The 212,755-nt window shown below is 44.6% G+C and overlaps 1 protein-coding gene, 3 long non-coding RNA genes and 1 other non-coding gene across 9 annotated transcripts; 4 read left to right on the top strand and 1 right to left on the bottom strand.

Moving 5' to 3' along the window:
* Positions 1–5,250: 5,250 nt before the first annotated feature.
* Positions 5,251–31,966, top strand: LOC140638367 (uncharacterized). 4 transcript variants are annotated; one of them, XR_012035443.1, is made up of 5 exons: positions 5,251–5,609; positions 6,465–6,625; positions 26,499–26,604; positions 26,713–26,858; positions 31,653–31,966. It is a non-coding gene; the product is annotated as an uncharacterized lncRNA (long non-coding RNA). The 4 variants fall into 4 exon arrangements; XR_012035442.1 differs by lacking the exon at positions 31,653–31,966 and adding an exon at positions 30,570–31,038; XR_012035441.1 differs by lacking the exon at positions 31,653–31,966 and having other exon boundaries at positions 6,465–6,581; positions 26,713–30,557.
* Positions 31,967–49,905: 17,939 nt separating this feature from the next.
* On the top strand, positions 49,906–171,430 carry ADCY9 (adenylate cyclase 9). 2 transcript variants are annotated; one of them, XM_072835545.1, is made up of 11 exons: positions 49,906–50,039; positions 50,254–51,989; positions 134,341–134,531; positions 146,393–146,497; positions 147,538–147,755; positions 152,094–152,196; positions 153,140–153,348; positions 157,681–157,840; positions 158,691–158,920; positions 161,749–161,790; positions 166,985–171,430. In XM_072835545.1, exons 2-11 carry the CDS (start codon positions 50,297–50,299, stop codon positions 168,171–168,173), a joined length of 4,140 nt encoding a protein of 1,379 aa, XP_072691646.1. In that variant the 5' UTR covers positions 49,906–50,039; positions 50,254–50,296; the 3' UTR covers positions 168,174–171,430. The 2 variants fall into 2 exon arrangements, with proteins under 2 accessions (XP_072691646.1, XP_072691647.1); XM_072835546.1 differs by having other exon boundaries at positions 49,907–50,039; positions 158,772–158,920.
* Positions 54,200–54,365, top strand: LOC140639235 (U1 spliceosomal RNA). The gene has a single exon (XR_012036026.1). It is a non-coding gene; the product is annotated as a U1 spliceosomal RNA (small nuclear RNA).
* Positions 171,431–186,164: 14,734 nt separating the features above from the next.
* On the top strand, positions 186,165–188,844 carry LOC140637618 (uncharacterized). Its single transcript, XR_012034687.1, has 3 exons — positions 186,165–186,544; positions 186,743–186,888; positions 188,741–188,844. It is a non-coding gene; the product is annotated as an uncharacterized lncRNA (long non-coding RNA).
* A 15,950-nt stretch (positions 188,845–204,794) lies between these two features.
* Positions 204,795–209,701, bottom strand: LOC140637617 (uncharacterized). Its single transcript, XR_012034686.1, has 4 exons — positions 209,595–209,701; positions 208,239–208,445; positions 206,018–206,721; positions 204,795–205,226 (listed from the first exon to the last, which is right to left on the bottom strand). It is a non-coding gene; the product is annotated as an uncharacterized lncRNA (long non-coding RNA).
* Positions 209,702–212,755: the final 3,054 nt, after the last annotated feature.

Here is a 212,755-nt window from a genome sequence, read left to right as displayed (position 1 = left end):
CCATAGTCACCCCGAATCCGTAGTTTAGATTAGGGTTTACTCCCAGTGCTGTATATTCCGCATGTTGGGACAAATGTATCGTGATGTGTCCATCTTTTTGGAAGATACGGAGTATTACCACTGCCCTACGAATCCTCTGCACTCCACCTGTTCATTCCTCCTGTCTCTTCTCAACCCCGAGTTCTAATTTTTAAGTTTCTTAGGGATACGTTGACAGTCCATGAATTGCCCACTGTGGCTTTAGACACCCCCAGTGCCTTCTCTAGATCCCTCCTGCTTCCAGCATCCCCATTGTCAAAGATGACTCTGAAAGCCAAGCTTCCTGTTATAGGATTGGAAACGAAGACACTCTCTCCTCAGCCCCTGACTCCTTCTCCCTGGCATCTATGGCAGTAGCCCGTTCATAGGAACTGTGGAAGCTTCTGTCCCCAGATCTTTCAGCAAGGTAGACGTGCCACTGTGTCCGTGCCTTCAACCATCCTGCTGCCCACTTGGTACCTGAAGGCTCTGGGGGAGGGAACTGGAGGGTCTGCCCTGAATGTAAGGCTTCTGCTCAAAGTGGTGCTCCCCACAGCCTGACTCTAGGCTTCTTCCTTGTACGTGCTTCTAAAGAAACTTTAGCCTGTTATTGACTCCCCAAGCCTGTGCCCTTCAGAACAGAGCTCCTTTACTTTGAAATTTTACCTGTGGTGTCCTCTTGAGGACTTCACACCCCCATTTTACAGCGTGTTTGAAAAGGAAGAAGCTGGGTGCTGGGGGAGGGGTCAGTGGGAGGTTGGAGATAGAAGGGTGTGTATGGGAGGGAACAACATCATGGGGTCAGCACAGAGAGGAGGCCTAATTTGGTGGCAGGGCCACCTGCTCTGGGCTTTCCTAAGTCAGGAGAGGCTGATCTCAGGGCGGGATGAGTAGGGTGGTGTGGCTCATTGCCTCCCTCTCCCTTGCTGTCCTCCTGATTAGGGAGTCTGCAGTTCACAGTTAGCAATGGAGTAGCCTGACCTAACTAAGGCCACTGCTGCCCTGCCCCAGCTCAGCTACTTCCCCCTCCCCCCAATGACTGGGAGAAATACGGAGCTTATCCCTGGAAAATGGAAGGTAGATGAGGTCTGTTTTGAAGATAAACATCACACACCAGAACCTGCCAGTATGTTCAAAACTGTGCTCATTTCACAAGCCTTGTACCCTACCTACCACCTTTACATTGTCTGCCATCAGGACAGCAAAATGCCACCGAGAAAACAAAATCAAAGACCATTCTAAACATAGCCAGATGATAGAGGGGGCATGAATGGCGAGAGTGTCCTTAGAGGTATGTGTATGTATCTGAATATGTGGGAGTTATCTGTGGTTATATGTATAAAGGACATGCAAATAGCTGCATGAAAAATTTGTGTGTGTGTGGAAACCAATGTGTATGTGAGTATTTGTGACTAAATGATCTCTTGAGTATGTAGCACAGTGCCCAGCACAGAGGACTCATTATCTGTGTGCCATTGGAATGGATGGAAGAGTAAGTGCATTTGGTGTCTGTGCACCGTGTGTTGTTTGTACGGGGTCCTAGGGTGGAAAGGTACGTCTGGGGTGGGCAGGTACGTGTGGGTGTGAAGAAGTGATTGTGTGAATAACGTGTGGATGACAGATTATGGGAGCATGTTTGTAGGTAGGCAGGTGTGTGCATGGGGAGAACCAGATGCCCAACCCAGGGTAGAGACCCAGGAAGACCCAGCCATCAGAGGACACTTCCAGGGCCCGGGGTTTGGGATTTTAGGCCACCCCAGAGAACTGAGGGGAAGTCTAAGCCTTCAAAAACTCACAGGCACTGGCAATGTTTCATGCCAATTCTCCTGTCTGTGACATGAGGCTCAAGCTTTTCCCTGTCCAGGGAAACCTTAATTTTTCTTTAGAAGACCATAAAGACAATAAAAAAGAAGCATAATAAAAAACAAGAAAATGAGAATAGAGACATGAATTTGCCTGTAGCAAAGGTGTATTCCAGAGGTTCTTTTTTTTTTTTTAAGATTTTATTTATTTATTCATGAGAGACAGAGAGAGAGGCAGAGACACAGGTAGAGGGAGAAGCTCCCCTGTGGGGAGCGGATGTGGGACTCAATCCCAGGACCCTGAGATCATGACCAGAGCCAAAGGCAGACTCAACCACTGAGCCATCCAGGTGCCCCTGTATTCCACAGTTGCTGAGGTATTCCCTGTAGTGACCTCTTTCCAAAGGATAAAAAAAAAAAATAACATGCATAAATGAACATTTTCTGTATCTGCTTGCACCGTGGAGCAGGTTCTCTGTTTTCTCATAATTTTAATGGGGAAGAGAACCAACTTCTAGAGTACTCCTTTTGCCAGGAGCTGGGCTATAGACCTATACACATTCCCACAGTTACGCCTTTTAAAAATAATATTTAATTTATTTATTCATGAGAGACACACACAGAGAGGCAGAGACATGCAGAGGGAGAAGCAGGTTGCTTCTCCCATTGGGAGACCCACATTGGGGGTGTGGGGAGCCCAATGTAGGACTCGATCCCAGGACCCAGGGATCACGAACTCAGCTGAAGGCAGACGCTCAACCCTGAGCCCCCCAGGTGTCCCCCACAGTTACACCTTGACATGATGTGATAATTCTAACAAGCAACATGTCAGGCCACACGTCAGGTGCTTTACGTGTATTATTTCGTGTTATGCTCACATAGCCCCACAGGTAGGGAGCGGTCTTGCATGGAAAAGAGTAGAGACTCGAGTCAGATTGCTTGGGCTTCGTCCTGGGCTCCAGCACTTACTGACTGGGCAGCACTAAGCAAATGACATATCTTGTGCTTCAGAATCCTCAGCCATAAAATGCAGATCAGAATAGCCCCTGAGCATTTAAAACCTGCAATATGCTTGAAATGGCACACAGCTCGCAGGGAGCATTCCATCAATGTTGTTATTATTCATATTTTACCGATGAGACTGATGGTCAGAGCGATGGAGATGCAGCATGTGAAACTGGGAGGGCCTGAATTCCAGCTTATGTCTGACTCACACTAGGGCATGCTAGGTTACTTGCCCACGGTCACATTTGGTGACACTTGTCTTTCTGATCCCAAGGCCTTTCCCTCGTCTTCAGAAACTGGCAAAAATACAGAATTGCCTGGGTTTCTTAAATTTTTTATTTTCTTTTATTATTTTTTAAAGATTTTATTTATTTATTCATAAGAGACACACAGAGAGAGAAGCAGAAGCAGAGGGAGAATTAGGCTCCATGCAGGGAGCCTGATGCGGGACTCGATCCCAGGACTCCAGGATCACACTCCGAGCCAAAGGCAGATGCTTAACTGTTGAGCCACCCAGGCGTCCCAACTTGTTTTTTTTTTTTTTTTAATAGTCGGTTATCACCTTGGCACTTAATAGTCACAAAATTTTAAAACACTTAAAAATAATTTGCATTGGAAAATTTAGTAAGGTGGGGCGCCTGGCTGATTCAGTCCGTAGAGCATTCAAGTCTTGATCTCATGGTTGTAAGTTCAAATCCCATGTTGGGTGTAGAGATTACTTAAAAAAATAAAATCTTAAAAAAACGTGTTAAGGATTATTTCTTGAACAACAACAGAATACTTAAAAGAAAATCAAACAGACCTTTAACTCCATTTCACATTGATCTTCACCCTGATGATGTTCTATAGTAGACTGGGCAAGCATATTTATTATCCTTAAATCCAAATCCAACAGGAGGAAACTGCATCTCCAGAGAAGTTAAGTCAGAGTTCATCTGGCTAAAACAGGACAAACCAAACTAAAAGGCCAATTTTCTACCCATCCCACTATCCCTTCTACTACACTGAATCACACTGATTTGCGTCAATCAGGAGCCTGGAGCAATTGTGACAGCACATTTTTCTGACACGCTAAAAAGTGATTCTGTGTTTGTGAAGAGTACAAAATTACTTGTCGGTTATATTTCCATTTTCTCCACACTTCTGAAATTTTTTCCCTCACCAAAACTTGAAAAGATTTGGAATTTACACGTTTGTTCAGGCATAATCTCTGCCCTAGAGGAGCTAACCATCCAGTTAGGGACACGAGGCATGACGTCACCAGGTAGATCCTTGGGGGAATGAAGCAGCCACACGTCCCAATCACAACACAGGACACTTTTTCTTTCAGGCAATGGGTTTTCTTTCTCATTTGTAAACGCAATTATTTGAAAAGTTCTACCCATGCTTGCAGGCTATCTAAGCATTTAACAGATTACCTTTGTTCAGGAGAATCCCTTTACGTAACATCGGGACTCTCCGGGGGATACTGAGACACCCAGGGGGTTCAGAGCTTAGAAAGGGAGAGGAATTCTAGCTCCATTCTAAAAGACAGGTGGGTTTGGAAGGGCAAGGACCAGGTCGACGGATCCTGGGGGAAAATCAAGGACCCAGACTCAGAAAGGAAGACACATCTGTGAACGGCCAGTGAGGAGTCGAGGTGAGAGGAGGTGAGTTAGGGAAACTCAAGGACTCCGGGCTTGGGGCCTCTCCAAGTTTCTAAGTTTCTGGACAGAGGGGGGCCATGAAGAAGCGGGGGAGGGCCCCAGCAGTCCTGGGCTCACGGAGAAACAAGAGCCAGGCACCAAGGAGCCTATTTTGCTCCCCACCCCCCACCCGCCACGTTTGGTCCACCGGCTGCTGCTGGGGGCATCGCGTCTCCGGCCTCGCCAGATGCTGCCCACCGCTAGGAGCTGGGGAGCAGTGCCGGAGCCCCTAAAGAGGCGGTGCAGGAAGCCCGCGCCTGCAGTCGGCCCGGGGTCCCGCTGCTCCTGGCTGCCCGGCCCGCGTGCACATCATCCGGCGGGACGGGCTCCGGAACGGGCGCATCTCCCGGGCCCGGGGCCTCACCGCAGCCGGGTCCGCCTTCCCCGCTGCACCCCGTCTCCTTCGAGGGGAAACGGAGCCCCCGTTGCAGGGCGGTCTGGACCGGGGACGAGGGGGTGGGGGAACCGGGCCGCTGGCCGAGCTCGGCGTCGCCCCGCGAGCCGGCTCCTCCGCACCACCCGCTCCCCCAGAGCCGGGCTGCTCCCGGCGCCCGCACGGCCCCCGCCTCGGAGGACAGTCCCCGCCGAGCCCCGCCCGCGAGGGCCCGCCCCGCGCATGCGCCCCCCTCCCGGCTGCGGGCCCGGCCCCGTCCCCTCCGCGGCCGCGCGCTCCCGAGTCACGCGCCGAGGCTCGCGCAGGCGCACGGCGGCGCTTCCTGGGGACGCGGGCGGGTGGGCGGTGCCTCAGCGCGGGGGTCGGGGTCGCGCCCGCGCCCGCCCCGGGCCCCCGCCCCGCTCGGAGCGTCCGGGAAGTTTGGATTTGGGGCCGGGAAGGACTTTGAACTGGCTGGGAGTTGTGGGGAGAGGCCACTGGTTTCCGGAGGCGCCTGGGGGACGCGAGGGCCTCAGGGACCTCGGTGCCGGCCGTAATTAGGCTGCGGCTTGCACCTGCGGCCAGTCCAGGGACTGAGATTTTTAGAGATCGCCTCACCTCCCTCACCCCGCCAGGAGCTCCGAGAACTTGGTACCAAGCTGCCCCGGCCTCCTGTCCTGGAGGATTGGAAACCCAGCCCTCCCGGGGCGCCCCGGCTGCCTCTGGGTGAGGGGAGGCGCTCGGGGCCTCGGACTTGGCGGTGCTTGGGGCGGGGGCCGGGTGGGGTGGGGTAGGGCCGCCTTCTCAGTGGGGTGGCTCTCGGCCCCTGGGCTTCCCGGAGCCACATGGAGGAGCTCAAGCGGACTCCAGAGTTTCTGTAATATCCCATCAGATGGTCCTTAGCCTCTGTTTGAAACGTGTCCAGAGACACGGATGTCAAGTTCTTTTCTTTTTTTTTTTTAAAGATTTTATTTATCCATTCACGAGAGACACACAGAGAGAGGCAGAGACACAGGCAGAGGGATAAGCAGGCCCCCTGCAGGGAGCCCGGTGCAGGGCTCGATCCCAGGACCCCGGGGTCACCACAGAGCCACCCAGGCGCCCCTCAATTCAGGATTTCCTGACAGGATGCTGGTTTGGGTGGCTCCCTCGGCCCTAGATACCCGTTGTGAAAGGCCATCATTTCCCTTTGCAGCCCTGTGGAGAATGCAGTGGCCATGTGTACCTGCTTCTCTGCTTGGTCCCCCTTGGGCATACCCTGGGAAGGGGCCTCTGTGGCTAAAGCAGGGCTGGTCAGTTGGTTGCTTTGTAATTTCCTAGGTTTTCTTGGCTGTTTCTTTGGGGTGGAGATCATTTGGGCATCTGGTCCCCAGGGAATCTGGGAGGAAAAGGGAAGTCCTTAGAAAGGAGTTAGGTGCCTCCTGGGGTGGGGCTTACCTGGCTAACCTGCCCTCTGCACTGGGAAGTCTTTCTTTTTCCTTATATGCATCCCTTTTCTGGGTTTAACTTCACAGAACACCAAGTAGTGGCAGGGAATTGTAGTACCAGAGAGCCATGCGGTCCCATCTGTTCTTTTTGCAGATGAAGAAGCTGATACTTCATAAAGGAAAGAGCATTCAGGGTCACAGAATCAGCTGGTGGCAGAGATAGGACGCAGGTCTCCTGATTCCCAGGCCGGTTCTCATTCCCCTACTCCATGTATGTTAGGGGTCAGCACAAAACAGATGGCACGTTTCAAATGGGTAATTTGAGGCAGGGTGTGGGGAAACAACTCTTGATAGTGAAATGTTCTGGAACTAGTAACAGTGGGGTCTTAACACCTGGAGGCAGAGAGCCTCTATAGAGGGTCATCTTGCTAGAGCTGGGACTTCAGGTCAAGGGGCTCAGGAGGGAGGTTGGAGGAATAAAACTCTCATTTGTCAAGGTTTCTCATGGACCAAACCCAATAGGAAGTCAGAGGGCAAGGGAGTCTTGAGCCCATACAGGTAAATTCTAGGGCCACAGAACAGGTAGAAAAGGATGCAGAAAGTACCTGGAGGAGCAAATGAAAGATAATCCAGCATAACCTGCAACCTTACTTCTACTGGCTTATGCAGAGTTTACAGGTCTTGAGCACTTACTCTGTTGGTAAGGTTGGATAGTGGGTGGTTAGTAAGGTTACTCTGTGTTATGTCCAAACCCCATTTTCTCCATCTGATAGATAAGGAGACTGACTAGCAAAACAACCCGAGGAATGGAGATGTGAATAGCTAAGCTGCCACGTGTCTCTCCGAGATCTTGTCTTGTGTGTAGTAGTTCCTCTGTGGATGTTTGTGTGGTGGATGGATGGATGGATGGATGGATGGATGAATGAATGAGGAGCAAACACATATAGGATTAGATGGTGCATCTCCCTGAAGATCCTTCGTGTGCCTGTTACTCCCCTGGGACCCAAGTCGGCTCAGAGCACCCATTTCCCATATGACCCAAGACAGACAGACCCTAGGGCCTTTCAGGGGAGGACGGGTGTGGCCCGGCATGACTCACCTGCTCTGTCGCCGCCTACAGCTCGGTTCAGAGCCCTTGGGAATCAGATCTCTTCCCTGTCTTCCCTAGGAGAGGCACCCAAGGCTCTCTTGGCAGTTACCAGCCTGGGTTCCTGCTGGTGCAAATGCCTGTCATGGTCCCAGCATCTCTAAGTCCAGATGAGTGCGGAGCCATCCAGTTGCAGGGTCACAGAAGACAGGTAGAAGCAGCAGCCTGGAAAGCGGTGCTGCGATCTGGGCATCACACAACCTCCGTAGTACCTGGGCCCCGCCCAGAGCTCAAAAACATGCAGTTCTTTTTTTTTTTTTTTAATTTTTATTTATTTATGATAGTCACAGAGAGAGCGAGAGAGAGAGGCAGAGACACAGGCAGAGGGAGAAGCAGGCTCCATGCACCGGGAGCCCGACGTGGGATTCGATCCCGGGTCTCCAGGATCATGCCCTGGGCCAAAGGCAGGCGCCAAACCGCTGCGCCACCCAGGGATCCCAAAAAACATGCAGTTCTAAAGGAAAGAGGTTTGTTCTTTAAGTCAACCTGTTTTTGACCACCTACTGCTGCTGAGTGAATAGGGACAAGCGGGACCATGAGAAGGCAAAACCTACCCCTACCCCTGGTGGTCTCGGTCTCTAAATCAGTGCAAGGCAGGGTGACAAAGGCTGTACGGAGCTGTCTGGGGAGAATGGAAGAGAAACTAACTCATCTTTCCCCGGGGGATGGGCGAGCACAGGAGATATTTGCGCTGGGCCTTGAAATGGGGATCCTCCCAGAGTAGATCCTGCATCTTTGTAGAGTGTTGTGCAGTATATCGTTCGGGGGCAGGGGCAGAGTGGGGATGACATCAGGGTGACGTCGACAGGAGATTAGAATCAAAGGCCTGTCTGGGTCCAGCAGCAAAGAGCCTTCATGGGTCACTTGGATATGGGACCTTCTGAAGGTGGAGGGGAGACGTTGAACTGATCCATGTTGTGGAGAGATCACAGTGGCAGCAACATGGAGGACGAATTACAAGGTCAAAGGTGTGGAGAGATGCTGGGTAGAGCAGGGTTAGACTGTCACAGGAAAGGACATTTGAGGACCTCACCTGTGGGGTTAGAAAAGTGGGTTGGTGCCTCTGAACCCACCTGGGTCTTTGGTTCTTATCAACCATCCCCCCCCTCCATTCTCCTGGTTGATTACCTTGATTGCTCGTGCTCTGTTCTAGGGGTGCTGTGACCTGTTTGGGTGTTGACCCCATCTAATTTCCCTGTTTGACAGTTCTGTCCACCCAGCACTTTAGGCGAGACCTCAGCCCCTTGGAGACCAGCTGGTAGGAAGCTGTACCCTGGGGTCCTCCCCACTCCCACCCTGGCCCTGACTTGGCTCTCTCCTCTGTCATCGTCCTCCAGCCCCCAGATTGGAAATGTCAACTGTGCCATCCTTTCCATAACTCTTTCCAACAGGAGGCATGAGACACTATGTCTCATGGGGAGATGTGGACAAGCAGAAACTAGAAAAATGGGTTAAAGGGACCTTGGGATGTTGGTCTCAGAACGGAAGGTGAACTACAGGGCAGTCCCACAGAGTGACCCAGCAAGTCTGAGCCCCTTGATTTAAGTTTAGATCAGTTCTATAAAATATAATCCAAAAACCAGAAGTATGTGTCTTGTCCTAATCCCTTCCCTGTAATCCCAGGCTAGGGTTACAAGCACTGCCTCTGCTTGCTCTACTTGTTTGTACAACTGTCATCTCATGATTCTTGGGCCAGTAGACTTCAGCAACCAGTCAACAAACAGGTTGTTGGGCCCACAGTGTCCCCACCTTGTACTGGCTGGGATGGGATATATAGACACCCCCCACTGTGTCCTCAGAAAACGAGCATTTTAGTCTAGTTGGGAAAGCTAGATGCATGTGAGAACCAACTAGAAAGCAGAAAAGAGGAGTAGTCAAGAGGGCAAGGAGGAGGCAGGTGGTCCAGGGGCAGGATTTAGCCTAGATCTAGCTGGCGGTCTATGCTGCATCCCCGCCAGCCACAGTATGAATTTGGGGCACAAGGTGGACTCCATGCTGCCCTCACAAGGAGCTGTGCCCCTATTTCCCAAATGTTCACGCTATTTCGGCAGTCTGCATCTTTCTGCTCATCAGGATTCTCCATTCATCCTTCAAGGTGCAACTTAAACACCTTTATTTTTCATGAAGACTCTTCCCTTCCACCAGCCAGCATGGTGCTGATCTTCCACAGTCCTTTATTATAACTCTGTTGTGACATTGATTCCATCTTGTCATGTATCTGTGAACGTTGTGAACCTTGTCATGTATGCGTTTGTATTTTCGCCAGTTCCACTAGATATTGAGCTTCTTATAAACAAAGAATATGCCTGATGTATTTCTCAAACTCCTAGTGAGCAGCCTACAGTGGTACCCTGCTCCGAAAATGTCCGTTAAGTGGGTGAGCAATAGTTTAGTGGATTCCATTCTCCCTGGTATATGGGTTATATAAAATCAGTCTGTAAAAACAATCCTAAAACTAGAAGGAGGAGGTACCTGTTTTCTGGGGATAGTTTCTTTCTTTTTTTTTTTTCTTTTTGTAAATTTATTTTTTATTGGTGTTCAATTCGCCAACATATAGAATAACACCCAGTGCTCATCCCATCAAGTGCCCCCCTCAGTGCCCGTCACCCAGTCACCCCCACCCTCTGCCCACCCCCCCTTCTCCCACCCCTATTTCGTTCCCCAGAGTTAGGAGTCTCTCATGTTCTGTCTCCCTTTCTGGTATTCTGGGGACAGTTTCTGATAGGGGACACACGGTGAAATGAAAGATCACTGTAAGCTGGACTTGAGTGGTCACACAAGAGTAGTATCCAGTGGTCTCTTGGTCTTGACCTTTTAGGACCAAAGGGACGAAAAGAGGGTGTGAGTGGCAAGAATGCCCTCCCTCAGACTTGGAATCAGGATGGGGGACTAGTTCTGATTCCATTTTTGGTGACAATACACTTGCTTTATTGACCTTCTGGGATTGTTCTGTGAACCAAATGAGATAAGAAATATGTGAGTTCTTTGAAAAGGGTAACATGTTACTAGAATATGAGGCATCATTGTGTTTTCGTCTTATTCCTGATTCCCTACCACTCCTTCATTCTTTCTGTAAAGAAACTTTCAAGTTACCCGCTGCTGAGGCCAGCTGGGAGGAGCCTAGCCTGTCTTCACCAAGTTCCCCTTTAGGCCCAAAGACTATATCCAACGTGGAAGCATGTGTTTTTTTGCCGTCCAAACCAGGTACTCTGAGTAAGTCACTTCAATTCTCTATGCCTCGGTATCCTCATGTGTAAAAAGAACATAATAATATACTCCTCCCACCTCCTAGGGCTTGGGGGAGAATCAGCTGAGATTGTGAATATGACAGTGCCTTGTAAACTGTAAAGGTCTGTCCAAATGCTGTGGATTTACTTTTTAATCTGTGCTTGAGGGCTCTGGATGAAATTTGCCAAGACCGTTCCACATCTAGAGAGTGACATCATATGCATGTTATTGGAGTCCAGGGTGGGGCACAGAAGGTGGCCCCAGAGTCATGGGGGCAGGGTTGAATGCAGAAGGAACCCCACCCACTGCCCACCTATAGAGGACCTGATTGTGGTCCTACCTGAAGAAATGCAATCTGGTTTCTAAAGTGTCAGAGACTCTGCCGTGACCTCTGTGCTCAGGGGCCACTTGGACCATAGCTCAAGAGTTGGGGTTACTGTGATTTAGTTCTCTGTCTCTGGGGTCTCAGCTTGGTTCCCAGACATGGCAGGCATTCAGGGGAAGGCTGTTGTGAACATATAGGGTGTTTTGTGGGAGCTCGAGTCATCGTATTCTCACTTCTTTTGTTTGCAAATTCCAGTTGTAGAGAAACATTAAAGGAAAAAAGAAAGCTTTGGTAAGATGGTAGCATGATGCGTGCTTGGAAATATGACTGGCTAGTGTTAATGAAAGGTCAGGCTTCAGAAATGGGGTATCGCCATCCCGGTGCTTTATTGATCGCAGGGGGTGGTAAAGCGACATTGGTTTGGATCCCTTCATTGGCCCTGCTGGTCTGGATCTGAAAGGAGATGGTTTAGTCAACAAATATTTGTGAGTATTTATTGTGTGCTTGGCCCTGTACTGAGTACTTTGGGGAATATGGAAAAGGTAAAGTTGTGGCTTCTGTGCTGGACGCACTTATACCAGATTTGAGAAGAAAAGATGACTGTAGAGGAGCAGTAGAGGCTGGCAGGCCCGTGTGCGCAGGGCCAAGGGCGTGGTAGGTAACTATTGGCAGAGGAAAGCAGAGGTGAGGATTCTCAAAGGCTCTCAGGGGCGGGTAAGCTTTCTGGAGGAGGTGGAAATATGTGAGGAAGACAGAGTCAATCACTGAGACTCAGATCTGCTCCCCAAGACATCTTCTTTTCCTTTCTGGCTCCAATTAGGAGATCAAATCAGTCTTCCATGGCTGCCTAGCAAATGAGCCAGCTTAGCAGCTCAACACAGTACCCCTTCATTACCTCCTGCGTCTGCTGGTCATGTGTCTGGGCAGGACGCGCTGGCCACCAGCTGGAGGTTGCTCTCGGCTCATGGAGGCCACTCAGTCTTTTCATCTTCAGTTTAGTGATGGGGCCTCATGTTCTCCCATGCTTGGAGTCTCTGACTTTCTCTACTGTTATCAGTGGGAGTAGCCCCCCCTTTAAAAAAAAAGACTATTTGAGAGCGAGAGAGAGAGACAGTGAGTGAGCAGGGGGAGGGAGAGGGAGAGAGAATCTCATGCAGACTCCCCACTGAGTGCAGAGCCTAACATGTGACTCAATCTCACCACCCTGAGATCATGACCTGAGCCAAAATCAAGAGTTGGACACTTAACTGACTGAGCCACCCAGGCTCCCTAGGAAACGCTGCTTTTAAAGGACTTATGTAAAAAAAATAAAATAAAATAAATTAAAAAAAGGACTTATGTGATTAGGTCAGGCCCACCTGGATAATCTCATTTGATTAGCACAAAGTCAAATGATTAGTAACCTTAATTACCATCTTCACCATTTTCGAGTGTACAGTTCAATGGCATTAAGTGCATCTACATTGCTGTGCAGCCATCCATCTCCAGAACTCTGCCAATGTCTTCAGGTTTTCTTTGTGATGTGGCATGAGCTAGGATTTTCCTTTTTAAGGCAGAATAGCATCCGTTTTGTGTAGAGACCACACTTTGCTTTTCAGCTCATCAGTCCTTTGGGTCCTTGAACTGCTTCCCTCTTGTGGCTGTGGAGCATAATTCTGCATCTGCAATAACAATATGAACTTGGGTGTGTAAATCTCTCTCCAAAACTAGAAGTGAAGTTTCTGAATTATATGATAATTCTATTTTTAATTTTTCGGGGTGTGGAGACCCACCATTCTGTATTTCAGGGTGGCTGCACCAGGTTACATCCCCACCACTAGTGTGTGAGGGTTCCGGTTTCTCCACATCCTTGCCAACACCTACTAGTTTCTGTTTTTTGGATAACAGTCATCCTGAATGGGTGCGAGGTGATATCTCATTGGTGTTTTTATTTGCATTTCTCTAATGATCAGTGTGTTGAGCATCTTGTGCTTGTTGGTCATTTGTTTATGGGTTGTGACATCTTGATTAAGACACCCCTGCCAGCAGATGCATTGCATACCCTCATTGTAGGAAAAGTATGTAAAGGGCCAGAGTGCCATGTAGATTAATGTTGCCCAGGGTGGGAGGTGGGGAGGAGCAGCGTGGGCCGAGTGTAATGGGAATGGGCTTTCTTTTCAGGGATAATGAGATGTTCTAAACTTAGTTGTGATGGTTTCACAACTCTGTACGCATACTAAAAACCATTGAATTATGGTTTAAATGGGTAAATTTTATGCTATGTGAAGTATCTCTCAACAAAGCTGCTTTAAAATGCTGCCTTTTGAAAGTCGAAGTAGAATAGTAACGGTGGCAACAGCGAATATTACTGTTTCATTAGCTCTGCCGAGCAGGAGTGCCACCCCCTTGCACTGATCCACATACCTACCCAGAATTTCAGTCACCCTGCCTCCCTCTGGTTTCCCAAATCAAATTTTATTCCTTCAAGTCTGATTCTGTCTTAGGTTCTTCTAACCCAGGAGACATCTTTTGTCATCTGCAGGGACAAGCAAACCTCTGTATTTGGCAGAAATGGAAAGTTAGCGCAGAATCAGCCAGCCTGGGGGTCTCCGGGTCTCATGCCCTCATCCCAGATTTGCAGAGGCTCACGGGAGGGACAATGTCATGGTTGGTGGAGCCCATCAGGAATAGGGTGAGAAGTTGCCTGAGCTGTGCCCTAAAAGTGCTCCTGCCCACTCCCCACACCTGTCACACACACACCCCATGTCTGTGGTGCCTAGAGGCACACCCTTTATCAGGCTTGTTTCTCATATCAGTCTGAGTGAAGCAGGGTTTGGGGGGCATAAGAGTCAAGGGTGTCATGAGTTGGGGGAGAGGGAAACTGCAGTGGTAGACAGCCCCGGACATGTCACTGTGGCATGAGGCCAGCCCCGAGCCAGCCAGGAAGCCTCCCCAAGATCTTGTGCTTTCTCAGGGTTGGGGCCTTTGGGCTTCAGTCACAGAATGGCATGTGTGTACGGAGAGCTTTCCCGAGGCTTCACTCTGAGTGACTCCAGCTTAGCACGTCTCTCCTGGGTAAATCTGGAGGTCTGCTTGCATGCTTACTGGCCTGGTAAGAAAGATAAGGGGCTAAGCTAAAACAGCTGGAGGAAACATGGCAAATATCTGAAGGCTTGAAGTGCCAGAAGCATATTTGGGTAGAATTGGGGGTAGAGGGTTGTCAAGTCCCTCTGGTCCAACGATGATGCTTCTGGAGGTCCTGGACATTACCAAAAAGAGTGTCACCCCTCCACCCACCATCCTTTTCAAAATGAGATACCAGATCCAAGAGAGGAAGTGGCCAGCCCGGGCTGCATGGCCAATTAGTAATAGAGCTCTGGCCCCTAGCTCTCCTGCCCGCTCCACCCCAGCTCCCCATGGCTCCTCTGGCCCGGCCAACAGCCTCTGGTTCTGGAGCCTTCACTGCAAAGGAGGAGCCAGCAGAGTGGACCTCAGGGCGCCTCTGTATACCTGAGCTACAAATGTTCATCCTTCCCCATGCTGCTCCCATGGCTTTCTGCGGAGCGGGCTCCCTCCTGGTTTGCTTTCTCCTTCCTCTGCTGCAGCCCCCTCAGCCTGCACGCCTGTGCCATCTGGAATGGAAGCTGTGCTAAGGAGCTCCGTAGCTTTGCCCACCCCCTCTGCCATGTTCTGCCCAGGGTGGGCCCACACCAACACAGATTTACTAAGTACAGGAGTGCTCCTTTTTATTTATCTCTGATTGCTTAGAGAGAATAAAATGTCGCTTCTCAGACTTCAGAGTCTTCCCACATAAGTAGTGACAATGAAAAAAAATTATTTGCACAATCTTCCCCTTGGTATTTAATATAGTTCCTCACGCTCTCCTGCTCAGATTTGCATGATGCGTGAGGTCTGTGGCCTTGGTGGGTTAGATGCCTGGCTGTCTCCTTGTGGCCTGGAGTGCTGCTGTGGCCCAGATTTGTTCCCTGAGGTCGAGGTGCTAGAAGGTCCTCTCTGTCTTGGAAAGTCTGAACTGCATCCCTTGTATGAGGGGAGATGCCAGTTCCTGCTTCTCTCCACCTCTGCCCCCCCCATCCCTCTCTTCCTCCCTTCTGTTCTTCTTTGCCTTCCTTCCATCTCCAGATCTCCTCACCCTTGTGACCACACATCCTCTGGTCACTCCCCATGTGCAGCGCCTGTTCCTTTGTGTGCAGCTATGACATCCCAGTTGGCCCCTTCTTCATCGTTATTGGTGATGCCAACCATCTGGGAGTGGCTCAGGTCAAACCTGGTCAGGAAGCCGGCCTATTCCCCAGGCGAGAATCTCCTCCACCTTATTTTGCTCATGAGGGTAAGCAGTGGGAATATTGTGTTGCCTCTTGGCCAAGGGGCAGCAGGGAGGCAGTGCACCCAGGGTCTGCGTGCAGTGGCCATGGCATTGCAGTGTGGTGATTCCCAGGACGGGGTGTTGTGCGGGAGGAACAGTGTCGGGGTGCTTAGCCCTGTCGTCTTCCCCACCTGGAATGTTGCTTTTGGGTGCTGTCTCTTGGAGCTTGGAGGTCCAGGTTGTGTTTGCACCAGGGAGGCTGTCCCTAGAACCCTCGCCCATCTCTGCCATGATTCTTCCTGCAGCTCCTGGCCCTTTTTTTCTGGCCGACAAAGGACCGAGAAAGTGGCCATGAAGCAGTTGTTTCCACCCTGTAAGCAGGAGCCTCCTATCCTGGCCTCTGGCCTGTGTTCTGGCCACCCTCACTTCGCCTGTTTCCTCCAGAGGAGCCGTATCTCCTGCTGCCTCCGTTCTGCTAAATGCAGTCCCATCTGCCTGCCTTCTGCCCCCGTCCTACCTCTGCTGAGACCAGCTGTGCTAGGCCATTCCGTCATCGGGAAGCCAGCCCAGTTGGCTCCCCTCTGTGCTGTCGTGTTCCCCTCTGCCTGCATCCATCGAAGCATTACCATCTTGTATGGTGCCCAGCTGTTGACACGTCTGTACCCCCCGCTGGATTCTGAGCTTGCTGAGGGCAGGGGTGTCGGTATGGACCCCAGACCTTGCTGTGTTCCTGTCACTTGCTAAGTGAGTGCATGAAGGAAGCAGCAGCAGCCAATAGAACCACATTTGTTAACCGTGCTTATGCATCCCGACTCTGATGGCATGAAGTCTCCGGAGGGAAATGTATCCACCGGGGGCTGGGGGAGCCAATATACGGGGGGCTGTGTGTAGTTACATTTCCACTGATTCTGCAGCCTGTGAGTTTCCTGTTGCTGCTTAAACAAATTCCCACACTCAGTGGCTGTAAACAACACAAATATATCAACCTGCAGTTCTGGGGTAAGAAGTCTGAAATGAGTCCCAGTGGACGAAAACCAAGGTGTCTGTAGGTCTGTGTTCCTTCTGGAGGCTTCCATTTCCCTGCCTTTCAGAGTCTGGAGTGGGCCTGGGTTCCTTGGCTTGCAGCCCCTTTGTCATATCACCTCAACCTCTGACTCACACGGTCTCATTTATTATGCACTCCAACCTCCTGTGTCCCTATTATGCGGACCCTTGTGGTTTTATTGGCCCACTGAGTCATGCAGGATAATCTCTCCTTCTCAAGATCCTTAACCTAATCACACCAGCAGAGTCCCTTTGCCCCGTGTCAGGTGACATATCCACAGGTTCTGGGGATTAGGATGTAGACAGCTTTTGGGGGGGCATTGTTCAGCTTATCCTGTGCAGGACGCCCAGAGGCCCAGCTTCTGTGTGTGTTCCTATTTGCATGTCTCTCTTCCCATCATTCAGGAGCTTGTGCTGGCTCTTACAGGAAGTCTTCCCTAAGCCCTGTCTCCCTCCAGCTGGATGCACCTCAGCCTTGATTTCTGCTGCTGAGCTTGACCACGAGCACTTCTCTGGTCTGTGCATCTTTCCACTTCCAGGCCGATACTCTAAGAACCTTTCTTTCTTCTCCCTGGAATGTTCCCAGTTTGACCTTGCCTATCTCCCCTCTTTCACTCTGCTCCCCCCACTCTCAGGCAGAAGCCCTGGGTCGGCAGAACTCAGACACCCCTCCACTTAATGACTACCACAATGCTTTCAATTCTTTGTAAGTTAGTCTGCACCCCTGGAGCATGGGGGAGCATCTTGGGCATGGGGCCACACCTGATTAATCCTGGCACTCGGAGCCCTGGCACATGGCACGTGTTGTCAGAATGGTGTGAAGCAGCTTCTCTGCCATTTAGCTTTTACGCTGTGCATGGTCTGTGGCTTGCACTGGTACAGTACTTGGCATCTACTGTCCCATATTCTGAGTTATTTTTTTCTACCCTGCTTCTCCCCCATCCCCAAACACAATTAGAACAGAGGTCTCCAGGGATCCCTGCGTGGCGCAGTGGTTTGGTGCCTGCCTTTGGCCCAGGGCTCGATCCTGGAGACCCAGGATCGAATCCCACATCAGGCTCCCGGTGCATGGAGCCTGCTTCTCCCTCTGCCTATGTCTCTGCCTCTCTCTCTCTCTCTCTCTCTCTCTCTCTGTGACTATCATAAATAAAAAAAAAAAAAAAAAAAAAAGAACAGAGGTCTCCAGCCCTGCACAGTCTTGGAACCACCAGAAAATCAGAAGGTTGAGCCAAATGAAAATGTCACTGTGTGACCATTTTTAACCTGCAGGATACTAAATGTCTTTTGACAAGAAGACAGTGTTCATTGTCCAGGGTGTCCTGATGCAAGTGATGGCCAAGTCTTCAGGCCTCCTTCCCTGTCTCTTCCTTCCTCCCTCTTGACACGGGCTCCCTTTCATATATATATTTATTTAAATGGCAAACCTGACATCAATTTGTTGATTGACATCAAGAGCTAGAACTGCCCGGCTAAGCAGCTCCATCTCCCTCTTGCAGCATAAACATCTCCCTATAAAGACAAATTGGTATTACAGAGTTGCTTCGTAAGCAGCAGACTCAGATGGCTTCAAAAAAGAGTGGGTTCAGACTCAGGGGCCTGTGTGGGGATGGGCCAGCCCAAAGCAGATGCACTGCAGCTTGGCTGAGTGCCTCCTCCAGCACGCTGGCTACACAAGGCAGGTTTTCTCTGCAGGACAGAATGTGCCCTGCAAGGTGTACAAGGTGTACGCTCTGATTACCACAGGGTCATGGGTGATCCTGGCATAGCCCCATCCCTGCTGAGAGCAATTGTTACAGGGAACAATTCCCTGTATTTCCCCAGGGAAACCGGTGCTGTGGGCTTTGGGTGATTTCCCATCCCTCCCTCCCTCCCTCCCTCCCTCCCTTCCTCCCTCCCTCCCTCCCTCCCTCTTGCATTTCCTCCCTCCCTCCATCCTTCTTCCTTCCTTTCTTCCTGTATTGTCTCTTTATTCTTTTCTTTCTGGGGGCTCTTTTTAAAAATTAAATTAAAAAAAATTATTTATTTATTTACGAGAGAGAGCGAGTGGGCTCAGGGGGCAGGGACAGAGGCAGAAGGAGAGATAGTCCCAAGCCATCTGCTGAGCATGGAACCCCACACGAGGCTGGATCTCACAACCCTGAGATCATGAGCTGAGCCAAAACCAAGAGTCAGATGCTTAACTGACTGTACCATCCAGGTGCCCCTTAATTATAGTTTATTCACTAAAATAAAGTGCACAATTAAGTACACAGTTCAATAAGTTTTGACCGGTCCATACACTCATGTAACTGCTATGTTAATTACCCCGGAGAGCTCATTCCCTTGTACCTTTTCCAGTTAAGCACCTTCCCAAATGTCCATCAACTAAAAAGATAAATGAGTGGATAAACAGAGTGTGGTCTATCCATACAACAGCATATTAGTCAGCAGTAGGAAAGGAGCATGGACCCCTGCTACAACACAGATGAACTATTTTTTTAAAGATTTATGTAGAGAGAGCGAGCCCGAGTGCACATGGGGGGGGCCAGAGGGAGAGAAGCAGACTCCCCACTGAGTCTGGAACCTGAGAGGGGCTTGATGTGGGGCTCCATCTCACGACCCTGAGGTCATGACCTGAGCCAAAATCAAGAGTTGGACACTTAACCAACTGAGCCACCCAGGGGCCCCTGGATAAACTTTGAAAACATGATGCCGAGTGAAAGAAGCCAGACACAAAAGGCTTCGGAGTATACAAATCCATTTATGTGCAACATCCAGAATCGGCCAATTTATAGAGGCAGAAAGCAGATGGGTGGTTGGCAGAATGCTGTGAAGTGGCCTCTCTAGGGCTGGGCTGGGGTTTGGGGCAGAGCTGGTGGGTATCTGGTTTCTTCTGGAACTAGACAGTGGCAATAGTTGTATAATTCTATGAATATACTAAAACCCACTGTACTGTACTGATTACAAAGGTGAACTTTATGGCATATGAAATATATTTCAATATATTTCAATAAAGCTGTCATTAAAAAAAAAAAGATATGGAACATTCCCATCACCCCAGAAAAACCTTTATGCCTCTTGCCAGCCAGTCCCACTCTCCCCCAGAGGCAGCCACAGTGGCATCTTTTTCCAGCATAGATGAATTGTGTCTGTTCAGGAACTTCCTATAATTTGAATCATATATTAGGTACTCATTTGCTTAAGCCTTCTTTTGCCAGGCATAATGTTTTTGAGATTTGCTCATGCTGTTATGACAGTAGTTTGTGTCCTTTTTTTTTCCCCCTGAGTAGAATGACTTTACCACAGTTTCTTACAGATGGACACCTGGGCTGTTTCCAAATTATGGCTATGATGGATAAAACCAGTATGGGTATTCTCGTAAAAGTCTTCCCATGGACATATGTTTACCTTTCTCTTAAATACCTAGAAATGGAATTGCTCTGTCTATGGTTTTATTTTTAGTTTTGTAAGAAACTGATAGACATCTTTTCCAGAGTGGTTTTACCATTTTACACTCCCATCAACAATATATGAGATTTTTGGCTGTTCTATATCCTCACTAACATTTGGTGTTGTCAGTCTGTTTAATTTAGCCATTCGGGTTGGTGTGTTGAGAATCTTAAATTTTTATGAATTTCAGCTGTAATTTTTCTTTTTAAAAGATTATTTGAGGGATCCCTGGGTGGCGCAGCGGTTTGGCGCCTGCCTTTGGCCCAGGGCACGATCCTGGAGACCCGGGATCGAATCCCACGTCGGGCTCCCGGTGCATGGAACCTGCTTCTCCCTCTGCCTGTGTCTCTGCCTCTCTCTCTCTCTCTGTGTGACTATCATAAATAAAAAATAAAAATAAAAAAATAAAAGATTATTTGAGAGAGAGAACATGAGTGGGCTGGGAGGGGCAGAGGGAAAGGGAGAAGCAGATTTCCCACTGAGCAGGGAGTTCGACTTCGGGCTGGATCCCAAGATCATGAGACTATGACCCAAGCTGAAGGCAGATACTTAAATGATGGAGCCATCCAGATGCCCCTAGTTGTAAATTTTTTTTTTATGGTTAGTTCTTTTTGTGTTTTGCCTACTTCAAGGTCATGGAGATATTTTTCCTTTTTTTTTTAAGATGCCATATTTCATTTAGGTCTAGGATCCATTTCAGCTTATGTTTTTGGCATGATGTATGGAGTTATGGTTCACTTTTTTTTCCTTTTCAATAGGCAGTTATTTCTACATCTATCCAAAAACGTTGAAAATATTTGTCTTTCCACATTGCATTATCTTGGTTCCTTTGTTGAAAATCAATTGATCATATATGTAGGTCTATTTTTGGTTTGCTGTTCCATTGATCTATTTGTGTACCCTAGTGCAAATGCCAAACTGTCTTGATTATTATTGTTTATAGTAAATCCTGAATCAGCTACTGTAAGCCCTTCAACTTTGTTCTTTATTAAGATTATTTTGACTGTTCTAGGCCTTTTCATTTCTACTTAAATTGACTACTTAAATTTCTATTTAATTGACTGCTTGCAATTTCTAAAAAGAAAGCCTTCTGGAATTTTGATTGGGATTACTTTGAATCTATAGATCAATCCAGAGGGAACTGACATCTTAACAATACTGAGTCCTATAATCCATGAACATGGTACATCTTTTCATTTAATTAGGTCTTCTTTTATTTCTCTTGATAATGTTTGGTAGACTTTAGCATAGAAGTCTTGTGTGTCTTTGGTTAAATTTATTCCTAAGTGGCATTTTTATATTAATAGAGGAAACTGGAAGCCAAAGAGGGATGAAAGGGTGGTAGGTAGACAGACAATGGGGCTGATTTGGGGTTGAGGCCCTATTCAGAGCCCCAGATGATCACTAACCAGAAGCAGCTGGTCATACAGTGGTTCTTACTGAGTCCCCTCCATCTAGATTTCAGAATCAAACTGATTCTCTGGGGACATGACAGCCAACAAGTCTGTGTTCTCTTATTCCCTCAATGAACTGAGATGAACACCTTTTTAGGCCTCTCTTTAGAACACTGGCTGTACTATGAAGGTCAGGCATAGGCTGGTCCTGCTCACTGTCTCCTCGCGAGACAAATTGCAGTTCCCTCAGCTCCTGGTGAGCCTCCTTAGGCCGTTCCCTGAGTGGCAGTGGCCAGTGGCCTCCACAAGGGCCCAGCTTGGAGAACCATGCCTTAGTGAACTGGGAAATGTGGCAAAATCAACCACACACTGGGAAAAGGAGGAGAAAAGAAGAGATGGTTGGGAAGAGGCAGCATGTGAGAGGGGAACTGAATGAATGACTTTAATGGCAGAGCATTGGAGCAGGGGCTATGAATGCCTGCTGCCTGGGGGTCTACCAGATGGCCTGCTTTCCATAGCTGCCTTGAATATCCAGTAGCCTTCCAGTTTTACTGCCTGGGAGGCCTAACTTTGTGGGATTCCTGATCTTCTCACAAAGTTCAGGTATTTTTTTTAATGGTTTTTTTTTTAAATGTTTATTTATTTATGATAGTCACACAGAGAGAGAGAGAGAGAGAGAGAGGCAGAGACACAGGCAGAGGGAGAAGCAGGTTCCATGCACCGGGAGCCCGACGTGGGATTCGATCCCGGGTCTCCAGGATCGCACCCTGAGCCAAAGGCAGGCACTAAACCTCTGCGCCACCCAGGGATCCCCAGGTATTTATTTTTTCCAGGGGTCCCTTGGGGGCTGGCTCTATGGCTAAGGCTCCTCTGTTGCTGTTGATATTTATTTATTTTTACAAATATCTTAACATATTGCCTGCCCACTTGCATAAACTAACTTGTAGGAACTACTACTTCTTGCATCCAGGAACACCCAACTGACACATATGAGACTCCCTTTGGGTCTGTTGTGTTACCTCAGTTTGGAGCCTTTTGCCTTTCCCTCTGTTACTAGGTTGTGTATGTGTGTGTGCGTGCACGCATACACACAAATAGCATACACAGGCAGAAGTCTTACTGATAATTTGGAATGGGTCCATCAGAGGCAACCTGGAGGGGGGATGTGCATTGAATGTCCTGTCACAAGCATGACTGAGAGAACTGGAGTCCTCAGGAGATGACTTGCTAGACAGCCTTGAGGGAGGACATTTATCCCCAGTGTCATATGTGGAGGGAGAAGCTATGGAAAAATATTTTAGCTTAATATAAAGAACTTTACAGGAGCTGTACAGCTGTGGGACAGCCTTCCTTGCCTGATTATGATTTTCATATCCCTGGGATATACAAGCAGACACTGTCAGAGATTCCTGCACTGGGCAGGATCATGTAACACTCAAAATCCATTTGATTCTGTGCCTAACACTTTACCAGGAATTGATTAATGGTCTCCTTCCAAGAAGACTTCTCCCGAGGAAAGGAACTCAAAGAAAGACTTTTTTGTTTAACTCCAACAGCATTTATTGAACAGTGCACATTTCTCCCATTATGTATAGCTACTTCTGATATTTATCAAGTTTCTATGTTTGAGTGGGTTTTTGAGTTCTCTGTTCTGTTCATTGGTCTGTGGTCTGTCTGCCTTTCTGCTATTAGAACCATGCTGTTTTAATCATTATTGTGTTGAATTAATTTCCAAAATCAGGAGTGTAAAATCTCCCCACTTGGTTCTTCTTCAAATTTTCTTAGATATTCTTTAGCCAGTGCTCTTCCATATGAATATGGAATGAATTATATCAAGTCCCATGGAAAAACAATGTAGGGATTTTATTTGGAATAACAGTGAATTTGTGATTTTTATGAGGCCGATAGCTTTCTGAGACAGACATTTTTAAAGGTGAACTCTTAGGAGCAGTGACATCGATGTGGAGAGGTGTTTTTGGCTGGAACTTGCCACTGCCTCTCAAATTATCCTGAGACTGGTGTACAAGACCAGCCACGATCCATTTCACCATGTGGAAATATCTCCCCCACCCTAACATCCCCACCAGTCATTTCGTTGGCCAGAGCGAGCTCTCCCAAACCCGTTGGGTAAGGCTTCCTTCTTTTTGCAGCTTCTACCCACAAGAAAGTGCCAGAAGGTGTGGCATCAGTGTTGGAAGAGAGAGTGGGGGATATGGCTGCAGGAGACGCCTACTCAGGCACTTCACAGAGGGCACTCTTCTCTCAGAATCAGCTTGGAGCCAACTTTTCTTTCTTTGTATGACTCAACCATCATTAATTAGAAAAGCTGCCTGAGCGTTCTTCGTTTCAGTGAGAAGCCCCACCCGTGCTTAAGCTGTTTGTGCTGTAGGAATTTGCTCCTTTCTCATTTAAGGGCTCATAGAAGTCTTGTCCTTTCTAGATAGACCTCTTTGGAGGGACCTCCAACCCCCTTTATGGTTCCAATGGGGTGGAGGATAACACCTGTCCTTGTGCTCTTGGCTGGTCCCACCGCTGAGGTATTTCCCGAGATGTCTGTGGGGGTCTTCAGTGGAGGAGCAGTGTGGGGGCTGGAGATGAGGAATGCATCACTCTCTGTCATAGGATGAGAGGCGTCACCGGTGAAAGAAAAGCCTGAGTTTGCCAGTTCTAACACCAATTAGCTTTGTTTTAAAAAAGCTTTTATTTATTTATTCATGAGAGACACACACAGAGAGGCAGAGACAGGCAGAGGGAGAAGCAGGCTACCTGCGGGGCACCTGATGTGGGACTGGATCCCAGGACCCCAGGATCATGACCTGAGCCGAAGGCAGATGCTCAACCACTGAGCCACCTGGGTGCCCCACATTGGACCCTTTAAAAATGAAATTAACTGTCTGACACACTGGAGCAGAGACTCTGTCATTTAACTTTTTTTTTTTTTTTTTTAAGTTAGAACACTGAGTTCTGGCCCTGCTTACGACAGGAGGTCATCGACATTTTTTTTTGATGGCCCAGTGAATGTGTACTAAAAATTATGTGATTCGGAATCATGAGTTTGAGCCCCATGCTGGGTGTAGAGATTACTAAAAAAACAAACGAACTTTAAGAAAATTTAAAAATTGTGTGATTCTGATACGTGCTACCATGTGGACGAACCTTGAAGACATTCTGCTAAGTGAAATAAGTCAGACACAGAAAGACAGATATTGAGTGATTTCACTTACACGAGGTCCCTAGAACAGTCAGATTCTTGGGGGCAGAATGTAGGATGGTGGCTGCCAGGGGCTCGGGGACGGGACATGGGGAGTTGGTGTTTAATGGGGGCAGAGTCCTGCAGGTGGATGGTGGTGACGGTTGCACAATATGCTTGTGAATATGATTCATGCCATAGAATTCATACTTAAGGACGGTTAAGATGGTTAATTTTATGCTATGTGTACCTTACCACGATAAAAAGTATGTGCATGTGATCCAGACAGCGTCCTACTTTTTAAAACTGTGGCATAATCAGTGATAATTCCAACGTGACACTGTGGATCAGACTCGCAAGATGTAGAAAGACATCACCCTATTTGCTCAGTTATGCAGCCCTCACCCTCGGCGCTGGCTCCGGCCGAGCTCCTGAGCCAGGCCCGAGGATTCACAGATTAGATCCCACACTCACTCCTTCCCGAGCTGCATTCTGAGGGCGAAGGTGAAAAGCCCCCCCACCCCGACTCCGTGAGCGGCAAGGCTTTGCTCCTGCAGGGAGGACTCCGGGGAATCGGGCAACCCCTGGGCCTTCAGGGGCCCGGGGAGGCAGAGCGGGAGCCGGGCCGCGGGGTAAGAGGGTCTCCCGGAGGGGGGGGGGCGCAGGTGCGCAGGGGGGCAGGGGGGGCCAGGAAGGCGGGGGCTCTCGGTGCCTGGCGCCTGGCGAAAATGAGCTGCAAGAACGCATCAGGGTGGGTCGGGGTGCTCAGGCCCGGCGCCAGCCTCACCCGGTCCCCCTCCGCCACCCTCCGCATAGCTAAGTTTAAAAGAATCTCTGGGGGATCCCCCGGGGGCTCGGCGGTTTGGCACCTGCCTTCGGTTCAGGGCGTGATCCTGGAGACCCAGGATCGAGTCCCACCGCGGGCACCCCGCAGGGAGCCTGCTTCTCCCTCTGCCTGTGTCTCTCATGAATAAATAAACAAAAATCTTTTTAAAAAATCTCCATTAAGTCTCGGTTTGCGCATCAATAAAATACCTCTTCCCAGCTTGACAAAGTAAAAGCAGGAAATGTGCGCAGAGGGTTTCAGAGACCGTATCCGTAGGTGTCTTTTCTATCTGTATCTGCCTCCATCGATCGGTGTCTTCCGTGTCCATACACACACCCACACTCACACACACACGCACACACTCATACGCGCGCACACACGCGTGTGCACTCACACGTACACGCATGCGCGCACGCACACTCAGCACACGCGCGCGCACACTCAGCACACGCACGCACACTCACATGCGCACGCGTGCAGACACACACACACACACACACACAATCGGTGGGGTGCGGTGGGAGAACTCTGAAGTCCTGGAAACAAGTTCTGATTATTTACAGGTTTCACTCCTCTGTTTTTCAGGGTGTTTGGGGTCTGGGGAGCGGAGAGGACATCCTGGGTGTGTCCGGTGCCCTGGGTCCCCCACGCCCAGCCTCTGTGTCGGAGGATAGCTGGGTGGGGGTGGAGGGTGAGGGTGTCTCCAGGGCGGGTGCTGAGGCTGCGGGAGCCCAAGGCTGGCTCGTCCTTGGCAGGGGTGTTGGGGTGCAGGTCAGACCAGTCCCGGGGGTGGGCCGCTTTAGCGCCACGGAGACCACACTGTCTCCGTGGGCGCCCATCCCTCTTCCCGGAGAAACAGTTCGGGAGGCAACAGGATCGTTTGCATGGATGGAAGGTGACGCATTGGCACACCCACGTGGCGCCGGGATGGGCGGCATAGGTGTGATGGAGCCCCAAGAAATGATGTGTCTGAGAACAGAGAGCAGAGGGAAGGGCAGGAGGGGACACGCTGAGGCCGACGAGCCACTGATCACTCGTCTTGAGCCAGTTCACAGAACCCTGCCTCACCGTGTCCCAACCGTGGAGGCTGGATGGGGGCTCAGCTGGGACCGGGACCTTGGGAGAAGCTAGAGAGGTCAACCAGGAACAGTAGCGGGAGGCTTCTGAACCCTCAACATGCCTACTGGCATCTGCCAATAGCCATAGTAGCTGACGTTTATTGAGCACTTACTGTATGCCAGGAACTGCCCAAAGGGTCTGTATCCATCCATCTTTTTTTTCTTTTTTTTTTTTAAATAGGTTCCATACCCAGCACAGTGCCCAACACAGGGTTCAACTCAGGACACTGAGATCAAGACCTAAACTGAGATCCAGAATTGGACACTTAACTGACTGAGCCACCCAGGTGCCCTCTATGTATTCATCTTTAGGGGGGTTTTTGGATGGGAAAAATGACATCTCTTTTTAAATCAGTTCCTAATGGATATTTTGTACTTCTTTCAATTATAAGTAGAAGTAACAGACCACGATACTCTGGTGAGACCACAATGTTAGTATTTGCCATCCTGGAAATCATGGATACTGAGTCGGAGAGGACCAACACTGCAAATCAGTGAAAGGACCTGGACTGTTTTCTCCGTGTTGGTTACTGCAAGCTAGGTGGGCGCAAATGGCGGGGTTTTTCTTCTTCTTTTTGTTTTCATTGCTTTATGAGCTATGTAACCATAACCACTGGGGGGAAGATGGAAGATGCTTGGAACGTTGCCAGAGAGGAGGCAATATGAGCAAAAATTTCAGTTTATCCCTGATGGAAACTTCCATGGATGTGTCTTTGGGCTAAAGGTCAATTGATTGAACTCAGATGAAAGTCTGAAGGGGCTCTGAGTAGTCAGTCTCCTTTACTCTTGTTTATTTTATGTTTTTCCTCTTTTTTTTTTTTTTTTTAGGATTTTATTTATTTATTCAGGAGAGACACAGAGAGAGAGTCAGAGACATAGGCAGAGGGAGAAGCAGGCCTCCTGTGGGGAGCCCAATGCGGGACTCAATCCCAGGACCCCTGGGATCACGATCTGAGCCAAAGGCAGACATTCAACCCCTGAGCCACCCAGGGGCCCCTGTGTTTTTCCTCTTCTTTTACTCTTTGTTACAAGATATCATTCACATTCCACAAAACTCACTTTTTTTTTAAAGTACAGTTCAGTGATGGTTGTTATATTCACAAGGTTGTATGGCCATCACCACCATCTTCCCAGAACATTTTCATCGCCCCCAGAAGTGCCCACCCCTTAGCATTAACTCCCCACCCGCCTCAAGCCCCAGCCTGGGAGCCACTAGTCTACTTCCTTGTGTATAATGTTTTACAATTTTTATGGGGCTAGTCTTGCACTTCTTATGTTATATTTATTTACTATTAAGAAAAGTATTTACCAGGGACACCAAATAATGCTCAGCGGTTTAGTGCCTGCCTTCGGCCCAGAGCATGATCCTGGAGTCCCGGGATCAAGTCCTGCATTGGACACCCTGCATGGAGCCTGCTTCTCCCTTTGCCTGTGTCTCTGCTTCTCTCTCTGTGTGTCTCTTATGAATAAATAAATAAAATCTTTGAAAAAAAAAAGTATTTGCCAGAGGAACTTTTTAACTGTTCTTTAACAAGAACACTGCAATTTGTATCACTTGTGAATGTATGAGGATTCTCAACTTTCTCAGAGTTTTTGTGATTAACATTTTTCATCCAATCCTCAAACTTTAATTGCAAACTTTATTTGCTTCAGCTGTCTCGTTCAACACAGTAAAAGCCATATGCCAAGGCCCTCTCCCATAGTTGTGCTCTGTAGGGACCAAACTTAATGTAAATTAAGACAGTTTAGGAGCACCTGGGTGGCTCCATCGGTTAAGTGTCAGACTCTTGATTTTGGCTCAGGTCATGAATTCAGGGTCGTAGGACCCAGCCCCGCATCAGGCTCCATACTCAGTGAGGAGTCTGCTCCCCAATCTCTTCCCCTTCACCTCTCCCTGCCCCTAGGCCCTGCTTGAGTGCTCTCTCTCTCTCTCTCTGAAATAAATAAAAAACATTAAAAAAATTAAGACAGTATATCTATTTGGAATGCACATGGATATAAACCTACTTTATAGGTTGAGGCCGATAAAAAAAAACTATTTTTTTTTCCTATGTAGCAAAAAGTCCAGGGGAGATGTTCTGAGGCTAGTATCAATGATCATCAGGAACTTAGTTTCTTTCTACTTTTCTGTTCTTCTGTCCTTAGCAGAGACCTTCATTCTCAAGCCTCTTGTCTCATGGTTGCAAGACAGCTGCTGTACCTCCAGGCCTCACACTTATGTTCTAGGCAGGAAGAAGGAGGGGAGGGGAGGGTGAAAGGGTGCAGAGCTTTCCCCTAGCAAGTCCTTATCTTATTTAGGAGGAGAAGCCTTCTACTGGGCTTGGGAAAGCCAAGAGTCTGCTTTATGTTAACTATCTTATTTAATCCCTATTGTAATCATCTGAGGTAGGTCTTATTTTCCCTGCTTTACAGATATGGAAGCTTAGAGACCTTAGTAACTTTCCCACTGTCAGTGGCAGGATTAAGACTAACAGTGATAACACACTACGTTTTTCCAGCCTGCATTTCGTCATTGCACACAAAGCAGTTCCCCATTTTTTTTTTTTAAGATTTTGTTTATTTATTCATGAGAGACAGAGAGAGAGAGAGGCAGAGACACAGGCAGAGGGAGAAGCAGGCTCCATGCAGGGAGCCCGACGTGGGACTCTACCCTGGGTCTCCAGGATCAGGCCCTGGGCTGAAGGTGGCGCTAAACTGCTGGGCCACCCGGGCTGCCCCCCTCCCTTTGTTTTTTTATTTGGGTCTCATGAACCTTGTGGAGATGGACAAGGCAAGTATTAGAATAGAATAGAATAGAATAGAATAGAATAGAATAGAATAGAATAGAATAGGGACAGAAGGGGAATATGAGAACCAGAGAAGTAATGATGACCTGCCCAAGGCACCCAGCTGGCAACTTTTATGCAACTGGGTTTAATCTCCGGTGTGGTGTTCTGTCTCCCCGACCCCACTGGCTGTGTGCTGCTGAGGAGCGCTAGATTCACTGAGGGAGACAGACACACAGAAAAGGTGCAAACGGATTTCATCTGCTTCAGGTTTGGGGGTTTTTCTGCTGATTCCCCCCCTCCTTTATTTTCCTATAGTTTTCATCCCTGTGATGTATTCATTTTCTACCTGGAAGTTTGTGCCTCTCATGTCCTTTGCTATCTCACCCTGCCCCCCGCCCCCGTCCCCTCTGGCAGCCACTAGCTCCATGTACTTGGGAGTCCACTTCCGTTTTGTTGGTTCATCTGCTTTGTTGTTGTTGTTTTGGATTTTATACATAAGCAAAATCAAATGATATTTGTTGTTTTCTGACTTGTTTCACTTAATAGAATACCTCTAGGTCCATCCAGATTGTTGTGAATGGCAAGATCTCATTTTGTTGCTGGCTGAGTGTTTGTGTGTATATGTGTATGTGTGTATGTGCATCGGATCTTCTCATCTGTTCATCTATCGATGGACACTTAGGTTATTTCCATATCTTGAGTACCATAAATAATGCTGCAATAAACATGGGGGTACCTAAATCTTTTCAAATTAGTGCTTCGTCTTCTTTGGGGAAATATCCAGAAGGGAATTACTGGGTTGTATGGTAGTTCTATTTTTTTAATTTTTTGAGGAAACTTCATACTATTTTCCATAGTGGCTATGTCAATTTACAATCCCACCAACAGTGCGCAAGGGTTCTCTTTTCCCCACATCCTCGCCAACACTTGTTCTCTCTTATCTTTTTGATGAGAGCCATTCTGACTGGTGTGATGTGACATCTCCCTGTCATTTTGATTTCTGTTTCCCTGACGATGAGTGATGTTGAGCATCTCTTCATGTGTTTCCTGGCTCTGCTGTTCCCTTTGCAGGGACGGGATGGTTTGTCTGGGACTATAAGGTGATGTGCCAACACTTTTAGAAAAGACCATGCAGGGGCTCCTGGGTGGCTCAATTGATTAAGTATCTGCCTTCAGCTCAGGTCATGATCCTAGGGTCCTGGGGTCCTGGGATCAAATGCCACATCTCCTTGCTCAGCGTGGAGTCTGCTTCTCCCTCTGCCCCTGCTCCTTCTCTCTCTCTCTTAAATAAATAAAATAAAAAAAAAATAGACCATGCATATAGAGGGGTCTGCTTTGCCTTTCTCTACCAATTAGTTCTACTCTTTTTGTGCATGTGTTTTCTAATTTCACTTGCAAATGGGTACCTGCCACCAGAAGGGGAGTTTCCTAGACTAAAAAGTCAGATTCTATATTAAGCATTATCTTCCCCTTCCTGAACACAGGTAATACAGCGGATGGATGTTTCTTGACAACCCAGTCTGATTACATGGTAAAAGAAAAGAAGAAAACCAAGTCTGAGTGAATTTTCTATTGGCCTTGATAGAATTAAATTAATTAATTAAATAAAAACCCCAGCATGACAAGTGTGGCTCTGAGTTTTGACCTCAGTGCCTGGGTCATGAATCTTTGAGAAAAATCTGTAAATGATTTATAGATGAGCAGACATGAAGGCTCCAACCACAGTGAGCAAATGAACACAATGAGTTGCAGCATTTGGATAAAAGATGCCCATTTTAAAATAAAAGTATGATATTTTGATGTTGTGTTAAGTAAGAAAATGTTGGTGGGATGCCTGGGTGGCTCAGTGGTTGAGCATCTGCCTTTGGCTCAGGGCAGATCCTGGCTGGGGTCCTGGGATTGAGTCCCACATCAGGCTCCCCACAGGAAACTTGCTTCTCCCTCTGTCTATGTTTCTGCCCCTCTCTGTGTGTCTCTCATGAATAAATAAATAAATATTTTTTTAAAAAGTAAGAAAATGTTGATAATCACACAGTGAGCAGACTGGTGTTATGATGAGGCCTTAAACTTGGTTCTCAGTTTGGAGGCACATCATAGGTACTCAATAAAATATTGATTGAATAACTCTGGGAGTCAGGCCAACTTAATGAATTGATCACTGGACTTTTAACATCACAATCAGTTAAACAATTTTAAAGTATCCAGTGGTTCTTCCATGACTCCACGTGATCTCTAAAATAAGCCATTTTCCCAACAAGCACATGAGAAAATGTTCCACATCACTTGGCATCAGGGAAATACCAATCAAAACCACATTAAGATACCACCTCACACCAGTGAGAATGGTGAAAATTAACAAGACGGGAAACAACAAGTGTTGGAGAGGATGGGGAGAAAGGGAACCCAACAGTGTAACTGTTGGTGGGAATGTGAACTGGTACAGCCACTCTGGAAAACTGTGGCGCTTCCTCAAGAAGTTAAAAAATAGAACTACCCTACGACCCAGCAATTGCATTATTGGGTATTTACCCCAAAGCAATTGCATTACTGGGTATTTTCACTTACAGATGTAGTGAAACACCAGGTCACCTGCACCCCAATGTTCATAGCAGCAATGTCCACAATAGCCAAACAGTGGAAGGAGCCACAATGTCCTTCAACAGATGATGGATAAAGAAGATGTGGTCTATATATAAATACCCATCATTTGCTTCGATGTGGATGGAACTGGAGGGTATTATGCTGAGTGAAGTAAGTCAATCGGAGGACAGTCATCATATAGTTTCACTCATATGTGGAATATAAGAAATAGTGAAAGAGATTATAAGGGAAAGGAGGGGAACTGAGTGGGAAAAATTAGAGAGGGAGACAATCCATGAGAGACTCCTAACTGATAAACAAAGGGTTGCGGAAGGGGAGGTGGGGGGGGATGGAGTAACTGGGTGACAGGCACTGAGGAGGGCACTTGATGAGATGAACACTGGGTTTATCCTTTATCTTGGCAAATTGAACTTCAATAAAAACAAATGAAAAAAATGAGCCATTGTCAAATTAGTGTTGCAAATCAGAGGACAAAAGCCCAAACTTAAACCCACTGTCATGGAGGAAGCCTCACGTGGTAATCATTTCTTCCCCACTCTTGCTAGTGGTCTGAAATGTGAACAGCAGTAGCAGCTGACACAAGCAAGCAGGCTGCCTGCTGGGTCCCAGTCAGCTTTATTTATTTATTTATTTATTTATTTACTTACTTACTTACTTATGATAGTCACACAGAGAGAGAGAGAGGCAGAGACACAGGCAGAGGAAGAAGCAGGCTCCATGCCCGACGTGGGATTCGATCCTGGGTCTCTAGGATCACGCCCTGGGCCTAAGGCAGGCGCCAAACTGCTGCGCCACCCAGGGATCCCCCCATTCAGCTTTGGATCATTGCAAATCAAGGGGCTGCCCTGGAGCTAGTTACACGGACACAACAGGCTGTGGCTGGTGGACCACTGCTGGATGAGAATGGAGGCGTTTTTGCTTTTTTTTTTTAAAGATTTTTATGGGGGATCCCTAGGTGGCTCGGAGGTTTACCGCCTGCCTTCAGCCCAGGGCATAGTCCTGGAGGCCTGGGATTGAGTCCCACATGGGGCTCCCTATGTGGAGCCTGCTTCTCCCTCTGCCTGTGTCTCTGCCTCTCTCTCTCTGCGTCTCTCATGAATAAATAAATAAAATCTTAAAAAAAAAATTTATGTTTTTTTTTCTTCATTTGAGAGAGAACATGAGAGCACAAGCAGGGAGAGTGGCAGGCAGAGGGAGACGCAGGCTCCCTGCTGAGCAGGGAGCCGGATGTGGGGCTCGAACTCAGGACCCCAGGATCCCAGGATCATGACCAGAGCCAAAGGCAGATGCTTTACTGACTGAGGCACCCAGCTGCCCCATGAATGGACGGCTTTTTTTTTTTTTTTTTTAGAAAGTATTTTTTTAAACTTTTTTTTTTTTTAATTTTTATTTATTTATGATAGTCACAGAGAGAGAGAGAGAGGCAGAGACACAGGCAGAGGGAGAAGCAGGCTCCATGCACCGGGAGCCCGACGTGGGATTCAATCCCGGGTCCCCAGGATCACGCCCTGGGCCAAAGGCAGGCGCCAAACCGCTGCGCCACCCAGGGATCCCGGATGGACGGCTTTTAAGTGTTCCTAGCAACTCTCTCTTATGAACACAGCAGAAGCAGCCAGGATGGAATCCCCATTTTGTGCCTCCTCTTTATCCTCCTGTCCTTCCAGCTGTCAGGCTGATGACCTTGGAGTCACCTTGACTCCTATTGCTTTCACATTTTTCATCAGATCTGTGAGCAAACCCACTGGCCCTGGTTTGAGAACAAATGTGTCATCTCACCACTGTTGACCGTCTCCACCGATACTGTGCTAGACCCAGCTGCCATTACATCGGGGCTCCCGAAGCGGCCTCCTCGCTGGCTTTGCTGCCTCTGCCCTGCCTTCTTCTGCTTGCTGTTCAACACGGTAGGCAGAGGGAGCCTTTAGACAGATTTAGGACGAATCACATAACTCCTCAATTCTTCTCTGAGTTCTCCAGATCTTCATCCTGTTCAGAGTAAAGTCTTTCCCCTAGTTTGTCACCCCCATGGCTTCTCTAAATTGATCTGCCACTCTCCCTGGCTTTCTGTGCTTAGGCCACACGGGCCTCCTTCCTGTTCCTGGAGCACACCTTCTGCCTGTAATGTTGTTCCCCAGATAGCCACGTGGGATCTCCTTTCACACCCTTCAAATTTCTGCCCAAATGTGTCCTTCTCAGTGAGACCTGATGACCCTATTTAAAACTGCAGCTATGTATTTAAAACTATGTATTAGGTTTGCTATAGGTTTTTTGGGGGAGGGGGGTAGGTTCTTTTTTATTAGGCTAAGGAAGTTTCTATTCCTAGTTTGCTGAAAGTTTAAAAAATGGACACATTGGGAATCCCGGGTGGCTTAGTGGTTTAGCACTGCCTTCAGCCCAGGGCCTGATCCTAGAGACCCGGGATCCAGTCCCACATCGGGGTCCCTGCATGGAGCCTGCTTCTCCCTCTGCCTCTGCCTTTCTCTCTCTCTCTGTGTCTCTCATGAATAAATAAATACAATCTTAAAAAAAATGGACACATTGAATTTCATTGTGTTTTTTTTCCCTTCTGTCTGCTGAGGTCATCATGCCTCCTTCAATATGTTAATGTGGTTAACTGCATTAATATATTTTCTAATATTAAACCAGCCTTGCATTTCTGGAATACCCAAGTGGCCTAAAAGGGGGAATACAAGCAGAGCATGGCAATCTTGCTGAGTTGAGGAGACAGATACAGGCATTTAGAGAGGCTGAAGCAGTTGGAATTTGCAGAACAGAGTACCAGAGAGGAGGATCCTATCTAGAGAAAGGGTTCTAAAAATCTGGACACTGTTACTGAATATTAAGTCACAAATGCACAGGGCAAAACTCCATGAAGCTGGTCAAAGGACAACTGAAGAACTGTAAACTGAACAATGCCTGGGTGATACTTGAGTTCCAAACAGCTAGAGTGGAGAATTGCCACTGGACACATGGGCATTCACTGAGACCCCAGAAGGATCAGCCTCATTAGCTGAGCTGAACTATTTCTACAGGAAAGGCTATGAAAGATCTGCCAAAACAAAGCTTAAAAACATACTTTGGGAGAATTAATCTAATCTGCAAATAACCTAACTTCCTCTTAGAATAAAGTCTGATACTCTTGAAAAAAGAGCAAAACACTCCAGCACTCAACAATGTACAATTCACAACATCCAGCATCCAATAAAAAATTACTTGACAGAGGATAGGCAGTCAAATGTGATCCATAATCTGGAGCAAAATCAGTCAATAGAAACAGAGTCAGAAATGACAGAGATGATATTAACAGACAAGGACTTTATTTTTTTATTTTTTATTTTTTAAAATTTTTTTAAATTTATTTATGATAGAGAGAGAGAGAGAGAGAGAGAGAGGCAGAGACATAGGCAGAGGGAGAAGCAGGCTCCATGCACCGGGAGCCTGATGTGGGATTCGATTCCGGGTCTCCAGGATCGCGCCCTGGGCCAAAGGCAGGCACTAAACCGCTGCGCCACCCAGGGATCCCGACAAGGACTTTATTTATATTTATTTATTTTAATGTTTTATTTACTTACTTAAATTTATTTTATCTTTTTAAAAGATTTTATTTATTCATGAAAGACACACAGAAAGGCAGAGACGCAGGCAGAGGGAGAATCAGGCTCCATGCAGGGAGCCCGATGCAGGACTCGATCCTGGGACTCTAGGATCACGCCCTGAGCCAAAGACAGGCGCCAAACCGCTGAGCCACCCAGGGATCCCCTACTTACTTAAATTTAAATTCAATTAATTAACATATAGAGTATTATTAGTTTCAGAGGTAGAGTTCAGTGATTCATCAGTCTTATATAACACCCAGTGTTCATTACATCCTGTGCCTTCCTTTATGCCTATCACCCAGTTACCCCATCCCTCTATGCCCCTCCCCTCCAGCAACCCTCAGTTTGTTTCCTATGATTAACAGTCTCTTATGGTTCAGACAAGGATTTTAAAATACTTATTGTAAATATGCTCAAAGGCTTAAAAGAAAGTGTAAAATATTTTTAAAAACCCAAATGGTCCTTGTGTCATTGAAAATTTCAATATGTGAAATGAAAATTTCACCAGGTGGAATTAATAGTAGATTGGACTCTGCAGAAGAAAGATCAGTGAACTTGAAAACTTAGTAATAGATACTACCCACACTAAATCACAGATTAAAAAAAAAGAAGAAAACGACACCAGATCCTCTCTGACCTGTGGGACAATGTTGAGCAGCAAGTATATGTGTGACTGTGTATAATGGAAGTTCCAGAAAGAAGGTCAGGAAAGAAATAGATCTGAAGAAATAATGGCCAAAGTTTTTTCCACATTTGATGAAAGCTGTATAGATAGTTATTTTTTTTTAAGATTTTATTTATTTATTCGTAGAGATGCAGAGAGAGAGAGAGAGAGAGAGAGAGAGAGAGAGAGGCAGAGACACAGGCAGAGGGAGAAGCAGGCTCCACGCAGAGAGCCTGACGCGAGACTCGATCCAGGGTCTCCAGATCACGCCCCGGGCTGCAGGCGGCGCTAAACCGCTGCGCCACCGGGACTGCCCTGTATAGATAGTTATAAACAGATCTAAGACACCCAAAGAATCCCAAGCAGAATAACATAAAACCAAACCAAGACACATTATAACCAAATTGCCGAAAACCAGTGATAATGAAAAAAATCCTTAAATTTCAAAAAAAGATACATTAAATAAAGAACAAAGGTTAGAATTACCAGATTTTTTATCATAAACAATGTAAGCCAGAAGACATCAGAACATCTTTAAAGCACTGAAAGAAAAAATGATCAATCTGCAATTCCGTATCTAGTGAAATTATTATTATTTTTGAAAGATTTTATTTATTTATTCCTGAGAGACAGAGAGAGAGGCAGAGACACAGACAGAGGGAGAAGCAGGCTCCCTGTGGGGACACTGATGTGGGACTTGATACCAGCACCCTGGGATCACGACATGACCTGAACTACGGGCAGATGCTCAACCATTGAGCCACCCAGGTGCCCAGTGAAATTATTTTTTAAAAAACATTTTCAAATACTTAGAAGCTGGGAGAATTTGTTCCCTATAGATATAGATATTTATTTGTTCCCTATAGATATGCACTATCAGAAATATATGGAATGTTCTTTGGGCAAAAGGAAATGATACCAGGTGGAAACTTAGATGTATGTAGAGAAAGGAAGACCACTGGAATAGGAAATGGAGATTTTTCTCATTAAAAATTTTTCTTTAAAAGATAATTGACTATAGCAAAAAAAATATTGTATTGTGGAGTTTATAACATATGTAGACATACAATGTGTGGCAGCAATATGGACAGCCCGGGTGGCTCAGCGGTTTAGCACCTCCTTCAGCCCAGGGCATGATCCTGGAGACCCAGGGTTGAGTCCCACGCGGGCTCCCTGCATGGATCCTGCTTCTCCCTCTGCCTCTGTCTCTGTCTCTCTCTGTCTGTCTTTCATGAATAAATAAATAAAATCTTTTTAAAAAAAATGTGTGGCAGCAATAGCATGAAGGTTTAGAGAGGAGAATCAACAAAACAACTTTTCCTCAGCTCTTTTGCAAGTGGGTTGGCCATATGACTATCCTGGCCAGGGAAATGGGAGCAGAAGTGCTGTGTGCATGCCCTTCTATTCCCTCTTCCTCCTTCCTGTCGGGAGCTCCAGAAACTACCCTACACAGAAGGGTGACCTTCAGATATTGGACAGTGACTTTTCCTTTGTTGGACAACAAAAAGAGCAACAGGATCTAAGGAGCCTGGTTCTCCGACTCCATGGATTGCTAGACCAGCCCTTCACTGAGCCTTCTGGACATATCTCAGTGAGAATATATTAAGCCACTGTTATCTGGAGATTTTCTCTAATCTTGAATCCAATTCTAATATGATTTGTTTGTTTGTTTTATTCATGAGAGACACACAGAGAGAGGTAGAGCCATAGGCAGAGGGAAAAGCAGGCTCCTTGCTGGGAGCCCAATGCAGGACTCGATCCCAGGACCCTGGAATCATGCCCTGAACCAACGGCAGACTCTCAACCACTGAGCCACTCAGGTGCTCATGATTAGCTATTTGAAAGAGTATCAGTTGGTAAGTCTCGGACAAGACAATCTAGAAAAAGAAGACACAAATAAATACTATGAAGATTTTAGAAGGGGACATAACCATAAATGCACCGGAGAGTATAAAGATAAACGATTATGAAAAACCTACTGATAATTTTCACTTTCAGAAAAAAAAGAACAAATCTCTAGAAAAAAAAATCCCTAAGTCAAGAAAAAGCAGACTTGAGACAGATACTTGTACTCTGATGTTTGTAACAGCATCATTCACAAAAGCAAAAAGGTGGAAATGATGCAAATGTCCATTGATGGATGAATGAGTGTGGTACAGACATATGATGGAACATTCGTCAGCCTTAAGAAGGAATGAAATTCTGACATTTGGTACAACATCAATGGACCTTGAGAACATTATGCTGAGTGAAATAAGCCAGACACAAAAGGACAAATATTGCATGATTCCTCTTTTTTTTTATAGATTTTATTTTATTTTTTTTAAGATTTTATTTATTTATTCATAGGGACACAGCTAGAGAGAGAGAGGCAGAGACACAGGCAGAGGGAGAAGCAGGCACCATGCAGGGAGCCCGATGTGGGACTCGATCCCAGGTCTCCAGGATCACACCCCGGGCTGCAGGCAGCGCCAAACCGCTGTGCCACTGGGGCTGTCCTGCATGATTCCTCTTATATGAAATGGCGGAATGGTCAGATTTGTAGAGATAGGAGTAGAATAGAGGTTATGGGGGGACAGGAGACAGAGAGGAAACGAGAGTGCTTAAGACAGAGGTTCAAGTTGGAAAAATGTAGAGTTCTGGAAACGGATGGTGGTGATGCCTGCACAACAGTACAGATGTACTTAATGCCACTGAACTATATGCCTAAAAATGGTTAAAATGGTAAAGTTCATGTCATATGTATTTTGTCAGAATATATATATTTTTTGGTGTTTTTAGGTATCATGGAACAGGAGGATTTTTCAGTACATTCAGGCCTCCACATTGCTAGAAATGGAACACTGGCTCTGACACTCTAAAGCTTCTAGCTTAATGACTTGTGCTCTATACTTGTCCTTTTTGGCATTTGCATAACTGAAATAATGGGTACAAATATGTAATATTATAGTAACCAGCTATTAGATATTTCTTTCTTTCTTCTTTCTTTCTTTCTTTTTCTTTCTTTCTTTCTTTCTTTCTTTCTTTCTTTCTTTCTTTCTTTCTTTCTTTCTTTCTTTCTTTTTTTTAGATTTCTTATTTTTTAAAGTAATCTCTACACCCAATGTGGGGCTTGAACTCACAACCCCAAGATCAGGAATTGCATGTGCTACTGACTGAGCCACCGGGCACCCCAGCCACCAGTTGTTAGGAGGATGGGACATAACTTCTGTTCCAAGCGGGAAGCCGGTTGATAAAGCAGAGGAGCCCCTGGAACTCAGCGGCTGACCCTTGTCCCCAGGGCTTCTCCTGGAAGGTGAGGCCCTCTCAGCTGCCCTGCGTGCTCCCGGGGAACCAGGTCCAGTGTCAGAGCTGTGCTGGAGATGACGCCTGTTTGGCGCTGGGCTGTGAGCTGGGCTCCTGGGTGGAACCTGCTCCCACCGCCTGCCTTCCGGGCGATGTCTGCAGGATGCCGTTTCTCCACCACGGCCTCCACCTGCAGAACAACCTGAGCCTCAGCAGGGCACCAGGAATCCGCTTGGCGGCACCCCAGATTCCGCGGGGAGCCTCTGCAGACCCCCCACCCCCTGCATACACACCTTCCCCACCTCCTGGGGCACGTCCACCTTGGGGCTGAGCAGTGCCGCTAGCAGCCAAGGACGTGTCTGCGTTTGTGAGTGACGTTGGGCCCGGATGAGAGGTAGGTTTCTTCTTCACCCCAAGCGCATTTTTGCCACTACCCTGGCTCCCCCTGCGGAAGCAGTCACCCCCGGGAGGGCGGCCGATGGGCTCTGCGCGGTGCTCCCTGCAAGGGCTGCTCCGGCGCCCGCGTCGGCCTCGCAGCTCTTCCCAAGGCTTCGGAGCTCGTGTCCACAGGGCCCCGCCGTGTCTTCCTTGGCTGCTGTCCCCGTGCACGGCTGCCCAGCTGGCCCGCAGCCCCCGGGCACCACCCCTCCTTGCTCCCCTTCCCCCCCACCCATCGTACCCCGTTTCCTTGCTTGCCGGGAGCAGATGGTGGGGCTGTCAAAGGCAACCACAGTTCGCAACTGCATGTGGCCCGAGGCAGCCCCCCGCACAGCCGCCTTGGCAGCCGGCCCGCTCCTGCGCCACCACCTCCCTGCCTGGGCCCGGGTGAGGCCACATCTCCCACACATGCACGGTGCTGTGACCGCAGCCTCAGCCGATAAGGGATCAGCAGGGAGCGCAGCTCTGGGCTGAGCTGTCAGATGAGGCTGGCCCCGCACACCCCGCCCTCGCAGGGCCTGTGGCCTGGTGCAGCAGAGACCCCGACCACAGCCTCCCCTCCTGGGCTCTTTAGGCTGCCCCGGCTGGCTCTCGAGGATTTTCTCTCCTCCAGGCTCCCTGAGTCTCAGAGGCGCTGATTGTGCCCTGCCTGGCCCTGGGCTTGCCGCTCGCTGCTCTGGGAACCAGCACACTGGCCCTGTCCCCAGTTCTCCGATGACAGGCCCCACTGCCTGCTTGTCTGAGGTCTGCCGTCCTAGGCCTGTGGCAGGGGCAGCTACCCCGGCCCCTGGCCCCACTGAACAACAGGTGGTGCTGCAGCCCAAACCTGCCTCGTGTGTGCCAGGAACCCAGTACAAAAGGGGGGTGGACGGGAGGAGACTGAATGCAGCCAAGTTAGAAGGTGGTCTTTGGGGACACTCCTGAGTTCAAATCCCCCCCCCCCCCCCGTAATTGGCTAAACCTTGGTTTCATCAAGGGGTGGTTGAGGATGAAATGAGGCAGTAAGTGGACATCGCAAACCCAGAGCAAGTGCGACCACAGTGGTAATTACTGCTCTCAGGGTGGGCAGAGACAATAGCGAGCTAGACTCACTGCTTTTTTTTTTCTTTAAGATTCTATTTATGGGGATGCCTGGGTGGCTCAGCGGTTGAGCGCCTGCCTTCGGCTCAGGGTGTGATCTCGAGTCCCTGGATCGAGTCCCGCGTCAGGCTCCCTGCATGGGGAGCATTTGTTCATGAGAGACACAAACACACACACACAGAGAGAGAGAGAGATAGAGAGGCACAGACACAGGCAGAGGGAGAAGCAGGTCCCTTCCCCCCTTCCACCGGAAAGCCGGATGTGGGACTCCATCCCTGGACTCTGGGATCATGCCCTGGGCAGAAGGCAGACGCTCAACCGCTGAGCCACCCAGGTGTTGTGAGACCCACTTCTGTTAAGGAATGGCTCTGTGACCTCCAGGACCAGACCCAGCCTTGGTGCCTGCCTGTCCCGGGGGCTGTTTGTCTTGTCCCCCTGGACATCCCCGTACTATTCTGAGGATCAAAGGAAGGAGAACCGGGACAAGCCTCTTGCAAACTGTAAAGTATTTCCATAAACCCAAGATGTTTGTATTACGATGTGCATGGTCCCCACGTGCTTATACCCTTATGTCTTTGAATGTGCCTTTCAGTCACTCAAGATGGGGGGAAAGGTGGTTTCCTACCTTTTCATGTTGCCAGGCTTTGAAATGTGTTTAAGCGTGGTGCCCAGACAGGCTCCAATTAAACCGTGAGTGCACCTTCCCTGCTCAGCGGCCTGCGATTTTGCAGCTGAGTCTTTGTTTTGCAAGGCTTCCTGTCTCTCCTTCTGTGACTGCCAATGGCTTCTAGGGGCAGGTGCAGGGAGAGGGAGACAGCTCAGGCTGGGGGCCCTCAGACCCTGCAGCCTTGCTGCCTGGGTACTAGCCCTTCCTGCAACCCATTTCCTCCTCCCAGGAGTGGAGAGCCTTCAAGGAGCGATCCACACATCTGATTTTAAGTTGTGCTGTGGCTGACAACACAAGCAGGTCCCAATTGCTAGGTAAGCACATAGAGGGTCAACTTCTCAGTTTTGGGGGAGAGGGCAAAAAGTCCCATCTTTCCTTGGGGCCATTCCTGCAGTGAATCCCTTCTCAAGAACGCAATCTTCCTGTCCCTAAATATCCTTGGCTGGAGAGGTACAAAATGGATAATTGCACAAGGTATGTGTGGAGGGGATAGAGCCACGGAAACGATTGGGCAGAGGAAGTGGAAAATTTGAAAGATTCGTCATTCTTTTTATTTCACTTGCATATTCATAGACTTATGAACTATTATTATTATTATCATTATTAATTGTGGTGTGATACATCTAAAAAATGCACCGTCTGTAGCTAGGGCTGCCCTAACCAAGTACCACAGACCAGGCAACTTGAACAATAGAAATTATTTTCTCTCCAGAGGTCTGAGATCAAGTTGGCAGGATTGGTTTGTTCCAAAGACCCCCTCTGGGGCTCGTGGACAGTTTTTTCTTGTGTTTCTTCACATCATCTTTCTCTGTACATGTAAGGGTCCAAATTCCCCCCTTTTAGGGGGACACCAGTGATCCTGGGTTAGAGCCCACCCTCATGACCTCAATTTAACTGAATCACCTCTTCCAAGAACTTGTTTCCAATGCCATCTCATTCTAAGGTACTGGGGGTTTGGACGTTAACATATGAATTTGGTGGTAGAGGGTATGATCTAGCCTGTAAGATGATACAAATTGCCCACCACACCTACTCACTGCCAGCACGAGGGCCAGAGAGAAACCAGCTTGCGGCCCGCCCCCTCCCCGGCTCCTCCTTCTGGGCGCCCCACCTCACAGTTGCGGTTGGGCGTAAGGGAGGATGCGGATGTTGCCCAAATTATAACAGTATTCCTAGAAACTGTGAGCAATGGGACTCTGAACCAAATGGACTACTAAATGTAGTTGCATTTAGTTAAGAGCACTCTTTGGAAATATTGTAGAGTCTTCTTCTTTATTTGTATATAGAGAGTATGCAGTGGGTGGGGGGTAGGGTGGAAAGAGGCAGAAGGAGATGAAAACAAAGAGAAGCAAACTCCCTACTGAGTGTGGAGCCCGATGCAGGGCTCCATCTCACGTCCTGAGATCATAACTCTGAGATTGTGACCTGAGCTGAAATCAAGAGTCAGATACTTAACTGACTGAGCCACCCAGGCGCCCCTGTTATGGAGTCTTCTACAGGCTCTGCTGCCCACTGCACATGAGGAAAGGCTCGTCTCTCTCAAACAGTCCCAGCGCACCGTGGCATGGTGGGTTTTTATCATGACTTGTGTGAGGACTTTGTCATGAAGTACTGAAACACGAAGTATAAATGAGAACAGCAGACAGATCCAGAAAAAACTGTGCTGGTTGTATACAGCCTGGACTCAATGGTGTGGAGCTTCTCAGATAGTGAGTATTGTAGATGGTATTGGATACTTCCTCTTGGAATGTTTCTATGTTTGAAAAAAAATTATTTATTGACATTGTGGTAATACTTGTCTAGCTCACAAACTTTCTTCCTGAGCAATGTTAACGATACTTTGATATGATCGTGTGCCTAAATATACCCACGTCATCGTAACAAGTATATGGGGTTCTACCATGGTGGATACGGATGAATGCGGCTAACAATTTTCAGGTTCATCGTGCAAGTGACTGTCCTAGGAGAGCACCTGAGTCAAAGCCAGCAGCAGTCCACCAGGATCAGAACCATCCCAAATAGTGTTTTGCTAAGTGAGGGTTCAGATCCTGAATGCTCAGCTTTTCACACATTTTTGCTTCTCAGATGAGTGGCAGCCTGGCTGGAAGAGCCTTCTTTGGAAGACCTGACGAATCCAAGGAAAAATACTTGGAAGTACTGATATGGGAGGGGGTCTCCTACAAAATGACCTGACAGAACATTTGAAAGCAGTAAAGGATCGTAAGAATCACCTGGGTAGATTTGAAATGCCCTCCTGTACCCCTTCCTTTCCCCAAATAGTCACAGCAGAATTTTTAAAAAGATTTATTTATTTATTTATTTATTTTTACTTGAGAGATAGAGAGAGAAATAGCACAAGCAGAGGGAGGGGCAAAGGGAGAGGGAGATTCCTTGAGCAGACTCCCCACTGAGCGGGGAGCCCGATGCAGGGCTCGATCCTAGGACCCTGAGATCATGACCTGAGCTGAAATCAAGAGTCGGATGTTTAACTGACTGATACACTCCGGTGCCCCCATATCAGAATTTCTGAGGATGGAGTCAGATCATTAGGGTCCAAAAACATCCCAAATGGTTGGCATATGGCATATGGCAGGGCTGAGAAGCATTGTGTAAAGGGAAGCCCATGGTTGGCAACTCTGACCGCCTGCTCTGAGTTTCTAATCGGCTTTTTAGTGACTCCTCTGAACTGTGAGTGGATAGCCAAAGCTGCCCAGACATGCAAGAAAACCCTCTAACTTGAAAAATGGTAAAACAATGAAAAAAAGTGGAGACTATGCAAAAAGGCATTTTAAAAAATCAATTTTAAGTATCTTTAGAGAGATGAGAAGTTATTCCACTGGTGAAATGAGAAAAGGCTGAAATTCTTAAAATTCAGAAGACAGTATAGCCCTCGGATATTAAAACATGACAGTAGAGTTATTATCACACAAAGTTATTGAAGAAAAAAGTCAAAGAGAAAGGAAAGAAAGTCACAGAGACAGAAAATAGAGATAAGGAAAATAAGAGGAACAGACCAGGAGGTCCAGCATTCCAACAATAAGCGTTTCAGAAAGAGAACAAGGAGAACAGAAGTGAGAAATCACCAAAGACACAATTTAATAAGAATTTCCCAGAAATAATGAACATGAGTCTTTAGCTTGAGAGGGGCCAGCAAATGCCCAACACAGTGGGTGAACACAGGCCCACACTACAATCCAGCGCAGTGAAGCTTCAGAGCTACATGGAAACTTTCAGAGACAAAACAGGTTTCACACCTGGGATCAAGAGTCAGAAGGTGTCTGAACTCTCTTCTCAACACTGGAAGCCACAGGATGCTTGACGACCCTGCGGCTGTGGGCAACGTGCTGTACTCTTGGTTCACACTCTGGGTCTAAAATGGGCATAATGTCATGTAACCCAAGCATCTGCATGTGTCTCTAGAGACTTTTTAAACAGAAGTGACCCCGATTCCTCCTCGTTCCCACATGCACCGGTCAGGCCTGACCTCCATCCCCCTGTGTGTGCTTGGGGTCTCCTGCTGCTCTGCCCCCCTCAAGATCCTGAAGGCTTTCTTCTAGTCTGCTGTGACACAGGGAGAGCCCCTCCTGCTCTTTGTCTTTTGTGTCTGCACGGTTGGAGGGGTCACCCGGAGTGCTAACTGTACCCTCGCCTGCAGTTTGCGATGAAACAGCTTGTAGGAGTTTCCTGGGGCTGCCATCACAATGACCACAAACTTGGTGGTTTCAAATAGCAGAGATGTATTTGCTCACAGTCTGGAGGCCAGAAGTCAGACATTAAAGGTGTCAGCAGGGCCGTGCTCCCTCTGAAGGTGCTGGGGGAGGGTCCCCCCTGCCTCATCCAGCTTCGGTGGTTCCCGGCAACTCATTGTTCCCTGGCTTGTGGACACATCTCTCCAATCTCTGCCTCCATCTTCCCCGGGGCCTTCTTCTCCCTGCGTGTCTCTTTGTCCCCGTTGTGTTTAAGGACACCAGCCACTGGACTTGGGGCAGATCCAAATCCAGAATGACCTCATTTTCACTAATTACATCTGCTAAGACTGTCTTTCCAAATAAGGTCATGTTCTGAGGTTCTGGATGGACATCAGTTTGGGGGGCACACTCTTCAACCACCTACACACCTCTTATGCAGTCCATGGCTCCTCACCGTTAGCCACAGGGTGGGACGGGAATAACAGTCCAGCAGGAGCTGGGCCAGGTTGCAAATTTGAGGGACAAGTCACCATGCTTTACTCAGAATTCCCCATCCTCTGTCTCAGTAGAACTTCTGGGCCAACCAACCAGCTCCCCCTTACTTCAAAATATGATTGCCCCTGAACTGGTCCTCCCTGGCCCCCTGGCCGATCATGTATTTTAGCTTTGGGTTTATGCCAGAACCTCTACTACATATGTAGGTGCAAAGAAATGTAAACTCATAAGCATTACATGGAATATTACTTATTCTACTTATTAAAAGCAACCAAGAGCTTGACTCTTTCGCACACATCTTATCTCTTATAATTCCCCATATGCAGTCATTCAGTAGGCATTACTGGGCAATGCACCAGGCAGAGCAGGATTTGGAATTTATATAGATGAAGAGATCAAAGACTCCTGGGTTGTGGTGGAGCCTGCCGGGGATTCTGATGATCTTCCCTAATCAGCCTTCTTTTACTTTGCCTTGACACCTGACCCTCTGCCAGTGTGCGGGCAGCGGCCGGAGACCTGTGACCAGCCACTGGATGGAGGGGGAAAATGTGGTTCTATTCCTACAAACTCACCCTTTCCAGGCGAGAGGACTCACAGCTTGTTTACTGCAGCTTGGCTGGATGAGGGCAAGGAGTTCCCCACCACCCTCCAGGGGGTAGTTCTCCAAGATCATTGCCCACCCAACAGCTGGAAATAACGTGGGTGCGCTGAGACCTCAGGGACCAGAGTGACGAGGATGGCCAGCGCTCCATCCATGTGCCGGTCATGTGGTCACCCCGTGTGACTTCTAATGGTTTCAAGCCGAGGCCCTCGCAGGTCAGGTGAACGTGGAGTGAGGGCGAGGGTGGATATGATGAGGCTGGTAAGACTTGCTGAAAGCTCCGGGGAAGTTCGTGTGGACGCTATGGGATTCACGCTGTGTAGGGAGGAACTTCACAACCAGACGGAGAGAAAGCCTGACAGATCTGGCTGCAGCCTGGTTGGATGGCTGGAGAAGGAGTTGCACCTGTCCTGTCCCTGCTGCGTATTGGGCAGCTGCATGCTTTCTGGGGACCAAGGAGCAGGGGCCCGGGCTCTTCAGTGACTCCCCTCCAGGTGTTGGCACGAGGGGAACGCAGTTAACCCTTCGCTGTAGCATTCTCCCTCGTGGATGATGATTCTGTTTTCTGAACCCATCACCTTCCCCGGTATCTTTCCCAGTTAGGAGCCCCTTGAAAACACTACATCATTGGACACCCAGGGCCTAGTGTACAGTGCCGGGCCCATTATCCCCGATCCCAAGGGTCTATGGGATGACCTACAGCCTAACTTGGTGACTGAGGAGGCTCTTGTAGTTTACAGGCTTCATGAACAGGAAATGCTGTCCAACTGCTTCCAGAAGGAGAGGAGAGAAGGAGGGAGGTCAGCATGATCTAAAATCACACTCGTGTCTAAAAATCTGACATAACTAATTAATTTACAAATGCCAAAGTCACCACAAGTGGTGGGTGGACCGAAATGGTTAGAGGAGGGAAGGAAAAGCACAGACAGATCTTTCAGATTATTGAAGGAAACCAGCAAGGAGGGCGGCAGCATTGCCTTAACTGGGGGAATGTAAATTGTCAGCACCGTGTCCACGGGCTTCGTGTCCAGGTCGGTGAGATGCTGGGGTACATGAGGGGCCACCACGAGGCTTGCAGAGAGGGTGGTGCCAAGGCTATTCAGAGTACCATGGCCTCTGGGGGCAGATTTTTTTTTATTTTTTTAAATTTATTTATGATGGTCACACACACACACACACAGAGAGAGAGAGAGAGAGGCAGAGACACAGGCAGAGGGAGAAGCAGGCTCCATGCACCGGGAGCCTGACGTGGGATTCGATCCCGGGTCTCCAGGATCCCCCAAAGGCAGGCGCCAAACCGCTGCGCCACCCAGGGATCCCCAGATTTGGTTTTGAGCCTGAGCTCTGTTCTAGACTCTGTGACTTTGGGCATGTCACGCGTCAGTCCCCAGTTTCACATCTCTAAAATAGGGACAATCACATTTACCTCAGAGGGTTGCGGTAAGGACCGAATAGGTCACAAGTGAAAGCGTCCAGTGGTTTCTGGCACTTACGACATGTTCAGTCAGTGTAAGTTTACTATTATCTCTTACTGGCTTGTGCAATTGTACTCTACTGAATCTTAGTTCCTTCATCTGCGAAAAACAGAAGAGATCAGAGTTGTTTGGCACATAGTTGATGCTCAATAAAGGTATTTATTTATAGCTTTTCCCTGACTTTTTGTTTTGAAACCATTTTAGACTTAAAGTTGCAAAATACGACAGCTTCCCCTTCGGTCTACAGCAGTCTTCTCCTAACCTTAACATTGCATGTAATTAGTACACTGATCAGAACCAGGACATTAACATTGGCAAGAGGTGATGCCATTCACTCAGCTGCAGACCTCGGTTGAATTCCCTCTAATGTTCTTTCCATTCCAGTTTCCACACCACGATCCCATGTTCCATTTAGTCCAACTGATGGACGTTCCTCATTTTTTGTCTTTCATGACCTTGACACTTTTGATGAGTACTGGCCAATTACTTAGAAGAAATATTTCTCAATTTGGGTTCGCCTGATGTTTTCTGGTGATTAGATCAAGGTTATGTACTTTTGGCAGGAATATCACAGTCATGATGTTGTTACTTTTGTTTTGCTTTTCTTTTATCTGTATCAGGCTAAAATACACATAGTATTTACCACTTACACCATTTTAAAGTGTATAATCCAGTGGCATTTCATATACAGTGTTGTGCACGCACCACCTCCATCTAGTCCCATCACTCCCCAAAGCAATGCCTTCCCTATCAGGAGGCGATCTTCCGTTCCCATCACCTCCAGCCCCTGACAATCAACTGTCTGCTTTCTGTGTATGGATTTGCCAATTCTGAACATTTCATGGAAAATGGAATCGCACAACACGTGGTCTTCCCTGACTGGTTTCTCTTCACTTAGTATCATGGTTTCAAGATTCATCCTGGTTGCTTCATGGATCAGTACTTCATTCTTTTTTATGGCCGAATAATATTCCATTATGTGGACAGACTACATTTACTTTATTTTCTAAATCAACTGTGAAAACTGGCATGGGCCCCAGGGCTGGGCCTGGAAAGTGAGGGAAGGAGGGAGGAGACCCTTGTGACTGGCAGGAGGTACTAAGTATGCAGGGAAGGGTCTGCGTTGGTGCATGGGGAGTACAGGGCTGTATGTGCACGTTGCAGACAACACTCAGGGAAGCCGCCGGGGGGGCTGCCCCATGGATAGCAGACTCCTTGGAAAGTTTCATTTGCGGAAGGGTAAAAGCAGTTGTGAGAGATGACACAGGTGCGGGGCAGGCAAATCTTTGGGGCTGCAGGTGTGGACTGTCACTGGCACCTACCGGAGGCCTGCCCCCATGACCCAGCCAGCAGAGGCCAGGCTCCGACTGCGAGAGCACGCTCAGGGAGGGGCTCGTGCCCCCGGGGCCCGTGCTCATTGCCTCCTTTTCAGCAAATGCAATAGTTGCAAACTTGCATTTATTAAAAAAAAAAAAAAAAAAAAAAAGGTGTGCTGACGGAGAGCCAAACATTTGTGTTTCCTAACGTCGCACCGCGAGCGGCTGCTCCTTAACTAGCAGGAGCCATTGGTTTTCCTCGAGCGCGTCTGGGCGCGGGAGCCGGGAGGAAAACGGGTCCCCGCAGCCCCCGCAGCCCCCACAGCGCAGCCGGGGCTGCGCGGCGGGCGGAGGACTGAGGGCGGAGCCTCAGCGCGCCCGCCCCGCTCCCGCCCCCGCCCTGCAGCCCCGCCAGCCCGGCGCGCGCTCACTGTGCGCGTGCCCAGGGCCGGCGGCGGCGGCGGCGTGCGCGGGCCGCGCGTGCGCGCTGCGGTGGGGCGAGGGGCAGCGCGGGCGCGAGTCTGTCAGTGACAGCGGGAGGGGGCCGGAGATGGTGGCGGCGGCGGCTGTGGCGGCTCTTCCGACATGAGGCAGCGGCAGCGGGGGGCACGGCGGCGGCCGCGGCCGCGGCGGCGTCGCTAGCTCGGGAGGCCGCCCCGAGCGTGGGCGGGCGTCCCGGGTCGGCGTCGCGGGAGCGGGCTCTGCGGCAGCGCCGCGCAGGGCGGCCGGCTGAGGGGCCCGCGCCCGCCGCGCCCTGCGCTCGGCGCCCGGCGTCTCCCGGCGCGCTGGGCATCCCCGCCCCGCTGGGTCGGCCCCGGAGGCCGGGAGCAGGCCCCGCTAGACGGGCCGCGCGCCGACGGCTCCTCAGGCTCGCACCGGCGCCGGGGCCTCGCTGCCGCTCGTCGCCGCCGGCCCGCAGCCTCCCGCGGGGTAGCCGGCCTCTGACGCAGGGGAGGCGCCGCTCCGCGCGGCATGAGGGGCCCGCCGCGGGCAGGAGGGCTGTGCCGGCGACGGCGGCTGGCGGCGTGAGGGGCTCGGCGGCCGGAGCAGGCGAGTGCGTGGGGGGGGGGGGGCGGGGGCCGAGGGGGCGCCCTGCGGGGCGGGACGGGGTGGCGGGGGAGCCCCGCCTAGACGTTTCGTGAGCACTCGGTGCCTCCCCGACCAGACCTCGGCGGCGGCCGCCGGCCGAGCTCGCGGCCCTCAGGCGCGGGTGTACCTGGGCCGGGACCGCTGCCGGGGTGACTCTGGCTGTCTTCGCCGACAGGTACCCGTGACCCCCGCCGGGAGGGTTCTGAGCGCTCGGCAACATGGCTTCCCCGCCCCACCAGCAGCTGCTGCAGCACCACAGCACCGAGGTGAGCTGCGACTCCAGCGGAGACAGCAACAGCGTGAGGGTCAAAATCAACCCCAGGCAGCTGTCCTCCAACAGCCACCCCAAGCACTGCAAGTACAGCATCTCCTCCAGCTGCAGCAGCTCTGGGGACTCGGGAGGGGTCCCCCGGAGAGCGGGCGCCGGAGGCCGCCTGCGCCGGCAGAAGAAGCTGCCCCAGCTGTTCGAGAGGGCCTCCAGCCGGTGGTGGGACCCCAAGTTCGATTCGGTGAACCTGGAGGAGGCTTGCATGGAGCGCTGCTTCCCGCAGACCCAGCGCCGCTTCCGGTATGCGCTCTTCTACGTCGGCTTCGCCTGCCTCCTATGGAGCATCTACTTTGGGGTACACATGCGGTCCAGACTGATTGTCATGGTGGCCCCAGCTCTGTGCTTCCTCGTAGTATGTGTGGGCTTTTTTCTGTTTACCTTCACCAAGCTGTATGCCCGGCATTACGTGTGGACCTCTCTGGTTCTCACCCTCCTCGTGTTCGCCCTGACCCTGGCTGCCCAGTTTCAGGTTTTGACGCCTCTCTCAGGACGTGTTGACAGCTCCAATCATACCCTTGCAGCCAAGCGCACAGACACTTGCTTATCTCAAGTGGGGAGCTTTTCCATGTGCATTGAAGTGCTCTTTTTGCTCTACACCGTCATGCACTTACCTTTGTACTTGAGCTTGTTTTTGGGAGTGGTGTATTCTGTTCTCTTTGAGACCTTTGGCTATCATTTCCGAGACAAAGACTGCTTTCCCCCACCTGGAGCAGGGGCCCCACACTGGGAGCTGCTGAGCCGAGCCCTGCTTCACGTCTGCATCCACGCCATTGGGATTCACCTATTTATCATGTCCCAGGTGAGATCTAGGAGCACTTTTCTCAAGGTGGGACAGTCAATTATGCATGGAAAGGATCTGGAAGTGGAAAAAGCCCTGAAAGAGAGGATGATTCATTCTGTGATGCCAAGAATCATAGCTGATGACCTGATGAAACAGGGGGATGAGGAGAGTGAGAATTCTGTCAAAAGGCATGCCACATCCAGCCCCAAGAACAGGAAGAAAAAGTCCTCCATACAGAAAGCCCCTATAGCATTCCGCCCTTTCAAAATGCAGCAGATCGAAGAAGTCAGTATTTTATTTGCAGATATCGTGGGCTTCACCAAGATGAGTGCCAATAAGTCTGCTCATGCCCTGGTGGGTCTCCTCAACGATCTGTTTGGTCGCTTCGACCGCTTGTGTGAAGAGACCAAGTGTGAGAAAATCAGCACCCTGGGTGACTGCTACTATTGTGTGGCGGGGTGTCCAGAGCCCCGGGCTGACCATGCCTACTGCTGCATTGAGATGGGCTTGGGCATGATCAGAGCCATCGAGCAGTTCTGCCAAGAGAAGAAAGAGATGGTGAACATGCGTGTCGGGGTTCACACAGGGACCGTCTTGTGTGGCATCTTGGGGATGAGGAGGTTCAAATTCGATGTGTGGTCCAACGATGTGAACTTGGCCAATCTCATGGAGCAGCTCGGAGTGGCCGGCAAGGTTCACATTTCTGAGGCCACAGCAAAATACCTAGATGATCGGTACGAAATGGAAGATGGGAAAGTTACCGAACGCCTTGGCCAGAGCGTTGTTGCTGACCAGTTGAAAGGTATGTGCATTTCTTTGCCTCGTCATCTCCCTCCCCAGCCCTGTTTGTGTTGGGGAAAATAAAAACCAAACAATCTTTTTCTAGTGTGAGTATCTGGAGGCAGATCAGTTGTCTCAGGACACCTCACCATGGGGGCATCTCAGGGCTGGTGAGACTTTTCCTCTGGTGAGTCAAATATCACAGATCTGTTCACACTGTGACAGTGCTGACCTAGATGAGACCTTTAGGAGGAAGGAGAACTTTGGAAATCTGTATCCTGCCAGTCAGCTGTTACTGTTTCTGAAATTCTGGGGGCAGGTCCAATGAATGTATGGGGTCGGAGCCCGTCAGCAGGCAGGACCTTGAGGTACTTTAACAGATTCTCTCTTCATGTTTCATTTGGTTGCTCTTAAATCCCATTAAAACCTTTTTCTATGCCTTTTTCCAAAACTGTGAAGAATAAAACCTTTTTCGACTTGAGGCCTCACTTTGCTGGAATAAGGAAGTTGGCTTAGCCCTACAGGACTCTCGAGAATTAGATGGAATCATATACCCCCAAGTACACACTGCCTTTACCTAGGTCTCTTTTTAAAAACAAAACAAAACAAAACATATTTTCAGTTTTAAACTTTCAGTTTTATCATGGTATTTGTCTTATCATATAATTCGCAGCATTTTAGAAATGCACCCAGAGCAGTGTTTAGACTCCCCTATACCCAACCCTTCGGATTTAGATCTGGTCTCTTGTCTCAGTCTTAAGCTCTTAAGTTCTTGATATCTTCACTGGGCTTCTTTTATTTTTCTTATTTTCACACAGGACAGAATTTTTTGAGGCCTGGGAAGTGACATATATATAGGCAAGTGGAACCCAAAGTGAGGATTCTGAATACCTAACCCCCAGCCCACTCCCTTTTAGTCTTTATGTTTTACTAAAATCTTCTGTGTTGGCGGTGTGTGTGTTGCGGGGGGGGGGGGGCATCTGTTTTGGAAGTATGTAGAGAAAACATGTTGATTCTTAAAAGCCAAAATTTGTAAAGCTTATTGTGTTTTGTGGTGCCCATACGTTGCATGATTACACAGTAAAAAGCTCCAGGAAAAAGCTCATTGGGGGAAGGAACAGCTTAAGTCAGAAATGAGAGAAGTAGCACTATAAATCAGAGAGAGCTAAGTGGTTGTGTGTGGGGCCTGACATCATCCTATATGCTCAACTGATACTTTATTTCTTCTCTGCTTGTGATTGGAGGTTCTCATGTCATTTACATGTTATTCAGTGAGAGCACTTTATCTTTTTCCTGACTTATCTTTATTAATTTTGCTAGTAGTTGAAGAATTGATGGATTTAGTAGAAAAATATTTTCACCTGATCTTTCCCTCTGTCTAGAAAGCTCTAAATGTTACATTGATGAGGTCAGAAACTACACTTGGCAGTTCACTCGAGAGATTCGGTCATGGCAGTTGTCTTTCCCCGTAGGAGGGTGACTCTTGCTCTCAGAGTCTAAAGATGCCAGTGGAGCGTGGTGCGGATGTAATCCCCGCTTGACACTTTGGCGTCTTTAAGATCTGAGTGTTGCAGTCTCTGTCCTCAGGGGTTGTGGGACAGATTCCAGAGAATGGAGCAGTGCTATGTGACATTATGACAAGGATAGCAGTTTTGTAAGTGGTAATTTGAACAGTGTATTTCTTGAATAATCAAAACAAAAAACAGATGTAATCATCAAGTGTGTCTGGAAGTCGCCAAGTCTTTGACTCTTTGGCAATACCCATTTTTGTTAACTTATGGATAATTTTATTTTCAACTTCAAGTCAAGGGTCTCAAAGACACAATATGCTAGAATGGGTTATTAATTTTTTTTTACCTTCAAATAGTGTAAATTTGGTAAATTAACTTTTTAAGTTTGTGTATGTTGTATATTTATAGGGAAAAGTTTTACAACTGGATGGAAGGTAGGGGAAGATGGAAGACTTAGCTAAAACAGTGATAGTTTTATACGGTATTCTCTCCTTTAACTGTTTCCCTGAGGCCATGATTTTTGCTTTATTCAGCTCATTTTGAAAACCTTTGTGGATGGGACTCCAGTAATATAGGACGTCTACACAACTTCCTGCCTCTTTTTGAAGCTGCCCAGTCCTGTTCTCCTGTCATTGTACACATCTGCTAAATTGAGAACATAGCACAGTTTGTAGAAAACTCTTTTTATACATGAGGTTAAAGTTATATATTTAAAATTTCTAGACTTACATGGCAGGGGGATACTGTGATCATGAAGGTGGTTTTCCCAGGGTGTGGCTTATCCATTTGAACCCTGGATGTGCTGACCCTTGTGATTTCCCCAAATGTGGGAAACTCGACTGCATATAATATATGGTAGCAGGGGACTGCATTCATGCTCTCCCCTGTTTTAAAAAAATAAGTAAATAAAATAAAATTTCTTTTAACCTGTCTTGGAGTTTGTGGAGATATTTTCTCTCTACTATGTCAGGCATTAGCCTTTACCTCCCATTTCCTTTTCTGATAATGAGGTTAAAAATACCCAGTAGAGGAGTCTATAGAAATGAGTATTTGTAGACTGGGCACTCCAGAACCAGCCTGGCAGCGTGAAAAGTAGCTACTCCTCTGCAATTTATCTGGAAAGGTTTGTGGAAGGGGAGACTTTCATTATTTCTGCACATTCGCTCACTCTTTGAAAATTTTCATCGTGCTCTTATGATGTGCTCTGTGCTGTGGATGAGCAGATGGAGTTACCACAGTTCCTGACCTCAGCAAGCTTACAGTTCTAAAGATCATAGAGTGTGCAAAGTCAGGAACGCTGTATGGCAGTGCACATACTGAGGTGGATCTTGAGACCAAGCAGTGGCTCTCCAGGCAGATGAAAGAACATTCGGTGCAGTGGGAGTAACATGAGCAAAGGCTTGGGGTTATGGTTCTTGGTGGGTTGTAAATACAGTAGTTCATTAGGATAAGGGAGGGTGAGGGCTCAAGGGAAGGCGTTTATATTCAATACTGTAGGTAACAGGGAGCCACTGATAGGCTTTAGGCAGGAGGCTTAGGTGATCTAATTTGTAAGTTTAGAAGGCTTACTTTTTTAGTTCTCGGGAATGTAGGCTGGAAGGGTATGAGACGGGAGATTAGGAAGTTGTTTCAGTAAATCCCAGGCAGGGTTGATGGCAGCCTTAACCACGGTGACAGCAGTGGCATTAGAGGTGGTGGAACAGATATGAGCAGTAGCAGGACGAACTTGATAAGACATAGAGCCAGATTTTAGACAACTTGGAGGGCAAGAGGCTTGATTGTTTGAATGGGAGATGTCCTTTCAAGGTTTCTGGAGCTGATCTTGGGGACAGTGTGGAGTCAGGAATGAGTGAGACCTTTGAAGTTTCTGTGGTATGAATGGAAAATACAGAATCAAGTTGCAGAATATGAAACAGGCCAGGAACCCCTGGCTTGTTCATTCATTCATTCAACAAATAATTTATTTTGTGCTGGGCACAGTTCTAGTGCTGGGGATACAGCAGTGAACAAAACAGAAATTCCTGCCCTCGTGGTATTCTGTTCTAATAGGGCAGCCAGGCAGCAAACAAATAAGTGAAATATAAAATTTCTTTTGCATTAAGTTTTAAGGAGAAATCATAAAGCAAAAAGGAGGATATGGAGTATGTGTGCGTGTGTGCACATGCACGTGTGAAATTTTAGATAGGGTGGCCAGTCACTGAGAGAGAAGGTTGAAAGAATTTTCAGCATAGGACTAGGATTTTGAAAATGATCCAAAAAGTAAGAGGCAATTATTATTAAAGATAGGGAGAAATAGTGGGGTATGAGTGAGGGGAAGAAGCATCCTTTCACACCATTTAGGACAAACCTCTGTTCTGTTCTGCCTTGGGCCACAAGCCAAAAAGGTGAGAAAGATTGTCTGGAACTGTTTTTTGTTTCCTGTAGTAGATAGTCACAAAGACAGAAGGTGAAACTGTCAGAAGGTATCTATAAACGTCTGAAATATTAGGAAGCTGAAATGGAGTGCACAATCACTCCAAATTGACAGCAACAACCATGTCTTTATGAAGGGAATATCTGGTAGCTATCGCCAACCTTTTAGGCTTATGGAGCAACTGGGGGAAAGATTTGCTGGTGTGCATTGGGGCAGATCATCATCAGCTGCTGGCCACAGTGACCAAAACCTTCCCCAAGTGCTAATAGGCAGCACTTAGAAAGTTACTGTCTATCCCCCTGCTCGGACCATTCCTCAAATTGACGATGGGCTGAGGCACTCTGAGCTTTAGCCTTTGCCAACGCCTGTCCCAAACTGGCAGTCTGGGCCCTTGTTGCCTGCCAGCTGGCAGTTAAGTGCCCTACCCAAGTACCTGTTTTAAGTGCAGTTTGCTTGCTCAGGTGCACTCCTTGCTTCACCTGACAGCTTGGATAGCTTGTCACTACCCAAGCATGTACGCTTGCCACTGTGGTGCTAGCCTGTAGCTGACAGCTCAGTGCTTCCTCTAAAGTCATGTCAAGAGGGCAGCCCCGGTGGCGCAGCGGTTTAGCGCCGCCTGCAGCCCAGGGCGTGATCCTGGAGACCTGGGATTGAGTCCCACATCAGGCTCCCTGCATGGTGCCTGCTTCTCCCTCTGCCTGTGTCTCTGCCTCTCTCTCTCTCTCTCTAGCTGTGTCTCTATGAATAAATAAATAAAATCTTAAAAAAAAAATAAAGTCATGTCAAGAAATTCTGTGTTCACCTGCACCCTAGAGTGGGCTGTCTTGTGCACGTTAAAACATACGTTCTTGGGTGGCAAGCTAAGATGAAGCAGAAAATTTGGTTTGGCAACTGTGATTGGAGACGACAAACAGCTGTGGTGTTGATGTTCCGGCAGCCCCTGGTGACAACGTATTCAGGCTTCTTCAGGCCAAATTACATGCCTTCCAGCAAGGAGCACACAGGTGTTAATTCTGAGGACCAGCTTTTGAGCAGAATTAGCCCTTGGCAAAGAAAGTTAGGAATATGGTTTGCTGAATGGCAGGTGGAATGAAGGAAGGACGGTAATCCTTTAGGTAGAATTAAGAAAGGGAAAAATAAAAAAAAAAAAGATTTTATTTATTTATTCATGAGAGACACAAAGAGAGAGAAGCAGAGACACAGGCAGAGGGAGAAACAGGCTCCATACAGGGAGCCTGACGCGGGACATGGTCCGGGTCTCCAGGATCAGGCCATGGGCTGAAGCGACATTAAACCTCTGAGCCACCAGGGCTGCCCATGAAAGGGAAAAACTAAAAAGAAGCAAATAGCATAAGTAAAGAAATTTCAGAGTTTTCTTTTATTAGCCAGCCTGATTTTTTTTTTTTTTTTGCCAGCCTGATTTAAATAACGATTGTGTTTCTACCTCCTGTTCAATGTCACCTGCAGTACTTTGCTGTGGAGTAATAATCTTGAAAGAAAACATTGAATTTTCTATTGTGTATGCATGTGCCTAAACTTTCCTCTTTTTGTTGGTTGGTGATTTCAGTGTTGGGATTTTTATAGGACAGTGATTATTAATCATTAGAGTTCTGCAGGACCCCTCTCCCAGGGATGATAGATGGTTGCTGACCACCAGAGGAGTGGCTGAGTAGTTCCTCATCCATGCATCTCTTGGCATCATTTGTTCTTTGCACATGAGACACTAAAGACCTGTTTTCCCCAGCAGGAACTAGCATCCTTGGAGGGAATTTTATAAGGAGGTGAGAGTTTTTGAAATAGGAAGAGCACTGGCATGTGAGATCTAGACTGGCCTCATTAAGAGGTAAGGGAACTGAGTGCATCACAGGCAGACTGGGGCTACGGCACACAGAGTAATGGGCCAAGGGCAGGGATAGTCTTCCCTGAAGAAGCCTGGATAAGGCCGTGATGTTCATCAATCTTGTTCATACTCTGGTAGACTGTACCGGCCAAGCCAACCCATGGCCACCTAAGTCAGGTTTGGAGAAACTGTACTTTGTAAAACTTGCTCCTATAAATCAGGTTTTTGTTGTTTTCCCTTAGTATTTGCTGCTTTTGCACTTGTAAGAAAATGCTCAGCATGTGTAGTCTGCTGAGGTTGGGAGAGAGGCTCACTTCCTTAGAATAGGCTGAAGGTCAAGCCCCCAGAGACTGGTGGTGGTAGTGGCAGTAGCAGAACCAGAAAGGGAGTGAGGGACAGAAACAGCTTTGGGAACGGGTGGGATTCTGCTACTGAGATGATCAGGAACAGCTGTGGCCAACTGATGAGGCTTTCCATCAGCCTGTGGTTCCCTTCATAAACTCTTAGGTCTCAGGACCCTTCTATATCCCTAAAAATTATTAGAGAAACTAAAGAGCTCTTGGTTATGTGCCTTATCTATTGATATTTATTATATTAGAAATTGAAACAAACTGAGATGTTTAAGAGAATCTTTCCTTATAATTCATTTCAAAATATTAACAAATCCATTGTACCCATTGCATGTTAATATAAATAACATTTTTATAAAGATAATTATATGTTAAATATATTTTTTAAATTTTATTTTAAATTTCAGTATCGTTAGCTTACAGTGTTATACTTTCAGGTACAATATAGTGAGTCAGCAATTTAACTGTATTTTCAAAATCAAAGATATTTGGTGAGAAGAATGATACCATTTTACATTTTTGCCTTTACATTTTCTCCGTAATGTCCAGATTAATAAAAAACTGCTGGATTCTTGAAAAAACTATTTAAATACACATTAAGAATTTACCAGTTGAACCCTTTTTAAATGTGTTAGCTGGATTTTCTTAACTGCTTTAGCATTCAGTCTGTTGCAGGATGTTGAAGAATGTGTAGAAAGTTTGGCTTCACAGAGATACCTAGTTCAGTAATGGAACATTTTAATAGCTTTTTTAGGTAATTGTGGCTATTTTTCTTTGATGCTGCACCAACACTCAGTAAGTGGTAGTTTCTTGAAGATTAGTTACAAATGGAATCTGAAATCCTATTAGTCAGTTTTTTGGTATGGGATTAAAACCACGCCGCCACCTTTTATAGGTAGGCTTCATGCCCACTATGGGGCTTGAACTCACGACCTCAAGATTGAGAGTCACGTGCTCTACCGACTCAGCCAGCCAGGCGCCCCAAAACTGCATTTATTTTTTTTTTTAATTTTTATTTATTTATGATAGAGAGAGAGAGAGAGAGAGAGGCAGAGGGAGAAGCAGGCTCCATGCACCGGGAGCCCGACGTGGGATTCGATCCCGGATCTCCAGGATCGCGCCCTGGGCCAAAGGCAGACGCCAAACCGCTGCGCCACCCAGGGATCCCTGCATTTATTTTTAAATTAATCTTTACCCAGGTGTGATTTTGTAACATAATGCATTGGTCATTTGGAAACTATTGGTTTCTTGAGTTTGCAGGTCTCTCAAATGTTGACATAAGCAGAGTTTTTAAATACCGGGAAGATGTCGACTTCACAACGGCAGAAGTTTTCTCATTCTCGTTTTCACTTGAAAGTTTGAATTTTATCACTGGCAACAAATATTGTCAGTTGTTTTTCTTGAAGTGACAGACTCATTTTGTTCATTTTTTAGGAACAATCTGCTAAATATGCTAGTCTGAGTGACCGCAGTTTGTAGGTCAAGTATAAATGATGTTCCATCCAAAAAGCAGCTAGTTCAGTTTGCAACCCAGAGAACTGTGGAGGTGCTTTTCTATGCGTGTGCAGTGGCAATGCTGTGGCCCCACTTCCTATTTTAACACAGTTGCTCAAGGTTGAAATTTAACACAATTATTTATTTTTACTGCATTACCATCTTAGGTGAAATGGAGTAATTTTTTTTTCCTTCTGCAAGTGCATCGTAGTAAAGAACACAATGATAATTCAGACAGCCTGGTGTCACCACCTTGATTCCTAGTGGTTTTACCCACAATTGCTTTTATACTGATGCCAGCACTGAAAAGGACAAATAATGTGCTAGCATTATGAGAATAGTTTTGACCCCACGGATGGATGCCCTGCAGAGGTCTCTGGGACCCCTGAGGGTCTGCAGAAATACTTTGGGAATGCTTCTCTAAGCTGTAAGATAGGAAGCCTAAGGGTTTTGTACCTGCTACCCAAACACACACTCTCATGTATACGAAACCTCTCAGACTGGACATATGATGGACATGGTGCATTTACTGTGGAAGCACCAAGTGACTTTAGTTCATACCTTTATTTTTTTCTAAACTCCTTTCTGGCTCTGCCAAATTTTTGTTGATGTGTTTAGAGTTCACAATGAAGACCCATCAACTTTGTTTTTCTTAAATTTTTTTCCCCAGGGCTTACCCTTTGGCAATATAGTTTAGTGGATGGTTGCATGGGTTTTGGTTTCTGATATATTTGCATTCAGTCCTCAGTTGTGCAGTTTCTGAACTGGGGAGCCTTGGGCAAGCTATGTAGGGACTCTCCAATTTACAGAAGTGACAGTACCTCTGTCAGAGGGTTATTGGGAGAATCGAGTGAGAGGACTGGAAGGAAAGCCCTTATTAGTGTAGTGACTTGCCCATGATTGATTTATTCGATTAATAATAACCAACTCTTCTGTCCGGCTGAGTCGCATTTTGTACTGTACTCAAGTGTGTTTCTTTTTTCCTACACTCTGGTGCAGTCTTGTATAATTTGGTACTGAAACCCAAAACACACCAGGGACTGTGATTGTGTCAGTTTTTCAAATTAAAAAGGGCAAGTGTCCAAAATACAAAAGAGTGTAGCTTGCCCTGGTTAAACTGGAGCTGCCAAATTTGGCAACTTATTTACTGAAAACCCCAGGGAGTGCAGGCAGCATTGTTCTTGGGCTGCTTCTGGTCCCCAGAGCTTAGGGGTACTTAAGATGATGTGGCCCTTGATAATTGAGGAATTATGGGGAAATCTTCAGCTTGGTGACTCTGGAGATACTGGCTGAAGTTTGAACTAGAACAGTTATTCAGCTCTGCCGTTTTCTACTATAAACTCATATATTTACTTATTCAATAAATATCAGATGAGTTCCTATTATTTGTGAAGCTTGGGCTAGGTTCTGGAGAAAGAGCCCTCTGCACTCTGGGAGCATGCAGCCCAGAAGGGGAAGTAGACATTAATCAAATTATCACCTGAACAAATATACACTAGATTTACTTATATTACAAATGGGGCTGGGAGGTAGGGACTTATCATTTCCATTTCATAGGTGAGAGGACTGAAGCACAGAGATTAAGTGACACAGGGTGGCCACATAGTGGTAAAGCCAGTATTTAGATCCAAGGGGGCTGTATTAGGAAACACTAGTGCCCACTTGGTGGAATTGTGGTGAGGATTAAAGGAGAAAATGATGTTAAGTACGTAGAAAAGTACTTGGCACCCAGTGGCACTCAATAGGGATTAGATGCATTAGGTAGTGAGAGTGGAGCAATTTTTTTTTGCAGCATCAATGGCAGAAAAATAACTATACCTTTGTGTAGCTTTTTCCAGCTCCCAGAGTGTTTGCATGGATGCACATTGTTATCTCAGCTGTTCTGAAGTCTTAGGATTATGGGAACTATGTATGTTTAGAAGTTTATATTTTATTTGCCTGCTTCTTTCCCATTATAGGATTTTTTTTTTTTTTTTAGAGGGAGGAGCAGTGGGAGGGAGAGAGAGAATCTTAAGCAGGCTCTGCACTGGGAGTGGGGGTCAATCCCAGGACGTTGAGATCATGACCTGAACAGAAACCAAGAGTGGGACGTTTAACTGATGGAGCCACCCAGGACCTCCCTCTCCCCCTGCCTGCCCCTTGTAGGGTTTCCAGGCTGAATTGGTTTCTTAACCTCTTCCAAAAGTGACCAATGACTTCTTTCAAGAGTCAATAAATTCTTGGATTTTAGCTTATTTAATATATTTCACTCTGTTACCAAGATCATTTTTTTTTTTTTTGATGCTTAAACTGTCCCATCTTGGGCCTATGGGAGCACCTTCAGGTTGCACCTGAGTTCTTTTCATACAACCCTGTAGTCTTTAATTTTTACACATTTAGTAATATTACACATTTAGTAATATTTTTAAGGAGATGAGAATAGGTATTAAAATTTCATTAATTTTGTTTGATAGGTTTATTCCAAGAGACTGAGCTAGTTTTCCCTCTCCTTTATTATTTTTTATTTTTATTTTTTAAAAAGATTTTATTTATTCACTCATGAGAGACAGAGAGAGAGGGGGGAGCAGAGACACAGGCAGAGGTAGAAGCAGGCTCAGGGAGCCTGATGTGGGACTCGGTCCCAGGACTTCAGGATCATGCTCTGGACCAAAGGCAGGTGCTAAACCGCTGAGCCTCCCAGGGATCCCCTCTCTCCTTTTTATTTTATTTTATTTTATTTTATTTTATTTTATTTTATTTATTTATTTATTTATTAAATTTTTTTTTAAATTTATTTACGATAGTCACACAGAGAGAGAGAGAGAGAGAGAGAGAGGCAGAGACATAGGCAGAGGGAGAAGCAGGCTCCATGCACTGGGAGCCTGATGTGGGACTCGATCCCGGGTCTCCAGGATCGCGCCCTGAGCCAAAGGCAGGCGCTAAACCGCTGCGCCACCCAGGGATCCCCTCTCTCCTTTTTAAAAAAGAAAATTAATAGTATATGCATGTTTATATGAGGAAACAGCGCTGCAGAAGAAACAGTTTGTGCTGCTTCAAGTTCTTTGGAAGCTTTAATTTGTATTCTTACAACTGAGAATTGTAGAGCAATGCAGCATTTGTTTGTCCTCTCTTCCCACTAACGCCTGCCCAGGGACAGGTGCCTGTGAATGTGGATAAGTGGAGACAAAGAAATAAAATGAAAGGAATCCTAAACCAAAATGTAGACTGTTTGCAAACTGAAGAGTGCCCTCAGCCCAGGAAGCCCCCTCCTCCAGCACAGCTGTGGAACGTTCCAGAAGGCCCAACTCCAGGAATTCCCTTCATGGGAAACTTGTTCTGAATAATGCTTCCTGGAATGACTGCCCTGCCGCTCCCCTTTCCATCTTGCATAACGTGTATTTGACTTATTTATTTTTGTTTAGGATCTTTCTTCATCCCACCAGAATGTGTCTCCAGAGCAGGGATTTTCCCATGTTTTATTTTCTGCTGTATTTCTAGTGCTGGGAACATAGTCTGGCATATAGTAGATGCTCAATAATATTTGTTTCAGTGATTAAATGAATGCATGATTGCATGAATATATACTATAACTACTTACACTCTACATGTGGGCACTGTCTTGTATGTGAAACTACACCCTGGACATCCATACAGAATAGACCAGAAGGTAGATGGAGGGCAATGATTGTTTTTTAAGGAATGGTTGAGTGGTTAAATAGATAGGTAGGATCTTGCAAGGACCCAGGGAAGGAGGCAGAGAGAGAGAGCGAGCTGCAAACACACAGTGCCTGGTGACCTAGGGCATGGGTGCTGGAGAACGAGCAGCCTCAGGACTGAGGGCTCCAGGGTGCTGCCAGTGAAGGCTGCCAGGCAGTGGGGGCTGGGCTGTAGGGCAGTAACTCAGGTCACTGAAACCCAAGTGTTTATTTAGGGCCCAGGAAATGTGGAGTTGAATGGCTTAGTTTAGGCAGTCATTTTTAAGCTTTTTAAAATGGAGATTTCAAGGAGTGTATTTATCTTTAATAATACTGTAGCTCCTTATAATTCTTATTTGATTATCATTTATGCACATGAAAAACCAGCATATCCTTTTTTTGGCAAAGCTCCAGGATAGTCTTTGTGCATAATTTCCAGGATTTTTATGTAATGCTATTAAATTCATTTTTTTTCCTTCCACAGAAAAATGTGCTACTGAAAGCAGCTTTTGAATCATTTATATTCATGTTTGAATTGTTTGGGAAATATTAACTTCAGCTTTTCACCAGTTAGTTTGTAGAGAGGAAGAAAACCCATATGTATGTGATTTATTTTCTTGTATATGGGATATTAAAATACAATAAACCATTAAGGCTTTGACATTTTAAGTAAAAGAGTCTATTGCACATGGTTCAGTGAGTTTTACCCTGTTAAGTGTTAATATTCAAAGTGTGGATTGTATTGTATTCTGTAACTTCATATATGAGTTCTTTTCCCCCTAAGAGAATGCTTATGGTCATTAATGTTAATTTTTGTTTTGTGAATGAGCTGTCTAAAATTTGGAGAATTAGCTTTTCATCTTAAGATGTTTTCTCTGCTATAGTGAAACACTTTCTGCTTCTTAGTTTCTTCCTATTTGTAAAACATAAAGTTTGAATAGATCCCACTCCCTTCTCTAAAAGCAGCAGAGCTTCTCATATGATTGGAAAATAGTATGTGTTCTTAATATGAAGAAGTAGTTTCTTCTTCATCCATCTCTTTAAACTGTGAGCCCTCATTTAGGCACATCTAGCATATGGAAACTCAGATTTACAGAACCTAAATTTCAGGGCAGGTGTGTGATTCTTCACTTTCTATATAGGAATCTTTTTTTTTTTTTTTTTTCTATATAGGATTCTTTACTTGCTTTACATATCAATGAATAAGATTGAATTATAGGGGTATAATACATAGTTTTTTTTTAATCACATTTGTGACATAAAGCAGAGTATCATTAGAGGAACCCCACTTGATTTGTAAGTTTGAGAAACGCTCTTGAAATGGCTTGGAGAAAATGTGATTAAATTTTTTAAAAATATGCTTTAATTCCTGTTTGAACATTATTTTAGAGAAAGATTGGAAGGTTAGTTGCCAATACAATTAATTTCACTGTTTTGGCAGATTTTTCCACTAGTAGAACAGAGCAAATACTGGATTTAATAATGTTCGTACTAATTATTCCATTAACAAAAGACTTGCTTGCTCCAGATGGTGAGTTCCTGGACCTGCCAACTGTATACTTGTACCATAGTCATATATTTACTGTATATTTAGCGTGACTCTAGTAGTCCAAAAATTAATATACCTGGAAAACATCTACCTTTGACCTTGCAATTAGAAATTAGAGGTCAACAGTGATAAAAGGAAATCCTTGGATTTATTTATTTATTTATTTTTATAAATTTTTAAAAAATTATTATTTATTTATGATAGGCAGACAGTGAGAGAGAGAGGCAGAGACACAGGCAGAGGGAGAAGCAGGCTCCATGCACTGGGAGCCCGACGTGGGATTCGATCCTGGGTCTCCAGGATCGCGCCCTGGGCCAAAGGCAGGTGCTAAACCACTGCGCCACCCAGGGATCCCCTTGGATTTAATTATAAAGGATTTATAAAAGATTTTGAATGGTCTTCTTATCCTGTCTTAAGAACAGCAAAGTGGCTCAGGAAAAGTAATATAATATTTGTTGTAATGTCCATTGCTGGTGAAACAAAGTGGCAAAGGAAAAACACTCTACTTTGTCCTCAAAGGCAGTGTTGTCATTGGCTACATGTGTCATCTGACCTGAGAGAGAATTTCACCCCAACAAAGACCCACCTTGTGAAACTGTAGCTCCCCTTAGAGAAAGTGTTATTCACAGCCTGTTGGAGTCACATGTTTCTAGGACTGAAGCACTGACTCAGTGTGTAAGTAACTGCGCAAGGTCAAAACTCTTAGAACTACCATGCAAACAAAAAATTTTCTGTTTTTGTCTCTAACACACATTTCACAGCGAATTTCTTAGCTAGAGTAGCTTCATTAACTCTGTTCTTTTCAGCTCCTGAAAGAAAACCGTGATTCTGAACACTTTCAGAGCTGATGGTTCTCAGATACCATCTTTGTCCCTCTGCCAACTGACGTTCACATGGAAATGTTTGGTTTCGTGGCACCAGTCATGATGTTACTTTATTTAGTTGCTATTAAATTTCCAATTCCATATACTCCCCTGGAGGTATTCCAGTTTGCACTAAGGTTTCTGTTTCTTTCCGCAGCATTGCTATGGTGTGTGGAACTTTCCTGAACAAGGAATGTGAACAAGAGTCTCAGAGTGGATGATTTTTTCTTTTCTTTTTTCTTTTTTTTATATTTTTTTTTAATTTTTTTTAACTTTTATTTATTTATGATAGTCACAGAGAGAGAGAGAGAGAGAGAGAGAGGCAGAGACACAGGCAGAGGGAGAAGCAGGCTCCATGCACCGGGAGCCCGATGTGGGATTCGATCCTGGGTCTCCAGGATCGCGCCCTGGGCCAAAGGCAGGCGCCAAACCGCTGCGCCACGCAGGGATCCCTTCTTTTTTTTATAAAAGCTTTTTTTGAAGATATAGTTTGCATATCATGCAGTTCATTCATTTAAAGCATTAATTTGGTGATTCTTAGTATATTCACAGATCTCTGTAACCATTAATATAAGTGATTTAAAAACATTTTTATTACCCTAAAAAGAAACCCTATAATCATTAGCAGTTATTCTCCATCTCCCCTAAAACCTCCAGCTCCTGGCAACCGCTAATCTACTTTCTGTCTCTAGAGATTGGCCTGTTCTGTACATTTCATATGAATGGAGTCCTACAATATGCAGCCTTTTGTGTCTGGCTTCTTTCACTCAGCATACTGTTTTCTGGGTTCGTCTATGTTGTAGTATGTGTCAATACTTCATCCCTTTTTATGATAATATAATAGCCTATTGTATGGATAGACCATATTTTATTTGTCCATTGATGGAAAAAGACCATATTTTATTTGTCCAGTTGATGGAAAAGCTCTTCTTGTTTGAAATCGACAGTCAGGCTGACTGAAAATAAGTTGAAAGGGTAAAAAAAAAACAAACCTTCTTATTATTTAATAATAAACCTTGATTAAAATTTAGGCACTTTGTTTTCACTGCTGTTTACGTGATTTCCCAAAAGGCATGATTAAATGAGAATTGATACCAAATTGTATGTTAATAAAAATGTTTCACATAATCTTTTTTTTTTTAAACTGCTGTCCTCTTTTCTGTGCTTGATCTAGGTTGATTAAATGTTAAATTCTCTGATCTTTTTCTTTTCTCCTATCCAGATCCCTAAAAGACAGCTTTAGGGGAAGCATATGGTTGAATATGAAAGCAGCCTCATTTAGTATGTTAAATATAAGTATCAATTAACGTAAGCCTTTCTGGATTTACCAAGAGCTGAGGATTTTCTCCTTTAATCAAACAGACATTTTCCTCTTTTAACCTGATTAAACATTTGGTTTTACATTTCTGAAATGTATATAACACTTCATAAAAATGAAATATATCAAATAAATTAATTTTCCCAATGACTCAGTTATTTTTATTCTTGTCATTCAGCTTTTGATGAAACAGCAATTTTCCTATAAAAATAAGAATTTGCTTTACTATAGATTAACCAAGATTACTCTGTTTTTCCATTTCTTAACATTTTAAAATAATTTTCCTGCTTGCTCTCTTGCTGTCAATTTATATAGCTATTGGTATGTTTTTCTGTAACAGAAAAACTTCTGTTTTTCTGGTTTTTACTTTCTTCCATAAAGAAGCCCAAATAACTAAGCTTATTAACTCTGTAGATATCATTTGATTAAGAGAACTAAGAATTAGGTCTCTGTGCAATTTTTTTGTTGTCAGCTATATTCTGAATAAGTTGCTAGGTACTGAGTTCAGGATGAGTAAGATGTTATGACAGTTATTTTTAGCATATTTCTTAAAGGGGAGGAGAAAGGGAAATTTGAATCAAATTTATGTGTTCATAAATAGAGCATGGTTTCCACAAGACCATAGATTACTTTTGACTAAGTGGAACTAGAAAATGGGTATAACAGATTGGATGAAGAATTAATTAGAGTTAATTAACAATTAACTCTATAACTAGTTACATTACAAAGCTAAAATGTGAATGTTTAATTAGGGAAGTATTGATGTTGAAATTTACCAGAATTTTGGGAAAGTACTTTGCAGGCTTACCCAAGAAGCCTCTGGTAAGAATGACTGTATAGAGATTTTGCATGTTGTCTAATATACCTGCCAAGGAAGAATAGGCTACATTTCTTCTTTTTTTTAAACTGAGGGTGTGCATGGATTCTCATCCCAGAAATATAGTAGTTTGGCATTCAGCAATGCTAGTTAGTTGTTGTTGCTTGTTTTGGGGAGGTTTGTTCTTTCTGAAGAGTCTCGCTGGGAGCCAGACTGCCGGATGGGTATCCAGCCAGGTCTGTGCTCTGCTCCCCACTCCACGGGTTATGTGGCCATGTCTGCCAAGTTTGCTAAAGCATTGGCCCTCAAATTTTGTAAGGCTGTTCTTTTAGATTAAAAATTAAAATAGATTTGGGTTGCCTGGGCAGTTCAGACAGTTAAGTGTCCGGCTCTTGATCCCCACTCAGGTCTGGATCTCAGGGTTGTGAGTTAAGCCCTGTGTTTAAAAATCAAAATTAAAATAAAATAAAAATAAAGTCAATTCTTAGGAGTACAGATTGTTAGCTCTTAATTTTTAAAGTGATTAATATGTGGTTACTTCATAAATGGCAGTCTGCATATTGGTTTTCTCTCCAGGGGAGCACATTGCCTAACCTGAAGGGTTTTTCGGTTGAGATTAATGAGATCATGCACATTAGAGCACCTGGCACATGCTAGGTGTGTAGCAGATGTTGATTTTTGCCCTCTTTCCACCCCACCCAAACCTGTTTTCATGTGCATTGAAATCCATGTAATAGAGGTTACCCCATAGTAGCTATGAGAAGCAGGGGGCACAGTGGGAGCATGAGTCCTATAATGGCGAAGCCTCTTGCCCAGCAGGTGCTAGTGGCAGGAAGCTCCGCATCCCCGCTGTCATTCAGGGAAGAAGTCAGCTGCAGGCTTCCCTCATATCCAGAGAGACCTCATCTTTGGTACTCACCTGCCCTTCCTTTGTGTCTCTTGGAGCCCTGATTTTGGCCTCCCCCAGGCCGTGCATGTGAAGCACAGCATGATCCCAGTAAGAGAGAGCATAAAAACAGGTAGATAAAAAACTGGACCCAGTGTCCTGCACATGGTGGGGTGCACAGAAAAATAAAGCTGGGTGAGAACAGTGTCACTGATAAGAGTGATTTTGTATCTGATGGGTGAAAGGTGCATTCATCTCTCTGAATAGATGTGAGTTAATATTATGGCTGATTCAAGACCATGAATACAACACTTGAATTCCCCCTTCCCACCTTCTGTAGATAAAGAAAAATGTATATTCACATGTCAGATATTTAGTTCAGATTTCTCCACGGGGAAGCGTTAGCCGCTTGTCCAGTGCCTACACTCTGGGGGTGGGGTGGGGTAACATTTCTTATGTTAGTCTTTGTAAGATGGTCTGAAAAGCCCTTGCATGGGGGACTCAGTATTTATTGAAAGCTAACTTGCCTCCCAGCCTAAATGCAGGCCTGGTGGTGCTGTCCCGACTGCTTTCATAAACTTTCTCTGATACTGGTCCACTGATGGGGTTCTTGTGCTTTATCTAGAACTTTCTAAAGCCTTATAATCTGTCACTTCCCTCCCACTCCCACCCTTGCTGTTATCCTAGAGTTTCCTGATGCTCTGTTCACTTTTTTTTAAAGTTACATGAAGTTTATATAACATAAAATTAACCATTTTAAAGTTAATAATTCGATGGTATTTCATGCATTCAGTGTTGCACAACTATCCCCTCCGATTCTAAAACATTTAAAAAAAACATCTAAAAAAAGAAAACCAAACATTTCCATCACCCCAAAAAGAAAACCCTGTGTCCAGTAGCAGTCACTTCCCATCCCTCCTTTCTCCTAGCACGTGACATCCACTAACCTTCTTTCTGTCTCTGCATTTCCCTGTGCTAGATATTTCATAAGAATGAATCATACAGGGATCCCTGGGTGGCGCAGCGGTTTGGCGCTTGCCTTTGGCCCAGGGCGCGATCCTGGAGACCCGGGATCGAATCCCATGTCGGGCTCCCGGTGCATGGAGCCTGCTTCTCCCTCTGCCTGTGTCTCTGCCTCTCTCTCTCTCTCTATCTGTGTGACTATCATAAATAAATAAAAATTAAAAAAAGAATGAATCGTACAATGTGGTGTCTTTCACTTAGCATCATGTTTTTAATGTTCATCTACATTGCAGTGTATACTGAGACTTCATTCCTTTTTATGACTGAAAAACATTCCATTATATGGATAGGCCACATTTTGTTTATCTGTTCATTAGATGATAGACATTTGGGCCGTTTGCACCTTTCAACTGTTGTGAATAGTGCTGCTCTGAACATTCATGTACACGTTTTTTTGTTTTTGAGTAAATTTTTAAAATTCTTTTTTTTTTAAAGATTTTATTTATTTATTCATGAGAGATAGAGAGAGAGGCAGAGACACAGGCAGAGGGAGAAGCAGGCTCCACGCAGGGAGCCTGACATGGGACTCCATCCTGGGTCTCCAGGATCATGCCCTGGGCTGAAGGCGGTACTAAACCACTGAGCCACCCGGGCTGCCCAATTTTTAAAATTCTTTTGCATATATGCCTAGGAGTGGAATTGCTGGAACTTATGGTAACTGTATGTTTATGTTTTTGACAAACCTCTACTGCTTTTTAAAATGGGAAACTTGAAACTTACAAGAAGAGCCCTGTAAAAAGGCACATCTAGTAGCTAAATGTTTCCGAAAACTTCCGTGGTAATAGCTAATACCATGAATTATGTATCTTGAAACTTGCAATGATATTGTGGTTGAGATAAAACTATAACGTAGATATGACATGTTTAGAGACCTTTTCTTACTGATAAACATATAGATTTTGGCTGTCCCCTTCAAGCTGGCATTGGATTTGGCAACTTTATTATTGTGTGTTAGATAAGCAGTTGGTATCTAGGGCAAGCTTTAAAAAAACAGTACTATTTAAATATTGACCAAAAAAAAAAAAAAAAAAAAAAAAAAAGCCCAAAACAGCTCTAGGAACTTTCTTGTTCAAATGAATTTCAAACTATCTAAATACAGCGTGGTAAAATTAGTCTTCCCCGCCGGTTGCTGTGGGGTCGAGTGAGCCCATGGGCCTCTTGTGCCCGTCTGGGACACACTCCGCTTGTTAGCTATCCTTAGAACGCAGGGATGTGGGATACTGTCCACAGTCAGCAGTGTTCCCACAATGAGTCCTTAATATAGAATGTTTTTCTAAAAAAATATTGTCCACTAAAAGCTCAACTCCCAAACATGGTCATCAGTTCATAGTTCATTTTTATTTGTTTTTATGTAGTTAAAACAAGAAAGAGTATGTAAACTTGTCAGTGTTACCAAGTGTCAGTACTTTTTAGGATAGAAGTGGAAAAAACTGAGTTTCTAATCAGAAAAACAGTATTCCTCCTTTAGGGCAAAGGGAAGACAGTGTCCCTCTGTGGCTAGATGGATGAGTTTGGAGGTCAGCCAGGCTCCATTCTGGTGTTTGCAGAGGAGGTGGGGTGGGTGGGAAATGTTCATGGGTGCCAACTTCAGCCCTCCCCTCTGGGCAGTGGTATACTCCCCAATCGGGTTTATTGGCTTCCTCATAGGGCAGTTTGGGAAATCCCATAGGATAGCTGGATTATGATTGCCACAAGTGGAGGATTCCCAAAACTATCAGGCAGCCCTCAGGTGAGTAGAGTCCCAGCAGGTACCGTTTGCCTTTTGTTAGGATGTTATTCAAGGCTGTAGGTAGGTAAGTAAAACTATTCTGGATAAGTTGGAGTAGCTACTCCAGGGGACAAAAGGAGCATAGTGTGTAGAGCATAGTGTGTACGTCAGGAACCCATCAGGGAGGAAACCGGTCCTTGAATGTGCCCTGTGACTCTGCTGTTGGCTTTCTCTCTCTCGCTCACTCTCTTTTTACAGATTTTATTTATTTATTTGAGAGAGAGCACGCACACAAGCAGCGGGGAGAGGGAGAGGCAGAGGGAGAAGCAGACTCCTTGCCTGAGTAGCATGGCTGATCCAGGACCATCCTTGAGCTGAAGGCAGGTGAGCCACCCAGGCGCCCTTGGCTTTCTTTTTTAAGCCACTTTTGCTAGCATACATTTATTGAACAACATTGTTGAGTACCTACCAGAGATTGAGGATAGGAAGACAAGCAAACTGTAGTCCTTGTCTAAAAATCTCCCAGACTATCCCTATCATGCTGGTGGAAATATGAAGTGGAGTGCCTGCAGGCTGTGGGTAAAAGCCTGATGGCTCCTTGAAACATTAAATGCAGAGTTTTTGAGTGACCCAGCAGTTTCACCTCCAGGTGTACATCCAAAAGAATGGAAAACATAGGTCCACACAAAAACTTTTGCCTGAACGTTTATAGCAGCATCTCTCGAAACACCAAGTGGTGGAAACAACCCAAATGTCCATCCAGTGCTGAATAGATAAACAAAATGTGATCTCTCTGTACAGTGGAATATTGTTCAACCTTAAAAAGGAAGGAAGTACTGATTCATGCTACAACCCGGGTGAACCTTGAAAACTGAAGTGAAAGAAGCCAGTCACAGAAGGCCACATATTTAATGACTGTTTTAAGTGTTCAGAACAGGTCAATTCATAGCAATACAAAGTAAATTAGTGGTGCCTAGGGCTGAAGAGTGAGTGCTAATGGGTCTGGGGTTTCTTTTTGAGGTGATAAAAATGCTCTGAAATTGACTGTGGTGATGGTTGCACAACTGTGCAAATGTCCTAAGAAATCACTGAGTGTATGCTATAAATGGATGAATTGTATGGGATGTGAATTATAGCTCAGTATTTGGAGTTGTACACATTTCGGAGGACTGGTTCATGCGAATCATGGGACTGACGTATATAAACTAGGTGCCAGTGTGTTAGTTTACTCTGGGGGACATGTGCTTTTCCAGTGGCTAGAATGTTCATATCTACCACCTGGGGCACTTCCTCATGATATCAGGCTATCTGGGAGGGCCTAATTAATAGTAACAAGATTGCTTAAGGGATATAGTATTTGAGCAAAGGATCTTAAAGTGTGTGGTATTTTATTTAGCTATGGGGAAATCAGAGTGAGTGAGTACATCTTGCCAGTGGCTGGAGTACTTATGTCCACCAGATTGAGTACCTTCCCTGAACTGTGAAAGCACCTTCAAAGTTCCTACCTTGTGTTTTCCTTAAAGAAGATGAGTTGTTGTAGAACAAGTATACGAAACAAAACCTCACCAAAGACCGAAAACTCCGTTTTATAAGGAATGCAGACATATGTAAAAATGCTTACAAATAAAGCCAAGATGGCTTCAAATTAGTAGTGTGAGAGTTCATGAAGACCAAGCTAAAAGTAGCTTTAAAAAAAAGGAATTTACTGGGATGCCTGGATGGCTCAGCAGTTGAGCGTCTGCCTTCGGCTCAGGGAGTGATCCTGGGATCTAGGATAGAGTCCCACATCTGGCTCCCAGCAGGGAGCCTGCTTCTCCCTCTGCCTATGTCTCTGTGTTTCTCATAAATAAAAAAATTTTTTAAAAAGGAATTTATTATCTCCTATAACAAGAAGTACATCAGTTCCACGGTTGATCTTGTCAGAGTTTTGATGACATTCTCAAGGACCCAGGTGCTTTCTGCCCTTTGCTCTCTGCTGTTCTTGCCATGTGGGAGATGACTTCCCTTATGGCAGGAGGTGCTGCAGCTGTTCCAGGTGACACAATGACATCTAGTGAACAAGAGGCCCTCTTCCTCCCCTGTGTATCTTATGTGTCATGTCCTTACCCGTCATGGACAAGGGGAATGAGGCCCTATCAGCCTGGACTTACCCAGCCTCATCCATTGTGACCAGGTGGATGGCAGGGAGGTCTACTTGAACAGGTGGAAGGCAGATTCCCCAAAGAGAATCAGGCTTCTGATATAGAAAGGATGGTGGTGGTGCCTCTCTCTCTCTCTCTCTCTCTCTCTCTCTGTCTTTAAATCTTTAAAAAAAATTATTTATTCATGAAAGACACAGAGAGAGAGAGAGAGGGGCAGAGACATAGTCAGAGGGAGAAGCAGGCTCCATGCAGGAAGCCTGACGTGGGACTCCATCCGGGGACTCCAGGATCATGCCCTGAGTCAAAGGCAGACACACAACCAGTGAGCCACCCAGGCATCCCAACATGCAGTGTTTTTAAAATGAAAATTTAGGTGCTTGTTCTTAGGAGAAACTTGTGAAAACCTGTGAAATTGGATCATATAACCCAGTCAGCGTTTGCATTTCTCTTCCCAGGTCTCTGAGGTGGTCCCAGTTCCTTACCCTTGCATATGATTCTTTCCCCCTAGAATGCACACACCTATCAGTTGAGTTTGCTCAAAGAGCACCACTTCTCTTTAGCTCTTTCCTCTCCTCAGCCTCCGGAGTGGAATGACTCGCACCTCTTCCTCCATTTCATCAGCCCTTTCCTACCCACCCCTGCAGACACAACTGCCCTCCTCCCCCGTTGGACTGGGACTCACTGCAGTTGCTCTCATGTTGACCTCATGGGTGTGAATGAATGAAAGGACATTTAAACATTTAGACTTGATGCGGTGGGAGGTAAAGCACTCTTGAAGGTTTTTGAGTGGTGCTATGAATGTCAAGATGAATGTGGTTTTAACATGAAAGATTTATTTCTTAATATCACCTGGTAAGTGTCGTAGACTTCATTTCTGTGTCTTTTTAAAAAAAAACCTTATGACTTTCATCTGGAGCTCTAAAAAGTACTGGCTGTCCTGCAGGGATGATAGAGTGTCTAGAGCAAAGCCACTATTCCAGGGTTAGGGAAGATCCTCGGTTTTTATGAGGAGGCAGGGATGGTTTCATGGTCTGGTGTGAGCTGTTGACAACACTTTATTTAATGTTAAGTGAAATAGAGTCCTCAAATATTCTATAATTATTGGTCCTAATTCGTATTCCATGAGAGAAAATATGTGAAGTGCCCAAGGTTCCTGGAATATGAACATGCAGTGAAAGTATTTTCTCTTCTCCGGTCTCCTGTCCCTACCCGAGGCTATTCCATCTACATACATTAGCGCGCCTGTCTTCCTTTTCCATAAAGCACAGGCCTATAAATATTTCTTAGTTTAAAAATAACGTTTTCCCTACCGTGAGTCAAGGTTCAGTTCATGTCTATCTAATTTTAGTTCCTTGTTTTTATGCACTTGAAAATGTTTTCCTTAACCAGAAAATAGAGAAAAGCACACACAGAAAGAGATGAAGGAAACTTTTTGCTACATTTCCCTGCAATATAGACATTTCTGCCTGAAATTTTCTTTCTAGAACAGGTTATTGAAAAAACTTGTAAATAGTTTAGAGAAGACAGGAGGGGAACAGATTACTATCTATGAACCATGTGTTTCTATGTGGAGTGTTTTTGGGCAGTAATATTAGTGACTTATAGAATGCTGAGTGGTTCTGGAAAGTGTATTTTTTTAAAAAGATTTTGTTCATGAGAGACAGAGAGAGAGAGGCAGAGACACAGGCAGAGGGAGAAGTAGGTTCCCTGCGGGGAGCCCTTTGTGGGACTATCCTAGGACCCCAGGATCACAACCTGAGCCAAAGGCAGACACTCAACCACTAAGCCACCCAGGTGCCCCTGGAAAGTGTTTTTTTTTTTTTTAAATCACCTCTGTTAAACTAATTTTATATGAATAAGCAATGAAAATGTAAAAGCAAATAATTATGTGAAACCTGATGCCTCTTTTTTTAGGACTATAACTTCATATTCTTGGGGACAGACCGTAATTTTTTCTTGATTAAAATTGATGTTAGTCAAGGTGTGCTTTCATTTTCTGTTGCTATTTTCTCTTGATTTTCTATACATCTCCATGTTTTACTTATTTTTATTTGTAAGGAGAATATAATATTCCTTGGAATAAATGACCATCATTTGTTTAACCATTTCCTGTCTGACTTTTTAGACTATTTTAAGATTTTTTCTCCTTGTAAATATTGCCCCTTTAAGGAGCGTATGTCTTTTTTTTTTTTTTTTGAGTGTGTGTCTTTTAAAAAAAGATTTATTTCCTTACTTGAGAGAGAGAGAGAGAGAGCGCATGAGTGAGTGAGGGGAAGGGCAGAAGGAGAGGAAGAGAGAGGGTCCCAGGCAAACACCATGCCCAGCCCAGAGCCCAGTGTGGGGCTTGATCTCACAATTCTGAGATCATGACCTGAGCTGAAATCAAGAGTTGGAACAGTTAGCCAGCTGAGCCACCCTGGTGCCCCAGAAATGTGTGCCTTTTAAAGATTTAGTTTTAAACAGGTGACAAAGTGAGTGGACACCTTATTTTTATTTTTATTTTTTTAATATATTTTTTTAAATTTTTATTTATTTATGATAGTTACAGAGAGAGAGAGAGGCAGAGACACAGGCAGAGGGAGAAGCAGGCTCCATGCACCGGGAGCCCGATGTGGGATTCGATCCTGGGTCTCCAGGATCGTGCCCTGGGCCAAAGGCAGGCGCCAAACCGCTGCGCCACCCAGGGATCCCCCTTATTTTTATTTTTTATCGCAAGAGTGAAATATATTTATGATCTCACTTTCAGAAAAGACAGAGGAGCAAAAAGGAAGATAAAAAAAAAAAAAAAAACCTCCATCCACAGGTAGCCATTGGGATGTTTTGATACAGTGTTAGACTTTTTCAATGCAGATGTATGTATCAATAATGATCTCTTAACACAATGGTGTCATATTAAACATAGTGTTTTATGACCTCCTTTTTCACCTAATAGATCATAAACATCTTTCCACTGCTTGTGTGTATATACATCTATATCATCATTTTAAATGACAGTAATATTTTGTTATAGGGGTGTATGTTGGAAATTTAGATTGTTTCCAGTTTTGTGTTACTGTATCATGATGCTAGAGTGTACATTTCCTAGAAATATCTCAAATTGGGCTGTATCATACAGTTTAATGTGTGTCATAGTTTCACTGGCAGTACTTTCTCTCATTTCCTGATAGATAAAAAAGCAGTGATGTGTCTTATAAATGGCATCTCACATTTGATGGAATATAGTATCGTAAGTTATGGCAATGTGACAGACATTCTTCTTGGTAATTGTCTTTGCTCACATGAATTAACAGGCAGGCTGAATCCTTTTCTCATGTGTGTGTTGCCGTCATTGTTTCTTCTTTTATGAGTTGGCTGTGAATCGACGTATTTTTTTTCTTATTAATTTTAAAAATTAGGCTAATTTTGTCCTTCTGTTTTTTTTTTAAGTTTCTCTCTCTCTCTCTTTTTTTTTTAGTTTCTCTCTTTTTTAAAAAAAGATTTTATTTATTTATTCATGAGAGACAGAGAGACAGGCAGAGGGAGAAGCAGGCTCCATGCAGGGAGCCCGACACGGGACTCAATCCCAGGTCTCCAGGATCACGCCCTGGGCCGAAGCTGGCGCTAAACCACTGAGACACCCCGGCTGCCCTGTCCTTCTGTTTTTATACATTTATTTTTCTAGATCAAAGCATTTTGGCATCTGTACAATTTTGGGTCTTGTCTTCCAGCAAGCTGGGATGTATATTCTCCATTTATACAAGCCCTGCTTATGTTGCTCAGTAAAGTTTTGTAGTTGTTCATGAGATCTTACATATTTCTTAAATGTATTCTTAAATTCTACTACAAATGGGATCTTTTTTCATTGTGCTTTGTAAGCAGTTACTGTTGGTGTATAAAAAGTTGCCCGTTTCTATAATTTGCATAACAGTGACATCCCACCCATTTTAAATGCACAGCTCAGTGGATTTAACAAATATTTGCAGTTGCGTAATCACTACCACACTTGATAGCACATTATCATCGCTCCAGAAGATCCCAGCACAGGCAGTCCTGTTCACATTCACAGCTCATCATGACCAAGGATTCACCTTCTATCACTGTAGCACTGCCGTTTTCAGAATGCCAAAGTAATGGACTCATACAGTTTGTGGCCTTTGGTGACCCGTTTCTTTCAGTTAGAATAATGCTTTTGTGATTCATTCATATTGTTGCACGTATCAGTAGTTTGTTCCTTTTTATTTGCTAAATAGTACTCCTTTCTATGGATAGCTCACTATGGAGGGAAAAATCCTCTCATCAGGGAGTGGATGTTTGGGTTTTTCTTGGCTTTGATGAATGAAGCTGCTATGAATATGAACATTCATAAGGTCTTTTGTGGGCATATATTTTCATTTCTGCTGGTTAAATACATAGTTGAATTACTGGGTTGTATGGTGAGTGTGTGTTGAACATTATATGAAATTGTATAGCTGAAAATGTACTTTTCTGTGTAATTGGCTACTTTATTGAATGCTTTCTGAATCTGATTTTTTTTAAAGATTTTTATTTATTTATTCATGAGAGACATAGAGAGGCAGAGACAGGCAGAGGGAGAAGCAGGCTCCATGTAGGAAGCCAACTGTGGGACTTGATCCCAGGACTCCAGGATCACACCCTGGGCTGAAGGCAGGCGCCAAACTGTTGAGCCACCCAGGGATCCCCTGATTCTGATTTTTTTTTTTTTTATGACGTCCTCCGGGGCCGCCGCACGTGGGCCAGTGCGCGCCGGCGACCTCGCGGACGCCCTGATTCTGATTTTTTTTTTAATTTTTATTTATTTATGACAGTCACAGAGAGAGAGAGAGAGAGGCAGAGACACAGGCAGAGGGAGAAGCAGGCTCCATGCACCGGGAGCCCGACGTGGGATTCGATCCCGGGTCTCCAGGATCGTGACCCGGGCCAAAGGCAGGCGCCAAACCGCTGCGCCACCCAGGGATCCCACCTGATTCTGATTTTTAAAAGTCAGATAGTCTTAGATTTCTTTGGTAGAAAATCATATAAATTTCAAATTCTTTCCTTTTCAGTCTTCGTATCTCACTTTTTCTCACTGAACTGAAATGTAAAGGGCAAAGATATGCCTTTTCTCTGCTTAGAGTTATAATAACCTATGACCATGGTGTATGTGTGTTTGTGTACAAGTGTGCATTTTCTCTCCCTAAGAAAAGAAAGGGTGGTATAAAATGCAGGAAATAATCATAAAGGAGGAAATGTCTTGTTTCTTAAGTGCTCATTGCTGCAAAACTGGTAATTTAATTCCTTTTTTTAAAAGATTTTATTTATTTATTCATGAGAGAGAGAGAGAGACAAAGACACAGGCAGAGGGAGAAGCAGGCTCCACACAGGGAGCCTGATGTGGGACTCAATCCCGGGACTCCAGGATCACACCCTGAGCCGAAGGCAAGTGCTGAACCGCTGAGCCACCCAGGGATCCCTGGTAATTTAATTCCTAAAGGAGTTTGGGCAAGGACATTTGATCTCTTCACAGCCTAAAGACCTCATAAGCAGACCAGAAACAAAAAGTATTTTCTCCCTTGTACTCAGGTGGCACCAGGAATTATCCTTAGTGCTGTTTTTCTAGAACAGGATGAATTTGTGCTACACTGTTCATTCATGATCTCGGGCCATTTCCTATGTGAGTGAATTTGAACAAAACTGTGACTCCCCTGAATAAGTCCTAAATTTTGGCCCCATTTTATACGCCATAATCCAGTTGAGATTCAGTTGTCTGCTTGATGGCCCCATTTTATACCCCATAATCTAGTTGAAATCCAGTTGTCTGCTTGTAGGCATTGAAAAACATATATAGAAAGCAGACTGATTCTTAATTTATCATGGTCGTATGGATTTCTTTGGGGTATTACTAACAGATGTCACCTCGATTTGGCAGTGTGTCCCATAGCAGTCAAATGGACTGAGGGTCCATGGTGGCCGCAGCTGTTGATCAGGTGCACTTCTCATTTTTTGTAACCATGTTAGGTACTTCCTTCTTCAATCTCCAGTGTGCCTCACCTCTTGCTGATTATCACATGTCCACTTAGACCCCTGAGGTTGCTCATCTGTAAGGGGTGTCGCTCACCCTCTGTGTGACCCAACAGATGATGTAAGCCAGCAGAATGGGTGGTACACAATAGAAGCTCTTGTCCTTTGGCAGAGAAAATGCAATGTCTACATCTCTTGTTTTGTTCAATTTTTAAGTTTATAGGTTTATAGATTTGCCCCCATAAATCATGGATTTGACTTTTGAATTTCTCTTTATAGCTCTGATTAGCTTTTCTAGCAGAGATGTTACAGAGGAGCAACCACATGTGAACCCAAGGGTCTGGGCTCTAACTCTGTTCTGCATTTGATTTGTCATCACTTAGGGCTTTTGTGCCTTCCTTTTCTCCTCACTAGCGGGATATCTATCACTGAAATGAGGAACACCATTGCATTTCAGGACAATGCGACTGAGCCAACTTTTCTAGACTCTAGAATTGGTCATTTTCTCTAAAAACCCTGTCTGCATTCCTCCTGAATAGGGCTAGGTCTCTCTTTAGCCACGTGTTTATGTGCACCGAACCCCTGCTCTCTCACCTTCTAAGAACCAACTCTAATGTCTTTTCCTTTGTGAAGCGTTTCCTAAGCCCCTAGAGGGAGTGCAGTATTCCTACTTCTGTGTTCGCACAGGATGAATTCTAAACCTGTATTTAGTTCTTGTTGCTTTGGGAGCTTGTTGGAGTTGTCTCTTCCCTTAACTGGACTGTAAGCACCTGAGACATAGTTGACAAGGTTTCTGCATCCCCAGAGTATGGCACTTCGTTGGTACTCAGTACTTAGGTTCATGGGGTTCATACTTTCAGTAAAGTGAATTATGAATACATCCAGTTTCTTCATTACTTCTATCATAAATTCATAATCCTCTGGGGCTTAGATGATTAAATTAGAGATTAAAAGAACAGGATAAAAGTCCAGCTTAATACTCAAAATATTATCACTTTGTTTTTTTTAAACTACATAAATAATAATAAAAATATGTGCCTGTGTTGCACACTTCTCAGTATTGGGGGTGAGGTCTTTTGACTCAGTTTGTCGATAATCTGCATAAAGTGACTTTTAAAAGTAATAGTTCTGTTTAAGTTTTTTGTTAGTTTCAAAATAACCTGTTAGATTTTTCATAAAAAGAAATATTTAGCTTCTTTGTTTCCTTTCTCATTTTCAAACCTTCCTCTTTATAGCCAGTCTGCTGATAACATTTTCTTCTCATGTTAGACAAGAGGGAGGATGCAGGAGGCTGGAGAATCAGTGCCCACTTCTGGTGGGGAGGGCACCTCCCTTTGTGTCTGGGACACGAGTTGTCCAGCAACCAGTGAAGGTCTGACGACAATCACCCATGTGTGCCTGCATTGACTGGTCTGTTCCCAGTCTCATGTCTTGTTTGTTCATTTGACAGCTGGGCACCCCATTAGGATGACCAGTGTGCCAGACGCATGGTGTTTGGCAAAGTGCTAATCACAGAGGCATTCCCAATGCCATTACCAGGACAAACAATCATGTGAGACCCCTACACTGCTTTATCAAGAGCTGGTTCTTGAACTGCATTTGTGACTCAGTTCATAAGCAGCAAATACAGAATCCTGTTGGATTTAGTAGAGTGGGTTTAGGGTGGACTTCAGTGTTTGATGAATCTGGGCTTAAATTGAATCCCACCTTTACTGCTTTATAAACTTTTGATCACTAGCAAGGGAATCTGTATTTGCACACTTCATGGAAATTTTGCTGTCCATGAGGCAGCCTGTACTTTCCAAATATAAAATAATTCTGTATACATACTAGTGAAATAAGTACTAAGTCCTCTACATCTGTTGTGGTGCCAAATGGTGTTTTATCAGGACAAAGACTCCTTGGTTATTTTTTTCTCTGATTAAAAGTAAAACCAGTTTAGTGAGGTGTAATTAGCATACATATACTAAAATTCAGCCTTTTTAGCTATATAGTTTGGCTATTGAGATAGGTATTATGCCTGGCCCTATTGTTTCTTTTTCTTTCTGGATTGAATATTTTATTTTTTATTTTTTAACTTTCTTTTTCTTTAGTTTTTTAAACTTTTTAAAACTTTCTTTTTAAAGGATTTATTTATTTGAGAGAGAGAGAGCCTAAGCATAGAGGGGAGGGACAGAGAGAGAGAGAGAGAGGCAGATTCCCTGCTGAGCGAGGAGCCCAACACAGAGCTCGAACTCACAATGCATGAGATCATGACCTGAGCTGAAACCAAGGGTTGGATGTTTAACTGCTCCACCCAGGTGCCCTGAGTATCTTTTTTTTTTTTTTTATGATTCCATTTTTGTCTTTTTTAGTAACTTATTAGTTGTATCCCCTTTTTTTAACCCATTTCAGTGATTGCCCAAAGCTTTCAATATGTATCTTTCATTTATCTTAGTCTGTCTTTAAATATTCTACTTGATCTATTGTATAAGAACCTTGTAAAAATGCTTAATGCTATTGTTCTCATAACATTGTATTTTACATGTTATAAACCCCATAATATATTGTTATTTTTGCTTTAGACACTAAATTACTTTTTAGAGAGTGCTGTCCCTGTAAACTTCTTGCAGCTTCAGAAGTACTTGCATCTGTGATGTACAACATGGTAGCCACTGGCCACATGTGACTATTGAGTACCTTAAAGGTGGCTGGTTGTAACTGATGAACAGAGTTTTAAAATTTATTTTATTTTGTACTTTCTTCTTTTTAAACCATTCCAGGAACTCTTAGTTTCTTGTGTAGATATAGGTTTCTTTCTCACAGTATCTTATGTTTTTTTTCTTTATTATCTATATGAGGTGATGGTTGTTAACCAAGCTTATTGTGGTTGTCATTTCATAGTATATGTAAGTTTAGTCACTGTGCTCTGTCCCTTAAACTTTTCCAGTGCTGGATGTCAATTCAGCTGGAAATTTTCAACTGGAAAAAAATAGAATTACTGTATAATCCAGTAAATCCATGTCTAGGTGTATGTCAAAAAAATGGAAAGCCAGGTATCAAATACTTGCACACCCACATTCATAGCAGCACTATTCACAATAGCCCAAAGGTTGGGAAGCAACCCAAGTGTCCCTGGTGGATAAATGGGTAAACAAGATATGGCATATCTATACAGTAGATTTTTTTTTTTTTTGAGTGTGAGAGTATGTGTGCATGCAAGTTGTGGGGAGGGGCTGAGGGAGACAGAGAATCTTTTTTTTTTTAAGATTTTATTTATATATTCATGACAGACAGAGAGAAAGAGAGAGGCAGAGACAGAGGCAGAGGGAGAAGCAGGCTTCATGCAGGGAGCCTGATGTGTGACTCGATCCTGGGCCTCCAGGATCACACCCTGGGCTGAAGGCGGCACTAAACCCCTGGGCCACTAGGGCTGCCTGGAGAGGGAGAGAATCTTAAGCAGGTTCCATACTCAGCATGGAGCTCAACATGGGGCTCGATCTCAGGACCCTGAGATCATGACCTGAGCTGAAATCAAGAGTTGGATGCTTAACCAGCTGAGTTACCCAGGAGCCACCTAGGCACCCCATATAGTGGAATATTATTGGCTTTCAAAAGGAAGACAATTCTGATAGATGCTACAACACGTATGAATCTTAAGGGGATCCATAATGGAGAACATTATGCTCAGTGAAATAAGCTAGTCACCAGAAGACAAACTTTATATGAGGTACCTGGAATATTCAAATTCATAGGCAGGCAGCACAAAGCAGGGGCTGGGTGAGGAAGAAATGAGGAGTTGTTATTTAATAAGGAAAGAGTTTCAGTTTTGTAACATGAAAAAGTAGTGGAGGTTCCTGGTGGTGACAGCTACACAACAATGTAAATGTACAGATGCCACTGAACTAGACACTGGATGCTCCTGTCCATCATGGGGGGGTCTGGATCACACCTGAGGCTGAAGACTGGGGACTAATGTGGGCTCCTGGCTCTGGACACACTGTCTCCACCATTAGCACACAGACCAAACTCAGCAGCAGTGCAGATTCAGCTGTCTACTGGCCATCAGGCCCCAGAGGGCCTGGACCTTAATCTCTCCTTTCTGCAGTATTTTACTTCCAAACACCTCATAGCTCCAGTGGCCTGTTGACTTTTCCCTCTTTTGTTGTTTCACAGAACTTTACTTGGCACTGATTTGGAACTGGACACTCCAGGTTTTCTTTTCTTTTTTTTTTAATAAGATTTTATTTATTTATTCATGAGAGAGACACAGAGAGAGAGAGAGAGAGGCAGAGACACAGGCAGAGGGAGAAGCAGGCTCCACGCAGGGAGCCCGATGTGGGACTCGATCCCAGGTCTCCAGGATCACGCCCTGGGCTGAAGGCAGCACTAAACCGCTGGGCCACCGGGACTGCCCTTTTCTTTTTTTTTTTAATAAGATTTTATTTATTTATTCATGAGAGAGAGAGAGAGAGGCAGAGACACAGGCAGAGGGAGAAGCAGGCCTCAGGCAGGGCGCCCAACGTGGGACTTGATCCCAGGTCTCCAGGATCAAGCCTTGGGCTGAAGGGGGCGCTAAACTGCTGAGCCACCCAGGCTGCCCCAGATTTTCAATTCAGTCACAGCTACATATGAACTGTGTGGCCCTGGGGAGGTCACTTTACCTCTCTGAGCTTCTGATTCTGCATCTGAGGCTGGGCCTAGAACCTGCAAACTCTGAACCCTGACCACGGGAGGGCCTCAGGGCCTTCCTGTCTTTGGCCCCTTGCGTGCACTGCTCTGCCTTCCACCTCCCTCATCACTGTCCAGGATGCTTCCCCTGCTCTTTCACTTCTTTCCACTGAAGAACTTCCTTTAACATTTCTTATGGTGTGGATCTTCTGGGCATGAATCTTCTCAGCTTTTGTTTGAAAAAGTCTTAAAATTTCATATTAATTTTTAAAAGACATTTTTTCAAAGCATAGACTTTTGCGTTGAATCTTTTTCTTCAGTATTTTAAAAATCTCACACCATTTTCTTCTAACTTACATTGTTCTTGATGGAGTGTCAGCTGTAATTCCCCTTTTTGCTTCTCTGAAGGTAATATGTTTCCTTGGGTCCTGCCTCTACCCTGGCAGCTTTAAGGTTTTCTCCTTATTTTTAGTTTTCAGCAATTTGGATGTGATGTGATTTTGGTACTTATCTTTTTTGAGGTCTTCTATACCCCTCGGGTCTGTAGCTTGATGTCTTTCATTATGTTAGAAAAATCCTTGGTCATTAAGTATTCAAATATTTTTACCTTTCCCTTTCTTCTGGGATTCTGTTAACTATTTTCACCTTTATCAGTTGTTACATCAGCTTGGTGTGTCTATTTCTGGTACTTACTATCTGTGATACTATGTTTTCTATTTCTATGATTTCCATTTGTTTCTTTTTTTTTTTAAGATTTTATTTGTTCATGAAAAAGAGAGAGAGAGAGAGAGAGAGAATGGCAGAGACACAGGCAGAGGGAGAAGCAGGCCTCCTGCAGGAAGCCCGACATGGGACTTGATTCCAGGTCTCCAGGATCAGGCCCTGGGCTGAAGGTGGTGCTAAACCGCTGAGCCACCCAGGCTGCCCCATTTGTTTCTTTTCTGTCTCTGCTCCAGATTTAAATCTCTAAATCTGTGTTGCCTACCTATTTCACTAGATCACATTTGTGTAGGCATGTGTTTCTCGTGGGCTGTGCCACTATTGGGACAGTCCATGTGTCTCTTCTCTCATGTGGGAGTTACCTAGGACTTCAGACTGCCTGGTTGCCTTTGTGCACTAAGCTCTTTGTTGGGTTCAAGAGTTGTGATTTTGTAGCTTTTCTTGGCTTTAATTTTTATCAAGATGGTATGATGCTCTTTCTAGCTTTCTTAAAATAACTTCCTGGTTATTTTTGAGAAGTTTGGTTAAGCTCAGAAACTATATGAGATTTATAAGATAATATTATTTTAAACTTTTATTTGAATCTTATTTTTTACTGGTAGAAGAAAAGTCACATATAAGAAATATGTGTATGTTTATTTATAATTAATACTCAGATTTTCAGTTACTGCTTATAAAAGAAGTTGTTTTTAGTTCATAGTTTGGAGTAGCATATATACATAAAAATATACTTGATAAAACTTATTTTCCAAACTATGAGGAGTGAATAATATCAAAAATGCATATTCTTACTAGCAGTTCAAAAGTATAAATGAGAATGCTTTGAGGTACCATTATTTACTTTTTAAATTAGAAAAAAATATCTTAAAACTTGTGACAGGTAGCATATTGTTGCTAGTTCATTTTTTTCTCAAGAACAGAAGGAAGAACTATAATACTTTTCAAATCCTAGGAGAATAGCTTTAGAAAACGGTCCTAAAGAGACAAAAGAGCAATTTACTCAAAGACTATAGTGCAATTGATAATAGCAAACATTGTACAGTGCTTGAATTACCAGCAGTAGTAATTGCTGAGGTAATTCTGGGAAGTCTGCCTGATAGAATATTATATTTACCCATTGTTCAATAAATCTTTATTGAATTCTTACTGTGTGCCAGCCTCTGTGCTAAGTGTCCTAGCTGCCTTATCTCATTAGATCTTCTCAGTTTCCCTAGGGTGAAGGTATTATTCTTATCCTCATTTTAAAAACAAGGAATTTGAGGCATGAATAGATTAAACACCTTCCCAGGGTCACTTATCTGGTAACATGGAAGGCGAAATGCACAACCTCCCTAATAATTAAAAGAACAGGTTGAAATAAGCATGATGAGTTTTAATCTCTTTCATTTACAAAGATGATAAAGATTGGTTATAGTTGTTGGTAGGGAGGGCAGGGAAACCAGGTGTTCTGAGACACTATTGATGTTTGGGAGTATAAATTAAAAAAACCTATTTGGGGGACGTTTGGCAATATCTGTCAGAATTTTACATGTCATGCCATTTGACCAAGCCATTCCACTTTTAGGAATTTACCCTATGGAAATACTTGCAAGTATGTGCAAAGATGTATTTAGGAGGATCTTGGTTACCTTCTTACTTGTAATACCAGGAAACTGGAAATTCCTTGAATATCTACCAAGTGTAAGTTATAGTTGGTCTATCCATATAGTGGACTACTTGTCAATATTTGTAAGAAAGGGGTAGATGTGTGTGTATCAAGATGCACAAAACAGCCACTGCTAATTGTTAATTGAAAAAAGCAAGTGACTGTACTATAAGTGAAACATGACTTCACTTTCCATCAGAAGTTATGTTTAAGAGTATGTGTACGTAGAGCTGATGGTATATGCATTAAAGGATGTTTATAAACCTGTAAATAGCGATTGTCATTAGAGTGGGATTAGAGGAATTTCCATACTTTTATACTTTTTGTTTTTTTTTTGCAACAGACAGGTGTTACTTTTATTAACAAAAAACCCCTGTTAATTAAAAAAAAAGCCGTTATATGAGTTATCCTAATTGGTGGAAATGTGTGTTAAAGGCACGAAAATGAGGAAGAGTGAATGCAAGTTAACTCTGATGGTGTACTGGGTACCGATTGGCTGTGCACTTGTTGTGGTGTAAGAGTATCACATTTTATACATTTTTTATTTCTTTTTTTTTTTTTCAAAGTAGGCTCCATGCCCAGCATGGAGCCCAGCGTAGGACTTGAACTCACAACCCTGAGATCAAGACCTGAGTTGATATCAGCAATCAGACTCTTAACCAACTGAGCCACCCAGGCCCCTCTGCATTTTTTATTTCTCAAGCTGTTTAAATTATAAGTCATAATATTCAAAGACTTTGTTTTCCTCACAAATAGAAAAACCCTTAAAGACCTTCAAATCACAAAAGTGAAAGAGAAAGATGTTTCTGTTACCTTTCTCCCCTGTAGCCTATTTAACTAAAGAATCAATTTTTCACCAAAAGTGCAACTGTAGATTTAGTTCAACCACCAGAAAAAGCAGGTTCAGAGATTTGATTTTGCTAAGTGATGATATACAAATTCACAAAGCAAATATTTGCATACTTAGCTCACAGTGGGGGGAGTGTGTCTAGGGAGATGACATCTCACCTGCTGGTGATAGAGACCCTGTCCTCTTGGTCTGTCCCAGCTGTAACCTAACCTGCTCTTGAAGGCCACCTGGAAGCTGTGTTGATTTTGGAACTCCTTTGCGGGTCCAGTTCTGTTTAGGACAGACCATAAAATGCAGCTATCCAGGATGCTCAGGGTTACCCCACAGTAGGCAATTAACCTTGAAATGGACTCAGTTGCTTGGGTAGGATGACTCAGTTGAACCAGAACTATCTTAATTTGATAACTATCCTAATTTGAAACAGAAGTCTTGGATTTGACCCAGAACTATCTTGGTCTGCAGTGGAGTTGTGGTGTGTATAATGCTGTCAGAATATGTTCATTGTTAGAAACTTGGAGAGAGAGGAGGTGACTTGCTTGGCCAACACAAAAATAGCCATGGTACAAGAATAAGGATTTTAAAAATTAGTATTTTACTATACTTGTGAAATAATGTTGGTTATAAATATTATTTCAGTCTGTTTCATAAATTCATTAAAAACAACAACAACAACCCAGCACTTTGAACAGGAGCTTATGTTTCTAACTTGGAATGTGTTTTTTTTCCCTCATCCCCTCCCCATCATCCGTTATTCTAATGGTATTAAAGTCGTCATTTCAGTTCTTGAAACACTTTTTCATAAGAGCTGAGCATCAGCAAGTTGTCTAATTCTGTCTCAGATGATGATTTGCAGTTTAATTGTGTAAGAGATAAGGAAGTTAAATAGTAAAGTTGCATTTGCTTTGATGTAATAAAGAATCTTTGCTGCAACTAAAGGACATTAAAATTTATGGAAAAATAAAATATTTCTTTTAATCATATGTAAATGAGAAAGTTGGGATGGGCAAGATTATATTTCACTGGGCATTTTTGAAATTCCGATTGTTCCTACAAGTGGGACTCTTTTAAAGCTAAGTGTTTTGATATGAATAATTTATTCTAAAGAGTAATACTTGCCTTTTTCATGGACCTCGTGGAAATGTTATTAGACATATGATCTGTCTCATTAAAAAGTAAAATTATTGCTCCAGACTAGGGAGAAGAGAGAAAAAATTAAACATAGTCAAGTAGTAGAAGGATGTTTGTAGTTGTAGATCAAAAGGAGAAAACCAAGTGTGCTTTTTTGTCAGACAAAATATTTATGGAGTATTATGTTAGAGTATTACATGCTTAAGAAGTATTAAACACTTCTTTAAACTTCAGGATTGTATGTTTTTATAAGTTATTTTTTGGGTTCCGTGATGAGGTGTAGATGGAACTTTACAGTTGCCCATCACAGACCATTCAGGCAAATTTTTACCCACTCCTAGAATAGGGCCTCCCTTATCTGTTGCTAGCAAGTGACCCTCATGCTTTGAGAGGCAGTGGCAGGAAGTGGAATGCACATCCCATTTGTTACAGTCACGGACTGGAGGGGAAGCTGGATGCTGCCATTGGACTTCTGCCATTACTTCAGATTTAATACCTGTCCTGCCTATGTTGTGGTGGTTTGGGAAGGATCTTAGGAGATGAATGATCCTTTATAAGTGTAAAGTATTATTACATCAAGGAAGGAAGGAGTAAAATTGGAAAGCACCAAATATTTGGAAGGAAACTAAAATAGGCTTTGCTTTCCCTTTCAACCAGGGCTTTATAGTGTGCACTTGGGAATAGAAAGTGAAAGGAATGTGCAGGTGTTCCAGACAGGATGGGGTAGGGCAGCGAAGATGGCAACTTTGAAGATCTGGAAGCTTTGATTTTAGAGCACTGCTAATTTGTACTTAGCTCAGATCCAAGTAAATTACTGTGCAATTGTCATAACAATAGAGCATTTTGTAACAGTTCTCTGGTAGCTTCCAGTTTGGCACGTGGATTATTAGAGATTGACACGTGCAGTTGTGGAGTTGCTATAAGCTGCCAAAAATTTAAGCCTGGTGATGGATTAAACCACAAGAACGGCTGTAGCAAATGCGTCTGATCTTTCACTTATGCTCCCTTTGCCAGTTTGTGTGTTTGCTCTCTTAGTTTTCCCTTTTCACCTACCCATGCACTAGCCATGTGCACAAAAATGGACTCTAAGCAAGGATTAACCTGTAGCTGAGTGATCTAGGCAGAGGATGAAGAACAAGGAATATATTTTTTAAGATTTTTATTTATTTATTCATGAGAGACAGAGAGAGAGAGAGGGAGGGAGAGAGAGAGAAAGAGGCAGAGACACAGGCAGAGAGAGAAGCAGGCCTCATGCAGGGAGCCCGACATGGGACTCGATCCCTGGGTCTCCAGGATCAGGCCCTGGGCTGAAGGCTAAACTGCTGAGTCACCCGGGCTGCCCCAAAACAAGGAATATTAAGGTGGTGATTGAAATTCTGATTTTTCCTCATTAGCTGTTAATTTTTTTATTTCCTTCAGTACCTTTTTTAAACAAAAAACTCAACTTTATTGTGGATAATTTAAAACATACAAAAATGAAGAGAATATTATAATGAGCCATCAAGTGCCCATAACCCAGATTCAAACAGTTATCTACTTATGGCCATTCTTGTCAATTTCTATGAAAACTTCCTGGATTGTGTTGAATCTCTAGCTCTGGGAAGAAATTTTGGGAAGAAATACAATCTTAACAATACTGAGTCCTCCAATCCGAGAACATAGTATCTATCTCCTTTTGCACTTCTTTTGTTAGATTTATTCCTATTAATTTTGATGCTATTGTAAATAGAATTATTTCTTAATTTTATTTTTGGATTGTGGATTGCTGGTATATAGAAATACAGTTGATTTTTGGATATTGATCTTGTGTCTTAGATACTTGCTTAATTCACTTATTATACTAGGTTTTTTTTTTTTTTTTTTTCCGGTAGATCCCTTAGGGTTTTCTATATACAGGATCATGTCTTCTGTGAGTAAGGAAGTTTTACTTTATCGTTTCCAATCTGTACATTTAAAATTTTCTTTTCTTGCCATATTACACTGGCTAGGGCCTCCAGTAAAGTGTTAACTAGGAGTGATAATACATGAGTCAGAGTCCTTGCCTTGTTCCTGATCAGAGAATGAACTTTTGGTTTCATTGATTTTTTTTTTCCAATTCATTAGTTTTTTCTCTAGTATTTATTATTGCCTTCTGTCGGCTTGTTTTGCTTTAGTTCACTAGTTTTTCTAGTTTCTTAAAGTGGAAATTCAGATTATCGATTTGAGACTTTTCTTTTTTTTCCACAGGCTTTTAAAGTTACAAATTTCCTTCTCAGCACTTTCCAAAGCTGTATTCTGTAATTTTGATATTCTGTACTTTTATTTCCATGGAGTTTGGAGTAGTTTCTAAGCTTCCTGTGATTTTCCTCTTTGACTCTTGAGTTATTTAGACATGTCTTCTAATTTCCAAATATTTGAGGATCTTCAAATTTCTTTGTGTTCTTGATTTCTAATTTAATCCCATTGTGGTAGAGAATATACTTTTATATTATTTCGATCCTTTTAAAATGTACCAACACTTGTTTTTTGGTCTAGCCTATTGATTGTCCTGGAGAATGTCACATGTGTGCTTAAAAAGAATGTGTATTCTGCTGTTGCTGCTGAAAGTATTTTCAAGATGTCAATTAGGTCAAGTTGTTTGACAGTGTTGTTCAAGGCTTGTGTATCCTTGCTGATTTTCTCCTTTATTGTTACATCAATTACTGAGAGTTGCGTACGCAAGTCTCCAAATACTTTTGAATTGTTTCTCCCGGGGATCCCTGGGTGGCGCAGCGGTTTGGCGCCTGCCTTTGGCCCAGGGCGCGATCCTGGAGACCCAGGATCGAATCCCACATCGGGCTCCCGGTGCATGGAGCCTGCTTCTCCCTCTGCCTATGTCTCTGCCTCTCTCTCTCTCTCTCTCTCTCTCTGTGACTATCATAAATAAATAAAAAATTTAAAAAAAATTTAAAAAAATGAATTGTTTCTCCCTTTAGTTCTGTCAGGTTTTGCTTTGTGTATTTTGGTGTTCTGTTAAGTGCTTATGTATATATAATTGTCATATCTTCCTGATGAATTGACACTTTTATAATTATAAAACTTGCCTTTTTCACTGGTAACTTTTTTTTATCTTAAAGTTTATTTTGTCTGATATCAGTATGGCTACTATAATTTTCTGATGGTTTATGTTTACATTGTACATCTTTTTCTTATTTGTGTCTCTTGTAGATAGCGTATGGTTGGGTATTGTTTTTATTTTTTATACACTGACAGTCTTTGCCTTTTATTGGAGTGTTAATCCACTTGAATTTAATTATTGATATGGTTGTGTATTACATCAACTAGTTTGCTATTTGTTTTCTCCGACTCATGTCTTTTTTGGCTCCTTGCTCCTCAGTTTTCTTTTGTGTTAGATATTTTCTAGTGTTCTACTAGATTTAATTCATTTGTTGAGTATTTTTCATTTTTTCTTGAATTATGTATATGTATATTTTAAAAGATTTTATTTATTCTTGAGAGACACACAGAGAGAGGCAGAAACATAGGCAGAGGGAGACACAGGTTTCTTGCGGGGGAGCCCAGTGCAGGACTCAATCCCAGGACCCCAGGATCATGACCTGAGCCAAAGGCAGGTGCTCAACCACTGAACCACCCAGGTGCCCCTCTTGAGTTATACTTTTAGTGGTTAGAAATTACAATATGTTTCTCATCATGGTCTACTTTTGATTAATACTAACTCATTTCCAATAAAATATAGGAACTTTTCTCCCTTACATCTCTCAGTTCATTCAATGCATAGTAATATTAAATACAAAGATGCTGTTTTGGACACTGTGTTATAACCACATTTTAACCAATAAAGTGTACTTTTCCAAAAATTGGGTATACACTGTTTTTTTTTTAAAGATTTTATTTATTTATGATAGACACAGAGAGAGAGAGAGAGAAAGAGAGAGAGAGAGAGAGAGAGAGGCAGAGACACAGGAGGAGGGAGAAGCAGGCTCCATGCCAGGAGCCCGAAATGGGACTCGATCCCGGGACCCAGGATTGCGCCCTGGGCCCAAGGCAGGCGCTAAACCGCTGAGCCACTCAGGGATCCCCGGGTATACACTGTTTTGATTCTGTCAACTTCCAACTATCAGATCTCTTTTCTGAAGAGTTATAATTGATATTCTTTTGAAGTCAAGATCAGCAGCTTTAGGACTTAAAAATAAAAGACATCATCTATTTTGGATGTATATCTTTCTTACCTGCCTGGAAAATAAATAAATTTCTTTTCTTTTCTTTTCTTTTCTTTTCTTTTCTTTTCTTTTCTTTTCTTTTCTTTTCTTTTCTTTTCTTTCTTTTCTTTTCTTTTCTTTTCTTCTTTTCTTTCTACATATATATAGAGAGATATAATCAAATGTAAGAAATCTTCCCATTCTGCAGATTCCAGAGATAAGTGAACTCCATCCTGGCACTCCCAGGATCAGAGAATTTTGAAGCACCAGAAAAGAACACTGTATCAAAGACCCCCCCCCCCCAAAAAAGAGTCTCTTTTCCTCACTTCTTTGTGGTATTATTATCATATATATTACATCTTCATATGTTACAAGTCCCAAAATAAAGGTCTATAGTTACCATTTTATGTGCTTTTAAGTCAGTTATCTGTAGAAAAGAGAAGAAAATATTTATAACTCTCTTTTTTTTATATTTACCTATGTAATTGCTGTTACTAGTGCTCCTTATTTCTTTGGTAGATTCGGATTACCAGCTGGTATCCTTTTCTTTCAGCCTGAATGGCTTCCTTTCCTATTCCTAGTAAGGCAGGTCAGCTAGCAACAGATTATCTCAGTCTCTGTTTATCTGGGGATGTCTTTATTTCTACTTACTTTTTCAAAGTATATCCAGAATTTCCATTCCTTTTTATAATTTTTATCTTTTTTTGGATATTCTCTATTTGATATGTCATCATACTTTCCTTTTACCCTTTATTTTTTTTTAAGATTTTTATTTATTTTTTCATGAAAGACACACACAGAGAGAGGCAGAGACACAGGCAGAGGGAGAAGCAGGTTCCATGCAGGGAGCCCGATGCGGGTCTCGATCCCGGGACTCCAGGATCACGCCCTGGGGCCAAAGGCAGGTGCTAAACCGCTGAGCCACCCAGGGATCCCTCCTTTTACTCTTTAAACATGCATTCTTTCAGTTCTTTGACCATACTTATAATAGCTACTTTAAATCTTTGTTAAGTTCAGTATCTGGGCCGCCTTAGGTTTGTATTGATAACTTTTTCCTGAGTATAGGTTCCTGAGTATAATCCTAACACTTTTCTTGTTTCTTTGAATGTTTCACTTTTTTTCACATTATTTTTTAGACTGGATATTCTAATTCACATATTGTAGCAACTCTGGATTCTGACCACCCTTGGCAAAATCCAGGTTTGTTGTTGCTTTTTGTTTATGACTTGTCTGGATAATTCTGTAGAGTCTGTCTTCCTAGCAGTATGCAGCTGCTGATGATCCTGCTCATTTTCCCCCCTTGTTTTTATATTTAAGCCTAGCATCATAAGGATCACCCGTGGACCAATAGCTTAGTGATTAGCCAGTGATTGTTCAGAGATATGCTTAAACACCTTAAGCCAGTAAAGCTTCATCAGTCTGCAGTGGATCTATATTTAGTTAGTGGAGCACATTCAAAGTGCAGGGTATTTACAGGTCTGTCTTTGGCTTTTTATGCCTTTAGACCTTTTTACTGCCTCCTCTGTGCATGCACTAGGCCTCACTTCACTTAGGGTGAGTTGATAACCAGGGCCATCTCTAATCTCTCCTGTAGATGTGCACCCTTCCAGAACACCAGGGACATGTGGCTTTCTTATTCTTGGTATTTACCTGTCAGTTTTCTTGTCTGTTGGTTTGTTGCTTGCTTCAATCAGTACTGCAACCTAAAGCTACCTGAGAGGTTGGTCTGTAATTGCCCATGACCACTGTTTACAAAAATGCCAATGGGCTTTTGTTTCACATCAAGTCAGCCCCTCCAACAGAGGAGCCACCAGTTTTCACAGCTTGTTATGCCCTGGTGGATCTAGACCACCATAATAAACTGGGCTGAGGGTGGGAGTATTCCAGGATAAAAATGTCACACACTGCAACTATTCTAACTTGAGGCTCTGTAGTTCTTCTTGAATAAATACTTCTTAATCTGTTGTATGGCTCTGGTTGATTTCCAGTCCTGAAATGGTTGTTTTTGACAGATTTGTCCAGTTTTACCATTGCTTTTTGGCGGAAAGTTTTGCCAAGCTTCACATTGTTCCAGAAGTTCTGCCCCTTCCTTCCAAGCCTTCTTTTATATAGGTATTTTTTTCAAGTTTCTAAGTAGAATAAACTTGTTGTAGAAATTTGCCAGTATGAAATGTATAAAATGGAAATAAGGACTTACTTCTCCCATCCCTTAAAGATAGTCGCTGCTAATAGATGAGTGAATTGCTTTTCTAAACTAAAGCCTTAACTTTAATCATTGCATTTTTGGTATATCCTTTCCCTACACAAATTCTTACCCTTTACCACAACAGTTTCTAATTCTAAGGCTTCTTTTAACTCCCTGATATGAGGAGATAAACTTAATTAGCAATAATTAGTTTGACTGAAAGGAGCCCAGGGCCCCTCCCCTGGTGAGGATAGAACACTAAGGCTGTTGTGACTCTTACCCTTGAAGAAGACCCCGTTCTGGCCACCCTTGTCTAGTCTCCTCTGTACAGTGTTTTCATTCCCCTGCCCTTTGTCCTAATGATAGTTCATCCTTTCCCAGGCTCTCTAGGCAAGTGCCCAACCAGTCATTTTTCCCCATGATGTCATTCTGGCTCGACTCCATTTTAGAGAGTTCTCCAAAAGGAGAGGCAGTGCAGTATAGGGTTAAGAGAGCCTGAGCTTGGTGTCGTATTGCTTGAAGTTCACATTTCAGTTCTCCTTCTTCTAAGCCTTTATGACCTTGGTTTCAGTGCGCCTTGGTTTTCTCTTCTCTACAGTGGGGTTGGTAGCAGTCGTTGCTGTATTGGGTTGCGATAAGGATGTAATGGGACACCCTGTGTAATGTGCACAGAATAGTGCCTGGTACTCTGAAGCACACAGTGAATGCTTTCCTCTCCTACATTGTCATCATTGTCTTGATTATATCATCGTTACTACCCTTAGCAATAATAGGAGAGAATTTTCTCTCATATAGGAGAGAAAATTTTGAGTGGGGACCTCTTCTGTGCTCACAGAAGCTTTGGTATTAATAAACCACTGAGTGGAGTCAAGACTTTCTTACAGGGCGTGGCTGGTGGTGCTTGGCTGGGAGATGCTAAGGCTGGGAAGAGAGGCTAGTGTTAGGAAGGAAACAGAACAGGGCAGTAGCTGAATAGACACAGAAAATGACAAGCCAAGATGATAGAGTGACCACTAAAGGGTGCAGAGTATCTTTCTAGGATGTCAAAAATTTTGTAAATTGATTGTGCCAGTGGTTGCACAACTCCTTAAATACACTGAAAATCACTGAATTGTCCACTTTCAATGGGCACACTGTGTGGCACGTGAATTCCGCCTCAATAGAGCTAGCATTAAAAACTTGTGGAAAGGAAATAAAGAGAGGTTGATCTCTCAAGCTGGGGTTACTGATCATTTTTATGTTTTTGCTGTACTACACTTTTGGCTCTTCCAGATATTTCCAGCAAAAAATATGTGTTGTCTTTGAAACGAAAAAGCAAGCATCAATTTTTTTCTTTTAAAAGAAAGAATGTGGGGCAGCCCGGGTGGCTCAGCGGTTGAGCATCTGCCTTCAGCCCAGGGCATGATCCTAGAGTCCCGGGATCGAGTTCCATGTCGAGCTTCCTGCATGGAACCTGCTTCTCCCTCTGCCTGTGTCTCTGCCTCTCTCTGTGTCTCTCATTAATAAATAATAAAAATCTTTAAATAAATAAAATAAAAGAAAGAATGTTATTTTATCTGCCCAAACCCACTATAGACATGAAATAGTAACAGAATAAGATGGAAGTGGGTTTCCTTAGTGCAGGTTACTTGAAAGAACTGCTTATATAGAGCTCTAGGGGAATAGTCATACATCAACCCCAGGCTTGGCCGCTTGTACTCGTTGGGTTCCAGGGCCTGAAGTTAGAGCTGCTATAGTGTGACTTCACATGTTGCAGGAGGAGGGGTGGGCATGGCGAGTGTGACCAACTTGTCTGCAGGAGCCCATACTGGAAACACACATGGAGAAATCCACACATCTCTGGCCTCTGTCATCTTCAAATATACAGTGGAGCATGGTGCCGGGTGCCACTGATGCAGAGGTGAACTGCCCTTCTGCCTCCACGGATCATATGTTGCCTCTCAGTGCTCCCAGACCAGTGTTGAAGTCGGAATTATTTTTCTTTCTACAGTGAGAGCTGGCTTTGAATTGTGGGAGGACTAATGCCCCTTCTAACTTTGCTTTGCAGCCACAGAACTTTTGTGCAGGTAGAAAAATGGCTGTGCATGATGCAGCAGTTCTGTAAATGTTTTGAGACCTGATAACGAGGAAATTATTCAAGAATCCTTAGATTCCTTCTGAAGACAACCTCCAAAGGGGGGAAAAAAAAAAAAAGAGCCTCTAGTGGAACTTGACCTGTTGCCTCTTAGTTGCATACTTTTAAGTTCCCCAGCCCTGAGGGGGAGCCCCTTGACTGTGTGTTTCAAATGCTGCTTGCCAGTCAGGAAGGTGGCTTCAAAACCATTGGCCCAAGGTCCTCAGTAAACCTGTCCCGTCCATTGTAAGCTGCAGAGGCTTTATTGCTCCTCAGGCATCTTTGATAAGGAGTGACTCACACTTAAACGACAACTTTATTCTGCTAGTGAATTGTTCCCCCTCAAAAATCATTTCGAAAGGCTTCTTCACTTATGAATTCTGTTGAATAGAACCAGCTTTCTGAGTGTGGCCATCCCATTGCTGTGTGGAAGAAAGGCTTTGCAGAGTTCACCAGAGCAGCCCTGATCCTGCCTCCACTTGGTCTTCTGTCCCTCTCCCCTGTGTCCCTCTTCCCACTGTGGCTCTGCTCTATGCTGCTTTCGGACCTTCCAGAATTTCTGAGTGGTATATCATTGAATTTTATTTACCTAGAGTAGTTAGGTTTTTGTGATACACTGATGTAAAACCCTGAAAAAAAACTACAGCCTCAAGAGTTGTACACAATACTATATTCTTTGTGCAACTTGATGGTTTTTAAATACTCATTTAATTAGGGCCACACTTCATTAATTCAGGAGCTTTGCATGTTCAGCATCTCCAGCAAGGTTTGTCAGATGGACACACTGTGATCTGAGAGCTCCAGAGACACAGTTTGAGTGAATATTATTATTTTAGAATTGAGCCTTGTGAGGTCCTGGTCTTTGCCTTCTACCACAGTTTGAGATAATCAGGTATTTTAAAAGTCCATTTCTGATTTTACATGCTATAAATGTGTGAACAAAACCCAAATGTGTATAGTGGGGGGAGAGGGTGGCATCAAAGTCTGGAGTCTAGTATTTAGAGCGTCGGTATTCCCGTGTGTTTCCTGCAACCATTGTCTTTGATATTTAAATTAGGTAATTCCACATGCATGCTCTCCATAAATATTATGTGACAGGCATGAATCTCAGGCCTATAGATCCATTGGTGAACAAAATAGACACAAAGCCCTGCTTTTCTGGACCATATATAATAGAATGAGTTGAAAATTGACACATATATTAGAAAAATATGTAGTGTGTCACTGGTGAGTGCTTTGAGAAAATTGAGCCGGGAAGGGCAGGGGCTTTGAGGTGGTATGGGGTAAGGGCAGCTAAGAGGCCTGGCGGTAGTGGTTATAATTGTAAATAAGGCGGTCAGGGAAATCCTTGTTTCCTTGGGTATTCCCTATCAGGGACACCCTCTGCAAACTTATAGAATGTGGTTTTATTACAGGGGAGGAGGAGTTTGTGAGCTCTCTGAGGCAAATAACTTTTGAAGTTGGCATTGGTAGGATGTTGTGCAATCGGGCCTGTTGGCGGAGTCCCAGACCACCGCATCTGAAGTGAACCACAACTTTGCAATCATTCCCCGTGCCATCCAAAAATATTTGTGACCTTGCTGGTTGGCAGTTTTTTAAATGTTATTTTAAATCTCAAAAAAAGGGAAACATCAAAGTGCAGGCTGTCCATAGCTGCCCTTACTGATGCACACACACAGCTGCACAGTACAATCAACTATTGTAGTGACATGTGCCCTGCTGTTATAAATAGACATGAGGCTTGAACGTGAAATGCTCCATATGAAGGGCAAGTGCTCTCTTGATGAATGTGAGCTGCTGTTCCCTTCTCAGACATCAATATTATTTTTTGTTTCACTGACTAAATTAAAAAAACAACTGTGTTTTCTGCGGACAAGTGCCACATAATTTAACTATTTCCAATATTGTAGCCCAGATGTATTTTTCTCTTACTGTTAATCAGAGGTTTATCTTGCCTACTTCACTGAATTTTAAAATTTCTAATGGCCCCCATTTTAAATGATAGATTTATGTATAACGGTGTTTTATGTGCAGTATGATTCATGGCTGCAAATGCATGCCTCTTAAATATCATATTCATTCCCATACTTTTAGCATCTGTTCCAAGAAATTTTTACTATAGTTTATTTGAAATGTGTCAGAACATCTGAAGCTGTGCCATTCATATAGTAGGTTGTCAGTAATTTAAAAATCAGTCTTTTAAGAAAAAAAAATACAGCATGCACCTCTTTTTGGTCGCTGACTTTCTCCACTGTTCCACTGCTGATTAAGAGCAGCTTAATCTCAAAATGAAACTAAACTTAGGCAGTGGGTGGCTTAAGATGCTATAAGTCAGATTCATGTAGCTGAAATAAGAATATGTTAAAGTAATTTTACCTTTAATAAAGTTAACATGTTAAGTGAGGTTTTAGTGTACTTGAAAAAGCCACTTTAAGTATTCTTCGAGTAGTATATTCATTTCCTAGGGCTGCTGTAATAAAGTCCCACAAACTGGGGGGCTGCAAACAAACAGGAATTAATTCTCTCAGGGTTCCGGAGGCCAGAAGTTTAAAATCAAGGTGTTGGCAGGAATGGTTCCTTTTGGAGGCTCTGACTCTGTACCCTGCCTCTGCCCAGGCTTCTGGTGGCTGCTGGCAACCCTTGGTGTTTGTTGGCTTATAGACTCATTATGGTAATCTCTGCATCTGCCGTTTTTACTTCATTTTCTTGGTATCTCCATGTGTCCCTTTCCGTCTCTTGTAAAGGACTTAGGGCCCACTCTGATCCAGCTGACCCTGTGCTGACCGTTCAGCCAGGTTCCCTCAATTGTTAATGTCCTGGTACCCTTCTCTGTAGCCACAGACACGTTGACACATGCACTCATGTGTCATTTTTCTCTCTCCAGATCATTTGCGAATAGATTGCAGACCATGTCCCTAAATATTTTGTGTGTATGCCTCCCTGTGTAGCTGCTGGCTGCTGTCAGGAAGTGAATGTTGCCGTCATGCACCTCCTAACCCATAGGCACCCCCTACATCTTGCCACTTGTCCCAGTAGTGTCCTTTATGGGCCCAGGTGCCCAGACAGGGTTGCCCAGTGCTTTTGTTGTTTCCTCCAGCCTGGAATAGTTCCTTAGTGTTTTGAGTTTCGTGACCTTGACATTTTTGAAGAGAAGAGGCAAGTTACTTTGTAGATGCCCCACAGCTCGGCTTGTCTGGTGCTGGTGCTCCTCCACAATTAGATTGCTTATATGTTTTTGGCAAGAGGGCCAAGGATGTGAGGCTGCATCCCAGGTGCTGCTAACAGGAGGGCTCACAGTCTTAATTTGTCCTGTTCCAGAGATGCTCACTTTTATCATTAGTTGAATAGATGTCTACCAGTTTCTTCATGGCAAAATTAATAAATGAGCATTTTCCAACTATTAAGTAAGTGTTTTGTGGGGAAGTATTTTGAGACTATGTAAACATCCTGTCTCTCATTAAACTTTCACCCACTAGTTTTAGTACCCTTTGGTGATTCCTACCTGAATCAGTTAGCAAAATGGCTGCCAAGTGGTGGTTTACTGATAGCATCATTTATTTTATACTTATTAGTTGGAGAGCTTTCTTTCCTTCCTCGTTGCCTCTTGCCCTCCCTTCTTTCCTTGCTACAGACTTGCAGGTTCCTATCTTATTCATTGGGTTATAATCTATTACTATCATTATCCACTTTGATGCCCAGATTATCCCATATTTGGCCTGTGGGAGCCATTCATTCTGGCTCTTGTGTGCTTTTGACATGTCTGCATCATTCTTTGAGTACTTGATTGCTTTTTGGTGTAAGATGTGCAGGTTTATCTTGAGCCTTCCTTGTCCCAGCCCTGGAATCAGCCATTTCTCTAATAAGCTACAGTTTATTTTAGTAGAGAATGGTTTTTAGAAACCAAGGTAGGAGCACTGATGTGTCCACTGCCACTGGGGCATCACAGCTCCTAAGCCTTCTTGGTGGACGTTGTTAGAAAATTAAATACGGGGCAGCCCACATGGCTCAGCGGTTTAGCGCCTGCCTTCAGCCCAGGGCGTGATCCTGGAGACCCAGGATCAAGTCCCATGTCGGGCTCCCCACATGGAGCCTGCTTCTCCCTCTGCCTGTGTCTCTGCCTCTCTCTCTCTCGCTCTCTCTCTGTCTCTCTGTGTGTGTGTCTCTGTCTCTGTCTCTCATGAATAAATAAAATCATAAAAAAAGAAAATTAAAGACATGTATGTGCTCTTCTCCACACACAAGTATGTACATATATGCGTGGGAGCACACATACATTTATAGTTCTTTATCCACCCACCTAGCTGTGAGAACTATAATGTGTCCAGTTTCAGATTCCCTGGTTCAGCTTAGCTTTTCCCTTTGCCCTGCTCATTACCTCTCTTCCCCCAACAATAAGAGTGACAGGTGGCTTCCGTCATCTGTGATATCTTCATTTATTTGATCAGCCCCCTTGTGTGTAACCAGCTTTTTCACACACAGGCCATCTAGGCCTTGATGCTTACTCCCTGGTCCCAGGAGCATCCCCTCCTCCTACCTGTGCCCGCAGGTGACATGGGCCTGTGTCAGCAAATACTACATGTACTTTTTAATCTACATGTTTGCCTTAAAAAGGCATTCTGTTAGACCAGGAGTAGTTCTTTCTAGCAATATTTGCAGGGGAATAACATCCAAAGTAAGCTGAATAAAAGGCCTTTGTTCTCAAAATCGATTTCTAAGCCGAGTCAATAGGTGTTGACACTTAGAAGAATCAGCTAACTCTGTTGGTGATGGGCCTGTGGAAGTGAAAGTGCTTTGGAAGAGCTAGATTGGAAGTGTAAGGGGAGTTCACCAGAGGGTGTGAAGACAAATCTGTGTGCACCCAGGTTGGGTCAGAAGTGGCTTAGGGAGTTGACTGCAGAGATGAGTTGAGTTCAGTGTCTGGTTAGCCAAAATCCTTGGGTCTAATGGGGTCAGGAATGCTGTAGGAAGTGTGTCCAGTATCAGTGGATTGCCACTGCCTCCCTGAATGTGTTCCTTCATCTCAGGGAAGGCCTGGAGCTGTATTTCCCCGGCACTTTCCCTGTGACCCCAGGTTAGGTTCTGCTCAACTGTGGGAGTAAGGGGAGGTATTGCTGTTGTTCATAGCGTTTGAAGCAGACATGTGGCAGGTGGCACATATGATGAGGTTCTCTGAAGCCCTCTGCTTCCTTGTGTTTGAAACCTTTCTGATCTGGGCTTACTATTTCCTTATTCAAGTTGTGACTAATACAGGACCCTTGGTCATTTTAAGTCCTGATGGTCCCAGGGCCTTTCTGGTCACTTGCTTGGCCTTTGAGTCATGATCTGGAGACCAGACATTTCATTTGATGGGGACATTAACCCTAGGGTTATAAGTGGTCTGGGGGCTGGCGCAGCCCTGCTAGAGCATCAACAGTGAAAATACTCAGTAACACCAGGAATGAAACACTTCCCAACATTACTAAACTCTTGCTTGGTGCAAGACACTGTGTCAAGCTCTGTGGAAAACAAAGTGGTGAATAATGACACGTGTTCCTAATTTCAAGGAATTTCTACTTCATCTAGAAGGGGCATAAATGGGCAACCTTTAGGAAGGTTAGGGAGTTGGATGTGGCCATGTTCTCTATTATTTACCATTTTGGCCTTCTTCTGTGGGTAGAATGAGGTGCCAGTCCAAGTGGTTCTTGAAGGTGTGCTCATGTTTCTTTCCACCTCACTCATGACCTTTTGAAAATAGTGGAGTTGTAGCATGTGTTATTCTTGGATAGGTTTTAATGGATCCATTTTCATAATAAACTTCGTCTTGACCTTGTACTGCTATTTGTTGAATAAAGAGAAGTTACTTAAACCACAGAAGGGAGAAGCATGACAAAGGGATAGCCTGCTGTGGTTCATAGTGTGTGTAACAGACTGAGGATGGTGTTTCAGCATCAAAGAAATAACTGAGATTTGGGCAACATGTAGTCATTTTCTTTTAACAGAGTCTTCATTTAATGTTTATTAGCATTATCTCCTTTTTAAATGGCAGTGCAAATACAACTTTAATCTTTATGATTAATTAGATCTCTTTGACATCTGCCTGACAATTTCTGATTGTTGAGTGTTTCCTTTTCCCTGCACAATAACAGGGAACAGACACCATGAAAAGATGTCTGTTTGTCACCCTTCCTAGCCTCAGACCTGTTTCCGTCTAGAATGAGCACACTGGAGACCTGGGTCCTCTTGTGGGGCTGAGGAAGGGATGACTTTACAAGTCCAAGTGGGTCAGGGTGGGACCTGTTGAGAGTAGAAGCACAGCTTGAGAGCCAGTGTACCCAGGAGGCCTCATTGCTCTTGAGTAAGAAAAGTTGGGGGATATCTGTGCTTTAAACAATAGCAGCAAATTTCGAGGAAAAGTTCCATCCCCCAAACAATTTTTTCTCTTGTATTCTTGAAATATACTCTGCAATTTTCAGACCCTGTGAGCAAGGTCTGTGGGGTAATGGATCCAGTTCCCCTCTTACTGTATGGGAAGACCTGTGCCAGTCCTTGAACCTGCTGTATGTACAGAGTTGAAAGCAAGGAATGAAAGGTGTCCAAAATTCTTTTTTTTTTTTTTTAAAGTGTGTGTTGGATGGGATAGATGTTGAATGTTTCACTGCAACAGTGAAAAGCTTCAACCAGGGGCACTGGGGTGGCTTAGTCAGTTAAGCATCTGCCTTTGGCTCAGGTCATGATCCTGAGGTTCTGGGATAGAGTTGGACATCTGGCTCCCTGCTCAACAGGGAGCCTGCTTCCCTGGGTGGCGCAGCGGTTTGGCGCCTGCCTTTGGCCTAGGGCGCGATCCTGGAGACCCAGGATCGATTCCCACGTCGGGCTCCCGGTGCATGGAGCCTGCTTCTCTCTGCCTGTGTCTCTGCCTCTCTTTCTCTCTCTGTGACTATCATAAATAAATAAAAATTAAAAAAAAAAATAAAGTTAAAAAAAAACAGGGAGCCTGCTTCTCCCTCTGCCTCTGCCTGCAGCTTCCCCTGCCTGCATTCTCCCTTTAGCTCTATAAATAAGTATGCATAAATAAATAGATACATACTTACATACATATACATATACATATACATATACATATACATATACATATACATACATACGCTTCAACCAAAAGCAGCTTTTTAACTACTTGTAGGCAGAGTTTTGAAGACCCATTATAGACCTTCATGTCACATTGGTTTCCATTTGGAATGAATACCAATCAGTACATGTCTCAGGCTTCACATGCAAAGGGATTAGTTGCAACGAAAGCTTCTTTGTCAATCCAGTTGCCAACCCCCCCTCTTCCCCCAGCCAATGAACCAAAATTTTTTACATAATGGCTTTATAATTGATATATAAATCCTCTGGTCCTTAACCTGGAGAGAAATGTTACCTTGATAAGCGAGGCCTGTCAGAAATCTTGGTTTAAGAAGATATACATTGATGACCAGCCTAGAATTTTGGGAGAATCCTACTTTCTTTTGAGCTCAACCAGAGAGGCACACCTACTAGATTTAAATGAAAGGACAGTAGAACAGCCTCAGTGCTTTTCCATGAAGTGTGCACATTTAACATTTCCTTGTAAGTAGCCACTAACCTCATTTAGAATTAATGATTCCTTCTGGATGAATGGAAACATTATTGGTTTCTTCACTTACATCATTAGTGAAATACCCATGCAGGGCACACATGCACAAGCAACAAACTTTACTGGCTGATATAATTTTTTCCTTATTTACAAAGCTAATAAGAATTGTAGCTGTGCTCACACATGAATCTGTACAAAGCCTATTAATTAATATAAGTTTGGGAAATATGAGAAAACGTGTGTGTGGTTCAGGCGAATCCCTGCCATATACTACTTAGGTGACCGTGGACAGTGAATTTAAGCTTAGGCTCACTTTCATCATTAACATGAACTGTAAATTCATAAAGATTTTCAAAGCTAATTATTCCTTGAGATCTTTCTCCCTTTTTGAATTAACTGAGAAAATTGGGAAGCAAAACTATTTGGCTCTTCCTTAATAAAACAGTTCAAACTGCTTATTCGTACCTAGGCTTTTCAGGAGTCACTTTATTTGGGTCTTATTTTTGTCCTTAGATCCCCTCAGATATCATCAAAGGATCTAAAAACAGAACTGGGATTCAATTCAGGACTTTGTCTGAAGAGTCACAACGCATTTGTAATTTGCACTTTATACTCATAAATTAAGAATTTTATATTATAGGAGTTTATTTTAACAAATATTTATCGCATGCTTACTTCATGAAATGCAGAGCCAACGCAGTCTCAGAATTTACAATCAGTTAGGGGAGCCAGGGGCCAATCACTGTAATGCTGGGAAGTGGAATGTTTGTCTAGGGAAAGATTTATTATTCCGGGGGCAGCAGAAAAGGGATGGAAAGAGTTCATCCGCCTGTCCAGAGTGGCCTCTGAGCTAGGTACTGGAAAATTGATAGGATTTACATGCAGGCTCTCAATCTGGAGATACATTTAAATGTATGAAGGTTTAAAAATGATACTCTCCTATTGTGTTTCTCTTAAAATAGAACAGGCTTCTAAGTTGGGATTTATGAATATCCAGAGACTGAGCTGATTTACATGAAAAACAGCTGTATACCTTTGTTTTCAGGTTAAATATAGTTGTGTTTGTTGATGCTAACCTGTACTGTCACTGGTGGCTACATTTTACACACTTTGATTCCATAGATTTATGATAAGTCCAAGTCTCTAAGGTGTAAGTCTAACTATTCAGTAACTCTTTCTTGGATTCCCTTTGCCAGGCATTGTTTAACATCTTGGACAAAGGGGCACCATCAAATCCTAGAATTTTATTATATAAATTCTACATCTTAGAATTAGTAAAGTCACTTTGTAGTTTAGATAATTGTGGTTAAACTACTTCATTTTTTATTTTTTTATTTTTTTAAATTTTTATTTATTTATGATAGAGAGAGGCAGAGACACAGGCAGAGGGAGAAGCAGGCCCCATGCACCGGGAGCCTGACGTGGGATTCGATCCCGGGTCTCCAGGATCGCGCCCTGGGCCAAAGACAGGCGCCAAACTGCTGCGCCACCCAGGGATCCCTACTTCATTTTTTAAAAAGGGAGAAATGGAGGTCCGTGGAGCTGAAGTGCCCTGCCCAAGGTCACAAAGGTATTTAGTGACATTGTTATTTGAACTATGTGCTCATTTCATGAAATGCACTGAGGAGTCTAGGCAAAGAATAAAAGATTCCAAAATTATAAAATTAAGGCATTTTCTTTTGAGTTTGTTCTGTTGGTATATACCTCTTCTTATAATGATGCTTTATGTTTATGTGTTGGAAATTCTGTAATTCTTAAAGCAACCCTATGGAGTGTGATCTTAATATTCTTAGTCTTGCTTTACAAAAGAGAGAAATGAAGCCCAGAGAAGTTAAGTAACTTGCTGAAATCAGACACTTGGTAAGTTATCAGATCCAAACTAAGTGTGTACAAAACAACTTGCCCAAATTATATTGTACCCAAAAAGCCCAGAAGAAGCAGGTGTTACAGATGAAGTGGTATCCTATGCTCTAGAGAAAGGCCCATGCAGCCTGAACCACAGATGGTTGTGGGCTCTCATCTCACCATTGATGTGGTCCAGTTTTCCAAGTTTTAGGGGTGGGGAGGGTTTCAGGTATTGCATTATACTCTAAAAACACTGCATGTTTAACCCCTCTCTTTCAGTTAATTAGTGTTTACAGATTCTGGTAACTAGAAAATTCATCAACCAAAATTGAATGAAGGTCCTCTGGGAATTTATCTAAAATTAAGTCCTAACAGCATCAGCCAGATTAAGATGCTTATATTAAAATGGGTTTTGAAGAAAGAAATAAATAGGTGAAGTATGATAAGAATTCAGCTCATAAAATAATCTTATCAGACAATAAGGGTGGGGGAAGTCCTATTTTTTCGTCTTTTTGGAAAAATGAATTCAGGGTTCCCTGGGTGGCTCAGTTGATAAAGCATCCAACTCTTGATTACAGCTGAAGTTGTGATCTCAGGGTTGTGAGTTCAGTTTCTGATTCAGGCTTTGCACTGGGTGTGGAGTCTACTTAAAAAATGAATTCAGATAAATAAAAACTTTTAGATTCATGGGCGATCCAGTTTTTCTTTACATGTCATTTTTTCATTTTGGTATTAGCTCACCAGCAATGGTAGTATGCAAAGATAGAATTTGCTACTACTTTGTCATTTCAGAGTTGCATGTGGTTACAATCAGATGTTCCTTGAGTTTGTCAATAAATCTGAAAGTTTAGAAGAGTCTAAACCTTTAGAAGAAAAAAATAAGGGCAGAAACAGAATTATGGGGGGGGGGGCAGTTCCCTTACTGAGAGTAAGCTCCTACCCAAATTTAACTTTGTTCTAGAACTTACTGTTGTGTATGAAGTCTTACAACCCTACTGGTCTTTAATGCTCTGTATATGATTTTCCTCTCTGAGCTTTGCTTTTCTGCCTTTATCTTTTGTAATCTTATTTATTTATTTATTTATTTATTTATTTATTTATTTATTTATAAAGATTTTATTTATTTATTCATGAGAGACATAAAGAGAGAGAGAGAGGCAGAGACACAGGCAGAGGTAGAAGCAGGCTCCATGCGGGGAGCCCGATGTGGGACTCAATCCTGGGACTCCAGGATCACACCCTGGATCAAAGGCAGGTGCTAAACTGCTGAGCCACCCAGGGATCCCCAATGTAATCTTTTTTTTTTTTAATTAATTCATTTGAGAGACAGAGGAGTGAGAGCACGAGTGAGGGGGAAGGGCAGAGGGAGAGAGAGAAGCAGACTCCCCAGTGAACAGGAAGCCCAGTCGGTCGCAGAGTTAGATCCAAGGACCCCAGGATCATGATCTGAGCCAAAGGCAGATGCTTAACTGACTGAGCCAGCCAGGCACCCCTTGTGTGATCTTTTCCATCCTGAAGTTTTGGGTGGATAATTACCTGCAGCTTAAAACCAGAATCTTGTGTAAAGCCCTCCCCTTGCCATTCATGCACTCATCATCATGGGAGGCAGACTTATTTCACCTATCTCCCTGGAAAATCAAATGACATAATGGAAATGCAAAGTACCACAGAAGCACAATGATCAAAGACAATTCAATCAACAGGTAAAAACACTTGTAATACTTTATGTAACCTGGAATCAATATCTTACACTTAGTAGACACTCCATAAATGTTTGTTTAATTGAGTGTCGTTTTAATGAGCAATCCCTTTTTAAGTAAGGAGGAAACTAGGAGATATGATGGTGCTCAATACCTTCACTAAGTGTTTATTGTCAAAGTAGTCCTACCCAAAGTGAAGAAGAGTTCAGGGGATATTACTTTACAACTTCCCTGCTCCTACAGAAGCTTTCTTGATTAAATAAAAGGGAAAGAGGAAGGAAAAAACTTTAAAAGCAACACAAAAACTAGCATAGTTTGAGCTGATTGTATAGTTTGGTGTCCTGAAACCTGGATTCTTCAGACACTTTCAAACTCAGAGGCTCTGATTTGTGTCCTGGAGCATCAGTGACTGTCTAATTATTAGTAAAATGCTATATTCATGGAAATGAAAATTTTAGATTTATTTATTAGTGACTGTCTAATTATTAGTAAAATGCTATATTCATGGAAACGAAAATTTTAGATTTATTTATTTACTTATTTATTTATTTATTTATTTTTAATTTTAGATTTAAATTAGAAAATTAGATTAAAGCCATCACTGGAGTTATCTATGTGAAAGGACATGGTAAGCTCAGCTTTTTTCTTTTAGTAAAAGTAGAATTTCCATTTTCAAATGTGAAATCCTGCAGTCAAAGCAATTTTTAAAAAATATTTTGTTTTTAAGTAATCTCTATACCCAACGTGGAACTTGAATTTACATCCCTGAGATCAAGAGTTGTGTCCTGTTCCACTGACTACCCCAGCCAGGCACCCCTCAAAGCAATTTTTAAGTGTAATTGGAACCCTTAAAAAGACAAGAATCGCAACATTAGTGGATCCTCTAAAAAGGCAAGCAGGGAGCATCACACAAGGGCTGTGTTGATATGACAGTGTGAGAGTGCTTGCCAAGTAGCACTGTGAGTATATAGGGAAGAGGCAAAGATAATGGGTGTGGGGGTGCCTGGGTGGCTCAGTGGTTGAGCATCTGCCTTTGGCTCAGGGAGTGATCCCAGGGTCCTGGGATCAAATTTCACATCAGGCTCCCTGTGAGGAGTCTGCTTCTCCCTCTGCCTATGTCTCTGCTCTTTCTCGCTCTCTCTCTCTCTCGAATAAATAAATAAAATCTTTATTTAAAAAAAAGATAATGGGTTTGGGATCTGGAGTTGGAATGATAACCTGGGGCCAGGATGTGAACAGCTTTCCACACCATGTTGGAGTTTATACTTCATTCTGTTATCAGTAATTTTTTTTAAGATTATTTATTTATTTATTCATGACAGACACAGAGAGAGAGGCAGAAACACAGGCAGAGGGAGAAGCAGGCTCCATGCAAGGAGTCTGATGTGGGGCTCGATCCCGGGTCTCCAGGATCACACCCCGGCTGAAGGCGGCGCTAAACCACTGGGCCACCAGGGCTGCCCCTGTTATTGGTAATTAGTAATAGCACCTACTTCATAGGACTTTGTGGGTTTAGTGTGATCATCATGCATGTCAAGCACTCAGCATGGTGTTTGACACACAGTAAGTGTTCTCTAAGTGTTGGCTACAGTAGTTATTGTTGCTATTACTATTTTTATAACAGGATACTTCTCAGAGGTTTTAGAGCATGGTCGGTTGGGTGACAGTGTAGGCGATGAACTGGAAGAGAAACCAGAAGATGGTGCACCTAAAGTTAGGAAGCTGTTAGCTAGTACCCAGGGTTCAGGCAGAGGGAGTAGAGAGAAGGTGGGCTCAGCAGGCAGACTGGACAGGGTTCGGAAAGACAACAGTTACGTGGAGCCCTCTGGTTGGGATGAGTGGGGAATGGTCCCCTAGGGAAAGAGGGAAAAGTGGGTTTACATGGGGCTAGGACACAACAATTCTGTTCATCTTTTCCCAAATGGCTCCATGCAGACTGCATGCGATAAAGGTTGTACAGTTACAACACACAAGACTTTGGAGAGAGTGTGCGTGTTTGTGAGATCTTAAAGAAGCTGGAGAGGACCAGACTCTGTTTGATGAGGATAAGGTGGTGTGGGGCCCTTGGAATTTTTAAGGCCAAGACCAGGGAATTAGGAGACCTGACTATACAGTCATGAAATAAAGTCAGAAGAGAGCCAGGAGACAGGAATGTCCCCTGGAGGAGGAAGTGAGGGGGATGGGGGTTCCATGTGACAGGGAAGCTGCTCAGTATTCTTTTCTTTCCCTGTGTGTGTGTGTGACTGGCTTAATATGCACAGAGGCTCCAGGGTAGCCTGAGATTGTGTGTACGTGTTTCATGGGTTTGTCTGTAATGCGTGAGTATGGCTAACTTTTGTTTTTTGTTTTAAAGATTTTATTTACTTATTCATAGAGACACAGAGAGAGAGAGAGGCAGAGACACAGGCAGAGGGAGAAGCAGACTCCACGCAGGGAGCCGGACATAGGACTCGATCCCAGGTCTCCAGGATCACACCCTGGGCTGCAGGCGGCGCCAAACCGCTGCGCCACCAGGGCTGCCCGTGGCTAACTTTTGACTGCACATGCATAATCACTCAACATATCCATTGCATCTGTATCAACATATTCATCAATTTCAGGATAATTACTTATATGTAATATTTAATACCACACATTATTGCATACTATATATTAAGTAATTTTTAGGATATAACAACCTATTTTGTGGTTTTCTTCCTCCAGTTCTGCAGTGTTTAACTGAAATATACCCACTTATATTGTCAGAATTCTGAATTAGTTCCCGGGAGTGAGCTATTATGGTGTGAAAGACCAAGTGGAAGCCACTAGAACTGCTCTACCCATCAAAATAGTGCATCTAAAGTAGTATCACATTCCTGTCAGAGTGGCAGAGATTAGTGCCACCATCAGGACTTGAAAGATGCGAGGGTGATGATTCCTATCACATCTCCAGCCCACCTGCTTGGCCTGTGAAGAAGACAAGTGGGTCTTGGAGAATAGCAGTGGGCTGTCATAAACTTAGCCAGGTGGTGGCTCTGGTTGCATCTGCTGTGCCAGATGTGGTTTTCTTGCTGTAACACATCAACATATTTGCCGGCTGATGGTCTGCTGGTGAAAGCCTTGTTCTTCTGTGTCTGGCAGGTCGGCAGTGTTCCTTCACACTTACCCTTGGGCTCTACCAGCACTTGAGCCTGTGTTGGCACACAGTCACACTCTTCATTCCAGAGGGTACTGCTCAAAGCAAGAATAACTCTTCCAGATGAGAAATGAACATACAGGGAGGTGGGGCCCTCTTTTGGAGGGAGTGTTGGCATGTTTAGAGAGAGGGATAGACGCGTTATATTAGGTGGAAGTCTGATTTTGCTACTGACTCTATTTAGAAGTTAAGTATGGTTAAAAGAAGTGTGTGTATGGATCACACACACTTGGCAAGTGGCAGACTGCAGTGGATTCATCTTGAATCAGCATGGTTGGAAATCTGCATGTGGCTTGGGCCACAGAAGGCAATTTTCACAACATCTAGAAGGCAGAAGTGAAGCAGCAGCCACATCTGTTCACACTCAAAAAGTCAGCACAGAGGCAGCTAGAGCACTTTGGCTTACCTTCTTGGCATGGGGCAGCTGTGAGGCCTGCAGCTCCTTCAACACCCACGAGCCTTTGTTTATTCCTCCCATCTGCATCTGTGATAAACAGCTTTCCTGTGTCTTCATCCAAGCTATTGACCAATGGACAATAGAATTTTTTGGCCAGAATCAGATACACGGCACTATTTATTTTATAGGGCAGCACAGCACAAACACACTGGTATAATAGCAGCAGCAAACACTTATTGAGTGCTTACTGTATGCTGGGCACTGTTCCAAGCATTTTTTTGTGTAATTATTTAATTTTCCCGATGACTCCGTGAGCTGGGACCTTCCATTGCTCCAGTTTTACAAACAAATAAACGGCACAGAGGGGGTTAAATAATAGCTAGTTTCAAGGTAGTAAAATTGATGCTGAAAGCCAAACAGCTTGAGACCAGAGTCTGCTCTTAAATTGTAGGGCAGTGCTGCTCTCTGGAGCCCCTTCCTTTCCAGTTGCTTGTGATCCTTTCAGCCATGTGCTCTGGGTGTTCTCGTGGTGTTGAGCCCACTTGCTTCCCTCATTTACTTCAGTCCTGGTTTTAAAGAAGCACTGATGCGATGCTTGCATGTGCCAGGTGCTGTTCTAATTACCTGCTGAGCATTCAGCAGGGAGTCCTCATGCCAACCCTGTAAGGAAGGTGATGCATCCTATCCTTGCAAATTAAGAGCCAGGGGCATAAAGAGGAGAAGGGACTTGCCTGAATTACACAGGCTCCATGTAGCAGAATTGGGGTCTGAACGCAAGCAGTGTGGTTCTGGAGTTTGCAAGCTGACATATGGCACAGATGCTGCTGTTAGCTTGTCAAGGGTGATCTCAGGGAGAGACTCTTGAGGGTTTATCCATCCTGTATAAGGAGAAAATTTGTCTTCAGCATGGAGTCTTGCGTATTTAGTTCTGCAGTAAGTGAGTCTACGGACCAACGCATTTGGAACCAAATTCCAAGCAGCTGTAAACAGTAAATATTTTGTTTCCGTTTTCTTTGTAGCAATAGCAGGAGAAAAGAATTAAGGACCAAAAACTATGGGAGTTTTAAATATTTTTTCTTAAGTGTTTATATGTGATTTATGGGAAAATAACTTCCTGGAAAACAACTTTGTTTCGGAAAAAAAAAAATGACCATCTTGCCACACCTTTAATAAATCAATCTGCAGTGTAAGTCTTTTTTTTTAATTTTTTTATGATAGTCACACAGAGAGAGAGAGAGAGAGAGAGGCAGAGACATAGGCAGAGGGAGAAGCAGGCTCCATGCACCGGGAGCCCGACGTGGGATTCAATCCCCGGTCTCCAGGATCGCGCCCTGAGCCAAAGGCAGGCGCTAAACCGCTGCGCCACCCAGGGTTCCCCTCTGCAGTGTAAGTTAGGTGTGTTTTCATAGCAACCAAATTGTGAGAACATTTGGCAGCTAAGAGGCAGCTGTGCTATTATGATTGTGTAACCACACCAGAAGCTACGCCACACAGCTGGTGAGACCCACGGCAGCCTGGAGCTAAGTGGTGGAGCCACCATCGTCCTCTGCATCTGACGGTGGCTGCCCCCTCACACTGCACATGCTGCTCTGCCTTGCTCAGCGTCGTCTTTAGTCAAACCACAATTCTGTAAAAATAGTAAAATATGAGAAGATACAGAAGACCATATAAAACTAATGTATAGCCTGATTATTATAAAGTGAACACCCTTGTGTCTTAACTAGCCAGGCTGAAAAAGAGAACACTGCTGGTCACCCAGATGTTCCCTCTTGTCCCCTCCCTGCCAAAGGCAACCATGGTCTTGCCCTTACCTGGGGTCACTTCCCTCTCTTATGGTTTTATTACCCAAGTGTGCATCCAAATATTTGACTTTGGTTGTTTGGTTTTGCCAGATTTGGGGTTTGCTTTTGCTTTTGCTGCTTTCCCAACTTTTTGTTTTGAAGAATTTTAAACTTGCAGAAAAATCACACGGTATAGTGAACACTAATATGCCATTCACCTAGATTCACTAATTGTTAGCGTTTTGCCAAATTTGCTCTTTCTCTCTAAATGTATGATGTGTGTTTATATTTATACACATACATCTTTTGTAGATGTATGCATATACATGTATGTCCTGTGTGTGTGTGTGTGTGTGTGTGTGTGTGTGTCCTGTCTCTTTCTTGAGCTGTTGAGCCATTAGAAAGTAAGTTGCAAGCAGCCTGGCCCTGCACCCTTAAATTCTTCAGCATGTATCTCCTCAGAACAAGGATGTTCTCCTATATAGACAAAATAAATGATCACACTCAAGAAAGTTAACATTTACAAAATACTCTTATCAAATATATGATTCATATTTAAATGTCCCCAGTTGTCTAGAAGTATCCTTTACAGCTTTTCTTATTTGCATCCAGGATCCAATCAGGGATCTTTTATTGTATTTAGTTATCACACATCTGTGTCATCTCCTTTGATCTAGAACTACTCCCAGCCATTTTTGTCTCTAATGATACCAGCATTTTTTAAGGGTTTAGAAGTCTGGTTTTTAAAATAAATTTTTGCACTTAAGTATAATATGCATAAATAAAATGCATTAGTTATAAGAGCACATTTGAGGAATTATCACAAAGTGAATACATCCACATGACTAGCACCCAGATGATATAGCCAGCATCTCAGATGCCCCTCTTTGTGCCTCTCAGTACTACCTGTTCTCTGCTCCTACACATAGCCACATGCTGGCCCCATAAATCAATTTTTCCAGTGTTTGGATTTCATATAAGTGGGATCTGTGATATAGATCCTTTTGGGGCTACTCCTGTTACTCACTGTTAAGCTTGTGAGATTAATCCCTGTTGCCCACAGTTGTAGTTGGTTCATGTTCATTGCTGTAGCACATTCTTTGTGTCAGTGATCTTAGCCTGACTACCCATTCTCCTGCTGACAAATATGTGGCCTGTGCATGTTGGCTTCTACAGAATTCCTGCATGTAGATATGTCGAATCCTGGTGCACACTTGCACGTGTTTCTGTTGGGTAAATAAATGCCTAGCGATGGAATTGTTGGGTCACGGAGTATGAATATCTTTAAGTCTCATAGAAAACGGGAAACTGCTTCACAGATTTTTTAGCAGGTCCTCCTCTGACCAGAGGTCTGTGACACTTCTTGTTGCTCCATGTCTATACATGCCTGTCAGCCTGTCTGGTTTAGCCAATCTGGCGGGTGTGTGGTTCTTTTGGTAGCTTTAATTTTTAAATTCTGTGATTTGATTTGCATTTCTCTGATTGAGTGCCTTTTGTTGCTTCTGTTGTCCATCTGGGTTTGTTCTTTTGTGAAGTGCCCTCATGTTTCCTCTGAGTGGTCTGTTGTGTTTTGTTTCCTTGTTGACTGTCAGGAGTTCCTTATACTCAGGCAATCAGTCCCCTCCCAGTTGTATGTGAGGCAAATAATTCTCCCACCCTGGTCTTGCCTTTTTAGTATGAAATTGCCATTTGTGTAGATCAGAATGTTCAGATACTGGTAGTTTCATGTGATTCTACCTATCTAGTGTGAGGTTTACTAGTCTTTCCCCTTGTTAGATTAATGCTTTTTGTGTCCTATTTAGGAAATTGTCTTCTACCTCTGAGGTCATAACATTACTCTTCTGTATTGTTGCCTAAATATGTTATTGTTTATCTTTTCTGATTTATGTCAGTAATCCATGTAGAATTATTTTTTGGTGTGTATTCTGTGAGGTTAGGTCAAGTTTTTGTTAAAATATGCATATCTAATTGAACACTATTTTAAAAGTTTTATTAAGATATAATTTACATACCATAAAGTAGCCTCTTAAAAATGTACAGCTCACTTACTTTTAGAAAATATACAGAATTGTATAAGCATCATTGTGATCTGGTTTTAGAACACTTCCATCACTCACAGGCCTACCGTACTTATTTGTAGGGAGCACCTGCTTCCAGATTCAGCAACCAAGAATCTACTTTGTGTCCTTATAAATGCCTTTTCTAGACATTTCACATAATTGAAATTATGCAATATGTGGTCTTTTGCATCTGACTTCTTTCACTTGGCATATTGTTTGAGGTTCATCCATGTTAGTGTGGATCAGTATTCAGTTCCTTTTTACTGATGAGTCAAATTTCATTGTATTGATGTACCATTGTTTGTCGGTATCCTGGTGCCACTGACCAGCTGATGGAGTTATTTCCACATCTTGCCTATGATAAGTAAAGCTGTTCTAGAAATTTGTGTACAAGTCTTAATGTGGATAGATGTCTTAATTTCTCATGAGTAGAGACTTGGATTAGATTTGCAAGATTGTATGGTAATTTGTTTTTTGTATAATTTTATTTTTTAAAGATTTATTTATTAATGAGAGACACAGAGAGAGAGAGAGAGAGAGAGAGAGAAAGAGAGAGAGAAAGCCAGAGACGTAGGCAGAGGGAGAAGCAGGCCCCTCGCAGGAGTCCTATGTGGGACTCAATCCCAGATCCTAGGATCATGACCTGAGCTGAAGGCAGCCGCCCAACTGCTGAGTCACCCAGGCATCCCTAATTTTATTTTTTAAATCATTGTGCATTGACTTTCTTCTTTTGGTGTATAGTTCTATGAATTTTAACACATGTATAGATTTTGTAGCCAGCAGTATAGTATAATCAGGACACAGAACAGTTCTACCCTATCTATCTTTTCCTTGTATAGATCCTTTAGAGACCCACCTCCAATCCTCTCCCTCCCCTCAGCAACGACTAATCTGTTATCTGTCTCTATAGTTTTGCCTTTGGAAACATGTCATTAAAATAGAACCATAGAGGGACTCCTTGGTGGCTCAGCGGTTGAGCAGTTGAGCATCTGCCTTCAGCTCAGGGTGTGATCTTGGGATCCGGGATCAAGTCTCACATTGGGCTCCCTATGGGGAGCCTGCTTCTCCCTTTGCCTGTATCTTTTCTCTCTCTCTTTTTCTCTGTCTCTGTGTCTCTCATGAATGAATAAATCTTAGAAAAAAATAGAACCATAGAGTATATAAACTTTTTAAAAGAAGATTTGATTTACTCATTTTGAGAGAGAAAAAAAGTATGTGCATATGCTCGTGGTGGGAGGGGCAGAGGAGAGGGAGAGATAAAAATCTCAAGCAGACTTCCCTTTGAGTGAGGCGCCTGAAGCGCGGCCCAATCCCACAACCCTGAGATCATGATCTGAGCTGAAATCAAGAGTCAGATGCTTAACCAACTAAGCCATCCACGTGCCGCTAGAGTATATAAACACTTAAAACTGGTTTTCTTCACTTAGTATAATTGAGAAGCTTGTTGCATGTATCTTTCCTTGTTTGCAGTTCATTCCTTGTAATCCAATGGTATTCCACCCTGTGGATACACCAATGGAAGGACATTGACAATTACATTATGTTTCCAGATTTTGGCAATTATGAATAGAGTTGCTGTATAAAAATTTGTGCACAATGTTTCATATGAACATAATTTTTCTAGGGTAAAATATCCAGGTTTAGAGTTGGTGGGGCATATTGTCAGTGTTTGTTTAGCTTTATAAGTAACAGCTGCAGATTTTTCCAGAGTGTCTATAATTTTTGTATTGCTGCCGGCAGTATATGAACATTCTTTTTGTTCCTTGTCTTCATCAGTACTTGATATTGTCAGGACTTTTCCTTTTAGCCATACTAATATATGTGTGGTGATACTTATTTCCTTTTTTAAATTTGCATTTCCTAAATGGCTCGTGATTTTATTTTTTTATTTTTTTTTAATTTTTATTTATTTATGATAGTTAGAGAGAGAGAGGCAGAGACACAGGCAGAGGGAGAAGCAGGCTCCATGCACCGGGAGCCCGATGTGGGATTCGATCCCGGGTCTCCAGGATCGCGCCCTGGGCCAAAGGCAGGCGCCAAACCGCTGCGCCACCCAGGGATCCCATGGCTAGTGATTTTAATATTTTTTCATATGCATATTTACCAGCCCAGGGTCTTGAGGGTGGCTGCAAAGGAAGCATCAGATATCCACCCTGAACCAAGCACTATTTTTGAAAAGACTGTCCTTTTCCCATGCTCTGTAGTGTTGTTTTCATCATAAATTATGTCCATATGTGTGAGAATCTGGTTCTCAACTTTATGTTGTTTCATCTGTTTGTCTGCCCTTATGTTGCTATCTCCTGCCTTAACCACTATAGCTTTGTCAGAGTTGTTGGAGTCCTGCAGAACAGGTCTTGCCTGGGGTCTTCTTCAGGATCTTTCATGAAGATAGAATCATGCAGGGCATGATATTTTCCGGGTTCAACCTTGTAGTATAAACTAAATATTCACTCCTTTTTGTGGCTGAATGCGATTTCATTGTATGGATACACCACTCAGTTGAGAGAACTTTGGGTGGTTTTCACTTTCTGGCAGTTATTAATAATGTTGCTGTAAACACTTATGGACAGGTTTTTGTGGGGATGAATGTTTTCATTTCTATACCTAGGAAGAGAATCGCTGGTAACATTATGGAATCTCTGTGTTTAGCATTCTGACAAGTTGCCAGAGTGTTTTCATTTTCCATTCCTACCAGCAGTTTACGGAGATGGCAATTTCGGTTCATACACATCAACACCTGTTTTCATCTGTCTTTTTAATTGTGGCCATCCTCCTGGTAAGTGTGAAGTGGGATCTCATTGTGGTTCTGACTTGTATTTCCCTGATGGCTGATGATGTTGAGCATCTTTTTAGGTGCTGTTGGCCATTGCATATCTTCTTTGGGGAAATATCTATTGGATTCTTTACCTTTTTAAAAACTGGGGTGTCATTTTGTTGTTGGAAGAGTTCTTTGTATACTCCACCTCTGGGTGTCCATAGCACATCACACTACTTTCCTGCTCCTCTTGCTCTACTTTCACGACAGGCTTTGATTTGTAAGTTGATTTCTTGGTGAATCAACTCATTCATCTATCCATCCATTTTGTGTTTATTCAACAGATATTTAAGTGCCTTAGTCATGTCTTTGCTATTTCTTAGCCTTCTCAGTGCTGTTCTGAAACAGCTAGCTCCCACTGTCATTTGTTTGATGGTAGCACTATCATCTTGGAGCTTCCAGATGATTATGCACAAGAGCATCTGTACCAATCTGAACCACACATCACCTGATATGACATCTTCTTGGCCCACAGCTGTACCCCAACAGTCCTACTTTCCTGCCCTCATTCCCATCAAACCAAATATACCGACTCCCTCCCCAAAAGTCTACCAGTACATATGTCTGGTGGTTTTTTTCTTTTCTTTACAGTAGTTTGTTTCCTTCTGGTAATGCCCAGTCCCTACACTTGAGCTGTGGATTCTATCTTCTCTCCCTTTTCTGGCACCTCTGCTCCTTCAACTGCTTTTCCTTCTCCTGCATCTCTAATCTCTTCCCTCTTCTGGCCATTCTGTCAGCCCACAATAGTCTCTAGCACCTTCACCCTGCACAGATCCTCCCAGAATGCCATATCACCCCCTTCTCTGCCATATGTGATGGCCAGACTTCTCTAAAGAATTGAGCACATGGGCTTTCTCCACTTCTCCACTTACACTGACATGTCACCCCCTACCCTCAGGCCTGGCCTGTGCTCTCCACCACTCAACTATGTCTCTACCTGTCACGGTATCAACAGTCTTCATACTACCACCCCAGGATCACTTTTCTAGCCACATTGTACTTGACATAGTGACCCATTCCTTCCCCTTGGGACACTCTCCTCTCTTGGCTATCTTAGAATTCTGTTTGTCTGACTGCCCTACAACCCCACTGGTCCCCCTTCAGACTTTGTTGCTGGATTCCCCCACCCCATACCATTTGTCAGCATTGAAGTTCCCCCAGACTCACTTCTTGGCCCTTTCCTTTCTTGTCATTGTCTCCAGGGTGGTAGTAGAGGGTAGAAGGCCCCTCTAGCCTAGATCTTGTCTCTGATTGGGATGATGTGGCTGTCGCCTTGACATCTTCATTTGGCAATTTCATAGGCATCTTAAACTTAAGGGGTCCAAATCTGAACCTCTGGTCTTGTCTCTAAAACCTTTTCCTGCCTCAGTCTTACCCCAGGAAATACATCATCATCATCCATTTACTATGGGCAGAACCCGGAGAGTCATCCTCATTCCCTTTCCCTACACCCCACATCCAGTCTGCTGAAACATCTTACCTGTCCTGCCTGGATATCATATTGTGAATCTATCTGCTTCTATTCTGTTGTCACCTAGGCCAGGCAATGCTCGCCCTTTACCTGGGCCACAGCAACAACCTGGAAATGAGTCCCTGCTACTACTCTTCTTAATTTTTATTTTTCTTGCTACCTCCCAAGCCATTCATCGCCTATAGCTGAGTGGTTTTGTTTTGTTTTGTTTTGTTTTTTAAAGCAGGCCAGTCATGTGGACTCCTGGGTTGGATCCCAGAACATAAATCAGACCAAAAGTTGTTGAAATTTGAATAAAATCTGTAGTCTAGTTAGTAACATTGTACCGACATTAATTTCCTTGACATAGTACAATAAGATGTTAACATTAGGTCAAGCTGGGTGATGAATATGAGGGAACTCCTTGTTCTATATCTGCAACTTTTCTGTATACATTAGTTCAAAATAAAAAGTTTTAAAAAATAAAAATGCAAGAAAAGAAGGAAAGAAAATTGGATTGTTCATTCACAAGCTTAAAATTCTGCTGAAGCTCCCATAGGTGCAACGCGTGACTCTGAAGGCTCTTGGTGGTTCCAGGGCCCTGCCCATCCCTCCAGCCTGCTGGAATGATATACTTTCTCCCTCACTTTGCTTCAGCAACCGTGGTCCTCTTTCAGCCAGGAGAAGAGGTGATGACCTTTACCACACTGGTTCCCCATCCAGGGTTGCCTGCCCCAGGCCCACACTGCGACTGGCTCCTTCTTATCATTGATGTCTCCACGTCAGTGCCATTTCTTCATAGAGCCCTTGCCTGACTCCTGTATCTAGACTAGCCCTCCTATTCACTTGCTGTTCTCTGTGCAGAAACCCTTTGTTTTCTTCAGGGTCCTTATTCACAGCTGGTGACCTGGCACTTGTTTATGTTCCATACTGCCAGTGCCTTGGAATCAGGGACGATGCGTACCATGCCTGCAGTTTTATTATTAGTGTCTGGGCCAGCATACAGTGGCAAGGGGCTGGAATCAGCAGATAAGTAACTTCCTGTTCCTCATTGTGTGAGGAAAGCTACTCTGTAATTCAGCCTTGTAAGAAGTTACAGTACTTTCACCATTTTATTCTGCCCTTCTTTGATTTTCATACTGTTTATAAGTGGCCTGCTCCTTTAGAGAAGTGACTCGATTCTTCACATATCTGCATGCCCTCTGTGTGAGGCCTTTAGCTAGGTGCTGGAAGGACTGAGACATAGTCAGGTGCAAGGTATTATTAGCCTTTGTAATAGGACTAACCTCATTCTTGGCAGATCTCAGGAACACTATTTGTTAAAAGAATGAGTAGGATAAGTTAAATATTTTCCTTTTTAAATAAGGCAGATACAAACTCATGCATTATACAGTCATGTGATAGATACACATATGCATGCTCATGCATTACATATATAGTCATGTGATAGATACACACATATAGCATGGTGAAATTTTTAGCCTTGGCAAGGAGCAACTTGGGAAGAGAGCCACAGGACAGGAGGCTCTGCTGCTGTCCTGCCTTTGCCAGGCACCCACTGCTGCACCCTATTGCAGCTTGAGGAAAAACTCCACAGGGGGGGTGTCTGGGAAATGGTTAGAGGTGATTTTTTAATGGCCTCAGTGATTAATGGTTATATATTGTCCATGAATTTAATTTTATTCAGGATGGTAAAGAGGACATTACAAATTAAGTATGTAATAAAAATGTAATAAAAAGGAGCCATTGGGTCTGATCGGGTTGAGAACATGTGGTTGGTTCATCATCTGGTTTCCAGAAGGTGTTATTATGCGTCCTCAAGGAATTTAAAGTATTTCAAAGAGTGTAGCAGGAATGTCAGGATTCGTGATGATCCCAGGTGAAGCAGAGCTTTATGCTAGGACCTGCAACTTTGGTGGGAGGCACCATCATGCGGTGCCTAGCAGAAACTGTGGATGTTGGTAATATGACTGGGCACTAGATATTGTCACCTGTGTTCAGTGCAGAAGGCATAATATGCAAACCAGTCAGGTGACACCATGGCTTATGGAAGCAGAGGTCTTCTGGCTGCTTTGCGGGTGTTCACCCTGTAGGTTGGCTATAGGGAGAGGACCCTGGAGGCAGGGGGATCCTGGAGAGGCAGAAAGAACGGAGAGGTTGGCCAAGGTGACCAGAGTTTGTTTATCTGCTTTACAAATTTGCCTGGGGCTGAAGCCTCAGCAGAAGGGTCAGTAACTCCTGAAACCTTCTCCGGGCCTGGCTCAGCGGTGTGCGCCAGGTCCTATTAGCACTGTGGCCGTGTGCCTAGTTAAACATTCAGGCCCCATGGAGTCAAGAGAACCCCCACGAAATGGCAATTTGTTCAGTGGTGTGTTTTACTACATGTGTTGCTTTTAATGGGTGTGAAAGATCAGGGAGCTCCCGTGTTCATTTTATAAACTGCTTTTAGGAATCATGTAGTGAAATGTAAACTGTATAAAACCTGGAAAATGTGGCATATCTTATGAATATTCACATTAAAAACATTTTTAAGGAATGATATATGTCCGGCAAGGTGGAGCTATATAGATGGGTTCTGAATTAAATTTTTGAACTGATTTTTCAACCCATTTTCATCTTCTTTGGAATATATTTAGTGTTTGCTGTTTTCTTTTTTTTTAATTTAAATTCAATTTAGTTAAAAAATAAATTCAGTTTATTTAACATATACTGAATTATTAGTATCAGGGTTAGAATTTAATAATTTATAATTTGCATACAATATCTGTGCTCATTATATCAAGTGCCCTCCTTAATGCTCGTCACCCGGTTATCCCTGCACTCTCCCACTTCCCCTCCAGCGACCCTCCATTGCCTAGAGTTCAGTATCTCTTATAGTTTGCCTGCCTCTCTGTTTTCATTTTATTTTATTTTTCTTTATCTTCCCCTATGTTCCTCTGTTTTGTTTCTTAAATTCCACATATGAGTGAAATCATACGGTATTTGTCTTTCTCTGACTGACTTATTTCACCTAGCTCTATCCACAATGTTCAAATGCCAAGATTTCATTCTTTTTGATGGCTGAGTAATATTAGAGATTTTCCTACCATTTCTTTTGGTGAAATATCCATTCCTATTCCATTTCCAGTTGGCTACCCTGCTATTAGGTTACAGGGTAATTTCTCCCTTATATTTGCTCCTTACTGTCATGTATAATAAATAAAAGTTAATATTTATTGGTTTCACATGTAGCTGTCCTCTTTATCCCCACCCATTCTTCTTTTATTTTTTTATTTTTTATTTTTTTTTAAAGATTTATTTACTCATGATAGACATAGAGAGAGAGAGAGAGAGAGGCAGAGACACAGGAGGAGGGAGAAGGAGGCTCCGTGCCAGGAGCCTGACGCGGAACTCGATTCCGGGACTCCAAGATGGTGCCCTGGGCCAAAGGCAGGTGCCAAACCGCTGAGCTACTCAGGGATCCCCTTTCTTTTAATAGTTCTTATACCACTTCTCTATTTTTCAAAAATATTTATTTATTTATTTATTTGATAGAGAGTATGAGCAGGGGGAAGGGCAGAAGGAAACCAGGTTCCCTACTAAGCAGGGAGCCCGATGCAGGACTCAATCCCAGGACCCCAGGATCATGACCTGAGCTGAAGGCAGACATTTAACTGACTGAGCCACCCAGGTACCCCTACCTCTTCTCTACTTTAATGAAGTTAAGAAAGAGCTTTCTGTTGCCTGTCCATTCCTTTTCTCTAGTAAGGAAGGATCTAGATCTTCACTGTTCAGTACAGTAACAACTGGCCACACATAGTTTTTGAAAATGTAAGTTACAATGAAAAAAAAAAACATTAGAAATCCATCTCTTCACTCAAAGTAGCCACATTTCAGTGCTCAGGAGCCACATGTGGCTAGTGGCCACTGCACTCAGAGGTCTGGCACATTTCCATCATGGTGGAAAGTTCTTTTGGATACTGGTTTGGTCCCTGGGGCCCTCTGTCCCTTCTTAGTGTAAGTGGCAGGCACACTGGCCTGTGTCTGCAGCACACGAGGACTTTGTTGACCAGGGTTAATAGAGTTGTTACCTCTCAGCTTGTTGACTTGCAATTTGAAAAGCTCTGTGTTTGGGCAGCCCTGGTGGCGCTGCGGTTTAGCGCCACCTGCAGCCCGGGGTGTGATCCTGAAGACCCGGGATGGAGTCCCGCATCAGGTTCCCTGCATGGGGCCTGCTTCTCCCTCTGCCTGTGTCTCTGCTTCTCTCTCTCTCTCTCTCTCTCTCTGTCTCTATGAATAAATAAATAAATAAATAAATAAATAAATAAATAAATAAATAAATAAATAAATCTTAAGAAAAAAAATGAAAAGCTCTGTGTTCCTTGTATTTACTTCTCTCTTTTGGTTGACTTTTTTCCAGCAACTTGTCTTTCATCCTTGAGCTTAAGCTCCTCCCCTGAGTTTTTTTTTAAATTAGTCTCCATAATTCCATTTCTTTATTAAATTTATATTTATGATGTATTCTTGGTTCAGTGGTATTTTATGTTAAGTATAACTTTGCCCTATTTATTATATTTCTTTCTTATTTTTTTTTCTTTCTTATTTTTAACAGAACACAGTTTGTAGTTGGTGTTAACTTAATACTTTCAGTTTTCCTTTTATAAATGGTGGTATATTTATTCAGTGGGAAACTTCATAGTATTGCCGATAAATGAGTGTAGTTCATGCACTTTGATAGGGATGAATCTCAAACATAATGTTGAGCCAGAAAAAGCAACTTTCAGAAAAATACTTGTAAAATGTCACTTATTTAAATTTTAAAAAACTCAGTTAATGCTGCATAGACAATGTTAATGCTGCATAAACAATAGAAACAGATTTCTATTGTTTAGCTTTACACCATATAGCAACCTGGCACTGAGAATAGTTACATGCTCTGTTGGGGGAGAAGGAAAATCCACAGGCACCTGAACAAGGCAAGCAACCTTTGATTTCTTAGACTAGTGGGACCCTAAGTGCTCAACATATTTCTCCTTACATATTTCTGTATCTAAAATATTTTGTAATAAATTTAAACATTCATGCTTATTTTAAAGATAAACAACAAATATCTAATATATAAAATGAATGTTTTTCATAATCCTATTTTCCTATCAATATTTTGGCATATTTTGGTGTGTTTTATTTTTTAAAGATTTTATTTATTTGAGAGAGAGAGAGAGAAAACAAGTCGGGGAGGGGCAGAGGGAGAAGCAGACTCCCTGCTGAGCTAAGAGCCTGACACAGGGCTCCATCCCAGAACCCCAGAACCATGACCTGAGCTGAAGGCAGATACTTCACTGACTGAGCCACCCAGGTGCCCCATGTTTCTTTTAATTAATTAATTTTTTCAGCTTTATTGAAGTATAATATGACAAATAGAAAATGATGAGATACTTAAGGTGTATATTGTGTTCTTTATTGTGTATATGTGTAAGAACATTTAGGTTCTACTCCCTTAGCTGTTTCAGTTAGACAACACAGTGTTGTGACTGTAGTAGCCACATTTTACATTTGGCCCTCAGGCTGTGCTTCTCTGTTTTTACCCTAGTGTTATTCAGATTAACTCTTTCTTTTTTTCTTGTGATCTTAGCTGCTGCTCTTCCTGTCTTCATCTCTAAGCACTCAGCTGTAAGGTTTGGGACCAGCACCTCTGCTGGGCAGTGACCTGCTTGCTGAAATGTGTGGAACCTTCCTTCCTGGGCAGTCTGAATTCACTTCCCATCTCTCCCTCAGGTTCTGTTGCAGACCTCCACTTTCCAGCCCCAGACAGGTGACTTCTGAAGACTCCTCCACCCTCTTTTGTAAAGAAGGGGTTGTTGATTGTCACCCCAGCTCTGTGTGCCCATGTGCCCCGTTTTGCATACTCTTCTCTCATAAGGGCACTCACTGTTCACTGCCTTGGTTTCACTTTCAGTTTTGCTTTTTCAAGAGTGTACAACATGGTTGTGATTTTCTGGAGGCGTTGGTTGCAGTCCTAGGTCATGCAGTGTGAAGTTGGTGTGGGAGAGCAGAGCACTCAGCCCCTTGACCTCCGCAGTGGCAGAGTGGCCCCATTCTGGCTTCTAACCCATACCTGGCCACAGTTTTAAGGTTATTAAAAACAGACCTCACAGAGTACCTAGGTGGCTAACAGTTAATTAAGCATCTGCCTTTGGCTCAGGTCATGATCCCGGGGTTCTGGAATGGAGTCCCAAGTCATGCTCCCTGCCCCACAGGAAGCCTGCTTCTCCCTCTGTCTCTGCCTCCCTCTTCTCTCTCTCTGTCTCTCATGAATTAATAAATAAAATCTTTAAGAACAGACTTCACAAACACAACTATGGATCTTCTGGAGAAGGACTAAAAAGGAAGATTGCCTCCAGTGCCGAGCATTTCAGCAATGAAATGAGAGAAATCGGAGATGTCAAAGATGATACAGCTTCTTAATCAGTAAATAGAGGTTTTGGGTTTTCTCAGCTATTATGGCTTGAGCAAGTCTGCCATGTTCTCTGTGGGAACAAGGACATGCAGTTTGGGAAACTGTTACAGTCAGTGCTCTAGTCAACATGCAAAAAACAGTCCTCAAGGGAGAGAAAACCTTTAACCTTGACATAAGCAGCAGGCTGGCTTGAAAAGTGAGGAAAAGCATAGCCAGTGTGTGGTGGTCCTGGAAACGGGACACGGGGTCACGCCAGAAGCCGAGATCAACATTTCCACAAAGAAACAGGTGGCGAAGGCACCAGTGTGGCCATTCCCAGGGAAGGGTAGTCAGGAACTGTAAGCATTGCATGTTTTCCTTTGCATGGTGAGATGTTCCCAGGGTCAGTAGAGGGAGGCCAGCTCTGTTGCCCTTCTTCCCAGCTGAAGATGCTTACAGGAAGTGTCACTGTGGGTAGCCTGCCCCTGTGGCAGAAGGAAATGCCTCTGCAAATAAATCTACCCTGGATGAAAAGCAACAGCAGTGTTGAAGGCAGCCGTGGAAGCTGGAGCCTTCAGCTCTGTTGCTTCTGAGTGAGCAAGTGAGTGGCGGGCAAGGTGCCGGGGCAGCCACACTGTGTGGCACCATGTGGAAGCATTGCCATGTGGAGGCATTGGTTGGCAGATGCAGAAGACAGCCTGGGAGTCACCTGGCTCTCTGGGATCACACTGCTGTGGTCAGGGGTGCAAATCTGATGATCCGGGAGGTAGCTCATGAAGGTCACACTAGTATTTTGTTTTGTTTAATCTCTCCTAGACTTCTGAGCTCTTGCCATGTTGAGTTTTTTGGTTCTTCAAGGTTATTCAGCCTTGTTTCTTATTTATATATTTTCCTATCCTTACTCTAGCACATTAGCTACTTCCAAACTTTTTTCTTTTTCTTTTTCTCTTCTACTTGCCACTCCCCACTCCTTACCTTGAATTTCCAAGGATGGTGTATTCCTTACAAAGTTTGTCTCCTCTGAATCTCAGAATGGTTGCATCTTGAAGTTCACATAGCTTGCTTTCTTTTCTATTTTTTTTAACAGTTTTATTGATGTATGATTCACACCCTATACAATGCACCCCTCTGATGTACACAGTTCAGCAGTTTATCATATATTCACGGAGTTGTGCAACCATCACCACTAATTGTAGAGCATTTTCATCACCCCAGAAAGAAGCCCTGTATCTGCTAGCAATGGCTCCCTGTTCCCTCTTCTGTCAGGCCCCTGGCAACCACTCTTCTGCTTCCTGTCTCTATGGATTTGCCTGTTTGGATGTTTCACAGACACAGAGTCGTAGGTTCTGTGGCCTTTTGTGACTGGCTTCTCTCACTGAGCATCACAGAGCTTTACTTATGTTTTCAGCATTTTCCCTTTGTTTGGTTTTCTCTGTCAGGTATTTAGCTGCCACCTCATTTATCTTCTTCCTGGAGTTTCTTTTCTGTCGGCTTTGTTGTACTTAAATCTTCAACTATTGATTTTTAAACCATTAGTTTAACCATTAAAATCTTAGAATTAACTATTATTTTTCAGTTGTCTGGGTTGAAGAATAGAGTCTGTGACCCTTCTTTTGCCTGCTGCAGACGTAACCTACATGCTCTCTCTGTCCGATGGCACTCTGCAGTACCCTCTGGTGAATAACCGTTGATCACTTGTTGCTGTTTCAGCCCCTTTTTGCCCTCTTGTTTCACAGTCTCTTCTGATTATTTAGACTCGCTTATACTTTATTTCAAGACAGTTATTATAGACTTTCATTTTTTTGGGTTGTTTTTTGAAACTCAGTGTAGAAATCCTTGTCACTTGTGAACGTTCCGTCAGCAGAGGGACCTGAATCCATGTAGTTCTCTCTTGTAGATGTGTGTCATCACTTACTATCCTCACAGTTGCTGCCATCCTCCCACACCCTGATTTAATTTTTTGTGAACATTACTTCATGCCCTTCCTCGGTTTACTGAGTTACTCCTGAATGCCGCCAAGGACTCTCTATGGAAGAGCATCATCACCCCCTTTTTAATGTATATTTAACTCTAATCCCCACAACAGCTCTGTGAAATGCTATTATTACTGAATTCCTAGTGTTTGCATTTTATAGATGAAGGAGCTGGAGTCTAGTATTTAAGTCACACTTTTCAACTACACTCAGTCTCTAAAGCTGGAATATGCTTTTCCCCTCTCCATTGCCTTAAACACTCTGCCCAGTGACTCACCCTCAGTAAGTACTCAGTAAATAGTCAATTTGTTGGGTAAGTAAATGAGCAAATGAATGAATGAGATAGTTCTTTATGGGTGTGTCAAATGTTTTCCTTAAAGAACTTGTTTCCGTAGCCTTTGTGAAGGTCTGTGTCATGAAGGCATAGTTCAGGAGTATTTTAGAGATAGAGGAGTGGGTCTCTGAGGTTTTCCCCACTGGGTTCTCCGGTACTAGTGCTTGGCAACATAGTACGTAAGGGGTAGGATTTAGTAAGGCTAGATACAAAAGTGAAGAAGACAGTAGGTGGGAATTTGGTCACTTAGTGTCTGGTCACTCGCATGTGGCTGTGATGGCAGCATATTTACTTCTTATTGATAGAGGGAAGATAGGTACAGAAAAATACCCTGTTCTGGGAGCATAATGTAGAGCATGTGTTTGTGTTCTAAGAGTTTGTTTTATTAGCCTAAAGTTTTGGTCAAAACTAAGTTAAACAGGCATGGTACCCACCCTTTGTTTCTTTTACCTGCTTGAGTAGCATATTTTATTATTTGGCACTTCATTTTTTAAAAAGGAATTCAATTTTACCAACACCCATTTGCCGTCAGAACTTATGATTTATTGTCAAGTGTTGTGACAACCGGGATGAATCAGTCCTTGTGATTAGTGGTGTTACGTAGGAGCAGAAAGGACAGAGACCCATCCAGAGTGTTTTAACATTACAAGGTGTAAGTGTTTTGTTTTGTTTTGTTTTCCCCACCAAAACTTCTGGTCTTCTTAAGCAGAAGCAAGAGATAATTATGGAATATTGTATCTATAGTTTTGTAGAACCTGGTTATTTGATAGACAAAGTGCTCTTTTAGTATTTATTTTCCTTATTGACTGACTACATTTTATTTATTTGTGTTTTTAAAAAGATTTTATTTATTTATTTGAGAGGGAGAGAGAGAAAGTATGAGCAGGTGGAGGGGCAGAGACCAAGAATCTGAAGCAAACTCCATGCTGAACTCCAGGCTTGACACAGGGCTGGATCTCATGACCCTGAGATCACTACCTGAGCTAAAACCAGGCGTCAGAGGCTTAACTGACTGAGCCACCCGGGTGCCCTAACTAACTACATTTTTGTTTAAAAAAGTTCGCATGCTTCTAGGCCATTACAGACCTAGTTATGAAAAAAAAAATACAGTACAAAGTGGAATAACTTTTTAGAATGTTTATGAACTAGGCCAAACTGATTGCCTCTCTTATGTTTATTGTTTCAAATCATTAGTGATGCAGGCTTCTAAGCATTTGTTGTGTTACACTCCTAACTCCCAAGGTTGTGTCTCAAAACATCCTTTCCTTCCTGATTATTCTTTCTGCTGAGCTGACATTCAGATCCTTGATCTGGGTAATGGAGGCTGTCTCACTCCAAAGCAAGCGCCACGCAGAAAAAGACCATGATAAAGAAAGAATGCTGGAATAGTCTGTCTTTTCCAAAATGGACTTTGGCATACACTCAAATTACACATAGTCCACCAAAACTAAGCACCAGTCTTATGCAAGCCGCAGTTTTCATCCTCAAAAAATTGATCATATGCTTAAGAATATGAACCACATCAGTCTCCTTGGCACATGTAGCCACAGACTAGCCCCTCCATCAGGTGGGAGCATTTTTGGAACTGTGTCCCCCTTTTATAGCCTCTGTAAAGTTAAGCTGATGAAAAAAGACATCAATGCCGCTGAAGTTTAAAATCAATTATCAAGAAGGAATATAAGAAATCTTATTAATCTCCTGTTTATACTTAATAAATCATTTAGCTGCCTTATTTTGACCTTCTGTTCCAAGAGAGTCATTCTTAACGGACTTGGACCCCAGGGTGTTGTGGTTACTCATTAAATCCTTATCTCTTATAAACTCTTGATTTGAGACTTTGATGAGGCTGGAACTCAGTCATCCAGCCTGGATACATTTCTGGGGTATTTCACACCAGGCTGCCTTACTTTATCAGGCCAGTATCACTCTAGTTTTGGCAAAAGGTGTCACTTTAGATTTACTTTTCCACATGGAAACATGGATACTTAATTTGTTCACCAATTTTGCTTGCTATGGACACATATATACGTCTGACCTTGGGAACACTAGCAGCTTTGTGTTATCAGTACACATTGGTCATTAGGGGCTCCCTAAAGAAAAATTCACATTAGAAACAAATTTGGAACCATTGTTGATTTAACATTTCTACAAATGTTTTTGTACGTGGAACAGGAAGAAGACTCCCAGTGATAAGCAAGTCAGATACCCTCATTGACAGTAATAGTGAATGTTACAGAGTTTTTACTGTTGCCAGGCACTGTCATAAAGGCTTCCTCTGTGTTACTCATTTAATCTTTGTGTCAGCCTTATGGGGCAAGTCCTGTTCTTAGCCTTGTCCTACAGTGAAGTATCTTATTTCAGGTCATCCAGTGGAGAGGGGGTGGGGCCTGAACTTGAGGGCTCCTCTGCAGAATCCATGCCCTTACCCATCTCTGCGTGGCCCATCATAGAAGCATTGCTACCATCACTACATTTGGGGAGAGTGGGTTCCTGTTTCCATCATGACTTCCTGACTCCTATGTCCCCTAACTCCCTTATCACCCACTGTGGCTGGCATTTCCACAGCACCCTGTCCTTTCCTTTCATGCCTGCTCCTTACCATCTCCCCTTGTACCCTCTGTTGATTCCAGCATGAAGACTCCCAGAGCTGGTCTACATGGTGCCTTGCACAGGCCCTTGCTCATCTCTGGCCATCCTTCCACATGCATTCTCTTTTCCAGCAATACTAAATTCATTTCCATCCCTTGACTATGCCAAAGGCTTTTCTGTGGGACCTGTTCATGAACTGTTATAGCAACACCCACAGCCTGATAGCAGTGGCTCCAGCCCCTGCCTGTTGGCTCTCACTGTGCTGACCCCTCTTCATCTTTCAATCCTCAGCTTGGAAGGCACCTCATCTAGGAGGCTTCCCTAACCCCCAAGTCTGTAAGGGGCCACCCTCTTGTGCTTCCCAGGGCACCCTTACTTCCTAGTCCTAGGATTTTGGACTCACAACTGCCCACTCTCTAGATCCTTCCTCAGGTGACGTCCCAATACAGGTGGGAATCATGGTTGCCTGTCCTATCACAGTATGTGGTAAACAGGAGGCACATGATAAGTGATGAATAAGCAGCAACTTGGTAGTCAAGTTGAGAGTATCAACAACAGACCTCAGGGATGTGCACCCCAAGGCAGCATCAGAGTTTGTGACTGCAGAGCTGGGCTGCTGTCACTTGCGTCCCCTGCTGGAGGGCACGCCTCTACTTTGAAGTACTAGCTCCAGCTTCATGCATGTGTATCTTGGGCTCCGTCTGTAGCTCTTTTGGTCTGCTGGCTCAGCCTTTTCCCTGCTTTAGTTGTCACGCCTCCAGGAAAGGCCTCCTTCACTTGCTTGTCCACGTGTGGAGCCTCATGGGCAGGGGTAGGCGGGCAGAGAAGCAATTATCTGACCAAGGACTTCCAAGAGCAGAGCCTCTCTCGCTGCCCTGGCTCTGCCTTCCCTGGGGAGTCCTTACCCACCAGGAGCAGCAGCCTCAGGCAAGGGAGTCCCAAGCCACCAGCATCTTGTAGGGAATGCTATTCTGGGGTCATGGCCAGCTACAGACATAACTGAAAACCTTTCCCCACAGCAGTATCTCCTCACGCACTGCCTTCCTCCTTCTTCCTCCTGGTCCCCTGGATGGCCCTCTGCAGCAGCACAGTGTGCCAGCCGGAGCCTTCCCCACTCACTACCAGGAGACCTACAAGCTGTCTGCTGTGTTATCAGGGGAGAGCCCATTGGAGCAGCTCCAGGGAATGGTCCTTTCCTTTCCACGCACTTCTTTGACACAGCCAGAGATAAGCCTACAAGCATGGAGACTCTGGAACGGGAAGTAGGGCTTTTCTCTGGTTAGCCCACAAAGGTTGCATTCTTTGACTCTCCCAAGGCAGAATGGCAGTGAGTTCAGTGTAGTCTGTGTCAGAATGTGAGGAATTCACACATAGGTGCTTTTACTCCTTGTCCTCTTCCACTTCATGCTTCCGTATCAAGTTGGTACATGTACCTGATTGTGACTGGGATTGAATCAGTATATTGATTGTGTATTTGTGTTGAAGAAAAAAAAAAACATGGAAGTTCAGGACCTTAGTTAAGAGTGAGTATTTCACGGTCTCCTTTAGGGTAAATTAATGTCCAGAGTTACTTATCTGAGTCTTTTGATTCCCATCTATGGTTTGACTGTGCTCTAGGATCTCTCTAGGCGACTTAAAACACACACTATATAGTATTTTTATGCGAAGAAAGGGAAATGAGAGACTAAAGAAATGGTTGCATAACTGTAAAATGATAAAGGATAATTAAGTAATCCCTAGGTTGTTTAACTAATTTTTTCTAAAGTATTCTCAGTCCCCAACATGGAGCTCAAACTCATGACCCTGAGATCAAGAGTCACATGCTCTACCATCTGAGCCAGCCAGGGGCCCTCCCCCTGCCTTCTTTAATTAATTTTAAAGCATTTATTAAAATGTACTGAACGTAAGCACCCATGTGAGTTTAGGAGTGTAGACCCCTCCCCTCAAATGTTTCCATGATGCCTTTTCATTACCATCTTCTGCTAGAGCTTCAACTCTCCAAGACAGGGACTTTGTTTTGTTCTTAAGTTTATTCTCTAGGTATAGCCAACCCCAGGCCTAAAACAAATGTTTACTGAACAAATTACATTGCCACTCCCCTCAACAGGTTTGTAGTCTGGTTAAATTTCAGTAAGGGCTAACAGTGGATTCTTTTAAATAAGATTTGCTTCCTTTCCAGAAATTGCTTGAAAACTGCTGCTTAGTATTTCCCAGCAGATAATTCTTTCTGAGGACCTGGAGCAGAGACCTACCTGCCTATTAGAGCTACCTAATAGTGTAGCATATGTTAGCATGTTATTTCAGTCTTTTAATGAGAATTATAAAGATGTCGATTATTTGTCCATCTAACTAACTTTTTTTTTTTTAAAGATCTTATTTTTATTTATGAGAGAGAGAGAGAACAGGGGGAAGGGCAGAGTCAGAGGGAGAAACAGACTCCCTACTGAGTGTTGAGCGCAACAGACACAGGGCTTGATCCCTGGACCCTGAGATCCCCAGACCGTGAGATCATGACCTGAGCTGAAACCAAGAGTCAGATGCTTAACTGATTGGGCCACCCAGATGCCCCTCCCCCACTTCTTTAACTGAAGATTTTGTGAGAGAATAAAATTCTCATAGCCTACAGCTTGACTAGAGCTGCATGTTCTTACTGTGAATGTTTAGATCCAACTGAAAACTGATACTTGACCATCTGAATGAAGGGAGGTTTTAATTACTCCTGTCAGTACACGTTATGTGTAACAGTCTTGCTTTTCATAAGAGGTTTGCAATCCTGACATAGGTAAAATGATCCATATTCTAAATCACCCTTACATATAGACTGATCTAGCAAAATAAACCCAAGAATGTCTGGGGTCAGCCCTCAGTCTGTTAGGTTGCTGGCACAAATCGGTCATGTGACCCTTTCATGGAGGAACTATTTATGCTCATTTCAGACCCCCAAGGTAAAACAAGCAGCCAAAGTTCAAAGAAAACATGATATAAGTTAATGGTGTGTCTTGGAAGCAAACATTCTTCCTGAGCCTGCACGTCTCTGAAAACATCATGGAAGTCAGTAGTAAAATATGACATTCATATTTTCACTTTACTCTCCACTTTTCAGGAGCGTGTCCTGCACATAGAGAGCAAGATCAAGCTGCATTTCAACCACCGGTGGTTTCCATCTGTGCTGATTGTAATTTTTATCCATAGGTTTGAAGACATACCTGATAGCGGGTCAGAGAGCGAAGGAGTCTCATTGCAGCTGTACAGAGGCCTTGCTTTCAGGCTTTGAGGTCATTGACGGCTCACGGGTGTCCTCAGGTCCTAGGGGACAGGGGACAGCATCACCAGGGAGTGTCAGTGACTTGGCGCAGACTGTCAAAACCTTTGATAACCTTAAGGTTAGTTTTTTTTTTCTACTTTTAAAATTTTATATTAATTCTGCAGTAGAACATGTGAAATAATAAGCAGCCTTTGGGTCTGTGGCAGACAACTTGGAATGCCTTTCAATTTGGTTTTTGCAATTTTTAAATTTAGTATAAAGTCACCAGCATTTTGCATTTTTTAACATCTTTGTTTTGACCTATTATGCACCTCCATTTTCTTTCTACACTGCATCAGTTTGCTTCTCACTCGAGCTATTGTTTTCTTGTTCTGAGACCTATGCTGTCTTTTGGGGTCTCAGAAAGTTAATGATAAGTGATAGTAAAGTAATTCTTCTCACAACTTGCTTGGAGAGCTAGTTGGTATCTTATTTCAGAGACCCATTTTCTCAAGTGCTCCTACATCTCTTGAAATCTAATGTCTTACAATTATTTTCAATTTTGTTGGTGTGGTTGAATCTTACGGCGAAGCTCACAGCAAGAGTGCGGGCTTGCCAGGATCACTACAGTATTTCATTGTTGGAGCAGAGACCTCTTGGCGGCTGTCTACAACTACCCATTTCTGTACATAAACTGCCACAGGATTACATAGTGGACTGTGGGCATATGAAACCATTCTAGTTTATGAGCTGCTCCTCAGTTTTTACATGTGATTTCACTTCCTTCGCTGGTATCTCTTGTTTTTACTATTGAAATATTTGCTGTTTCCATTTTTTAAAAAAAAAGAAAGAGAGGCACTCATAACAGTCCCCCTTCACTGTGTTGTGCTCTCAAATAATAAAATATGTTGGCCAGGATGATGGCCTGTTGTTACAGCTTTATCCAGTATGTTCCTGTTTATCCACATTCATTCACGGCTTTGAAAGCCAGCTCTGCTGGTATTTAAATTCAACAGGATCATAATGTGGGCGTCCAGGTCATTTCCCTCTGGCAGAATCCGTAATCCCTGTCGGCCAGTTACTTGTGTAATTACTGGGCTCAGGTTTATTAACAGCACTCATGTATCATTTTCATTGTGTGCTTTGTTAATTTAGTGCAGGGTTTTTCAGCCTCAGCACTAGGAACATTTGGGGCCAGGTAATTTTGTGGTGGGAGCCTTCCTGTGCACTGTGGAGCAACATCTCTGGCCACCACCCACCAGATGCCAGGATCACCCTTTTCTCCCATTATGGTGACCAAAAATGCCTCCAGACATAGCCCAGTGGCCCCTGAGGAGGGAGGAAGGGAGGGTAAGATCTCCTCTGGTTGAGAACCTGTGAGCTAGGGTAGTAGACCCGGTGCTTTCCCATGTCCTCTGGTGCATGTGTGACTGCTAATGTATCTGAAATTTCCTTACTACCTGTGGCACTTTCAAGACAGCCTCTTTGCTTGGGGCAATGTTTTGCAGCAGTCAGGAAGAGGAGCTCATGGGCTTCATGGGCTGTTCCTGAGCGTGGGCAGGAACAGTTGTAGGGGAAGAAGTTGAGAATGTAGTTTTCCAAATACAGCTTCATTATTTAGAGAGAAATTATTTCCTCCAGGCTTCAAACTGAGTTGTATTTAAGTAGAGAAATAGAGCTCAAATCCAAAAATAAATGATTTGTTGTGTTTGCCTGCCATGTTAGATTGTTACATATATGTGTGTTTCTATCCATTGCACATAACTTCCAATTTAATGACAGCGATTTGATGCTAAATTGACCTAAAAAAGTTTTCTCTTATCCCAAAAGAACATTTCTTGTTCTAGTTTATGTGTATATTTATAGATACAAATATATTTACCTTTATTTTTAAAATCTGGTAGACAGAAGTTATTTAGTGTATTCTGTTGTCATGTATAAATTTTCCAAATAATCATCACAAGTTTTCTGAAAATTTTGTGATCTATTAAATTAACTGTGTCTGCCAAAAGGAATTTCAGAGGAAGAAAAAAGATCTTTGTGGCCCTTCCAGGAGGGAAGTGTGAGCTGGACCTTGAAGTATAATTTCTGGGCTACTTTCATGTGCTGAGGAGGGGATTACAGGACATCTGAGATGAGGACTGCCCCAGCAGTTAGCATGGGAGGATGGAGAGGTAGACAGCGCGGTCTCCACTCCAGACTTTGCTGCTCTGGGAAGTCATGCGCGGTCTGGCCCCTCCGCTCCTAGTTCTGTAGGGTCAGGCAAGAGTAGGCATCTGTGAGTGCCTTGCAAATTGTAAGCCTTGGTAGCTGGGTGAGTCCTTAGGAGCTATCATTGAGCCTGAAAGAAAACTGAGGTCCATTTCAAGGATTATATACATTGTAATCTGACGAGTTTTTGCACAACAGAAAAAATATTAGCCACCTGCTCATCAGTTTTTGGGGCAGACTTATCCTGTGTGCTTGTCAGTACCTCATGCATATCATTGGTTTGTTACGTCGTCTGCACTACAGTTGGTTTTTCTATTTAGCTAGAAGCGCTGGTTGGTTTCTCCTAATCCTTTGCCAGTGTCTGGTGACCCTCCCTGTGAAAGAGTGACTTTCCTTTGTGCTTACTGCCACCTCATCCAGTGAGAGGTTGCTCCGTGTGGATTTCTATCACCGACTCTACACCTCTGTACAGCATGGGAAGCCCTAGCTCGTTGAAGGGGTTTGTGTTAGGCAGTGCTCCCCTTGAAAGTACGTTCCCTTGAGCACTGGTTTCTCAGGTTGGAAATAGGTGGCAAGTATGGAAAAAGCATTCTGTGGTCAAGTAAACATGCAGAATTCTGGGTTACACACTACAGAAAGGGTCTCTGTATGGCAGGACTTCTCAGAGCCTTTAGTGCACTAACATGCACATTAGGCCTCCAGAAAGGGATGTATTCTCAGGTTTTTGCGACCACAGTCTTCTTTTTTCAAACCACACGTTTTGGGGGAATGATTGTCAAGTAGGAGGAGTTTATGGAGGAGCCAAGAAATTAAGGAAGGGTGTTGAGTGAATATTCCTCAAGTGAATGCGTGCATGTCTTGGTCCTGTTGGTTTCTGTCACCTGTAGCACACCTCACTGTCACTCTCCCTCGGAGCTTCCTTCCTTGCCCTATTCAGTGTCATTGGAGTTGCCTGAGGCTCCATTAGCTAACGGTTGTCTCCCCATCTCCAAATCCTCGGTCCATTCAGCTATAACATACACTTTTAACTTGTTTCTTATGCGGCTTCCTGTGAGCTCTTTGAATGCAGGTAGGACCCATATGTGAAATAACTTACGTTTTTCCCAAGTGTACAGCCTGGCATGTGGTAGATAATTATAACTTTCTTTTGACTTAAGTTTTTTTTATTCGTGAATGATACCCAGAGAACTGTAGCTCTGCAGAGCGAGGCCAAGAAGCCCAAGCAGACCTGAATAGAAGCATTTGGTTTCCACTCCTAGTGCACGTGTCCCTAGTGCACATGTCCCATGTGAGTTGCCTCCCAGTTCATAGCTAGAGGATTTTTACCTAATATTTCACAAAATACTCTGAGTGCTGTAATGACCTACCAAGAAACAGTAGTGATGTCAAAGGATAAAGGGTTTGGCGATGAGGTCATAGGTCCGAGAGACCCCTTCCCACACCTACACCTTGGCTTCTTGAGTGAAAGTTTCTCATCCGGAAGGCCCTGGATAGCGTAATGGGGAAAGAAGGGTACTACCAGCACCATGGCATTCAGCTTTCTGAGCCTAAGCTTGCAAAAATACCACTAGGGTTGGACTGGGGGAAGGAGGAATCAAGAGGGGAGCCAGGGAAGGGGACAAGGACTTTATATATCAGTGTCATGGGAGACAGTTTGCATACCATGGAAAGGGCCAGAATTTACAGTCAAAGATCCTTCTCAAAGCCTTGGCTTTGGGACTGTGAGCAAATCCATTTATTTGGCCACGATGAGACATGATGACGACCACAATCTCCCAGGGCTGCTGTGAAGATCAGGTTAAGTAATGCCCATGAATGTTAGGTTTGGAGTAGAAGCTCAGTTAACACCAGACGCACATTTATTCATTCCATGTGGGAGGAGTGAGGAAGGACAGGAGGAGACAGATGCTGCTTTGATTTGCCCACAAGGAGTCACTGTCTCAGGAAGGTCTTGCCTTCTCTGTTTGTTCTGATGAGAGTGTGGTTCTTCAGTTTTTGCTGAAGGGGATATAACTACATCACAAATGTGACACTGGAGCATGAGCACCTTGGCCCCTTGAGTGTGACCTCAGTTTTGGATGTCTGTTGCTCCTTTTCCACGAACACTGTGGATGATAGACGGATTGAGACTATGTATGCCAATAAAAATAGCTGTCTAGCATCTTTGTGAAGAGAAAGGATACGAAAACCTAAGATGTGGATTTTTGTTTGTTTGTTTAATCACATTAGTCCTAACCAGTAAACTGTGTGAGCTGTGAAAGCATCTTAGTTCATCTCTAAAGGACCTCATTGGAAAGACACCTGCTTGGCTAGTCTTTGTGAATTTAACCTTAATCTATTATTCAGAACCCTGGGGCTGTCCGCTCATAGGGCATTTCTACATGTTTACAGTCAGTAATGAGGCTGATGATATGGATTTGCCCACATGGGGGTAATTCAAGGAGGATCTGTTACATCTTCAAAAGGGTAATACTTTTCCTTTGAGGTTGGTAGCCCCAGGGACCATCCTTCTTTGGCAGTCCCTGTGACTTTTTTTTTCCCTGTGACTTTTTAAATGATTCTAAGTAAATGGCCACTTCTTTTCTCTCTCTATTATTTGTGTGTAAAATCACTATAAGCAGACTCTGTGGGCTCGGTGTGAGGAGGCAGCTAGCCTTTTAGTATTTCAGAAATGGAAAAGATGGTAAATATCTATCTATCTATAGTTTAGACACTAAGTATTTCTTATAAATGGTGGTTGAATTGGTAGTGGTGATGGTTGCACAATTCTGTGAATACACTAAAAGCCACAGGATTATATATACTCAAGATGGGTTAATTGCATGGTATGTGAATTCTATCTTGATTAAGCTGTTATAAAAATGAATAGTAGTGTGACTGCTAGCTCTGAAATGTGAATGTAAAGTTAGTTAAAAAAAAAAAAAAGACTTTCAGGTTTTATCTGTATTTCCAGTCATGTGTGTTTTCTTCAGCCAGGAGAAAGCCTATACCCTGGAAATCAACATCTTCTCCTTACAGAAGAGTTCTAGCTGATGGAGGTAGAGGAGTGAGGGGGAAAGAACCAACACTAGAACACCACAGTAGTATTTGCTGCTGGCAGGGTCCCTCAGTGAGTTCTAAATTTAGTGGCTAAAAGTTTAAGGAGAAACAAGATATTTGCACAGGCTCCAAGCATCTCCCTCCCCCACCCATATTTACTGATTACAAAAAGAATAGTAACTCCACAGTGGAAAACCTGGTAGGCTCCGCCTCACTGAATAATGAAGGCTGACATCATAACAAGGATTCGAAGATTTGCAGTGCCCTGTCTGCGCCCCTCCCCCACCATGTGATGTGCTGACAAAGGCACATCACATCACCTCTGTAGGGTTCTTCTCCCAAATCCTAAACCTTGTCCAACTCGTGAGAAAGCATCAGACAGTGCAGATCCAAGGCCAGTCTACAAAACATTCTGATGCCTGACCAGGACACTACAACAGTGACAAGTCATCAAAGATGAGAAAAGACCGGGGACCTGCCGTGGACTGGAGGAGACAAGGAGCCGCTAAATGCAGCGTAGGATCCTGGTACAGAAGAAGGTGGTTCGGGAAAAAGCTGGGAAGTCAGAGTCAAGCCTGTAGCATAGTTTGTGCACTGTGCCAGTCTTGATGGCCATGCTGTGGTTGCTGACGTTCAGGGACACCAGAGAAAGACACATGGCAACTCTCTCTTTTTTTTTTTTTAATATTTAAAAAAATTTTTTTATTTATTTATGATAGTCACAGAGAGAGAGAGAGGCAGAGACATAGGCAGAGGGAGAAGCAGGCTCCATGCACCAGGAGCCCGACGTGGGATTCGATCCAGGATGGCGCCCTGGGCCAAAGGCAGGCGCCAAACCACTGTGCCACCCAGGGATCCCCTATGGCAACTCTCTTAACTGTCTTTCCTGCTCTCCATAAGTCTAAGCTGTTTTACAATTTAAATGTTTAATATATATGTATTAACTATTTTACTTAGATTATTTTAATCATACTATATAAGTGAAAGCATATAATATTGATTGTATCTCTATTATGTATTACATATGAATTGACATAAGAAGATATGTCCAGCATCATTTCACTGGCACCAGCAGGTAGTGAAGTATTACATGTCAATGAAACTTCCCAAAATACCAAATATTTTCTCATTTTTTACTTCCTGATGGAATATTTCCACAGAAATATTTCTGCCTTATCATCCTCAGTTATTAGACTAGTGGTCATTTAGGGCTCGGGAATCAAGCAGGGTTCTGCTACTCCATACTCTGTGACTCTGAGATCTTGGGTCTGATTTTTATAGGTTTTTTTGTCGTTGTTGCTGTTGTTTTGCCTCCCGTACTCTCAGACTGTGCACTTTCTGTTCTTAAAGCTTTGGGGATAGCTTTCTTTTTCTGTAACAATTTCTGCTCCTCTTTTTCTCTAGTATTTTGATTGCAGAAATCGTCTACTTGGAAGTGTTCATGCTCATGCTAGCCCACTAATGTAAACAATGACACGCTGGCCCCTTAAGGGCAGCAGAAGCCAGGCTGACTGAGGCCCCTCAGTGCAGGCAGTTCCTGTTCACTCAGAGATGTCACATGCATGGATGGGGTCCAGGGGACTGCTGCCTGGGCTTGAGCTTCCCTGTGTCACACTGTGACTGTGTGACTCTGGGCAAGTCCTTTCTCTTCTCTGCCTGTTTCATCTGTGTGGAACAGAGTGAATCATAGCATCTGCTTCTGGGTGCTTCTGGTGACCGCAGGCAGGGAGCAGAGAAACCCGGATGGGCCTCAGTAGGTCCATTTGTTGTTCCTGGGTGCCACACTCAGCCTGAGCTTTGAGTTTGGGAGCGAGGGTTGCTTCTCTTAGTCATAGGACAGCTTACCAAATAGTCACGTTCTACAGACTAAACAGGCTAAGCCAGGACTTTTCTGATGTTTCCTCTTCATTTCTCAGAAAAGAGGTTTCCCTGCTCTCTTCCTTGACAGTTATGAATAAGGACAGCTGTTGGCTTAGAAATGATTTATCTTGTGAAGAGAAATAGCCTTGAAGAAAAACCTATTTCATAGCTCTATGCCATGTATTTCAAACAGAATGTAGGGTGTGTGTATTGAAATGTGTTAAAAACAAATGCAAATGTACTCAAGTGGGTTAGAGAAATAGTTATAATCTTCCCTCCGCATTGGAGGAAGGAGCAGAGATCATCTGGGAAAATGCAGAATTTGTTCTTGGGTGTTCTCCAAGGGATCTCGGGTTTCCCTGGCAACAGCCAGCACACTCCGAGGCCCCCTAGAGTACTGTTTGGGGGACCTTAGCTAGTCTTTTTAAAAATATATATTTATTTATTTATTTATTTATTTATTTATTTATTTATTTATTTATTTATTTATTTATTTATTTATGATAGTCTCACAGAGAGAGAGAGGCAGAGACATAGGCAGAGGGAGAAGCAGGCTCCATGCACTGGGAGCCCGACGTGGGATTCGATCCCGGGTCTCCAGGATCGCGCCCTGGGCCAAAGGCAGGCGCTAAACCGCTGTGCCACCCAGGGATTCCCGACCTTAGCTAGTCTTATTAATAAAGCTTCCCTTGGTGCCCGGGAGGTGGTCATTACTGCTTGGGTTACTTTAGGGGAATGAGGCCCAGGCAGTCATAGTGCCAGGATGATTCCCTGGTCCTCCCTGTGTTAGGAAAGGAAGTCAGAGAGAGGCTGCATGGTGGTCAGGGGCCAGGAGCCTGCAGGCGGACTCCCACTGCTGATGAAACTGTATCCTCCAAGCAGCCTCCTAGTGTGTTAGAAGGAACTGAAGTCAGGCACAGAGACTGTAGTCACTGCATGGATAAGGACCTGGTTGCTGTTCATGGGTATGTCCCCAGCACACAGGCAATTCTCCAGCACAGCAGCCTGCTGTTAATGTAAGAGTGGTTTTATCTAACGTATTGGGCATGCCTCCCAAGATGGTGAGGTACCCCAGATAGTTCCTCAAGTCCAAAGTGCTCTTCTGGATCAGGGCTTCTCAGCAGGACAGTCAGATGTTTAATGGCAAGGGAAACATTTCACAGAGGTATCTGTTTGTTTGGCAAAAACCAGTTTGCCAGATACTTTAACCCAGATTAAAATGAAACTGGAAAATAGTTTCACTGGTAGTTTCTATGGGTAGTGGGGAGGGAAACAAACCCACCTTCTGCTGCTTAGCGGGACCTTCCTAGTGCAAAAGGGACTGTTGCCACACATCAGAAGAGAACACCGAGATGTGAGGATGCCTCCATCAGGGCAGATGGACCTCTCTGAGATTTTTTTGTTTCATTTGTTTTTAATACTTAATCACTGAAATTTCCTCCCCAAAACAAAGTTGATGAGGACGATATAGAAGGACAAAACCCCACATTTTCAAAGCACAATGAAATGACCTTCTGGATCCATGTGCTGTGAGTTCCTGGGGCTGCTTTGCTACAGGAGGTCTTAGAGTCCATAGCTGGTTCTCCCACCTGCCCCTGGTGTACTCACTCCTGGGATGAAGCTTCTGTGGAGGTTTAGAGGGAGCAGTGAGTACTGTTCAGCCATTGGGGATCCCAGCCACAGTGCCTGCTCTCTGCTGCCTGACATGTGACTCTGATAAGCCCCCTGAACCTCCCCGAGGACAGTCTCTGAGACCATTTATGAACATTATGTCTGTGCCTTTGCTCCCTGAGGCTCTTTTGTGGGCAGTCTACCAGACCTTACCTCTGTATTAGAACATTTTATCATGTCAGGGTAAAGGCCGCAGAGCCCCTCTTTGTCAAAGGAATGTGGACTGGGGTTGACCAGTTGGGAAGACCAGAGTCATAGGCTCCTGGAGATCAGCCCAGTCCCCATGGACATTCCCTGTCTCCACCTGCCTGCCAGCCACTTCGCAATCAGCCTCCCCAGAGAGAGGGCACCGTTCTGAAGTTGTGTGCCTTTGATGTGTGTCTAGGGAACCTTCGCAGAGGGTGTGTGCCCTCTGGTGTCCAGTAGGTTTGCTAGTCTCTGTTGCATATTTGTGGCTCTAAGTGCATAAAACATCTTGTATGTGTAAAGCCAGCATGCCACAGGGAGTTTCTAAGAAGCAGATGGCCTGTTTTTAAAGTACATGTGGTGTGCTTAGTACTTAGGAATAAACTGAAGCCAAGAGATAACCAAGGATGACTGTCCTGTCTGCATTAAGGATATCAAATTACCATATGAGCTGTCTTCATGACCAGAAGTGTTATTGTTAAGGACCAACATGTATTGAGTGCCCACTGGCACCTGACACAGAGCCCAGTGTGGTAAGTGCATGTGCGCTTCCAGTCATGCCCCCTCCACCCCTGCCGGACATCACTGGTCAGCTACAGCCCTCCCGCTGGGCCCTGGTGTAGCCTCCTCGTCCTTCTTCTTTCTTCCACACAGTCAGTAGAGGGAGACACACCTCCATTGTGGAAAGGAGAAACTGAGGCTCGGAGATCTCCCTACCTAGTAACTGTAAGAACCAGGATTTGGTCCATGACAGTTGATTTCAAAACCTCTAATCCCTGTGCTACACTAGTAATCACTAGAGTAATTTCTAGCACTAGAACTAGAACTAGCACTGTCACACTACATCTCTAGTCTTAAAGTGTAAAAAGTAGCCAGAGAAGTATCTATTAGTATTTTGTCATACCTGCATGAGATTGGGGACATCCCTGGACCCTAAGGGTATGACTCATGTTAGAATCTCTTGGACTGTCCCATGCACCAAACTGTGCCTGCTTCTCCCCCCAGGCTGCCACCTGGCCCTTGCAAAGGCCAGTGTTGCCCTGGAGGTGCAACCTGCCACCCCGGTAACCATTCATTCCCACCCCCTCTAGGGCGAGCCCTCAGGAGTCATGTGCTCCTCTGAGGAGTGCTGTTACTTTACCTTTCCTGAGGGGGCTAGAAGGACTGCTCCATGTGTGCAGTGTTGGATTTTGTTTCTTCATTTGAGAAGATCAGTGGCCCCATTAGCAACATGTTTTGAGGTTTAACTCCATCATTACCAACATGCATTAAAATAATTCATCGTATAGGGATCCTGGGTGGCTCAGCGGTTTGGCGCGGGCCTTTGGCCCAGGGCGCGATCCTGGAGACCCGGGATCGAATCCCACGTCGGGCTCCCGGTGCATGGAGCCTGCTTCTCCCTCTGCCTGTGTCTCTGCCTCTCTCTCTCTCTCTGTGTGTGACTATCATAAATAAATAAAAATTAAAAAAAATAATTCATCGTATATTACTGAGAATTAGAACACCCTGCCCCTGTTAAGAATGTCTGTGTTTAAAGAGCTATTGGTGTGTTTTACCTTGGTACTGCTGTTTACTCAGTATGTTAGTTAATGATTTGACCTGCTGCTTTGGTGTGTATATTTTCATGTTGAGAATGAATACGGATGTTCAGACTTGTGCATCGTGTCAGATTCCCAGATGACACAACTCTTTAGAATCTTTATTTCTTTTATTTAGTACAACAGAGGCCTGAAATCTAACTTAGGATGTGATATAGCTCATATCCTTGCCCTTGGGTACTAAGTGATCCTTATTTTAAATTTCTAAAATAGTGCCTAGCCTCCTATAATGTATTCCAGTGTTTAACTGTGCTTATTATGCTAGGAATTGTTTTAGAGTCTCACTGAATCTGTTTTCTGCTGCTGTTCATCTTCTCCACTGGAAGCTGTTGGTTGCTGTCTTGGTGGCGGCAGCCAGTTTCCTGAATCCCATTTTTAGATAATAAGAGTAAAGTGATTGAAGATAGATACACTGAGTGCCAGGAGCAAGGCTAAGCTGTGTCACACACTTCTTCACTTAGTTCTTACTACACATCTGCAAGAGCTATGTCACCACTCTAGTTTTGTAGGTGAGAGAGGGCCCAGGTGGGTGATTGCAAGAGGGCATCTCCACACCGTGATTGGGAGAAGCAAAGCCTGGCACTTTCTGCTCTGCATGTTGGGATTAAGCCTCGACTTTTCTTTTCTAGGTCAGCTAACTGCTCAAGCTTCTGAGAATTCCTAGTCTGCAGACATATTCCTCTGAATTTCCAGCCTGTTGTACATGAACAGCTCACTGTCACACAGGCTGGAGAACCCTGTGTAGGCTAGTGGCTGGTTTGTTGGCCTGATGATAACTTTGTTGAGATATAATTCACATTGCCATAAAATTTTCCCCTTTGAAGTATACAGTTTGGTGATTTTTAGTATATTTGCAAGATTGTGCAGCCATCACTACAATCAGTTTTGGGATATTTTCATCACCCTTCCAAAAAGGAACTCAACATCCGTTAGATCATTCCCCATCCCCTCATCCCCTCACCCCTGGCATCTGCTAATCTTCTCACCATCTCTATGAATTTGCCTTTTCTGGACGTTTTATACAGATGGAATCCCATAATATGTGGTCCTTTGTGTCTGGCTTCAGTCACCTAACAATGTTTTCAGGGTTCATCCATGTTGTAGTAGCTGTCAGTGTTTCCTTCCTTTTGATAACTATGGATAGACCACATTCTGTCAATCCATTCACCTATCAATAGACATTTGAGTTGTTTCTACTTTTTGGCTGTTATGGATAGCACTGCTCTGAGTATTCATGTGCGCCAGTCTTTGTGTGGACATGTTTCTGTTTTCACTTCACTGGTTTGTTTTCGACTCCTGCTCAAGTGGCTCAGTAAGCCTTCCAGTCGGTTACAGCCATTCAGTGTGACAGCCAGTTGCAACAATGGACCTGATTGAATTACGGGTTATGGCTGTGTTTTCTGTGTGTATTCTATGGTGTATGTTTTTCTTGTAGACCTGTCCTTCATGCGGAATCACGTTTGCCCCCAAATCGGAAGCTGGTGCAGAAGGAGGAGCAGTCCAAAATGGTGGTCAAGAGGAGCATAAAAACAGCACCAAGGTAACAAACTCTTGGTTGTTGTTCCTGTCAGCTCCTCTCCTGGTGAATCCACCTGAGGTGACATTCCTGTCTTGTTGGATTCTCAGTTCTATGAATAGCTCCTTTTAGGTGACACCATTCCACACCTTCTCATCCTAATGGTTTTGAATATACCAGTAACAATCGGGATGGAGAGTCAGGTCTAACCCTTGTGAAGTAGAATAATTGCATGCCCAACTGGATGGGACTCTTGTAATGTGCAGTAAGAGCTTAAAGACATGTGGACTCCAGTAGCTAGGGAAGATCTCTGGGGCTAACCCTTGTGAAGTAGAATAATTGCATGCCCAACTGGATGGGACTCTTGTAATGTGCAGTAAGAGCTTAAAGACATGTGGACTCCAGTAGCTAGGGAAGATCTCTGGGGCCAGAACATGTGGTAGAATGTGGATGTGGAGAGAAAAGAGGGATGTGCAGATGTATCCTGAAGAGAGGCTTGGGTTCAGAGCCTGCAGGGAGGACACTGCCACAGAAGTCTCACCTGGAGACAGGGCCAGGACAACAGTAGAGAACAAAGCAAAGACCAAATCTGAGAGCCCTTTCAAGAAAGCGTATAAAAACTGAATCTCCAGGGAGGCCTATGTGTGATATCCTCCACCCTGGTGCCTTCTGCCTCCTGCCATCTGCCCCTGTATGGATTCTTGTACTACATCTACCACCCTAACCTCCCAAACCTGCCCCCATGGCCCTCTGCAATGCTGATTCTATGGTTTGCAAGCTCCAAGAGCCTCAACTCTTCTTTGACCTTCTCTCCATCTCCTTCCTGGCTCTTCCCATGATATCACCTTCCTGGTTGCCTCAACTCCTGGAGGTGCAATCTGATAAAATAGGGGGATGAGGAGAAGTGGATGGGTGGAGAGTTTGAGCATCAGATTAAAACAGAGATATGAAGGTCAAGTGTACAGTGGGGGCCCAGTGTGACAGAGGTCAGGATAGTATAGCACTGCTGCATACTCACATTTCAGCCTCTGTGTCTGCCCCTCACTATTCTTGTCTTGAGGCAGGCTCCTGGAGCACCTAATTCCAAAACTCAAAATGGACTTCTGAGTCCTCCGCAAGAGGAGAAGCTCACCAACAGTCAGACATCCCTGTGTGAGATCTTACAGGAAAAGGGAAGGTGGGCAGGAGTGAGCTTGGACCAGTCAGCTCTCCTTCCGCTGAGATTCAAGAACATCCGGGAGAAAACAGATGCCCATTTTGTTGATGTTATCAAAGAAGACAGGTAAGAGTCAATCATTTCTAAAAAAAGTAAAGATCTGCAGGTAGGGATCGCTCCCTTTTTTCTGAGTCACCTTATCTCCATGTGTTTGTCCCTTCGTTGTTAATATATTACTTTATTTTGAAGTAATTTGAAACTTAGAGAAAAGTTGCATAAATAATAGTTTGCCAAGGGGATCCCTGGGTGGCTCAGCAATTTGGAGCCTGCCTTTGGCCCAGGGCGCGATCCTGGAGTCCCGGGATCGAGTCCCATGTCGGGCTCCCGGCATGGAGCCTGCTTCTCCCTCCTCCTGTGTCTCTGCCTCTCTCTTTCTCTCTGTGTCTATCATAAATAAAAGTAAATAAACAAATCTTTTTAAAAAAATAGTTTGCCAACTTTTAACTTTTTACTGTTTTATGCCCTCTCTTTCTTTATGAAATTTATTTTTTTCTGAACCATTTGATTATAAGATGGATATATCATGCCCTTTGCCCCTAAATACAATATTTCCTAAATATAAAGATATTCTTTTTTTAAATTATTCATGAGAGACACAGAGAGGCAGAGATATAGGCAGAGGGAGAAGCAGGCTCCTTGTGGGGAGCCTGATGTGGGACTCAATACCAGGACCCCGGGATCATGACCAGAGCCAAAGGCAGATACTCAACCACCAAGCCACCCAGGTGCCCCACAAAGATATTCTTTTACATAACCATGGTTACCAAATTCAGGAAATCTAACATGGATGCATATTTGATCTTATCTACGGTTCATATTCCAGTTTGGCAGGGATTTTGGCCACAGAAATGATGTGTCCTTCTCAGATGTCCTATCCAGAGGCATATGGTGCCCATTTGTCTTCCCTCAGTGATAGTAATTTTGAGCAACCAGGCAAGTGTTACTGACCTCTCCAATCTGGTTATTTTCTCCTTGTGACTAATAAGCAGTACTTTAAGATCATGCATGTATTCCATTCCCCAGCAAACTTCCCTAGATTTCATCTCCATCATGGTTCTTGCCAGAAATAGCCTTTGAAACATATTTTTAAAAAAGATTTTATGTATTTATTTCAGAGAGAGAAAGAGCACAAGCAGAGGGAGTGGCAGAGGGAGAGGGAGAAGCAGGGTCCCGCTGAGCCATCGAGGCACTCCTTGAAACAGCCTTTACTATGATGGTTCAAAATGTCAGTTCTTCTATTTCAGCATGAACTCCACAGTGACAGTTGCAGCATATTGGCATGGCTCCATCATTTTTTTCTAAATTTAATTTATTTATTGGGTGGAGTGGAGGGGAAGGAGAGAGAGAATCTCAGGCAGACTCCATGCTAAGTGCAGAGTCCAATGCAGGGCTCAATCTCATGACCATGAGATCACAACCTGAGCCAAAACCAAGAATAGGATACTTAACTGAGCCACCCAAGCACCTCTCCATCATTTGTTTTTCAGTTTCTGGCACCCTGTTCTAGCACAACAGAATATTCCAAGCTCGTCTTAATTACATCTTCCCTGATCCTACTCAGGAATCAGCCATTTGTCCAAAGAGGCTTGGCTCCTTTTGGTGAAGGATGGTATTTAGATATGTTTATTGTTTATGTCTGATTTAATGTCATTATAGCCAAAGACATACTCTGTATGGCTTCAGTCGCTTTGCATTTATTGATACTTTGTTTTATGGTCTCACATGTATCTGTTTTCTTGAATATACCACCTGCACTTGGAAAGAATGTATTCTGCATTTGTAGGATGTTGTGATCCATAAACACAATTAGGTCCAGGCAGTGGGCAGTATTAGATCATCTGTCTCTTTACTTTTTGTCTATAGCTCTATCAGTGTTAAGAGAGGGATTTTAAAGTCTTTCACTGTAATTGTAGATTTGTCTATGTCTCTTTTTGGTCCTGAAAGTTTTTGTTTCAAATATTTTCATGCTCTTTTTTTTTTTTAGGTACATACACATTTATGACTGTTACAAATCCTGGTGAATTGGTCCTTTTGTTATTTTGAAGTATACTACTTTATCCCTGGTAATACTGTATCTTAGAAACCACTTTATCAAAAAAAAAAAAAAAAAGAAAGAAAGAAAGAAAGAAAGAAACCACTTTATCTGATACTAACACAGAAACTCTAGCCTTCTCATTCTTACTCTTTGCCTGGTATATCAATTACCATAAAAAAATTTCAACCTGTATATTTATATTTGAAGTGTGTCTCTTGTGGGACTTGCTTTTTTTAATCATCCTAAAAGTCTCTACCATTTAATTCTATTTTAATATAATTATCAGCTTTTTACCCATACCTCTTTGCATTGTTATTATTACTTTTGATGGTTGCTCTAGGACTTACAGATAGGCATCCTTGAATTTTTATAGTCTACTTATGGTTAGCATATCATTTCACTTTATTTTTTTAAGTTTACTTATTTATTTACATAAGTACTCTCTATACCCAGCAGGGGGCCTGAACTCAGGACCCTGAGGTCCAAATTTGCATGCTCTTTGGACTGAGCCAACCAGGTGACCCTGTATCATTTCACTTGAAATGTAGACATCTTATAGCTGTATAGATCCATTACTCTTTTCCCACCCCTTGTGCTCTAATTTTCAAATGTATTATGTCTGCCCATATTGTGACCTTGACCTCTAATGCCACCCTCTTGGTAATCTCAGATTGGTCTCCATTGATTACTCTTCTGCTGAGTTGGATCATATTTTCCGATTTCTTTATATGTTGTATAATTTTTTATTGTATGGTGCTTAGAAACTCTGGATTCTGTTATATTGCTCTGAAGAATGTCAGTATTTTGTTTCTTTGTTTGTTGGTTTCATTAAGCCATTAACTTACCTAAACTTGCACACCAAACTTTGTCTCCTCCAGCAGCTGCTGCTCTTTCATAAGCCTTCATTAGGCTGCTTGGAGTCTGCTGTGCACCTGCACATTTCAAGGGTTAGCCAGAGATTTGAGCAGAGCTCATATGACAAATTTGGGGCTGCCCCTTCTCTGGCTTTTTCTTTCTCTAGGATTTTCAAGCTTCTTTTCCAACTATGGGCAGCCCAAAAATTATTTTCTGATTTTTCTAAGCCAGTGAGATCATGACTTTTCCATCAGAATTTTAGCCGTCTTGCATATGGTGCTGACTAATGGCTTCTAACGGTAAAAAAGAAAAACAGTAAAACATGGGAAATTAACCTGGTGCTGTTCCCTTCTTCCACATGTGACTCTCCTCCATTTTCTACCTACTTTGGTCAGTCTCCACTACCTTCTAGGAGTCATTTTTATATCTTCTCCAGAGTTTATTGTTGTTGTCTGAGAGGGGATTGGCCCAAAAGGAGCTAATCTCTATTCTCAGAAATGGAACTTGTCAATATTAATTTCAGTGGAGCAGCACAGCATCTAGCTAAATGTGGCCATTGCACATCCTCTGTAGGGCTGCTGTGCTCATTTTCTCTCTATCCACACTTCCTAGGTGGAAGGGAGGAGGATGGCTGTCAGCATTCAGGGATGGAATCTTGTCTCTTCTGAGTCTGAGAGCATAGTGAGGTATGGTATACCTGTCACAGAAAGAGAGAGTCTTCTGTCCCACACAGGGACACTGTGTGTCAGGCATATGTGAGGGACCTTATCTGATTTAATTACAGATGTTATCATATGAGGGAGAGAGACTACACTCCATGGCTGTATTTGCCTTCTGAAATTGTGTTAATACTCCCATAAATTTCTGGTAATTTCCAGTATAAAAAGGATATTACTATTTGCTAGCAACCATAAAAGAATGAAAGAGTCACATAAAGCAGGTTTGATGTCTCTGCTTTAAAATAGTTGAGTGTTATTTTTCAGGTTTCACACGCAATCTACATATGTGACAATAGCACCCCAATTACACTAACTATAAACAGTTTTGTGATAACAACCTGTCAGCTCTGGTGGCAGTAATTACTTACTGTCAGTACTCTGAATGACAGGACAGCTGGCTTTGAGTTAGGTTTTCATTGGAAGCCTTGGAATCAGCCTAAGTCCTTTTGGTACAAGGGTGTCTGGTTCTCCAGAAGCAGTTGTTTCCTAGCACAGCAGATCTGCCTTCTTCCCCAAACCCTGGAAGATGTTTCCAAAATCAGAGTGCTCATGACGTGTGCTATAATGACAGCAAACAGTTGTTGTTTAGTGGAAAGGAAGTATAATGTCACAAAGCACTTTCCAGATGTATGTTCTAAAGGAGTGGTCAAGCAGCATCTGTCTCATAGTGATTGTCAGACATGGTTCTTGTGACATGCTTCAGGAATGGCGTTTGGATAGCTGACTGCAATCTTCGATAGAGTAAGTACAATAACTGTGTGCGGTGTTGATCAGCTGCATTTTTGTTTCTCCTAGCCTGATGAAAGATTATTTTTTCAAGCCACCCATCAATGAGTTCAGCTTGAACTTCCTGGACCAGGAGCTAGAGCGATCCTACAGGACCAGCTATCAAGAAGAGGTGTGTTTCCTCTTCTGTCTCTACTGGAGAAATCTCTTGTTTGCATCAGACAGTTCACTATCAGCTTTGTGCTTGTTGGCAGTCTTTTTTTTTTTTTTTTAACCCCTCAAGTGACAGGCAAATGAAGCCTACTACTGATTTCTCACAATCTGTAAGCCTGAAACAGCATTTGCAAGTGAATTTATCCACACAGAGAAAACTCCCGATCTTCCTGGGCTCCTTTGTCTGGTGTCACTGGCATGTCATTTCCAGGCCCCTTTGCTCCATGCTAGCATTGTCCTCATTTTCTCCCTCCTTCCCTGAGACTCCCTAACTCCACACATGTGGCTCTTTGTTACATTTATCACACCACCCTGGCATTTCAGATCTTGTCCGTCTCCCCATTAGGCTGTGAGCTCCTGGAAGGCGATGTTTTGTGTCTTCCCCCAGCAGCCTACACAGAGCCAGGCCCAGAGGAGGCTCTTGAGTGGAAGCATGAGCATGTCTTACTATCTGTTGACATATCCATGCTTTCATCTGCTGTGGCTTCAATCCCTGCCTGTTACTTCTGTTATGAAGCCAGCTGTCACACACCCTGAAACTGGGACCTAGCCATTCAGTGGAAGCTTCCAGAAAAATGGTTGTGCAACAGCCTTTACAGACATCAGTCCATAACCCAGGTTTCAGGCTCAGTGTGTAATATGCTTGTGAGAACTCACTGGTTTGTAATAACTTGCTATGTGACCTTGTGCAGTTTCCTAAGTGCTTTGTGCCTTAGTTTCCTCATTGTTAAATAGGATGGGAGAGATGGCCCACCCAAAGCACTTACCACCTGTGCCTGGTCCAGGGTGGACAAGTGCTCAACAAATGTTCGCTCTGTTTTCCCTCTTTTAAATCTGACTCTGTGGCCACCTGTTGCAGCTTCTGTTCATGCCTCCCATCTCCCCACTTCTGCCCCAAACAGGTTATCAAGAATTCTCCTGTGAAGACTTTTGCCAGCGCCACCTTCAGCTCTCTCCTGGATGTGTTTCTGTCGACAACAGTGTTTCTGATTCTCTCCATCACTTGCTTCCTCAAGTATGGGGCTGCCGGCACACCTCCCCCGCCTGCTGCCCTGGCGGTCTTCAGCGCCGCCCTGCTGCTGGAGGTGCTGTCACTCGTGGTCTCAGTCAGGTAAAGGCTAGCCCGCCAAGCACTTCTCCAGCTTTTAGTGTTTAGCTCCCTCTGCTGGCTCAACAGTTTATGGCTGCACAGCCTGGCGGCAGTTCTGCCAACCCATCTCCTGAACCGAAGGCCTCTGCAAGCTTATTTCAGGTGTCTGGTCCTCCTTCCCCCAGTCCTGCTTCTAAGCATCCTCCCTCACAGGCCTCAGCCCTTGGCACAGGTGGGCATCTTCTTTACCAGAGGGTCAGTGTCCTCTGCCGCCCCTTGGCTGCCAGCCAGTCCCTGGATCTCCTCCCTTGGAGACTTAAAAAGAACAAGTTGGAAGAGAGGGAGTGAGAAAGGGAAGAGAAGCAGAACAGAATCATAGAGGGAGCAAATGATGGGCAGCCACCTGTGGATCAGTGGGTGCCTCTTCTAGATGTATGAGTGAAACTATAAACCCTTAGAAGAATTGTGAGTGTCCATCTCCTTGAGCCTGGGTCAGGCAGTGGTTTCTTAGATATGACATGAAAAGCACGATCAGCCAGAGAAAGGAGATAACCTGGACCTCATCAAAATGTAAAGCTTCTCAGTTCCAAAGAGCACCTGTCACTTCTCATGCCACAGTGAGGGAGCCTGCAAAACAGGAGAGTATGTGCCAAGTGCATCTGCAGTGAGGTCTGATATCTAGAATGTAAGCTCAGTAATGAAAAGACAAGCAACTGATTTAGAAATGGACAGAAGATCTGCATAGACAGCAGGAACCTATCAGGAAAGGTAGGCCCTCCAGACCTCTACTCATCCTGATATCGGGGGTTCAGCCCAGCACCTGGGGAAGCTCACAGCCACTCTGAGTATTTTCAAAGAAGTATGAATGCACAGGGTACTCCATTCTCAGCGCCCTCCCCCCGCTCCCCCACCACCGTCTGCCTCCTGGGCACTGTGACCATGGTTCAGACCTGTCCATGTCAACAGGCAACCAACCTTCTGGTGATTGCCCCAGAAGCTGGAAGTGAAGCAGAATTGGGAAGGACAGCCCTGACCTTGAGTTTTCTTTTTCCTCTCTTCTCCTCTCCTCTCCTCTCCTCTCCTCTCCTCTCCTCTCCTCTCCTCTCCTCTCCTCTCCTCTCCTCTCCTCTCCTCTCCTCTCCTCTCCCTCCCCTCCCCTCCCCTCCCCTGTTCTCTCCTTTCTTTTCTTTTTTCTTTTCTTTTCTTTTCTTTTCTTTTCTTTTTTTTTCTTTTCTTTTCTTCTTTCTTTCTTTCTTTCTTTCTTTCTCTCTCTCTCTTTCTTTCTTCTTTCTTTCTTTCTTTCTTTTTCTTTTCTTTTCTTTTCTTTTTCTTTTCTTTTCTTTTCTTTTCTTTCTCTTTGTAATTTTATTTGTTTATTCATGAGAGACACAGAGAAAGGCAGTGGGAAGAGAAGCAGGCTCCATGCAAGGAGCCTGATGCAGGACTCTGGGATCACACCCTGAGCAGAAGGCAGACGCTCAACCACTGAGCCACCCAGGCATCCTTGACGTTGAGTTTTTGCCCCTCCTCTCCAGCACCCCAGGACAGGAAGCAACAGCTCCAGGTCTGCTCTGTGGCTTCTGAATGCTAGTCCTGTGCCACCCCACTTTGAAAAGTATAGGCTGGACTGCCCTCCCCTCTCCTCTTATTCCTACACCCCTGCACCTACCCCTCTGGCTCTTTGCTGAGGGTCTTCTCTGGCTTCTAGAGGCTTCACACTTGACCCCTGTGCCTCCTCCAGGTTGAGATAACTACAGGGTACATCCTCACTGTCTACCCAAATTCCCCACCAGGATTGAGCTGCGTGACACATAGTAAGGGATTTCTCGTAACCCAGCCCTCCCTATGGGCCTGCCCTTCAAATCTCAGCTCTGTACTCCTTGCTGAGCTGCCTGAGACCCCTCTCAAATCAGCTCTGCTTCTGGGGAATCCAAACCAAGGCATCTTCAGGTTCCAGTTTGTCTTTTCCTTTTTAAAATCTGCTTTATTGTGATAGAATTCATGTATGAGAAATGCAGTCATGTAAGTGTATAATTCATTGATTACTAGTAAACCTACAGAGCTGTGCAAACATCACCATATAATTTTAGAACATTTCTATCAGCCCAAAGAAAACCTGGCACCCATAGGTGCAGTGAGTCCCCTCATGCCCACACTCCCTGCCCTGGGGCCAGCTTTCTGTCTGACACATGGCCTATGGCTAGATAAGGCTCTGGCTCTCTTAGAGGCTGGCATTGTCTCCATTCCTTTTTCAAAAGTCCTTTACGCCATTGTTCCCTGTTCCTCCGGACCCACTTCTATAGAATCTGATCTAACTCCAGTCTGGAGAGTGCAGAAGGCTGCAGACCACAAAGGTGCGAGGCTGGCTGCACCCAGGTGGGTGGCCTGTCACATGTTCTGCAAGTGCTTTCAAAATGAGGTGGCCACTGCTCCTGAATGGCTGGTGTTGTGACTTTAAAAGTCCACTTTACCCATATCATCAAAGCCTGGAAGGGGCTGAGAACTTGATGGAGTTCCCTCTTGTCACGCAGAGGGCATATTTAGGATTCCAAGTCAACAGGAATCTATGCTGCAGGATATGTGGGTGCTCCAGGGGGGCCTGTTCTGCAGCTACTCTGGGGGCCAGCCTCAGGCCTGGCACCTCCTCTGGAAGCCTTCCTGTATCTTAGCTCATAGCCTGTCCCTTCACTCCCCTTCATTTTGTGCCAAGCCCAGGCAGGCGTGAGAATGGTAGGTCTCATCTTCAGAGCTCTGCCGTTCCAGGGACCTTCGTGGAGGGCTTCCCAGCCCTGCCTTCTCCCTTGGAATTTGGCCCCCTCTGTCTCCTCGTGGGGCTTATGTATTCTGCCTTCGAGCATATTTGTGGTTATTCTTGGAAATATTCCCAGGACTCCATTATCCGTTAAGTATCAGCAGGCCAGAACTATCCAGGCCCTAAAAAGGTCAGACCGCGCCTGGCTCTATGTGGATAATGGCTGAGATTCGGGCTCCTTGTGGAGATCAAGCACATGTAGCTAGTGGTCGCTGCACTGCAGGTGTCCCGGACAGAAGGTGCAGGCACCTGGGTGTGTGGCCAAGAGCCTTGAGGGGAACTTCTGCTGTTGAAGCTCAGCAGTGGCTTCTGGCACTTCCGGAGGTGAGGACAGCGGGCCTGTCCCTTCTCCTGCTCCATGTGGGCCTGGCTTCAGAGAGGGTCTGTGTGCATGGGAACCTGGTGCCCCCCACCCTCCATCTCCTGCTGCTGGCATCCAGGTACTAGCCCCTCACTTAGCCAATACTGCTCTTCCTTATGAACAAGAGTTTCTCACCCCCACGTACTTGCTCCCCCTTCTTTATGAAAATCATTCTGTGATCTCCACATCACTAACCTGAAATAAAGCCTACTTATACACACAGTCTCAGTAGGAGTTGATGAAATGCTGTCACTCCAATATGAAGGAGAAAGAGCAAGAGAGCTATTCAAAATAAAATATGTAGTACTTCACCTCATTTTTGCCAGGACACCACCATCTGGGAAGTCATAACAAAGCCATTAGCTGCATCCTTGTGTGCACCATCACATAAGTGTGCCAGCTCCACATGCAGACCACTAGAGATGTGCGGACTTGGTGACACAAGCGCCATGTGCCAGGTTGCAGCCTGTGATGTGATTTCTGAAATGCTGAATGAGCCTTGGTGAGGTCCCAAAGCAAAGAGGACTTCATTCCTGGAAGATCAGCTTGTGTTAGCACCACCCAGAAATACTTTCTGTTTGAAAACAAGACACAACTAGGCTCTAGGCTGAGGTCATTGTCAGCAGGGTTTTCACCTCTGTAGGTGTCCAGGGAGCATGTGGCAGTCTTGTGGGATGCAGGACAAGCCTCCCTATATGTTACAGTGGGCCTCTCATCCCTAGCTCCTGTCCACTAGATGACAGCAGCACCTTCAGTCCTTGTGGCAACCAAAAAGGCCCTGCCAAATTCCCAAACACCTGCAAAGCACCCCGCTGGAGACCTCTCACCCTAGCAGCCTGGGACAGTTAATGGTAACCTCTCATGGGTGTTCCTGGTCCTTACATCTACTTTGAGACCCACAGAAGTTCATGCTTGGCTTTGTAAAAACACGTGTTATCATGATGACACATGACCTTAAAATAAGGTGTGATGGGCTGAGCAAGTCCAATTCACTTACTGTCAACTGAAAGTGAAGGAGGCAGGGACTCTTCCTGCCCCCCTGACCCATGGAGGCCACATAAGTAAGAGTCGGGAGCAAAAAAAAAAAAAAGAGTCGGGAGCAACGCTGGCTGGGTCTCCTGCCCTCATCGTCCTGGGCAGGCTGACCCACTGCGATTTCTCCTTTCTCCCCTCATCCCAGGATGGTGTTTTTCCTGGAAGACGTGATGGCTTGTACCAAGCGCCTCCTGGAATGGATAGCTGGCTGGCTCCCACGCCATTTCATTGGGGCCATCCTGGTGTCACTCCCTGCCCTTGCAGTCTATTCACATGTCACGTCTGAATTTGAGACAAACATACACGTAAGTAAAGGCCTAGTGACTTTGTTTATGGGCTCTCCAGGATGCCCTTGTTTTTTTTCTTTTTAAATAAGCCTTATGTCTTAGGACAGCAACTTAAATATAAGAGGTAACAAACTCTTCATCAGCACTTTGAGCTTGTCTTCTTAAAAGCATTGGCTGGGACAGAGGAACAGGCAGGGAGGGTAGCATGCAGCCTCTCTAGATGCTCAAGCCTGTCACTGACCACAGTCAAGTAGAGATGGGTATGAAGCTGCCCTGCCCAGTTCACATGTCCCCTCTCCAGCCTCCCCTGCTCCAAATCAGTTATTTTCTTATGCATTTTACAAAGCAGCATCTGTCCCACATTTCCAGATGAGATACCGTGCTTACCTGTCAAACTGGCAACAGCGAGGTGACTGCCCCTAGTCCAGTTGCTCTTGGTCAGGGAAGGAGCTTCCAACTTAAACCCCATGAAGAGTGAACTAATAATGCCCTTGTGGAAAGTTCTACTTTTGGTGAAAGTGAGTGTAACATGAGCTACAAGGCGGGCTGACAGCATTTGATACTCTTAACACCAAATTACACTTCCCCTGGCATGTAGCAGGATGCCTGAAGGAAGGCTTTGTAAAGGTAACCACTTACCAGTGGTGGTTCTCAAATGGGTGGCCTACCTTCCTTTACTCCAGAATGACATATGCAGTCTCCACACCTCTGGAGGAGAATTTTCGTGCCAGTGCAAGCTTGTAGCCTAAAGCTCTGGACTATTAACCCAGTGATTTATGATCTGTCCCTGAAACTGCCAGGTACTTTGTGATATCCATGGTATTTTTATATTGCAAGAAATATAAGTAAGTGAATCCTTTGATCTCAGCATGCTCAGCTGGAAGCGAGGCCAGGGGCGCACATGGCAAGGGTTGGATGGGTCAGTAACCACGCCAGCCCCTCATTGCAGTTCACCGTGTTCACGGGCTCCGCTGTCCTGATCACCGTCGTGCACTACTGTAACTTCTGCCAGCTGAGCTCCTGGATGAGGTCCTCCTTAGCCACCGTTGTCGGGGCTGGGCCCCTGCTCCTGCTCTACATCTCCCTGTGCCCTGACAGGTACGTCGACCACTGTGGTCTGCATCTGGCACCCTTGCCAGCTGGGGCACCCTTCCTGACCTCACATGTCTCACATCCATGCCGATACCCTCTCCCTCTCCTCTGCCGGCTACTGTCACAACATGAAGTGGTGTCCAACACGTACAATGTCAGCAACTTAAGGAAATGTCTGAAGACTAATATGCAAAAAAGAAAAAAAATAATTCTTCATGACATAATATGTATGTGCCTATAGACATCCTTGGGGGATTACCCCTCGCCCTGGAAGACAGTGCAGTAGACACATGCTTGAACTTAGTATAATGGAGAAGTAGGACCAGAGCCATTTCATATGAGATGATCAAGAAACAGAAGAAGTAGAGGTATAGGGAGACATGAAAAGGCAAAGAGGAAGCTGTTCTAACCTCATTTGAGTAAGAATAACACACCCAGACAGGTTGTAGGTTGCTGAGGAGAGGAAGTGAAGAGGTAGGTGCTCTTTGCATGTGGTCAAGACCTCATTTATAAATATGGACTCACTCTTGTGACATGTGTGTCATGACATGAAATGGAGTGATGACCAGTCACTGGAAATACATCTTTTATTTTGAGGTCCTTCCACATATTGAATAATACTTTCAGTTCCTGGTATTCAAATGGCCTTCAAAATCCTTGCACTGGTAGGTGCCAAGGTGTAGACAGGATGGCATGGGAAGAGAAGGGGTCTGTGTGAAAGACCCCAGAGATAGGAGCAATTCTTACTGTTGTGCTACAAAAAAACTTAAAAATGAAAATGTATAGGATGGCAATGATATATATAGGATATTAAAATGTATAGGACAGCAATGATAATACATAGGATATTAAAACATCCTATAATAATGAAATCCAATAAGATCCTTGTCTTTTATGTGTCCTACTAATTGAATCATTTTTGGTTCTTAGTGTTGTATAAATAGGTCTCAAAATGATTATTGCACATTTGCAATTGGTTTTGTGGCTGTTGGCTTTTTTCAACTAAATATATAGTTGGGGATACAGTGATATGTTGGAGAGAATAATTGTCACAGTGAGTGGTTCAGAAACTTCAGGATAATGTCTTAAGGCCATTAAGCTTCTGTTTCTGTAATAAACTTCGCCTAAAAAAAACTTCACTTAAATATTGGACTTTTTTGGATAAATGCTTTATAAAAACATTTTACTATTAGCACATATTAAAGAATGGCTTCTTTATAATTACTATGGGTTTAGGTTTGCAGGATATTTCAGCTACACAGGGCATTCCTTCATCATGCCTTGCAGGACATCTAACATTCCTGGCTCCTCAAATTATTATGACAACCAGAAGGAGCCCCAACATTTCCAAGATGCCCCCTAGGAATGGCATTACTGTTGCTGAGAACCATTGCTTTAATAAGTTCAGAAGTAGAAAATGATCCGATTTGTCACAATATCAAGTATGAAACCACTCTAGTGTATCTTTGGGTATTACCAAAGCAGTGGTCGGTAATGGACAGAGCAAGCATCCTTCTCCTCAGTAAGACTTAATAAAGTAATGACGACATGAAAGACACTCACATTTCCTGCAAATTAAGATCAAAAGGGAATTTTAAGCAGAACTATCATTCAGCATCTGAAAGGAAACTTTAATGAATAGTTAAATTACTTTAAACAGAACAAAGCATGCATTTCCCTTTCTGAAGTTATGGCCATCTGGAATTAGGGTCATTATGAAGCTCTTTCCCAAAAGCATGGAATTCATCAGATTGCCTTTTAACCTTCTAAAAGAACCATCACAAATACCCCATCAGCCAGTTTGTGGTCATTCAGTCACTGGTGCGGAGCTTTTCCACTTAGATCAGGAGGGACCAGAGTGATGAGGGACCAACTCCATCACCTTTGCCCAGAACTCAAAAAGCAGATGTTGGGGTGTGGCTGGCAGCTGAATCTCCCCTCTACCTGGTACTTCTCCCACTCACCTGGTCATCATCACTGAGCCCCACAGGATAGGAAGCATGGGGAATGGGGAACGAAAATCCAGACAGGCCTCCTGTGTAGGGGAAGGGACTTCTGAGAGCCATGCCAGCCTTGCAGGGGGACATGGACACATGGAGAAGGACAGTGTCACAGTCATGCATGGGCAAGGAGAGAAGAGGACACACCGCCTGTGATGCTAAAGCCACTCCTAGCTGTCCCCTCGCCTCTGCTGCCCAGGGGACCTGCTTGCAGAAGCTGTGTAAGGTCCCTATTGGTAATGAGTGGGAGCCAGTGGATCTAGCAGACCAGGAAGTATAGGGGTACAGGGTTGATCTGCCCACCTGGGGGGTATCAGGTGCAACAGGATCCCAGAAGAAGCTGTGGGGGATATGGGAAGGGTACTGGGTCACAGGTCCTGCCCCGACACCCAGAGTTTTTTTATTGTATGTGGTTTCTGTGCCTCAGAACTGGGATTTGATTGCTTTGGGCACCCTAGTAGGATAGTCTGGCTTCTCAGGTCCGCCAGTGTCTCCAGCAGTTCCTAAATCAGTCCTTAGTCAGTGGGCATCGCTGTTTATCATGACTGGTTTCTAGCCTGTGGGACCATGTGGATAAGTCCTCACTGTCATGCGAATGCCTTAGAGACTTCTTGGTTTTGCTCTTTGTGAAGTCCTGTTAGCTGCATCACTATCTCTGTGGCTGTGATTTTTAGTTAACACATAATATCAAATTATAATAAAGAATTAGCGATCCTTAATTGTCTGACTTAATCTACACATTAAAAAAAAGGAAATTATTTAACTCTTCTCAGTTTCACTTTATATAACACCTTGTTTTTTTTATAATAATATTTTTCTGCATTTTAATTTCAGTTCCATAGTAATTTCACACCTTGATGCAGGACAGAATTTCAGGTAAGCTTTTGACATCATGCTTATGTCTGAACAAATGAGGGCAACTATATGAGTACTGTTTCTTTCTCAGCTTCATAAAAAGCAGTCATATCTTGAATAAAAATAATTATGTGTAATTCTTAAAGGAATAAGTGGAAAATACCTACTTGTTGAAATACCAAATCATAGTTATCTTATTGAGAAAATGATTGTTAAAAATATACTAGATTTGGCTTCATTTTATGTAAGACTTCACCAGGTTACAAAGGAAATCTCTCAAATCTAAGAAAGTACTTATTTTAATTTCCTAAAATATTTTGAAATTTCTAATTAGAGGTTTGAAATAATAAAGGTTAGACTCTTGCTTTACTGTGAACGTCAAATTAAAATTTAAATAGAAATAAACATTAAATTATATAAAACTATATAAAAATCTAGAAAAAATAGAATTATCTCTAAGACAGAGATAACTCTCCAATCTTACAAATAATACAGAGAACCACACATGCACAGAAATAAAAAACTGACTGACACATTGATGGGGTGGGGGGATTTAGGTAGAGAAAAGTATGTATGGGCCGTTCCACGAAGAGCTAAGGCCCGATAAAGGACAAAACCAAAAAAAAAAAAAAAATTCACAAGAGGAAATGCAGGTAGAAGGTAAAGATGTTACTACTGAAATCATTGCACATTTAAACAAAAAACTCCTTGTGGTCTTTTCCATCGGACCTTCAAGATGTTAGAGTGTGAATACCCAGGGCAGGCAAGGGCATGGCACATTCATACAAGAGTGGGTATTTGCTTTGTTAAGGTACCAGGCAGTTATACGTATGGTTTATTTCTCACAATGATTGACACATTAGGTGACTTTGTCCTCATTTTCCAGATGAGGAAGCTGAAGTTCAGGAAAGTTAAGGAACCCATCTATGGTCATGCAGCTAGTCATCAGCAGTGTTTAAACCCTGGCCTCCCTCACTACCAGGCCCTGCTCTTTCTGCCATGCCTCGTTGCTCCTCAGAATGGCACATAGTTTTGGAAAGTAATTTGATGATCTACATACGTGTTCATAGCCTTTGACCTAATAATTCTATTTTTGCTTATCTACCGAGGGGATAATTCAGCATATGATAAAGGTCACTTGTCCAAAAATGTTGATCACAATGGCTGATAACATTGAAAATTCATCAGCAACTTCAGTTGCAATAAAAAGAAATGAATTAAATGATGTTCATGTACACAGATATTGCCACTGTTAAAATGCAGCAATAAGAAAAACATCATGTGAAATTGCATATGTCCTGTATTTCATTATATATATATGAAAAAAATGTAAGATATGTCATAGTAATGACTTGGTAGTGAGTGATGAATGACTTTTTTTTCTGTTTATACAATTAAAAAAGTAAATCTGTGGAAATATAGACACTGGGAAGGAGAAATAAAGTATGGAACAAAGGCAGACTACAAATTTGTTTCTTTTAGGATCACAACTAAGGTATTTAAAAACAAAACACTTAGCTTTTTTAATAATAAGCTTACTGGTGAATATATAACATGTGCACAAAAAAGTACCCAAATCACAAGAATACAGCTCAATGAATTTTCACAAGCGGGTACATCCCATCAACTGCCCCTCGGACCAAGAAACAGAACATTACCAGCACCCAGCCCCACCCTCTGTGTCCCAGCGTGGCAGCTCCCCCAGCCTCGCGTCTGTAGGCATAGATTTTACATGGCACTGAAATTCACTAAGATGTTAACACATTCCATGTTCAGCTGGTTGGGACCATGAGTGATCTTTGTTTTCTGTTTTTCTCTCTGATTTAATCCTTCTTCTCCATGATAATAGATTATACTCTATTTTACTCTTAACTTCCAATTATGACTTGATGTTCAGCTATTAAGTCATAAATTGACTCTTGCATTTAGTCCCATAAAATTCCTCTTTTTGGAACTTAGAAATGGGACCACCATTGTTGTTCCTTCTGTAGTGGAATGAGAAATACAGGTTATCTATGGGAAGTGATTATCTTACCTGCTTGTTACAGATCTCTGTTGCATGGCAGTCCGTTGGTCACTAATCATAAATCTGTGTATTAGGATTCCCCTTTTAAACAAAGATGAAAGCAAACCTCTCTCACACTGTCCTGTGCTCCACAATTACCCTCCCCTGTCCAGAGGATCTGGCCTGTGCCCCTCTCCAGAGTCGGGCCACACTGCTGGCCTTGACCATAGAACAGGGAGGAAAGTGAGCAGCTGCCCATTTCCGCCGCAGGGCTACAAAATCTGGTTGGACCATTAGGATGATGTTAAGCCTTGGTGATGTCTATTCATAAAGTGGGGTGTTCCTCAATATCACCACTTTGGAGAAACAGAAAGGTCACCTCCTAACCCAACAGGATGGGCTCACACAAGACAATACTTACTGCCACCTGTTGCAGATTCTGTCTCTACTCTCAAGCCAGTTAGAGGGCTTGCAGGGCTAGACACAAATCTGTTTTGATCATCTAAAATAGTTAATTGTTTAGTACTTGAGATTCATGATATGTGTTGCCATTTGGCTAAATGACAGTTGGAAGAATAAATAGATCTGTCTTACCATGGAGGCCTTTTTTTGGTTCCTGGCTCATGGGGGCAAAGTCATGGAACTTATGGCAGGGGTCCCCAGGACCACCCCCAGAACCAGGAATTTGCTAGGAGGATTCAGGACTCCACACAGAGTCGTACTCATGGCTGTGACTTATTACAGTGAAAGGACACAAAGCAAAATTAGCAGCAAGGTACATGAAGTAGAATCCAGAGGAAACCAGATGCCAGCTTTCAAGAGTCCTGTTCCCGTGGTGTAATCCAGGATGTTCTGAATTCCTCCAGCATTGAGTTTGGACAGTGTAGGTGAAGTGTTGTCTCCCAGGGGAGCCTATCAGAGACTCGGTACCCAGGGTTTTTATTAGAGATTGATCACATAGGCATCTCTGCTGGCATGGACCAAAATTCCAGACTCAGAAGTCACATTCTAGGCACAATAGGCCCTTCTTATCAAGGAGAGGGGTGAGAATCTCCCCAAATCCAAGATCCTGATGCCAGCCTCAGACACCCTTGCCAGTAGGCCTTTCTATGGGTGGCAGCCTCAGGCCTGCTGTGTTAACTCCTTTCTGCACAGAATCTGAGGCCAGTAGGTACTTAACAATACTCTAGCCCATCTTCAGTTTACCCGTAAGAAGATTGAGACCTAGAAATCTTGCCCAGGGTTCCAGAACTCTGTAGTGGTCCAGCTGAGACAGTCCAGGGCTTTTGTGACCATGTTTCATAGAGGACCATTATGGCCAGATTGGTCAATTTCACTATTTTCTTTAATGTCCTTAAGTCACAGGTAACAGTAAAATTATTAAACACCCTGATTACAGAATCGAGTTTTCGGTGCCATGGAGCTGTCTAAACTGAGGACCCCACCATTTTATATATAATTTTATTCATAGAGTGACTTGGCCCATTGCCACCTAAAACCTAGATGCCTGCTTTAGGAGCACATCAGGGCCCAGAATTTATGTGAACAGAGCAACCACTGCTTTGTAAACAAGCAGAAGAAAGAAAAGAAGGAAACACAAGGCTCATTAACAGAACTTACCTCTGGATGATCCATATGGGTGAATCTTCTTTCTATGTTTTCCTCTAAATATCTTCTGATGAGTATGTAGGATTTTTAAGTGGAAACATTACATCTAAATAAGAAGCTTTCAAAGAGACTTGCTGGGGGTAATGGTGGTCAATCTTCAGTCACAGCTGTTGCTCATCAGTACTGTCCAACTACAGAACAGCACCCCCCCCCCCAACCGAGAGCAGGCTGTTATTAGAAGGAACGGAAAGGAGAAGCACAATTTGGAAATTTCTAAAGGAATCATAAATGTGCAGTAGTTGAAGTGACTCAGCATTTCCAACTCCAATAGCTTATCCCTCAGACAGATTCCCTTCTCTGCATAGGGTCATCCCAGCGGCATTCCCTGGAGGTAAGGGATAGACACAGCCCAAATGCCCAGGGTTAAAATCTGGTTGTTACAGCATATCCATGTATTACAGTTTCTTGCAACCACAAGAAAATCACAACTTTCTCATAGGAAAGACACTTATTTTGTACCATTTTTAAAATGCTGTTTGAGTTTCTTACAAGGTACTACTCTTAAAAGTATATATATTGGGGTGCCTGGGTGGCTCATTCGGTTAAGCATCCGACTCTTGATCTCAGCTCAGGTATTGATCTCAGGGTCATGTGGATGCCGGGTGGCTCAGCGGTTGAGCGTCTGCCTTCAGCTTAAGGCGTGATCCCGGGGTCCTGGGATCAAGTCCCACATTGGGCTCCCTGCGAGGAGCCTGCTTCTCCCTCTGCCTATGTCTCTGCCTCTCTCTCATGAATAAATAATTGAAAACTTTTTTTAAAAGTATAATATTATTTGTAAAAATGTTAACACTGCCTTAAATGCCTTTGATAAAACAGAACTAACCCAGTAGGGAGATAATGGTACATTTAGTGGGCTTTATACAAGTAAACAATAGAGAATTTATATTCTTTGTAAAATTATGCCTCTTTCAGAACTAAAGTTGGATTAAGAATCTAAAAAATGAGTATGTCAGAGAATGTTAAATTTCTTGGGTATGATGATAGTAGTGTGGTTACATAGGGAGATGTCCTTATTCTTAGGAGGCAGGGACTGAAATATTCAGGATGGAAGTGTCATGATGTCTGCAGCTTACCTTCATAATGTTCATCAGGAAAGCTGTGTGTGCACACGTGTGCATTGACAGAGGGAAAGAACAAAGCAGGAAAATGTCAGCAATTGTTGAATCCAGGAGATGGGTGTACAAACGTATTACTAGCCTCTTAACTTTCCTATGTTTAGAATTTTCAAAACAGAAAGTTGGTAGAAATGAAAAGATTTTTAAAATCAAGGAGCTAAAGACTCCTGAAAAAACGCAGTCACCGAGTAGTTACTCAGAAGTCAATTTAAAAAGTCCGTGTTTATCTCTGCACACCTTAGCCAGCCAGCTAAACAGGATTGGGTAGCTTTGTGGCTGCGGGTCGTTGACACTTTGAACTCCACAGAACTTGGTGCAGAGAGCTGGTTAGCTGGGTGTTTCAGAACCTGCAAGTCCTGAGCAGCAACCTCTCCCTTAAAAGATGCACTTAAGAAGGCACGTCCTTTCTCTTCTCTTTATTCTCCAGTTCCGAGGGGAATCCGTGCAATAATTCCTTGCCGCGTGACGGCAGAACCGCCAGCCTGATTGGCCAGGAGGTGATTCTTGTCTTCTTTCTTCTGCTCTTGTTGGTCTGGTTCCTGAATCGAGAATTTGAGGTCAGCTATCGCCTGCACTACCACGGGGACGTGGAGGCGGACCTTCACCGCACTAAGATCCAGAGCATGAGGGACCAAGCTGACTGGCTGCTGCGAAATATCATCCCCTACCATGTGGCTGAGCAGCTGAAGGTCTCCCAGACTTACTCCAAGAACCATGACAGTGGAGGTGTCATCTTTGCCAGCATCGTCAACTTCAGTGAGTTCTATGAGGAGAACTATGAGGGGGGCAAGGAGTGCTACCGGGTCCTCAATGAGCTCATCGGGGACTTTGATGAGCTCCTGAGCAGGCCGGGCTACAGCAGCATCGAAAAGATTAAGACCATTGGGGCCACGTACATGGCTGCCTCCGGGCTGAACGGCGCGCAGTGCCAGGATGGCAGCCACCCGCAAGAACACCTGCAGGTCCTGTTTGAGTTTGCCAAGGAGATGATGCGCGTGGTGGACGACTTCAACAGCAACATGCTGTGGTTCAACTTTAAGCTCAGGGTTGGCTTCAACCACGGGCCACTCACAGCCGGGGTCATCGGCACCACCAAGCTGCTGTATGATATCTGGGGCGACACCGTCAACATCGCCAGCAGGATGGACAGCACAGGGGTGGAATGCCGAATCCAGGTGAGTGAGGAGAGCTACCGTGTCCTGAGCAAGATGGGCTACGACTTCGACTACCGGGGGACAGTAAACGTTAAGGGCAAGGGCCAGATGAAGACCTACCTATACCCAAAGTGCATGGACAGCGGGGCCGTGCCACAGCACCAGCTGTCCATCTCCCCCGACATCCGAGTCCAGGTGGATGGCAGCATCGGGCGGTCTCCCACGGATGAGATCGCCAACCTGGTGCCTTCTGTACAGAACGTGGACAAGACGTCTCTGGGGTCCGAAAACAATGTGCTGGCCAAGGACACTCACCTGTCCTCTAAGAGGCCATGGAAAGAGCCTGTCAAAGCTGAAGAAAGATGTCGATTTGGCAAAGCCATAGAGAAAAGTGACTGTGAAGAAGCAGGCATGGAAGAAGCCAGTGAGCTCACCAGGCTCAACATTTCCAAGAGCGTGTGACGCAGCACCCATCGCTGCCACGGTGCTCTGCTCCTCGAAACACAATTACATCTGTACTTGCCTGTTGTGCGTTCGAGCGCCACCGCCTCCATCCCCAGACGTGGTGTCATGTGGTCATTACCCTGACGTCTGTGTGCGCCACAGCTATTCAGGGCTTGTTCCCATCTGTCTCTTTGCTTTTTCTCCCCTGGAGCCCTGTCCTCTGGGTGTGACCGTTCAGCAGCATGGAGGAGAACAAGTGCCTTCAGGGGCTGACTGTGCCCTCGCATCTGGGGACAGAGGCCACCCATGGAGATCGCAGCATTGGGTATTGCTGGACTTTAAAACAAAAGCTGTGGTTAAGATATCATTTTTATTGCTTTTTCTCACAAGACACTTTGGGTCTTTGTTTTTTGTTTTGTTTTTGCTAGTACAATGTTTTTGCGGTTTATTTTTTTCTATATACATAATAGTGTTTTCCAGTGACCTGACCTTTCTATGTAAACATGTACACGCACACACACTTTCACTTATGAATCTGAGATCAAGTGCCAGTAACTCACTGTGAGGGGAGGTGGGGGGGCATGGGCTGCGAGCAGCAGCCAGCCAGGACGGCCTGTGCCCTCCCCACCTGCGCCTTCCAGAGCACCTGGGCCCTCGGGGCTGTGGGTGCACCGCTCCCCAGCCCCGCGGCATTAGGGCTTCCTCTGTGTGCAGGCCAAGATTCCAGATGCTAACCAGTAGCAGAGCCTGTGAGCCCAGGCCTCAGGTATTTAAAAGCCGTGTTTCATTTTGCCCCAGAAACCGAGGGGTCTTCCAGCTGGGAGCCGAAGGGGTTTGCCTTTGAAGCTGAATCCTCTGAGAGGGAAGCTCAAAATAAACGTCTGAGGGTTGCATTTATTTATTTATTTATTTATCAGGAAATGTGTGTTTTGGGGAGGAGCCGCCAAGTCATTCTGGCGAAGGGACATAGGCTGGGGAGGCACAGCAGAAGTATGAGAAGGGACATAGGCAGAGGGCACAGCAGAAGGATGAGAAGATGTCCATTAGAGCTTCAGCTGCTTTGGGTCCCCCCCACCCACCAAAAGGGGCTGAGCAAGACCTGAACGGCCGTGCCCTGAGGCCGACTGGGTCACAGTTGATAAACCTAATGAGCACTGCTGCTTCTGTCCTGTGTGCAGCAGATCCATGCCTGTGGAGCCTCCCTGCTCCGGGGGTCGAGTCAGAGCCCTGCTCCCAGGAGGCAGGAGGCCTGGGCTGAGCACAAGGTGGGCAGGCAGTGCCCGGGGGACTTGGCTCCCACACATCCGAGAAGCTCCTCGTCCTTTGCTCTTGTTGGCTTGTGCAGGACTTCTGTGTGGCAGGATGGAACCCAGTGAAGTCCAGCCCCCTTTAGATGGAGTTCTCACACTGTGTGTAGAGACACAGTCATCTGCATGCACGTGAGGTGTTGAACCAGGGCAAGTCTAGAAAACCTAAGGAGATTCACTTCTGGGCCCCTGTTGCTGATCCTGCCTGTGATGTTTTGCCACGTTGAGTCCAGAGTGTATGTAGACTTGAACTCAGGCTAGTGTTGCCCTGCCGTAGGCATTGTTGTTATTTTCAAGGTGACTCGGTGTACGATTCACAGGATAATCTGAGGACTAGCTCCTTCTCTGTTAAGATCTTCACTGGCATACCTGGCATACCCTGTGCATTTTCTTTTCGCTGCTAAATCTCTGTATAACTGTCACATCAACATCAAGTCCCATTATCAGCAAACCCCTACCACGCCCCTCAATTCATACAGAATCTGCCATTTCTGGCATCAGGAAATACTGCTTCTGATTGGCCAGCTCCCCGGGAGGACATGTATGGGATGGCCTCCCAGCAATGCAGCCATAGCCAGGATCTTGATGTCCCAGGGAGTCGAGAGCATTCTCACTAAGATCTTCCTTCAGATTTTACTGTCAGTTTGTTGGTCTTCCAATGCTGGAGGAAGGATGGTGTGACAATACCTCTTGCTTCTAAAGAATGTATTCTTATAAGATACTGCAGGATTTTTATCTTTATTTTAAAACACTACCTGACACTGTCCTTGTCTGTAGGGACTGTGGGCATGTTAGGGGCTTCTCCCATCAGTGTTAAGGCATGTATTTGAGTGTGATCCTCTCCTTTTGCCTTCTGTCCTCAGGCTCTTTAGCTCTGGCAGCAGCTAAGGGGCTGGGTGGTTGCCGACGAGTCACCTGTGTCTCTGCTGTTCCGCTCAGAACATGCTCTATCTACAAGGTCCATCTCTGCACATGCTTCCTCCCCAGCACATTGTCTTTTTTCTTCCCCTCCTGCAAAGATGTTTGTGATTCCTGATCCTGGGAAGCCGCAGATTGCAGGGAGATGGTCTTAACATCTGGTGATCTGGTCCAGCAATGTGCAAATTGGAGCCTTTGATGGATGGCTCACCCAGAGTTTCAAATTGTCTTTAAAAAACACCCTGAGCCTTCCTAAATAACCAGTACAGATGTTCTCTCTGGGCCACTAGGCGACTTGGGTCCTTCCCGGTTCCCTGCCCTGAAGCATACCTCAACGCAGGACCACAAAATCTCTGCAACAGAAATGCTGTGCATCCAACTCTGTTGGCGTTGAACAAATAGTCACTGAGGACAGGTCCCTAAGCAGCGGTTCAAGTGCTACCAATACAATGGATGTGCTCTTCACAGTGGCAATACCTCCTACGAACTTAGGTCAGGAAGCAATACTTCAGAATTGAATGTGTGTAAATAGTCGCTTTGAGTTACAATTGCTGTTTTCTTGGCCCCAAGTCAGATCGAATTATACATATGTGTGTGTGTGTGTGTGTATACACACGCACACATAATTTTATCCAGTGCAAACAAATGTAGAGCATCAGTTATGAAGCCCTTAAGTAGCTTGAAGAGTCACACCGATTATGCAACACCTGCACGCGACTCCATTAACACTGACTCCGCTCACGGAGGCAACACCTGCACATTTGCACACGACACTGAGAGCCAGAGGGCCGCGTGCTTCCCGCTACGTGGACTGTAATAATTTGTAGTTTCCAAAGATCTGTCTGCGTTTGCATTTCTAGATTTTTGAGGTAAGCATTTTTTGGCTGGTTGTTTCAGAAAATCACATCATGCCTAGAACCTGAAATTAAATTAACAAGAACCAACTGTTTGCATTTTCCGTCTTTCCTTCACTCTGCTCTTTTTAAATTGTTAATTCTTTCAGAATGCATCCACTCAAGAAATGGATATTAAAATATTCTAAAATCTAAATATTTGATGCCTGGTATTTCCTCATTGAAAAGATCAGTAACACTGCAGAAATTAGGGCACTCCTTATTTCCTGCAGCGTGTGGCTGAAATAAGATTTGCTTTTCTTTCACATCATGACTTTGAACACAAGGCAACTAACACAAAACAACCCTATTTATGTATGTGGTTTCTTTCTTTTTGTTTAATGGACATATTTGCTACAGTTAACTTCAGTTGAAAAATATTTATTTTTATATGGAACTTTTTTAAAAATTTTAAAAGGTTGCAGGACAAGCTTTGTGTGCAGCGACACCCCTGCTTCATTAGGCCTCCTAAATAGTTATTCCTGCAAGGTCTCAGGAGAAGGAATTTTTTTTATTTTATTTTTTTATTTATTTATGATAGTCACACACACAGAGAGAGAGAGAGAGGCAGAGACACAGGAAGAGGCAGAAGCAGGCTCCATACACCGGGAGCCCGATGTGGGGTTCGATCCTGGGTCTTCAGGATCGCGCCCTGGGCCAAAGGCAGGCGCCAAACCGCTGCGCCACCCAGGGATCCCTCAGGAGAAGGAATTGACCAAGAAAATAAAGCAGGTTTTCTGAAAAGATGTGCCCACATAGCCTGTCCTTGCATTTCCTGGGGGTGTCCGCATGATGGTGGTGGTGGGGTCACAAACGCATTTCAGAATCCATTTAAAGTCACAGAGCCCCTTCCCAGAAACACATCCATGGCATTTGTATATATTCCAGGAGCTCACAACAGCTCCAGATCTGGAGCAAAGTTATGGATCTGTTGGGGTGTAGAGCCTTTTTCCCCCCTGCAAGGTTTTTCCTGGTGAGTGCAGTATTTATGAGCAACTTCAGAACACAGGATCCTCTTGTAGACTCAGCAAAGGGAGATGAAGATGTGGTTTCCCCAGTCCTTGTCCATCACCTCATAGGGATCATCCAGCTTCTAGGTGGTTCTCTGCTGGAAGCTGGTGCCAATGAGGGCGCTCCTTGTCGATTCTGGCGTCCTTCCCTCCTGAGTCCTAGAAACCTTGCTGGAGGTCAGGGAGTCGTGGTCTGTGCCACACTGGAGGTCTCATGAGAACGTGGATCGGTCTCTCTCTCTCTCTCTCTCTCTCTCTCTCTCTCTCTCTTTCCCTCCCTCCGTCCCTCCTAGAAGGGATATCCCGAAGACTTTTGAGGACTTAACAGTCACAAAACACAGCCCCTAATTTTTGCAGTACGCTTCAGAACTTAGCCTTTGTGGTTTCTCTCCTGCATGTGGTTGCTTTTCTCTGCGTGGGAAATCTCCTTGTGGCCACCTGGAATAGATCCTGAGTGCCAGGAAAAGGAAGTTAACTGGGGAAGAGATAAGTAAGAGGAAATGATTAAGAAAAGCACACACTTGCACACCATATACGTATAAATTAAAAATCTCCCCAAGTGTCTATTTTTATACAGTTCCTTTGTAAGAATTGTTTTTTTTTTTTCAATTACATGACTCCAAAGAGTTGTCACTGTATATTAGAATAACATAAGTTTGGGGAATTCTCGTGTTCCTGATGGGCCTAGACGCCGGAAGGAGAAGCAAATTAAGCTGTTGTATAATATCTAGCAAGCCGAGCACCTCCTGAAATCTCAGTCATCGAAAGCAGTGATCTTAACCTTTCTTGGCTCACAGAGCCTTTGATAATTTGATGATAGCTGTGGCTCTTTTCTCCAGAAACACACACAAACCCTCTTAATATTGCATACAATTTCAGGAGTCCCTGGATTTAAATAAAGTACCCCCAATCTGCAACAACTAGAGGAATGATGATTTTTTTTAAATTTTAACTATCTGCAGGTGAGGTTTCCAAGCATTTCCGGACTCCATCAGAAATGTGGTTCGCCCTGCTAATACTGCTTGTTTGCATATGCATTCCCAAGCAAATGACATTTTAGTGTTTTCTGTTTGAATTATCTAGATATATTCCAGGAGCCCCTCAAAGAACTTTACAGTTTTACGAAGTTAGTCAAATTCTTCCCAACAGATAAGGAACATTCAGCCAGTATTTACTGAGTACTTACTATGTGCCAAGTAACGCCAAACCTCCCTTTATTTGGATTGTTAAAAATTGCCACGAGGCCTGAGAATACTTGAGGAACAGCTGTGATTAGAGACTCTGCTTTCTCTGTTCTTTTCCCGCCCCACATTCTTCAGTAGACTGAAAGGGCAGTTGGAGGTATCTGGCTTCACACAGCGACGTCCTCTCCTCGTTGGATGTTTTTAAACAGCGGCTTCTCAGTGTCAGCTGTAAGCAAGGAGATGATTTTCTGTATTCATGGTCTTAAGGAGTGTTCAGCTCTTTGAAGAAAGAGCAACACTTGAGAAGCAGAGAAAACAGCTGTACCTATATTGTGTGGATCCTTCATGGGGAGGGCGGCCACTCCACATAAAACCCATGAAATCATACATTTTATTTTTAAAACCATCCTCCCCAGACGGCAATTGGGGCCCCAGCAAGAGGGTCTCAGAACAAGGCCATGGCTTGGACTTTTTTTGGCTGGTGGGAGCCTTTCAGGAATAGCACCACCCAGGAAAGCGTCTCCCTGGCCTCCCCAAAAGAAGCGCTGGTGACGGGGGCGGGGAACAGCAGCCTCTGCCCGTCCCATCTCTGCCCTGGGTCCTACCGCCAGGCAAAGCAGTGGCTTCCAGCAGGTGGCAATCTTCTGAACATGCTCTCTCTCGTCTTCCTCTGACTTTCCTCATCTCAGCAAACAAAATTCTTGCCACATAGTTTGGTAGGGCAGTGAATGGTGTCAGAAAGGAGGAATTGTTTGGATCTGTCCATGATCCCGGGAAAAGGGGGCAGACGGGAAAGGGGAATGGTACATCTGCACGCTTGTGGGGCTCCCTTGTGACGTCCTTGTGCCCAAGGCAAACCTCACAGCTCACCTCGCCCTGCCTCATGAAGATCTCCATTCACATGCTCCCTGGCTTCCAGCCTCTCTGGTCTCCAGAGCTGGCTTCTTGGGAGTCCTCCCACTGAGGACCAGCCAGCCCCACCTCACCGACAGCCAGACCTCTCCAAGGACACTTGCCTGCGCCCCACCGCTTCCACCACGATCTTTGACCTCCTGAGTAGGTTTCAGCTCCATGCCATATGCCGTCCTCACTTTCTAACTTCAGGAAGATGGATAAACCAACAACATGGTGAGCTGCCAGCTTGTTGATTTAAAGGAAAGGACCCTTTGGCCACTAAATTCAGTTCTCACATATGCAAACATGTCTCTGCACATAAAGCAGTTTCCCATTTCAGCTTTCCACCAAGGAACTCAAAACACAGGAGACCCCTTTTGTCTTCACGATGCCTTACCTATGGGGATAGACAGAAGTGGTTTATTCTATACAATAGATTGGAGCACTGAGTGTAGCTGAGGGACTTGCTCCAGTCCAGCCGGTTGCTGCCCATACTTCCCAGCTACAGAGCCGGAACACAGAGCATGCTGCCAAATCGAAACGACTGCATGCCTTGACCTCTCCCTTCCTCGCCAAGAAAGAACAAAAAATCCTGGTGGTGGAGTGGGTCATCGTGCAATTAAGTGGTGAAGTTGGTAGGTCACCAAGTGACCAACAAGGTAAAATACATCTCCCTTTCCCTCCTCCCCTTCGTTTTGTAAGACTGGCTACTTGAATTAAATGTAGAATATTTAAGTTATTACCTAGTGTATGCTGAGAATGAAAACCTTTTAAAAGTATTCCAGCGTCCATATGGACTTGTGTCCACGTGCTAACAAAGAGCACCAGGGAAATGCAAAGTGTGCAACATGCCAGTGCCTTCAGAATGATCTGTGTAAAGCACAGGTTATGTGGCTGTCCTGTCCTTCCTGCTAATGGAGCAGAAACAGATCTCATACCTTTAACACAAAATCAGGCGTTGCCCCCTAATTGTTGATTACACAATAAATCATGTATAATGTCAGGTCATTTTTTTAAAAAAGATTTTTATTTATTTATTCATGAGAGACACAGAAAGTCAAAGACACAGGCAGAGGGAGAAGCAGGCTCCATGCAGGGAGCCTGACGTGGGACTTGATCCCTGGTCTCCAGGATCATCCCCTCGATCAAAGGTGGTGCCAAACCCCTGAGCCACCTGGGCTGCCCATGTCAGGTCATTTTTTAAAACACCTTTATTATATACCCGTACATCTCTAGTATTTCAGGAAAGTAATAGAAAAATACAACGTGGCTGTTTAAATTGAAACATCATAGAACATAATTTGCAGTTTCCACCAATTTGGGGCTCTTAGGTAAGAAAAATGGACTTTGTTGACTATTCACAAAGGTCTGAGGAAGCCAGTAGTTTAATTTTTAGCAAGTCTTAATAATACGGTGGGTTAGTGGAACTTTTCTTTGGTAATTTTGGTTTGCCAGAATGTTATCTCTTCCTCCTCAAGGTAAAGACTTCTGTGGCATCACACATATGTTTGGAATGTTCATTTAGCACAGAAGAATATGGATGAATGTTGTCCTTGATCTCTTGTTTCTATTACTAATTGCGTGACGAGTTGTACTTCAAAAATCTCAGTCAAGGACTTCCATAGACTTCTAAAGATCTACCACGATACCTGGAGAGCATTTGGATTTGTTTGCTTCTAATATTGAAAAATGCAATTTACATGAACTTTCAAAAAATTATTTCAATTGAAACCTAACAAGATGAGGTAAAACTATTTGGGAAAAAAAAAGATTTGAAGCAGTCATCTAGATAATTTAGGATAAAAGCATCCTTTTTCCTAAAATATTTCTATAAGGAGACAAAGTGAATTTATTGCACGAATCACACAATGATCCAAATTCTTCCATTCTTGTGCAGCCAACACAAGGGGCCACTTCAATGCTTTCAATATCCCATTTCCAAACTTCCTCATCTCCTTCAACCACCCATTTTGTTGGCAGAATTACAGTAGGCGCAGATCTGTGTGCTTTGAGAGAAAGCCTAGCATGTCCTAGTGAACTCACCATTCCATAGTTACTGGAACTCCAGAAGAGTTTGCCTGTGTTCCCAACCGGTGGCTCCTGTCACCGCCTCAAATACAAGACTCATGTCATCAGTACCTGTGGCAGCAGCCCCTGCGAAGACTTCTAGCAGGAGCACGGCCAGTGCCAGTGTGAACGTCCCGTGTGCCTGAGACGATCGGGCACTGAGGAAGAGACTGGCTTCCCTTCCCGGAGTTCCTCTGCTGTACAAGAAGACAATCTCCAGGCACCTACACGGCTCCAACCCTCCTGCTGCCTCCTTGTCTTCTTGGTGAACTCTGGTGACCTTCATGTTGCACTTGTCACACTCCCCCCCCCCCCCCCCCCCGCACCTCACACACTCGCCCAGCTTCAGGGGCTCCCAGCTCCTCACCAAAAACTGCCATCAGGCCTTAGGCAAGCCTGCGGCACACACCACCCTTCAAGAAATAATCTGCAAGACCCTTCTGGTGTGAGCTCCAAGAAGCTGTCAGAACAGCAAGCTGGGAATTGGAGTCTGAACTGGGCTCAGAAAGCAGACCTTCATCTCTCTAACCTGGGCCATCCTGGGCAGCAGCAAGCCTGACTGCCAGAGACCCCGATCAATCCCCAATATCCCAGGATCCCCAAAGCTGTCCTTGGACTTGGGGGAAGTCAGGGACAGAGCAGAGGACCATCTGGGAATGCCCAGAGAAGTGGATGTCAACAAAAAAGCGAATCCCTGGCACCAGTGACCTAGGGCTACAGCTGTGCCATAGGCCGTCAGGCCAGGTGCACCAGGCAGGGACCTCCCGGTGCACCCTCTTCACGCTGCGGCATTAAACGGAAGCACCAGTAATGACACACGGATGCGCAGCAAGCGGAAAACCCAAAGCCTTAACATCCCCCTGGAAATCCTGTGTCGATTTCACAATCTGTAGCAAGCAGCATTTTAGGATTAGACGTCCCTGAGATGATGCGGTTACTAAACTCAGTCCGCTATCTCAATCCATGCAGTTATCCTTATACCAAAACCAATTCTGTGAGGCACGCAGGGCCTAATGTAACCCGACACGCCAACATCGGGCGTCCAGCTTTGTCCCGACAGGTTGCCAGGGCATGTGCTGGTTGTTCATGGTGGTGAATCACTGTGGAGGAGCAACAGGGGGTTTGCTGAAGCAGCCTTTTGGCTTGTGGACAGTCGTCCGGTCCCCCCTGAAAGCGGCTTTCACACGTGCTGATGGAGGCCTCCCACGCATGGGCTTCACTTCTTGCTTGTCATGAAACACAGAAAGAAAATCACAGATTATAAATAATCTTTCCGTTCCAAAAGCATGGATAGCTTTCTTTTTAAATCATACTTTCTAGAAACTGCTTGTGGTTCTTTCTTTCATCCCCTCTGAACACAGTCCCAAAAGACAGAAGCACTGCTGAGAGGGGGACTGAAAGGTTGCTTTCAGTTAAAGGGAAGGAGCCGAACTGTAAATAAGAATAGATAGGTAAATAAGAAATCTACGCTTATGCTGTCAACAACCAAAAACAGGAAGAATTCTTCCTATGAAATACTAAGCTATATCTGTACATAGATAAAAGCACATTATCTCTACTTCATTACTACAGACCTTGTAACCTGTTGTGTACTAAAATGTCCTGTATTAGAGAAAACTTCATCCATCGAGAAGGCTGGGAAAGTAACTCAAAATACAGTGTAATTAACTCAACTTTTGTTGTTTGTTTATTCTGGGGCTTGGCATAATTCTGAAAGAAAATGTGCTTCGGATAAATTATCAATCAGAAAATGGATTTATCTGCAGGAATCGTGAAACCTCTCTTTAACACACACCGATTCACACAGCTTACCCACGTAGTACGTGTTTGTGGGCACCATACCATCACAGTGGAAGGCATTCGGTGCATTTTAATGCAAATGGAAATGCAGGCAGTTTCCGGGAGCAGGGGCTGCAGCAAATGCAGGCAGTTCCTGGGAGCAGGGGCTGCAGCCTTCCTTCTAGTCTGCTGCAGGGGCGAGGCTGCCATCAGCTCTCTCTAGCTTGAGTAGAGGTGTCGGGAACACACAGCGTGGCTGCAAGTTCCGGGAGCCTTAAAGGCCAGTCACAGGACTAGCAGGTTCACTAGCCCCTCTTCTCATGCAGGATGGGGCGCAAAGAAGTGTGCTCTCCCTGGGGGGTCTCTCTCCCAACCTGCAAAGGGAAGGGAAGCCTTAAGGGAAGGGAAGCCTTTATGAATCGTGGATGGGATGCACGACTGCCTGTCTGGTGCAAGCTTTCTCTGTGATTTCTCTGGAGTTTGTTCAACACCAAACTGAGCTCACAGACAGGAGTGAACCAAAACTTGTTTTCTTTGGACTGCTTTGAGCAAAAAAAAATGGAAAAAAAGGACTCATTTTTTTCCGGTGATTTTTTTTTTTTAAATCAATAGTACAGATCCAAAGTAAGCATTTATTCCCTGGCCCAGTTTCCCAGTCTTTTCACTTAGACGTGTGACTGCCAATTCCCTGGATTGTAAGAATATGCTGAAAACAAGCCAACAAGCTTAGGTGCCCGGGAGTCATAGAAAGCTCTTTCCATGTGTGGTTGGGTCAGCTTCCCTGTGCAGACTGTTAGGTGTATACTTCTTAGCTCTGAGTGTGACTATTTTTTAGCTGGTGTTGGGTAAACAGGTGTGGGAAGCTGGTGGGTGAACAGGTGCGTGAAGCTGCTTAGCAAACACAATACCAAGAGTAGCTGTGTACTCCCTGGGAGGAGACTGGGCTTGTTTTCATTTTTGTTTCAAAATTCAGCCCAACTAGCTAGAAAGAGAAAAGATTTGCTCTCCTGGCCACTTAGCGATGTGTAAGGGAGGTAAGGAGAAAAGTCTTTACATGTGCTTATTAACAAATGTCCTGTAGCTACATTTTTTTTCTTTCGTCCATGAAGGAAACAGTCTTCACCTGCTTTATCCCAGTTATCAAATTTGTGTGAATATAAGAAAGCATCTCTTTATTTTTTAAAAAAGATTTTATTTATTTATTCATGAGAGACACACACACACAGAGAGGCAGAGACAGGCAGAGGGAGAAGCAGGCTCCATGCAGGGAGCCCAATGCAGGACTCAATCCCGGGTCTCCAGGATCACGTCCTGGGCCGAATGCAGGCGATAAACCACTGAGCCACCCAGGGATTCCCAGGAAGCATCTCTTTAAATAGAATCCTGCCCCGGAAGGGATCCCTTCCCAGCCCAGTAGCTCTCCTGAGATGGATAGAGCCATCCCAGGTGGCGCATCAGACCTTCCCATGTGAGATGCTTCACTTGACAGCAGCCGGTGTACCCAGGCTATAACACTGTTTTAAAAAAAACAAAGTAACTTGAATAACATTCTTACAGCCAAAGGGATCTGGGAGCAAATGTTAAACCTTGGGGACACCGTTCTCAATTTTTTTTTTTAAAGATTTTATTTACTTATTCATGAGAGACACACACACACAGAGAGAGAGAGAGAGAGAGGCAGAGACACAGGCAGAGAGAGAAGCAGGCTCCATGCCGGGAGCCTGACGCAGGACTCGATCCCGAGACTCCAGGATTGCGCCCTGGGCCAAAGGCAGGCACCAAACCGCTGAGCCACCCAGGGATCTCCACCGTTCTCAATTTTTAAGCGGTATTAGTGCTAGTTTTAATTTACCAGTTTTTTTTCTGGAAGGGTTTTGTTTTGTGTTTCGATGAAATTAGTCACTCTGGTATGTCGTGAGGCAGTAATTTTAATTTCGAGGTTTTCAGAGGTTTACAGACACATAAAAATGTGATGCCAATGAAATTTAATAGACTCCTCCATTATCTTGTAGATCTAGTGCCCACCTGTCCTGCGTATGTTTGAGGTGGTGGCTGCCACTGGTCCTCGCCGTGTATTGGTCACATGCTGGTTTAGTCTGTACACATGGAAAAGTGCATGCATCGAGACCAGAGACTGCTTGGTAAAACAAGGCCGTCTCTGACCCGGATTCATAACCCCCACAGAGAAGAGTGCCCCTGAAAAGTGTACATACCTTGGTGTGCTCCTGACAATAGATTTAGAAACCATCCTTCCAGCTCAGCAAATGTCATTCTGTTTCTGTCTGCTCACCCTTCCATTTGTAATAACCTGACAAAAACTGCCAGAATGAAAACAGGAATGTTCGTATTTGAAGGAGAAGTTGGCAGGCAGCCACAGACTCAGAGGGCGAAAACTAATTCTGCTTTTGTTTTTCTGTCAGTAGCTCCTAGGCCCCCACGCGCTCTGCACAGGCAGGGCCCCAGGCAGATTCTCATAGGTCAGCTGCACACCAAGCGCCAGGACCTGCTACGCAGAAGGGGATGCATTGTCCTGTCGTGGTCCTCGCATTGCAGCAAAGTGAACTCTGCTTCGGAACAGACTGTTTGCCCCCTCATCGCACATCTTGGCCCACACTGGTGCCATGATCCCACCATCCTGGGGGAGGTCAGCTTGCTCAGCCTGTGTGCTTCCCAGAGAACATGGGCCACATGCCTCACACCAACCCGGGGAAGTCCATTAAGTCTGGCTTACCTGGCCTTCCTCCCCAAGTGGAGAGGACCCTCCACTGGACAGAGGGAGGGAGGGAGGGAGGAGAGAAAAAGGAAAGAGAAGAGAGGGAAGGAGAGAGAGAGCAGAGGCAGGCAAATGTTTTTACTAGTTTTAAAATGGATGTGGATTTTCACACTTGATCTTAGCCAAAAGGCCAAGAAGCGATGGATGTGGATTTTCAAATGCACTTCTAGATCACGTCTGCTGTGGTGAGTATCCTGCCCTGCCTGGTAAGGGCGAAGGGGAGGGGGCTCCCCTCTGGAGTTTTAATTTTTTTAATTTATTTATTCATAGAGACAGAGAGAGAGAGAGAGAGAGAGACAGAGGCAGAGACACAGGCAGAGGGAGAAGCAGGCACCGTGCAGAGAGCCTGACGTGGGACTGGATCCAGGGTCTCCAGGATCACGCCCTAGGCTGCAGGCGGTGCCAAACCACTGCGCCACCAGGGCTGCCCTCCCCTCTGCAGTTTTAAGCTGAACAATGGAAAGTGCTGGGGGGGTTACAGTTTCTTCTGTTCCTTCCACTGCTGGGCAGGTGGGCAGCCAACCACCCTTCTGATTCCCGGTGGTGGTGGAAGTATCCTGGTTTTCCAAAATGAGGAACAAGATAAACTTGGAGCCAAATAGGGCTTGGAGAAGAGATTCAAGGCTGCCATTGGGCCCCACCAGAAGAGGTGGACTGAGAGGTGAGAGTTCAGCCCCTTAACAAGGTGTCCTGGAGGGGGTTTGTCTCAGAACTGGCAACCTCCACGGGATGGGGCAGGCAGTTAAGGAATCACCCATGCAGGGGAGACCCTGCACCATAGCAACATGTAACCTAGCAGTGGGACCTGGAATATTCCAGAAACCTTAAAGCCTGGGGTGGGTGGGGAGAGAGGGCTTAGGAGCAGAGTCGATGGCAGGAGAAAGGAGTCATGGAATGAGGTTCTTTTCATGCAGAGCCCCAAGGCTATAAATAACCAGGCAGCTGCTCAACAGCTGGTGCAGGGAATGGTCTAGCAGGGGATGGCGTTGGGAAGGGTTCAGGAAGAGAACTGCCTGCCCAAAGGCACCTTTGGGCCCATGGGAGGAATCCCAGAGGACCCCTCCTCTGCTAGGCACTCCCTCTTTGTGCCTGGAACCCACAACTGGTTCAAGACTGGACAAAAGAGACACAGGGTCTTCCGTGTGATCTTCGTGGCTAAGGAGATTGCCTGCTACTGGGGCCATGTGGTTAGCACAGCAGTATTGGCTTTTTTTTTTTTAACCTTTTTACTTTTTATTGAGATATTAACCTACAACAGTGCAGCACATGCAATCCAATCAGTTTTTATGTATTACACACCTATGTCACAATTATCCAGATCAAGATATAGGGCACTTGGAGCACCCGGGAGGACTCTCTTGTGGCAGTGGTCAGTTCCCCACCATCCAAGGCTAACCACTGTTGGGCTGTCATCATAGATTGCTTCTTTCTTTAGCTTCACAATTGAGCCACCTTATAGGAGTCCTACAGTAAGTACTGTTTTGTGTCTGGCTTCTTTCACTCCTTGACACTTCTGTGAGATTTCCCCATGTGGCAGGTAGCAGAACTTTTTGTTCTTTTTCATTGCTTTGTAGGGTTCCATGGTATGACGAAAACATACTGTGTCTATCCACTCTTGTGTTGAAGGACATTGGGTTGTTTCCAGTTTGGAGTTATTACGAATAATGCTGGCATGAACGCTCTTGTCAGTGTTGCCATATTTCATAGTAAGTTTAGAAATAAATTCTAGAGGGATCTAAACTGATACACCCTCCATGGAGGGCAATTTGGCAACAGCTGTCAAAATTAGAAAAGCACACACCCTTCCCGGAATTAATTCTATAGATCTGCTCAAACATGCAAAGTATCTTCTGTACAAGGTTCTTCAGTACAGCATTGATTTGGAAAAGCTAGAGTTTCATCTTTTCATTGTTAAGTTGTAAGTATTCTTTATATATTCTGGATACTAGGCCCTTATCAGATCTGTAATTTACAAATATCTTTTCCTATTCTATAGGTTGTCTTTTCACTTTTTAAAAAAGATTTTATTTATTTATTTGAGGGAGACAGCATGGGGCCTGGGGTGGTGCTGAGGGAGAGGGAAATGGATGAGCAGACTCCCTTCTGAGGCCCATCTATTTTCACTTTCTTGATGATGTCCTGGGATACACAGAAGTTTTTCATTTTGATGAGGTCCAATTTATCTATTTGTTCCTTTGTTGCTTGTGCCTTTGGAGTTATACCTAAGATTCCATTGCCAGAACCAAGGCCACAAAGATTTACCCATATATTTCTTCTAAGAGGTTTACAGAATATATGGAATATAATCCCTACAATGAGACAAAACCCATGATGTGGGTTGCACATTGTAACTTCTCTCCAAAGACCACAATGGGAAAAGGGAAGAAAGGGATAAACTTATAGTAGAGAAACCTGACAAACACACCTCAGCCAGGTGACCAAGGTCAACATCAACAATAATAAGTCACACCCAAAACATGGACCCTGGATAGGATGAAAGTGACACTCTTAGGGGCCAGATTGATTGTGTTTCCCCCCCAACCCCTAAATGTATATGTTCAAGTTCTAACTCCCAGCATCTCAGAATATGATTGTATTTGGAGACAGATCGTTAGAGAGGCCATTAATATTATATAAGGTCACTGGGGTGGGCCTAATTCAATAGAACTCATGTCTTCATAAGAAGAGGAGATTTGGAAATGGAGTGAGGACCATGTGAGGACACAGGGAGAAGAGGGTCATCTGTAAGCCAAGAACAGAGAGGCCTCAGAAGGCCAACCGCTGATGTTGGAATCCCAGCCTCCAGAACTGGGAGAGAATTTCTGCTGGTTAAGCTGCCCAAGCCAACCCAATGCAGGCACTTTATCTCTGAAGTCTTTCTCTCAAAAACTCATAACTCCATATTAATCATGAGAGAACCTCAGACAAATCCCAATTAAGAGACTCTACAAAATACCTGACCAGTTCTCCAAAACTACTAAGGTTATCAAAGGTCAAGGTAAAAAAAGAAAAAAGTCTGAGAAACCATCACAGTCAAGGTGAGCCTGAGATGACACAACAACTAAATATAACGTGGTGTCCTGGATGGGACTCTGGCACAGAAAAAGGGCATTAGGTAAAAACTCAAAAGGAAGTCTGAACAAAGTGTGGACTTCAGTGAATTGTGACAAATGTGCCCCATTCACGTCAGATGGTAACAGCAGAAAAAACCAGGTGTGGGAGATGTAAAGGGTCTGTATTCTTTTCCCCATTCTTCTGTAAATCTGTAGTAAAAAGTTTATTTTAAAAATTGGACAAAAGGTTTGAATGAACATTTCAACAAAAACATACAAATGGCCAATAAGCACATGAAAAGATGCTCCACACTAGGAAAATGTAAGTGAAGACCATAATTAGATGCCACTTGACACCCACCAGAATGGCTAAAATCAAAATGAAATGACAAGTGTTGGCAAGGATGCAGAGACACTGTAATCCTTCTACGTCGCTGATGGGAATTTAAAGTGGTAGCACCCACGTGGGAAGAATAAGTTTGGCACAAGAACCTTAAAATGTTACTCTACTTGCCATAATATCCAGTAATCCCACTCTTAGATCCCTAGCAGAGACAGAAAAACATATGTCCACACGATGACTCGAATGTGAATGTTCAACATATTATTCATACTAGTCAAAAAGCAGAAATAACCCAAATGTGCCATCAACTAATAATGGATAAATTAGTTGGCCTAAATAATAAAAATGTGGTCTCTTCATACAGTGGAATATCATTCAGAAGTAAAAAGGAGCAAAGCTCTGATACATGTCACACACAAATGAACCTTGAGAACATGACGCTGGTGGAAGAAGCTAGATACAAGTGACTATATGTTCTATATTTCCACCATATGCAATGTCCAGAAAAGACAAAGCAACAGAGATGGATTAATGGTTGCCTAAGTCTAGGGATGACAGCAAGGACCGGATGGCAAATAGTCACAATCAAAATTTTGGAGTTAGGAGAAATATTCTAGAATTGCACTGGGATGATGGTTGCACAACTATGTAGTAAACTAAAAATCATTTAGTTGTGCATTTGGAGTGGGTGAACTTTTATGGTTGGTGAGGCATAGATGAGGCGAGATTGGCAATTTTGTAAATCAGGTGACAGGCAGACAGGATTCACTCTACTATTCCTTTTACTTTTGTTTATATTTGGAATTTTTTTTTTGTAATCCAAAGTTTAAAAAGCAATGAAATATGAATTGCTCCGCCACGGTTCCCCTAAACACGTGCCCATAAAATCCCAAAGCACGCTGGGTGAGCATTATTCGCATCCCTCCCCCTCTCGCTGTTAGATGGGCCGCTTCCTAGGAGTGCAGGATGGTTTCCTATTATTTATGGGAGGGTTTGGGGGGAGGGGGCGTTGGAACATTTTATCCAGAGATCGGCAAATAATCGTTAGTTGAAGACATTGATTCAAATAAAATGAAGAGGGAGGAAAGAAACCCGGGAGCACGGGAAACACCATTTTGCCAACGCTAACTCCAGCTTCTCCAAAGGAAGGGTGTGAAGCGCGGGCGCTGCGGGACGGCCCTACCCCCGCGCTCCGGGCTGCGGGGCGTCCCCCGGCCGCGACCTCGCTGCCCCGACCTCGCTGCCCCGCGGCTGCCCCGACGGGCGTCGGAGGACACGAAAAGCACTTTACAGGAAAGTAACGCGGAACCAACGGGGTCCTTTCGGAGTGGGGACTGCGCGGAGCCTCCGGGGCCTCTCCCATCCCATTAGTGCAGAAAATGCGTTCTTTGGTACATTTCCTGGTTTTGTTTGTTTGTTTGTTTGTTTTGTTGTTGTTGTTGTTGTTGTTGTTTTTTAGTGTGCTTCTGTTGCCAGCGGACAGTCCCGTAAGGCTGCGGCGGGCTGGCGGCGCCCGAGGAGCCTGCAGACCCGCGGCCGGAGAGGAGCCCCTGCCCTGAGCCCGCGCGCCGGCCTCGCGGGGGGGCAGGAGGGAGCGCGGGGAGGGCGGCGCCAGGTCTCCAGGCCTTACTGCACCCAGTCCGCCCGACGGTCCTGCGGAAGGGGCGCGGCTGTGCTGCCAGCAGCGGACCCGGGACCCCAGCACCCCGGACCCCTGATCCTCCCGGGAGCAGGGCAGGCCCGGCTGTCGCGCGCCACCTAGCGTTGGCCGCGCGCGGTGCCGGTCCCCTCCGCAATCGGAGCACCTGAGCCCCTGGTGGCACCAACCATCCCCCTCCCCGGCCCCCCGCGGACAAAGCAAAGCAGGGGGACCCCTGGATTTGGGAGCCAGGCCTGGTGTCACGAAACCCCGGGAGCCCGCAGGGAGGGCGCCGGGCGGGGAGGGGGACAGGGCCCTGCCCCTCCTCGAAGCATCCCTTCCTTCTTGTGTCACAGCAGCCGGAGTAGCCCTGCGCACATGTGAGGGCGCTTCCAGCTCTGGAAGTCCAGTGCAAGAGCACAGGTGCCCCGGAGCCCCTAGACCACCGGTGGAAACCCACAGACATACCCGCAGTCCCTGACCCTTGGTGGGTCACTGGGACTCACAGGAAACCCCCCCTAAAGGAGAAGTATGTGGGCCCCACCCCAGGCCAAATACACTGGGCAGGGAGGGGTCTGGGTATCAGTGTTTCCCAGTTTGCTAGATGTTCCCAAGGTAAGACTAAGGGTTGAGAGCACAGCCTCCCACCGGGGTGAGCCCGCTCACACCCCTGCACCCCCCTCCTCTGCTTCTTGAGCCCACCCTCATTTACTGCCTTTCTCCCAAGTTCACCGCTTTGAGTTCATCTACCCTGGAGAGTACAGGCTTGCATGCAACTCTGCTGGTGTCGCACCCTGTGCTCTCCTGCCACCCCGGATGCTGGCAGGGCAGGAGTGAGGGCAGACACACCCAGGGGCAGAATCAGGACTACAGGTGAGGGGCAGACATGGTCACCATGCAGGAGCAGGGAGGGGGCCCCCAGCCGAGCTGGGGACCACAGGATCTGGCCACAGGGAGGCAAAGAGGTGATGGGAGGTGCTATGGCAGGGACACCGAGACTCACACACACACACACACACACACACACACGTGCCCACATAGTGTGCTATCACCTGCAAACATGAAGTCAGAGATAAAATTATCAACCCTTTCAAGCTGTCAGCAGCCAAGCCTCGAACCAAGTGTGGTTCACCAGCAGATGGACCACAGGCCGCTGAAGCCCGTCCTGCCGGGACCCTGGCTAACTACGTGCATTCCGGGGCCCTCCCCAGGCCCCGGGGAATCAGTCTCCAGCAAAGACATTCAGGAATCTCTGTCTTTAGAGAATTCACCCAAGGGAAGCTTTTTAAATCAGGGAGTTGGGAACCACTGCCCTCTGGGTTTCAAAACCTGGCTGATAATGAGATTTGGGAGCCTCTCCCGACAGACTCACACTGGAAATTCCTAAGTTCTGTTCCTCTCCTGCCTCCAGGCACCTCATAGAATTCTGCTTATTTTTGGAACCACACTCCCCTTGGGTTCAGCTCATCCTCCAGCTGTGTGGACAGAAACAAACTTCACTTTCCTCATCTGTGAAATGGGGCAGTTGTGCGGATTCGATGAGTTTGTTACACAGAGCGCTCAGAAGAGCATCTGCTATAGAATAAAGACAAAATACCTGCTCTTGTTATTATCATCAGTGGCTCTCCGCCCTGGGCTGCATAGGAGAAAAACCTTTGTCTGCTTTTAGCTAATTTGTTTTTAAATACCAGTGCCTGAGTCTCCCTTCAGAACAAGTCGGTGAGAAGCCACAGGTGACTGTGATGCAGGAGACCCAGCCCTGCCTTGGGATTTGCTTGGGTCCTTCAGTTACAGGTCCACGGTATCTGCAGGTCTTTTTGATCATTTTTTTTTAACTTTCTATTTTAAGATAATTACCCTATCATTTTAACAGCTGTGTGTTGGTCCATGGCCCAGACATGGCCTGATCTAGTTCTTCCCATGTTAATGGTGTCAGGCTATGCTGCTCCCAACAGCCCTGTGAAGTAAGACTGTCTCCCCTTGGAGGCGTGGCGGCAGCGCTGCCAAGTTCAGAGACTTTTAAGTGTATCATCCTACCTCAAGCAGCTGGAAAATGATAAAATAGCTCACTGGTCTTTCTGGTTGATTGTTCTGAGCTGTGTCTCAGTTAGTCAAGGATAAAGCCCGGTTCCTGGATATTTTTGTCCAAGATGAGTCAAATCTGGGTTCATCCCCTGTTAACCGCCTGAATTATGTCCCCACTCTGCCCCTGCCACACCCCTCCTCTCTGTCCCCCAACTCCTCATTCATATGTTGAAGCCCTAACCCTCAGAACCTCAGAATGTGACTGCATTTAGTGAAAGAATCTTAGATGTTAATTCAGGGGGGCCTGGCTGGCACAGTCATAGATGTTGGGTTTGTGAGTTCAAGCCCCATGTTGGGCATGGAGCCTACTTTTAAAAAAGTGAGAGAGACGTCAATTCAAAATGAGGCTGTTCGGTGGGTCCTAAATCCAATCTTACTGGAGTCCTTACAAGATAAGAAGAGCAAGAGACACAGGGATGCATGTGCCCAGAGGAGAGGGGAAGTGGAGGCAGAGGGAGAAGTTGCCTTTGTAAGCCAAAGGGAGAGACCCCGGGAGGAATCCAACCCACCAGCACCATGATCTCGGACTTCTAGCTTCCAGAGCTGTGAGAAATACATTTCTGTTGTATAGGGAACATGATCTGCTGTAATTTGTTGCAACAGCCCCAGCCAACTAATAGCTCCCCCACTCCATCTCTAGCCCCAGAGCTCAAGAGGGAAAAGGAACCAGAAGCCTGGCATGCGTGTTTCTTCCCATCCAATCTGCTGCCCTTCCAGACTGCTCAGCATAGCGCCTGGAACATGGTAAGCACACAGCTCTTTTTTTTTTTTTTTAAGATTTTATTTATTAATTCATGAGAGACGCAGAGAGAGAGGCAGAGACATAGGCAGAGGGAGAAGCAGGCTCCCTGCGGGGACCCCAATGTGGGACTCAATCCCAGGACTCCAGCATTACGCCCTGAGCCAAAGGCAGAGGCTCAACCACTGAGCTACCCAGGTGCCCCAGCACAGAGCTGTTCTTAATATGCACCAGACACCTGGACACATCCAGGAGTATACCCCTCCTGCGTCTGAGTGGTATCCCCACTTTCCAGATGAGGAAACTGAGTCTTAGAAAGGGTATGTAACTTTTCTGGGGTCATACAGCTTTTAAACAGAGAGCCAGGATGAAGCAGTCACACCCAGGTAGTTTGATTCCAGATCCCATGCCGTTTCTAATGTATTTAGCCAAGTTTACTGAGGTATAAATTACATTTATTTAGTCAAGTTTATTGATGTGTAAATTATATATATACACATGTATATATAAAATTATATTATTATAATCGTATATATAATTATAATTAAAATGCATAGGTTTAAGTCTACAGTCAGATGAATTTTGACAGATGCACACATCCACATAACCACTCTCACAATCAAAATATAGAACATTGCATCCTTCCAGAAAGTTCCCTCATTCTCCTTTATAGTCAGTTCCCCGAACATAACCACAATGCTCCAGGCAACTACTGACCTGATTTCTGTTGCTTGTGCCAGAACTTTGTATAACTACAACCATGCCGAGTGTACTGTTTTCTTTTGATCAGCACATGTCACGGAGACCCAACCATGTTCCTTGTCCAACAGCTCTTCTTTCCTTGTCATTGCAGTATTGAATTCTGTAGAATAGCTATATCACAGTGTGTGTATCCATTCCTCAATAGATGGACACTTGGGCTGTTTCTACTTTTTAGCTATTATGAATACTGCTCTGAACATGTGTGTACAAATCTTTTTGTGGATTGTTTTCATATCGCTTATGTAAATACCTAGTAGTGGAATTGCAGGTCACAGGTAGGTGAATATTTCATATTTTAAGAAATGATCAGACTGTTTCTAAAGTTTTTGTACCACTTTACACTCCTACTGGGAGTGTTGAAGGGTTCTGGGGACCCCACCACTTCCTCAACACTTGGCATTGGACTTTAAAAAACAATCTGAGTCGTTGCAGTGGGTGTGGTAAGGTACTTGTGGTTTTAATTGGCATGTCCCTAGCATTAATGATTAGTACTCTTAAGCATCTTATAAAAAGAAGAAATTTAAAATGTGTATTATCCACTCACATATCTTCTTTTGAGGGGTCATTCAAGTCTTTTGTCCATTTTTAGAGCATTTTTTAAAAGTTGAGATATACTTGGGTACCTGGGTGGCTCATTAGGTTGGATGGCCAGCTCTTGGTTTCAGCTCAGGTCATGGTCTTGGGGTCCTGGGATCAGGCCCAGGGTCAGGCTCCATGCTCAGCCTGGGGATTCTCTCTCTCTCAAATAAATAGGTAAATCTTTAAAAAAAAAAGTTGAGATATACTTCACATAACAAAATTCACTATTTTAAGTGTGCCCTTCAGTGGCTTTCAGTGTGTTCACTATGTTGTACAAGCATCACCACTAAATTTCAAAGCATTTCCATCACTCTGAAAATGGCCCATGGACCTGTTAAGGTTTGCTCAGTTTCTAAGCAGATGGTTTATTCTTTATTATTGGGAAAGCAAAGAAGTTTGGGAGAGTTTGTTTGTTTGTTTGTTTTTAAGTAGCTCACTGCAGGGCGTGAACTCACAACTCTGAGATCATGATCTGGGCTGAGATCAATAGTCGGATGCTCAACCAACTGAGCCACTCAGACACACCAGGAGAGTAAAGAGATTTTTAAGTGTTCTGGACACTATTCCTCTGTCAGATATGAGTACTGGGAATATTTCTTGCAGTTTATGGGTGGCCTGTTCATTGGCTTTTTTTTTTCAGCTTTACTGAAGAATGATTAACATATAAAATTGTATGGTGGAGTATATATCACAGTGGTCTGATATATGTACGTATACATTGTGAAAGGGCTCCCTGCATCTAGCAAATTAAGCATTTTCATTTTCTTGGTTGTATCTTTGAAGAGCAAAAGATGAAATTTTTTATTAAGTCCATTTTACCTTTTTTTTTTCTTTTACTTTAAGTCCTAAGAAATCTTTGCGTCCTAAGGAATTTTTGTTAACCCCAAGATTTTCTCTTAGCCTTTTTAGTTTAGCTTTTATTTTCAGGTCTGAGATCCATTTTGAATTAATTTTTTGTTTAAAGTTCATTCTTTCTATACTGATATCCAGTTGATCCAGCACCATTTATTGAAAAGACTGTTTCCTGGGGCTCCTGGGTGGCTTAGTCAGTTGAACGTCCAGCTCTTGATTTCAGCTCAGGTCATGATCTCAGAGTCATGAGATAGAGCCCCATGTTGGGCTCTATGCTGGGCATGGAGTCTGCTTAAGATTCTCTCTCCTTCAGCCCTTCCCCTTCCTCTCTCTTCCTCTCTAGAAAAAAAGACGAAGGAAGGAAGGAAGGAAGGAAGGAAGGAAGGAAGGAAGGAAGGAAGGCAGGCAGGCTTCCCCATTGAATTGCCTTGGCACATTCTTGTCAAAAAAATCAGTTTACTGACATTGTACTAATGCCGGTTTCCTGATTTTGATATTATGTAAGATGTCAGCTTTGGGAGAAACTGGGTAAAGGGCATCGGGGACCTTTCTGTTATTAATTTTGTGATTTTATTTCTTTCCAGTCTGAATTCATTCTATTTCTTTTTCATGCCTTATTGTGGTGGCTAGGACCATCAGTACAATGTTGACTAGAAGTATGAAAGTGAACGTCCTTGTCCTGCTCCCAGTTTTAGGAGGAAAGGATTCCGTGTTTCACCACTAAGTTTGATGTTCATTGTAGGTTTTTGTAGATGCCCTTTGTCATTTTGAGGAAGTTTTATCTTTTTCTTAGTTTGCAGAGAGTCTTTCTCATGAATGGATGATGAATTTTGCCAAGTGCTTTTTCTAGGCATTTATTAAAATGAATTTTTCTCAATTATTCTGTTGTGGGGCATTGCACTGGTTGATTTTCATAGATTTTATTTATTTATTCATGAGAGACACGCAGCGAGAGGCAGAGACATAGGCAGAGGGAGAAGCAGGCTCCCTGCAGGGATCCTGATGCAGGACTAGATCCTAGGACCCTGGGATCACAACCTGAGCCAAAGGCACATGCTCAACCACTGAGCCACCCAGGTGCCTAACTAACTTTGTTAGTTGAACTAACTTTATATTCTTGAGATAAACCCCATATGGTCATGATCCTTTAAATATATTACTAGATTTTGTTTGCTATCATTCTGTTGAGGATTTTTGTGTCTGTGTTCATGAGATATATTGGTCTGTAGGGTTTTTAATATATATATATGTATATACATATATAATATCTTTATTACAGAGCCCTACTTCCTCCATAAATAAAATATGGGGACTGGGGAAGTCCTCCCCATAGAGATTATTTCCAAGCCTGAGATTCTCCCCAGGTGGGGCCCCGTTCCCAGGTATGCTCTGAGTAATAACCTGCCAGTGTTGATGAGATGAGATAAAATAAATGGGCTAAGAGCTCCACCTGGTCTCTTAGCATGCAGCTTTGATGGGAAAAGCTGGGACCAAGATCTGAGCTTCTACTATCCAGGTCCAAGAAGTCAATTTTATCAGATGCCCAAGGATGATAATTTCCTAGGGAACTGTGTCATAGGTACCCAGAGAGGTAAAACAGTTAGGTCAGAATGTCATTTTATTGATTTATAATCGAAGTAGACCTTTTCTGAAATCTGAAAATTCATACTTTTTATTCAAGGAACACTCTGCCCTCCCTGTCTTGACCTCGGTTTTAGTTTCTAAATACTCAAGAAAGCAAATTAGCCACGTGGAGGTTTCTTGGCCTCCTGCCCAAAGGAGTGCAGGGGGCAGGGTAATGCTGATTGGTCTGTCCCAGCTGAGGTGGGGCATGCAATCATCCTTGTCCCTGGCCGATGATCTGGTGCCAGGCAGAGGGTCCCTTTCCCATTGTTTGTACTGAATAAACAACAGCTAATGCTTAGCCTTGGCGGGGGGTGGGCAGTCTTTTTTCCTAGACTCAGTCCAGGCCACCACCTTCTCTTACGGACTTTGTCATGTTACCGTTCATTCAATAGCTGCTGTTTTTACAGGTTTCATTTTGTCACCCTGATGGAGACTTAAAACGCCCTGATTCTGAAATGCAAAACAAATACTCTGTGGCTTTTCCAACATCATTGTGAAATAGGACACCCACATGGGAAAGTGCACACAACAATCATAGTGGTCAATCATAAAGCAAACACTCGTACAACCGCTACCCAAGTCAAAACACAGAACACTGCCAGCAACTCAGAACCCACTGTACTCCCCTTCCCATCACACATCTTCTCCATTCCCGTCCTAATTTTTATTTAATCACTTCCTTGAGCTTACCTATTATTTCCCACCTAAACATGCATTCCTAAATCCTATGGCTGTGTGTATATGTGTGTGTGCGTGTGTGCATTTGTGCACATCTGGCTTCTTCTTGACAGTCATTCACATTGTTACATATTGTTAATTCATCGTCTCTCCATCCTCTGAATATTCCATGAGTTATTTATCCATTCTACTGTTGGTAGACTTCAGAATTGTTTATTTTTTGCAATCAGTTTGTCAAGTTCTATTTTTAAAAAACCTTTGAGTTTTTGAGTAGGACTGTTTTGAACCTACAGATCAGTTTGAGAGATGATGTACTTACATTATTGGATCTTCTTGTCCATGAATGTATCATGTCTCTCCATTTATTGAGGTCTTTTCAAATTTCTTGTAGTAATTTTTGAGTTTTTTAAAGTAGTTTTCCATGTAGAGCTCTTTGCATATCCTTCTCTAGTTTTTTTTTTTTCCCTTTAGATATTGGTTGTTTGTTTTCTTTAAGGAGTGATAGATAGTATCTCTTAAATTTATTTTTCTGTTTGCTACTGGAACAGTCCTGATTTTTCCATATTGACTCTACATCCAGTAACTGTGCTAAAATCCTTTATTATTTCTAATATTTGTCAGAGTCTTTTGGGTGATTGATATAGAATCCTTATCAGAGAATAATGGCTGTCTTACTTTTTTTTTCCCTTCCCAGCCCTTATACCTCGTCTATATTTTTTTGCTTACTACACTTGCTACAGCCTCCAATACAATGTGAATAAAAATGATAGTAGTGAGCTTTTTATGCCAAATGCTTTCTGTTTGCAAGCATGATGCTTGCTATGGGCTTTTTTTATTCATGTCCTTTACTGGATTCAGAAACTTTCACTCTTTCCTTTGAGTTTTTATTGTATTGGGATTCTATGTTTTAGCAAACATTTCTTCTTCAAGACCTGAGATGATTATGAATGATTATGAATGTTCCCTTCTAATCTATTAAAGTAGTAAATTCCATTAATTCATTTCCTAGTGTTAAATCAATGCACATTCCTAGGGGTAAGTCCAATTTGATCATGACGTATTATCCTTTTTAAAAAAAGATTTATTTATTCATTTGAGAAAGAGTACAAGAGAGGTCACAGGGGGAGGAGCAGAGGGAGATAGAGAATCTCAAACAGACTCTGCGCCAAGTGGACCCCAACTCAGGGCATGATCTCAACCCTGAGATCATGACCTGAGCCAAAACCAAGTCTGCCACTCAACCGACTGCACCACCCAGGCACCCATGATGTATTATCCTTTTATATAATCCCTAATTTGGTTAGCTTTATTTTTTTTTTAGGACTTTTGTACCTATATTCATGAATGAAATTGGCCTGTGCCTTCTTTCTAGTGCTGTTCTTGTTGAGTGTTAGTAGAAAGTTACCCTAGTCTCCCAAAATTAGTTGATGTACCTTTTTCTACTTTCTGACAGAGGTAGGTAAACAAGAATTTTTTCTTTCTTCAGTGTTTGGTAGGATTCCCCAGTGAAGCCATCTTGAATTTTCATTATCAGCTGTTTAATTTATTTAATTTATTTAACAATTTAATTTATTTAATAATTATAGGACTAAGATTTTTGATGTTTTTGTGTCAGTTATCTTGGATTTTTCTGTGAATCTACGCAGCTTACCTAAATTTTCTGGTTTATTGGCATGAAGTTGTTCACAATATCCTCTTATTTGTGTGAATTCTTTTTCATTTCTTTTTTTTTTTTTTTGTAAAGATTTATTTATTCATGAGAGACACACAGAGAGAGGCAGAGACATATGCAGAGGGAGAAGCAGGCTCCATGCAGGGAGCCCAATGTGGGACTCGATCCCGGAACTCCAGGATCACACCCTGAGCCAAGGCAGGCGTTAAACCACTGAGCCACCCAGGGATCCCCTCTTTCTCATTTCTTATATACTTGCCATTTCTGCCTTCCCTTTTCTGATTGATCATTCTCATTGTGGGTTTATCAATTTTATTAGTTTTTTCAATTTGGACTTTGCTTGTTCTCTCTGTTGTGTATTTTCTTTTACATTTGTTTATACTTTTAAATTATTTCCTTCCATCTACTTTTGTTAGGTTTATTTTCTGTCCTTTTCCTAACCTCTTAAAATGAATGCTCAGCTCATATTTCAGCTTTTTTTCTTCCTGAAAATATGCAATCAAGACTATAAATTTCCCTCCAAAGACTGCTTTAGCTTTACTCCACAAATGTCATTGTGTCATTTTTTCCCCATTATATGTAATTTAGTTCCAAATAATTTCTAATTTCCATTTTTATTTCCTCTGGGACTATACATCATTTAGAAGAGTATTTAAAAAAAAAACATTTATTTTCCAGTTTTGATTTCTTTATGGAAACACATATTTCAACAGTTTTCTTTTTCTTTTTCTTTTTTTTTTTAAGATTTCATTTATTTATTCTTGAGAGACAGAGACAGAGGCAGAGACACAGGCAGAGGGAGGAGCAGACTCCATGCAGGGAGCCTGACATGGGACTTGATCCTGGGACTCCAGGATCACGCCCTGGGCCGAAAGCTGGCACTAAACCGCTGAGCCACCAGGGCTGCCCTAGAAGAGTATTTTGGAACATATTATTCAGAAATTTTCAGATATAGGGGATTTTTTGTTATTGATTCTTAACCTATTTACAGTGTGGTTAAAGAACATTATTTGTTTCATATCCATTCTTTGAAATTTGTTAGAACTTGCATTTTGGCCCAACATAGAGCCAAAATTTTTAGTAGATTTTATCTTCTTGAAAATAATATATTCTGCAGTTGTTGGGTATACTCTTCTATGTATGTTTATAAAGTCAAGTTTATTTATTACATTGTTTCAAATCTTCTACAGTTATTTCTTTTCTGCTTATCCCATTAATTAATGGGAAAAGTATGTCATAATATCCTATTGTGAATATGAACTGGTCTATCTTTCCATATAATTCTGTCTGCATTTGCTCTATATATCATGTTATTAAGTTCATAAAAAATTTAGGATAATCTCTTATTATTCTAGAGTGACTCTAAATATGCTTTTTACCTATTTTTTCTAAAGATGTTATTTATTTATTTATTTATTTATTTATTTATTTATTTATTTGACAGAGAGAGCACAAGCAGGGGGAGCAGTAGGCATAGGGAGAGGGAGAAGCAGACTCCCCACTGAACAGGAAACCAGACGCAGGGCTAGATCCCAGGACCCTGAGGCAAACGCATAACTGACTGAACCACACAGGTATCCCTGCTTTTTACCTTAAAGTATATTTATTTGATATTAAAATTGCTACACCAGCTAGCCTACTAGTGTTTCAATAGTATGTAACTTTTTGCTAATTTCCTTTCCATTTTTCTTTATCCTGATGTTTTAGATGTACCTCTTGTACTAAGTATGTATATAGGATTTTGTTTCTATCTCCTGTGATAATCTTCTAGCTGGAGTGGTTGACCTCTTATCATTAATGTAATTATTGACCTTCCCATTATCATCTTACTGTGGATGGACTTTCTTCTCATCTCACCCATTCTTTGTTCCTTTACCTTGGTTTCGTTTGGCTGAGGTTTTTTTTTTTTTAATATTTCCTTTTGTTCCTCTGTTAGTTTACAGTGATTCAGGTTTTTACCATATTTTTTAGTGATATTCTAGAAATTATGATACCCAGCCTTGACTTATCACTATCAAATAGGAATCATTACCTTTACTCCTCAACTAGAGAAGTTAAGGAATTTAGAACATTTATATATCTGTCATATTAGATACTTTTTCTTTCTAGATCATAAGCCATAAAGACATTATTTTATAAAGTCAAGACTCAATTGGATTTACCCTCACATTTGACATTCCATTTTTACTTCTATCTCCAACCTCCCTTCTGGGGCAATTTTTTTTTTCCTGTTTGAAGTGTAGATGAGAATTCCCTTTGATGAAGGATTTTTTTTTTTTTTAAACCAGGTAGAAGTCTAGGTAGCAAGTTTGCTATTTTTGTTTTGTTTAGTTTCTTTACAACATATTGAGGATATCATTCTACTATGTTTGGCTTCTAGTTTTGCTGCTGAAAAATTAGCAACACTTGCACTTTTGAAAGTCATCTTGTTTTTCTTTGGCTACTTTTAAAATTCTGTTTTGGAGTTTCCATACTAGGTATGGATTTCTCCTTATTTATCCTGCTTGAGATTTATTTGGCCCCTTGAATTTGTAGATTGCTGTGTTTTTCATCAATTTTGGAAAATCCTCAGCTTATTCATTCAAATACTGCTTCTGCCTCATACTTACTCTCCTTCTTTCCTACAACTCCAATTAAACATATGTTAGGTATTCCTTCCATATAATTTATATCTTAGTTTACTATATTTTCTGTTCTTTTGTTTCTTCTTACTTCACTCTAGATTGTTTTCTTCTGAGTATTAACTCAAGGTTAGCCATAAAAACATAAATTAAGTATGTACTGAGAGAAGCTACTGATCATACACACACACACACACACACACACACATCCCTTCACTCAAGCGGGAAGCAAATCAGTGTGAGGGAGAGATGGAGTAACAGGCAGGCACACATGACTTTACCAGCATTAGTTCAGTCTTCTCCTTTGGCCACTGCTGACTCTCAACTGGTGCATCCGTGACCTCTGCTAGCAATACTTCCTTCCTCAAAACATGACTTAGAGTCCCCTCATGGCCAGTGTTTTGTGACCTGCAAAACACCCAGTTCAGAGTTCTCCAGGGAGGTGCAGGGAGATTGTTGCTGAGTGCACAGTGGCATTAGAGTGGGCCACTGTTTTATGCTAAAATTTCTACTAGGAGGTTAGAGATTATATTAATGAGGAGTATTAACATAGTTTTTTTCCTTTACCTCTTCAAGGCTTTCTTTAAAATGTAAACCACCACTTTTTTACACTAATTTTTCTTCACATATAAGCATATTTTCCTTTATTAAAAAGTATTTTTGGGATGCCTGAGTACCTTAGTCAGTAGCATCTGACTCTTGATCTCAGCTCAGGTCTTTTTTTTTTGTTAAGATTTTATTTATTTATTCATGATAGAGAGAGAGAGAGAGAGAGAGAGAGAGAGAGGCAGAGACACAGGCAGAGGGAGAAGCAGGCTCCATGCCGGGAGCCCGATGTGGGATTCAATCCCAGGACTCCAGGATCACACCCTGGACCAAAGGCAGGCGCCAAACCACTGAGCCACCCAGGGATCCCCTCAGCTCAGGTCTTGATTCAGGGTCAGGGGTTCAAGCCCTGCACAGGGATCCACACTGGGTGTGGAGCCTACTTTAAAAAAAAAAAAAAGTTTTCTTAAGAGAACTATGTTCAAAACAAGTTTTACATGAACATAGGTCATTTTTTAAAGAATAAGGTGTTTATAGTGTAACAAGGTGAAATGAAAACACTGTCAAATAATTTCACTTTTGCAAGCAAATGAAAACATCCTTCACAAATTCTTATACTAATCATATACAGCATTCAGAACTTTCATTTTACTAATTCTCTCTTTAGCTGTGTCTAATTTTCTGGTAAACTCTTCTATTGAGTTTTAAATTCTGATCATGATACAGTATTTTAGTTCTAAAATTCCTATTGGATTCTTTTGCAGAACTTTTCACAACTATGCAAAATATAATTTCTGCTTCCCTGCCAAAATTTTCAAGCTTGGTTTTTACCTTCTTGAATATAGCAAGCAGATTTATTTTTATAGTTTGTTTGACCCTAGTGTCTGGAAGCCCTGTGGAGCTTTTTCTGTGGTTCCTGTTATTTACGATCAAGCTGCACCATGGGCCTGATTATCTCAGTGCTGGATTTTGTATTTGAATAATTATTTGTAGGATACTCTGAGGCCTGGGATGATAGTATCTCACTCTAGAAAGGATTTTTTTCTTTTGCCAGGTCCTTGTAAACATTAGCAATCTGGGACCTCCTTAACCCTAGATCAGGGCTGGGTATTATCTGGGATACCTGGTGATATGCATTTGGTCATGCAGCAGCTGCATTACTTCTGGGTCACCCTTCCTCCTAATGTGCTGCTCTTTGAAATCAGAGCCAAAACCAAGGGATGGTTTCTCAGGGCTTCCACAAGTGGTAGGCCCTGGATCCTGGCTTTGTCCCTATAGCCCCACAAAGTTGGAACACATGCAGCTCAGCCTCTTAGCTGTCTCTTCAGATCAGCACATAGCCCCTGAGTGAGAGCAACCCTGATGCCAAGCTCACCTCTTGAGCTTTCTGCCCCACCTAGATGTTAGCCCAGTGATTCTCATGACTGTGCTCACTCTTCGCTGCTTTCTATATTTTTTCCAGTATTTTTAGTCATTGCCATTGGGCAAGTTGGTACGAGTTACCTAAACTACCACTATTGGAAGTAGAAGTATCCACCATACTCTTCTTTTAAAAAAAGCAAATATTTATTGTGTGCCTACTATGTATAAGTTACTATTTTAGAGATATCAAGTATTAAAAGATAAATAAACAAGATATTTATGTCCTAAAGGAGCTTAGAATGTCCTAAAAGAGCTTAGAACCTCCTAGGGAAGATACCTTGTGTTCAGTTTATCCACTAGCCAGAGACCAGGATGTCCAGTGATGCTGTAACGAAAACTCAGGGAACACAAGAATGTAGAGCCCTCCTGGAGCATGCAGCCCACTTGATAGAGCCTTGCAAAACAAGCCCACACTCTTTCACATTGCTAAAGATCATTGTAGCTATGTGTTGGTTCTTGTTAGTTCTGAATCTTCCGGGTGCCATTTTCTTTATTGATCCTCACTGTGTGGTTGCCTCAGGGTAGAGTCTGTGTCCCTTACCTTATGCACTTGTTAAAATCAGAATGTTCTTTATTGCTGGCCCTTTCTGGCTTATGTCAGTCATTTCACATACCCAGTGATGGCTTGAGGGATTACTGGAGATGCCCCTGGCCTGCTAAGAGACTCCCTGTCCCATCAGGATCATTTTCCTTTCATTGTCTTTATTGAGATATCATTCATACCATACAGTTTACTCACATTTATAGGGTATAGCTCAGTGCCTTTTAATGTATTCCCAGAGTTGTGATCATCACCACCATCAATGCTACAACAGTTTCCATCACCCCAAAAGGAAATCGTAACGCCTTTATCATAGTTTCCCTAACCCTCCACCCCCAGCCTCCTGCAACGCTCATCTTTCTATCTTCATTGACTTGCCTGTTCAGAACATTGCAGAGAAATGGAATCATACAACATGTGGTCCTGTGTCTGGCTTCTTTTGCTGAGCACAATGTTTTCAAGGTGCTTTGCACTATAGCCGATGTGAGTGCTTCATTCTTGTTTTATGGTTGAGTAATATTCCATTTATGGAGGGACTGCATTGTGTATATCCATGCAGATGTCCCTGGACATTTCAATTTTTCCACTTTGGGCTATTATGAATAGTGTGTCTATGAACATTTGTGTTCAAGATTGTGTGTGCGTGCAAAATTTTCTTTCTCTTGGGTAGATACTTAGGAGTAGAATTGCTGGGTCATATGGTAACTCTATCTTTAATCCTTTGAAGAAATACTAGATTGTTTTCCAAAGTGGCTGCTCCATTTTCTATTTCCACCAGCACTGAGCTAGGGCTCCCACATCTCCACATCCATGTCAACAGTTGCTATTACCAGTGTTTTTGACTATGGCCATCCTAGTGGGTTTGAAGTAGTCTTTCATGTGGCTTTGATTTGCACTTCCCTGACCATGAATAATGCCATCAATCTTGACCTGCCTGGAACAGGGATATTATCTTTGGTTTTTATGTCTGTTTCTGCTTTAAGCTTCCCTGCATCACCCTCATCCATGCAGATAGAGGCAAACCCACTGAGTTTGTTCTGCAGAAGAAAGATGTTTCCAAACCTTTATCAGCAAGACTGGCAAATGCCTAATTCCATCTTTGTTAGAATTTTCCCTCCCCGAGAGGATTCTCAAGGTGTCCTGGAACACTGAGAGTCTCTCATCTCATCTCATCTCATCTCATCTCTTCCCTCTCTCTCCCCATTAAACAGGTGCATCTTACCCAATTTATGTGCAGTTTAAAAAATCTTCCTGCCAGAGAGATACGGGATCATTCAAGATTAGCAGAGACCTTGGAAGTCCTCCATTGACGTATCCCTGCTCGGCTTCTGTGAGCAGGGCTTCCTGCAGCCAGCACAGCCTTCCCCACACCATAACAGGTTTTTCCAGTTCTGTGGTGCTTCCTCTCCGCACTCTCCCAGTCCCAGGCATGAATGCAGGGGGGTCTGGCTGGAGCAGACTTCCTCGGAGCTGATTGGCTGCATGTGGACTTGGTGGCTCTGCCCAGGGCTATGCCTGGCAGTGGCACTGGCCCATCACTGATAGGTAGGGATGGCTCTGCTGCTGTCCATTCAGGGAGGGAACGAGAGCAATGCATTCCTCACCCAACAGAATTGCATTCAGTTCCCACAGGATCCATCCTGGGAAACCTCTGGCCAAAACCTTCTCAGTTTATGCCACCAAGTGACAGAAGACTCGTCATCTCTTGCTCACCCATCACCCATTACCCTTATAGTATAGTGTCAAGGAAAGGATGGAATATCACAGCTTTTTTTTCTTTTTAATTAATTAATTTATTTATTCAGAGAGAGCGAGAGAGAGGCAGAGACACAGGCAGAGGGAAAAGCAGGCTCCATGCAGGAAGCCCTACACGGGACTCGATCCCAGGTCTCCAGGATCACACCCCGGGCTGCAGGCAGCGCTAAACCGCTGCGCCACTGGGGCTGCCCTATCACAGCTTTTTTATTAGCCTGTGACCTTTAATTAAGCCCCTTTTTACCACTTTTTGTTTGTTTTACAGCCTTCCAACCAGTCAAGAAAGATTACATATTTCTAGAGGTGGGGGAAACGAATCTTGGCTGAATAGTCAAGTAGGATGGAGACAGAAATAAAATATCGGGTTGTTTCTTTGGTCCATGGCAATGCCAACAGTGTTTCTTGCCCATGTGTTTTGAGATGGGCACACAAAGGTGAGTCAAGGGAGGAGATGCCTGTGCTGAAAAGGTCCCACCAGCACAGCAGTGTGCATCTTGGGCAACCTTCCTTCTACTCAGTTTAGACTTCAAGGGTGTGGCCCTTGGGGGTTGCTACTTTGGCCTCATTCTCTGGCAGGATCTAGTGTCCTTTGCAGCCAGTCCATATGGGTTTTCTTTGCTACAATGGTCCCTGCATCCTTATAGAAGCCACATTTTCCTGACCATAAGAGTAGTACCCCCTACCTAAAGACGTAGCCAAGGAAGGGGTAAGGGCATCCACAGAGAGTGGGCAATTTTCATCCACTGTTCATTTTCTCATCCACGCAGCAAATATTTAATGAAATTTTGATAGACATCTGTTCTAGTTCTGAGCGTCTGGGCTGAATTTAGTGGGAAACTCTCATCCCTTTGGAATTACAAATTGAAACACGCACCAGTGGTTAGGCCCCGAGGAGGATGAGTGTTTGGGGGGGAACCATGGGACCTATACCAATCTTGGGGTCAGGAAAACCTCCATGTGCATGGAACAGCTGAGCTGAACTTGGAAAAGTGAGGACGGGTTTTATTTGTTTGCTGTTTAATTTTAAAGTCTATATTCTCTTTATTTTTTAATTTAAAAAATATTTATTTAAATTCAATTTAGTTAACATATGCTATACTATTATTAGTTTTAGAGATAGAATTTAGTGATTCATTGATTGCATATACTCAGTGCTGATCACATCAAGTGCCTTCCTTCATGCCCATCACCCAATTATTCCTTTCCCCACCCACCTGGACGAGGGTTTTGGGGAGAGCGAAGACTAGACGCCAAAGCCCTGGGGAGCACAGTGTCTTCCAGGGACTGATGAGAGTCTGGGTGTCCCAACAAGGAGAAGGCATGTAGCTGGTCAGGAGACAAGGCCAGACCTGCTGAGGCTGACTTCAGCTGGCCCGTAGTAGGGCAGCTGCTCAAGACATTAAGATCTCAATACTTATCTGGCCTCCCTGCCACCCAATTCCCCCACTCCAGGGACTCCTGAACCTCCCTGGAATCCAGCAAGTGAGTATACCTGGCCAAGGGGAAGCCTCTGGAACAGCAGGATCCCTTCTGGCTGGTCCTGCCTATGTTTTGCCTGCTCCTGCTCCCTTGGATACAAGTTTGGCTGACCCCAAGTGTCCTGCACTCCTTGGATTGGTCCCAAATCTCTCCGGCAGTGGCAGTGACATCGTGCCTGTTAGCTGAAGCTGCTGCTCTCACCTGGGCTCCTCACCCAGAAGTGGGACCCCATAGGATGCTCTGTGTTCAGCTGCACAAAATGCACAAGAGTGCCCCAAATCCAATCAGTTTCGCTCACCCACTTTCCCTGGGCACCTGTTAGGTCATAGCTCTTTTCCTGACACCTTCAATCTCTCCATCCTTGGGTATTCCCAACTCCTCTGCTTCTCCTGGGCTGAGCTCTCCCTCCTGGACCACATGCTTTCTGGATGAGGGATGGGAGACAGGGCTAGGTCTCAGCCTGGCACTGGGTCCTGGGCTTCCCCAGCTGGCCCACCTGTTCCTGCCAGCCAGGAGGACATGCTGGATACAACCTGGCCCACTGACATCTCTGCACACATCTGCCCACCAGGAGACACAGCCAGGGTGTACCTGAATTGTCACCCAGCTCTCCAGACCCGGCTGCCATTTTCATTGCATTTCCAGGAATGTCTTATTGACCATGGAGCTTCCTAGTCTTTCTTTCACTCAGTAGGTATGTTCTGAATGCCTGCCAAGTGCCAGGAAATCCCCAGGCTCTGCCCTCTGGGTGTAGCGGTGAGTAGGTCAGGCAAGTCCCTGCTCTCAAGGGACTGTTGTAACTAAGGGCAGTAACCAAGTGCACTCATCAGAGGTGAAAGTGTGGCAGTGCTGTGCCCCCACAGGACAGTGAAGGGGGTGGGACTGGACTGGCCAGGAAGGCCGGGTTGGTCTCTTTCAGGAGGCAGCATGGTGGTACAGTCATGCAGCTCATGAAACAGAGAAGGTTGGGACCAGAGTGAATTGGTGAACAGGGGTTTTGGAGGAGGTGAGTGGGGAGATCTGAGTGGAACTTTAGTGTGGAGTTGGGTCTGTCTTGAGAACAGAGTGGGTATCTCAAGCAGAAGACTGATGTCATCTTATTTGTAGGGGGTGGTATTCAGGCGCCAAGAGAAGCAGGGGGGCCAGTTAGCACTGAGGTTCTCTCTGAATCTATGCGGCTCCCCAGGTCTTGGAAGCAGGAACAGCAAAGCAGAGCCCTATGTGGTTGGCCCTGCAAGCCACGGCCACCTCCCCCACTGGCCCTGGGCGCTGGACAATGGCCCAGTAGACGTTTCTTCTGGCTGAGCCCCCGTCCCACTCAGCCCCCTGCTGTGTCCCACTTCCTCCTTTCTCTCTTCCCTCATCCAACCTCTAAGGCCTGAGAACATTCTGCCTTCTTCATGTTCCCCTTGTTCATCCCAGCCCTTCTGGTGGAGGGGGAAGAGGTTTACATCATAGGGCCACGTGGTCCTCAGACCCCTGCTTTCCACAGAGGGGTAGCTGCCTGGGTAGACTCTGTGATTTGTCTCTCCTAGAACACCAGTGTTTGTTTTAAAATCCCTAACAAGACCCTTCCTGGATTAAAATGATCATGATGCAGGTATAATACACTATTAGAAAGCCTGAAGGTCATTTATTCCCTTTATGGCAGGGTTTTCCAGAGTGGCTCTCTGTAAAGAAAGCTGCCCCCAAAGCTTTCAAAAGGGACTTTGATTGATGTTCAAAAAGCCACATTGTCCACAAATGTTCATCAAATGTCTCTTGGGTGCTGCATAGCATTCTAGCCCCTGGACTCCAGAGGTGCCCTTGAGAGAGTGAGCTTCAGGCAAATAACAAGTCAATGAGCCATTTTAGCTGGTGATAAAAAGGATAAAATAAGACGATGTAGGGGTGAGGACCTGGGGTGTCTGGGCTCCACAGAAGTGACACTGATAGGGAGGAGGCAGCCTTGGCAATGTCTGGAGGGAGAATGCTCCGCATGGGAGATGCATAGTGCAGAAGCTTTGTGTGGTTGAGGGGCATTAAGGAAGAGGGAGCTTGGAGCGTGATGAACAGCATCCAGTGGGGGCAGGGTGTATCATGAGTCTTGTGGCCAAGGTTTGAGTTGGGATTTTTACTGCGGGCAAAGGGAAGCCACTGGAGGGTTTTTACGCAAGAAGTGGCGTGAACTGATTTACAGTTTGAACATCCCCATTGTGCTATGTAGAAGGTGAGCCTGGGAAGAGAGCTTGATACATGGTGTTGCCATAGGATTTGGATTAAACTGGTTGCCAGTGGATTTCTTTGATCCTTTGTATAAAAGAGAGAATGGGCCTCCCCCCATGTAACAGGGTCTCTGGGCCAGGCCAGGAGGCACACCGGGGGAAAAGGATGCCAGGAACCTGGCTGGAGGGCTGGCCCCTGAGTGGGTAGAACCCAGAATCCAAGCCTTTGCCCCTAGGAGGGGAGCACTGAAACCCCAGAGAGGGAAGGATCTATCAGAGTGAGTGTGTTTAGCACCTCTGGCCCTTTCTCGTGTTATCTCAGCAAATCTTGATAAGTGCCTCAGGATGAGAGTATGTATCTGTTATCTATTGCCATGTAACAAATTACCCCCCCACACACACACACACATGTACTGGCTTAAAACAGCAGACATTTCTCACCATTTCCCTGGGTCAAGAATTCAGGGGCGGTGTAATCAGGAGGTTCCCCTTCAAGGTTTCCCATGAGGTTGGGGTTGTGGGCAGCTGGAGGATCCATTCCAATATGGCGCCCTCATATGTTTGTTGGATGGAAGCTTCAGTTCTTCACAGGCAGGCCTTTCTTCGTGATGTGGCAGCTAGCTTCTCCAGAGCGGGTGGTCCAAGGGCAAGAGAGGGGCCAGGCAGGAAGCCACAGTGCCTTTTATGACTAGGTCTCTGAAGCTGCACACTGTCACTTCTGTCTTTTTCTATTAGTTACAAGCAAGTCACTAAGCCTGGTCCACACTCAAATGGTGGGGAACTGGGCTCCACCTCCTGAAGCAAAGAACATCAGAGAATTTGTGGACATATTTTGAAATTACCCATCGCAGGTTGCGAGTCTTTAATTGATCGCCCCAAGGCACACTACGAGGAAGTGGCAGGAGTAGGGTTAGAAGCCAGGTCTCCAGTGCCTGCATCTTTTGTCCTGTGCCAGGCTGCTGGGGTAGGAGCTCCCAGCTCAGCCAGCTGCCACACTGCTTGTAGAGTCCACAGGCCTCACCACAGCCCCCGAGAAGACGTGTGTCAGTGAGGACGCTCAGACGGGTTGGTCACAGTGGCTCCTCAGGCCTGTCTGCTCTCTCTGGCCATGGTGGCTGCTCTCCTGCCAGGTCAGTGCCTATATCCTGTTTTATAGGGTCTACTGGCATCATTTTTTTTGTATTTACAGCACACATATCCCTCCCCCTCCCCCTGCTCTCTGCTACCTCACAGGATCCTCCGGCCTACAGAGCTGCCTGTCACAGGATCAGATCGCTGGGCCTGGCTCCCTGGTTCCTCAGGTGAGTTACCTTCTAGAAGTTCCTTGGCTTCTGCAGCCAGCTTCTGGTGGGGCTAGACCCCTTGGCTCAAACCTATGCTTCTGGAAATGAGTCCAACCGTGGGCCCATCCTATGCCCAAGTCTAGGGTTTCCCTACTGGGGAACCAAGACAGTACAGCAGGGGTGAGGGGATGTGTGCCCAGGGTCCCCTCCTCCCCCGGGGCTGCAGACAGTGTGGCAGTGTGCTGCTGGGTCAGGGCTGGTGCAAGGCTTGGGGGGTTGGGCAACCCTCCGGCTGGATCTCAGGGTGCTGAACAGAGTGGGGCTAGAAAGAGGGGACCAGGGACCTCCTGGCCTTGCCCTCCAGCCCATCACCAGGAGGTGTTTATGGAGGCTTCCAAGAGCCAAGGGGACTGCGGTGATGGTATGTGATAGAACTTGTTCGATCACTCCCAGCTATGCAATTAGGGGCAGATCCACGCTCTCGCTGCAGCGCACAGTCTGGGAACAAATGCCCTGACTTCCAGGTCAGCTGGGCCTGGCCTGGAATATGTTTCTGAGCTTTGGGCGATAAGAGTAGCACTTACTTCCCACAACTGTTGAGAGGATTAAACAAGATAGCATGTGGAAGATGCTTGCCTCATGGTGAGTGCTGGTCTCATAGTAAGTGCTCTGTGGGCACCAGTTGTCTGAGTTCACTGTCACCATTCAGAGGGGCGGCCCCATTTCATCTATGTGGGGTCACGCCAGCAGCCTTCCCTCCATCTGTGCTGCGGCCAGTTGAAGGATTGTGTGAGCCCCTCACTGCTGACTCTCCTTCAACTGGCTTCCCGGTCTGCAGGCTGCTGATCAGACTCCTAAGCAGGTCTCAGGGCCAAGGGCTGGCGCAGGAGCATGACAAGAGCCCCCATGGCTCAGGACAGGGAGCGGCCCACCTGTGCCCTGGGATGGTGTGTGCCCTCCAAGGAGCATCTCACTGTCTGAGCACATAAAGTTTACTGTTGCCCGTGGAAGACTGTGTACGCCATGGTTGAGCTGTGGGCTAATCTAGAGTACTAGGAGAGGTAGAGGAGAGACAAAGGCACCCCTAGTTTCTGGCTGCACATGTGCCAGGACACATGGAGGTGGTAGAGAGAAGTGGCATGAGGACCAGAAGGACTTAAAGGGAAGAAGAGGCCACCAGGTAGCAGAAGAGTGTGCCCAGAGGCGCAGAAGTCCTGGATCCTTGTCCAGGCTCCACCTCCTACGGGGAAGTCAAACCCCTAGAGAGCATCTAATTCCTCTGCGCGAGAACTAGTGATGGAGCTTTGCTCTCTGATCCCTGCGCCAGCCAGCACATCCCCTGCTCCTCGGCTCTCTGCTGCTAAGCATTTTCTACTTACCTCAAAGATGGGCTATGCATCTGTGCATGAACACACACAACCACGTGTACGGCATGTTAAGGGCTTCTGTGTGTCATGAGTCTTGTGCACCAAGCACGATCACGATCCTTAGAATCCGGGGTAGACAGGACTCGGTGGCCTGAGCAGGCGGTAGCCTTAGGCAAGTTGTTACACTCCATGTGCCTCAGAGTGAGGAAAACCGTGAACCTGCAGTGAGATGATGATCAAGGCATCCCTCGTGAGTTCCTGGCTCGACCTGGGCACCCTGCAGCCACCCAGGACATGAAGACTCCCATGGAGTTCTCCTGTGTAGCCAGTGGCCCTCAGGGAGGGGAAGAATTCGTGAGCGGAGCCCTCAGTGAGGGCCCAGCACTGAGCTAATTGCTCCCATGACTGCCATTCGGTGATGTTCCTGTGATGCTTCCCACATTCCAGCAGTAGAAACAGGGCTCTGGGCACCCCATGTGCCCAAAGTCACCCTGCTAGTGGGTGGCAAAGCCTGCAGAGGAGCCACCCAGCCCTGCCTGCATCCAAAACCCAGCTTGCCCTGACTCCATCTCTGTCATCTCACTGGGCCCCATGACACCCCGGGAGGGGATGGCAAGCATGGCCTCACCTAACAGGCCTGGAGCTGCAAGTTCCGGGCTGAACTCAAGACTCCTCACATGGTTTCTCCAAGCCCCTGAACCCACAGTGTCATGGGGAGCACCTCCCATCCTTACATCTTCAGAAACTGGGTTTTCTGGGAGCCACCTATTAGCAGAGCACCCCCCACCCTGCACACAGCTCACACTTCACTCTCAACAACCATCCTCTGTTCCCTCTGAAGGGGTTTGCCCTCCTCGGGTGCTGCCCTCCCATGACTGTGGTCCTGGGACACATCCCTGGCTTCCCCAGAAGGAACGAGGTCTGGAGGCCTCTGGCATCACCTCCCATCCCAGATCCATGTTTCCCTCCAAAGCACCTTGGGCTCCCTGGACAAGAGCAGAAGGGCCAGAATCCAAATGAGGACTTGCCCAAATGAGACCCCAGTCTAGGAAATCACAGCACAGATTGACCAGAAAACATCCAAGGGACATGGCTAACAATGTCCTTAAGCAGCACATTCCCCAGGAAAAGTGATTGGATTTACCAGTGGAACCTGGTGTCTCCCAGCTGGAAATCTCAGGGTCACATTAGCGGGCAACATCGCTCAGACTGGCTTGGACCCCACCAAAGCCTTTTGAGCTTTCATTCTAACAGCTCCACTAAAAAATGATTATTCTTCCTTTCTTCTAAAGGAGAAGTTTCAAAAGATGTCCAAATTGTCCCGTCTGCTCCCTTTCCTCTGACCACTAGTGACCTCCCCTGGCTCACCTGTGCTGGAGGGGTGTGACAGGTGGGAAATGTCTCCCCTGGAGGCTGGAACACATGCATCAGAGACCCTTGCCCTCTTGGGAGCTCACGGTTTCTCCTGCTGTTGCCATGGAAATGGAAGCCATACTGATGCAGTGGGTTCGATTGTGGCCTCCCAAATATACGTCCACTTGGAATCTAAGAATGTGACTGGATTTGGAGTGAGGTTCTCCGCAGACATCATTAAAATAAGAATCTCAAGATGAGGTCCTTCTGGATTATCCAAATGGGCCCTAAATCCAATGACAAGGGTCCTTGTAAGAGAGGGTAGGGGAGATGAGACATGCAGGGAGGGGCCACGTGAAGATGTGAGGACCGAGGCCGGGATTGGGGTGACCTGGCCACAGACCAAGGGACGCCAGGAGCCACCGGGAGCTAGAGGAGGTGAGGAAGGATCCTCCCCTTGAACCTCTGGAGGGAGCAGGGCCCTGCAGTTCCTATTTCAGCCTTCTGGACTCCAGATTGAGAGAATAAATTTCTGTTGTTTTAAGCCGCCCGGCTTGCGGTCATTTGCCAGGCAGTTACCGGAAAGTCACTCACGTGCTGTTGTCAAGTCTGGGCTGCTAGGAAGCAGACTCGGAGACAAGGTGAGTGTGCAGGAGGCTTGTTGGGGTGCTCCTGTGCAGGCCTGGGAGAGTCGGGGTCTTGGAGGCAGGCATCCAGGAAGGCTGGCCTCCTCAGTCAGGGCAATCCCCGGAGCATTCCCAGCAGCTGGGAAGCCAGGTCTTCACTCCTGAAGGGGTGAGTGGGGGAGACTCATCGAGATGTCCCTGCAGCCCTCACCACTCTGAGGCCAACCAGGGGCAGGGGGCTCCCTCACTACAAGGGAAGAGGGCTGTGTCACCCTGATCCAAGTATGACGTGGATCTCGGTATCCACCTTGAGCCCGTCTCACCCATGGGGGGCAGGCCTGCCTGTCAGCATGAGGCTCAGGGGTCACCTGCGTGGGGTTGGGAGGCAGAGGCCTGAGTCTCACTGGCTCATAGTCACAGGAACTTACGAGGGGCCACCTCACAAATTCCTGATCTCTAACCCGATCCATCCCCATGGTTGACCATGGAAATGCTTGGTGACCTGGCAACAACATCGCTCACAGCATACGTTGGCCACAGATGCCTGATGGCGTGTTACGCAGCAAGGATTACGCACGGCACCTGGGGTTGAATCAGGAGAATCTTGCTGCACGAGTTTGCTCGCAGCTGGACTCCCCACAATGTTCCATCTCCTGGGCTTTTGCTGGCTCCACGGGCCCTGCTGGGGTCCCAGTGGTGGCCGAACAGAGCTCGGCCCCACCCAGCATCTTCAGTCAACCCGCTGCAGGCCTCGCCACACGGTAGGAGTCTCCTTAACGCTGCTGATGTTCAGTTACATTTTAATCCTTGACTGACGATGGTTTCTTTGGTCATGGAGTTTTTCTCATGACTATTAAAACACTTCATTTTCTAAAATTATGCAAGTGACACACGACTGTGTTTGTTGCTAGTCTTTCTTCCGACCCCTCTATTTTTTTTGACCCAGATGCAGAGGATTAAGTGACTCACGCTCCTCAGTGCATGGCTGCTTCTCAGCTTTGGTCTGTGCAAGGTCACTCTTTGTGTAAAGACATCGCTGGCATGCAGCCTGCGCGCAGAGAGCAGGGCTGCCCACCTCGGAAACTCGGCTTTCCATTTTCCACATGGCAGGAACCCACTTGTAGGCGGCAGCCAAGATGGTGACACTGGCCCAGCAGGCAGCAGACCGCAGACACTGAGGTCCTGAGGTGGAGGCCAAACTGGGAAGCCCGGTGCTAGGAACCTGACATTCCCAGGCCACCTGTCCTATCCACAGCCTCTGTCTTGACTGGGTCTCGGGCTCCAGTTGCTCTCACCTGTAGAAGTGGCAGGAAGCCAGTAGACAGCATGCTGAGCCTGACCTTCAGGGTCTCTGCAGAAAAAAAACCCAGATCTGTTGAACAAGAGTAGGTCTCCACTTACGTTGTATGGAGTCTCTCATGCCAGTAAGGAATGGGCTGGCAGAGACACGCAGCCTCCAGAAGCTGTGTTCTCCCCAAAACCCAACTCAGATGTTTCCACGACAGACCCCACAACCAGGGGTCTGAGAGAGCAAAGACTGTGGCCGATCCTCGCACAGAGCAGAACAGGGGTGTCAGGGCCAGACCGTGTGGCCGGGGCCGGGGCTTGCTCTACGGTCAGGGCGAGGGCCCCTTGCTATCCTGGATGTCAGAATGTGTGTGCCCTGCCCCGGTGACCGCTCTTTCCCAACCTCCCCTTGCCAGCTGAGGGTTATTTGGGATGGTTTTACCGATATCCTGCTAGGATGCCCTATTCCTCCGTGTGCTGGAGCTGGTCAAATTCTTCACTCAGCCAGAGGTAGCCCAGACCATGAGGACCTCCCCCCCAGATCTAACGGACAGGTCAGCGCATCTCCCTGAGCTTACAGTCTTAGAGAGGGATACTGTGACGGGGAAAATATTGAGTTGTCTCCCCTGGGGGAGAGAGTAAACGCATTCTATGAATATAGGCAAATGCATCTTTGCAGGAAAGAGGGAAAGTAAGGGCAGAGGGCATGTGTGGCTGTCGGGCATCCGGGAGGGGGTACACAGAACTGTGTTCTGGACTTAAACGTTCTTGCTCCTCTGGCTGCTGTTGCCTGATTTCTATCTCCCATTCTCAGTGCAGGTGAGGCTGAGTAAATGGGGGTGAAACCCACCCAGACATCTCACCTCCTGAGAGGAGTGGTGGGTTCAGGAAGGGCATGAAGCCCATCGGACTCAAGCTTTTGCTGGGACTTCTAGGAAGGAGCCTCCTGCCACCACTGTCCTGCAGCCGCCTGAGACCGGCGACCAAAGGGGCCCAGGCTGAGGGGCAGAGAGAAGCCAAGTTTTGATTGTGTGATTTGAAATCTTGAAGCCTGGGGTGTCTGAAGCCAGTTCTACCTGTGGACTCAGACCTGGCTACGTCCCCTGTGGGGCCTCTTGTTCCAAACGCAGGAGCAAAGTACCATGAGAAGTATTATAAAAGAAAGGTGTGTTTTTTTTCTCTCTTCTGTGGCCTCTGTCAACTTCTCGTGGCATTTTTAAACGTGCTGTTTAATGTCATTCTAAGCCAAGAGAAATTAAAATT

Source organism: Canis lupus, chromosome 8 (genome assembly GCF_048164855.1).
Source record: "Canis lupus baileyi chromosome 8, mCanLup2.hap1, whole genome shotgun sequence".
Taxonomy (NCBI): domain Eukaryota; kingdom Metazoa; phylum Chordata; class Mammalia; order Carnivora; family Canidae; genus Canis; species Canis lupus.
This window is presented reverse-complemented; position numbering and strand designations above follow the sequence as displayed.

Excerpts from the sequence above, each read along its gene's own strand:
- ADCY9 (XM_072835545.1), top strand. The coding sequence starts at position 50,297 with ATGGCTTCCCCGCCCCACCAGCAGCTGCTGCAGCACCACAGCACCGAG. Across the intron at positions 152,197-153,139 it reads GGACCAGCTATCAAGAAGAG|GTTATCAAGAATTCTCCTGT; the intron begins GTGTGTTTCCTC and ends TGCCCCAAACAG. Across the intron at positions 153,349-157,680 it reads TCACTCGTGGTCTCAGTCAG|GATGGTGTTTTTCCTGGAAG; the intron begins GTAAAGGCTAGC and ends CCCTCATCCCAG.